Raw genomic sequence first — 244,863 nt, 5'->3', positions numbered from 1 at the left:
TGTCACAGCATGGTTGTATCTGTCGTTTTAAGGTCATTTCATTTGAAGCTCTTTTGTAGAACATTTGGGGGCTTTGTCCTTCAACTCGTGTTATAAAATTACAATAAATGTGCTAATGAAAAACAGCCCATCCAGATAATTCTACCTTCTCACATGGAAATTTATGCAGAAATCTAGATCCAGACCATGAGATAAGGTATCAATTGAGCCAGTACAGCAGAACTAGGGCACTTTTTCCTGGGTTCAACTACCTTACACTGGTAAAAAACTTAACACTCTGCAATAGATTTTTTTTCTGCTTGAAGAAATCAGATTTTTTTTTTTTTTTAATTACAATTTTCTTTTTTTCTATCCCAGCTACCACGATAGACATGGTAAATAAATCACATTAGACAGTAATACATGTGGTTGAGATATGTGGCAGTGTTTTGCTTTTATTTCAGGAATTACAATGCTAGAACATCCAGGAAAACAGCTCACACAAGAACAGTCAGTGGTTTGGAGATGCTGGAACTAACACATCACATTTAACAGTCAGCTTCCTATGCTTGGAAAGAATTCTGGTGTTTTGGACACAACTGGATTGTGGGAAAGAGTTACCTATGTCTCATGTGCAAAACTTAAGTTACACCACAAGAACAATTATGAAATAAAAAAAATTTGTTCATTCAGCAGAAGAGACATCATCATCACCAAAATAAGCCAGGCAAATAATTAAAAACAAAGTAAATATGACTTCAGCATAAAGATGCTTTCCTATAATTCAAATTTCTCTTCCTAAAGAGAAGTGTTTTCTGAAAATCTATATTTAAATGAAGAAGATAATTCCAATATTAAATTTGTATAATGCTATATTGTACACTATACAAAAATATTACTTTTTGTCATGTTTTAGTAACTTGTAAACAAGTATTCTCTGTCCAAATAGCAATGAAAAAATTCTTACATCAGTGTAGTTTGAAAAATAATTGAAGTGCATTCTAAGACCGGATTGTTAGTTGGTTTTAATAGCTTCTATCATTGATTTATCAAGTAGACAATTTTATTCTGATTTGGAGATAATTCTCTTTCATACTCAAAACCATTCAGGACTACTGTTTTAAGAATGATCTGGGGGGAAAAAAGAGACAAGAACTAGTTAAGGCTAAGGTTTGTCAATAATTCTTTTGTTGTTACAGATATAACAGGTTTTTTTCCTACTTACTATGAGTTTTAAGTGCTCATTTTTTCAGCTAAGACAGTTCTGTTGTTGTTATGGTCCAGAAACAACACCATCTCTATTATGAACACACCTCAGGGGGCAGGGGGAAGCTGACAGCTTTTTTTAATAAAAAATAAAAACAAAACCCTGAGGCATGAAGATTCTATTCTGCTGGTCACAACATTGAAAAGCATTAAGTAAACCAATAAGACACTGGTACATTGCTTCACAGTTTCTGAATTTTGAGCTAAATAGAGAGGTTTGAGGTATGCACAAGCAGACATGAAGATTTGCATACACAAATGCTTGGAAACACACACCACAGGAAAGGAGGGTTGATATCATGCAAATAATTCCATGGAATTCCATAGGTCTTTCCAAATCTTGCACCAGTAGAACATTGGATTGTCTCACTTCTATTAAAGCCTTCTAACACATGGGGCTAGAGAATGAAGTCATGCTGAATTGCAATAAATTACATTGTCTTCCCCCATCCCACCCCAACAGTTTCTTGGAAGGCTACATAATCAGTAAACATAATCTGCTATTTCCCCCCTTCTTTGTCCCAGTTTTGTCCTAAAAAAAATATCAAGAGATAAGTTCACATTAAATTTCTCACACTGATATTTTGCTTTCAGGTGTTCTCCCCTCTCCTTAGTCTTTCCTTGCTTTCAAGATGCATCTCCAAGCTCCCAGTACTTCAGTAAAGACCTTAAACCAATGCTAATCAACCTTAGATTAAATAGCATAACCTCTTCCCCTCTATGTACTGTATAAGAAGAGTTATGCTGATTGCTGATCCTTCCAGTTCCTTGGTTTTTATAACTTTTCAGGGGATTCACACCAGATAAGATCTAGTCATTTATTATGTGCTTGTATTTCCAGCCAAAAGGGACAAATTTATAGTACAATAATGCCATCTCGAGCCTACAGAGGAAGAACCAATCTACTAACAAAACAAAAAAAAAACCCAAAAAAACAAAAAACCAAACCCCAAACCCAATGGAATTTAGGTTGTTATTCTGCAAACATGTACTCATTGAAAAACAATGCAATACTTTCCTGAACTTAAGAAAAAACTTGTGAAATTAAACGAAGGAAGTCTTCATAAAAACAAATAAATCCTCACTTTTTTACAAGGAGTTCCTTCATCCAAAGAAGCAGACATAAATAACCACTTCTTAGGAACAATTTCCCTTTTCTCTTCATTTAGCCCTCTTTCATCACAGATTCCTGGAAAATATGTGTGAAGTCTCAACACTCCAAAACAGAGAAGTTGGTTTTATTTTCTTTAAAGTTAGGATTCCTCTCCATCCAATACAGAAAGAAAATTTGAAATACACGATAAATTATTTTTTTTTTTTTTCTGATTTGTTAAAACAAATTCCTGTACTTTCTCCATAAAAATTATTCAGCTTGTGTCCATGGTACTCTTGCCCAAATTTCAAGTTACTCTACATGGACATTAAATCCAGCTGATCACCCTGTATGTCTGCTGTTTATACAGACACCTTTGCCTCAGAATAGCAAACCTAAGATCTTAAAAATTTAAACACTTAATCAGAGAAACGATAACTTCTCCAATCACATAGGTATTTATAAAACACTTTTGTTCCTTCCACATTTTTCCATTCCCATCTTTTTAGACTTCTTCTATTGCTGTGGTTCAAAATAAAGAGGGTCAGGTCAGACTGCCAGCTCATTGTCTCACACATAATGGTTCTAGCCAACACCCTTACTTCAGATATTTCTGTCAAGCCTCCCATCCCTTCAATATTACATCAGACCATCTTCCAGTAATTCATTCAAACTCTCTCACCCTCTGCCAATTTCTCCCTTTGTACTCTCCAAAAGAGTAATTTTGCTGTCTTGTGTACTGTTTTAGACTGGAGGGAAAATGCACTGAAAACACAGGAAAACAGTCGAATCCCTCTTTCTGTGGCACAGTAGCCAAGAGGAACAATTTCAGAGAGACACCAGATGAGCCCCAGCAGGATTCTGCAACATACTGGTTTTCAATTTTTTCAAATTCTAATCCATTAAAACTTTGTCTTTAGAGACCAAACACTGTGAATTAAAACCTGATGATAGGCATGAACATCAAATATATCTTGAGTTTCTCAAAAGCAGCTGAAGTTTCTTCCAGTGGGTCTACAGATAACAAGAGAGGCCTTTTTGAGATGGGGGACTATTTGGCTGCTCTGTGTGTACAATACATATGTGGTCTGGTTGGTGCCCCAGAAATTTGAAAGAAAAAAAAGGCATGCACAACTGAGACAAATATTCAGACTGCAGAACAAAATATGAAACTAAAATCTTGTCTCAAACTCCAATGGCATTCCATTATATTTCAAGTACCCAATTCAATTTTGAAAACAGAAGAGGCTCTTAATGAAATGTGCTCTTTAAATTGACTCTCATACCCAGATTAATAGTTTTACTAGAAACTTTACAAAATAAATGGTCTGACCTACTGTGAGTCCAGAAGAATGGAAGCTTGCCTAGCTTCAAAACAGCTTTTGTCAGTTTTACTAATGGACGTCAGGTAATCATAAACTTCAATACCAGCTCCAAGTCTATATTAAGTAATCATTAAAGGCATGTTTTAATGGTTCTGTTTTAAAAGGCTACAAGAAAGAAAATATTTACATAATTAAATTCAATACTTAATGCTACCTTTCCCTTCCCCCAGTGGCAGTGATCACTGTAAACCCTAGAACATTGCATATTACAACATAAGCAGAGAAGACATAAGTAAGAAGAGCCTATGCTTTGTTTTTTAACCAATTATAAAAATGTAACATCCTACATGGAGTTAAAAACAATTTCATTTACAGAAAATAGAATAAAACTATGTCCCCACAGGTAAAAAGAAATCCTTTCAGTAAAGACAACAAATTTTTCAAAATATAGTTATAAAATTTTGGGATAGGTCAACATGTATGGTTCATGCCAAGAAAGTCAATGGAGAGGATGTGTAAGATGGGTAGAAAAGAGAAGAATGGGATACTTCATCTTGTTACAGGATTATGCAAAATGTTCAAAGTTCTCTTTATACAGAAATACAGAAAGAGATTCTACAGCGCCTGATAATAAAGAGCAATTCCTAAAAGCTGACCACTGTGCAGTGCACTGAATCCCTTTTTTTACTTAGAAGTTGCTTGAGAGATACATTAGGTAATAGCACTGCCATGCTGCTGGATAATACCAGAATTATCAAATTCATCAGTACAGCAATTTTACAGTTAAGAAAACTGCTAATCAAGATCCTAATGATCAAGAAGAGTTTTACCAGGAGCATACAAAGTCAAGTTACAGTGATGCCATAGATGTTATCTCTGTGCTTTAAAATCCTTTTAGTATTTCCAGATTCGTTCCACTGGGAAAAGAAATCAAGATAAATCAAATACATACAGAAACACACTCACTCAAATGGCACTCATTGCTTTTTGTACAATTAAGCTTTAGTGAAAATATACATCTTAAAACAAATGAAGTACAAATGTACAAAAATCCTTGAACTCAGATAAAAAATATATATAATACAATTTGCTACAGAGATATAAAACATTAACATTTGCTCATCCTTTCTGATGAGCATAAAATGATTTAAAGTCTGGAGGACTCCTGCTCATCATCACTGCAATCAGATTTAAAGCAGACCTGCAAGTGAAGACAAACAGACCACTCAGCTGCAGAACTAACACTCTTGTTTATTGTGTGTTATAAGGGGCACAGAAAGGCTGGGGGGTGAGTCTTTTTCCAGCACATTTTATTCCATCCTAACTAAATGCTTTGGGAAACTCAAAAGAATCCACAATCTCAACTCCAAATCTCAAGTTGTTAAAATTCAATTATCATTCTTTCCTTCTTTTAACTTCACAAGACAATTAACTGCAGTCCTATTACTTCAAAACCAACTAAAACTCTTAAACCATATTCATTTTTTAGGACTTCTTCTCAATACATAGAACCATATCTTGGGACAATATGAATCTTGCTGATTTTTGGCTGGGAAAGACACAAGCTTTAACTTTAGCTATGTGAGAATATTAGTACACTCAACCATCCCTTCTATTCCATTATTCAAAGTGGGGGAAAAGTGTATTTGAAAAGGTGAACTAAAAATGACAGTACTATCATGGATTCCATTAGCATTGTACCATTTTAGAAAGGTGAACTGCCAGCTGAAGACAAAAAATTTCTTCATGCAATTTTAATACTCAGCCTTGCTGTGGCTACTTAACGGTATGCACCTAGCAATTTTTAAATCCCATTTCTGCCTGAAAGCAAAAGTAATTTCTACCCAAGTGTTCACTATTGGAATATACTCAGGCTTCTCTAGATAATTCCTCTCTAAGTGCAGGCACACTGAGCAAGCAAAATTGTATTTGTCAATTGCAAACCTTTACAAACAGTCTATTTCTTACATCCTGTAGACAATTACAATACATGATGTGTCTTCTAGGTGGTAAATACTCAATTCTCTGAACAAGAAATTATTTTACTAAAGAGTAGAAGTCTGTGTGTAAGAAAAGGCTGTGCATTGCCAGCTATGTAAAGATCTATTAGGTTGTTTTGGTGAAGGCATTAAACTGCCTAAGATATTTTATTTCATAATGCTTCTCATTTATTTTGGGGCTATTTCTACTTATTTACTTATTTGATATATACTTCTTTTTGCTTATAAACTTATTTATTACTAGTTTTTACACAGGGCCTCAATTATGTCTGAAGACAGTTTTCATTAAAAATGATAAAATATATAAGAAGCAAAAGCCAAACTAATCTCTTTAGCAAAGGAAGGTCTAAAGCACAGCTTTTAACAGAACCCACTACCTTTTTCCCAGGTAACTGGAGGAGGACAGAAAGCTGAGGTAGGAAAGCTTCCTGGAGTTACAGGGATTGCCTTAATTTCTGAAAGGCAGTGGAGGCAAAGCCATAACAAAACAGATTTCATTAGTTTTATTATGCAGTGAACAACTTGGTTTTCTTATCACAGATTTAAAAAAAAAGAATGTAAGTTAATTTTCTTATGAAAGAAAATAAATGCTCTTACCTCTCCACTAAAAAGTCTGTGAAAGAAGCCTCTCTTTGGCTTAGGAGACTTCTCTCTGTCTGGTGACACAGTACCATCAGTTTCATATGCATTGATATCTTCAAAGCATCCCGTTTCAATCATCTTCAAAACATATGAAATATAAATGAAATATCCATAAAAGCCTCTCAAACAAGTTCCAGGTAATATCTATTTACTCTGGCTGGGTACTAACACTGAAAAATTCATCAGTCAAACTACACCACAGTCTCCAAAAGGAGCACAAAACTGACATTGACTCTCCTTGTGCACTCAACCAACTAATGAATAGCAATGAGAGCATTCACACAGGTGTCAGGTGCTCCCTTGCTTTTTTTTGCATTCTTGCCTTTCTTCTGCTCATAATGCAATAAAGAGAAGCTTTTAGAACCAGAAACAGATTTTCAGGTATTCTGGTCATTTTAGAGCAGTCCAGCCTAAAAAATGTATTATCTCTATGCCTTAGACTGAAGTTAATTAATAAATATGACACAGGAGGAGAAAAAAAAGATATAATAAATATGGGTCTCTGGAGAGAAGCAAGGGATTTTGAAATAATCTTTGTGTACACAGAAACAAAAGAAATAAAACCACAATAACTGGGTACAGAAAGAACAGCAGGAAGAATGAATGCCAAAATGTAACCAACAGGCAGGGTCAGAAGGGGGAGTGGCTAATGCCCAAATAAAGCTGGCATTTACCAGTAAGTGGTACACATATCTGACAACAGTAGGCAGGCAAATGAATATATCTTGTAGAGGGAGAGAGGGCATAAAGACCAATAAGAAGAAACTCAGCCTGCTTTTGTTGTAAACCATGACACTGGGTAAATTATGGAATGGTGAGAGAAAGTCTTCAGAGGCAAAAATTTGAAGGAAAGTTCAGTAACATGAATTAAAAGAAAAAGCACAAATGTGCAATGAAATCTGCAGTACTTTCTTGAAGAAAAGGAACTGCTATCACAAGAATCCACAACTACTTCCAACTTTATCCGTCTCTGCAGGATTAGTTATTAAGCTGCAGTGCATTTTTTAATGACTAGATCATATTCTGAAGTTCAGAATTACAACATAGTAAAGGAAATACTTCTTTCTCCAAGGTTCACTGTTTCTCAGAGAAAATTTTCTGTCAAATGAGACATTTTCAAATATCCTTCTAAATGTAAAGCAAAAAAAAAACCAAAGGAAAACAAAAGGGGATGTACTTTTTACTTCCTCCAAATTATTCCAGAATTGCTCATCTTTTTGTGTTCTTTTTGTGTTTAAATAAAATGCAATCATACTGGAAGATAAACGACACTAGTAGAATTCAAGACTATAGTAATTTCAGAATTATATCCAGTGACAAATAAATTATAATGGGGGGAAGGCATTCATAACAAGAACTACAATTTCAAGTAATTGTTACTAAGTGCTCTTGCTGCAACAGTAAAGAGTATTTGAATTCCATGCAGAGGCAGCAAAATTTTAGAACTCTATGCAAACTACTGGAATATTTATTCACTAGGCACATGAAAAAACTTACAAGGGAAACTCTGACTCAACTGATATTGAATTGTTTGTTTTGAAAACCTTGAAAAAGGTGAGTCTGCAATTCTGTATTACTGTCACTTGGATACTCTATTGATGCACACACAGGCTACACACAAACAGCTTGCACTGCACCTATTTGCTTTTGAACACTTGGAATAACATTCCATCCCTCTCCTGTGAACAGCAATACTGAATAGCATGTGACTGAAAAACAAGGAAAGGGTGGTCCTACTGATACTGTTTTGTAAGCTGTGCCTATGATGACAAGATGCCAGACTTTGTTTATGCAAATTTACCATAGATGCCAGTTTTTAGCAAGTTGTTTATGTTTTGGGAAAAGAAAAAAATCTGAAGCCTCCCAGCAAAGAAGTCTAAAGCAAAAAACTCTTCCTATCTCCAAGAGATAATCATTATAATTATATCTTTTATTAAATATTCTATACTGCTGTACTAAAGAAAATAATCTTCTGTGAAATGGACATACCTCGTTTTGCCAAGGGATTGAGACACAACCCGTCACAAATTTGGAATAGAAGTCATCATCTGTGGTATCCAGGTTCACTCCTTTTACTGTTGAGAATTGCTCAATGTCCAGGACATCCTTACAATAAACGGCACGTGGCTGCAGTACAATACAAGATTGCTTCATTAAAGTTTTGGTTTTGGGGACTTTTAGTTTGGTTTTATTTTTCCTAGATGAGCAAAAGGGAGCAAAATGTCTGCAATTCTACATTTCACATTGCTGATCACCAAATTATACTTTTCTATGGAGCAGAAATACAAAGACTCTGTTCATAAGGCCCCTGAGCAATTCTATCCATCCTGCAAGTAACAGAAAAGAAATATCAAAGCCAGAAATAGCTTGTCTGGATCTCTTAATGGTTATCATAATTCACTTATTTCTGTCACCTTCCTTTCAACTCTGTATTTTCTTCAAAGCTATTCCTTATTCCTTCTGCCTCTGTGCAATGGAAGTGGACTTTTAAGGGCTAAGAAATCAGATACAAAGCTCCCTAGGGAAATAACACTATTGTAAATTGTTCTGTGATCTCAGATGAAAACAATTAGTTACCATCAATAGCTCCAATGGCATTCTCCCACCAATGTAACTAACTTTAAAGGTTTCTCTGGAGTTCATATGATTACTAATAGAGAATTATGACAGCTCTTGCCTTTTTAGATACTAATCAAATCTGTCTCACCTACTTACATCTGGCAAGAATGGAGGTTCTAACATGTTAGCTTCCAGCCTCTTGAAGTTGATGTTCTTGAAAATAGGATGTTGCTTTACAACAGCAGCTCCTCCTTCAGTGCAACCCAGTCGTTCCCCTGGATTCTTAGCAAGTAACTGCAGATACATGGAAAAAAAGCTGATCTGTGATACAATCCCACAACTAAAATAAAAATCTACATACAATGTCTTTCAATCAGTTTATTTTACTACTTTGCCTCTTATTAAATAAATGTATCATGTATCAAAATTAACTGGAAGCCCAAACAACAACATTCTGAGAACAAATACATTTTCAATAGAGGAAAGAAACCCTGAAAGCACACAATGTCCAAAGTTATAAGAAAATATGTTAATTGATGCCATGTTGAGAAGACTTTATAGTACAGACTCTGCAGAAGGCTTTCCTTTCAGGAAATGCAGACTTTATATTTTTTCCTATGGACTTAAGTAATGCACATATCTTGCATGAACTTATACAGAAAACTTCACAAGTTTTCTGTATAAATTTGAGAACAGACAAGATAGAAAAAAAATAAAAAGCCATTGTCTTGTAGATAGTTTTAGGTGAAGAAACTGGTGTACTACTCAGCCACTTGCTCCCATGCAGTGTCCAAGCTGAGCATCCTATTGTACTCCATCTATAATTACGAGTGGTCAAGCAGTACTAGACCATTTCATTCATGTGATGAATAATCAATTTATGCAGCTTTCCTTCATCTTGAGAAAAATTCTGAATCCTTGAAGTTTGATAACTGAACAGTTCATGAATAATCACAAACTTTCATGTGAGCTAAAGAAAGGTTCAAGAAATCCAGTTCTGAAAAATTTTCAAGATTTTAAAATAAAGTAGTTGGTCTCTTTAAAAGGATTAGAAATTTAATTTTCAAACCTCTACGTCTCTTCACCCACCATCCTGCAGATGGATTTTGCCTCCTCTGAAAACTTGTCTGAGTATGTTTCCTGGTCTTCCTTTACTCTCCGGTCAATCTCGTCCCGTTTAACTCTTTCCTTGTGCTTCCTGAATGGAGACTGTCCTTCAATCATTTCATAAATCAAACAGCCAAGACCCCACCAATCCGGACTGAATGTATACTTTTCATTTTTGATCACTTCTGGAGCTACAAAACAAAAACATACACCCACAACATTTCACTTTAAATTGACTAATTGTGTATATTGGAAAAACTCTCAGGTACTCTCTTTGGGCACTGTGCAGACATGTTTATGTGACTCCTCTGTACTTTGAAGAAATTCTAGTTTCTACAGTGAGAACTCTGCTTATATCCAAGAGAAAAAGTGAATTTCTTTAATGCTTAAAATCAGTATTCTTAAAATAATGAAAAAAAACCAACCCTGAGAATGAAGTTTTTCAAAGCATGGAAAGAAATGTATTATCACAGTAATTTTTCTGTTTACCTGTGACTATAAATCTCTTTTAATTTCAGAAAAAATTGGGTACTTTCCTAAAGTTCTGCCTAAAGCTAGAATTTTCAGTTAAATTTTCAAGTTTATCAGTAGGCTTATAATTAAGTACTAACATCTACAAATGCATATTATAACTTATAACCTTTCTTCTTCCCATAACATGTCTAGTAACTAATCCAGGCTAATACAGTTCTTATATTCAAAGAAGCAAATTTTCTGGTAAATTGTAACTAGCAAAGGATGTTTTACATACCCATGTAACCAACAGTCCCAACACGTCCTCGGACAGTTTCACCTTCTGGAATCTGCACAGCTAATCCAAGATCTGAAATCCTGATATGTCCTATTTATGTTAAAATAAATTATACATAGTCAGCAAAAATAATGAATATTATCACTTTTAAAACAAAATTTTATATTGCACAGCTCATAAAAAATCCCACTGCAAAGTATCAAAACATTCATACAGCCCTAAGTTTAAAAGAGTGTTTTATTCAGCTCCTTAAAATTGTGAAGAAAGAAGCATAGATATAACTGATTTTCTGAAGGTCATGCAAAAATAAATTGCTCTTAAGCACTCTCATTTTTAGCTTTGGCATAGGCTGCTGTTCTTGGACAAATAGAAATGCTCATTTCAGATGCTGTATCTGTGCATCAGAAACTTGTGGTTTTCCATTCTCTATCCCCACCACAAGCACTTAGCTTTCTGACTTCTTAATGAAACTTCAAAATTAACCCAATTTATTCCAAATCTGAGAAAACTGTAGCCTGCAATGAGAGAGATTGTTTTCCTGTAATGAAGTACCCCGATAATGTCAAACATGAGTACTTGGAATTGCTAACCCCACTCCCACCCCAAACCCAGAGCAGCCCATTCAATAATCTACTCAGAATTATTTATATTGTAACATCTCAGTTCAATTATGAGATTTATTCTTCTCATTAATCACTCCTAAGTGGAAAACAGCTTGTATTGCACTTTATCAGTCAAATTTCTTGAGTTGATGACCTTCCCCTATCACACATGGCCTTTAGAACTGCACCTCTAACAGAGGAATCATCTGACAATAGACTGGTTTGTCATGCACCAGTCCAAGCAGGACAATGGGAATAAATCCACCCCACTCTCCCTCACATTCCCATGGACACGTATAGCTCTTTGTTAGATAAACTCATGAACTGTTTCAAGCACATTCAGTACATTTCAAGGCAAGAATGGTATTGACATTTTAATTTTAAAACACATTTCTTAATAAAAATGTGGAAGTCTAGACAGAAGGACAATTACATTTTCAATTCAATTTTAAAACACTTTTGTAGAAGTATTCATTGCCAAAAAAGAAAAGAAGAGCAAAACCCATGCTTATTTCTAATATTAGTTATAAGGGCAGGGATACTGTTGTTTACAGAAACAGCAGAGATTCACAGAATTATTCAGGCTGAAAGGGACTTAAGAAGGCCTCCAGTAAAACCTTCTGAGCAAGCAGGCAGCCCAAGGTATCCAAAGCTTTTTAAATTCTTACTTAGAAAGCCTCCAAGAACAGACACTGCATCACCTCTCTGGGCAGCTCATTCCAGTGCCCTATTAACCTTTGTGCATTCAAAAACCTCTGCAGCATCAATATTAGTTAACAGCACATTAATTTCTTATGTACATGTGTTAGATAATCAGGGGATGGAGAGAGAGAGAGAGAGGAGAAAGTCAAGTACCACTCTATATACTGGTTAGAAATAAGTAAATGCTTTGGAGCAGCAAATGCTATTTTAAACACATTCAGATGCTCTTGTATTGCCTGACATCTGATGAACCCCTTTTCAAGTGCAAGATCTGAGCTCCTGAAGCGATTTTCTAATTAGCATCCTGTGCTCTCTGGAACCAGATCAAAATATCCCTGGCAGAGAGGAAGCATTCTAGTGCAGTCCTGCAAGGGTATATTTTTCCTCAAAGAAGCCTTCAGCTTTTCCAAGACATTGCTGGAGAGAAAAATTAAAGAATGCATTTGATGTCTAGCAAAGCTTTAGCTCATGGAAAGTGACTTCTCTCAAGCATAATCTTTTTTGAAATGTATCAGTCAGAACATGCTGACTTTGAAAAAAACTACTGTGCCTAATGACTTCAGAAACAGTTTTTCCTCAACTAAAATGCTCAGCAGTTACAAGAACAAACTTGCAATATTCATCCACAGCTTAGAAGAGGATTCCTGCACATGTTCTACAGCCAATTCAAAAGATTCTGGTAATGACTTGCATACAAAGTCATTAAAGAGAATTAATTTGGCTTTTGACAAACAGAAGACTACAAACATTTCTTCATATTGTTTGTACTTCCTTGATTTCTTCCAGCTACATATGCATCAGAGACCATCAGATCTCTTTTAGCTGAAATGCTGAAACAGAAATACTTCCGATTTCTTCTTACTGTATAAACATTCTGGTTTACTAAGTAAAATTCTGGCCCCTCCATCTAACAAATCATGTTTCCCTAGTAGAAGAAAAGTCCAAGAAAACAAATCCATATAAAAGTTTTAGTGATCTTAGATCACTAAAGATCAAGAGGAGGGGGAAAAGGAAGAGCAAAAGGGAAAAAGTAGCCATTTGAAGGTAGAAAATTGACCCTTCAAACTTAATCATAGTTGGACCCCCAAAGTTCCCCCCTGCTTTCTAAAAAGCAAGGCAGTATTTTCTTTGCTAAATTAAGATTCATCAATTAGGTCTCTTTCATCATGAAGAAATCCCTTACATTTCTGGCATGGTAATAATTAGAGGTGTCATTCCTGATTTCAAAATTATTTTTACTTACCACAGTCATCAAGAAGTATATTCTCAGGCTTCAAGTCTCTACAAATCAAACAACAGAAATGTGAATTAAACAAAGACAAAACTATTAGCCCTCAAGTGCAACAGATTCAACAGAAGACTTCTTGGTTCTGACTGAAGCAATTTTTCCAGTTCCATCTATAAACAAAAAATCTGTGAAGTTGATAGCCTACAATATAAATAGTTTAATCAGAAAACTCAAGATCCACTTCCCTGACCTCTTTAATCCATATACATTATCAAAGGTAACACAACACTAGAATTCTTATATAAAGAACCAGCATTTACACTCAAATTTGTGCTTATAAGTGAAAAACATTTCTCCTGAGGAGTATCAGCTTTACAACTCCCCAGTGGTAAAACACAAGTGCTTGCTGCAGTTTGATGCTGACCCCTTGCTATATTTCACCCTAAGGCATCAGAAATCAACAAAGAGTAATAATGCCAAGACTAAGCACAGGCTTAATATAATCCATTCAAACTCAATTTCTTTAACTTGGACATGCAACTTCTAAAGCTTCCTAGACACTTCACCTAGTTAGAATTCTTTGCAATTCTTTGTGGAAGTTTCCCATTACTTTACTGTAAACATCAAAGTTTCACAAACAACATTTTATAACTACTAGATGATAGCAATACTCAGGAAATATTAAAAAGGCAATAAATTCAGCATTGCAATTTTTCACCTTGTGCATTTTTGCTTTGAGAACAAAATAAAATACTGAATGGAATGTCTGAATTTTCCCCTGCTCAAGGAAAATTTGGGGAGTCACTGAAGATGAATCAAAAGTTGTTCTAGGATTTATCCCCTAGCAGATTCTTCTGAGGATATACATACATATAAATAGGCATGAAAATCTGTATGAAATGAATAATGTACATTATTATTTATAATAGTGCACTATTATAATATAGTTAGTTATAATGTATATTGTTAATTTTTTTAAATTTATGTTATTTTATATATATACACATATATATATGTATATATGTGTATTTGTGGTATGCATCAGTAAGCATGTAGACTGAGAATGGTCTCTTACATTTATTCTACCATAAATATAAGCTCGAAATAGACATGCAAAACCCAGTGGTTGGCTAAACAACCAGTTATTGGAATAGATTACTAAAACCAATATGTGTATATATATATATATTATATATATATATACACACACACACACAGTTGTGACAAAAAGAAGAGACTAAATAACATGAAAGAAAAAAATTTAGTAAGAATGACTCTAGAGTTGACATTCTAAATGAGGGACAACTGCTCATGAAGAAATCTAAGTAGGGCTTTTTCCCCAAATATTGGTAAATTGATGTTCTGTATTATGTGTATTCATGGTGAAGTTTCATTACCTTATGAGATCAATTGCATGCAGAAGTCATAAAAATGCTCTGCTTCTCCTGCTTTTAAGTCTTGGCAATTCCCATAATGTTAATAAATGGACATTAAATATAAGATTACAATAGCAGAGAAACCAGGAGAAATCAGAGCTAAAAAAACTGGAGAACACTAGGATTTGACATATGTTTGAAGGCCATCTTGTAGGCAAACAGCTAACAAGTTGGGCCTAAACACAGGGCTGTGGTTTGGTTTGGGGTTGTTTTTTGTTTTGGTTTTTTTTGTTATTTTGTATTTTAAACAATCAGTTTTGTTTTCATTTGGGCAATATAAAATGACCTACTTACAGCTGGTGAAATCTCTCACCCCTGCTTCCCTCCTACATGTCTGCCAAAACTCAGTGTGTAATATTGCAAGATTGGCCAAATTCTCTAGGGAGCCATGTCCAACCACCAGCATAAGCCTGATTCACACTGGTTCTGCCACTTCCCACTCTGTGTGTCTGTGTTGGTCTTCCACACTGGGAAAAGACTCATTATATTGAAGTTGTACTTTAAATATTCTTTGAAACAAGTGGTACTTGGTGTTACACAGCAGAAATAGAAAGAAAGAATTCTTGGTCCACCTCTAACTTTTTTTTGCTTCTTCTCTAATATTAATGCATACCAGGGGTTAAATGACAAAGACAAAACAGAGCATTAAAATCATACAACCTTAATTGCCATGCACAAAGCTTCTGATAGTTTCATTAATTCAAAGGCAATATAAGTTTATTGGAGGAATCTGAAATTAAAACAGAAGAAGGAGCTTTTCTCATGGGCTATAACTATCCTGTTATCCTTGTGAGGGTAACATGCAATGCAACCAGGGACTTCAAGAGCCTTCTGTGAATCACTTTGGAGTAGGCAGGAATACAATCCCATATGCCTGAAAATTATTTATTAAAATTATAAAGTAATTTGCTATGTAAATAATAGTTTAATTTTATTTTACAAACAAACCTTGAATCAACTTTATGCTGTTTTAAAATATATCAAGCATCAAGACCTAAATCAACAGCAAGAAGATATAAGAGATATTTTCCTAGGGATATGCCATGAAAAGGACAACTAAACAATTTTTTCTTATTCCTTTCCTATAAAATTAAAATACAAACTTGTTTTAGTAGGAAACAATTAATATGTTCAATGCTGAAGAGACATGGAGAAGTACAGGTAATTGTAGAGCACACTCACCTGTAAACAATTCTCTCTCTTTGCAAATCCTCCAGACCACAGCACAGTTCTGCAGCATAGAAAATAGCCCTTTCTTCATCAAAGCCAGGATTTCCCATGTTATATATGTGAAACTTCAGATCCCCTCCATTCATTATGGTCAATACTAAACATAGGGCATCTTTTGTCTCATATGTATAGGATAAACTAACCTAAAAAGGGTAGAGTGAGAACACAACCATTATTGATTCATAAACCTCAAAATAATTCACAGCTCTTTTTTTCTAATACAATCAACTTATGAATCCTTTTTCAAAACAAAAAGAACAAAACACACAAGTGAAAAATCACTCTTGCAGAGTACTGGAAGACACAAAGGAATTCAGACTAATTTGCCTGTGTACACAAACCATACACACAAAGCAAAAGCTTAGTGGCAGATCTGTTTAGATATCACAGACCTCCAACCAGAAAACACAATTACTGATGATGCTCCTCAGCTGCATGTTACCTGTAATACTCTTTGTCCAGTTAGTGTAGGCATATTCCTTATTTTATTAGTATCCCAGGAATTATGCACTACCAAACCACCTTCCTGAACTACAAGACCCAAAACTGCTCTAGAGAATTATTTTAAATTAAATAAGTACTTTCTATTCCTACCCCTGCCTCCCCCCCCAGGTAACTGCATATTTCCCTGATTGAGAACTTGCCAACAGCAAAGACTCAGTACATCTCCTTACAGCCTTTCTTCTCACTGTACTTGAAGTGTGGTGCTGATAGACAAGGACAAAGAAGCATATTTCTTTTCAGGTTTTAGGTAAAAGTATTTAAAGTGCATTTAAAGTTTTAAAGTAGACTTCTGAATTTTAAAAAATCCTCCCCATTTAACATAATGTATTATACTACAAATTTAACTGTTTCAGTTACAAATTAATTTTCAATAGAAAAAGCTATGCTACATAGATGGTCATCTGATAGGATTTTCAAAATTACCTAAGTTGCACTAAGCAATAGAACTCAAACATACTTAGCTTACATTAGGTAAACAATCTAGGTTAAAAAATTAGTAGGGTTTGGGGTTTTTTAACTGAATAAATGCATTTTAATTGCAGTAGAAGTAAATAATTCTGTTAATTCAGTAATAGATCCAAACTCGTCCTTCAGAAGTGTAAACACAATATTAAATAATTAAATAAATATAGAAATCAGCTACTTGAGGCATAGATTCCCATTTGGTGGTTTTAACTGATGTGTTCAGCTATTTATGAATGTACTTGTGACAGAGGCATGACAAGTTATCTACCCACTTCAAAACCAAGATTACTGCAAATGCTAGACCTAGATCTTCTCTGTTGCATAAAAAACCACCATTGGATAGCAAGAGGAAAATAACTCATGCTCAATTTTATAAAGCAATTTCAAATTCTATTTGGATGAATTATTGATTTACAGTGTTTGCATATGCTGAAAAATTTGTTACTCAAAAATAGAAGTTTCACTATTATAGAAATTTATGGATAAATTCAGATACTCTCTGGATTCAGCTTGAATCAATTTAAGCCCAGAAGCCTTGTGAAAAAATAACATTGGCAAATTTGTATAAAAACCATAATTTACTATAGTTTCAAATATTAATGTATCTGGCCAGCAGGTTCTTAATTTTTCTAGAATTTAATTTTTTTCTTAATTTTTCTTCCTTCTTAAGCATTCCACAGTAGAGGTTTTTTTAATACATAAAACTTATCAGGAAATACATACATACGTATTTTATACACATGTAATTATAAATAACTTTCTCTATCCTCTAAAATAGCTATTTTAAAATCCTCTGAACAGCAATACAAAATTTAAAAGTAAATGGATGCCAAACCAAAGCAAAATATATTTGAAAATAACATTTAAATAACTTTTCAGTTTAAAAGTAAACATTACCTGGAAGTTTTACTTGGTATATATTTGAACATTTTAACTTTTTTCAGTGCTTAGTAATTAGAGCTACTAACAGACCATAATTTAAAAAACATCATCAAGTTTAGATATTAAAACTAAGATTTCAATTACATAGAAATTCCATTAAAAAGTTAATTGTTTCACATGCAAGATACCTCTTTAAGCCTTGGTACACAACAAAGCAATATAACCTAATGAATACACTATTACAATGTCATATTTCTCTTAAAATATATCAGCAACAGAGTAACAAATGCTTTGAAAATACCTCAGGATATAAAAACTCAACTATTAAACAGAGGACAAATATTCAGTGGCATTAGCATGCTGAAACACAGCCTAATGTTCTGGCTATGAGGAATGAAGCAGGTGGACTGAAGAAAAATCCCTGTGCACAGAGCTATTCCAAATCACATACAAAATGTATTTATTATTTTATCAATCATTTCTCTCTACAGTCATGCACTCCCTAAATCCATTTTAAAAATGGTTTTGTTCTCAAAGAGTTTTGCCCACAAGCTCCTGGAAGAGACTGAAATGAAGTAAACAAAATGAGATAAATTTCTGAAAATAGATATGAAGTAGATACTTACTACAAACCTACTATTCACTTTTTCTAGAATTCTTTTTTCATTTAGAGCCATTGATTCTCCTTTCCTCTTCTTTATTCTCTTTTTTTCTAGCTTTTTGCAAGCATACATTTTTCCTGTTGCTCGTACTTGACAGGCACATACCTACAAAAAGAAAGATGGTGTGTCAGAGATGCTTGAGGTTTTTTAGAATTTTTATTTTATAGAAGATTAAATTTAATTTTATTTTCAAACTCATTAATGCTCTAAGAAAATTATTATCTGTGGGTATCAATACAGAGCCTTTGCTCATGAAACAACTTTAAAGGTACATAAAAACTGTAACAGGAGTATAAAAAGTGATTATGCAGAGGCAAACACATTTATTTCAGGGGTTGAATAGTCTAGTAAAACTGTGGAACCTGTGTTAGTGAAACAAATTACTCCAGTAACAGTGTTAAGTGTCCTAATATGTGTTAAGGGCAAATATTTACATCAAAATCAAACAGGAGAAACATAATAGTAATTTAGTAGCACATCTTCTCCTTCCATATAGGGCTCTGGTTAAAATATGTACTAGACAGTACAATGACTTATAAACAGAATAAATAAAATCTATAGATTTCAAATTAGGTTCATGAATATTCCACATAATTAGCAAATTGCAACTAAATTTTCATTTCCAAAAGAAATTTCTAAATAGCAGCAACTGTTATCAGTCAGCACAAGTTTTCCACAGCTTTGTGCAGGATCTACAATGCTTAAACTAAAAGCAAAACAGTTTGTATCAACAACAGCTTGCCAGGTGATGTGTCAAATATAGATTCATAGAGACAAGAGTTAAACAGAGTCTCCTTTTTAAAAAATTCCTTAAGCACTGCCTTGCAGAAAGATATCTCCGTACTCACCTCTCCAAATCCACCTTTGCCTAGTACTCGGTAATGCCTAAACGTGTGTTTAGTTACTGGCTGCCTGATTAACAGAAAGAAACAATTACTACAACAGGAATTACACATTAGTAATCCCTCCCCACCACGAGGTCTTGTCTTCATTTTTTTCCTTTCTGTTCTGACATATTTCTGAACAAATGCTGCCTTAACCTCATGTAGAAGTACTATAGAAGTACTGTAATAAGCTGAATTTCAAATTAATTTCTTCTGCTAAGAAACATGGGCTCCCTCATGTGGTCACCAGGCACTGCCAATAGCAGGAAGAAAAGCTGGTCAGCTTGGCCCTTGGCTGCCCACACTTAGGGCCTTATGTCTTCTCATCACAGGCCATTTAACACCTCCCGTTGCCTCCCTTAGCTGACGTGCAGACTGCATTTCAATGGGATCATGCTTACAAACCACTTCTGATTTCACTTTGTTTTTTCACAAAAGAAAGAGTTGTGGTATGCAAGAGCAGTTCAAGAGCCAAATTGTTAAGGTATTGATGCAGAAGAGGAGGAACAGATAACTGGAAGTGGTAGAACTGTCGATCTAAAGCTCTCTTAAATGTGTCAGAGCAGGGCTATTACAAGGTAGTGGTTTTTCCTGTGTTTTGCTTTAAATGAGCACTCACTGCTACTGCAGCTTTGTTCTTAAGACAACAGTGGAGGTTCATTTAGTTAAAAATTTGAGTAACTTCCCTAGTTTTCTTACTGGCTTTTACAATTCAGTAAAATCAAGACATTGGATAATTGGAATTTACCAAAAATTTAACAAAATCAGCGCTCAAGCACCTTCATGTTTGAATACATGATCACAATACTCAGGGGGCTGAATTTGAATCAATTTATAACAATTTCAGCCTTCTGAAAGAGTTTGGACATTCATCTAGTATTGATTTAAAACTCCAAACTAGATTCTTATATATATATATACACATATGTGTGTGTGTATATTTATATGTGTTTGTATATATGTGTGTGTGTATACATACATATATATATATATACACACGTCTTGCTATCTTCTACTTACTAGATCTATATCTGTACCACCCTAAAAAACCTAGTAGTTATCCAATCACCCAGTGGATTATAGTACTAGATTAATCTGTTTATTAACCACTCACTAGACCAAGTTTGAAACTAAGGGCTGATAGCAGTCCCAAGAAACATTGGTATTCCACTGCACAGTTGGCAGCCAAACATTTCTGAATTTGCATTTACCAAATACCACTAAAAGACTTGAGATGACCACTTAAAGGCTACAGACACAGTTCCATCTCTTGCTGTCCATCAACATCATGCTTTATATCTTGTCTTTCAGATTATTTCTTAGACAGACAGTCTCATTTAGCATTCAGCTCTACAGCATTTCCAGCATGAAAATCAAAATTTGTCACAAAACAAAGCTAAATTATAATGCAAACATTATAAACAAACTTACTTTTCCAGCCATTTCCACTGTAAAAAACGGGAAAAATACACACTCTCCTGGTAAGCTTCAAAAGGTCTTTTGCTTAGGTACTCATGGACAATTCTAGCATGAAAATAAACAGAAAAATAAAATCCATCTTATTCTGGAAAAGGCTGTTGAAGCAGGAGGTGTTATCAATCTACAGTCATATAGTTAAACACATTGATGAAGCCATAAGCAGAAAAACATAACCAGTGTGCTCTACAATGTTTTTAACCTACAATGTCTCACAGAGTGAGTGCCTGTCTTAGAAAACTGTTTCTGTCAATGCATTTGTGAAGGCCAAACTACTGCTACATATAGGAACTAGACACTTTGACCTCTTCATTTTTATTATCTTCAAACCCACTCAAACATCAGCTTCTCAGCAGCTATTTTATGCATGTATGTCCCTGCAAATATGACCTCAAAGTATCTACAGGGTTTTATGCTTTCTTTAGAGACTGGTAAATAATTTTTTTTCTAGGATTTAAAATTTAAGTACTAATGCCATAACCAAACCTTGAACACCAAGTACCTTATCTTTCCCTTAAAAGAAACACACCAAGATGGAGTTGGGAAGGGAAACAAGTCATTCAAACTGTAGTCAGGTATTTACTGGACAGGGGAAAGGTAATCACCTACATGAGACACTCCATTTGAGACATGTTTTACAAGGTGTTCTCACAGAGTCCTTTCAATCTCATAATCTCAGCTTGTTACAAAGCATGCTTATTTCTGTTGCCAGGGAGATGACCCAAGCAATGACAAAACCTGTAGTCATCCCTCAGACATGATCAAGCACGCCTTGAAGAACCAGAAATATTAGAAACATAAAGGCTTTAGAAAGACATGTAACACTCATAAACATGTATCATCCCTCCAAGAAAAGCCTCCCCTGCTACTAATGTGTGAAATATCACTTCATGACTACAGAAGAAAACCAAGTTTTATATTAACAACCACAAGTATCTTCTAATCAGCCATCTTAGTGGCATGTAAGTGTTGGCCTCAGTTAAAGCCATTTTCAAGAACCTTAGATATCTAACATTGTTCAGAAACTTTCAACCTTCAACTTATAACTTCATATTTTTGTAAGTACCTTCATCATGGAAGAGAGTCACTCAAAAAGTAAGAATACAATAAAGAGAAAGATCATTTATCTTACAGAGTTTTTGGTGGTAGACAACAGTGTGATTTTATGCAAAAGCAGCATTAAAGAAAAAGCTCTGCAAAAGTCAAACATCTAAAGCACAACTGAAGGATGTGATTTAATAAATCTGTTCCAAGTTTTACTTTACTCATTTCAGAGACTCAGTACTTCTGGGTATAACAACTTCATCTTCCACTTTCCTTAGAATCACACAAATTTCTCTTGTAATCCTCTAATTTAGCACTAGGCATTTTTAACTTACCTAGTACAGTCCATGAAAAGATCCTTAGAAGGGTTCTTTTCCAGTCTTGCTTTACATTCATTGACTGTTTCCTGAGGTATTTCTGGCAAGTGTGCTGCAGACTTAACACAATAAAAAAGAAAAGAAAGCAACAATGAAATAATGTAAATCAATAGAAAAACTAAGAGTTTCAAAGATAAATTAAAATTTTTATTACGGGAAAAGGAAAGGAATGGTTTGGCTAAGAAAATCAAGAAAGTTGTATTTGAGTGAAATTTTTATTTATTTCCTGTTACAGAACAATGCACTGAAAGTTTCTTCAGTTATTCACTATTTCAGTATCTGGGGGGACAAACTTGGCAATAAGTCAATTTTTTTTTTTCTTTCCATAAGTCTATCACCAAAAAAGCAAGTCACCTCTTAGGCTTGGCAGGATGGAAAGAAGGAGAAAGACACAAACACAGGCTAAGAAACTATTTCAAACAAGACCAAAGAAATCTGGAGTACTTTAAAAAATGTATGTGATTGATGGTAGCTCCAAAGAAATTCTCAAAAAGGTATGGCAAATGTAGATTCTGTTTTAAGGCACTTCAAGACCGCTTGTATATGATGGCCAAAGCAAGAGAAGCAGAAGGAGCATCTATTCATAAAAAGCAAATATCTAATTATATACCCACAGAAATATCCACTGGATATGAAAAAAAAGACACTTGATAAATGAAAAAAACAGCTATTAATGATTACCATGGAAAACTGAAAGTAACAGAATGCTTCAGAAGAAAACAGCATTTCACTTTGTGAAAACCTATAGCAATTCTGAAAATTTACAGCAAACTCCATTAAGGAGTCTAAAAGACTTCAGAATATTTAATTTGTTTTTAAGTTTTCTTTAGGTGTTAAATGGAGAATAAATTGTAATTGCAGTAGTTGTAAAAGCAGAGATCAGTCAAGTTTTCTGCTCAAGTTGATTGAGCAGAATTTTAGAAGGCAGCACACCTCTCAGAAGGACAAAAATGGGATCAATGAAGTTTGAAAGTAACTTTACTAAAAACAATGCAACCACTTAGATCTCTCTATTTATCTGACACTTACAAAGCACTTGAGAAAATCTTTTGCAATATATTTACCCCATTAGTGAAGTACGTCTCTAAAACTTTGAGGCCACACTCTATGCGCTTTTCATCTGAAGATACCTCATATTCTGCCTGGAGAATGGAATTGAAAATTATATTATGTTCAGAGCCACCTGGCATCTTTTACATGATGATAGGTAAATTTTATGAAGAATAATACAAAACTCCTAATATAAAAGGAAAAGAAGACTATATAGTGAAACATGTATGAAGAACAGTCAGTCCTAAGGAAAAAAAACTAAGCATATGGAATTTAATCTTTCGAAAACATACAAAGCCTAACAATTAGTATAAATGCAATTACAGAAACTGCATCCTTGAGGTTAAACTAGATGAATTGCAATAAAATAGTATTTATGTGGTACTGTAGGACAGAATGACCCAGATAGAAAACAATTAAGAGTACAGTAATCAGCTTTTTCTTCACTGTACATTTTTCCCTTCATGTATTATTCTTTGGTACAGTTTTGGGTAAAAACAGGATAAAACTACTTTCTACAAGCTAATAAATGAGATTTAAACAAAACATCATTCTTGGAAAAAAAATAAAACTAAGTAGATACAAATTTTGAAAGTTTTTAACTTAGTAACATCTGGTACTGAGACGTAGAAAAAGAATTGTGCAACACAGTGCGTTTTGCAGATAAACAACTGGCAGCTGAATGGAGCTCCAGAACTCTCTACTTATGGAAAAAACCCACAGCCAACAAATCACCACAGAGATACTACTACTGAAAAACTCCAAGAACTACTTACTAATAATAATTTTATGGAATAATCTAGAAGCAGACATCAGAAGTTACAACAGTAAAAGACAACACAAAATCTGGGGACAGACGAATTAAAAAAGAGGAATCTCAAATTGCAATGCGTGTTAGGTTTGTTAGCTGGGCCAAATCAATCAAAGCTTATTTCATATTTCAGGATGAAAATGCATGCACCTAGGAACAAAAAATACATGGCAGACTTCCAGAATGGAGGACTGTATCAAAAAAAGCAACAGTTGGGCATATTGGGACAACAATCATTAGAAGCATCATTGGAAATTACAAGTAATTGATCTAATCAGAAGTTATTTACCTTCATATGAAAACTAGAACATTAAAAAATGCCAGTTCAAGAATCTAACACACACGGAGTACTGGAAATAACAGATTCCCTGATTTTCAGTTCTGCCATTAATGACAACTAATCCACACTGACTCACTACTATGTCATCAACATCTTTTTCTACTGAAACATTATGGTATCATCCACTTCAGTATGCTACTCAGATCCACCAATCCAAATGCAAGCCACTATTTCTGCTGTTCAATTTCACAAAAAAAAAAAAGTGTAATGGTAAGGAATTTTTCTCCAACTGCTAAGCAACCTGAGCAAGTCAGAAAAGTTTATCAACCTAAAGTTTAGCAGTGTACTTAGCACCTTTAACACTAATTTAATATAAATAGTTAGGCATGCTGTTTTAAGTGGATAGTGTAATTTAAAAGGAATTTTGAGAGAAGGCCTTTCCAAAAAATTCTGTTACTTACAGCAAAGTTTGAGCTCTCACCCATTTCTCTTCATATGTGACTAACCCTGTCCCTAGCTAGTCAAATGAGTCACTAGATTGGATAACTCTAATTCCTCACTTTAACTTCTATCACTTACATTCAGTTATTTCACAACTCTTCTTTCTGTAAAGCCAAGCTGACTCCAGACTTTTAGGTCACACCTTCCCAAGAACTGGAGCTTACCAGACTCAGTATTCAGTTCAGGTAGACAACATTGTACTGATACTAACTTGATTTTGGACTCCTGAAATAACCACACTGCTGACATCACATTGCTTCATGTAAAAGAGTCAGAAAACTTTATTAACTAAGATGCAAGGTTTTTAAGACTATGACATTTCATTTGGGGAATTGGGTTTTTTCCCCAAAAGTCTAAAATTTATTTCAAAATTTAAAAAGCTAATCTTGACAAAAGACAAGGTGAAAACATAGCCTCAGCTTTTGCTTCCTGTATTGCCTTACAAGGAATATCAACCAAAAAAACCCCCTCAGCCCCCAAAAGAACAAGCTTGCTGAAGTGCACAAAAGGGAATCAGGCTAACTCCGGAACCATCTGTAAGAGATAGTAGATATTCTATCTCACATCCTTGATCAAGACAGGATGCTAGTTTCAGATCATAAGAGTCACTAAATAAAGGTTATCTTGTTTCAATGATTCCCAAGAATAATTCTTCACCCTGATTTTTCAAATGGAGGTTAAACAACAAATAAAAGTGAATTGTGAAACCATCCCTTACATCAGATCATCTCAGTTACACCAGTCTTCGTTAATTCACAGAAGTGTTGCAATCCACACAACATTATAGGCTGCGTATTTCAAAACAATTTAAATTTTTCAGTTAGTGAAAAACAGCTATTTATTAGAGGCAGTTTTACCTGAAAATGACACCTGTAGAGCAAGGACACACCTGCCTTACAGTCATGTCTAAGATTCATTATCTTTTGTGCTGCCAAAGATTCTGCTACTCCTTATGTCAGATATAAGGATTAAAATGTGTGCAGAAGTTGTAAGCATTAAGGGCACATCCATGTCAGTGCATGGCACTCATTAAGGGTTCTGGTTTATATTCACTTCAGGAATGAAAGCTCCACTGTTCTGGATTTCCTATCAATCTATTCACCTCCAACTGTCAATCTAGTCTCTGGAATGTGGTGCTTGAACAGCTCCTGAGAGTCACAAAAGTGAAACACATCTGGGGAGTAAGCCCAATTGCATGCAGATTCATTGACAAATATAAACAATTCCCCTTATTTGACACTCAAATTCCTTTTTTAGCTGATCTAGTGCCTCAGTTTTTACTCCCACAGAGGAAGATAGAGTGAAATGGGAGGCACAGCAATAATCCCATGTACATTTCTTACACCCTGCCTCTTCCAGGGCCATCTTGCATTCCAGTATTGTAGTTTGGGATGTATGCAAGCAGCAGAACTACCCTACTTCTATCTTTTTTGGTCATTTGTTCTCTGCATGTAAGAGCAAAAATGGCTGGAATGAGAAAACCTGTTCTTTCAACAGCAACCTCAGTTTGAGACTGTATTTTATTGCTCTTGGATTAACTGTGAGGGACAATGAAACAAAAGCTCTGAGCTGTTATTCACTCCTCTTAAGGGCTGTTTTGTGCCTGCCTAATCTTCTCATTACTTTCCCCCTCCCCAAAGGGTTTTGGGCTGAGGATTTTTTGCAAAATATAGCTGTGGGCACACTTCCTTCCTCCCCTTGTTCTTCAGCATTAGATATAAAGATGCAAATATTTCAAGATCATTTCCATTAGTCTCAAAAAATTGTTTTTTCTCCTTCCATAGATGGTTCTCTAAATTTCCATCTCCATTGTATTGTTTTTAATTAACACATGCTGTGTAGCCTAGGGCTTCTATGCAAGTTGCAACACTTTTAAGTCTATGTTTATAACATTTTGAAGCCTAATACAGGCATCCTTTCAGGCTCTAGAAGCCAAGCAGCACATCTTCCTAAAATTGCTTCTCTCTTTCCCATCATGCCCATTTCTGTAGCTCTGACAATACCAAGATGGCAGAGACTTTACAGTAAACCCTAAACATTTTCCTCTAAGTAACAGAGACAGTTTTATGACATCCATCACATGAATGGATCACAAGTCACAACCTTAGAGTCAGCAAAGACTAGATCACACTGTTTTCAAGTACACAGCATTAGGAAACACAGGTGTATAGAGAAAATGGATAAAATGGTTGTGTCTTAAACCAAGCAGGCAGCTAAACCCCACACAGGCACTCACTCACTTCCCCCTACTAATAACCAGAAGGCCAGAAGTGAGAAATCTTGCAGCTTGAAATAAAGACAGTTTGACAGGCAAAGCAAAGTAAGAAATTAATTCATTTCTTCCCATTGGTAGGGAGATATTTGGCCATTTCCAGAAAAGCAGAGCTTCATTGTCATATATAACAGCTAGCTGGCAAATTGTAACTTCCCCCATGCCTCTTTCTTTCCCCAGCTTTTATTGCTGAGCACAGCACCAGATGGTATGGGCTATCCCTTGGACTCAGCTGTCCTAGCTGTGTCCACTGGCAACTTCTTGTGCACCATCAGCCTCCTCAATTTTAGGGCAGCATGTGGAACACAAAGGCTTTAACATTGTGCAATCACTTTCACCAAGAACTAAAACATCTTTGTTACCAACATAATCTCAGTCTAAAATCCAAAACAGAACACCAAATGAGCTACAATGAAGAAAATTAACTCTATCCCAGCAAAACCAGCACAAAAAGCAAATATTTACATACAAGAATATATAAACAACTGCCTACTGATAACCATCATCCAATTCTCACTGCTTACCACTGCATCCAGAAATTCAATACATCTTTTCAAATCTGGTCTGGAATCACAGAACTGTCTGAAGAGAAGTCTTCCTATTGGCTGTTTGTCACAAAGCTGGTTATAGTCTCTTTCTGGAAAAAAAAAATTAAATATCTTTATTTTAATTTTTATAGTAGGACAGTCATTACTCCCTTTTGAGGTCAGAAAAACATCACTAAAACATGAAGATTTTACATTAACATATTTAACAAAAATACTATAAATATGCAATAATCTCAAAGACTAATGAAACACTCTTCATCATGTCTTTATTCTATTGACTATCCCATTTACTGAAAACACACTGAAATATATGTTCAAGGTTAATTTAGGTTAGGGTGCAGAAAGCCACCATACTGTGAAACAGCAACACCAAAGCAAACAGAATTGTTTGGAAAGAAGGAACACAAGATAACACAAAAGGTTAAAAACACTATCACAAGACATTAAGGAAAAGGGTAAAATATATTACCATCAATTTATAATGTGATTTCTTTTTCTAATTCAAGGTAAATCTATTCTTTAGAAACAGTTTCCTTTAACAAACAAGTTGTGATACAGTTTTTAATCTCATAAATTTTATTTTCTCATAAGTTCTCTATCATATTAGAAGTTAAATAACTTTCTTTTTTGCTATTTAGCATTTAGAAGCAAGACAGAATCTCTTCCATTAACAGCACCAAACTCTTACCCTTCTCTCTCAAGGAGAAGCTTTATTCTACAGGACACTCACCGATGGAGCACCGAATTCCCTCACAGTGACTGACAGGGGGCAGCTTCAGCATCTCTTTCCATTTTTTACTACGCCCACTCCGTTTGCCTAGAAGAAAACATGAATAATGTAAAACACAATACTGTCAGAGTAAAGCAGAACATAACATGAACAGCATGAAATTAGGTCAGTTCTACATAGATGTGTCAGACTACTTATCATGCCTAGAAAGAAATCCATCTACAAGAATATCCAAACCAATAACAAACGTGATATAGAGCAACTTTTGTGCATTTTTTTCATGTTTCATATAAAGTCTTTTCCAGGCCAAATCTTTCACATTTTGGCTGTGTATGTAGAATATCTCTACAGAGAAAAGACAAATATCTATTTTGAAAATCACAAACAAAACTGGAACATTGAAGTTGGAACAAAAAAAAAATTTGATAATTATCTCTTAACTATGGCAAAGAATGGAAGAAATTAAAGTTGAGTAACAAAATACCAGGAACAAAGTTGTTAAAGACATTTTTTGGTAACAAAGTTAACATAAATATTCTCTCTTTAAGAGTAGTAATAACAGTAAGAGTAGACCCCACCAATAAATGAGAGGGCATAGCCCAAATACATACTATTTACTCTGGGCCATACCAGGAAGAACTTAGCTGTTATAAAATGTAGATATTTTCATTGCTTCAGATTTCACAACACTGGTGTTGAATAAGCATTAATTCTAAAAAACTACCACAGTACTTTTCTCAGTTTCTAAAAAAATATATCTGTAACATTTTCTGTTACATTGGACTTTCAGCACATTACCTTGGCCAATTTCATTTACAGAAGATATGCAACCTTATCAAAAAAGCAGAGACAGACAGGAATGTATATACACTTTCAGATCCTAAACATTTCTGTGGAAGAGCAAATTATTGCTGCAAAAGAAGATTTTTAAGTGATATAATCAGATGCACTTCCACACAACAGAGAAGCAGAAAATCTGCACAGAAGCTTTCTCACCATACCAAAGCACTATACACGGCTAACCACAATGGGACAAAAAGGAAGGGAGTTACCCAATGTAACCTGAATAGAAACTAAGCAGCAGTGGGTACCAAATCTTTCAGAATTAAATCGTTAGTGTAAAAGGAACTAACATCTTCAGAATAACAAAATAAGTATTTTTTAAAGTGCCTCTTTACTCAAACACACAACTTCTTGAATCATTCCACCAATGCAGTTAGACTAGTTCCAGCTTAGCGTACCTTGGTTCCTACCAAATTTACACTATCCTTGGTAACAGGAATATTGACATCTTACTGTGCTGCTGCAACAAAACACTCAACTCTAGTATCACTGAAAAGGTAAAAAAATAAGGAATGAAACACCTATAAGTGTTGGCTTGTGGACATTCTTTGAACTGACACCTACTCTCTAAAAAAGCCCCAAACTTCTTACGCACTTTGTTTCCTTAATAATCATTCTAAATGTCATTTGCCTTCTATAAAGTTTTAGAACACAGAATATGGAATCTACTTCCCATCCCATATTTCAAGCAGTACCAGAACTATAATGAGGCTGTAATTACCAGCATCATTAAAAAAACCCCTGTGACTATTTTAACAAAATACTTTTGATCTTAAAAGAAGATGAATATATGCTTGAAGAAAATCAAATCACACAAAGCATAGAGTCCATCTAAGAGAATTGAACACAAAGAAAATCAAGGAGTATTAACATAGACAGCCTATAACATAAATAACAAGGCCTGGGTATGGATTAAGAAAAACAATGGATAGAAGTGTCACATTTAGCCATGTAACTGAACATTACACTAAGCTGCAAGGTCCATAGAAGTCAAATTTCTTCTGTTAGAAACTGCCCAGAAAGACTCAATTGTGCATGACACCATACAATCAGTACTGATAAAGAATGATAAACTGATGCCAAACTCGTATCACAATGCTGTTTGGAAAATGCAAAATGAACTGTGATATATATAAAAATATACCATGTTCTGAAGCCCTGCCAAAGAAAAAACCCAACCCATCCCAACCCAGAAAAAAAAAGGAGAGGATCACTAGTGCATTTTACTTCAAGTCCAACACAAAAAGTGCTATATTTTGCCCAAATATTTGGCCAGTTACTTACAGTGAGACCATTATGAACTTCATTTTACAAAAAATGAGAACACATGCCAGAGTGCAACTGAATTGACCATCCTACAGAAGTCAATAAGGGCTACATATAATTTATTAATGATACACAAGAATCAAGTGCTTAGCAGTATCAACTAAACAAATGTGCTCTCACTTTTCTCTGAACTGAATGTTCTTGTATTTACAGCAAATGCACCGTAAAAGTCTGTAGGTCCCTGTAATGTAAAGAGCCATTTCTGGTAAAAGTTATGACACTAAGCCAATTTGTTTGTCATGTTATTCCCTAATTGCAAAATCCTTTTCCATTTGAGGCAGTTTAAAAGAAGTATCAAATCAAATTATAACAGTTGTGGTTTGAAAGTGTCTTAATATTGATTTCAGAGCTTCTATTCTAAATCTCATTCTAAAACACTACAGATAAAATTCTTCCAGAAAGACCAACAGTTCATTTTCCAACAGAAAAGCCAGAAAGCCATTAGGTTAAGGTGCTTTCTGGTTGACCTCTGTGGCTCAGATGAATTACTGCTTTTGCCTCTTTCAGATGGAATCATGGCTAAGAGCAATGTCCAGCTTTGGGACACATTTTGTACAAAAAGAAGGGTAAATGCAGCAATACACCATTACAGTGAGGAGAAATTTCAATTGCACTTTCAGGTACACAAGAACCTTACCTTTCCCTTCTTCCCAAATTACTTCTTAGATTTACAATTTCAACATCTAACTCTTTCTCCATTTTTGCTTCTTAAAAAGATACATACTAAATTCAGTTAGGTCACAGCACTAGAATATTGTACAGGCAAAATACTTAGATATTTTATTTTGACTTTTTTTTCTAACCTTCAGAGAAATATTTGAAAAATTCATGTAAGGCAATGCAGTTGGCTTATTCACCAGTAAAACCACAACTAGTTGCAAAAACTGAAACTGCTGTGGTCACAACCTATGACAAGAAATAAGAATATGATTTAAGTCCTAAGATGCACTTCTCACAAGGCACAGAGGTCTTCCTTGTGGACTTGATCTGCAAACTGATCGTCATTTCAGTGAGCACAATGTTCACCAAACATTATTAAGTCAGTTTTCCTTGAGACAAAAAATTTGGATTCTGTCATGCAGAATCCTACTTAACTGACTGCTGCACTGACACTGAGATTCTGGTATTAAATTTTTTGGGGACCTCTGTGCCTCAGCTCTCCTGCCTGTGCAGGGCAAGTACAGTGTATGTGAGGCTGAGAAGCACTGGGAGGCTGAACAGCACACAACTCTGTAGCACTGGGGTGCATGATTGCTACAATTTCATTCTTGCAAAACTGATTCCACAAACCAGATTGTCAGATACCAGCTGAGAAATTCAGACTAGACCACACCCAGATAAACTCAGAAACCCTAAGACTCAAACAAGATGACAACTTACAGCACGCTTTTAGTGTATAAATCAAATTAATTGGTTCAAGGAAAAATGCTAAACAATTGATGCAGGAGCTCTACATCATCTACACTGAGACACATGAAAATAAGCCAGATACATAAACTGCCTTAAAATATGTCTTTCCCACAGCAGAAGAAGTTGCAGGCAAGTTTCCTAATAGATTTAAAATTCACATGAATTCAAATCTTCTCCTAGCTCCAGACACATTTTCCTTCAAACCACTCATAATAAGGATTAAAATCTTTCACTAAAAAAACCCCAAAACATTCATGTTTAAGTATGGCCTTATGGTATACAGACATTTATAAACACTGCCCATTGAGTAACAAATTTTGATTTTATGCCCTTATTGGGTAAGATCCACCTTCAAGACACAAAACAGTGTGGAATTAATACCTCAGCTCCTCAGATCAGACCATAACACTGGAATAGCACCAAGTTCAGAATAGAAGACAAGCTTACACATAGCATCACTTGAGGAAGGCTGTCAAGCTTCCAGTTCTAGAGACAGCTCACAAGGTACTGCTGCGGGGGTTCACAACAACCTTCCCCATTCTGCAGGTCAGATGTATTTTCTGACAAAATACAACTTGTATCAAGTTTTGACAGGGTACAAGCTTGTATCAATTCAAGCCTGGCCACAGTTTAACAATGACATTAAACAGAGTGGCAACACTTTTCTGTGGAGGTTGTTTGTTGGGGTTGGTTTTTTTTTCCCAGACATATGATAAATACAATCTGGTCGGTTCCCAGTAAACTTGTGAGAATCACCTGGCTGAAAACTCAGGTTTCAGCACAAGGTTAACACCTAACTCACCAGCATTACAAAGGCCAAGGTACTTCTGAATGCAAACAGAAGAAAAATGCAAGTACTACAATAAATAAACAAAAGGTATCTATAGATTACAGATCGTTACAGCATTTATAAGATAATAGTCCTCACACTCCTGGATTCAAGTACATGCAATTGGACTTCAGCAAGGTAATACTCGAGTGCTCTTGCTCATCTGACTATCAAGGCAGTAACACAGCAAGCAGTTAAAAGGCCAGCTCTCTACGTGAACATTTGTGCCGTTTATGTGCACAATCATTTATTGTTCCCACAGTATAACCACTCGAACAACTGGTTCTTCACATGGGCTCTCTATGCAGCTCCAGTGATCATGTGCACAAGTAGGAATGCCAGGGCACACACTCAGCACAGTCTCTGCACTTCACCAATTAGGTGTGGAAAGGAAAGCTTGTATCAACTCAAGTAACTGTAACTGATCTGAAATAAAACGTATTTATCTGTTCTCACAGTCAAACATTGTAACATCTTTGTATACATTTCGAGATGTCTACAACCAACCAATGAACAGGGTTTAGGAGGGGAAAAAAACACCAACACCGCAATTTTACAGTCAACAAAAAAGGATTATTTTTCGCATGATAGTACACTGCAAGTGCAACAGTATTAAAGAAATAAAATTCCTTTAAGCTGATTATGAAACCTCTATTGTAACTGACATATTTGAAATAAGCAAAGCAGCAGTGTGTATCAATTACTAGACCTCTCATGATGTGTTTATTTAGTAAATGTAATTATTTAAGATTCCAACTTGCCCACATGCATTCTCCTTACAGTTCATTAAATAAAGGACAAAAAGGCAGGCATTGTGCATAATTCTGTACAAACACAGGAAGACATGTTTCCTGCCACAATGAGTTTACAGGCAATTTAAAGCACAATGCAATAAGAGTGCAAGAGAACATAGGAGGCAAACGAGGGAAGAACTTACAACAATTGAAAGCAACTACAAGAAGTCTCAGCACTCTCATGTTAAAATTCATATTTGCTGCTGGTGGACTTCCTGGGTATGAGTGTGCCTTACTTTTCCACTCATTCTACCCCTGAAATATTTAAAGAATTTAGTTCAGTTCAATAGCCAAACTACAGTGATCTGAGCAATCTCCACAGAATTATCTTCCTAGTTATAAACACATACAAAATAGGATACCTTCCTTGTGTCATCAACACTACACTGAAATATCACCTTATATTGCAAGCAAAAGTAGGATTTATTTTGCTTGCAGAATTATTCCAATTGCTTTCAAGCCCAGACAGATAAAACTCATTATTTGAGTAGACTGCTTATTTTCTGTGAAGAATACATCATCAAGACAATTATTCCAAAACAAGTATCCTACAGGATTCACTTAGGCCAAACTGTGATCACATTCTGCTGCTGAAAGGTTCCTTCCTTCTAAATCCATCCTTGGACAGCACCTAGCAATTATCAAATCTGCACAAGCTTACCCATCCTTTTGAAAACTAAGTTTGGGAAGCAAATCCCAAACCCAAAACACCCATCAACACAAGAAACAAACCACCTAAAAAACCCACATAGCCTATATTGGTTAATGGATCCAACTGGAAACTACCTCACCCATTCTGCAACCACAGGCTAGAACCATACAACCAAGAGCTGGAGGAAAATTTACTTGAGGCATGACCATAATTTAACCAAAATCAATAATGACACAGAGGATATTATATGCCTAACAGCAGACCCAATTCTCATTCCCAAACTGCTCCTGCCATAGCGGTATAAATTAATTTTAAATTATGCAAATGGACCAGATATGTTTAAAATATACTCTTGGCATAGATCTTCACCTGGAGAAAACCGCCACTGACTTCAAAGGAATGATGCATCTACCCTTTGGGTGTATTTTTTGAGACTATTACCTTAGGCAATGAAAAAAGAAAGACACCTAAGCAGTTTAAAACATTCAGGGATTAATTTCTTTTCTTCTCAACATCACAAACTATACGTGAGATACTGAAATGAATTTGGGGCTTACATATACTCCAAGAATTTACTGAGAGTGACTGAAATAAAACCAGAAGATATAAAGAGAAAAGTGGATATAAAATAAAAATTGGGGGGGAACTTTTTTTTGTTTTTCACAATAACCTTGTTTATATTTATTATTTCTCTTCATTTATGGGACAAATTCTTCAATGTCCTTCAAGTGAAACTAATTTCAAACATTTTTCTGCCAGGGAAAAAATGAATGTGTTAATTTCTCTGCTCTCATACACAACTAGAAAACATATTGTTGTACACTACTTTTTCACACAAATTGAGTAACAACATAAACTAGCTGGTGTGAAAGCTTGCAATCTCAGTTCATACACCACTATCACTTAACACTTACCTGGTTTTGTATCTCACTTCCTGCACTTCAGCACTCTTCAGATCAACTCTGAGTTTGCTTTATAATCTCTTGTTTTTCTACTGAGTCACCAGTGCTTGTTCCACCATTGAGTTCACCTTAAGAGGAAGTTTTCACTTTTTCTTTCCCACATACAAATTTCTCTCAAAAAGTAATGGATGTACAAGAGGAAAGAGCAGGATTGACACAGAGGGTCACTTAATCCAGGGAGCTGGGACAGGGAAGCCTGTGGGTTAACACCTTCCACTGCAGATTTCATCTGAAGGCAAATCCCTCCATGCACAGGCCAGCTTTCAGCACAAGCAGGCCAACTGAGAAAATGGACAAGGAGAAAAAAACTCCCAGTACAGCTTCTGACTCCTAAATCTTTCATCCATGAAATACCAAAGGGTACTTTGTGCTATCATATCATATTCTAGTTGTAGCTACATTCAAGAATCATATGTTGTCACCAACACCCACATGTGCAAAGAACTGGCATTTGATTATTTACCAAGTGGCTTCAAAAGAAGATAAAGAATCCTGATGGCTTCTCTTCTTTTCATGAAGAAGTGTTGCAGTTACTACAGAGACACTACAAGACTTGAATGAAAAGAGACAGGCTTCTATTAAAACAGTGTTTTATTAAAAGCTATGAACATCCTCTTGGAGACAAAATTTAAAAGTTTTGAGGCTGGGGGGAAACTGGGTTTTCATACGACTTGAAAAATTGCATTAGTGAACTCTGATAAACAGATATTATCCTCATGCAAATTGAATTAGAAGATTCACACCTCTAATGAAATAAATCAACAATAAGACTTGAGTGACAAGGTAGATAAGGTAGATAGTCTAGAAAGAGACAGCAAATAGCACCTTATTTTTATTGTATAGGAGAAGAAAGTAGGAAGAAAAGATTAATTTTATCTGAGTTCCTTGCTCTCTAATAACACAGCTCAAACTTATTTTCTATGCATCATATCAGATTTAAATGGTAGACATGAACCTCACTGTTCAAGGTGTGCTTTTTCTGCACACCTACAAATGTAAAACCCAAATTATATTCACATCCTAACAACATTCACATCCACAAGTATTAGAGTACCTAAAATTAGAGGAAAATTATATGTACAAATCTGGGATCATGATTTTGATTGCTAATTCTGGTTTATGTGCTCAGATAAGATTTGGTGTTATTTATTGGGAATTTGTGAATTCCCGTTAGGCATCTGCCATACTCTTTCACCAGAGGTGGACAGGTACACATCTTTTATTGTTTCTATATTTACAAAATGAAAATGACATATCTGAAGGATTAAAAGACTATGTAAGATGTGTCCAAGGATATAACCTTTTACTACTCTCATCTTCATCAGAAAAGAGTCTCAATTTAGACTGACCCATGCAAGCCATAATTAAGCCTCACTGATTTCTTTTGACAGGCACAAAGAAATAATAAGAGCACGGTAGTTTACATGTTATTTTCTTTGCTTGTACAACTGATATGTTTATCCAGGTGAACACCTTCTTTCACCCACACTGAAAAGAAGGATTACTGACATGGCTAAAGTCTATGCATGAAAATAAGTGAAGCTGCTATTTTATATTGGCTTTGGATATTACTTTCTTCCACAAGAAATAATTTTGCATTTTTCTATGTTATCCCACCTCTCCATACACTATAGAGCGTGATAATAGAAATGTAAGAAGGAAAGTAATTTGAAAGTCTGTCCCAGTTGTGAGGCCCTTTCAGCAAAGAATATATTAAAGCATCTATCACACATTAACTTTGCAAATCCATCTCCTTACAGTCTATCAGGCACATAAGAATAGAGCTGGGACAGGGATTTTATGGAATGGTCTTGACAGATGGAGTAAACCAGACATTCCCAGACCAGCCAGAGCATGCAACAGACAGAAAATACTTTCATTTCAATGAGTGTTTTTAAAAATGTGACATAAAAAGTACCTGATGCATGGGATTGAGACCTGAAAAGGTAAAAGACCTTGTACCAATTGATCAATGGGGTTCTAGAGCTTCAAAGCCAGAATTCACATTTTTGTGCATGCTTACACAACAGAGCCCAGGCCAATTGAAGGTACAAGGAGAAAAACAGATAATTACCATTACATTTTTAAGTTTCACGTCAGGTAGAACTGATCTTCACATCAGCTGCTCTCAGACTTTCGTTTACTTCATTAAAATATCTTGTTTGGTCAGTTCTACCACTATAATTTATTTTAAACATAGTGAAACCTTAACTAAAGAGGCAGCCTGACATTAAGCAGCCACTTAAAAGCTTCTGCAGATTACCACTCCGCTCTTTGTGGTGAGGGTTTGGGCACAGTAAGGTTTTGAGCCAGATTCCACTTTCCCTTCATTTCTCAGATCACTTCAATGCAAATTCCAAATTCAGGCAGCACCACCACAGACATGTTACCGTCAGTGAAACCAGCCAAAACATGTCCTCTAGTCTGAGGTGGTCTCTTCAGCTAAGGTTGGAAAATGGCCCAAAATTGTGATCACTGTTCTGTTTTTGAAACCCCACTTCAAAGTCAAAAAGCTGATTTTCCTCTCTTGCTGCTTAAGGCAAATTTAACTGGATACACATATGGCGTAAGTGCCAAACCCATTTAGAGTTGGAGGAACTTGCAAAACATACAGAGGCAGATTCTGCTGCTCTTACTCACTTTAAACAGCTCCAGCTTAACTAATGGGACTTCTCAACGCAATTAAGACAAGCAGGATCCAATCCAAAAAGAATATGCACATTTCATAGCAGAAAAATATACTCTGCACAAGTACATTGGTAATCCAGGGAGACTTTCAAGTGGCCATTTAATGGACTGTTACATACACGAAAAGCAGTAGAACGATCTTAGTTCAGGATGTTTTTTTAAACAGCAACCACGTGCTATACTAAAACTAATTATCTAAACGTTACCCAAAACGTTTGTTAGCTGGGGGGAGCAATCTTCAACTCAAGGTGTTCTGGGGAGTCAAACTGTAAGTGTTAATCTAGACAGCACACTTATGTACTAGGATAACACAAAGTACAGGTCGCATTCAACAGCTACGTTTTTCATAGGCAGGAATTTCAGCAAGATGGAGTGCAAGGTTTTTCCAGAGGAGATTTATGTCACTTTATGGTTTATATCCATACGCATTTATATTTATAAACAAACTGAGAACTACAGATTAACGACCTTTTTTAAAACATCCGGTAAAAACACTATTAGAATCAAGGGGGGAAGGGAGGAAGGGGTGTTTTTTTTCAGAAGCAAAGCCACAAGCCAGTAACTCCGAACAGATCCCGCGGGAGGAGCAGGGCAGGTGCCTCAGGGCACTGCCCGGGACTCACTGCCCGTCCCGGGAGGGCTCCTGCCGCCCCCTCGAGGGTCCCCGCCCCGCCCGGACCCCCTGCCCGGCAGCCTCTCCTCCCTCCCAGCCTCTCCTCCTCCATCACTTCCTCTCCCCCTCCTCGCGGGCCCCTTTCCCCCTCACCTCAGACCCTTTTCCTCCCCCGACATACGTCCTTAGCCCGCCCCGCCTCGAACTCCCGCTTCTCCTCCCTCTTCGCCTCGCCCCGCGGCTCTCACCCTCCCGGGCTTTCAGCAGCACAGTGTTGGCCACGATGTTCTCGATTTCCATGGTCGGGGGCTCCTTCCCCTCAGGGCAGCCGGAGCGGGGGCCGCCCCTACAGCCTCCTTCGCCCCCTCCTCCAGCCCCGCCACCGCCGCGGCGCCAAGCCTCGGCTCATCCGGCCCCGGAGGACCTCAGCACTGCGCTCGCCTCTTCCCCATCACCCGCTGCTCGCCCCGGCACCGCGCTCCCCCTCCCCGAGGGCGGAGACGGAGAGCAGGCAGCGCCCGCCCGCCCCGGCCATGGCTCCTCCGCCCGCCTCAGGCAGCACCGCCCCTGCGCCGCCACCCCCTCACAGTTACGGGGACTACAAGTCCCAGCAGGCAGAGCGCGGTGCGCGCTGGAAACACGCGCGCGATTTCCGCTGGGCCTGCTGGGATATGTAGTGCGCCAGACCTCCCCCGGCCTTGTCCCAAAGCGGGCGGGAAGCAGAGTGGTAACTATCGCGGTACTTGGGCGAAGCTCTCGCGAGAGGTGCCGAGGTGCCGGCGCGCATGTGGTGGTGCTGGGCACAGTGGGTTGAGGGGCGCGCTGGGGCCGTACTGCTCTCTTCTGTCTCTTCTCCCTCCTCTCTTGCGCTCTCCCCTCCGCTCCACAGACCTCTGGCTCTCACGGAGGGCAGGTGTCAGGCCAAGGGGGAATTCGGGGGGAATTCGAGCCATTTTGCTCGCCCTGTTCGCACCTCCAGTCTTGGCCCCGCACACTGAGGGCTGAGCCGCTGCCTCCCCAACGCGTCCCCACAGGCGGCCGGAGCAGAAATGGGGAAGGCGGGGAAACGGAAGAAAAAGGGGTCAGTGCCCTCTACAGCAAAAGGCCCCGTGAAGTCGGCGATGGCCGTGGTCAAGAGCAACCCCTTTGAGGTGAAAGTCAACAGGCAGAAGTTTGACATTCTGGGGAGGAAGACCAAAAATGATGTGGGGCTGCCTGGTGTGTCACGGTCCAAGGCCATCAAGAAGGTAAGAGGACATCCAAAGCAGGGAAGAAGGAGGGTGTCTGTGGATGTCGGGAGATGATGAGGTCGGAGCCCTCTCAGGTGGAATAAGAGACCGCCTCTGTTGTGCACAGGAGCAGTGGCCGGTCACCTCTGGGTGATGGAGAGCTCGGGGAATGGCTCCGGCCAGTGCAGCCCACTGGGTTCAGCAGTACACGTGTTTCTTATTGCTTGTGTGGGAATGGTTCTCTTCTCGTGTTATCCAGGTCCAGAATACAAGGACACGTGGTGCCAGCGAGTAAGTACTGGACCAGAGTCAGTGTTCATTACATTGGTCACTTCTGGTGGTCACAGCATGCTAAGCTTCTCGTTAATGTTGTGTAGGTGGTGTAATAGTGAAGATTGAAAGGGCATAAGGTCGGGATGCAGTGAAATGTGTAGCTACAAAGAAACTGCTGTTGATCTGGAAAACAAACGCATGTGATTTTTTGTGCACTGGTTAAATGTAGAAGTACGCTGGGATGTAATGACCTCTCCCCTGCTGTCATGAGTATTACCATACAATTTAAGAAGAGTAAATTTTGTATCTTCAACTCTTGTACCATTTTCAAAATGCCTCTTTTTCTTTCTCTGTTGTCATCAGTAGCTACCTGGCCAAAATCTGTGATGCATAAGGAAGAGTCTGTCATACTATACACCTGGGATTCCAGCAGCCTACCTTTTTTTTGGGTGAAACACTGGACTTTTTAGTGGTCTGTCACTTCTGACAAATCAGCAAAGAAGTTAAGACCTCTGTAGATTAAGTTAAAGCTAAAAAAAAGTGTCATTTGAAAGTATGTCTGTGAGATTCTCAGACATGTTATGTGTATACTGTTTAAACACTTACTGGAAGAGCAAGTGCAGCAAAAGCCAAGAGATAGTCCATAATTTCATGTGTATTGTGAAAGGGGGTGCATTAAGTATTTTCTTTTATATCAATAGGAGAAGTAATCAAATAATTGAGTAGAAAAAAAAGCACGGAAATGCTTTTTGGTACCCAACATGTTAAGAGGTATTGATGTTCATATACAGTGTCTCAACTGTATGATATTTATATGGTTACTGTAAGAAGTAAATAGAAGGTAGAACTGGCACAATATTAGATGAAACCTGAGTTTTAGTGTCATTTACAGCAGCATCTGAAAATTATGAATGCTCAGTGAGGCTGCAGAGGTCTAGAGTAGAAACACAGTCTTTCCTTAGTGCAGCACTTTGTGAGTTTCTGGTAATATGAATGGCACAGTATCTTTCTGCAAGGATCAGTTAATGTGCTTTAAATGAATATTTCTTCAGACCAAACAGAGCCAACATTTTCTCTCTTTAGAAACTATATAATATCTTCATCATAAAATTATAAATAAGCTTTCAGATTTTATTACTATTAGTCAAGGTTTTAGAAAACTTCATGAATGTTGTACATCACATTTGAGGATTGGGGGGTTTGTTTTATAAAATAAATCAGATGTTCATCATGAATTATGTCACTGGCATTGGAAAGTAAACCTGTCTCCTTACCTGTCCCCAAAGTAGGGCACATAGTAAGTGCCTCATATAGGTGTGATAAGCTTCTTTTTACTGACTTGGTGTTTGACCTCCCACGCTCAACAGTGACGCAGGGCTAGATGTGTGGATCCACTCAAGGGTTTTATGTCTTGGATGAAATGAGCAAAAATAGTTCAGCTGACTTTTGCTGGATTTTTTGGCTTCCTTTAATATGTTATTCTTAGTTTACTAAGCTTGAGACGTATCACAATTCTTCAATGTAAATGAACAGGTTTTGTATGTGATAAAATTAAAGTGAAATACCGTGTAATTCATCTTCAGATGGGTTCTTATAAGAGAACTTAATCTGAATGTATTATATGAGTTCCCATCTTTGTTTCATGTTAATTTTTCTCTCTCTTTCATTGCATTCTGGTAAATTACTATTTATGATGTGATTTCAATATAAAGATTATTGTGTTGACAATGTGGAGTCTTTTTTACATTGACTTTGGAAGTAGGTACTCTCTATTCTTTTAATTTTATCTCCTTTTGTCTTTTTTTCTTCTAGCGCAATCAAACATTACTGAAAGAATATAAAGAAAGAGAAAAGACAAATGTGTTTAAAGATAAACGTTTTGGTGAATATAACACCAAAATAACTCCTGAGGAAAAGATGATCAGACGATTCGCTCTGGAAAGACAGGTAAACAATTTTAAAAAGAAAAAAAAAAAGAGAAACAAAGGAAAGCTAAACACAAAACCACAAGGCACACTTGACTTTTTAGGTTGGGAGTGCCCCCTTAATCGAGGGTTTTGCAGAGTAATTTTTGATTTTATAGGTTTGGAACTTAGGAAAAAGGAACTTTTTGTAGAAATAGAAATTCTTTCATTAAATCTTTTTAGTTTTGCAAGACACAGAAGCAGAGATTTCTTTGAGCACTGACATGGAAGAAAGCTAGTTATAAGCAGATTTGTTGATTAGTTGGTTTTCTTTGACTGCTTTGTTTTAGGAATTCCATTAGGAAAAGGGGGTCACCATTAAGTATATTCAGTAGCTGAGTAGAACTCTGTAACTTGCTGTCATTCTGTACTGTGAATTGAATGTGCAGTACTATCCTTTCTGCCTCAGCGATTTTTATAGTTTGAAGTCTAGGTTTCATTAGGCCTGAAATGCATTAATTAGAAATGGATATCCCTGATACATAAACATAGACATAGATAAAACTTCAGCTTTTCTAGGTTTCCTGAGTTAGTCCATTTGTACATTAGTATAAGAGAAATATAATGCACTTTCTCTTAAAATGCATTTGAATGAAAATATTTGGCAGTGCTCTTATTTCAGTGTTAAGTTTCAGCAAAACACTGGAATAAGAATCTCCTCAACTAGCACTGAAACTCAAGGCTGTATTATTTTGTTGGAAACTAAAGATCTTTTGATATTTCATGGGTTTGTTTTATTGTTCTTAGCAAAATTATGAAAAGAAGAATATCTATAATCTTAATGAAGATGAGGAATTGACTCACTATGGCCAATCTTTGGCAGAAATTGAAAAACTAAATGATATTGTTGATAGTGACAGTGACACAGAAGAAAGAGGAACACTATCAGGTAAGAAGTGCCAGCTGGTGTTTCACTGGTAATTTTATTACTGGTGAATATGTGCATCATTTGTTTAGTACTGTCTCTCAGTGAGAGGGAATATCATGTTCTTAGTTGGAATGTGTAAACCAGATTTGATTACTTCTTAGCCACACACAGACCAGCTCTCTCTGGATTTGAGCAGGGGTTAAGTGGGATGTACTGCTGGCAAGCTTCTTTACTCTGTGAGCTTTTCTGCATAAATAGGCAACTGGATTTTGAGCCCTTTGGCCAGATGTGAAGTATGAGTTTTCTGATTGCTTTCTTGCCTCTTCGGACCTACCTGTTGGATAAATACTGGAAAAAAGCATGATCCTACCTCATACCAAGTATTTGTCAGTGTAAATTATGTGTCTGACACAATCTGTTTTGGTATGGCCATTCCCATAGGGATTGAACTAATGCATGATTGGTTCAATAATTAAAATTGCTCCCATTCTGAAAGAATAAGGAGATACTGTCCCAGCAGTAGCAGCACTCTTGCAGTCTTGCGTGGATTTAAGATTCCCATCCTATTTTTTTCTTTTCTAGCTGAATTAACTGCTGCTCACTTTGGAGGGGGTGGAGGCCTCCTTCGTAAAAAAGTATCAAGTGAGCAGCAAGAGGAAGAAGAGGAAAAACCTAAGTCTAGGAAAGAACTCATTGAAGAGATGATAGCCAAATCTAAACAAGAAAAGGTGAGTTTTTAGCCCTGAAGTATCAGTAAGCATGATTAAGAAGCTGTCATCATTCCTGTATTTGTAGAATAGAGTAACAGTGGCTTAGAAAACAAAGGAAGAAACTGAGAGGATTCTGTGCTCCTTGAATAAGTCTGATTTTCTAGGCATTTTTAGATAACTCGTATATTATCTGCCATTCTTTTTGTATCCCCAAATCTCCAGTTGTGTTCACACCGGTTTTCTGAATGCAACCCTTGTGCCATTCAACATAGGTCTATACTGCTTCTTCCACAAAGAATGTTTGCAGCTTCAAAATGTTAAATATATGAAATTATTCATTTGTTAAAGACAGCATTTTGGTTTTAAGTTGTAAATGCTGTGTCATGTCCACCTGAACATAACTTCTGCATTTGTTTTTGTTTTATTTTTCTAGCAAGAGAGGCAAACTCGGAGAGAAAGTGCCTTAGAACTGACAGAAAAACTTGACAAAGACTGGAAGGAAATCCAAACCCTTATGGCCCGCAAACCCCCAAAGGCAGAGAGAAAAGACAAAGAGGTAGAAAAACCCAAGGTAAGGTTTTCACTAGATTAATTTCCTTGGTTTTAGTAATTTGTAGTTTTGACTTGTGGTTGCTGAAGTAGAAGGCCAAATTCATCACTTCATAAAACAAAATGTTTGCTGCTTCAATTGACATTGAAGGAGTGCTCCAGTTTTAGGAAAGTCTGATTAGTTGGAGTTTTGTATGATTTCTCTGATTTTAATTAGTTATTGCTTTTCCTTAGTTAGCAAGTGAGAGGGAGGTTGCAGACTGAACAACACGCTTGACCACAGCTTATTTGTAGCACAAATAAATTTTCTTGAAAAATTAAATTTTTTTGGGAACACTGACTAATTTTGAGTGCCTTTGGAGTGTTCCTTTGATAAAACAACTTGTACTTGACAGCAGACATTTCCTTGTTGAAACTGGGCTCTGTCCCTTTCAAAAAGGGAATAAAAATAATTTACTTTAGAACAGATATCTTATGTTCTCATGGCTTTTCTACCATTTGTATTATATACTAAGGAAAATAAACTTTAAAATCTAAGAATAGGCATTGTATTGAGCTTCTTTATTTTTCTTCTAGGAATGTGTATTATCTTGCAGAATATTTTGAATTTCCATTTGTTGTTTTGCAGTAGAATCCAGATTTTATAACATTAGCTAATTAGTTCAGTTAATCAGTTAATTAATTTCATGTAATTAGATCAGTTAATTAGCATTAAAACTGATCTCAAAGTACAACAGAAGATACTGGACTAAAACTGGTATATTGATTTTTGAATTTAAGTTGCTCCATGGCACGTTGAAGCTCATTGAATATCAGCATCCATTTTTATTTTCTTTAATCTAGATTTCTATGTGGGGAACTAGCAAAGGCTTATCTCATGTGACAGTGTAAAGTAAATTGTAAATTATAAATTTATTAATTTATTACTTCTGTCTGTGTTTTGTTAATAAACAATATTTTGAAAGGTTTTTTAAGTAATAAGTAATCCAGTTATTATTTAAGATAGTAAAGTTTTTCAGTTGTGAGTAACTGAAGTAAAGACAGGGGAAGTTGCAGGAGACTTTCTCTTTAGCCGTTCTTATCATTCCTTGTCTTAATTCTGAGTGTTCTTGCAGCTTGCTTTGGAAGCAATCCTTTCCTTTTATCTTAACAGTCTGATTCCTCAGCTGTTAGTCTGGCAGAGGGATAGCTGCAAAGCAGAATAATGAAACTTAATAAACAATTGCATAAATATTTCTTTAGCCTGATGAATATGATATGATTGTTCGAGAACTTGGATTTGAGATGAAAGCAAAACCTTCAGAAAGGCTGAAAACAGAAGAAGAATTGGCCAAAGAGGAGCAGGCCCGACTCCAGAGGCTCGAGGTATACCATTTATGGCTGAGATTGTTTGGGGCCTGTCTTTTGGGAGTGACTGCTTAAATTCATTGCTTGACCTTAGATTGTAAGTGGCTGTACTAACAATTTGTCAGAGGGTGAATTCAGGAAATCTTCTGTTTGTGTTTGTAATCTGATATTAAAAAAGAAAGAAAAACAACCCCATAGGCCTAGTATGTGACTGTGGAGGTTTATGAAATGAGGCAATCTTCCTTAATAAAAATGTAATGTTACTTTGATTACCCTTTAAATGTTTTAAATTATTCAGAGTTGAGAGGTGCTTCTAAGTTAGTGGAGTATCATGTTGCACAGCATTAGAATTAATACACTGGGCAAGTCATTTATTGTTTTCTTCTGCTGTTGCAAGAGCCTTTCAGTTGTAGCATGTGCATAGCTTTACTTTGCAAAGGGCTAGGAATGTCTTGGGAAATGTTACATGCAATTTCTGTTACACGGAGTGCTGAGTCTTATGGGAAGATGGAATAATTTGGAAAATGTCTCACTCTTTTTCTTTCTTTTTATTTTGATACACTAAGAACACATTTAAGACTGTAGGGAATTCAGTACTTCAAATTACATCAGAGCAGCTCAGTATCTAATAGCAGAACAGAGAGATACTTTGGTCTTTTCTACTCTTAAAATCTTAGAGTTTGATTCTCTATCTGTATCCCAAAAATTTTAGGATATGATTGCATTCACTACAAGCTTTTACACATGCATGAAACAGATGAACACTGCAGAATCCTGAAACACTTTAGAAGCTTTTATTTTCTAATAATGTTATCCCATAAGCAAAAGACATAAGTTTTAAAATAAGAGAACACAATGCTTCTGGTTAACCCAGTTTAAAATCCTTTTAAATAAGCTAATTCAATTGACTGTGTGCTCTTACCAGCCTATATTCCCTACAAAAAAAAAAAAAAAAAAGGCAATGTCAGCTTGTACCCATAATTTCTCATGTTGCTGGGCTTTTTCTTTTCACCTACTTTTTGAGTTATCCAAATTAACTGTTTTTTTCCTTGTGTTTTCTTAGCTATAGTATTTGAGAGGTCTTACATTGTGGTGTAGTTACCTGATTGATCTAAATGTCTCACATCTCTGTGTGGTATTTCTTGTGAAACACAGGCAGATCGATTACGTCGAATGCATGGAATAGAGGAAGAGGCAAATAAAAAGAGGCCCAGCCACATGTCAGCTGATGATTTAGCTGATGGCTTTATCCTGGATAAAGATGACAGACGTTTATTGTCTTACAAGGTGAGATTTAAAATTTCTGAATTTTCAGAGTTCTGTAAAGAAGATTACGAAAAACAGTTGGCAAGCTGCCTCTGTGGAGACATTTAGTCCAACCTCCTGCTCTGAGCAGCAGTTTACTGCAGAATTCACCAGTTTACTCAGATCCAGTCTGTTGTTGGAAAAATCTCCAAGAATGGAGGCTGCTCAGAGATGTGCACTGACTGCCCTTATTGTGAAGACATTTTTTTCATATCCGGGGAGAAAAAAAAACCAAAAAAACCAGCCCAGGTCTGCCTCTCCTCACAGAGTAGGTGCCCCAGCCCCCAGTAGTCTTAGTGTCTTTCTGCTGAACTTGCTGCAGTTTATCAATACTTTTATTGTATTTGAAGGCTCAAAACTGGATGCTGTGTTCTGTGTGGCCTTGGTAGTGTCAAGTCTTTCGATGGTATTCTTGGTATTAGAGTAGCCTTCTCTGCCACTGGCCTGCTGGGTTGAAGAGGAGGCTCTTTAGCAATTCTGGGTTGGTTTTTGTTTTTGTTTTGTTTTTTAATTTTCACTGTATTGATACAGCTTCCACCAAATTTCAGTCTAAAGATAAGTAGATTTCTGACATATATTTGATTAAGGTGGCAGAGCAATATAACCTTAAAGCTGATACTACAAGTCACCCTGACTGTGGTGTGTTGATTCTGTCCTCTCATACACTAGTAACAAGGAAACTGCTGTTCTCCTTGAAGGGGAAAATACCAATTGTGAATGTGAATTTAAACTGATGTTTAATAAAGTCAGGATGGGACCAAATGTATCCAATATGCTGTTTCAGCAGATAGAATGTTTCTATCTGCTAGTTTTCCTTCTGTGTGTTTTCTTTTATTCCTCCTACACAGCCTCTTCTTCTTCCAGTTTCTTACAGCCCCTTGAAAATATCCAACTTTTTTATATCTGTATGTTCTCTCTCTAATATCCCTTCTTGGCTGGCACTGCAGGCATTCACTGCCCTGGTCAGGGTGGCAAGGCTCAAATTCTCTTCATGCATGTTTAAAATAACTTTGCATGGTGATCGTGGTGGGGTGCTGCCACATTATCAGTGTTTTAACTGGCTTGTTTTCTCTATGGACAGGATGGAAAAATTAATATTGAAAATGAGGAGGAGAAAGAAGAGGAGGAAGGAGACGAAGAAGAAGAGGGGGAAGGAGAGGAAGAAGATAATGAGAATGAAGAAGAAAGTCAGGAAGAATCTGCAAGTGAAGATGAGGATGGTGCTGCAGATAGCCACTCTGATCTTGAATCTGATCTTGAGAGTGAAGAAGAAGCTTCAGGGAATAAAAAAGAGAAGAAACACATGGCAAATGAAAATGAGCCACAGAATGTGGAGAAATTAGATCCAAAGAGAGAAGCTGCCAAATCAGAGCTTCCCTATACATTTGCTGGTAAGCAAAGTACTGAGTGATCCAGAGATCCCTTGTCGTCATGGGGCTTGTAACAACACATCAGTTTCTCTGTCCTGTAGGCCTTACATTCATTCATGAAGTTGTGCTTCAAAGTTGTCTTCTACTATTTGAAGAGCAGCCAGTAACTGCTATTCTTAGTAAGGAAACCTAATTGTGCTTGGAGAAGTAGGAACCAGATCTGTTTCATCCCAGAGCAGTTTCTGTGCCTCTGAGCAGCACCAGAATTGGAAGATAAAAACAGGAGAGTAAAATAAAAATACCTGTGCTTCTTTTTGAAGGTAACCAGTTTATCTCATCCAAAGTGCTACTGTTCTACCTAAGAGAAGCCAGAACAGTGTTCTGTGATCTATATTTACAGTTTCTCTGGTGTTTGGGCAGACATTTTTCTCAGAAGATGCTTGGAGAGACAGGATTCTGAAGTTTTAATCCCTGTGATGTAACATTACATTATTGTAGACACTCAAAATTTGACTGGTCTTGGGTCTGTGCCTAGCAGGAAGGAGGAGACAGGTTACAAGTAGTACACAAAACATTCATTTATGTTAAGTACATAATTCATCTAACTATTGTCCTAGTGTAGATTTCTCTAACAAAAGATTAAACAATCTTTCAAGCAACTTCCTTAAGTGCTTGTGTTTTTCCATCAGAAGATGATTTACTACACAAAGCCTTTTGAATTGCATTCAGGATTTGCTTTAACCAGAAAGCAGTCATACTAGAATAACTCAAAAAAACACAGCTAGTTAGGATGTCTTTTAGCATGTTGACTAAATATATGCCAGGGTTGTTGGGTTTTTGGGTTTTTAAAAAATAATTTTCTGTTTGTGGCCATATTGTTTCTTTTTCTAATATTCTTCACAAAAGCTTATTAGGTGTGAATTAAAGGTAAAGCTAACTGTATTATGGTAAATTTTTTGGCAAATGTGCGTAAATTTAATTCTGCTTTGTGTCAATATAGTTGTGCTGCTCAGCATATGTGGTAAATAGAGGATTAAAATCAGTTTTAAGCATTGAAAGACATTTTCTGACTTGTGTTCATGGAAATAATGCTACATATATGGTAGATTATTACTGTTTAAAAGGTAATTATTTAAAATATCTATTATTTCCTTTTTTTCTGAACAATAGCATTTTCAGTTTGGAAATCTGTTGCACATTCACTTGAATTAAAGATGTAAAGTTTGAGATTTTTGTATGGTCAATTTTTGTTTTTATTTTCTAGTTCCTGAGTCCTATGAGACATTTAAGTCTTTATTGGCTGGAAGAACCATAGAACAACAACTTACTATATTGGAGAGGATTCAGAAATGCAATCATCCAAGCCTTGCAGTAGGAAACAAAGCAAAGTTGGAAGTATGTTTTGTTTTATGTTTAAAATAACTTCTCATTCTAGAGTAAGTTTTACTAAGTATTCAGGGAGCAGCATAAAATATACATGCTTCTATGTTATCTGTAACAGTAGAATTAACATGATAATCTTCATTTTTTTTTACTCTGTATCACTGTTTAAGAATATGTACAATGAAGAAAAACTTAATAATTTTAACATACTATGCTTCTTGCAGAAATTGTTTGGCTTCCTTTTGGAATATATTGGAGAGTTAGCAACTCTGGATACACCAGAGCTCAGAACAATTGACAAACTGGTCCTGTAAGTATTAAATCCTGTGGACTTTGGCTTCTTTGGGGTTTAAAGAGAAAAGCTACCTAGAGTAAAGCATTTAACTTGTTGCTTGTTTCAAATATTCTGTAGAACTTGTTGACAGCTGGTAACTCTCAGCCTTTAACTTGGTTTCATGTGTTACTTGAATTATTAATTGTTATTAATTGTACGAAGAGATTTTCAAAACCTCAGAATGTATTTTTTGATCTGCAAGATTTCTTTTGTGGGTAGTGCATAAGTAATACTTTATGCACATGAAACTTCTGTATAGGAAGTTATTTAGACAGCTGATAAAGGATTTTAAGCTTTGCAGTGACACAATGCAGTTTCTGTTGCAATCTCTGTATTTTCCATGGCTTTTCATTCTGTGAATTCACTCAGGGAGCTAGGTGAAAATGGAATTAAAAGTGTTATAGAAAGCTCATATGGCAATTCCAACTAAACACCTTGCAGGAAGTTGTCAGTTAGGCATTGTTGTCTTCAAGTACTTGACAGGCAGTTAGGCTGTGAAAAGAGCCAAGTTTGTCTCAGAGGTATACAGCAAAGGACAAGAGTCAATGGGCAAGGACTGCAACAAGGGAAATTGCAATTAGATGTAAAGAAAAAATCCTTCTCAGAAAAGGTACTAAACAATAAAATTAATTTCCCAGAGAAGTTATGAAGGTGGACAAAACTCAACCAAGCTATGAGCAGCCTGATCCAGCTTTGAAGTTAGCCATACTTTGAGCAGGGGGCTGCATCAGATGGTCTTTGGAGATCACATCCAGACAAGACTGGTCTCTGGTTCCTGTCTTGACTTTGCAGGGTAGCTTTCTTCCAAGAAGTTATTTTCATGTAGTTTTCAGCATATGTTTTTTATTTCATGCTAATGTCAGTAAGTTTTTAAAAATCTGTTATATGCAGCATTAGCATTCATTGCTCTGTTGCATTCATCAGGAAGAGCTCTGACCCATTGATACTGTCACACATGGTTTCTACCAAAGCGTAAATATGTTTTGGTTGTCTTTTACAGCTGGGATAGATTAATATCACTACAGACAAATCTCACTGAAAATACTGGGAGACCAAACAGATGCAGGCTCCAGACTGCATATTGCCTGTAGGCACTAACCATAGGCCAGGAGCTGATCTAACTTTGTGTTTGGGGTTTTTTTCTTGTTTGCAGTAATAATTTTGCTAACCACATTGCTGCCTTACATGTTGTTTAATATTTCCTAAGAGTGTTTAGAATAGTGGACTGTCTAGTGTAAGCCAGCATACTTCACTGCAGTAATATCTGAAGTTAGGAGATTCAGCAGGATACGTCATAACCGTAGCAAATGATTTATGAAATCTTTTCCCAAACCAGTAGGGGGAGGGGCTGCTTGAATCTGCTTTCTAGAGGGATCTCTTTGGAAGTTTCCTCCCAAATTTGCCCTAAACCAAGACAGGAGTGTATTTTAAAGTCCTAACATTATTTTTTATCCAAGATTTAGAAACCTACAGCTCAAGGACTCTCACAAGGCCTAATGAAAAATATCTGTCTCTAAAAACTCTGTAAACTAAATTATTACAGTAATAATCTATATTCTAAAAAAGAAACATTTGTTGCAGCAATTTGTTATTGTTACAATGTAGGTGGAACACAAGAAATCTTCCTAAGGGTGCTTAAAAATCAATTTTTTATTAACATCAGTGGTGTAACTTGATTATGACTTAAGTTTCTTGTTAATAGGCCATTGTACAATCTTTGCCAGATGTTTCCTGAGGCAGCCAGTGACAGTATCAAGTTTATCCTTCGAGACGCTGCACATGATCTGGAAGAAGTAATTGAAGTCAAAGGCCGTGCAACATTTCCAGGTTTAGACACGGTAACAAATGCATATTGCTGGGATAATCTGTTTGCATTAGAACAGAATGGTAATAAGTGCAAGATGACATTATGTAGTAAATTATTAGCATCTATGTCGTTCTAGGCTTTTCAATATCTTAGATTGCCTTTCTGGAGATAAGTTGTTACAAAACCCCCCACAACAACAAAAAGTCCCACACCTAAGAAACAACACACGCGCTTATTTTTCAGAATAGAAGTCTGACTGTGGAATTAACCAGGGGAAAAGATGTTAAAATTGTTCCTCCAGTCTACATAGCAGAACACTGTTTTCCTGATGAAACTTAAATAGGTAGTTTTAGGAAGAAGTGATGTTACCAGTTATGTTGTGACTTCTTTAATTTTATTAAGTACAAATGTTTTAAAAATGTGCTCCATAGAAATGCCATATCTCTGCAATATCTCTTAGGTTAAAAAAGCAAAAGCAAAAAACACCCAACCAACCAAACAAATCACCAATCAAGGAAATATTTTTATGGATATAAAAATACAGCATTTTTTAGTACTTTATATATGTTAATGGCCAAGCTAGTGAGTTGGAAAGAATTTCTTTCCTTGTTGTATTGGTAATATCCCATTTTCACTTGCCATGGTAAATGTGAACAGATTCCTTTTACAGTGTTTAGGTAAATGGCTGTTGGAAAATTCAAGAGGGAGCATATGGAAAATGAGTATTTTTTAAGTAGTAATAAAGTTTCAAAGACAAACCATAAATCTAATTCAGAGGAAGCTACTTGTTTTCTATCGGCTTGATGAATTGCTGCTGAATAATGGAATAATTAGACTATTGAAGGAAAATAGACTGGAGGCTTGGTTCTTACAGCTTGGAAGATATATTGACTTCTTTTGAAGAGTCTTTATTCAAGATAATTGGGGTTTTGCAGGAAATGTATTCTAGACAGCTTTTAACTTCTATTTTTAATTTGTCACTGTCACCCTTACACTACCAGTCACACTTAAGGCTTTCATTCCCTTCACTGGACTTTTCCAGGTTTCAGGCCATCATTATCTTTTAGGGTGGAATTATATCACTTTGTATTTGCAAAGCACTTGTTTGAATGAATATTCCATGAATCAGCTGTCTTAGTTGGCTTTTCATATGCCTACTGTTATCTTAGCCTGCAATTTAGAGTGTCTAATAACAAAACACTTAAGGAGAATATTTGTTTACAATTGAAGAGGAACAGATGGGAAGCAATAAAACTTTACTTCCATGCTTTACTGTATATCCACTTAAATAATTTTCATAATTACCTTACAGCTGATGTTTAATTTCCATATGGTCTTGGCAGGTCACTTTTAGCTTTCTCAAGTCCCCTTCAGTAAAAGTGTACCTAATTACTGCTTAGTTCTTTTGGCTGCAACTGTTTGTGTGCCAGTGCCTGAGGATTCTGGTCACTTGATTGTCTGTGTTGAGCACTGGTTGAAAAGTGTTGCTGGTCCTGTGAGTCACTTGCTCCTGTGTTTGTGAGAGTGTGTTATTGTGGTGAGCTGAAGGGGATCAGGTGTCTCATGGAGTTAATGGGGTTGGTAGGCCAGGTTCCTTAGTTTTTCTTTCAGCTGTCTCACTCAATCCAATGTTTGACTTATAATGGATATCTCATAATGGGTATTCCTTTCTCTCATTTAAATTAAACCGTTGTCTCAATAAATAGGCCATGTATCATACCAGATTTCTCAAAATTATGTATATTGTAGTATTTTTGACTATTGTGTGGCGGTTATTAATTTGAAAGTTACATACATATAAAGTCAAGATCCTGGGAATGATGTCTTAACTGTATTTTGCCTTATTCTGTTTTATGTGCACTCAGCTTATTTATTTGAAAATTGTATCTCTACTGTTTCCAACTTCTGACTTCTGGCACCCAGTTGTAACACCTGCTTTTATGTACATGAGTCAACTACTTACTAAGGTATGTCTGTGATGTTGTACCTCAATATATAATATCACATATATAATTTCTTTATTATTATTATTTACTCAGTCTCCAAAGGTGTATGTTAGCATGAATGTATATAGTGGAAATGTACTTGCAAAGGCAGCTTTGTGTTTGGTATAGCCACCAATAGTAACTGGAAGAAAGGGTGAAGAGGAAAACACCCTAGCAGGCTATGGTCAACTCACAAAACCATATCTCTTAAATTTTTCAAGCTGTTACAAAAGAACTCCTTCTATGGTAAATTACATGGGACTAATAGAACAGACTGAATACAATCTGAAGTCATTCATTAATGGTTTCTTTTCTGTATATTGCATTTCTTCATACTTGAGAGGTTATTCACTTAAAAATTGGCAGTATTTGTTTTCCTAGAAAATGTACCTAATGCAGTGCGTTGAGTTAAAATATGTCCTTATTTTTCAATCCTAATATCCTGTTTATATGTTTCTAAAGTCTTGAGCTAATTGCTCCATTGCTGCCAAGTTGCTCTGAGCCTTCTATTTCACTGGTTCATTTCTGAAGAATTTATTGTTTGTGGTTTAGCACCTTCTAGTGGCTAAATGAGTTCTGATAAACCTGTTACTCAGTTCTGCAGATATTCTTCAGTTGAGGACCAGGGAAAGCCAGTGTGGTTCTCAAAGGCTGTAATTTTATAGACAGACTTCAAATGCTTACAATGTAGTTAATAATATTTTTGGGAGATCCTGTATTTGTAATGTATAGAGTTTTAATTAGGAATATTTTGTTGTTTTTATTTCTTTCAGTGTCGCATTGCAACATTGCAAGATGTTATTAAAGGCTTATTTGTATGCTGTTTGTTCCTGGAATATGTATCTTTCTCCAGAAGATTTGTACCAGAACTCATCAATTTCCTTCTTGGAGTACTTCACATCTCTCTACCCAAAAACCAGGCCCAGGGTGAGTTTGTTTAAAGTAAACAAGTATTTAGTTTAGAGTCTGTTTTAGTATTGGGGTTTATCTTTTAAATTTTCTTAATACAAATATTTCACACTGATTTCATTGTTTTTGAACAAAAGGCCAAAATCATCTGCTAGTTCAGCCAAACACAACCTTGATTTTTGGGCATCTAGTTATGAATTAGATCCTCTCATATTGTTGGCAGGAAGGAAAGGACTGAAGTTATTAAAGGAAATGAACTCATGTTGGCCACAGTGCAGTATTTTTGCAATGTTGTCATTCTAAACAGACTGTGTGATTGGACTGTGTTCTGAAATTCAGAGTTCCCAATGGATTCTTGATGAGTACCCTGTAACTTCACAGTGAGGCAGCTCATGCTGCAGATCCCTTCAGCTAATAGCCATATCACCTAAATGAGAGACATATATCACAAAGCTGCTATTTTTCCTTATTTGACATGGATTTGTAGTAGTGTAATAGAGGGCAGCTATCCCCACAAGCAGGATTAGTAACATAAGTGTGTAAACTTAACAATTTGCAGACAGGGATAACAAAATTATATTTTCATTGTGATCCTTATGTTAGTAATTTTTTTTTTTTTTTTCTTCTAGGAGTTTCTATCTTTAAATCTGTTCTGGTTCTGGGGCTTTTTTATTGACCAATTCAGTGACAATAATTAACGTGTAACTAATTCATGTGTTAATATGTCTGTCTGGGCACAGCATACAGGAGTAGATTGTGCAGGTAGAACATTGCCAAGTGAAAAATTCAATTATTTGATAAACTCACAAGATTGAACTACACACTATGTATTAGTTATGCTAATCACTCTTACAATCCCTCAGCTCCTTCCTTTCCCTTTCAGGACTTTTTTGGCTGTCCATGCTAGATCTTTTTTTCTTTTTAATTTTAAATTTTTGAGCTAGCAATGATCCCTTTTTTCAACAAACCTATCACTTCAGTTTCACCTTTATTCTCTAGCATGGCTGTACTCTGCAGACCTTTCCCCAGCTGCTTCTCACAGCTTAGCAGTTTCCTCTGAAGGTTACACAGCTGGGCTGCATCAGAGCTAAGCCCTGGATTCTCAGAACACCAACAGCTGAACCCTTAGAAGGAGGTGGGAAGAGGTTATGGAGTGGGTGGGTTACGTAGTACTAAAAGTATTTTCTCTCCTTTGTATGCTCTCTTAGGAATAATTTAAAATACAGGATTCTGCAAAATTAGATAAGAAACTTGAAAAATACTTAGTGGTAATTATTGATCAATTTGTTTCCTTATTTAAAATATTTCTTTGTATTTCCATTAATGATTTTGCACTAGTTAAATTTGCATGGTATTGCTTTCTGCTAGCAGTGAGGAAAAGCTCAATAAAAGATACATTAGAGACCCAGTGTTCTCTTTGAGAACTTTCCAGTCAATGTTGATGTTTTGAAGTTCCCAAGGTATCCAATTGTGTTTTTAAATATTCATGGTGGAAGTTTTGCTGGTAGCTGTGATGGTTAAGCTATCAACACAGAATACTTTAAAATAAGGAGACATGCAGCTCTCTGGAATGTTGACTCACCATCGCACCAAAAACAAGCTCAGGGTTTAAATTTAACATTAAGTAGAGTCAGCAAATAAACTCTTAATGTTTTAATTTTATTATCTTGATCCATAAATTTCTCACATGAGAAAGATATATGGAATGCAGCTTCATAAAAGATTGAAATACAGTCTGATTTAGAGTAAAAACTATTACCTTAAAAAAGAAAAGCTGTAGGTGGAGGGAGTGGGAAGGAGTTGTCATGGCTGATAGCTTTAGCTAATTAAATTGTTAATGAGATCTCCTATCCTCTCACAAGTAAAGCAGATAATAAAACTCACATATCTTAGTTCCTGATCTTGCATAAGCCTGTGTGTGTCATAATCTCTTACAACCTTAAAAACCTTTATTTAAATATACTGTCTTCTGGTCTGCCTGTGAAGAGCCACGTACAGGTTGTAGAGCATGTAAATAATCTGAAAGTTTGAAAATGTTTTGAAGTCAATTCCACTGCAAGCTTGCAGGACTTAAGGAAAACAAAGAGGGGGAAAAAAACCCCCAAGGTCCAGCACTGAGAATGCAAATTATTTTGTCTCTTAGCCATGAAATTCCTCAGATGCTTCCTTCATATTGCTGTGTAAGTAGTTTCACAGATCAGCTTGTGGTCTGTGCATAGGGATTCTTTAGTGTTTCCCATATGCTGTACTCCAGTATATATTCTGTGTCCCATGTTCCTCCTGTTTTAAAACCCCTCAGCTGGAGTGGGAGAGGACTTTACAGTGTGTCTGAGGGCTCCTGCTGTGGGCTCACAGAAGAGGCTCCATGGCTGCAGCTGTGGGCTCTCCCTGCTCCAGCTCACTGTGCCTTATGACCACCTTCTGGTCAAAGCCTTCTGCTTGTGACCCCACAGGGCTGTCCTGTACCTGCTCTGTCCTCTTAAGTATATCCAGTGCTCCATCCTAGACCAAACATTCAGTTTAACCATGCATCCTGTTTCCCACAGGGCAGGCAAGTATCTGCACGTCTTAACTTTCCCCATCCACAGAACAAATCAAAGAATTGCAGAGTGGTTTGAGTTGAAAGGGACCGCAAAGACCATCTAATTCTAACCCACCCCTGCCATGGCAGGGACACCTTCCATTAGACCAGGTTGTTCAAAGCCCTGTCCAACCTGTCTTGAACACTTCCAGGGCTGGGGCACCCCCAGCTTCTCTGGGTAGCCTGTACTCCAATGTCTTACCACTCTCATAGTGAAGAGTTTCTTCTTTTTATCTAGGGTAAATCTACCCTCTGACAGTTTAAAACTGTTAACCCTCATCACTACATTTCCTGATAAAGAGTTCCCCCCATCTTTTCTGTAGGCCTCATTTAAATACTGGAAGGTTACTGTAAGATCTCCTCAGAGCCTTCTCTTCTCCAGGCTGAGCCCCAGGTCTCTCATATAGGAAGTATTCCAGCCCTTTGGTCATCTTCATGGTCCTCCTCTGGATGCTCTTGAGCCAGGTCTGTGTCCTTCCCAGCTCCCTGGGCAGGACCTTAGAGCTGGACACATTCCTTCAAGTGGGATCTCACGACAGTGAAGTAGAGGAGGAGAATCTCCTCCCCCGACCATACTGCTTTTGTTGCAGCCCAGGATGCATTGGCTTTTTGGGGTGCAAGGGCACATTGTCAGCTCAGAATTTAGGTTTCCATCCACCAATACCCTGAGTCCTCTGCAAAGCTGCTCTTAATCCACTCGTATTGCCCAATCTGTATCCATGTATAGGATTGCCCCAACTCAGATGGAGGACCTCACAGTTTGTTCACATGGTCCCACCTCTGAAGCCTGTTAGGCTGCATCTGGATGACATCCCCTTCCTGTAGAGTATCAAGCACACCACTCACCCTGGTGTCACCTGCAAGCTTGCTGAGGGTGCACTCAATCCTACTGTCTGTGTCCCCAGCCAAGATGTTCAATAACACCGGTCCTAGGACAGACCCCCAATGGACCCTGCTCATAACTGATCTCCATCCAGACATGGAGCCATTGGCCACAAGTGTGGCTGTGACTATCCAGGTAATTGCTTGTCTACTGAGTCATATACCTGTCAAATTCATGCCTCTCCAGTTTAGAGACCAGGATGTTGCACAGGACAGTCTCAAATGCTTTGTACAAATCCAGATAGATTATATCAATTGCTCTTGCCTTACCCATCAGCACTGTAATCTTGTTGTAGAAGGCCACCAAACCTGTCAGGCACAATTTGCCCTTAGGGAAGCCATGTTGCCAGTCGCTGAGCATCTCTGTGTTTTGCATGTGTTTTGTCATGGTTTCCAGGACGATCTGCTCCACAATCTTGCTGGGTAGGGAGATGACACTGATCAACTTGTAGTTTCCTGGATCTCTTCTCTTTCTCTTTTAAAAAACAAGGATTGATTTTCCCTTTTTCTGGTCACTGGGAATTACAACTTTTCAAATATGAAAGTGGTTTAGTAGCTTTATCTTGCCAGTTCCCTCAGATGCCTACAGTCCCAGGGACTTGAGTGCATTCAGGTTCCTTGGTCTCAAGCCTGACTTTCTACAGTGGACAGTACTTGGTTCTCCCAGTCCCTGCCTTTGGATTGTATGACTTGGGCAGTGTGACTAGAGCCCTGATTTATGTCCCCATGCTCCAGTGTTTTCCATTGTTTCAGAAAGATTTAATACAGATAGAAGTACTTTAAAAGGTAGTACAACTAAAAATGTAAAATGAGTTGGCTGTTTTTCTTCAGAAAGAATGTGTAAAGTTGATCTTGTTTAATGGCTTGTTCTTGGTTTTTTAGGCTATACTGTAGTGCATCCATTTACACCAGTGGGGAAAAATTTAGAACTGCTATTGGTGCGTGATGAGGAGGATCTGAAAAGTTGGGAGAAGCAAAATGTGCCATTGAGTATTGTGACTAGATTAAAGGAAACCAGCAGAACAGAGATAAATCATACCAGGTAAGAAGTGCAGAACAGAAAAAATACCAGATAATCTGTTGTGTCATGTCAGTGACAGTGCTCTTTAGAAGTAAAAACAAGAGTAGTGGATCATTCTGCTATGTTCCATGCAATGACATAAAGATTTGTTGCTGATGGACTTCTTCTGGTATTTGCTTAGGAGAGTGAAATTTTTAGTCTGAATTCACAACTATTTTGAGTTGTAATTCATTTTGCCAAGCAGTCTTAATGGTTTCTGCTAGTGGTCCAAATGTAATTAATTCAGTTGATTTTATTTGAAAATCCACTGCAGTTTTTGCATGTGAAATTGTTAATTTTTTGTGCATTAACAGGTTATCATGTCTAGCCCTGTGTTTTGACCTTATTAAAAAATGTGCAGCTCTCTATGAACCTTTACCATCATTCCATGAAATAATGCATCCTATCAGAATACTCCTGACACAACATGTGCCAGTTAATGAATATCCTGAAAAATTGCAGGTATGTATTTCTCAGGATTTAAATCATCAGTATGTTTGTTTAATTAATAAATTCTGAGATCTTCATCTGTGCATAAAGAAAGAACCCAAGTGTAAGCATTAATTTTTTAAGGGTCAGGCATTTTGATGCTCCTATGGAAAAAACAAAGAACAGAGAATATTTAGAAGAGATGTTTTTCCATTGTATATGGTGTCTTACCTATCTAAATGAAGAGAACAGCACTTGGCTTGTAATAATTTGACATAATTTGTAAGAGTAATATGGACATCTGGTTGCTCTAGTACTTTTGTAATGAATCTGTAAAATAAATAAAAAAATAAATACATGTACCAAATAAATAAATAATAAATACATGTACCAAACTGGGGAGGTAGAACTTCATAACTGTGTAAATTAAAAGAACATGAATATGCCTGTTCAGTACCTTACCTGAGACAGTTGCTAATTTTCTAGCAATGAGCTTCAAATTTTTAATCTGTAGCATTTTATAAAGGTAGCAAAATTATCTTCTCCTCAAAGAAGCATTGTAAAATGTCCGTAGAAAACAAAGTTTTTTTACTTAAGTGAAGTCAAATAGCCTTTGTTCTTTGCCATCCAAATAAAAAAAAAAAAAAAACCAGTCATTCTTAAAATTACCATGGAAGGAGGAGTCTGAGTTAAACTGCCTTTAGTCTTACTCCTTCCTCTGTTAGGTGAAACCACCAGCAGGCAGACCTTTCTTGTTGTTCATTGTACCATTTTAATAGACTTCCAAAAGCTTTTAAGAATTATCCAACTGGGATTACAGCATGTCATTGTTAGCAGTGTCCTAATTTGTAACCCAGGGAAAAAATACATGGGGAGAACTTTACTGTTAATTCAGTTTACAATATCTTTTGATTTATGGTGATTTTGATAGGCTTTTACAGTTGTAATTTGTTCTGCGTTTTCAGGAATGTTATCATAGTGCTCTGAAAGAGCTGGAGAACAAAGTAAAACACTATACCCCACTGATATGTGAGAAAAAGAAGCCAGTGCCATTGAAACAGTATACCCCTAAAATTGTCAAAGTGTAAGTAAAGAACACTGGATGCAAAGGAAAGGTGTATTTAAACCTCAAGAATTTTAGCTAGCTGGAATGGATTTGGAAAGCAGGACACAGAACTGTTTTTTCTGCTAGATTTTGTGCATAATTCACAAGGGGCCATCTACTTGTGTGGTAGGGAGGGAAAGAAAATAAAGGAAAGGAATTTTAAGAGCAGATATTATCTTGTAGGAAAAATAGCACTGAAAGTCAACTCTTGCCCATATGATGAATTGTAAATTAACAAATTTCAAGATGATTAGATGGTTATTATCTGGTCAGGTCCTTTAATGAGTGCTCTGTCAGGCACTCAAGTCAGAAGAACAAGAGTGAGTAGTTCATATGTATATGAAATATGTGATGGTAAAAGATAGAAAAAACCACTAGTTTAGTTTTGTAGGTAATAGAACAGTGTTCTGATTCAGGAAATCTGCTTTATATTGGCTGCTGATTTCTTTAGCCATATTGGTTATCCACAGGGTCATAAAGTGTCTACTTATTCTAAGAATTGAAGGGGACAGTTTTGCTCTGCCATACACACTTATCCCCAAGTAATTGACCAGACTTCTTCTGTAAAATGGATCTGCTGAGAAGGTCTGCAAAAATTTAAGATGTATGGGGAGGTTGCATCTTTCTCCAGATGTCTTCCATTCTTCTAGTCTAGCTTTTTTAGTTTGTTCAAAGTGCAGGCTGCATATGGGGAATTGAAGTGTGGTCATTGGCATGATGATGAAGTGCAGTTAGAAGTTCTGGTGAGTGTTCTTCCAGTATGTTCATCAAGCAGGAATTAAAATATTGAGTTAGTTTTCAAACAAAACCTCTCCTTATAAATATGAAAAAGTTGTGGGTTTAAGGTGTTCTGTACTCAGACATGCACTCTTATTTCAGCTTAGAGTTTGGAAAAAAGCAGGCAGGCAACAAGAAGGAGCAAGAAAGAAAGCAGTTGATCCAGAGGCATAAACGTGAACTCAAAGGAGCCATTCGTGAGATTCGGAAGGATAACCAGTACCTGGCTAGAATGCAGCTGTCAGAAACCATGGAGAGGTAATGTGGCCTTTGTTTCAGCACCACTTTGGTGGTGGTTCTAATGTGTGTTCATTTCTTCACTGTGCCAAGACTGACATTAGTGATCAGCCATACTAAACTTAAATAAAATGGGACAATTTGAAGAGAACCAAACATTTTCAATTGAGATCATTTAAAGTGATTTCAATTTTGTGGTTTCATTTCTCTAATTTAAAAGGATGCAAAATGTGTTTATTTAAGTGGTGTGTTGGTGTAATTTAAGAATTGTGGAGCTTTTTATTAATTAATAATTATTCTCTAAGTGTACTTATTTTCCCTAATATAAACTTTCTGAAATACTTTATCTGTTGATTGTTTGTTTTACAGAGATTCAGCCAGAAAAAGAAAAGTGAAAGAGCTTCTTGGTAGCCTTGCTACTCAGGAAGGTGAATGGAAGGCAATGAAAAGGAGTAAATGGAAGAATTAACTGGGACTCTCTACAGCAGGGAGCTTGCTGCCATATGAAACACCCCAGTCATGGCTTTTGAACAGATTTTAATTGCATTTTTTGGATGCATTCCTTTTGAGGAGATATCATTGGATCTGTTTGAAAAAATGAACCTTCTTATTAGGACAATCCACAGCTTTTCATAAGGAAAATAAAAATAACGCTTTTGTACATGGCATGATGCTGTTTTATTTTAATGAGAACATTTGGATGAATAATCAGAATTTTAAGTCTAAAACCTGATCACAGACACCTAACTTGAACTATGCACACACACACACAAATTCTGCATCAGAAACCTTCTGTTACTTCAGACTGGTGACACATCACTAGTGAGGTTCCATTTCAGGGCCAGTTCTCTTCAACAGCTTCATCAACGACTTGGACATGGGACTCAAAGCTACACTGAGTAGTTTTGCAGAAGACACTGAATTGGGAGGAGCTGCTGACTCACTCAGGGTCAGAGAGGCCCTGCAGAGAGATTTTGACATTCACCAGCCATGTGAAGTTCAACAAGGGCAAGTGCTGGATTCTGCACCTAGGGTATGGCACCCCTAGATGTGTGAACAGATTGGGGAATTGATGGGCTGGAGAGCAGTGCCATGGAAACAGATCCTGGTCAAATGCAAGTTGGATATGACCTGGCAGCCAGGAGGGACATCCCTGTACTGGGGCCACCAGGGACAGCCAGGCAAGGGAGGGATTGTCCTCACCTCCCTGCAGGGTATGAAAGCTACGAGTGCCCAAAGGAGGGTAACAAAAGTGGTGAAGGGCCTTGAGGGGAAGGTGTGTGAGGAGTGGCTGAGGTCAGTTGGTGTGTTCAGCCTGGAGAAGAACAAGGAGAGACCCCATTGCAGTTAACAACTTCCTCGTGAAGGGAAGGGGAGGGGCAGACACTGATCTCTGCTCTCTGGTGACACTGACAGGACTTGAAGGAATGGCCTGAAGATGTGTCAGAGCTAGTTTGGTTTGGATATTAGAAAAAGGTTCATCTGAAATATCTCCCTGAGGAAGTGGTCATGACACCAAGCCTGACAGAGTTCAAGAAACTCCTGGGCACATGGTAGGACTCTTGGGATGGTCCTGGTAGGACGTTCTGTTATCTTATTTTTTAACATTGAATAGTCGCAGGCAGCTCTCATATGGCATTATAATTTAAACAGTAGCATTTAAAATAGTCTGTAGCATCAGGATATGCTACATTGTGTATTCAGTAATGGAATCAACTCTTAAGTCCTTTGTTGAAGCTATACATCCATTCATTTTTTTGCAGTAACTTTTGAATTGAGCACAGCTCTGAAGTTCTTAATAATCTAGGGTGATTAATTGGAATTCCTCCGTGCATTCAAAGCTGTCTGATTTAAGGGAACAGTCATATCCTGAATTTAATCCACTTAATTTATAATGTATGTCTAATCAATGATAACTGCCCAGCATGACTTTGAAAAACGTGCTCTTTAAACAGGGCCAGTAACTACTTCTAACACTTTCTTTTTATACTGCATTAGCAAAGAAATGTTGCAATGGGACAAAGAACATCACAGTTACTGAAGGGTGCTAATCTGAACAAGGTTCACTGCTCAGGTATTCACTTAATATTTGGTAAATTCAGTGATCATTGTTATGCATCGAACAAAATTGTAATGTTTCCATGGAAAACTATTAGAAAAATAAAATTCCCTTTTACATTAACATTGCAATTTCAATCTGAAAGACAAACTATAAAATAAGAGCTGTATTAAGAATGAACTAATGGACATGGTTCTTTACAAAAACAAACCTCAAAGCTCCTGCAATTTTCAAATGGTGTTCCTAGATCTGATCTGTATTTTGGCCAATAGCTAACTGGGACATCATAATGCTCTACCTACTGTTCATGAAGAAAAAATTACCCCCTGTCAGTTAATCTGATTTAACAGTTCGGTTTGGTTGTTTTGGACTGGCTCAAAATGTTTTCTTTGTTCTGTTTTCTAGGATTTTTGGCTTAGTGTTTGCTTTTGGGGTTTTTTTTGGGGATGTGGGGCTTTTTGGCTGGGTTTCTTTTTGCTGTTGTTGGTTGGTTGGTTTGAGGTTTTTGTTTTTAATTAAACTTATAATGAAAGCACAACTAAAACTAGGAAGGGGTGAGTTGAAACACAGTCTTTACATTTAGTCTGTAATGATAAAACTGTCTTTGTAGGCAAGTCCTGTTTCTTAAAAGAGAAGAGCACTTTATTGAAGGAAAAAGCTTTTATTAACTGACAGTGTGACTAGTAGTGCAAGTAGTATGTGATTATTGTCAGCTTTTTTTTGGTTTGCAAAAGCACTTGTATTAAGTGTTGAGAGGTAGCAGCTAAGTACATGTGGGGAAAATACTTTTGTAGTGCAAAAATTAATAAGATTCCTCTGTTGAAATCTGTTTGTACTTTAAAAAAATAAATTCATTTTCAGTTAGCTGTGCTGATTTTGGGAAGTTATCTTCTGAAACCTCAGAGGAATCTCAGAAGATTAGTATACCTCCTGTTTTATTTCCATTTGGCACAGTATGAATTTTTTTTGTTTAAAACAAAATCCTTTTAAGTCAAGAACTTGAGAGTAAAGTAATGAGGAAGGAGCTAACTTCCTATTTTATGCTATAAATCAGTACTTTCAGTTTGGAGTTTTAGTCACAGTCTATACAGCGAAAATAAACTGTTAATAGTGTTATTATTTATTCATCTGACTTTAGCAGTAGCTTTAGAGGTTTTGTCCAGCAGGGTATTAGAATCACAGAGAGGCTGACAGAGGCACTTTGATCCTGATTTTTGATACCTCTTGCTTTTTATTCTTCAGTAAGGGAGCTAAAGAAAGAGCGTAGAGACACAATGATAATATTTCTGGGACGGTACATTTTCTGGAACAAGAGAATGAACAGGAATATCTTGTGATGCTGATGAACAAAAAATGAAGGATGAGGAAACCTTAGCTGATAGACTTACTCAACTGTTTTGGAATGTCAGACTGGAAGTAGTTCTGTTTGAAATCTTGTTGAATGAGAATCACTGTATGCACTTTTACAAATTATATTGTCAATGTTTAAAGTCAGATGTAATATTGCAAACCTGGGACTAACTGTGAAGCTTAACACACAGTATTTTACACAAAAAGGAAAGCAGGACTACATAGTCCTGCCCCAGCTTAATAGTCAATCTGGTCTGACAGTTTTGCCATTGTTCAGTACCACAATAGCTGGGCAGTGTTGCTGCTCTGGTATGATAGGAAGATCTGGTCATTGGGACTACAGGGGGCTTGAACATGCTGTAGACCCTTTCTCATAGAGCTGTCTGAACAGCATCACATTTACCAGACACTGTCTTGTGTCTGTTCCTTTTAACCCAGGACTTGTCATAACAGGCCTTTTGACACATCAATTATCAATTGTAAATTTGTATTTAATTAGCCAAAAAAAGAAACTATTCTGTAACTAGAATCAAGTCATCACACACAAAAAAAGGAAAATTACCATTTTGCTTTAGTTTCAGGTAGCTTATCTGTCAACATCAGAGAATAACTACTGTCCCAGAGAATAACTACCTTGAATATGAATATTATAAAGAATAAGATGAGAACAAAACTGTTCAGCTAGAAACTGCATAAATTACCTTTTTTTATGACAGCATAAAAAGCTTCCTCAGGAGTTTGGCGTTTTGGTTGTCAGCTGGATGCTGGTAAGCAGTTTGATGTTCTCAGTTGTGCCTTGCAGAAGTTACCAGCTATCATGATATGTCCCTGCTCTGTGTAAGGCTTCCCCTTCAGCTCTCTGCTGAGGCTGCTCCTGAGCTCCACAGGGGCACTTTGGCTGCTGGGCTGAGGCTGCTGTCACCCACAGAAAATGGTGAGACTTCTTTCCTCTTCATGGGCCTTCTAGGCATTTGGAAAAGTCAAACAGAGGCTCTGACAGGACATTTGGCAGCTTTATGATCACTCTGAGACAGTGAGGTGTTACATATTTAGGGGGTCAATAGCATTCTACGAATGTACTCCTTGTGATCTTCCAGGTGTGTCTCCAAAGCTAAACAGGTATATTTCAGTCCTAAATATATTGGCTATGCAGTCTTGCTTAGTTAAAAGACTGTTTTTTGTAAAGGTTTGGTTTGGGGGAAAGCTGGAGTTGTTTGTTTTTTCTGCTTCAGTAAATAAGGTCTGGAGTGGAAAACTAAAATCTTTCATGCAGTCTGAATATTGAGTCTAAAAAATGATGAAGATGCTGTATGGCATTAAATCTTTTAAAGTATTGACATTAGGGCTAATACTGCATTTTAGCAATAGAACAGGGAAGTAAAAGAATAAATGAGGCATTACTTCAGTAAAAAAACCAACACTGATAAAAGAAAAAGGCCAGTGTTAATAAATGTAGCCTAGGAACCAAATTTAAGTTATTGTTTGTCAGACATGTACGATTTTGGACTGAAAAGGAGTGGGTAATAGTTCTAGAAACAGTGTAATGTGTTTACATGCAGGATTGTATGACATGGTTGACTGCAGTAACACAGCTGGGCTCAGTGATCTGCAAAAGCTTTAGGCCAGTACATTTAACAACAGGAAGAGCTGGGTTTTTTTGGTGTCTCGATGGATTTTTGTTAATCTATCTGAATTCAGATGGTGCCTCATCAATTATATACAGTGATAAGCTGCCAGAACAATACATATATAAATATATACATACATACATATATTTTTTCCAGACATTAAAGAATTATTCATACTTAGTCCAGAGCACCTCAAAAATTAAGTTTGCCTTGGAATGGGCTGCAATTGTTGTGTAATCATTCAGATTTCAGACTATGTACTGGATCTACCGTATTTCTCACACCAAACCAAGTTCATAAAATTCTCAGAGATTAGCAGCTCACTATTTGAGTTAGCCAGTTAGATAACTATTTGATCTAACTGGCTTGTTAATCCTGATGTTATGCTTACATAAACTCCTCCAAGTTTAAGCAGCTGGCAATCCATGAGAGATGTCACTGAGTAGGGTCTGTGTCCAAGTGCTGGTAACTACATCCACCCCAAACTGCATTGCCTTCAAGGGAATCAGAAGTCTTTTTAATACCTATATTAATTTGCTTTATACACTTTGCTGGCAGATTCTTACCTGTTTAAGACTGTGGTGATGGATCTGCCTAAATCCACATGTAACTACATCCTCCCATTTTAATTAGGCAGCTGGACATCAGACACGCCTGGGTAAGGGAACAGTGCTTGGTAGTGCTTACAATACCACAGCTATTCATGTTCTCTGGGCTAAAAAAACTTAGTGTTGAGGGAGAGGTTTGGGATCAGAGTTACATCTTTTGCAACTACCTTTTTCTCTTTATCAGATAGTCCTTATCAAAGCCACAGCCAACTGCTGCTGTAGCAACAAACGGACCATCGCTCTCCTCTTGAACGATTGTTTCAAGACGTGCCTTTGCGGGTGAAGGAAGGGCAGGGGTGCGGGGTTCAGTCCCGAGGCCGCGGCTGCGCTGGGTGCGGGCTCCAGCCCCGCCGGCTCCAGCCCCGGGTGCGGGCTCCAGCCCCGCCGGCTCCGGGAGCCGCTCGGGCGGGCCGGCTCCGTGCTCGGCGGCGCCGGGAGCGGCTGCATCCCCGCCGGAACAGGAAGGCGGCCGGGGAGCCGCGGAGGGCCGGGGAGGAGCCGCAGCCCGCAGCATCCCCGGGGAGGCTCTCGGCACAGCCCGGAGCGGCGGTAGGTGCCCGCGGCGGGGGCGGATGGGCGGCGGGAGCGGCGGGGCAGGGCCGGGCGCGGCTCCCCCGGCCCGTGCGGCTACCCGGGCGCCTGGCGGGACGGACCCGCGTCCTCCGCCTCGTCTGCGCGGGCCGCCCCCGCCCTGCCCTGCCCTGGGGAGCCGCGCTCGTCCCTGTGCCCGGCCGAGCGCCGCCCTGCCCTGAGCCGGGGCTGCGGGGGGAGGCTGAGGAGCCTCCCGGGCTGAGCGGGTAAAGCCGGGCCCGGGAAATTTTACAGGCGAATTAGGTGAGGTAAGAAAACTCCAGAAGGATGAAATAGTGGCTGCTGGCAGATAAATCTCAATTCGTTCGTTAGGGTACTGCTGATCCCTTCCTGGGAGCCCCGGCCCTGCGGACGGAGCTCAGGGACAGAAGCGATGCCACAGGCGGGGAATGCCGAGGGAAGGGCTGGGGAGAGCCGGGCAGGACAGCGAGTGTGAGGGACTCGGTGTGAGAGGAACAACTTCCCAGAGTGAGAGTCCTCCCTGCCCTGGCGCCTCACACGAGGGGATGTCGCCGTGGAGGTGAAGTGCGCTGGTTTTGCTGTCAGGGTGCCCAGGGCCTGTAAAATGGTTTGTGGTTTCCTGCCTAGCAGAAATTTATGGAGAGCTTTAAACAACAAAACCGATGGAGCACAAAGGCAGAAACATACAGTACCTTGGGATATTGCGTAAGGGAAATTTGCAACCACGCAGCCAAAAGTGGAGCGCAGTGAAAGGTCATCGATGGGTTCGAGCTGCACGCCGGCAGAAATGTTCCTGAGGGAAAAGAGTCAGCGATGGCGATAACCCTGGAATAAGGTTCAGCTTGGTCGTGCTTTTCAGTGGATGACTAAACAAATTGTGAGGGAACCCATCCCTCAGCTGTTGGCTGGATAGACTGAGGGCCAGAGAAATGGTTATTTTGGCTCCATGTGCACTTTTATCATTTGGGTAAGGAAATAATGCTGAATATCTGTAGCGGTGATGGTTTGTCATTTGAAATAAAAGGATCTTGAAAATGAATCTGCTAAATCAGCCCAGAGTGTTGAAGAGCATTATGCCAAGAGTTTAGTAAATGGATTGCAGGTGGCCCCCATTCCATGTTTATTTGCCTCATGGCAGTTGAGCTTTAATAATGCTTCAGTGCTAATAAACTGACTTTACAGGTAAAGAAATGTCAAAATAATATTTATTGCTAAGCATAACAAAGTGTTAGAGCCTTCAATTAGTGTAGTGTCATTTTCTATGCACAAGTGCCCTGTGTATATAATATGGTGCATTAGGTAAGAATTGCTCACTGTTTCCAGTGCTGACTCATCAAAGTCAATGAATGCTTTTGTATTTATTGGCTTTGGATGAAATTCTGTCTCGTTTTTTACTCTTTCAGTGCAACAAACTTTCAGGGACTTTTGCAGTAGAAGGGAGTATAAATTTGATGCTTTTGTGACTGAGATATGGTGTATGTTTTGTGATTCTGAAGTTTGCAGTTTATATATTTCTCATTGATTTTGACTTATGTTGAAAATGAGTTTTTTGGGATTGAGACCAACTCCTTTATTTGTTGAAGACTGAACTATATATGGCCTGCATCCTTGCTTAGGGCTTTAAGATAGTTTTGGAGTATTATCAAGGACAGTTGATAGTTCTGATATTTCAGACAAAATAAAAATGCTGCCTTAATCATTTGATGCCCCAGATCAGTAGCTATCACCTGGAGAAAGAAATAAAAAAATGAAGTTTAAAAATTTCCTTCTGTTGTTTCTTGTGTTGCTCTCTGGGGCTTATCTTGAAGACAGCATTCCTGCAATAGTTAGGAAGTTTGTCTCTTTTTTTTTAATTGTTGTTTTTTGGTCATTTTTAATATACACTGAAGGCATAAATAAACTCTTATTTGGATGTGAATATTTGGATTAGAGTGCCCTTTCATACCTATTTTACTGTAATGCTGAGTTGAAAACATGTAGGAAAGGTATATTAGTATTGCTCACTTGTTGGCAAACTTCACATGCTCCATAGTTCTCTTCTATTTGAGGTGCTCCTATAATGGAGCTTGTTGTTTTATTGCCTTTATAGCCTATTCTGGATGGGAGAAAATTTGGTACTGAGCTAATAATCAAGACTAGAGAGTTGAGGCTCTTGTTCCCAGGTAACTTAATATAGCCAGAACTTATTTTTGTGAAGTCTGTAGAAAGTAGGAATGAATCAGCAAGATACTCTTACGAAAAGCCTGCAAAAAGCTTCCTGTTGACTGGATATAAATGTAATTTTTTAGAAGCAGAGCACTGGGACCATGGCCCTGCAAGAGAGAGGAACCAGCAGCAGCTCCAGCAATGACAAGCAGGAGCAGAACTATAATCGTGTTATTACAATTGTCTTCCTGGCACTCTTCATCGACTTGTTGGGATTTGCTCTCATCTTGCCACTCTTCCCTTCCATCCTTGATTATTACAGCCAGACTGAGGTAAGTAACAAGAAAGTCAGCCCACAGAAACTGTTAGGATCTTGAGGGAGGAATGGAAGGAAAATCACCTGCCTTGGGGCAAACCAAACAGCTGTAGGAAGATTAATAATTACCCAGCACATAAAAATGGTTCATGGACTGAATTTATTTGTCATCTTGCATAAAACTCTTCACCCTTGTTTTTTCATTAAAATGAGAGATTTGTTTTGATAAAAATTCAAGTATTTCTTAGGGAGTAGTCCTTGTAGTTACCAGTGCTTTTGTGTCCTACACTGATGTCACTGGTGAGGCAGTTCATAATGGATCTGCATGCTGGGGTTTATTGAAGAACCAGAGATGAGAGCTTTTACCCCACTTGACTATTTCACAAGGTCACTTGCTCCCTCCCTGAGTGTGGAATTCCATCTCAACTTCCATTGCTAGCAGGGAGCTGACTGCTGCTCCAGGAACAGAGCAGGAGGTCCTGTTGGATCCTGGCTCTGCAGGTGCTCATTGTTATCCTTCTCAGGTGTTAATGGCATTGCTGGTCAAGATGAATATGTTGTTGTAGAGAATTGTTTTTGCAGCCCACAGCTCTGTCTCTCAGCCCCTTTCTAACCCCACTCCAGCTGCAGCTGTAGGCTTTGTCCTTCTTGCAACCATATCTCTAACCCAAACCATGGGCTCTGATCTCCATGGTCTTCCCCCACTTCCAGTGTATTCCCAATAGACAAGATCTCCACCTTCTTTTCTGGACCTTCTTCTTTTCAAGGGCACCTCCTCTTTTTGGGAATAATTCTTTTTTTGCACCACCTTTCTCTTCTGCATCTGCAAACTTTTGGTTCTCCCAGGATAAACAGTCTATGTGCAGTAGGACAGAGTGTGTCTCATGTTGCCTTTTTAATTGAAAGATTCAGGGCATGCCTGTTTAATTCAGGATTTAGCAAGTAATGGGCCTGAAGGCTTGAAAAAGTTCAAATTCAGACATTCCCCCACCCAAACCTACACTATCTGCTGTCTGTTAACATTCACAATTTAAGCTATTTTTGGCCTGTGATCAGTGAGGAAATTTTCCTTCGTGGGGAGGAGGAGGGAAGGAATCATCTAACATCTAACATTGTCTCTAGTTCACTAAGCTTTGATGCTGTTGTTGAAAATAAAAGTGACTTTCTGCTTCTATTTCCCTGTTATCTGTTTTTCAGGATGGATTCTATTTGTCATTGCAACGTGGGGTAGACTGGTTTGCAGAGATGGCTGGGATACCTCCAGAGCGGAAATACAACAGTGTCTTGTTTGGAGGTAGGGAAACTGAGCAAACAAGCTAACAGCCAAAAAACCATGTTCTTTTGAAGTTATTTGCAATGCTGATGTGAAGAATGACAAGAAATGCAAAAAGCATGCTTGCCTATTTTTAATTCTAGATTTAAGTAACGCAGAAAATGTCTATTTGAGTAGACTATAAATAATTTTTGGTTTTACTACACTGATATCAATGAAGAGTTGGACAGCCCCATCTCTGTCATTTGGAGATACCTAGACAGGCAGGAGGAATGGAGTAACAGGAACCTTGTGAAATTCAGTAAGGACAAGATTTAAGTCCTACCTGTGGGAAAGAGTAGTCCTTGCAGTGGTACAGACTGGACACTCACTGGTGGCCCTGGGGGTCCTGGTGAGCAGCAAGCTGAGCATGAGCCATCCCTGGCAGCAAAGGTGCCAACAGCTCCTGGGACATGTGGACAGAATCAGTGGATTAAGGGAAGTGATCATCTTCCTGTACTCAGCAATAGACCATATCTGAATTGTTACCTTCAGTTTTGGGCCCCAGTACAAGGAAGGCTTTCCATACACTGTGGTGAGTTCAGTGAAGGGCTCTGAAGATGGAGAGTCTTGCTGGGCAGCAGTGAATGGTAGCTTTGCAGCATCTGTGGGGAGATTATGAAGAGCTAGGATCTTTGCTAAGGTGTGTAGGAGAGGCAACAGGTGTAAGTAGAAGCAGAGGAGGTTCAGGAATGGGGAGGAACATAGGTAGAAACATTTTTCCAATGAGGATGGTCAGTGGAGCAGGCTGCCCAGAGCAGTATCCATCCTCAGAGATTGTCAAACCCTGATTGGGTAAGGCCCTGAACAATCTGCTCTGACCCCACAGCTGACCCTGTGAGCAGGTGGTTGGAGTAGGTGACCTCCAGAGCTCCTTTTTAACCTGAATTGTCCTGTGATCTTACTCAATTTGTTCTATAGATTGCTATAGAAACGCAGGCCTGCTGTTCCTTGTTGTCAGACTGCCAACTGAGGGTCAGGAGCCTGCTGTGCTGGGCCCTGGCAGTCACAGAAATTACTCTCCCTTCACAATTGATCTGCACATGATCAGAGATCAATCAGTAGGGAGCACTGGAAACAGAAACTTGTGAGTTCCAGCCTTGCTTGCCCCTTGGGTGGGTACAGTGCAGCACTGCTTCTGAATCTCATTAGTCATGTTAAAAGCAGCAGAGCTGCTGGCTTGCAGGACCCATAAGCATTTTCTGTCACTAGGACACTGGTGGGGATGAGCTCCAGCAGCAGTGAGGGAAATATATCATATTACACATCAGAGACTCTTCTGGCCATCTAAACAGTTGTGACAAAATTGATTGCAGAGTATGAAGATATAAAGGTGTCTGGGTTAATTTTAGTTAGACCCTCTCTACCCTCCCTTTTACTGAGCTGAGGCCTCCAAGATAAGTAAAAGGCTTTTAAAAGAAACTAAATGAAACAAAACTTAATTAGAATGTGTGTGAATGTTTTGTTACTATTTAAAGTAGTTTAATTGGGTATAACAGGCATTAAGAAGTTTATAAGCCATTTTCTTCTTTCCCACCATATCCTTGCAGGCATGGTTTTTTTATTCTCTGCTCATTTTTTAGTTAAATTGCTGACTTTGAATGCTAGGAAACAGTTTTCTTTAATCCTCCAGAAGCTGCTTTTCTGCTTTTCTTTTAGGCTTGACCAGAAGCTTCCTACTTTCAACTTCTCACCATCTCAGATTGTTTAGTCAAGGGGTGGCAACTCCCAGTCAAGTCCAACTTGTTACTTTTCCTTTTACCTGCGTGTCCTGTACTCTTGGGAGTGCTGTGTGGAAAGTTTCATTATCGTTGTGGTCTTAAGCAGAGGCTGCTGCAGCCTTCCTGTAGCCTGCATTCCTTGACTGCCCTCATCTGCCCCAAGGAGCATAGGATTGGGAAGGTGCTTGCAAGATCATCTTGTTGTTTCTCCCATTGCCAGCCATATTTTTCATTTTTTATTAGACTGCAAGCTCTTCAAGTTAGAAACTTCTCTGCCCATGTCAGGGCCCTGAGGGCACCAATAATTAGTTGCTGTGACTAGTTGCAGTCATCACCCACATGTTTTATGCCCAGTGATTCAGGAGCTCTATTTCAGATTTGGTCTCCAGGGCTGTCTCTGTTCCCATTTCTTGGATGGGCCTCAGACATACATTGGAGGTTATCCTGTCTCCCAACCTACATCATAGTGTTGTTTCTACTCCTTTCTCTGCCCCTGGCTCCTGCTGGTCCAGACTGGACTCCCTGAAGGGATGTGTTGAATCACCCTTGCCTTGTGTGGGTCTGTCAGTGTGCTCTTTTGGCAGCACCTACTCTGCCCAACCCATCAGATCATGGGACACCCAGGCTGGTGAGGGCACTGCCAGTGCTGTGGTCACCCTCAGCTCCTGGCTCCTTCCCCCAGTGGAACAGCCCTGTGTTTGCTGCATGCTGGCTTGGAAGTGTTTGGCATGAAAGGGTGTTTTTACAGTGCTAGAAACACAGTGAAGGGAACTGTGTGTCATAAACTGCCACTGTAAATTTTCTGTAAGATTTTCTACTGGGGTTTTTTTGAGCTTTGAGTTATCACAAGTAGCTCTTCTCAACAAGGTGTTCAGTATCAATATTCTGCCTCCCTCCAAGTTGATGGGAGCAGAACTTCTGGTCTGTCTCCTCTGCCTTTTAAATCTTTGATAGCTGAATGATCTGAAACTTATAACCCAGTTTTTACTTTAGGGAAAAGCTGTGACAGCAAAGCATCTTTTGCCTGCTCGTTGAGAGTGTAGTGCAAATTAATAAGTCTGTAAAGCTAGAAATGGCAAGAGAAAAGAGGAATTAAAGATCACAGAAGCTGGAGGCAGATTTCAAAAGACTCTTGGAGTCTGTTGGAATCACTCCTACCTCTTAGGGTGCCTCACTAACAGCAGTGCTTAAGTCTTTCTTTCCATGATAAAAAGGAAGAAAAAACTAATTAAGCGTGACAGAATCAGGTTCGAACAATAAAAAAAGTCTTAAAAGAACTGTGACTGTTAAAGACTCTGTTATCTCTACTTTAAGAGCAGAAAATGCATGTAGTTAGTAGGAAAACACTGGAGAATCATTATTCCATAATAACCACTGAGTTTCAAACCCTTTCTCACCAGTGAAGTAACCAGGAAGTCATCCAGTTTATGCCTGTTACTCTGGTCTGGCTGTATTTGTTGCCTCAGTTAAGTAACAATGCAGGGTTGGTGTTCTGAGAGTGGAATGATTTCAGAGACAAAGCTATTCTTCATAGCTGTGGTTTTACATTGAATTTCAAGTTTTTATCATACATAGTGTGATAGATCTCAAACAGCTTGGCTGTCTTTGTATTTAAGATGAAGGCAGCTAGCCTAATGATCCCTATCTTTTTATCTTTTCTTTTTTAGGTTTGATTGGCTCCATCTTTTCTCTCCTGCAGTTTTTCTCCTCGCCCCTCACCGGTGCTGTGTCAGACCACTGGGGCAGAAGGCCTGTCATCCTGGTGACAGTGGTATGTGTCACATGCTGCTCTTAGTCATAGCATCTTAATATTCAGTGGAAGGCACCATGGTCTTGTGCTTAGCACAGAAACTGAATTGTGTGTGAATTGTGACAGTCACAGTTCAGCTCTAGAATTGAATTTTCTAGATCTGCTGGTTGTTGACTCTTTCCTGCCAAGTCACTTGGCCACACTTCCAAGTGTGAGTGCTTAAACTGAACTCCCAGACCCACAACTGTGCACAGAAGACACCAAAATATTTATCTGTTTCTGTCATTTTCCAAAATCCCTTTTCCCTGTGTATGGAAGAATGTTTTCAGATGATCTGTTGACAAATGTTAGACTTAATTCCTATATATTTTAATTCATCAGGTGATTAATGAGGGCTGATCACTTCATGACCCATTCCACAGAGCCTGGGAATTGTTGATTAGGAATATATACAAGATGCATCTTGTGTGAACATGAACATTCTCTTTATTTTGAACTCAGATTTCTCTTGAATTTGAAAGCAAATGGAGTGGGCTGTACAAAAATGTTTTGTACCCAGGACTGGTTTAACTTCCACAGAATTTTGCTCTTCTAATTTTGTTAGAAATCTCACAATTACATGTAGTTTGTATGGACTTATTTTTGCTTGTTTCATATTGCTGTTCAAGACATAGTGCAGTGTCAGTTTATTCTGCCATCTCTGTTTCATGGGCTTTGGAGCAGCCATTAAAAACAAACAAAAAATGTGTATGTTTAGCTGAGAAATGAGCAGAAATTACATCAACTTTGCATTGCTTTATAAAGAACCCTTTCTTGCTTCTGCAGATGGGTTTGATAGCATCATACTCACTCTGGGCTGCCTCTCGGACTTTTGGCGTTTTTCTTCTCTCCAGGATCATAGGTGGAATAAGCAAAGGGAATGTCAGCCTCTGCACAGCCATCATTGCTGACTTGCACTCTCCAAAGGCACGGAGCAAGGGCATGGTGAGTTACACTTGTGGGCCATGTGTAGTTTTAATAAGCAAACTTTTAATTGATGGTAGATGCTCAGCATGTTTTCCTCAGGTGTGTATTCACTGATCAAGTGAAAACATGACTTTACATTGTGCCTTGCTTCTGGAAAGGTGCCAGATCATATTCCTGGGAGCTTTTGGGCTTTTGCCAACGACCTTTACTTACAAGTGAAACACAGATGCTCTAGAGATGGAAAGCTATCTTGTTTCAGTGTTAAAACTGTTACTCCTGCTGGTAACTTTAATTCTGATTATAATAGCTTAGAAATCAAAAGGTCTTATGGCCCAGTTTTGGCAGCTGGAAGCCAGTTACAGGGCAAGCCCTTTTCCTCACCTTCCCCAGCTGTGGAAGCACAGCACAGTGTGCTCCAGCCTTCCCTGCACACTGCACTGGCTTCAGGATCTGAGCTCAGTGGGTAAAGGATGTGACACTTGGCTGACTGAGAAGTATGAGCAGCTGCCCTACCCACTTCCAGAAGGCAGTGGCCCAGATGGAAACACCCTGCAGGCTGAACTTGGCCTGTGAATTACCAGTTATATCTTTTATCCTATAAAAACCTTAGAGGCCCAGACTTCTCTTAACAGATTGTTATAAGCTGCTACAGAGGACTCTGCTTCTTGGGAGGGGAAGGCTTTAGATTTCACTGTGATAGCTAATGAATTTTCAAAGCAAATTATTATAATCCTGGTGAGCCAAAATGCATTTTTATTTGTGGAGAGAGGTAGCATTACAGCACTAGTAAATAAAGTGGGTCAGGGCCTATTTTTAGTGCCTTGAGAGTAAATCACTTGTGCAGCATGGCTCACATCCCCATGGCTTGTATTCTTTTCTATTTCAAAGCAAAGTAGGCATGTTCATTCTGCTTTCTGGGAGGCAAACAGCATCTGCCTGAAGCTATTCCCAAACAGTGATGGGCCACTGCCTGTTCCTGCCACTTCCTTGACTGCACAGAAAACAGAATTGGATATTTGGAAACAGCAGGCTTTTCACACTTCATGCTCTTTGCTGTTCAATCCCTGCATCCTCAGGGTGATAGGATTCTGTAGCTGGTTAATCCATATAGTTTCAGAACCTGAAAATACTGCTGTCTACAATTCTGTCTGTGTTCACTTTATCCCTGCAGGCCATGATTGGTGTAGCTTTCTCCCTGGGCTTCACCCTGGGCCCCATGGTGGGTGCTTACCTTGCCATGCAGACAGAGAAAGGAGAAGTCTTCTACCTTCGTTCAGCACTGTCAGCACTCGTGTTTTCTGTGGCTGATTTGATTTTCATCTTCCTCCTTCTTCCAGAGACACTTCCCAAGGAAAAACGGGTAAATGAACCATCAGTCTCAAGATCTGTTTTTTCTGTAAAAATAGAGTTTTAGAATTGTTGAAACAGTGAAGAACAGCCTTAACCAGTGTCTCAGAAATTTAGCTCATTCCTGGGATCAGGATTATCATTATGTCTGGTGTCAAAGCAGTTGTATGATCATTGAATCATAGAATATTTTGGGTTGGAAGGGAAAGATCACCCATTTCCAATCCCTCTGCCAAGGCATGGACACCTTCCACTAGACCAGATTGATCAAAACCTTATCCAGCTTGACCCTGAACACTTCCAGGGATGGTCCCATCTCCTAGCCCAGTGTAATATAAGATTTTTATAGTTAACATGACTTCTTTGTTGCTGGTATTGGTGTGTTAGGTTTAAATTTCTCAAAACCTAATGTGAACATGGGAGGGAGACTGAAATTTAAACTATGACCACAGGGATTCCTTGGAGAAGAATTTCAGCATATCATAAAAGTAAATGCATCAGAGACTGGATTTTCTTTCATTTACCCAGTGTATGTTAGAAGTTTTTGTACCTATTATCTTGTATTTGCTTGAATATTTTCAACACTAAACTAGCAAATTAATTTTTTTCTGAGCTATCCTGTCTTCTACAGATAGAAAATACCTACATGTGCTAAAATTCAGTGACCGATTGGATTTGTGGGGCTGAACATTTATGAACATTAGAATTTAATATTGTGTGATTGGACTTTGTCCAAGATATGTCTGATTAAAAGTCTCTTAGAACAGTCTCCTTTGTGGAGGGAGAGAGGTGGAATTCAGCCCTGGGTATCTGCACTTGCTTTGGGGCTTTCACTGGATTGGGTCTTTGCTGTGATCCCTGGTTTCTAGGCAGCACTTAGTTTTTGGAGCATGCTTGGTCTCTGGATAGCCAAAGCCATATGACACAGAGAATTGTTCAGGAAACTTTTATCTGCAATGATCTACCAGGGCAAAACCTTCCCTGAGTGTTTCCCAGCAGGTTGTGTCCCATGTGAAATCTGTTGCTTACAGTATGTTCCCAAGCACTACAGCTATATTATTTTCTTCTAACAACTCTTCCATGTGTCATCTGTTCCTCTTTCCTATTTGGCTGTTTCTAAACCTTCCAGATAAAATCCTGTTCTTAGAGCTGCACTCTCTGGGAAAGTGGCAACATGGTGACGTAGGGAAGTGCTGCAGAGCAAATCTGTATTCTATAAACAATTCATCATCTGCTGTAGAGTGATTAAATGGCTTCAGTGCTTTTAGGATCATGTGATGACTGAATAGATCCCTCCTCCTTTCATTATCCTCTTGTAAGTTCTGGTCAGCTGGTCTGTATTAGCCAACACCACTGAATTTTGGTAAGGAAAGGAGCCCTGTGTCACTGCTTTTGGGGCTCTGCCCCTGTACAGCAGTGGGTGCTGCAGTGAGGTGCTGCTCAGGGCCAGGTCCCAGTCACACAAAGCACACAGAGTGTTTGGCTGCTCATGGGAGAGTGGTCTGGGGCTCCTTGTGGTTGGTGTCAGTGCTCGTGTGCTGTCAGCCTCCACCTGGACATGTGTTCCAGCATATTTGTAATTTCAGTTATTAGGCTGCTCTGCTCTCTTCTTTGGTAATCCCTCCCACTTTCTGGGTGGGAGTGAGCAGTTTTCTTGGCCTGTGGATGACAGAGGAAAGGCAGGGATGCTGGCTGCCTTTCTGAAACTTGGCTGGGCTGAGCTGGAGCAGGTGCTCCCACAAGTATATGAGTGGAATATGTTGGAAGGACAGAGCTGTAAAAAGAGGGGAAATCATCATGATAAATGGCAGGAGGATGTGCCAGTGGTATCAGACATCTGTTTCCTAGAAGTTTGCTGTGTTCTCATTATACCCTTGTTTGTCTATCAGTCTGCTTTTCACAGGAATGTGTTTCATATTAATTCATGTCAGAATTGACTTGTAGGAAGGGAAAATGGAGGGGGACAGGAAACAAAGATGTGTTTTCATCCAAAGAGAACAGAACATTTACTCTCTTCCTTCCTCTTTTTGTCAGCTGTTCCATGAGTTGGTCAGGTGAAGAGAGTCAGACACTGGCCTTATGGTAGCCAAAACAGCTCCTGCTGTGACCTGACTGGGAGAAGGAAAGAATAGGAAGGTCTCATGTGGAATCTGTCCCCTTTAAAAGCTCTTGAGTTAGTTTTTAGCTAAGCTAGCCATGAGCAAGGCTGCCTAGTTGGAGGGAGATTCTTACAACTCATCTTTTCTGGACTGTGTGTAGGGCTATGCAGTATCAGTAGCAGACTTGTGGAAAGACAAAGCTGTGCTCTGTGCATACTAAACACGTCTGGTTTGGAAGGTGAGGCTGCAGCTTGGCAGGCCCAGGCTGCATTCCTGATATGGGCTGACTCTGCCTTCCAGACCTGTTACTGAGTCTCTGCATTAGAGGAAAACAGAAGGAGCCAAGACACTCTGAAAAATGCCTGCTATTCAAGGTGACTTTTGGGGTGATCATGAAGTAAAATTGAGCAATTATGGAATAATGAATCATAAGTATAAAAATTAAATACAAGTTAGATGTTGTAGAGTTTGAACCTGTGAAGAAACTAAACTACTAAACATTGTGCTGCTGCTGACATTGACTGAAATTGGCAATGTATACTTTTCGAGGGATGATGAAACCTGTAGCCAGTTTTAGGACAATGTTTTCATTCTGGATCAGTAGATGAAATAATTTCTAGACCACTGTTTCTATGGCAAATATAGAAAAAAATGAAAATAAAAATATGCACATACACAAACACACCTACATTCAAAAAATCTAATAGTTATGTATATTTCATAAAACACTTTAGATTTTAAACTAAAATCAGCCTTGTGCAAAGCTGCTTGGCATTCTGACATGGATAATAATTCAAAGCAGGTACAAGCTACAGGGTATTTTTGTTAATGGCAAAGATGCTTGCAGGGAGTTGCTTGTGCCCAGATTCTGTGCTGCAGTGCAAACCCCATCATACCAACACATGCAGGAACTGAGGATTGCCACAGGCCAGCTTCAGGAAATGCTCTTAGACTTCTCAACAGAGTGAGCAAACTTCTTGGGTGTGTCTGTTTACCATCTGTATTCAATGCAGTGGGAGGGAGAATAAATATCCCAGTATGTTCTGTGTGAATCAGCAGCTTCATGGCTTCAGACCAGCCCAGTCTATTGGACTGCTTGCTGTTGTGAGACTAATGGGCTCCAGACTCTGCTGTTGGGTGCTCAGAAGCTCTGACTATCAGAGCAAGGCAGGGGTCATGTTAATACCATATTGGAGGTTGGTTTGTTTACAGCTTCATTAAATCCAGCCCATAATGAGTCCCCAGGTCATGCACTGAGATTATCAGTGGAATTTAATCTCTGCCCTCAAAGGCACAATAGCTCCCTCCCTCCCTCCCTATCTGGGAAGAGAAGAAAGCTCATCAAATAAAGCCTGTGCAGTGCTTTGAAGGCAGGAAATATTATGTGTGATTATTCAGGATTCTTGAGTGTCTTATCTCTCCCTGTGACTGTTGTGGAAAGTGACAGGCTAAATTCTACTCTAAAAAATTTTTTTCCCTAATAATGTAGAGAATTTGATTTCTAATCATTTAAACATTATTTTTTTAGTGTTTTCTTTAATTTTCTCTATTTTAGAATTAAAAAGAAACCAAATAAAAATGTAAATTATCTATAGATGGAAGAACAAGCATAGGATGGAAGAATAAGTGCCTGTGGGTAAGGAGCAGGGAGAATGCCACTAGGTGCATAATTAGGTTGAGATGTACACAGATGTACAAGGCTCAGACATGTTACAAAATAAATCTTCCTCTTTAAAAAGCCACCCATTGTGGCTGGGCAGAATCTCTTTGGAAAATTCTCTAAAATATCTCCAAAGAGTCTCTGTAAAAATTACATTTTCCTTCTCTTCCCCAGGAGGTGTCACTGGCTGGCTAAAATAGCAACCATTACCAAAACAGACCAGTGTTTGATGTGCTGCATGTACTGGTCTCAGATTTGTAGCACAAGAGCAAATCCTCAGCTTCCTGTGAGCTTGCAGGCAGATGTGCCATTATTTTCCCAGTAAATGTTCTTTGGACATAAGTGATGATGCAAAAGGTGAACCAAATAAAGCCACCTTGAAGGCTGTGGAGAAAAGCCACTTCTGCTTTGTAAGAACCCGGAGAAGAATTTTTGTCTTCAGTGAAGGTGCTGTCAGTGCTCTACCTTTCAGTTACATTTGCTGGTGCCAGTTCTGGGTTCAGAAAGTCTGGGTTGTTACTGGGGTCCACTCAAATCCCAAAGCCAGGTGCCTTGTTTAATCTCAGATGGTTTGTGTAGGTCTAGAGGCACATTTGGTGGTTACTGTCAGTTCCTAGCAGTGGTTATTGCATTAGGCTTTTAAATAAACCTCTTTCTGTCTTTGATCAGGTCCCTTCTGTGACATCTGGATTTCAGGCAGCAGTTGACTTGCTCAGTCCTTTGGCTTTATTTCAGTTTTCTGCAGTCACCCGAGGAAAAGAATCCCCTTCAGAGCAGAGTAAGTGTCAGATGGCTTTTTACAGTAATACTCTGTCTTTTTGTGTGTGGCATTGATGTCTAGCTGAAAACTGTACTCAAACCATTCCAGAAGCAGGACTCATTTAAAACCCACCTTAATAACTTATGAACAGGCAATCAGAAGTTCCACTGGACCTTCATCCTTTTATTCCTAAAAGATATTTTGAAGACAAGTGTTTTGAAGGAATGAGCAAGGGAGATGTGAGTTTGTTTTTATTCAAGCTGCAAACCAGGAACTTCAGACTGGAATTTTATTTCTCAATTCATGACTTGGAGATCTAGGATTCTGTACATCTCTGTAGGACTCATTTTGTGATGTGCCTTGTATGGATATTTAAAATGAGCATCTGAGGTGAGAACATTTCCCTATACAGTTGATGAATGCTGCTCTTCTGTTGTGGTTTCATTGTCAAGCTTTGCTTGGAAAACACCACCATCTTTCTCTCCCCACCTCCCACCCCCCTGATGTTTGTTTGGGTTTTTTTCTTTTTTCAGATCTTCAAAATCTCAAAATTTTGGGCCTGGCCTACTTCCTGTACCTCTTCCTGTTTTCTGGCTTGGAGTACACACTGAGTTTTCTCACTCACCAGAGATTCCACTTCAGCAGGTATTGCAATAAATGTTGTATATTTTGACTAGGATATTTGCCAAAATCTCAATTTAAGGTCTCTTTGTGTGTTTTCAAGAGAGGCTTTCTGACATTAGTAAAGCCACCCCTGTATTTGGTGGTATTTGGGCTTTGTGAGAATATATGAAATACAGGCACAATATTTATCATGAAAGAAAGTACTCAACCTACAACTTCTAAAAGCTAGGGAATATAAAAACCTTACATTAAATTGAAGCTCCTGAAATAGGTACAGCTGTGCTAGTTATATTGATTAGAGAAAAACCTTTTCTTGCTCAGAAGAGTTTTTGGGTATCAGGACAAATCTTGAAGCTCAAAGAGGCGAAGGATGGGGGAATATCTGTGTGATGATACTTGCTCATCAGCAAATTCTCCATGGCATATTGTGTGCAGTCATGTCACAGAGCCTGATTTTCTGTAGTCAACCACCAGAGAAGAAAGAGAACAGAATCCACCAACAGCTCAGCTTGAAATACTTTCTCTGCCAACTCATAGGAAGAATTCCAGCCAGAAATGTGAACGTGCAACTTGATTCCTGTGCATGTCCTTCCCTTTGAGTAATTCTCAGGGGGTTGTCTCATCTTTCCCTGTCTGTCTTTCATTACAGTTTGTGGTTTAACTAATCCTGTGTGTCTAGGAGAGGTTTTGTAGTGCACTGAGCTTGGTTGTGTCCTGTGCATTCAGGGCAGCCCTCAGTGAGCTGTGTGCCAGCAGTGCAGTCTGAGGCAGTTTGTTGTGGAGGTGAGGCCCTTCAGCTGAGAATATTCAGATAATTCAGTCAGTAAGAGAGGGGAAAGGGAAAATTGAAGAAGATTGAAGGGTGGAGTGAGTGATGTCTCAGACTGCCCAGTGTGACACAGGAACTCCATCACTCTCTGACCTCCATGAGTTGCACCTTGGAAACCAACTTGTCCCATGCACATGGCACAGTTGTTCACAGGGTCATTTATGTGTTGAGTCTTTGTGGGCCACTCCAGAAACCCTGACCTAGCCCACAGCAGTGCAGAGGTGGCTGCAGCACTTGTCAGCATTGTCCCATCTATACAAGAAGACCTTGGAGTTCTCCCTTGTTGCTCTCTGCTTGCCAAGGCTGCTGGTGGTGCTGAGAGCTCTGCAGTGCTGTGTGAGCCCCAGAGGTTTCTTGTCTCCCTTGCTCAGGGGAGGCTGGTGAATCCCAGGGTGGAATGCTCTGTGTGTGACTCCCTAATCTGTGCTTTTCCTCCCTTCCAGCATGCAGCAGGGCAAGATGTTTTTCTTTATTGGAATAACAATGGCTGTGATCCAGGGAGGCTACGCTCGCCGAATCAAGCCAGGAAATGAAATCAGAGCTGTAAAAATGGTAAAAAAAAAGAAATCAATATTTCTATTTCTTTATCCCCCCACAAATCTGATATGGTAATTTTCAGTCTGAAGTGCAGTGAAGAGTAGCTGGAGGTTGCAACTCTATTTGTCCAATCCAAAGAAATTTCTGTCTCATCTATCCACCTAAATGACTTCTCAAAACTGGTTGTTGGGCACTCATCTGTCTAACTAAACTTTGGAACTCTTTAGAGCTCTTTTTTATGATATGAGCAACAATACTATTGAAACTTTGTGTTCTTCAATTGCAGTGAGGAATGAGAAGAGATTGTCCATCTGTGCAGTTAGGTAAAATATTGCGAAGAGTATGCTTTATTTCAGTGATTTCTCTTGCAGTGTAGAAACTACTAAAGCTGCTTCAGGGCTGATCTCTGACTTTCTTTCTGGGAAATTATTTTCAATCTGGTTATCTTTGTGCTTGACAGGCTTTCCCAAGAGTATATTTCTCTGCTGGGCTGGGAGAAATAGATTATTTTTCCAGTCTTTGGTTTGTGATCATCAGTATTACACGTAACAAAAGCATGTATCAATGTTCAGGCTGAGGTTTCACTGACAGGAGTGTACATTCCTTTGTTTTGCTTGGCTCTTTCCTCACAGAGGTGCTGCAGCTGCTGTGATGGGGTGACAGGAACAGTTCCCTGCAGTTCATACAGCTGTGGGCACAGTAGATGTGTTGTGTCCTTTACATTTGTGTGTGGAGATGTGTTGTGTCCTTTACATTTGTGTGTGGAGCTAAACAAAGCACTACCTTGGTTCCTTGGTAATAGGTTTGCTTTCACTGTTAGAGCCTTGATTAATGTATTTTACATTATTTTGAGCCAGTGTGATTTCAGTGGTGGCAGGGTAGATTTCCAAACCATTGCATTCCAGCAAATTGACTCAGCTTCCCTGAAAACGATTTCTGCTGGTGAAACAATCTCCACCCTGATCCCTGGCAGGCAAACTCGATGTCAGGCTGCTGGTGTCACGTTTCCCTGTGGATGAACTTCAGCTGTGCTGCTTCATCCCCCACATCAGCTTCCTCCATGTGCTCTGTCAGCCTGCTGTGTTTGCTGGCACTGCAGTGCCCTTTGCACCTCTCATTTTTATTCTCCTTCCCCAGCCCTGCACCAGGACGTGCAGTTGCCTCAAACACTCATTTGTGGGCTGACGGCTCCTCATGAGCACCCTGTCCACTCTGCAGAGACCCCCAGCCCTGGGACATTCTTCTGCATGGATGTTCCTGGGTTTTGTGGGAGTTCCCCCTTTTGCTGAAGTTATTCTGGCAGTTTGTGAATCTGCACCACATGGCAAACATGGCCTCTCTTAGCACAGTGGTGACAGTAGCTCATTAATTACTGAACCTTCAAACTGAAGCAGTGGCAGTGAATACTCTCCTTTATCACACACAAAGCAGATCTGATCTGTCTTTTCTGCAGGAGCTCTGTAAGTGAGGGAGACATCACAGGGGAATGGAAGTCCAGCTCTTGGAGGAGATGAAGGCTTTTTGCTTTTGGAATTTGAATTTTAGATGCACCCTTTACTCCCTTTTGTTCTCTTAGCTACAGAAATCTGAAAGCTAAAGTCAGCCAGTGACTCTGAGAAAAAGCAGAGGAGCTATAGTCCTGCTGCACACAACCTTTTTCCTCTCTTGTGCCAGCTCAGGAGATGAAAAGTTAAAGCCAGATTTCTGTTCAGATCAATACAGAACACGAGATAAAATCCCCCCAAAACGACAGATGTGTAGAGAGAGAATTTGCATGTGGTGTGCAATCAGTGATAGTGAGAGGGAACAGAAAAGTTCATTGTGCTGGTGTGTGGGGCCATCCAGGTGACTTTGAAATGTCTTCGTGGGAAGAAAGGGCTTTTTGCTTGTCCTTTGTGTGCTGTCCCATCCCGGAAGGAGCTGGCAGGACACCTAGAGTTAGGCTTTAACAAGCAGAGCTCAGATGTAACCGTGTGACTCATTCCCTTTGCAGGCTATTATGTTGCTGATTCCAGCGTTCTTGTTAATTGGATGGGCTGCAAATGTGACCATGCTGAGTGCTGGACTGTTGCTGTACTCCTTCGGTGAGCTGTTCAAAAGGCACTGCAAGCTAAGCACAAATGGTTTTTCTTCATGTATTTATTCATACTGTCAAAAACGATGCACTTCTAATTTCATACCACAACTAACAGAAAGTTGACACTTGGGTTTATGAAATGTGAATATAACAGTGTCTGAGTTTTTTTCTGGTGCTGTTTGTATCACAGGAAGTTATCATGGTGGTATTTGGAAGCATCCCCAGTGCTCCTGTTGGCCTGTCTCACTGTGGATAAAAAAATCTTGAGGATTTTTTTTTTTTACCCCCTCTTAGCAGACCTAGAAGAAAAGTATTCACTAAACAGCTCAGCTCAGGAAAAAAAGGGAGACATGGAATCTCTGTACCTGCATGGTGTTGCATTATTTCTTAGGCTGGAGACCTGCACACTCTGAGGGTGTTCAGGCTGAGTGAGATGAGGGTCAGATGCTTTCAGTGTGTGCAGAAATTCTCTTCTGCCAACCTAAGCTGTTGTGAAACAGTCATGAATGAAATTGGATCCATCTATTAGATGTCTAAAAAGAGATTTCAGATATTACCAATGCTGCTAACTACTGTTAAGCAGCTCCATATATAACTTACTACAAAAGTGGACTTCTCTTTTGCAAGCTTGATTTAGGAGTAAATTGTAAACTACAAAAGGCACCTATTGAGTCTATTATTTGTCTGGGGCCAGCTGTGTGTTTGGCAGGTGAGGAGTGTGAGGGGGTGTTCACTGTGTTTAACCATATTTGAGTCTTCCCTGCCCCCTTCCTCTGCAGATGACTCCATCTCTTCCCAGTTAAGCCATCTGGAAATGCCCCTGGGGGGATTCTCTTCTCTTCCCCTTGCTGCCCAACTGTTGGGGCACTTGCAATTAAAGCAACTTAGATCATTCCTGCTCTCTCATTTCCCTTCCCCTTCCCCTTCCCCTTCCCCTTCCCCTTCCCTTCCCTCTGCTTTATATGTTTGAGGCACTTCTTTCTTGGCAGAAAAAGCCCCTGTTTCAGTTTGAGGGCAGTGATTGCTGAACAACTCTTGACTTTTGTGTCCAACAAATCTTGTAACCTTTTCTTCTTGGACACGACTGTCTTCTTTCCCAGGAGAGCCTATGGCTGCCTCTCCTCCCTGAGTGCAGTGCAGTGCCTGCACAGGGACAGTGTTACTCTGGGTACAGCCTCATTGTTTGTTTGGAACAGGAGCATTCCCTGCTCCACCTGATAAGAGCAGAGTGATTTGGAAAGCTGCCAGCTTTGTGATCTGCCCTGTCCATCCCTGTCCCCTGGGCTCACACAGTGAGGAATGCTAATGTGAAACATCTGCTGGGAGCACTCACAGCTCTGGGCTCTTCCTGCAGGTTGGCTTGGAGGGGGTGTTCCCATCACTGAACTGGATTGAACCTGGTGACTCAGTGGTGGTGGAGTGCCCAGAGCTCAGCAGATTTCTCTGCAGCAGGAACGAATTTGGGCCACGTTTGTCACTGTTGTTCTTGCCTGTTCTGAGCTCTGCTGTTCACTGATGTCTCTTGTGTGGATTTTTCCAGCTGCAGCCATTGTGATCCCGTGTTTGTCAGCAGTGGTGTCAGGCTATGGTGAGTGTCCTTCCTGTTCTGCCTGCCTGCCCTTGGCCACACCACTGACCTTTGTGTTGACTTGGCTCAGATTATACAGAACTGACCTTGAGCTGAGTGAAGCATCAGCAGGAACAGCTGTGGATCCATCTCGGGCCCTTCTGCAGGGGAGAACAGGGAACCAGCCATGGCTCATATCTGTCTCACAACTGATAATTTCAGCACTAACAGAATGATCTGCTCAGTGCCCATCAATATCACACTTGAATTTTGTGCTGTGTAACAGCTCAGTCCCGTGTGATGGGGGCACCTCATTGCTGGTGGTGATGAAGATGAGAAGTGGGCAAAGGCCACAAACAGCACTGAGGAGGGAACAGTCTGGGCCATCCCTGCCAGCAGTGAAATAACTTCTTGCTGATTCCTTAGAAAAGACCTGAGGAACCTTCTGAAACCTTCTGGCAGTGGTTGCTATGTAACCTTGTACAGCAGATGTAGCTGTGCTGCCACAGCTTTGGGGCAGCTGGGTGCCAGGATTGCAGTGCTTGCTGAGGTGGAAAAGCAAGGTTTTGCTCATTAATGTCACTTTCATTTTTCTCTTATTGAACTTATCCACAGTGCTATGTTTGTTGTACACCTGGACCTTCTCAGAAAATCTTGTGTAAAATGTGCAGCTTTTGTTTTGGGAGGAGTGGAACATGCACTACAAACTGTCCCAGTCAAGCACTTGTGGCAGGCCCTGGTGTTTATGCATTGAAGCACTTGTGAAGGGCTTGGTAGAGGGCAAGCACAGATTGGGGACTGGGTGAGAAATGGTGGGAGGGGAAGATGCAAGTGGGAAACACTCCCAAAGAACAAAGTTCCAGAGCTACAGCTGTGCCCAAACCCCACCCAGTGTCATGCTCTGCTTGCACAGGCACCGCTGGCCAGAAGGGACGAGTCATGGGCATCCTGCGGAGCCTGGGAGCCCTGGCCAGAGCCCTGGGACCCATCCTGGCAGCTGCAGGTGAGTGTGGCCTCATGTTCCTTCCTGCCTTTGGCAGCAGACAGCCCAGCTGGGGCAGAAGGGGCACAGGAACTCCCTGCATGGGGTCAGAGCCCCGGAGCAATTTAGGGTAAAGGGACAGAGGAAGGGGAAGCAGCCTCAGAGTTTGGGCTGATGCTAACACCAAGCAAGTCAGAACCAAGCTCCTGGCACCCTCTGGCTCATCCAGGGGGGCAGTAGTTCTGCTCAGCTGTGCAGGTACTGTGTGAGCATGACAGCTTTGAGGGCATTCACACATCTGCAAGCACAGTAACAAGATGAATCCTCTTTCTTTTGCAGTTTACTGGCTGGCTGGGGCAGAGATTTGCTTCACTGTCTGTGGAGCTTTTTTCCTTCTCCCCTTGGCTCTACTCAGGTCTATAAAGCAGCAGACAAAGGAGGAGTAGGAAGGAACCACAAACCCATCACCAGCTTTCCAAGGACTTCTGCAAGACCTGACTCTTGGCACCTGACTGCTGAGCAAATAGGAAAAGGAGGATTTTGATCTTCTGGAAGGAGATACACAATTCCCATTTGCAGTAACAGCACACAGCAGTTATGTTTAAGGTGGCCTCCCAGCCAGCTGGGTTAGCTTTGCAAGCAGAAAAACACCAAACAAATGAAAACAGACACACAAAATGAAAAAACACACCCCCCAAAGAGTTGAATAAGGCATTAAGAGCAGCCCAGCAGTAGAGACAGCACAGGAGCAGCAGGCCTGGAGCCCTCCCCACTGAGCAGGTGCTGTTGCACACAGGACTCTGCAGGGCTGGGCTGGCACAGAACAAACCCTCAGGACCACACTGCTGTGGAATTTGTACAAGTGGTACGAGAGCTCTGCAAATGCTGCATCCACTCCTGCAAACCTGATGGTCAAACAAAGCAGAAGCACACTACAGGCTGCCTGGTACCCCCCTGGTACTTTGGCACAGGTGGACTGTTTTTAATATACAATTAAATTTGGAGAGATGTTTTATATTTCTAATACTGTGTGATGTTTTTGATGACCAAGCCCTGTTCTTTTTGCATTACAATAAACGGTTACTTCGAACAGTCCTGTGATCAGTCCATTACAGCTCTTACACCCCTCTGAACTGAACATCCCTGGCAAAAAAGGAGCCAGAATTGTACCCAAGGTGCCAAAGGCCTTCTTGAGGGAGCCAGCCATGGATGACAGCAGCATGCTTACCCCAGCTAAGGGATGGGGGAAGGAACTTCCACTAGGCTCTGCCCACTGCTGAGCTGGGGATCTCTGGCAAGGGAGCCCTGCAGTAGCCAATTTGAGAATTTTCTGAGAATGAAAGCCATCACATTAATCATTAAAAGCAAACTAAGCAAATGTGGCTACAGAATAAAAGTGTACGAGTTTTGAAAGCAGAGCATGATTTTTTTTTCCAAGAGTTTTATTTATGAGTAGAACTTAATGATACAAGAAAGAAAGAAAAATACAGGACTTTATTCTGCCCCAAAGTGTGTAACCATACCATACATGACTACATTTCATATTGTAATACAAAGAACTAAAAGAACAAAACTACAAAATTTGAAATTAAGAGTCATTGCATATGTGGTCAAGATAAATGGAGGGACCTCAGTAAAGAACTGAAACATACAGCAATTAGTCATTTAGTTACGACCCTGCAATAAAACACAACTTAGCAAAATAAGTGTTGTTTGCTTCCTAGTGTACAAGGACATACAATGTTAGAGCAGAAGCTGAAAGCCATTGGTGCCATGCAGTCCTGCCTGAGCGCTGCTGTCCGGGGCTCCGGCCCAGTGCCCGCTGCTCTGTCCCACACCCTGCCCACAGCCCCAGTGGCCACCTCCAAACCTCTGTTCTCACTTGAACACTGACAGCTCAATTCCACTTCCAGTTGTTCCCCCCTGCTGCCCAACACCAGCCCGAGGCATCGGCACCTCCCAGCCTGACACAGGCCTTGCTCTGTCACCCGGAGCTGCCTCCAGATGCTCCACCCACCTGGCCCTCCGTGCTTTCTGCTGCATGAATGTAAGGCATTAGTTCTCTGCTATTTTACCAATTGCAACATTTAATATTGTCCTAAAAGGTTACATCCATGTTCTGTTGTGTTACAGACACTTACTGTGAGTCAGTGTGTTGCCCTCACCCCCACGGGATGTTGGGGTTTGCTGCTGTTAAACCTGAAATGCAAATTGTAGAAACCAGACCTGGTCACTGCCCCGCCGGCCCTGGGCCGGGAAGGGCACTCGCTTCCCGGAGAACTCCGCAAGCTTGACCTACCTGATCTTACACTACTTTTATAACTAGTGATAGACAGAAGCATGGCAAGAACTGGGAAACAGTGAACTCAGTGGTGAGAGTGATTTGCCATGCTGCACATTAAACAAACATTTATAGCAAACAGTGAAAATACACCTTTAAGGTTACACAGGATTTCTGTACTTGACTGCTGGCAACAACAACAAAAAGATTTAAAGAAATGCCAGCTTTTGTAAGTGAAAATATAATTACTATAAAACAAGGTGAAATACTCAGTGTAATGCATTTACATTTTTATCAGTGGGAAAAAACACAAAAGGCTGAACATGGGGTTCATGCACAGCAAGGTTGCATGTGCAACAAAGGGATTTTGAAGAGGATGAAAAAAACTGTGCTAAGGCCCAAAATACACCTGCCCATGCTCCACACCACCAGCTGAAAAACTTCTGAAATACTTCTACATCAGTTACTTTTTAACCTTTTCTAACAGCCAAATCACCACATGACTCAGCAAGGCAAGAGCAAAGACAGATTTCCCTTAAACTGTGATTCACTAGAAAGGAAAAAAAACAGGCCAAGACTGGGCTCTTTGAACACACAACATGAGCGGAACACAACACGGACATTTCAGTCCTAGACATCAAAGACTGATTTCACCAGCCAGTTATAAAATAAAACAAAGTGAAAAACACCTTCATTTTGTAACAACAGTGAGAAGGGGGAAAGAGAGGAAGCAATGGAGAGCCTCAAAGCTTGGCCAAACCACAACCTGTACTCACAAGCTTGCAGAAGTTTACATGTCAGTTCAAGAATTCACCCCCCTTGAGAACACCACTGCAAAAGCATCCTCTCTAAAAGTCAAAATTTAAGAAATTTACTTGTGCCTTAGAACAGAATATTGGAAAGAATACTTCTTCTGGTAAGCAATGGGTGTTTTATTTTTAATTGTGAATTTTTACTATTCTTTTGCAAAGCAGTGCAGGCTTTAAATTAAAAATAGTGAATCGATGCCTTCCACATGGAAGTCATTTACATTTGATTACTAACTAGGGATCAGATCTGTGGCAGCTGCTGAACACACAGGATTAGCACCTTTTTGGACATGAGTTTCTGGTTATAACCCTAAACAATCAAGCCATAACTTGAGGGGCTGGTTGGATTAATTGTGGCATTCATTTACATAGTAAGACAAAACACTCAGTACAATCTGGTACATTCTAGTGGTTAATGGATTTTAAAATATGACAGTGTTTCTGCAGTGGGTTGGCCTTTAGGAGTCACTCTTCTTTTTGCTCTTCTTCAGGAAGGAAGGAGTGCGAAACTTCTTTTTCTTTTTCGATGGGGACTTCCCTGGAGATTCATCACTACCTGCATCAGCTGCTGTCCCCTCCTCAGCTGTTGGTGTTGCTGGCTCTTCAGTGGGTTGGGACTGGGGTTCCTTATTTTCCACTGCAGGTGGTTCCGTTTGGCTTTTGGGCACATCGTGATCACATCTCCCTTCCTCCTTTCCTAAGGGAGGGAAGCCGAGTGCTTCCGAAGGCTCATCGGGGGTGAGATCTGGGAGGGTTTGCTTGAAGGTTGCAGCATCACTGTCATCTCTGTAGGTCTGGTCCTGCCGTGTCTCTGGTGGACGGACACACAGTGACAGTCAGTTACAAAAGTGTCCCTGGAGCAGGGCAAGCCAAGCAAGTGGATGGTGAGCGCGTTCTATAAGAAACTAAGTTTCTTCTATAAGAAACTAATTTACTTTGCATGGAAGCCTTTGTAATAGGACTGCTCTCCAGCTTTGGGGCAGAAGAAATAAGATATTCCAAAATTCTGTTTGTTTTTAAGTTTCACACAGAACAGATAAAGCTGAAATTCATCAGCAAGACAGTAACTGTTCAGACCTGGCTCCTGTTTTACTCATGACATTTACAGACAATACAGTATTTTGGTGCAATAAAGCAGGAATTAAACCTACAGTTTTCACTGGCATTGGGTAGAGCGTTTTGCAATTCCATACCTTTATTCTTATTTCTTTCAGAGAGAAAACTAATTGCTGCTTTGCAGTGATCCCATACATGTATATCCATTAATTTCTAAATTGTTGGCTTGCCAATTTATAATCCCAATGAAGAGATTTTCATCATATTCTTCCATGAAATCTAACTGATATTGCTTCAAAGTAGAATTTCCTATCACAAAGGCTTCACTTTTTTGGGCAAGATATGAGTACATATTATGGATTCCTATAAGTAAAATCAATGTAGTTTATCAAATAAAATGAGCTCAGCAGGTTATGCAATACAGCTTGTTTTGTTTATTGTATGTGATGTCAACAGCCAAACTCACCCTGTAACAGGGAACATCAAGAGTCCAGTGGTAGCTGTATGTCCAAAGGGGAACTGAACCGCTCCTCCCTCACCTGCACACTGTCCCCACTCACCGCTGTGCTTTAGGGATGCTCTCTTTGGGATGCTGTGCTTTAGGGATGCTCTCTTTGGGATGCTCTCTTTGGGATGCTGTGCTTTAGGGATGCTCTCTTTGGGATGCTGTGCTTTAGGGTTAAGGCTCCTCTTTGTGCACGGGTTCAACAAGGAGCACTTTGTGGAGTTGCCTGCAATGCTCTCCGTGCACGGCAGCCGAGCAGTGTCCTGTTAGCTGTGCCACATCTATCCCCACTGATGTTACATAAGGAGGAATTTAGAGCAAAATCCAGGCCATGCTCATTGTGAGGCACAAATGAAAGGCAACTATTTTTTCCTCCTTTCAAGATCTTGTTTGTTTTAATTTGAAAAGACTGAAGGATTTCACAAGAATTTCCAGAAAATACTTGATACTTTCACATTTTTCCTATAAAAATGATAGTGTTCTTTTTACTTCTGCCAGATGGGATTAATAATTCTCTGATATATTTTAGAGGGCTCTGTTCTGTGAATACCTGCTAGGAAACAAACATGTTTTCCCTAGAGCACCATGAACTTCTAATAGGTTAAATAAACACCACACACTAGTATCCAGTGCAAAACACTCAGAATGCACAAGTTAGCAGTTTAAAAGTTATAATGCAGGCAGGATTTAAATCAGAGCAAAAAAGAGAAAGCAGTTATGTACAGTACAAGTTACCTCCTGAAGCTGTAGTTTACCCTATGTATGGCAGACATAAATTCATAAGAAATACCAGTTACAGTTCTTCACCACCACTACCCTGCTTTTGAATTTGACTTTTCAGGAATTAACTGAAAACATTGCTGAGCTCTTCTCCCTGGGATCCAGTGACAGCACATGTTGGAAAGTCTCAAAGCTGCAGCAGGGGAGCTTCAGACTGGACTTTGGGAAGCATTTCTTTACTGAGAGGGTGGCCAGACATTGAAATAGGCTTCTCACTGACTGAGAGCTGGTCAAGGCTCCAGGCCTGTCAGTGCTCAAGAGGCATTAGGACAATGAGCTTTAACTTTTGGTCAGCCCTGAGTTGGTTCAGGCAGTTGGACTAGATGATTATTGTAGGTCACTCTAAAGTAAAAAATATTAAATTCTATTCACTAGTTGGCCCAGTTTTTGGAACAGGCACCATATTGGACTGTCAGATTTTCCTTTGTTTGTTTTGTGGTTGTTGTTTTGTTGGGTTTTTTTTTGTTTTCATTAATTTTAAAAGATAGTTTTGAAGTTTTAAAGAAGGGATTAGAGATTATTCAAATTAAAGAATAGGAAGCTACAGGCATTCAAACAGCATTTGCCAGCTGGCCTGAGCATTGAATAAATACCAATGGGTTTATAACTCATTAACCCAGGACTGCCATCCTTCCCAGTTTGTCAAGTTCCCATCATCCTTAATAAACAGATTAACATGATGCTGGAATCAAATAAGCATCTGTTTATCTAGTTTGCTAAGGGCAATATTTTACTGGAATTCAGAAGATTTACAAATTCCACATTCAATTAAACCAGCATACAACATGTAAATCTGCTACTCTAGCCCTGGATGGATTTCAGTAACATAACTAGAAAGCTTTAAAAATAATTTTCTTGCTGCAAAACCTACTTACAGTTTAAGAACTCACTTCAACATTTTAAAAGTTTTTTTTAAATAATCATGTTTACATCCATGCTCTGCCTTTATATATATGTTTGTGTGTGTATATACACACTGTGGTTTAAGAGTTTAAATCATAACACCAATACTGGTATGTGTTTACAATTCACATTATTTATGAAAATAAAGGTTTGTGGGGTTCTGGTTTGATTATTTCTCAATACAAAGATGTGGACAAACATACAAACTAGGCTACAACTAAGTTAAAAAACACTTGACTGATTTTAGCTACACTTAAATAGAAACAATATGATGAATCAAAGTTGAGATGAGGTTGTATCCTGAGAACATTGTCATTCAATAGAACCTCCCCCAACCAAAGTCATCATGGTTTGAACTTCCAGTTACTCCCTAAAATAAGCTTTGCATGTTTGTCCTGGAAAACTACTAGAATTAGAAGAGTTTGTCGATCACAATTCCCTGTTTAAGAGAACTTTCAGATTTTAGAACTTTATCAGCAACATCACAGGTGTCTACAATATAGTGTGACTTTCACACCTATGACAAACACACTGACTTTAGGATATAACAGGACATACAAACATCCTTATTCCTTTAAAGTATAATCCAAAGGAGCCCTGCAGAGCTAGCCAAAACAGCTGTAGAAGTTGCTGCCACCAAGTACTTGCTGTTATTTCTTGGCTGGAATTTGAATTTCCTACAGTTAACACAAAACATAGGAGTAGTCCCATATCCATTTCCATGCACAAATTGAAATCCATGTCAGTGGATTTTGCTCTGGAATAGATTAGGAACTCTTCTGTTTTGTTACCAGGCCCAGGCTGTGTGGGCAGCAGCAAACTGTTGGGGCAGAAACTTCCAGGGCTGTTTCAGCTATATCTGCCAGGCAACTTCAGACTATTCCTTTTAAATTGAGGAATCAGACACACAGATATGGAAACACGGAAGGTGACTTTCACAGTCTGTCTCAAAGGGGGAGTGCACTTTAACATGAGATCTGCAACTGCCTGGATTTACATGGAATTGAGAACTAAAGAAATCAACATCTTAACTGAAAAAGCCTGCTTTTTTTAAATAAAAAAGCAAAACTAAAAAAAAAAAACCTTAGTAAACAAAGATGCAAGAGTGAAGCAAAGCACAAAAGCAGGTCAGAGTATGGAATGATACTTACTATGGTAACAGGTATTCTTTAGCATATCCATCTCCTGTTTGTAACGCAGCCACAAGAAGAAAAAAGCACAAGTAGAGAATCTATGCATTCATCACAGCCATTGTGTTACGTTAGAAGAATGGTTGCAACCATTCTTGTAGAAAACAGAATGAGATGAAGTAGTGAATGGCAGACTAAGACAAGTGATATATTCAATGTACAAGGTAAAAGAAACAAGACAATAATTGGATTACACCTGATCAAGACTATAATTTTATGCTTTTTAAAGGGAATTATCAACTTTAGCAGCCCTGCTTACATTCCAGTTAAAATTGATGTAAGGTGAGGAAATAATCCAATTTAGATTCAAATTGAGTAGGAAAAATATGTACTGAGGTGTAATCCAAGTACAATAATGTTTAAGAAATGTGCAACCAGTGAGGAAGATTTACCAAAGCATCTAGATATGTGTCTGGTTCACCATCAGACACTATTTCATTTAGTAAGAGCAATTATCTCGCAGAAATGTACAAAAAGATAAATCGGTTGAGAAACACCAAGAGATGACAAGGCAATTCTGAAGAGATGGAAATTTGTCTTTATATTAATGCACACTTCTTGATTATTGTACACAAAACTCCTGTTAGACTCACAGTTCAGTGGGGTGTCTCGTAGGTAGTACAACAATGAAATACAAGAATCACTGACTGTTATTAGCTCTAGGTCATGACCTCCCATGCGTCAGTCACTAAGATGCAGTTACTGGTCCCCCCCATGGCAGCAGAACGTACCTTCCTCTATTTTAATTGGTGTACTGGGAGGAGTGCGAGCTGAGCTGGGGTCAGGGGGGCTTTTCTCTTTCTGTGGCCTGCCATCTTCTGAGGGCTCTGCAGGTGTAGGCAAAGGGAAATTAAAAAGGCAAATAAAACCTCTCAGCATGTAAGAAAACAAATGTCCTTTTGCTCCATGCAGAAAATATACCAATGCATTTATCTGAATCAAAATTCTGCCAGGATATTAAGTAATACCAAAACAAGCAAAAGAAAATGAAACAATAGTTTGATACTAACAAAACTGTTCAAGTTGCTGCTGCTGTGCTCTGTAGCTCTTTTTGGAGGGCTTTTTTTTTTTTCTTTAAGAGGGGCATGAATAATGAAATAATTTATGAATTGGTTTATGATGCTGTTACAAAGAAAACTTGTGAGTAAAAGCCACAAGGAAGATATAAACAAATATGGAGGAGGGGATATGCTCCCAGGCCTACACAAGATAACGTTCTTTTGCTTGCTTTGTATTGCTGAAATCCGGAGTAAACAAAATTGCATCCCGAAAGAAAAGAAGACTGCACAGATAATCAGAAAAACATGCAGTAATTATGATTCCAAACAGATTTCACAGTGGTTTGAGTATTTGTTATTAGTAAGGAGGACTTGAGTATTAGCCCCCTTGTTTCCAGCTTTATAACAGCCCTAGATTCAAAGGAGAACATTAATAGAGTACACCATATATCAGGAACAACACTAAAGCATTGTTCCAGCCAGTTCACCTACACAATTAAAGTGAAATCAGTCCCACAGATGAGAGTCAACTGACAGAATCTCCACATGGTGTAGATAAAGAGGTTGTTCCTTGGATTATAAGCACAGCTGTACCATGTTAGTAATACCTGAGGCCTCAGCCAAAAGGTCAGGATCAGACCTTAAAGCTTTGATCACTGCAGTATGAAATTCCTTATGGGAGGACTTCTGCCCATCTGGCTCTTCTCCATTTAGATGTGGGATGATTTGCTGCATGGTCTGACAAGAAACCCGTGCAGCAGCAAACTGAAAGTTAGCTAAAGACTTAGACAGTGATGATATGTCTCGATCCTGTAAAGTCTTCGTATCTGTTCCTTGAAAGGTGTTTGATCTGCCTTTCAAATCCAGAGATTTTTTATCTGACGTGTTTTGCTCACTGATGGTCTGATTTCTAAGCACTGCACTCTGTTCCCCAGCTGGTGTCTGTCTCAGTAACACAGTCTCTCCATATTTTGATACCTTATCTAAGAAGGATGTGGCATTGTTACTGAGAGAATAAAGGTATGCAGTTAAACAAGCATGACAGCACAGCATCCCATCCCATCCCACCCCACCCAGTACTTCATAAACCAACCACAATAGTTCCTACATTGTGGTCCCAAAAGCAGCTGCAGGGAACACACACCACAAAAGAAACAGCACTTCGGGTTCCAGCATCACTCAAATTCAAAACCTCACAACAGATGAGCATTGTAAATACCATCCCTTAAAATTGTACAAAAGTAAAGCAGGAGAACCACTTCAGATGCAGCAGTCTCTTTTCATAGCCCAAATTTGTCCTAATTCTAGGATAATTGAAAGAGTCCATTTTGGTAGAAGTCTCCAAGATGCCGCATTTCCAAGCAACAATGTTACTCTGTATCTTCTCCGTTCAACATATTTCTCAAATCCACAATTTTCAATGACTTTAAAAGCCTGCAGTGCTGCTGCTCTAAAGCATCACCATTCCCTCACCTTAAGGCTCTTGGGCAAAGAAAACAAAGCAGAACAAAACCAGTACTGAAACACCTTTTTGACTGAAGTTTCTACCTTTCAACTTCCTACTAGCAGGAGTAACTAGCCCTACTTCCCAGTTTGTCTACAAGGACAATTTTAGAGTGAGATCTATGCATTTTACAGAACATACTTAAAACACTTAGATCACACATTTTACCTCTAATATACTTTTCAAATTTCTAATTCACACTGGAAAAACTGAAACATAGAAAGACTAGGTAATTTATCCATGGCCTTTGCAGGTAACCCACCTTCCAATTACTAACAAACTTGCTGTAATACAGTGGTTTTTATTGTAGAAAAAACACAGACAAACCAACCTTCTGGTCCCTTCTGCTTTCTTTCTACTTCTTTGCGATATTCTTCCAGTTCTCGATCAGTGAGTTTATTGAAGGGATTTGGTCCTGTTGTGCTCACTATGACTTTTGGTTGATATTCTTTCTCAATTATTGCCTTTGATGCAGTCACCAGTTCTCCCTGGCAAAGGAAAATTAAGATACATTGGCAATCAAGCAGTAACTTGTAGAACCTTTAGAGGTATAGAAGCTACAAAGCAACCAAAAACAAAACAAAAATATAACCTTGAAAATGCTACTTTTTCCTCTTTTAGATGAAAAAAAAAAATCTATTACAGATATTTTTTTTTAATTTGATTCACAGGAGGTTAATATAAAGGAGAAAACAGGTCTCCACCAGGGAATATTCACCATTAAGCAGTAAATCAAATAGCAGCCAAACAGTGTAGCTGAACTATATCTGAAGTCACAGAAGTATATCAAGTTTCTTTTTCTTGCCACAAAAGAAACATGATACCAGGCCCACCTGGATGGCAGTCTGGGCACAAAAAACTCATAAAGGGTTAAGACCTCATGTCTTGGATATTTTTGTTTCTGTTTTGTTTGGGCTTTTATTAATTTGCTTTGGATTTTTGTTTTGCTTTGGATTTTTTCAATAACAGAAAAGTATTTCTAGCAGCTACTACATTACACCTAACAGATGTTATAGTAAAAAGCCACCTTGTATATATTCTGTATATGCCAGATTAACAGCTTATTATAAGCAATTTTAAAGCAATTAAGGTTAACTGTAATCTGGTACAAGTTAGAATATTTACATCTATAACATTTGTCATATAAGCCAGATAAAAAGTTATACAAATAAAAATATAACAAGCAAGTCTAAGTACAGTAAGTTCCAGTGGACAAAAGCAGCTGCATCAGAGATTCTCTAAAGTTAAAGTTTTTAGTTTTTCTTCTCTAATCTTATAGTAAAGGTTACAGCCACTGGATTTTCATTGTCTCATGTACAGAAAATGCTTGCCTGGAGATAGTAGTTCTATCTCTCAAATGACTTGTCTAAGCATTTGTTTTTTTCTGTTGGATATACAGAACTCTGACACTAGTTTGTTAACAACTGATGTATCACCTGTATCCCATGTCATGGTGACACCCAAACTGTCTTCATTATCAGAAAGTTATTTGAACTCCATTACCAATAGGTAAGGGTTACTGATTGACCCAGGTCATGTCCACATTCAAATGTTGTCTGTACCAATATTTAGAAGTGGGCATTAGAAAGCACAGTTCAGTGCCTGAAGAGAGACAAACATTCCATCCCATGTCCATACTTCATGCACAAGCACAGGATGGCCACTGTACAACTGGTGATGCAAGTGGACAGAAAGAATGCTGGTTTGGATGGCAAGAGCTGCTTTGGACAAGTTGTCAGCACTCAAGAGGTGACAGACAAGACTGTCTGGATGGAAGAAGAAGAAGAGTAGTTTTAAAAGCCAGATGAGAGACCTCCAGAAATCTGGTTTAGAGCAATTCAGGGAGGTAAGATGCTTGTTAGATTCTATGCTGCTCTTCCGGAAGCAAACACCAGCCAGAAGTACCAAAGAACAAACAGTGTAACAAATCTCCACTGCAAGACCCTGAAAGGTACTGCAGGAGAGAATTATCTCTGTAACATTAGGGACCACTTCCATTTCCCCATAAAATAAGAGGAAGTTTCATTTTATATGAAGAATGTCAGTAGAATGTCAAAAGCTTTTTCTCAAGTATATCCACGAAGCATTGATTTGATAGTAACAGCTTTTATGAGAAGATAATGCATAAAAGGGTCAGAGAAACACCAACCTCTGTACAATTCTAATTGTTTTGTAGAAAATTCAAAACACTCCTAAAACTACAGGTTTCAGCTTTTAAGGATGGCAGAAAACTGATTCCCATAGAAATTTTATATTTCCCTTTCTGTTTGCCCACTCCTCAAACCAAGTCTATTGTTTTAGTTGAAATTAAACATAAATAGCAGAACCTTATGAAGCACTGATCTCAGGCAGAATTTCTAGAGTTTTCTGGGAACAAGAGGAACAAGACACACAGTACCTATTAGTATCCCTGCAATTTCTAAGAATCTTTGAATGTTGCAAGTTAAATCCAGAATCACTGGGTAGAAAAACTAATGAAACAGAATGTTACCAAATGCCTGTTGATTTAATGGTGACAAACAGCAAGACAGGCAGTTTGCAGATGCCTGGTGTGATGTGTTTTCCTACTTAGGAGAGTACCTTTGTTAAATATTAGGAATGAAAGCAGCAAATCAAGCTTCTCATTTACTAGATTGAAAAAAAAAAAGAAAAAAAAAAAAAAAAAAAACCCACCCACGATCAATGCAAACAGTATTTGTACTTGCTGAGTATATTTGACCCAAAAGAAGCAGCATTGAAAAGATCAGAGGTAACAACATTGGATCATAAAAGCAGAAAAACTATACAAGAGATCAGAAATGAAAACTTTTCATCAGCTGAAAGCTGATTTCAGATAAAACATCCAGTTTTATTCAGTATCAATAATATGGAAACAATTCAAAGGCCATGAATGAAAATCATACTGATAGAAGGACTGACTCTATGTGGGAAATAAATTATAGCAGTATGTTAATAAGTTCTGCAATGTGGTTACACTAAACCAGTACAATTACTCTAAACCATCATTACTTCTAAATCAAGAAGCAGATATATTCTAATTCACAGAATAGGCCACAGAGCAGCCCTCTAACAATTCAAATAAAAGTATACAACACAAGATGAAACATGGGACAGAAAGAAAACAAGGACTAAAAAGACAGTACAGAACATATTTCCAAGTGTTAAATGTGACACCAAAATAGACAAGACTTTACAGAGCTATCAACATGACCATGCCATTCAGAGATTCCTAAGAATGTTCAGAAAAACTGAACAGGAAAATTAGTCTGGAGTTACTTCCAGTATAAAAGACCCTGTAGAGAGGGAATAAATTCCCATAGACTCACAGTCCTTTCAACATAAAATGACATGAAAAAAATTAATGTTCTAGTGATCTCATCAGGATTATGTAGATCCTAGCATTACTTTGATGATGATTCCAAAAGTATTTAGATAACTACTTGAAATTTGATTGCATGTGTAGGGACTCAAATATCAACAGCATTTTCTCCACTGTAAGAAACACAGGATAGATTATATTAATGAAGAGACTGCATTTTCACTCTGTAAGGGCATACACACCCACAGACACAAAGGGAAAGTAATCTATAGCTAATGATATGCATTGTAACTTCATATTAAACATGGACCTCATATTTCCTACAGGAAAATTTTAAATAATTAAGTAATTTTGTAACTTCTACGCCAATAGTGGATTTTAGAAAAAAATTCAAAACCGACCATTATTTATCAGGCAAGCACTTCACCTTATTCTCAAGGATAAATATGATCAAAATGGCACTTTATAAACACCAATTCTTCTTTCAATCAGACAGGAGGGTTCATAACAATGGTTTAAGTTAACAATCACTCCTAATATAATCTGACATTGATGCAGTGCCTTTATCCAAAAAAGATTCTTTATCCAAACAAGATTCCCGAGGTACTGCTCATGTAGAAATCACCATTCAAACCCAGTGCCACCTCTGGGGCAGCACTGAGAGTCTGCATTAAGAACAAAGCCAAAGAATTTCCATTCTAAAGGAAGAGACAAAATGGGTGAATCCCTTTCTATTTAAAATTACTGAAAATTCATGTGAATTTATTTTCTTATGAGACTGCAGAATGGTTGTTGGTTAGAATAACCAACATTCCCTGTCAATCAGCCAAGACTGCAGCAGAGGCTTGGTTAACCAAGTCTGAACAGGAATAAAATTACATGATGCACAAGGAGGTTGTGTTGCAGCATGGCCAGGACTTCTCAGAACATGGATAAAGCAAGCAACAAGGCAAGATGGAGTATTAACTGCTGCAGCCATAGGCACAGGAGCTCAAAGCACCACATGCATACTGTATACAAGGAGGCATCTTTTCATCCAAAATAGTGTGCATTAGTATTTGACATAAATCATAATGTTAACTGAAAACATAAAGCATTGCAAGTGATACTGCAATTACATGAAACTTTTTCCACGAACTTTGTCATTCAGTGTCAAAAAGAATTTGTCAGCTGGGAACTGTTAATTGTCTGGTACCTAAAAGTCCCCAAGTCCTTGATGTACAGGATTTTTCAGGTGAGGTTTATGTGGGCATAAGATTTCTTACACTTCCTTTGTTCCACAAACCACCATTTTTTATGGCAGAATCTTTCAAGGAAATTTCTCTGGTGGATTTCTTTTGTTGCTCTTATTTTTGGGTTCATTGGATTTTCTGGTTTGGATGACTTTTTTTAGAAGGAGGTTGTTTGGTTTAGGGTGTTTTTTTATTTGTTTGTTTGGTTTCGCATCTTGAGTTGTTATTTTTATTCCCCAAACAGAAAATTATTAAGCATTCAGGTCACAATCCATATTAAAATAAAAAGATTATGAAATAGGCCACTTCTATTTCATAATTACTCCTGTAATTTATACTGTGATCTAATTTTACACACTATTTCAGGCAGAAAGCACTTTCATGACACCACAAAAAAATGAAATAATTTGGATATCTAAACCCTAACAGGATACTAAAATACAAAATCACATAATCATCAGAACATTTGTTGGTTCTCTGCCACCTATGAAAATGCATGTAAACTATCTGACTGCTTTTATAGAAAAGCAGTGTCATTGTTTGAACATAATACTTAAAATATATTGCTGTTAAAAAAACACCTGTGTTGTGATAATTATCAAAAAAGTAGTGTTTCATTTTGTAGGTATTAAGTTGGAAATAAAAGCCATGCACTGCCTAGAAGAATTTGGCTTTGTTTTGTTTTTTGTCTTAAGTCCAGAATTGATGTTTTATTATTTTTCTTTTCAGAATATAGACAAAACAAACTGCAATGTGGAAAACATGACCATCATATTCTCAGTATGATCCAAGTATGTATAACACAAATCAGCTCATCACACTTTAGAAAGAGTTATAAAACCACAAGGTTTCCAACAGTGGCGCTATTTAAACTATTCTGGCTCCTTTCTCATATAAGAGCTATTCTGATAATGAGTTGTTTAGGCACGACCTGAAACCAAGATTTAAGACTCTTTTAGGCAAAACACTGGAGCAGAGGAGGCACTGATGCCTATTTACACACTGTGCTTCCACACTAGATGTGCTGTAAGAAACACTATTTGCAGTGTGCAGCTGCTCCATTCAGTATGTCCCAAGGACGGCCCTCCCCAGCATGCTCACACCTGTGAACTTATTCTGTATTTAACAGATATTATGTAAGCACAAACATGACTACAAGTGTGAAAGCCAATCGATTTTGCATGTGTGGGGCATTACTTAGCAACTTTTGTAGCTAACTGCAGGAAGCTTTAAGGAAGACAGGCATCCAGCACTCTGGGATCAAGAGCTGACAGTGTTTGTCACATAACACATAGACTATCCTCAGAATTACACTGAGATAACCAGGCAGAGATTAAGCTAACTCTAAATTGATCTCAAATCAGAATAATTCAACACTAACAGCATGCATAAGGAAACCCTCTATATGCAGGACCTGAGCAGCAACCTTAGCATTAAAAAATGTTTCCTCACCAGATTCTACTGACAAAGATCAAGATCCTTAAGACACTCTTAACAGAGTAAAGTAACTGCTTGCATCATTGCATATACATAATTTGAAGATCCATTTAGTTTTATTTTTTAAAGTTTTCTAGCCAAAAAATTTCTAACAGAGGAAAAAGGTCAGGGTAGGGAGAGGTTAAATGAAGGGTGAACAACAGTATTTAGAGCAGTATGACAGGGCAGTACCTTTCTAACAGACAGAGATTTAGCAGGACTAAAGGCCTGCTCTGTGAGATCGAGCCCTTCAATAGATTCCGTACAGTCTGAGAGGGGAGCATCCTGCAACAGTAAATTGAGTAAACAGAGCAAACCGAGCCCGGGCTTTACAACATCAACCAAAAGCATTGTGATGCTTGCTAAAAACATGCAAAGAAACAGTAACTGGTAGATGAAATTGCATATGACAATGAATTGACATGCACACAATATGACACCCAACATGAATAATGCTGTGGCCATGATAAAACTTGCCAATCTTTAAAAAGTATATCAGAAAATACTTATTGGGGCAGTTGAAAGCATTTGGCTATAAAAAGCTTTATTCAGCTATACAGTATAGCTGTACAGCTCTAATTCTTACTTTACATGAAGCTATGATTTATAGTCTTTTGTATATACAGATATACTGCTTTTAACTTTCATTGATGCAATAGCTTTTTCCCAAACTGCTCTTCAAATAAAATAATCTGAAGCATGAAATCCCATATTTAACATGAAACACTATTGCCCCACAGTGAGCCTGGTGTGCTCAGTATTAATCCTTCAATATACATAAACTCAGAAATCAAATAAAAGCTGTCATAAAGCCCAACTACTTTTGAACAAGAACCTAAACCATATAAATTAGGCTGCTGAATTTCATGCATTACATTCAGAAAAAAAAAAAACCAAGAAGCAACCTCCACAGACATGCTTGGGCTACATGGCTGAAGCCTCTAAATTTCTGACCCTGAGCACTCTTGCAAAGACAATGGCATTACCTCTAAGACTTACCTTATAAACAGTTACTCTCTGCCAATTAAAGAATAATTTCATAGTGATATATTAGGTGAAAGCAGAGGATATTGTAGATTAAGCTATTAGTTTTAGGAATTTAATACTCTCACCTGTACAAGGCTCCTGTCCACAACCACCCCAGAAAGAACCTGTGACTGAGGGCCTGCTGTTTTAATATCTTGCAAGTTTTGCTCTCGGATCTGCAAAGGAAAGCAGCAGAATGAACAACAATCACATCAACAAGAGAAAAGTTGATTACATTTTTGTGTTTGAAAAAGGGTTGAGTGAACTTGCCAATAGGCAACAACCAGTACTGATTACTGTAGCCACAGCCCTATCAAATGAAGCTGACCCTAGAAACACCACTTGAATATAAATGTTCAGGCTCCTGGCTGTTTCCTCACATTCCTCAGAATTTAGTCTTTAAGTACCACAGAAGGTTTTATCCTTTGCCTTTTAGTACTAGGTCACGGTAAAACAGGTAACAGACAACTCCAGTTTGTGAAAAGTGAGGAGAAACAGAAATATTACCTCTGTGCTTTTCTGTCCATTGTACCTGACCAGTCAGTTCAGGTTTCTGCCATTAGTTACTGATATGGCACCACAATGTCATCATCTTATAGATCTTAGTGTAAAACATTGCACAACTTTCCATTTTTGTATCTAGTCAGGATCATAACCTCAAAAGGACATAAATAATTTCCTCTGTGGATAAACTGACACTCTGGAGTTCTCATAAACACCTTTTTTTTTTGCATTCTAAATACCTCTCAGTTCCTTCAATACAGAAGATGAAAACAGAAATCAGATCTTTAAACCTAGGTATTATGTATTCAAATTAGATATCCTTCAGTGATAAAGAATTCATTAAAAATTACTCAAAATTTATTTATAAAATATTCTATTATAAAATATTCTAGTCCTTGTTCCAAGATAAATGAAGAAAAGCACACATCCTAAAAACCCTCTACTTTACAACTAAAATGGATAGTCAGTTTATAAAAAATATATACATACAAATACACAAACAAGAAGTATTATTAATACTTGATATCTCAGAAAGTGCAAAGATCCCCCAGCTTCTTCACTTGTTTCTGACTGACTACCCTTCTCATTGAGAAGGTGTAGAATTTGAAGACTTACTCTCTTAGTCATTTCATTCAAGTTTTTAATAAAACAATATTTGTGCATGAAACACAAAGAAACTGCTTGGAAATTTCACAACAATTCTCATTTCAGGTGGCTATTATTTTACAGTGCCAAGCACAGGGTCTGTTAGTCATATACAAATTATTTTATATTCCTGCTAGTATCCCTTCACACAGCCTCTCTTTGACAGAATGCTAACTCCCATGTTCCATGTGGCCATCAGTTAGAGGTATCAAAACAATCCAGAACAAGTTAAATATTAAGAAGATACCAGGGCCTATTTTATACTGTAAAAGAAATAAAGTGAAAAAACCCCAATCCATTCAGTGCTTTCCTGTTGGTGTCCTGATTGGACAAGATAATCTGAAATTCAAAACCAGGAAAATTAACTGCAAGATCATTTCAAAAAGATTTACTTGCAGTTCCAAAGACAAAAAAACCAAAGCCTGCAACAATCACAGCATATTATAATACAGTACATTGAAATATGGAAAGACATCTATAGACTACTTTGTCTAAGCCACAAAATTTCAACTGGTATTACTGAAACAGGAAAACAGGTCACTAATGTAAAACTATGATCTCAGGATACTCAATTACTACCATAAACTCAGGACTAGCTGTTTCAAATGCACTCAGGAACTAGTCTAAAAAAATTAAAATCTTCATGTAGTGAACAGAAATACCAACTTTTTCCAAGAGGAGCTCAGGATGCTTAGGAATTGTTTCATTATTTAGTTATAAATGGACACCACCAGAACTGAGCCCCCCAAAATATCATTATAGCAAGTAAGTTAGCTCATTACAAGTACACAACATAACTGAGGTATTGACAAAAAAAAGAAGTTATTTTACTGCTATTACAGACCTTGTTCCTCATTTCTTGGACCTCCTTTGGATTGGTGTTCAATGGAACAAACAGATTAGGGACAGCAGAGGTGGCAGTTCTATGTCCATCCTCTTTAGTCCACTGTAACATCAAGAACAGTTGCAGAGTCAGAACTGCTGTAATGGCAACAGACACTCAGAGCAGCAAAGTCACATCACAGTTGATCATGCATCATACAGAGCAGAGAACTGAACCAATGATTGCATTCTTTGATTCATTCCTAAGACCTAAGTTGCTTTCTTCTTCAGTAATATAAACTATACCTTCAGATACATTTCTAGAGATCAGAACCATTCTATCAAATAAGTAACAACAACAACTAGAGAGCCAGTTAACTTGCAAACAACTTCTACCCAAATCAATGCCATTCCTATGTGCAGGTCAGAGATTATGAAGACTGTGGGGTTTTTAAGCTGGTTTGCTGTGCACTTGACCACACTGACAGTTGCAGTGTTTTGTATTTCTAAAAACCACCTATTTCTCATTTTATGAGCAGATATATCAAGACAGGAGTAGGAAAATGCCAATATACATACATATTTTTAAGGCCATTTTTAATCAGAAATTTCTCACTGAGTTTAAACTTGCTTAAACAGGACATTATGCCTTACCCAAACAGAAGTAGAGCAACATCTAAGGCATGAGCTTTAAACCCTGTTACTGCCATTTTCATTTTCTGCACTGGGTGTTTTTACAAAATAACACAAGAGAGACAGAGAGATCATTGATTCAATCCTCTGGTACCCAACAAACATCAAAGCAAACTTAAAGCATAAGATGACAGAAGTATGAAAAGCAATGTGATGTCACTAACCAGGTTTAGTGAATGATTCTGTACTGTGAAGCAAGAGTGGGCATCACCAAAGTTTTGCATTAAAACAAGCTACTTCAGCAAAATGATGTTACCAGAATTAGTTTCTGCACAAACAAAGAGCTGTACCAGCACAGCAACCTAAAGGAACAGTTTGGTGATGTCAAATATTTTATAACTCATAGCTCAGAAGGTTACAAAAATATCCCAAACACAAGCTTTAAGCGCTTCATGGGTTCTTCAGAGAAGGTTGCTTTATTTGATCTGTGCATTTAGTATGGAGTCCTGTTTAATTTGATGCATAACTAACTCATTATCTTGATATATTTACTTTGTAGAGTGTCCTGAATTTCCAATCATTATTGCATAGAAAATGCACTGAACAGTAAAGCAAACCTGTTTATAGAGCAAATGCTATGCATTTTTTCCTGAGGAACTTCAAGAAACAACAAGATAGCCAGAAACTGTCAGACTTCAGAAAGCAACAGAATTTTAAAATGTTTTGCAACTGTAAAGTAAAAAATGGAATGAACATGGAGCTGTGAAATACTCACTGATGATTATCTTCTCAGATAAAAACTACTCCAGCTTTTTATTAAAGATAGTTTTTAGTCAAAACATATATATATATATATATATAAACAACCTCAATATAACAAGCCACTTTTTCTTTAGGTTAATAGCAAGCATTAAAAAATTTAAATACACGAACCTGTTATACTGCATAAAATAATCTATTGCTTCAGTATATCATTAAACAAGACTAGTTTGTGACAAAGAATTTTGATTCAGTCTTTCACTGGTAATTTCAAATATGAAATACTACCTATTTTGTGAGCTGAGGCTTAAAAGCATAAACTGGTCCAAACATAGACATAGCTTTAAGCTATGGTAAAACTCTATTTGATCAAGATAAATCTTCATCACTATAGATCAATATAACAAAACTGTATTTCATTAAGGTAAAGCTATAATCAAGGTTAAATGATAATTTAGCTTAGTGACATGTTGATAGTACAAGCAGCAAGTGTATTTATTAATCTCTTAAACCAAAAAGAACGCCAAAAAATACCACAGAGAGAGTGCCTCTGTATTTTTAGGAATTTCTCCATGTTAACACTATGTATTCTAGCACACACATTGCCTGAGGAATCATTGCATAAAAGTATTCAAAATTAGAGAACCCTGAGTGCATTTAGAGAGTAGCAGAGTTTTGTAGAGATAAATAAAAATTAAGGTGTTCTGGAAAAAATAATGTGGTGGGTTTTTTCCAAGAGTATTAGTTTTATATTTTTAAGACTCACCTGTAAGCACACTACTACTATACATAGTACCACTACCAAAGTACTACTGAACTCCTGTAGCTGAACTTGAGGTCAACCATTACAAAAGGCTGTATCTGTGCAAATCTCTGCCTTCAGTTTAGTCACTCTGTATAGGCCCAAGAAAATATCAAACCCACAGTTACACACCAACAGCTAACGATGTCCATTTGAAAGCAGTTGATACTTTTGCTTTTCAATTAACATATCTTTCAGTGCAAAATTTAACTGTAAGCAGCATTGATAAACAAAAGAAAAGCACCAGTTGCAGAATCTATCGATTAGTGCCTGCTGATGGCCTGAGCTGCACTTTAGTCATGCCGCACCCAGCTGATACTTTAGGAAAGACTTTCCATTTATGGCCATCTACTTACATGCAACACTACATGCAGAAGGCAGCTGGTTGTGAACACTCAGAGGCTTTGGGGTAGACAAAAGTTTAGTAAACAGGACAGGAAAAGGAGCTGGAAAACTAGACAAGAAAAAACTGCTTAAGCAGGGAAAAAAAGATTTAAATACTTTGAAATCAATTCTACCCTCTCATACATAGAGAAGATTGCAAATATCTTGCAGATGAAGTTGAAATATGTTACAGAAGGTAGAAGTTTGATTTTTTTTTCCTTATATACTTGTACAAGAGTACACTGAATTGTTAGTTTCATTTTGAACTGAAAAGTTTTCATGCAGAGAGAATTAGTAGCTCCCTAACATAGCTGTCCTTAATTAAGCCACTGAAATGCAGAACCTATTTAGTCAAAACTATAATTCAATCTGTTTGGTCATTAGCTTGGAAAGACAGAAAAAAACCTAAAAGCTCCAAAGTCTTAAGCAGTTTTAAGTATTAATAAGCAAGATCATTATTACAAGTCACATCTAATCAAATACAAATTAAGTGGTTAGTAAAACACATTTTATTTTATTTTTTTAATATAAGAAAGAAGAGAATAATTAGGAGAGTTATCTTTTTCTTCCCAAAGCCTCTAAGTGCCAGCCACCCCAAGTTGCTCTACATCATCTAACTATGAACAGTAAGGTAGGCACAGACCAAGCAGTTGGTAATACAGCTTGGCACGCAGACACCGGACGAGAGAGACTGCAGCAAGGGTTTCACGTGATCGTGTGTAATGTTCGTCCACACCTTAGTCTTCGACTTGGGACTGCTGCCATTCTGCCCTTCTTCAGAAGCATCATCCCCTCGGCCAGAGTTCAGCCACCTTGTCTTCTCTCGCTGCTGTTTCTGAAAACTGTGTCTGAGGGGGGAGGAAATGCCTGATTCGCCATCACTAGTAAAGGAGTAACCTGTGACACTAGCTGGAATCTCAACATCGCTGTACTTTTTAGATTTCTCTCTCAGAGCAGGGCATCGATATGGGTAGCCGGTTCTGTAACCCTGCAGAAGGAGAGCAGCAGAATTAGTCTTCTATATCTCCAAGTTTTTCAGCAGACAACTGAAATTTTACTGATAGCCTTAACTGTGAGAACCATTCTACAACACAACCTCTTCTTTACATGGCTGCTCACCTGTTATGGTGGGCACAGCCATGTCAAACAGATTGACACACAGAAGTGAGGCTACATTAGCATCCTTTTCAATCAACTACTAATTTAAATGAGTCACTAATTTTGATAGTTCAAACATCAAAAATATTGTATTAAGCTTTTATGAAGAACGTACATTAGTCTTGCAAATAGCCATTAAGGCTTTTTTGAGAAGTTCATCAAGAACCATATCATATGGGTCTACCTCTTCTCATCGTCAAGTAAAAAAATTACCACCTGTATTTTAATGTGTCAAACACATTAAATATCCTTTTGACTGGACTAGGATTTTTTAGGAAAGGAAAAAATGTATATTAGTGCTTCCTGGTATTTTTTCATAGAATTTTCAAGTAATTGTTCAAGTCTCTAGAGTTGCATTTAAGTCCAAATGCAGAATCATGACTTTTCTTTGTACTATATTCCAGCTACTCATTGACACTTTTTTTTTAAACTAATCAAATATATCGACTGTTCCTCACAAGTCTAAATCAAGGGCAAAAAGAATCATCCATATGATAGGATAGATAAAAAGATCTTTTCTGTATTTTTCCACCTAGAAATCAACATACAGTATACAATGGAAGACTAAAAAAAATTCTACTTTTATGTCCTTATTCACTCCTCTCCCTAATCTTATGTTGTTTCACTTTCCCATTTCCTCTGAACTGTATTTTGTTCCACCTTTAACCCTCCCTATTCCCACTAGTCATGTCTGCCCATGTTTACTTTCACATTATGCTCAGCATTTAACGTACAAGAAGGACATTTAACAGTTTCCTTAAGAAGTTTCCACTAGCAAAATATTTTCAAAGTATCTCAAAGGAGAAGTGTGAATAGCTTAGTTCCCAAACCACTCAAATTCTTTATCAAGGCAACTGTAAAGAAACATCAGCCCAAATTATGCAGACTTTCTGTAGAATTTTCATGCATTAAGCACTGCTGAGGCCTTACTTGGGTTCTGTTCCAACTTTTAATGATCAAAATGTGTCTTGAGCAATTATCTACCACCTAATATAATTAACTACTCAATACAATATGTGGCTAATCATAGTAGTAAGAATCTGTATTGCATGACTGAAAGCTCCTTTCTGTTCCTACATTCCTACAGTGCCATTTCTTTATTGATCCTGCTTTCTATGTGCAGTAAGAAACAAAACTGGTATACCCTAGAAAAACTGAAATCTACCAAAGTTACCAGTCAGATACAAAGAGTCTGCTGTCTCCAGCCACATCTTTCCCATCGAAGTTGGACAGTAAATATTGGTATATGGTCATTCATTATAGATGGGATATTACTGAAACCATTTATGCTGAAGGCTTTTACTTATTTGAAGTCTGTCTTTTGAGCTCTTCTAGGTACTAGTAGAGTCTTACAAAGTCAAAATATGCTGGACTCTGCACCTGGTAAGACATTAAAAGTTTTACATTTTGGGAGGGGATGGCAAGAGGGGAAAATACAGATTGAGTGCAAGCACCACAGTACTCTGATTTGGAAATGTCAAATCCCACAAGATCTCCTCTGTTTTCACTAATAATAATCAAATTATGAATAAGAAGTAAATCTGCTATCTCAACATGAAAAGCATTATGTGCCATTTGTAGTCTCCAAGTCCTTAGGAAAGAACAGGCTGCAGGCTGTATAAACTATCCCAACTACATGCAGATTCAAAATATGTATTTTATATATTATCATATAAAAAATTGAACAAAAAGGCCTGCCTTACCAGATTATCAAGCATTCGCATGAGAGCTTCGAACTCCTGTTCACCAATCTGCCATTTGGGATGGGATACAGTACCCTCACCTGCTGGAGACTCAGGGGAACGGGACTTGGCTTTATACTTCCCAGGATCAAGAAGCACTAAGTTGTCAGGTCCACCTGCACTGGCCAGGGTACGTACCTTAAAAACAATACAGCCATCTTGAATTTTCTTGTGGGGAATGGGGTGAAAACAATGAAAAAACCACCTAAAAAGTTGGCATAAACACAGAAGAAATCTACTTCATTTTAAAACTAAATAAATGAATATGCTTGTATAAAAGTTGTCTTAAGTCTTTGAAAGTTTTTGTTTTAATGGGCAGCAAATTGATGGCTTCAATACAGTACTGAAATATTGTCAGTGAAATCAAAGTTTTGGTTTCTCCTCACAATATAGCAATATCCCACATCACTGTGTTAGTTTAGATCCAAGAGCTGAACCAGTAAATATGTAATTATTAATTTGCTTGGAGGTTAATGCAGCAGGCTGTATTATGACATAACTTTAAAGCTCTTACTTGTATCTCACAGGCAAGCACTAGATTATGAATATAGTAGAAAGCCTCCTCAACAGTCTCTCCAACTGACACTAAGCCATGGTTTCTGAGAATAAGGACCTAAAGAAACATTGAAAGAAAGAAAGTCAACAGCAGAATGTCAAGGATTTTCTTGCTCTTGATTAAAGAATCAATTAATCTTGATTAAAGAATTGCTACTGATTAAAGAACATAACTGTCACACAAACACGCTGCCCCCCCTCCTTTCTTCTTTAATTCTAGATGTTTTATTTCATTTTTTCTTTAATTTTTCTTTAATTCTAAATACTGACCTTGCTTTTAGGCCCCAAATTTTTCTGAATAACCACCTTTTCTTCATCATCCACTAAAATACCATGGTAGTCATGATAAGCTACTTCCCCGAGGGAAAGTGCTTCAGGTGAAATTGGCAAGAGACCACACTTCATCGCAGAAACCTGAGAAATATTAAAACAACTGATTTAATGTCTTGCAACAGAAAATGTGAAAAATATAGTAATGTGTATTAAAATAAGAATATATTTTTATGTATTAAATGAATCTATCTCTGCAGGTACATACAGAGTGGTCTTATACTTCATCCTTAAAGCCTCTATTTTTGGTAACTTTTGGGTTGGATAGAAAAGTCAGATTGATTTTGGGTCTGTCTCAATATGGCTGCTTTTACATGACAGCAACATCAATCGAAAAGGACTCAGGGAGAAAACCTGAAGAAACCATCAAACCCAAAATCAACTGTATCCTTCATTCCTTCCACTTCATTTAGTTATTTCCCCCTCCTGCCCTCATGCCAAAAGAAGAACTTTGGTGATACAGATAATTTGCAGCACAGGAGGTAAACTTAAGAAATATTTTTTGAAAGGCTACTCTGTAATTCACAATTATAGGAATTTGATCTTTTATCCTTAAAATGGTTGTATTAATCTGATTAATCGATTAATTTAAAAAAAAATTCATCAGAATGGGAACACTGGAAGTCACTTTCTCAAAACATTCCAAAAGAAGCAGAACGGACTTGCAAGCAGTTTCTACAAAGAGAAATATTGGGAAAGTTTCAAATACTTCAGAAAACCTTGATAAATTGTGCTTTACAAAACCAACAAAGTATGCTAAAGCTTTTATGACTCACTGTCAAAAGAGCTGGTCTTTTGTGGTAAAGGACACACATATATAGACATTTTCCAATGATAGAACTCAATTTACTGTCTGACAATTCAGGTAACAACTCAGTAAGGATGGACTCTGATTCAAACAGAATCATACTTGAAGACACACTAAAAGGCTCTCTGCCCTCCAAATATGAATCAAATCTATTTTCCACCTATTTTCCCTTTGGGACGGGGGGAATGGGACACAAAGCCGAGCGAGCTTACCGCTGCTCCTGCTGGTGTGTGGATATGGACAATGCATTTGACATCAGGTCGAGCTGCATAAATTGCTGAGTGCAACGTAAAACCAGCTTGGTTTACTCCCAGGTTAGTGCTTCCACGGTCAACCACATCTCCCTGAATATTGATTTTAACCTAGGAATGAACAGAATTATTTTCATAATCACGACTAAAAAAAAAAAAAATCTGATTTAATTCAGCATCTACCACTGAGACTCTAAAACTAGTTGTCATCCTTTATATCTGAAATGTCTAAAGTTTCCCTCAACAAGCTGGACTAACAGCCAACAGCTTTCAAGGGAATTAGGTGATTTACTGTACAAATGACCTGACACCTCCTTCCAGGCAGGTCAGCTGGAGGACATCTGGTGGTGAACATGGGCAAAGAAATCTCAGTACCAAAACCAGTCATGTTCAATAACACTGTTCTAAACACATTACATGAGAGTAAAATACTCTCTAGGATAGAATTTAAAGTGGTATATATGTTCATACATATACATGAATATTTTACAGCTATTTAAATTAACAATTGCTTACCAGACTAGATGCAGTGACTTCACTATAGAGGAGTCCGAAAGGTACAATAAGGAAGTGCTCTTGCTCAGAATTTACTCTGGCCTAAGGATAAAATAAGATTAAAAGTTATTAAGAAGAATTCATTAAAGCATACAAGAAGACCCAAACCATTAAAGTTACTTTTCCATTCTGATTATGGAATAGGCAAGCATACCTATAATACACCATATGACTTTCATGTATATGCTACAACAGATAACCAATGCACAGCACTGTCAATTAACTCATGTTGAACAAAAACAGATGGCAGTAAAGAGTCCTTCAGATTGCTGGAATTTAGTAAACCCTTATATTCTGTTACAATGACAACTCACCCACTATAGATAAAATGAACAATACTGAGAGAAATGGGAGAAAAAAGTTAATTATTTCAGTTGAATGAGTTTACATTCCAACCGTATTTCTACCCTAGTAAGACATAAGGTATAAAGTAAAAGTATAAAGTAAAAGGCTGAGAAAACACAAGAATTGGCCCAGAGACCTAAAACCTAAATCTTGATGCTGAGAAGGGTTTTCATCAGTGATGCTGGTTCCTGAGACATTCATGAGCAGTACAGCACCTTGCAAAATTTGTACCAAGTATCCTGACCTTTTCTTATGTTTTTTCTCTCTCATCTCATCTCAGGGTTTATAATAAAAAAATAATTTTGGCTTCAAAGCATTCACATCTTGGGATGCATCCTTTAAAAGTCTGTACAATGAAAAGTACAGGACATCTAGGTAATTAAGGTGCCTTTTGATGGTGAATTAATAGGCTTCCTAAGTTTTACTGGACACATGAGACAACTCCCTACTTTGGTGAGAGTCTGCCCAGCATGTGGGTAGTTTGTGTTGTGGATTTGGATTTTTTGTTTGGTTGTTGTTTGGGTTTTCTTAATTCAAAATTATCTATGAGTTTTGAATTTCCCCAAGATGCAGCTACTTTATGCTGTTTCTGCCTCATGTCTTCTACTACTTGCAACATTAAATACACAGATACTTTGCTACAGTTCTACTGCAGGGGAAAAAATTCTAATAAATAGTTGTGCAGTCATGCAAAAGCTTCTAGCATAGACCTAGTTTCCTTTACAACCACCTGGGAACATGCTACAGCATAAGAGCCTTTAACTGAAGCAGTCAGTTGAAGTTAATCTGTACTTTTATGAATCACTAAAGTAGTTCTCTACTACACAAGTGCAAATGATCAAGAAAAATCTTATTTATGCAAGACAAAGAACAAGTATTATTCAGAATATCCCAAAAGCTAATAAGAAAGCTCAAATCGAAGACAAACAAGCATCAAGACTCAGAAGCCACTTTGCTTTAGGATTAGATCCAATTAACAGCTCATGCCCTCAAAGCAAACCAAGACCTGATGAATGATGTCTACCTTCTGTAAACCTGTAATCTCAAATTCTGCCTGACCCTGGAGGCGCCCAAGTATACTCTACATTATTGCATTTGACATGAAAACCCTGGAGGTACCCAAGTGTACTCAACATTATTATACTTGTCATGAAAGCTCTTGATGCTCTGTAATTCTGCTTCTGCATCAGGATTGCACCAGTCTGAGCAATTCCACAAACAGTAACTGTCAGTGATTGACAAAGATCCAAAAAAAGCAACAATACTCCACCCAGCTCCCTGATATGCCCAGATGGAAATTGTGAGGGTATGACAGCATGTGCCATTCTCCTCTAACACACAGGCTTATGACCCTCACAGAAGGCTGTTGTACCTCTTCTCTTACTTCACAAGTGCACTGGCACAAGCTTTTAACGTGAATGGAATCATCCAGTAAGTATAGTACCCACTAACAAAAAAAGTGAAAACCCAGAGTCAAACACCAGCACTACATGAAGTGGTAGCATTCACCACATTCCAAAGGAATGTCTTAGTGCTACTTAATAAACATAACAACCTTGTTATATATCAGCTTCTGAAGATAAATTATATCTTTCAGTCATCTTTCAGAATGTTGTTCACTGGAGGAGTTTGTAAAAGAAAGGAGAACTATGACTTGGGTCTGTACTGACAAATCAAGAGCTTTCCAGTACCTGTGCCACTCAGAAGTGACTAAAACACTTTCAGAATCTCATTTTCCAAGTGGTTTGATTGTCTTCCACCTCAACAGGTACTTCCTCTACTGGTATCTTCTTTTACTCCTCCTCAAAGAATGCAAAGGCATTCTACCCCAAACACCTTCCCCTGACATGCTGCTCTTCATTACATTTACCTTCTATCTAAACCTATAAACATCCCCAGGGCTTAACTTTACACTAGAAAGCCATCTCCAAACCTGCTTGCCTAGTAATCTTTTCATTGCATTAATGTCCAATTTACAAAATCAATTCTCCTGTCACGTATGAAAAATCTGGGGGTGGCACAGAGCTGTTTACAAGAACAACCATTACGTTGGATATGTTCCCTTACAAAAGGAACCAAACGATCTAACCAATACTGTCTTGATCCTATGCCTACACTATCATTTATCATCTTCATCTGTTCACAAATAATATGCCTTGAATTTTCAAAAAGCAGAAAAATTGGTATTTCCATATTTCATTCTAATTGCAACTAGAAGAACTGGAAATACATAAAGGACAACCTCTACTATGTAGAATAAAAAACAATTCAGCTCTGTTAGGACAACAATTGACAGGGCTGCACACCACAGCTGTGACTTTACTCATGAGACTCATGTTGATCATTCTTCTGGTATATAAAACCTCCTTGATCTGACCTCCTTGTCATTATTTTTATGGATGCCAGTGATTACTCAGTCACAAGGAAAATTGTTGGCACACTGCATTAAGCAGAGAAGCTCACTCATGTTCAGAAATAGTATGGCTTCTTTTTCAGAAAGGCTGGTACCTGAATTATAAAATTCAACTGAATGACTAAGAAGATATTTTAGTACTCAGCAAAAAAAAGCAAGAAAACTATGAAATGACCCCTGTAAAATAATAAATATAATTATTCAAAGCATTTGAGACACTAAAAGACTGAGTCTTTCAGTAATCTTTATATCATCCTAAGAATTGTACACTCTCTCAAGACTCTGTTCAGCCTGTGGTAGCTGACATCCAAGATGAAATGCAATGACAAATCTCTTCACTATTATACTGCTTTCAATACCACTTTGCTCTTCTCATACACAAAGAGAAAATGACAAGGGAGGGAAGCAATTCTCTTGTATGTTAAAACAATTGGTTCAGTTATCTGTTGATTCAATACTCACTGTTATATGATTGTAAATAAGCTGAGACCAGCCAAAAAGATCTGCTAATCTGTAGAAAGCTGCCAATTTGCATCGTAACAACTTCTCCCCTTTTTCATAAGCAATGGAATCTGACCCTCTCAGATCATTCACTGGAGTTACCATACCAAGACCTGAGGAGGAGAAACAAGGTAAAAAAAGCACAAGGTGGGTTGAGTTCAGTATCAGTTCAAACCTAGCAATATGCACCACTATTACATTGGTTGTTTTTACTGGTTTATATGAACACATTAACCTAAGAAATGGACAGCAAATTTTCATTCCTTTAATGAAATTATTTATATTACACAAGTATAATTACAATCTTGAGCAAGGTTATTCAGCTTTCATAGACTCAGCATTCTATTTCCTTCCCTACTGAAATTACTGCCAACACGACGGTGCATTCCTTAGCAAAATATTTTTCCTCTCTCAAACTAATGATTGTTCCAATATCCATCTTTATTGTTAAAAGAAAAATGTAACCCCAAATATTCCACTGTTTTGATACACGCATTCCTGACAAGGAGAATTATGCATCTAAAGAGATGCACACAGGTTCATTTACTAAGAAAAATTAAGTACAAGCTAGAAAGAGGAACATTATGGTAAATAATACAAATACTGTAATTCTAGTTACAGTACAATTAGAAATCTGGTTAAAAGCAACTGGGAAAAAGCAGAACCAGGCCACGCTACAATCCGAACTAAAGGTGTATTTTGGATCACAGGCAAGGATTTATTTTATCTTAACAAAAATCCTGTGTGTACATGCATTCGCACATTCTGGTTGTTTTCCTACTTTGTTTTGCTTGCTGATGTTTCTTGTCTAAAGCTTCACTTCACAAGAGAAAGCTGCAAACAGTATTTCAATGGCAAAAGTAATTAGTTTCTAAGGACCTCCACTGTCACCAGACTACTAATGAGTGTTTGATTTTCCTGAAGACAAACCATGTAGTAATTAGCAGGTTTTAAATATTCAAAAATTTTTAATAGCACTGACTTATCAGACTTATTTTTCAATTTAGATATCCTTGAAATAGCTTTTGATATAAACTATATACATGAATCACATTGCATACTACTGTGGCATTTAGAAACGAATCAATGCATTGCATGTGTTCAGTGTTTGCATGAGCAGAACAGGACAGCATTTGAACTTCACAGTACTCTCATTTCATTCACAGTCTTCATTTTAAGCCTTTCAAGAAAAGAAAGAAAGGAATTCAGCTCTGATCACAGAAGGTGCACTCACTCATGTTTAATGCAGCCATTCCACCTTGAGGTGCTGCAGGGTAGACATTTGGAACGTGCGTTGTCATGAAATCCGCAATCTGCTGTAAAGCCAATAAACCTGTCGGGTTCTTCCCCTTCTTAAACTGCTCCTGGATCATGGATTCCAATTCTTCACAGAAGGCCTAGTAACAAGACACTGCAAGTTGTAATGCATGTTTAAATGAACTTCAGCCTTTCATATACAGCTTCTTTTTAGCACTTTGATGGAACCATCCTACACCTCTTCTGAAAAACAACTCAAGGCAGAACTACTGGGTGCATACTGTAATTGCAAAACATTGCTCTCTGAAGCGCCAATGATCTGAGTCACTTTGGGTTTTTTGATGGAAATTCCAGCATTCTCTTTTCAAGTAACACCAAAAGTCTTTGAGCCTTGCTAATATGAATTTCTGGAAGGAGAAGAATGTACAATCAACTTTAACACAAAATGTCAAAGGAAAAGTAGCAGAACCAGAAAAGAAAATTTGTCACTGTGGCTCACAGGGAGCTGAAAGCCAAGAAGGCATCCAGGAACACAGAAAACAATGAACATTGAATTTTTAAAACCTGTTTAGACAAGGAGTTGCTTACATTTTCCCTGAGGTTTCTTTTTGTTTGTTTTTAATATATTTTAACTAGGAAGGAAGAAAACAAGACATTTTTACTCTTGCTGATGGCTCCTGCTTTTGACAAGAACACTGGAATTTCTACTGAAAGAGAAGTACTGCAGTCATTAAGTCATTACTTTTTTATTAAGGGATTTATTGATATTTTCATAAATCAAATGGGTTGACTTAATAGGAAAATTGTTCATGTACCACCACATCCCTATTCCAAATGAAGTTATGTCATGAAATCTCTTGTATCTAAAGTCACCCACTAGTTATTACAAAAGGAACAAATGTCATGAGGGAAAGTTTGTTTGTGCACTATCTCCCCAAGGGAACATCGTCAATATTAAACGTCAATCATTCATACTTCATTACTGTGCACCCTTTCAGAAAGGGATTATAAAAATATTTCAATTGTCCAAATCCCAAAAGAAAAACTGAGTACAGGACAGAACTACCTTGTAAAAGCTACTCTTAGGAGAGTTACATTTAAACAAATACATGAAACCAGTGAAAAGATGTTTTACAATAATTAGATGGAAAATACGAAAAAAATGTTCATGACTGTGCAGAGAATTCTGAAAGCCAGACTGAAGAGTTGCTTTGTCAGTAGACATAAAAATTCAAACAGATAGAATGAGGAAAAAAATCAGAAAAGGTCAATAAGCAAAAAGAACTAAGGGATTTAAGATACCACAAAATTCTCCAATTCTGTACTTATAGTGAAAATAAAGATATTAAATTTGTCACTTTAAAGATGAAGCATTTCTTTTCTTACTGGGCTTTGAAGAATCATGGAGACTCTCTTCTTCTGTTCCATCATGTTAAAATCCTGGCGCAGATCAGGTGCCATATTTCTCTCTCTCAAATATTCAGGATTATTTTCATCAACCCGATCAAAATACCTCTCTTTATGAGGGGCTGTTGTTGGAGGTGGTGAAGTCACCACCCCCACACCAGAATCACCATTCATAGCACAGTTTTAAGGAACCTGTGAAGGACAGAGAAGAATAATAAATAAATAAAGCAAGGAAACAATTATGAAATTTGTATGTGCTTCTACCTTCAAAGTAATAGTTCAAATCCATCTAAAATTAGCATGTCCTCCCAAATGAGAAACCATGTTTGTGCAACTGGATAGCAATATTCTAGAGTAGGAAAAAGGACTTTAATACACAAGATCAGAAAAGTAGGCTAACATATAAAAGGTCCAATATGCTATATAAATTCATGCAGCACAAAACTAATACGATAGCTCCCATTTAAACTGGGGAAAAAAATAAATCCTTAAGCTGTTTGGCCAGATTGGTTTTCAGAAGCATGAAAGTGCTTCAAATCTTCTCAGGGACAATGACAGAAGTTACAGGCACACCATGAGGCCTAAATTCATTGGTTTGGGGCTTTTGCCTTTTAGTTTTCTCTTAAAAAGTTAAAGCAGACATAAGAAAAAAAATATGGCAAAAATCAGAAATGAAACCATCACTGCAGTTATTATATTACACATGTTCATTAATACGAAGAATCAACTCCACCAAAACATGCTTGGACTGCCAATGTATTTCTGGATACAAACTAAGAAATCTTGACTTTGCAATCCAAAGTGTTCTTTTCACATTTATTTTAGGTCCATTCAATAACATGCACATCACTACATTAGCATGTGGTTTTTGGAATCTGGAAAGCACAGACACACACAGCCCCCACTCCCTGGCCAGGGTTCCTTTCAGTTTTACATGTCCTAGTCAGCAACTGCTGTATCTACCAGAAAGCTCAGCCAGCTTTGCTCATACACACCTCCTCCTTCCACTCACATCCATTCCTTTGTGTAACATTATCCCAGTTTTCTGGGCTCAGTATTACAACCCTCATTCCAAAATCCTTCTCAGAATCATTTTCAAGCCTTCCACTGACAAAAAGGCAGTTCAATACAGCCACCCTCGCAACACTTTGAGATTCAAGCCTCCAGCTCCTGGTCATCTGATACATCAAATTACAACTAAGTAGAAAAGACTGTATATATCTTCATGTAAACAATCATTCATCATCTACATCTAAAATTAGTAAGGTTTTACATATGTCTCTATTCTTTTGCCATTTTTAGATTTTTGTTAGGGACTTGAACTGCTTCTAATTTGCTTAGTAATTTATTTGCATGCTTATTAGCTAAAACCACTTCAGATGTGGATGCACACAGCAAAGGCAAGTTTACATAAATTTTGAAATGCAGACTATGTTAAACAAAATCATTGCACTGAAGAAAATTATCTACTTCAGGACTCCAGAATTAGCATATTTCATCCTTAATTCTTACATTAGGAAAGAAGTTTCAAAATTCAACTCGTTTCCTATATCAGAAAGGAAAAACCACTGAACTGAGACAGCTGAACACAACGAGCAAAATAAGGTATTTTCCTTGACTCTGCAGAACAGGATATTACTATGAAAATCTATGTTAGCACTTAAACACTCAGTGATTTCCACCCACTGAGTTATTAAATAAACACACAGAGACACCTCTGCACTGCTTAAAATCTCATTTCAAAGTTTAGACTTTAAACATTATGGTTGATTGTTTTCTTCTCTAAAGTTCATATGCACATCTTTATTATTTCAATTGCTCACTTTCCTTCACCCACAGAGAAATAGAGGGTACAGCAAGGAGAAATGATGTTTTTATCAACTTGGAAAAGCTTTTAAGGTATTAGACCTAGGAAATTTTAACCAAGTGAAGTTACAGTAGAGTAGACACCTGTCCTTTGGCAGCTTCAGATGCCTAATGCACTCCTTCTAAGTTCTCTTCTGCTTCACCAGCCACCAGCAGAGAACAGCCTGCTCCTCCTGCCTGCTGAGGCACTTGATGTTCAGGCTATGTTTAAGTGCCATGTTGTTTGTGTATGCACAATCTAATTTAAATTAAACTGTATACACATCTGCAAATATAATTTTGCATTTAATTATTTATACTAATTCCATCTTACTTTCAGAGTACCAGAACCTATTTCCAAATGAATGACACACAAATGAATAACTTCACTGTTTCCTACTCATACTGGAAAGAAGCTGATCCTTAACAGCCTGCAAGAGCAACATTAAAATGGGATCACAGTGTCTTGCCAAAGCTGCATTACACCTCCATCCAAGTACACGATGGCATTCAAGGTCTTGGGAAGCTATTACTTCATCACTGTGAAATGACAATAATTTCCCATGAAAATCAATCATTAACATTCAGTGATGATTTTATATCTAAGGTTAAATATGGATTTCAGAGATCACTTTTGCAGACACCCAAAATTAATAGCATCTCCCCTGCAAGGTCTAATAATTAATTGTTTTAACATAACTGTAATAGTAATTGTTTTAGTGGCTGTCAGCTACTGATGTTAAAAGGATCAACTTTCAAACTAGAAGCAGACACACTTGACAACACTTTGCAAAGCCAGTGAAATTTATGAGTTTCCTTGAAAAACCCTTTGGGAGCAAGGCATGATGAACTCTCCAGTAAGAGCTTCAGTAATATGAATACCAATAAATAAATAAAAGGAATCTAAACACACCATGGGGAATGGTCAGTGATTCTATAGACTGGAAGGTCACTCTGAAAATCACAACAGTCTGCCCAGGCAGTAAAAATGCATATTTGGAAAAACATTAAGACTGTCTTCACACCCACAACACTTCAGTACAGACAGTTTCTTTCTGACGAAGTCCACTACAACCCCCCAGTAAGATAAGTTACAATATCAGAGGACTTTCTGCCATGATAAGTGTTTCTATATGAGAGCCTGTTCTAACACAACTGTATCAGAAAAAGCCACACCCTTAACTGAAAAAGCCACAGCTGGAAAACCTAAGTGCACAGAAAACCTGCCAGAAGCAGTTATTGTCAAATACAGACAGAAAGAGGGAACAGCATCTATTACTAAAGGGAGCAAAGGAAAATAAAAAGCTGTAATAAAATCCAAACAGCACCTGACAGTAACAAACAATTACATCCATTCTTTCACTACCTATGCACACACAAACCCTGTGCTGGTCAATGGCCCAGCACATCCAACAGGAGCCAGCAGCCAACTCGCACATTTATCACAGGGCATTCGGATGTGTAAGAGCTGCTCTGAACAGGCTGGCTGTCAATTACTTTTAGGAAACCAGGTTTATAAAATTTATAGCTCATTTATGAGCACTGTTTACAAAACACATTCTGAAATTGGTATTACTATTTCAGGTTATTTTTATTATTCAAAATCCTCTTCCTCCCCATTCTTTTCTAAGCAAACAGTTTCATTCAAGGATTCACCTAACAGGGTTACAGGGTTATGCTACAGAATTTAGTTTAAACAAGAGAATAAAGTTTTAGAACAGAAAGACTATAAAATTGTTCACATTAGCATTCAGAAAAAAGAAAAAAAACCTTAATTTTTTAAAGCAATTCCTCAGTACTCAGATGATGCACACACAGTCAAACAAATTTAAACAGGTAAGACTGAATAATATTCAATAAGAATCTACAATAAGTTAAGGGTACATCATATTCTCATCCTTAAATCTGAAAAATTATATAATTAAAAATCCGCAAATTTATTTGGGTTGGGATCTTATTGTAGATAACAAATTATTTAAAACTTTAATATTACACTCACATCTATACAAGGAATTGAATTTGGAACAGAGGTAAGTATTTGCATCTTTGATAGGTCCAGTATTTCTAACTAAACCATCATAATGAATATCATGTGAACACTGAGGATTTTAAATACCTCATAATTTGTACACTAACTACACTTCTTAAAAAAAAAAAAGAAAAAGAAAAAGAAAAAAAGAAGTTTTGCAATCATTTAAAAGTTGGTTTTGTTTTGCAATAAGTTGTAATAGATTAGTTTTTGCTGCTCCACACCCTAAGGAAATTGTTTTTTACTGCAGTCAGTGGAATTTGAGCTAAAGGCTTCCAGAGGACTGAGCACAGCTCTCCACACCAACATAACTTTAAGTTTGCTCAGTCCAAGTCAGAATAAAAACACACTCTGAGAGGCAGGAAGAATATTATGACAAGGTGACAAGGAAACATAAAACACTTCTAAAAATTTCAAAATACACTGCCATTTCACAAGGCAGCACATGCAATGGGGTTTGTTTTAAGCTTAGGAGAGTTATCTGACCAAAACCTTACAAAAGCAATTTATTTGAGAGAAGAAAAAAATACACAAAAAAACCTCCAAAAACAAACAAACAAACAAATCCAACCAAAAACCCCAAAACAAAACAATAAACACCCACTAAAAACAAAACAAAGACTCCAAAGCCTGCTCTTTTCCTGGTAGCTTACAGTTTGCTTGTACAGAACAACAGGCAAACAGAACACCTGTATGGGATGTTGTGCCAAATCTGAAAATTAAATTGCTCATTCATTCTCAGTCACCAGCAACAAAAATCAGGGACACTCAATTCCAGAATATGTTGCTTTTGAGACCTGACCATGATATTGTAATTTGGTTTGTATCCATTTTTTTTCTGACAGTTCTTTCAAAAGAATGATCTCCACTCACACCAGAACTATGCCACTATGTCTAATAGAGGTGAAAACAGATTTGATAAGAAGTTACTGGGGAAGGGACAAGGGGATAGCAAAACAAAATAACTCATTTGCTTTCCTGTTGTGCAGTCAGCAGTCTTTGAAGAGTAAAAGTTACCTAAAAATCTCATGCAAGTGACAGGTTAACAGTGTGCAGTTAGGGGAAGGGAAGAGAGCTCTGTTTTGGATGCAAACACAAAAGAAAATGCATAAGAGTAATTTTATAGCCTAGGAAAGAGTTGGGGGAGTGCAGAGAGCTACAGAGCTGAAATTACTTCATGGGGAAATCATGAGGTGACAGGAGGGAGGAAGAGGAAGGGAATGGGTGAGGCAGCAGTGGGGTGGGGTAGAATAAACCTGAGAGATAAATGAGCCACTGCAAATAGAGTTATAGTGAAATTTAAGTTGGTGGGAAGATGACCAAGAATGCATGGAAGCAGAACATCTACCTAGAGAAAAAAAAGATTTCATTATCACTTGGTGTCTGCAAAAAAACTTATAATATTGCACTGCTAGCACTTCACTCAATATGCTGATACATTCTGTATTTTTTTCTTATTTCCTTTACTTTAGAATAACATCTGTCAAACTTTTCCCTGAAAAAAAAATAATATAACTTCATAATAGAGAAATTCTTTATGATTTGCACTACAATTTCCATAATATTCAGTGATAGCATTTTGGCACCAATGACAGTGGATTTGTTCTTGCCATTTCAAATGTTTCCGACTGAACTTTTAAAAGGAAAAATTGACATTATCTTAGGAAGTCAAAGAACAAAGAAAGTAAATCATGACTACACTACTCACTAGACAACACACTCAACATCATGAACAATTATATTATTTTTTAGCAAATGTCCCCAAGCTTATGCATTTTCAGAATTTCCTCTGTTCTTTGTTTTCGAACAGGAAGAGACTATTTTATGAACAAGAACAGTTATTACTGAATGCAGGCACCAGCCCTTTGCATTTTAACAGAGATAAAACAAGACTCTAAAATTTAGAGAAATCCAACAATAAGTTTATGTAGACAAAAATATTGCACTTTATATTTGTAATATCATGCTTTAGTAACTACAACAATAGTTCAAGAAGCAAACTGTGTTTAGGAACAAGGAAACAAATAGACTGATTCTACCTGAAATCCAGAGACTGTACACAAGTATTTCCTATTTCCACTCTCACTAAAACACTAAAATCAGAGAAAAATCAAATAATCAGAGGCCTAGCACAATGGGAAGAGAGAACCAGGCTAAGCTGTTGTTGTAAGAGAAGATCTAAGGAGTCCCCATGATAACTGCACCAGGTTGTAAAACAGGGTAAAAGCTTTACCAAAGCCAAACTAAACACTGGGTGGGAAAAGTAAGAGCAGTCTCAGGACAGGCAAATCCACCAGACCAACCCAATCACCTTCAACAAAATAACAATTTGTGTCAACATCGGGAGGGTGGCAGATACTGTTAAATTTCAGCACAGCCTTTGACACTGTTTCCCACAGCCTTGTCCTGGACAAACCAGCATGAGATCGGCTGGCGGTCGGCAAAACGGGCAGGCAGCCAGCCCACAGGGTGCCCTCAGAATATGCTGGTCAATGGTTTCAACTCAGGCTGGCAGCCTGTCACAGTGGGGCATCCCCAGAAGATGATGGTGGGACCCACATTCCTTAACATCACCACAAATAATCTGGATCAGAGATGTGAGAGCACCATACCAGGTTTGCTGGTGACACCACAGTGGTGAGGTGGATGTGTCAGCAGGGAAAACCATCTCAGACCAGGCCAGGCTGGAACAGTGAGCTGGCAAGAAGAGTGTGGAGTTTAACAGAGCCAAGTGCAAGGTCCTGCAGCAGTGATGGCACCCAAGAGCCTGGCACAGGCTGGGATCCTTTGCTGAGGGGGACCTGGGGGTCCTGGTGCACAACAGGAGCTGAGCTGGGGTCAGCAGTGAAGCTGCTGCAGCAATGAAAGCAAATCAGATGTTGGGATGCACCCACAGGGGCACCATCAGCAGAGATGGGAGATGTGACCACCCCAAACTACCTGAGCTTGTCAGGCCACACCTGCAACACTGCTGTGTCCACAGCTTGAGAAAAGGAACAGACAGACTGGAGAAGGTCAAAATTAAAGCCATGAAGATGATCAAAGACTGTATAAGGAAAGCCTAAATGAGTTAGGTCCTCCCCTTTCTCTCTGAAGAAAAGAATGCTTGGGGGGACTCATCACACTTCTAAAGGCTGGCTATGAAATGGATGGAGGCTCTCCTCACAAGGAGCCACATGGAGAGGACACACGGTAACAGGCGCAATTTGCACCACGTGAGGTTTCACCTTGATATAGGAAAGACATTTTTTACACTGAGAACAATCACCAGTACATTCTCATCACAAAAATGGTGGAATCCCCATCAACTGGAGGTATTCAAGACACAACTGGGCAGGGTGTTGGAAAACCCCATCTAGGCTACCTTGTCCACAACATGTTTGCTCAGATAACCTTCTGAGACCCCTTTTAACCTGGGTTGTTTTATGTTCTATGATTCTACCTAGCAAAAGCCCACCTAAGATTTATGCCAGAATTTAGGTGGGCAGATTCAGCTGGGATACTTGTTAAAGACAGGTATCTAAATTCTAGAAAAGTTTCAGTATATATGGGTCAGAATTCATAATTCAGTCCTTGCAAACAGAAGAGAAGCCACCATAAAAATCAACTAAAAAGTTAAAATAAAGAGGGTTTTTTTTTTCTCTGCTTTTAATAAACGATTTTAAAGACCAAAAGTATCAAACTTCTAGAAACTTCTAGTAATAATTCAACTCTCCTCCCTGACCTGGAAAAGCATTGTATCCCTGAGATTGGACACTGCAGGAAGCTGAGAATGATGCACAGGGAGGAACAGGGCAGCACACTGTGCTACTCTTCCCCTCACTGGAAGGCACAGTTGCAGCCTGTACTCACTATTGATACAATTTTCATGTTAAACCCTAACATGATATATTAATTTATGATGGAAAGACCAAATTTCCAACTAACAGCTCATTCCAAATTAATTAAAATTTTAAGGAATTCAAATCTAAATATTAAAATTATGATTAAAAAATAAAGATTAAAAAAGCCCTTCAACCTGTTAATGTTTATCTCCTATTTACAAGGCCCCTGATCTCTTCCCAGCCTTCTAATTCACCTCCTCAGTCCTTTCTTTCTCCAATTTTCCTGACAAGCAGTATATGAAAAAAAAAAAAAAAACAGAACTGCCATTTCCAGCATTGAAAGATTTTGTGAAAAACTAACAGTTTCAAACTTACTTATTAACTCAACATCAAAATTACCTCACTTTCATTTTTTTGACTCAGGGACCAATCTGCTAGCTCCATACATTTCTCATATAGCATTTCTGGAATTGTTCAGTGCATAAACTCATGAAATATTAGGAAAAGTGATAAGAGAAAACAAAAGGTTACACTGTTCATAAAACACAAATAAACTTTTTAAGTAAGTATTTTAAACTACAGACACCTAAATTTTTCTGATGAAACTCTAAGAGCTTCACGAATGCATCTCAAAATTTGCATACAAATGACAAAACAGGAATTTCACCAGTGTCTCTTGCATTTGTTCATACACGGTCTGCAAGCATGACTTCTGCAAGCTCATCATATATTCTTCCATTGTTTCTTATCAGAGGAGCACCAATGGTGCTTATGGCAGTGGAGACACTTCTCCTCCCCACTGTCTTGGTGTCTATTAGCCCCAGAAATAATTCTCACAGTTCAGTGAAACACATGGACTTCAGTATTTTTCTTCAGAGCAGTCTCATGGTTTTCAGATAAATTTATTTTATGAAGTTACTCCAACACAGATTAAAACCTGCACTTAAAGAGCCCCTCAAATGAGTCCTCATAATTACACTGCCAAATACTACTGAAATCTTGATTCTCTGGTTTTTACCTAACGATAGTGTAGTATCATAAAACTCATTTTAACACAGTTAATGCAAAGGAGTACAAATAGAGATTAAAATTATGCCAGACATACTCAACACTGAAAAGGCAAAATTGGAAGGGAATTCAGGATCTGTCATAGATCACTACACAGGTATCAGCAAGATTATCCTGTGGCCAGGTGTTCTACTGTAATAGTAAAGTAAAAAAAAAAAAAAAAAACAACCAGAAGTAGAAAAATGACCTTCCTTAACTTTAAAAGAACCCTATTACTAGAATATGTTTCAGTGAGAGACATGAAATATCAGAGGTCACAGAAGGGCTATAAAAACAATTTGGAGAGTAGAAGTGTAACTTGTAGGATCAGTAGCTTGATATGTTTGGTGAACTAGAAAGATTAACTGATCACAGAGGTGACAGTCCGTTCACTCCTGCTAACAAAAGTATGGAGACACTTAACACTTGAGAGTGAATAACAGACACATTTGCCCTTGAATAGAGATTGAAATTTGGTAATCACATGTATATGCAATACTGAGTCAATGATTTTGCTTTAAAAACCTTTGTACAACACACATTTCATTACAACTTCCAGAATATCTTGTACTACCTGTCTGCACTGAGATCAGAATCTGCTCTGAAATGCATGAACCTGCCCTTCCTTCTTAGCCTTTGGGACAGATAAGTTCCACAGGCACAATATGTTCATGTTATTTGCAGCTTCCAATGCATTTCCAGTTTTCCAACACCATTTTTTTTTTTTTATAGCACCTTCCTCTGCTAGAAAGCTGATGACAGCTGGAGACTGAATGTCAGACTCAGAGACAGAACCAAAAATCCTCCTTAATCCTTTCCCTACACGCAGGTCAAACTGATCAGACTTGCTATCAGGACAACTTTTCTGTCAGAACAGGTAGAATATCTCTTAAGATTTTTTAATGATCTTCTGGCACAAAATACAAATTCCTGAATCATTCAGGCATATCTTACTGGAGAAATTTCATCTACAAAACCTACAAAAGTTTCAAAATACCTTAGCAGGTCTCACCGGCTTCTTTGATGCATTCAGCAGTTTACTCCATGGAAACTGACTTGTTCAGGTTAATTTTTTTTTTTTTTAATATTAAGTTAAACAGCCTGTATAATAAAAAGAACTGCACTGGAGACACCATGACTCCATGCTTTATTGAGAATTTGTTGAACAGAAAACATTGGTGCCAAGTATTTTTTCAGCCTGTTTTATTGGGACAATAAAATTCACCACGGATGTCACAGACTCAGAAATACACACTGAACAAGTACTGCATGAAAGTGAGTCAAGTCACTAATTCACACTTTCATTTTCCACTTGTGCAGAAAGTACCAAGACAACGTAAAAATAAATATTTTCACACTATTAAAATTCATGGGTGGTGGCAGCAGTACTAGAAAATAAATGGATATTTATTTTTGTCATCAGGGTCACTAGTCCATACAAATAAAGAGGTTTAATGCAAATACTGCTTATTTATAGGTTTCTGTGAACCCACATGCACTTCCCAACCTCACACCAAACACACCAATAAGCCACTGCCCTGAGATTTTTGAGCATAGGTCAAATCAGATCACCAGCTTTCCAAGGGCAGGGCCTCAGCTTTATCCAAGAAGCAAAGCTTCATCAGCCTGTCTGACCCAAAAATGAACACTGGCCTTAAACTAAAGTTTAAAAGCTGCTAGACTTCTAATTCCAAGACTGGATTTGTAAAAAGACACAAATATACACAAGTTTCTTAAAGAAAGTCACCAATGTACTTCAGTAAAATTAGATGTTCAATTTGCCAATGTAATTAATCAGGCAAGAGAATGTCCATAATTTCCATCTACAAGCATTCAAAAATCAGATTTTCCTAGGAAACAACACCCTTAAAGCCATGAAAGTCCCCAGATTCCATAAGAGCACCCCACACAGCCCCCAGAAGGAAAGCCATCAGCACTCACCAGAGAACAATCCCCTGCTGCTTCACAGAATAGCAGCTTCAGAGAGATGTGCAGTGGCTGCACTGGTGGCTTTAGACAGCAGTGAGAACCAGGTCAGGACCTGTGACTGAGGACAAGGTTTCACCTGTCCACTGTAAACTTGGGGGTTCTGACACAGCAGTTCAAGAGCAAGAGGACACAGCACAGGCTCTTCCCACAGCAATGGAGAGGCTGCAGCACTGCACAAGAACTGTGGAGCTCAGAAGCAGAAGGCAGAGGACTGCAGAGCTCCTTTGAATGTTGCACAAAGAACCAGTTTCAAGCTGGCTAAAACATGCTGCTGATGCTGTAGGTACAGTGATGAGGTAAAGAAAAGCCATCTCCTTCCACCAAGATTTTTCTCTTGACCTCAAGGCTCAGCAAAATAAGCAAAATGAACAAGCCCCTCCACTGTGCAACATGACCACAGTAGCACTGTTTCACTTTACTCTTAAGCTTTTGCAATTTTTCAGATGGTATTGCCTGTACAGCATTCCATTTCTTTTAAATAAAGAGACTGGACATTCTAAAAAAAAAGACATGAAAATATAATTTTATTTAAATGTTTGTGGGGTTTTTCAAGAAGGTCATACTAGATCAGTATCTAGGGAAAAAAACAGATCTCACCCAATGTTATCACAAATATAAAAAAACTGAAAATCTCATGTTTAAAATGTAAAATAACTATAATGCTCACCATTGTCAAACCTTTCAAAAAGCACTGTGACTAACAAAAGCTCCTAAAAATGATACAAGAACTTAAAACTCATTTTTCAATAGGAATAGACACTTCCCTGATACTTTAAAAATGCAAGACATTTCAGTAACTTTAAGTACTCACATGTAAAATATCAGTATCATGATGTATAAAGGATCAACTGAATGCAGCAGTGCATAGGAAAGTGGCCCCATTTTGGCCAGGATCCAGTTATTTTCATGGAGACTGAATAACAAGGGATGAGATTTCTGAAGCGTGTTGGCAATGAACAGAACAATGTCATTTAACCCTTTGAACTACCCTGCAACAGTAACTTCTTTCAGAACAGCTGGATGATATCTCTTATTCACAGAGGAGAGAAAAGTAGACATTCCTATTCAAGCAAGGGCAAACAAAAAATGCATAAGCAAATCAGTTTTGTTTTCCTGGCTGAAAAAGTCTTGGTATACATACTACAGTAAGGAATTGCCATTGAAGTTAGGTTGTACAAAATTATAAGATAATTTTGTGATGGTAAGGCATCACAATCATTAACTCCTCTTGTGTTCTTCTCTGCTCCTGCTCCGAGATACATAGTTTTGGAACAAAATAAAAGTAACTTGTCTATCCATCAACAGTGATAATTAGTTTTCAGAGATTTGAACTTATACTCCTGCCTTTTTTTTTTTTTAAACATCTTATACTTCATTATACCATTTTTACTTGAATCAGAGGTAGACTAAACCTGTCCTTTTTTATATAATATCCCATTTTGTTGATAGATTCATGAGGTGAGGACATCATAAATCTTAAGTATACTGTGGCAGCACTTGTTGCCACTCAAAATTATGTAATAACCCCTCATCATCAAATTTAAGAATCCCACTAATTTCTTTGTTTTTCAGGTAATGTTAATACATTTGTAAAGAATTAGTGTAGCTGCTCCAAAAGATTAGGAGAGCAAACAAAGAAGGATGAAGAAACTAAGTAACAGAATGTGCCACCACTTGGAAACTGTCAAAAGGAGAAATTTAAGTTTCTTCATGAATTCATTACTGATATACCTACAACTTTAGAGATCCTACAGCACATGCCTCACAAGTAGAAACCCTACATTATTATGAGACTGAGATTAGTTGAGATTTTTGAAATGGAGCTAACCTGAATATTCATTACTAGATGCATGAATTCTGCCATTTTTTTCCTGGCAGAGTATCCAAGTAACTCAGAAGTTGCTACATGATTAGAGAGTATGCAGGCATTATGCTGGAACCAGCAAGTTTGATCTATAAGCATCACAAATGCTGTGGAAGGGTGTGTTACCAGCTCAAGCAAGAAGACAGTGAATCAAAGTACATAAATAAGGCAGAAGCTTAATATGAAGACTAGAGATTTCAAGCAGGCTTGAATCAAGCAGAGATGTTAAATTTTTCATTACTTTCTCCATGTTCAGCTTGGGTATTTCTAAGTGGCATTCCTCTGTTCTTTTATAGCACTTCCCAGTTTTGATGAGGGAGGGAGAGAAAGATAGGAAATGACACAAATTATGACACAATTTATTCTCTTAACACAGTAGAATTGGACAGTTTTAAAGAGCCTGTATGCAGGAGAAAATAAATATCTTCAGAGAATGCAAACCTAAGTATTAATCTTGACATAAACCTTCCATGTGAGATTTTATCCTGCACTTGCACATTAAAGCAGCTTTGAAATGTGAACATCACATATGTATTTTCATTCTATTTCCAAACAGACAGCTAACAGCCAGGATTATTCAAATTCAAAAAATTATTTTGCACAGTGCTTAACTGGATATTTGTAAATTCTCCAGGTAGCTGAAAAATTAGAGGAAGACAGTGGTTGCACCATCTTTTATCCACCTTACATTAAACATTTCTGGAGAGCTTAAAAAGCATGCCTTATACAAAGGATATTAACATTACCTTCATAGAAGTCTCAGAAGTGACAATAAGAAAGTTCATGTCATTGCCCAGTTCCCAAAGCCAAGAACATTCTCTTTTTCATCTCTCAGAATGTTCCTGAGGATTTTAACCTACAGATTAAAATGTATCAACTGCAAATTAAAGTGTTACTAGAACTCATTTTCCTGCATTAGATTGTTCTTCTTTCCATATTAGGAAATAGTATGTCAAAAAACCCCTACAAACTATATTTTAGGACCAGCTTATCTATGTTTTCCTTTTTCACAGGCAAGTGTGAATGTGCTCCCCACCCCAAAATTATGCAGTTTCCTACTTCTGGGTAAACCTCAAGGGTCATGTACACCCACATGGTAACAGCTGAAACACCATGAGAAAACCATCTTCCTGACTGCACCGTCTCCCTTGTCAGGCAAGTATTACCCAACTAAATATGGCTGCATAAATTAACACCATACACACCCAGAATTTCTCTTCCAGCTCAGATTCTCATTGTTTCCACCTGACAGTGGCAAAAATATGTCATTTACACTGCTCTGCAAGGTTTCAGAATTATATCTGGGGAGAAAAGCAGCAGACCAGTTTCTCCAGTCACTGTAAACCACATAAACACAGTGCTTAGTGGTCATTTTAGTGAAGTTACTTTCAGAACCAGAAGCCCAGACTTTAACATTTCAGGAATCTCAGCTATTCTGACACTTTCTATGAGATCTATTTCTTTACTTTTGAACCAGGACCTTCCTGGTCTGCAGAGGGTTACTGAACCCTTTGAACAGAGCAAAGTGGCATGCACAAAACACAGAAGGACAGGCACCAGCCACAGCAGAGATTCTGTTTGCATTGCAGGACAAGGACCAGAATGGCTGCTGAGCCTCACACACACAGCCCAGGTGAACTGCCACAACTCTGCTGGCACAGAGCTGGCCCATCAGAAAGGCTTCCTTCCCTGGAGGCCAGGCTGGATGCATTTACATTTTGGGTGTTCTCAGCCATGACTCCAAAAGCCCAAGAAATTCACTTCAGCTCTCCCTCCTCTTCCACACACATGGCTTTGGGAGCAACAGTCCCAAGCACTCAAGATCTCTGTTAAGGTTCATCCCCAAACATTACCTAAAGATAGACATGCACACCAAAGGTGTATCCAAAGGTCACAACAGCTTTAATGTTCTAAAAAACTCATTTTGAATCGTTACTAAATCATTAAAACAAAACTGAAATTGTGCTTCTGGGCACAGTTGTGGACATATTGAATTCAAGTCCCAATGTAAACCACGAAAGGCTTCTGTTTGACACATAACCCTGCTTCCAGATTATGGATGGATAATGTCCATTTTAAACACTATCTTTAGGCAGGGATTATTTTAGTTGACAAACATGTGAAGATTAATAGGAAAAAAATCCAGTGTTTCTATATATCTGTCTTGTTATTGGTCATCTAAAAAAACCTCCACTGGCTATAATATCACCTTTATTTTTTTTATTCAGACCCCTATCCAAGCAACAACTCTTGTACCCACAGTCAAGATATACCCCCATCCTTCAACCTCACCAACACAAATACCTAGAAAACTTTTAAAAATGCAGCACCACTACTCCTGTTTATGTTTGACTAGTAGTGACCACAGACTTTTCCCCACTGTGTTCTAAAAATCATACCCAGCCAGCATGGTGCTTATAATTCCAGAAACAGAAATTTAAGTTAAAATAATGAACATCAAGGATATATAGATTTGTCAAATCAGTTGGGAGTCAGACAGGGATCCTGAATAATTCACATAGCACTAAGTACTTTAATTCCTGACTCAAGCTGTAAAATGAACTCTTTCTAGAAACCCAACTGCCACTGTTTTATTGCCAAAATACATATGTGCAGTTCTTTCAAGTTCACTGAGAGATTACTGGCACCAAAAATTGCAAAGCACCATGACATGTATGCAGCATTCAAAGCCAGAATTCTAAACCCAGCTATTAAAGCTATTTCCCAAACAGCTTGCAGCTGGATACAGGCCAGCAGTTTCTGCCCATGTGAAGTCCAACTGATCTCAACAAAATCTTAGAAATTGGTAAGCAGTTCTCCAAGGAGATGAGCCAAACAACTGTGTCAAATGCAAACAACAATCACTTGCATCAAAGCTGAACACTGGTATTTGTTTTTACAGCAGTACTATTTTATATGTAGAAAAATCTACTCCTTAAGTCTCCCTATCCATATAGTTTAAGTGTATCATGCTTTCTCCAGAGCACAGTATTATTTCAATTTTCCTTGTGGGAAGCATCTCCACACTGGGCTGCACACAAAGCTGGGTGTGCACATCTGCCTGTGTGGCCATGCTGGGAGGTGCTGGACAGAGTAGGGCAGGGAACTTGTAAAGCCCTGCCAATCCAAACCTGCAATCACATCTGTTCACAAGTTCCTGCCCTCAAGGGATTTCATTAGTATCTAACACATCCGCATACTTAAATGCACATTAGGCCCCAAGCAACTCCCACTTTGTCAGAGTTGTTCAGTAACAATGCATCTGGTGAAATTTATGAAACACAACAGAAATCTTATAAAAATGTATTCCCCATGATTAATGACATTTACTATCCCACTGTTAAGTTGCCTTTTTACACGTATCCAGAAACCATTATGTTCTATGAAGTCCATCCCAGAAGTCCCCACACAAGATACACGTAATTTACATTGGCCATTCAACTTCACCTACTTTGAAGGTAGAAATTAGAAGATTAAGATAGTAAAGCTTTTCTCTTTTATTTTAAACCAAAACAAGCTCAGCAATTCTAATTTTCAAATATCAAGCCTGATGCTTATTCAGTGAACTGCCCTGATTTCATTAGGAAGAGATTCTGTTGTGTTCTTTTTTGTATACAAAGACTTTCTGTAGCTATCAAGACAAAACCATTAGGGGTTTCAGAAGCAAATGTCAAAACTTTGTCTAAAGGGGAATAAACTGTCAAACTCATACTAATGGTTTAACTCTACAAATATCCTGATGAACTGTGTTTTGTGTGCAGTTTTATGAGAAGAGTAACACACACGCAATGTATCGATTTATGCATTACACCATAACAAAAGTTACATATGTTCTAACATTCCAAGTATAACTGATACAAAATGTATAGAACTGTGCTAAACTCCTGCTGTAACAATACTTCATAGCAAAAAGCCCCATGGGCTAAGATAGAATGTGACTTTTTTTATAGTGTGTAAACATAGTATGTGTATAAGGCAATCCAGATTTTTAAACCTGTTTCTGACCTTACTGGATAAACATATTTTTCTATTTATTTCAGTTTTTCTCTTCTGTTTCCTCCAAACTAAACTAACCTTCATTTTCTCTCCTTCATCATACTTGCCCACCATTTTATTTCCTGTTAGTACCAGCCACTACAGAATTTCATAAATCTATCAGCTAACAACAGACAGATAATACTTCATTTTCCCTGTTAATCTCCCAAACCTCTATCAACATTGATAAAATTCAGATGGTTTTATGAAGATATCCAATGACACACAATAGCAATGTATCTCACCAGTTTAAATGATTCTTATTTATAAGTCTCTTATCAACCTTACCCCTGAACTTCCTCAATGTCATCCTCAAGTTCCCTGCTCTCCTCCAAGTCTCAAGCAAGGTACACAGGACTTATGTCAAATTAACTTATTTCCATTTTATAGAATTTGCAGAAGCCAGGAGGAAACTGATGGTACCAAAAGCCAAAGCTGCCCATTATCCAGTCCCTGCAGTGTGTGTCCCTGTTGTGAATCTGTTCTGTGCAGGTGCTACAGACCCTACTCTGCCCATCAGCCACACCTCAACATCACTTCAAAGGGACACTGCTCTAAACCACCAAGTTTTGGAAAGGATATACACACACTCTTCTTTGGGGGAAGAGAGGGAAATAAGATTTGTCTTATTTATGCTCCAAAGATCAAACTGCATAGCAACATGCACCTTCACTTTATAAAACAGTCAAGATTTTATGTGTTTGTGAGGCACAGTGTCAACATGAAAAATTACCTCTAAGAACAGTTACTTGAAAAAAAAGTGGTACCAGCTAACAAGACAATATTAAAAAAAAGTTGACATAAGTCTCATGAAATAAGAGACCAAAATGCCAGATCTAAACATGCTGCTGAAAATACAAATTATTCTGACATTGACTGCATCCCTTTCAGAACTAGCTACTGAGCAATACTCCTCTTCAATTTTGACATATAAATGAAAGAATTAAAAAGAAAAAAAAAATCTAAAAATTAATGTACAACCAGAAAGCTTTTTCTTCTCTCTGGTGTTTAATAGTATATTATCAGTTAACAAACATATTACCTGGTTCACCAGAAGCAGAAAGCTGTTTCCAATGTCATGTGCATTAAATGAATTAGAATAAAATAATTGTTTGACTTTTCAGTAATTATTTCTATTACTCCAAGGCAATAACATTATTTATTTTAATCTGACACCTTTTCAGTTACCATGACAAATCCAATACAATCTAATTGAAAAACATACTCCAAGAATAAAAAGTCAAGATAATCACCTTGTACAGTTTTCTTATTGCACACACATTAACACATTCTTTCAAAATACCAGTATTCATAAACAAATTCTCCTCATTGGAAGAGCTTTGAGATGACATCTGCTAAGTCATCCATGCTCTGGAGACTACTGACTAACAGTTCAGAATTTGGGCTTTTTTCTTTTAAAAAATGAGAGTCTCTCTAGTCCATACCTGTTCCACAATAAATGACAAGACGGAAAGTACAAATAATAAAACAGGTTAAATGCAATTTAGTCAATATTCACATAACAATGAACACTTACTCAAGCTTTAAAGTATTAACTATTATTTAACTGTCAATCACTGTTCTCCCAAAATTGTATTTAGGGATTTAACTTAGCTAACACTAACACTTAAACATGTGCCAAGTACCATTTAAATCATTGACATTATACCCATGTAATTATTCACCATTCATACTAATCATTATGTATGAATACAGCAATTTAAAGGGATAAGATCTGGTTCTTAGTCTTCTACATTTGTTTTGAAAACATTAGAATACTGTTAAATTTATGGATAAAGAAAAATCATTTTAGCACACAGAGAGGGCTAGACACTGCTTTGGCAATTATTTAGACCCAAAAATCAACAGGAAATTCAACTAACAGCTGAAGGGAAGTCAATAAAACACATGAAGTACAGTCAGGAAGGAACCTTTCAAATATCATTAAATTTCTAACCTGTCCTATCCAAACTACTTTCCATGCTTGAACTTCCTTCCTAAAATGAACCTTTCTAGATGAACATTTAGAACAAATAAGTAATAGAGATGGAGAAGAGAAAAATACAAAGCAGTTACTGTATTTCTGCACATATAAAAACCACATCCAGTAATACAAGTTACTGATACAGATGAAATAATTGCACAAATGAGTGTTTATGAGTTCCCTTCTGGGTCTGAAATACCTCAGCTGGAATTAAATCATGATTTAACATGCCTTAACAATTGAATAAATTAGAAAAATATTGCAACCTCAGGCAACATTAATTTCTCAATTTGCCAATTAGTGTCTTTCTGTCAGGCAGAACACAGTAGAACCCTTCTCTTTGTCAAGTCTCCTTTAAAACCATCAGTTTCTAAAAGACAGATACAGGACTTTCTCAGAGCAATCAAAAGCACAATGCTTCTTCAAAAAATAATATTCCAAATGCATTAGATGGACAGTGTCTCTAGGACAATACACAGGAACAGAGCAACACACAGAGTGGTAAAGAGTGTTTTTACCACATCAACCCTTCAGCTTGCACCAATTGAGTTATTTTTAAGAAGCACAAAGGAGAATTTTCAGAGTAAGATGAAGACAATGACATAGCTGTGCACGTGCTGTGGGGCAGCTCCCTTCAATCACAAAGGACAGAAAGAGGAAGAAACAACACAGGACTTATTACAAAATCTGTTGAATTATGCTGTGTTGACTTGGGCTTTCATAAGGCAAAACTCAATATATAGCCACTAGAAAAGATACAATGTAGCATAGTCTATTTTAAAAAGTATTTAAAACATCCCACTTGCATAACATTTATTATCCCCTGATCTAAGCATTTCTATACCTCAGAATGCAACTGGGGTGCTGGTCAAGAAAGAGACCACCCATGTACCCACTGGTGTCTGGGCAGTATCTGGTCAAGTTATTGCACCATCTTTAAAGGCAGGAATCATGGAAAAATGAACACTCCAGGTCAAGCAGCTCAAATTCCAAGGTAAGGTGGAAAACTTCAGTACATCCCCTCCCCCTCCCCCTTATATAAGCTAACCAGCTCCATCCTAAAGGCAGCCTTATTCCACTACTCCTAAGGGAAGGCTGTTGCAGAGACTCCTATGCCTCTGTTGCTTAGGAACCATCTTTTCTAATTTCCAGATTAGGTTTATTCTTGGATAGTTTATACCCATTTGTTCTTATACCTCAAGCATAAAAAGCTCTCTTTACCCACCTGTGTTGTTTCACTTGTTTTTATGAAGAGCAATCTCATCCTGTTTTGTTTCCCCAGGCCAAACAAGACACTCTCTGAGTTCCAGGAATCAGGCTCTGGACCTTTTTTAGTCCAAATGTCATTTTTACTTGATGGTGAGTTACAGGAATTATATGCAGTTTTTCAGGTAAGCTTTGACCAGTATCAGAAAAAAAAATCAATACACCTTCTTTAAAGAAAAATATTAGCAGAGCAACAACAGTGTACTTGTCCTAATACTGATCTCCACTGCTAACTCTGATAGAGTTGTCATCCTGAAGTGTTACAATTCTTTTAATGCTCTTTAATATGATTCCTTTGCCTACTGGTCATGTCTTAAGGTCTCAGCTTTGTTCTGTGCAAAACTTTTTGTATTGGTAACACCTGACATCTGATGAAGATCATGAGACTGGCACAAGAAGTAAGAATGGATAAATTATTTAATGAAAACACTAAATCTCAAAACTGGTTCTGACAAATCCCACTACTTATATAGTTCAAATATATCACCCACTGGTAATCAAGTTCTATCCATATTTGGCAAACCCTGTCACTATTCAACATCAATTGTCACAAAAACATCACTCTAGTTTTTATATGGAATTATATTGTACATGATATGAATTCTAAGTTACAAGTGGTCAGCTCTAACCATGTATGCTCTCCAAGAAGTCAGGCAATCTTAAAAAAAAAAAAAAAGGGGTTAGATTTCTCTGACAAGTCTTCCTGTTAGAAGCTATATCACTTCATACCCTTTTCATCTTACCTCCACACAGAACAACTTTTCATTCTAAATTTAAACAAGTCTCTCTGTATTAAAGTTACACTAATGATGCAATTACTACCCCAAATCACCTTTTCCTCTAAATGTTGTGAGTACTTTCACTGTTCTCCAATACCCTTCTGCCTTGCCATTTAATAACAATTCTTGCAACTTAGCCACTAACTACACACATCACCTACTTCAAAATTGTAAAGTAAATGTTACATAGCTCCACAAATCTTCACCCAGCAAGCTGGGCTTCATTTACATTGAAATCATCTTTATAACTTCACTTCAGTATGACCTATGTGCATGTGTTCAAAATGTCTTCACTGAAAATTAAGGCAAACTTTCCATGCAGTCTTTCTCAAACAGCCTAATTATTTTTAGTCTTATTTCATTATCCCCATGTTCCCTGACAAGACATATGAAGAGTCTTATTTCTGCTTACTCCCGATGCTCAATTTGCTATCAACCCTGCTAAGTCTTTTATCTCCACTTTTTTCTACATGGAAAAAAAATGTATCAAGATTTGGTAAGAGGACAAATGTTTTAGACAGTTGCCAGAATTACCTGCCTTTACTGCTGCATCAGAAGTTCAGCCATGCCAGAATTAACTGAAAGCACCTCATCAAATAAGCCCTGAACATTGCCATGAACTGGAACTGCAAGAGCAATTGGATGCTAGACTACTTATGGACTCTGCAACTTGGATGTTCACTTCAGCAGTTAGAATTATGAACAGCTTTTCATGACACTCAGACACATTTGGGTCTTTTTGCTTTTGTTGAGCCTTTTTTTTCTTGTTTTTCCCCTAAACGATGTTTGTCTGAAACACAAATAAAAAAATTAATGCCATAAAGTCTTTCAAGAGCTATAAAAAGGACAGGCAAGTTAAAGCTGCTTAATTTTAGTTTTACCTCAAATGAGACAGCCAAAAAAAGAAAAAGCAACAAGAAAACCTATATTATCAATATTTTGGCTTGAGAACAGACTGCACCGCTATTACAAAACTCAGTTGGGGGAAAAAGGGGAGAAAAAAAAAGGTCTACAGAAACAAGGTTCCAATTTAGGATTACCATAGCAACAGAGAGATGGGAGGGGAAAATTAGGAGATTACTCTCTCAGTTCATCAAATCCTTGAAAGAGTAAATTTAGATTTGAGTTTCAGTCAAATTAACTTAATTCGTCCTATTCATTAATGATAAACACATCTAATTAAGGACTAAATAAAACAAGCAAAAACTACAAGAAACAAAGTAGCAAATGTGAGATTTCAGACTGAATTACTTCACCATTTCCTTCTATCATAAAACACATATTTGGTATCACAACAGGTCTTCATACCAGTACCAATGAAAGAATTATTTAGAAAGGTGTCTAGTTCTGATTAAAGGCCTGCAAAGAAACAGAACCATTTGAAATCTGCCTCATTCTTGTTAAGTGACCTCAGTAGCTACACTATTGAAAATGGGCAATAATGTCCCCCATTTGACTTGGGGGTGTAATGAATTTCTGAACATATAGTTGGCACAGGATTAATATTTTTCAATAATATATGTGGGGACAGGAATGACTCCAAAAATTAGGGAATGCAGGAATAAGCTTAAGCTCCTTAAAACAGTGATATTCTGAAAAACAAATCCAGGATAATGTAAGTACCTAATACTCACATGTTTTTAAATTGTGCAATCTTTAACATTCTTAATATTTCAGAGTTGTTTTAATAAATGCTCAAATACAAAATGGACACATGTTAATGACTGATTTAAAAAGCAAGAACAATAGAAGTTTCTGTCCTTTTGGGAGAGCAGCTATCTCAATACTTTAATCCACTCACATTTGATAGGATCCCAAACCCACTGAACCTGCAGTTGAAGAGGCAAACACAGCTAACAAAGATTTAATTTTGACATTGTGAGCTTTGCTTGAGGTGTGGAGAGTTGTCTCCCCACTTTAGTGGCAAATATTGACCCATAAAGACTCTATGCCTCAGGCAACTTTTCCACCAGGCAGAATGTTCAATTAATAAAGCTGCCCTCATAATTTGCAAGACTGCCCAAGTCCAGCTTTCCTGGCTGACATTCAGATTTTAAGCATGTTTCCCAGCCTTCTGTTCACCACTTCTGGCTTTTGTTGACCCGCTGCCAAAACGCTCTTTATTTTCTGGTGGCTGGGCAGGCCAGAGGACAGTTTGAGAGACTACCTTCTTCCAAGTTGTGCAGAAACTGTTCACTGTGTTCCCTGCTCCTGGCTCCTACCCAAGATTCTGCAGTGAGGGAAAATAGGAGGATACTGGAAGGACTGTCATTCCACTAGTGTGAAGCAAGGGCATAGGCACCTTTACTGGCCTTTCCATGTCCTTAAACCAACATCTCCATTAACAGATAGGAACTGAGTCAAAGAAAGTGTCCCAGGTCAACAACGAAGACTAAGGCAGATCTAGAAGTGGACATGCCACTTGTCAAAATCATAACCATATTCTGCAATCACCAATTCTCCTTTCAGGAGAAAGGCAAGAAATCCAGTATAAGATGATCCACAAAACTCAGCAGTGTCAAGATCAGTGCAAGTTCTAAAGCAGATTGAAAGCAAAGTGGAAAACCACACAGATAGATTGAGTTACAAGCAGCAACAGAATCAAACAACAACAGGATGGTCCTCTCTGAGACCAAGGTATAGAAACCTGTAGGTGTAGAAATGATTACAGGCAACCTTGTCCCTGATAAGTCACAGTTGTAAAAATTACCAAAGAAGAGGAACAGCCTTGCCCTTAATGGGTCGTAGCTGTGGTAATAAAGATAAGTGTGATAAAAGGGGTGGGTTGGCTGGTCAGTGAGGATCTTGGAGGAAGGGGACCTGGAGGAGGTAGAGGAGCCTGAGGAAGAAGGAATGATCCAGACAGACACAAAGAAGAATGAAGCAAGGAGAGAGTTGCTATGAGATCAGTCTAGGTCTGATGGAGTTTGAGCCTGCAGTCATATTTGAGCTAGGTAAAGGCCTGTAGTCAGTCTGCAAACCAATACTTGCAGTCATAGTCCAGCACTCAGAGTCTGCAGTTGGACCCTACAGCAGGAGCTTGCTGTAGCCAGAGTCAGGATGGCAAAGCTGAAAAGAAGAACAAACCAGGACCCTTTCATGTTGTTGAATGAGTGTCTGTGTGTTGGCTCATTTCTACCCCTAAGCAGGCTCACACACTGGTTAACCCACCTTCCTTGATACATAAGAGATGAAACAGCTTCTCTTTGGATTAAGGACTGTTATCTTATATCCCTCTCCATCATGTATGATTCACTTACTTCAGGAAAGCTCTTGAGAATTTACTAACTTTCTACCAAAATCCCTATATAACTAAACAGGGGAAAAGCCATATATTTATATGTACAGCTGAGATCAAAGCAAACATCTAAGATTATTACTGCTTTATTTTTTCTGCCTATTAATAGGCTCAAAACCATTGTAATACTGTACCATAAACATTCTACATACCTAAATAAGTTTTAACTGTATACCTCTGGTCACCAACATCTCATGAAAAACAATGTACAAAAACAAACACAATTTTATCCTTAATTCACCTATAAAAGACATAAATTTATTCTGAAATATTTCAAAGTTTTCAGTTAAACTGAAATCACCTGTATATCTTTGAAGACTCACCATCTAATAAATTTTACTCTAAGCCCAAGAGGGTGTGGAAAAAAAACCACACCAAAAAACCCCCCACACTTTCCTATGTACTAGTAGACTTAAAAATAATATCGACAGTAAGGAAAGAAAATTTACTTTGGTATCAAAAATAGAATCCTGTGCTTTACACTGAATCTATTATTCAAATCATATGGAAATGTAAAGTGATATTTGAAAACAAAGTGACACATTAGCTGTGTAGAATTTTACCTGAAAATCATGGAAACCTTTCCAGTAACTGAAAACCACAAGAAAAAAAAAAGACAAAACTAATGAAACATGCTTCCCTATTAATCCTCTTCTTGTGTTCCCCCCTACATCTTGCATTAGTCCCACACTCCCTTCTTCCCTCATCTGAGCACTGGTTCACCAAGGGCAGCCATGCAAGTGGCAAGAAACAGCTGGATGGATCCGAGTTCCCCATACCCTGACTGGCTGGCAGGTGTGTGACACCCACACAGCCACACTCCTGCTTCCCAGAACAAATCAGGAGCCATGCCCCTCTCTCAGCAGGGACACAATTTGGCCATCATATCTCACTACTGGCAGAAACCTTTTCTATTTGAAGTAACCATTTTCCTGTTAAATTCAGCTGGATGTAGCTAACAGTCTCAGAAATTGAAGAGAAAAGCTAAGTAAGTTGCTTTAACTCTGGAATGTTTTAAGCTGTGCTGATTCGAGGTTACCACACTAAGTTTTGCTAGACAAGATCTTTTGGAGAAAAAAAAAAGCCAAGTATACAGCACCTCTCAGCTAATGGATGAGAGCAGCAATATGTTCTTTCAATGAATTTTATGTGGAATGGATGCTTCACAAGTGTACATACTTGTTAGATTTTCAGCAATATTTACAGTGACAATACCTAAAGAAATTGCTTCATCTGTTAAAACACTAAACTCAGGGTGAGCTTTATCTGTCATCTCCACAGTCACAATGTACCAACAGGGACTCCACGCTCAGTCATTTGTAACACACACACAAAAACAGCACCAAAAGAAAAAAACAAAACTGAACAACAGCAACACAAAACAGCCAACAGAAAAACCAGAGAATACAGTTTTCATGAGTCAAGGTTTTCCTCAACACTTTTTGGCATAAACTAGCATACACTATTTCAGTTCTATTATAGATTATCAGACCTCTCAAAATTCAAGATCTAAAACAAGATAGAAATAAAAAGCATAGAAAACAATACGACACATTTGAAATTTGTACAAACAAATAAAAAAAAAATCTCCAAAAAACCTAAGTTTCTATGGCTTCAAGTCAAATTACAGTTTTTAATCCAAATTTAATTTTAATTTTGCTTTTACATGTTTACTGATTCCAACCAAAAACCTAGATTTTTTTTTGTCCCCTTGTCTTCAGAGCATAACTGTATCACAACATTCATTCTACTCATTTGATTTGAAAGTATCAAAAATACCACAAACTGTTACTGATTAACCACATTTACTACCATGACCCCTTTACAGCATTTCAATTAGGTACATGAAAGAAAAACAAAATCTCAAAACTCTGAAATATTTTACTCCTTATTCTTTCAGACTTCCTGAGTCTAGATCTGAAAATAATACGTAACATATGGTACAAAAATCAGTAATTTAAAAAAGACAAAATTCACTGTATTAGTCAATTAAAAATTCAAAAGAATTTTTTATTAGTCTGAAGAGCACACATATACCACATCATAATATCAGTTTTAAAACTGAATTGATATTTGCTTTCATCTATGCTAATTTTTAATTAATCTGCAGGGAAAACAATTCAGATTGTGATAGTGAAAAACTCTTTTGATGTTCCACTTGTTAGTGCAACTGATCTGAGTTTGAAAGGCTGATGTTTCACTGGATAACAAGTGAACCCAGCAGAGCAGGCAGAGATCATTCCTCAGAATGCAATCTAACAAGCAAGGTCAAAGGGAGGAAGTTAGGAAGGGACTGAAGAAGTTGTTACTCCTGTTTGGCTACACCTTCAAGGACAACATTTTCAGTTTCTCTGAAAGGTCAGAGTCAATCCAGCAACACCAGCACGCACACACTGGTCAGCCAGCCTGACAGGGAGTAGTTATTCAAATCCATCTGTGCATTAAACCTTTACTTGCCCTGAAGTGAAGAACAATTAGACTCTGAAATTCCCCAGAGTAGCAGCAATACTTCAACTTATTCAAGGCCAGGACCGTTGGTCGGGATGACAGACCTGAGTCCTCGTGGCAAATGACACCATCTCAGCTCACACCTGATTTGAAAAGCACAACTTCTGAAAAGGGCGTTTCCTGGAGTCTCTTCCCCTACTACATTTGCAACTATCAACCACTGAACTTTCAGAAGTGACAAGATCACAGTAAACAACAGCCACTGCTGGTGAGGAAAGAAACCAATTACTTGCTTCAATTCGACTCAAGATTATCAACATAATTCTCAATAAACAACAGATGCTTTACTGAGAAGGTAACAGATGTCATCAAATATTCCTACAAAACCCTGTTATTGTATACTTGATACTTTAAAGTGAAATTAAAAGTAGCCATGGAAAAAGTTAATTTTAAAGTAAACATTACTACAGATCAAAATCTGTATAACCAGTACTTTTTAAGCATTACTACCTCTAACGAAAAGTTTTCCTCAGGACAGAAACTGGTTCACATGCTTTACATTTTACACCTTTCTCTACTGACAGGTTTGTACAGATACTGCTCTCAGCCCTACAAAACTAGAGTATTTTTGAAGAGAAATGCTGAATAAGTAGCAAGACTAGGTAATATTTTCCTATTCCCCTGAGGAGGCTGATTAAATTACATGAATGAAAACTGCCTTAGGTAATCTAGGGGCTTCTACTATTTTTAAAATATATCTGCTTTTGAACCTGCCACTATAGAAGATTAATAACTTTACAGAAGAATTTCAGACAGGTTCTTCAGCAGATGTCAAGTGACCTGCACAATGGAATCAGCAGAGGAAACCTCACATTCACATCTGCTCACAGTCTTTTCAATCACTTTTCAAGTATAAAGCATATACAACCCTAAAACTCCCTAAGAAATATTTAGCTGCAGTCTGAATTACTGCTACAGAGCTATTGCACAGATCACTTTCTGTGCTGCAGTGTGGTCCAAGACAAGTTCTAATTTAGGAGTCATCAAAGTCAGAAAACCAGCATGGCTTTTTCTTCATGCCCTCATGCCTCAGGTGTCTCCACTGCACAGCCAAAGCAACACTGATATGCTCTACTTCATTGAAATGGTGGGCAAGTTTTATTAATATGCATTTTTCCCTCAAAGCAGGACTGGCTCATTTGCACAGTAACAATTTGGGGGTTACAAATTACTCACTATCTACCACTGCTACAACTCTTTAATAATTAAGAAAGCTATTTCTACCAGTCAGAAAAGCATTGGGTATAAGATCTCCTGCCTAGGCTCCTCAGGAAGCACTTGTCACATAAAGTCATATGCATAGTAGCAATCAACATGCTAAGCAACCTTCTCCTAGTTTGAAACTTTCAGTTCAATTATTTTATTCTATTTATTAACAAAATTGGCTACTTAAAAATTAATTTTTTCCTCCTATACCAAGTCACAGAATGTTGGATGAGATTTCCTAAAGGCAATTCATGCTGTGAAACTGCACTTCAAAAACCAAGACCTGGGGCAGAAGTAGCTTTAGCCCTACTTCTGTCAAAGCCTCTCAGTGTTCAGAAGGGTTTTCTCTGCCTAATGTCAACAGATGATCCCATTTTATACACAGAATCCCACACTGGTTTGGGTTTGAAGGGTCCTTAAAGATGATCTAGTTCCAACCCCCCTGCCACAGTCATCTTCCACTAGACCAAGTTGCTCAGAGGCTTCATACATGCAAAATATCATTTAATATTGATGGTGAATCTCAAAGAATGAGAAAAGTTGAGTCATTTTCTGTTGGAAACTACTAAAAAAACTGTCACAGAAAAATACTGATTCAGTAAATGACCTTCTTCACTCCACAGCATTAGTGAACCATACTCTAATGAGCTTGCTGGCACAACATGCCAGCAAAATTACTTGCTTCAGGTGAAGCACATTCAGATTTTTCCCACTTATAATCATCAAGCATAGAAAGAAAACATTCAGTCAATACAATAGTTTTTGGCTAAAAAGCACTATTCTCAGCATAGAGCATACAGGAAAACAGAACTCCAGTAAAACTACTGGACCCTTAAACATGCAAACCAGTAATACACACATTATCTTGCTATAGTGAAGATGTAAAAACTTGCAAATGCCTCTTCCTGAAAACTCTCCTCAGAAAACCATAATAAATTTAAACTTTTAAGCCACCATAAGTTTAAATTCTGTGAGGCAAATCATATAGATCATTACATTCACTCAAGATTTTATCAAAGTTGATGGCACCAAATCTGTTTACAGAATATAAAGAAATACCAAAGCCACCTGTTTCAGAAGTCTAGTCCATAGCTGCATTTTTTCCTTGCTTATTACACAAGTGCTATAAAAAGAATATTTCCTTACTGAGAAACAGAATCGTTACACCTTTTTATTTCATTAACAAAAACGTAAGCCTCTTAGAAATAGCTTGTATGCCTTTAAAATAAATTCTTTTGATCTATTAAAAAAAACCAAAAAAACCCGAATTTGTGACAGTAAAGGACTGTCAAGAATTCCACTGGCACATATGGTCACGTTACAAGAACCAGAGCCGTAAACAGCCTGTCTGCAGGGAGATACCTGTAGCTTTCAGCAGAGCACAGAAGAATTATCCAGCAGCAGTTGCAGTCTGAGAATTCATAAGCTCAAAGTAGACATGTTTTGTAAAGCTCTGTATAAAAACTGAATACCTTTGGTATATGACAAGGTTGTGATCTACAGCAACTTTCCAAAAAGCAAAGAATAAAACAAAACCAGCAGTGAGCTAACACCACGGAGTTACAGCAGTATCTCATGCAAGATGTAAATGCAGTGCTATTCCTAGCCCCCATCTCAACACAGGCACGGATATTTTTCCAGCTTGACTGGATTTTCCCCCTCCCTAATTGCTAGTTTTAACTAAAGCCAACATAGATTAAGAATCAACCGTAAAAGCAGCAGAGCGAGTGTGCAGCAATTACGTGCAGAAAGGCATGTGACATTTCGCATCAAAAGCAGACCCTAGGAACGCTAAAACGTAGATACCCCTTCCAGCAGAGGAAACAAAACAACTGCCCGTCTGCTGCTGGTGCCCCGCCAACCCCCAGCACCGCACACACACATCCCAAATCCTCCTTCACTCCTACGTCCTCTGCGGAGGATGACTTGGGCTCTCCAAAGCCGGCATAGCCCGCACAGCCCGCAGGTCACCTCTGGGGCTGGCAGGAGGGGCAGCCGAAGCGGCGGGGGCAGCGCCGGCAGACGCAGCGCTCGGGTGCAATGGAGATTCCAACGCCGAGCGGCCGCTTCCTGCGGCGGCTGGAGCATCCCGGCGGCACGGGATGGCACCGCGTCTCCTGAGGCAGGGCTGGCAGCACCTGCCCCCGCAGCTCAGCCCCGCCGCCCATCCCGGCCAGACCGCAGCCCCTCGTCCTGCTCCCGCCTCCCGGTGACCCCGAGCCGCCGCAGCCCCTCACCGCAGGCAGCCTGCGCGCAGATGGTTTTTCCGCACTCCCCGCCACGTTTTCCAGGCGGACACGGCGCCCTCCGCCCCCCACCCGGGCTTAACGAGCCGGTTCCAGTGTTTGCGCTCCAGCCTCTCCTTGCCGCCCCCTCCTCTCCTCCCCTCCCCGCAGCGCCCGTCTCCCCCTCACAGCCCGCCCGCCGCTGGCTGCGCCCCTCAGCCTCCTCCGCACCGTCACCGCCGCGGCGCTCACCCCAGGACAGACGAGAACGGGCAAGAGTGAAGGGGCCGCCGCGGACTGTCCCCTGACGAGGCTGTCGCTGTCTCGGTCCCCGCCTCCCGCCGCTCCCGCCGCCCCCTCAGGCACCGAGCGGCCCCCGCCCGATAGGGTGCGGCTTCCACAGCCCGCAAACCCAACAACGGCGCCGCCCATTGGCGGGAGGGCGCGCGCCCCACAAGTAAGCGGCTCTCCCATTGGCGGAGAGGAGAGGGGGCGAGGGGCGGTGCGGCCAGGCCGCCCCTGGCGGGTCCCGCGGCTGAGGGAGCGCCGGGGGGTCCCCGGGCGGCCGGGAAGAGCCGGTCTGGGAAGAGCCTTCGGACGTAGGGAAAGGGCTTCTTATGGCGCTGGATACCAGCGGAAAGGAGAGGCGCAGCGTCTAGGAAGCTTATCTTAGAGCGGGCCGGAGATAGGCGCAGGCAGACATCGCTAATCGGCGAGGACGCGCAGCGATAAGGGCTTGTTACCGCGCTGCGGTGGCGGTGTCCGATCAGTGTCAGCTCTGAGCAAGGCCAGGGCCATCCAGGAGGGCAGGACTCAGGCTTGAGAACTGCCTTGGCGAGGGCTAGAGACACCTGCCACAACCGAAGGTGTTTGGTCAGTGGAAGATCCTCCGGATCAAGTCAGGCGCCAGGCTAGCGAGGAGCCGCGCCTGATTCGGGACGTGCGCAGATATATCGTACAGCATGTACATAGCAGCCTGATGAGAGCTTTATAAATCACCTCCTCAGATCTTCTGAATCCTTCGGAGGGCTGTGTGGCTGGTGCAATCCTCGGTTTATTACAATCGCTGCAAGCTCCAAGTGTAAAGTTCTCTTACCAATTTTCTGTCCGTTTTTCCTGTGGTTTCTGTGTAATTTTAATTCTGCTGCTCTACACGTCTGCGTGTTGTACAAAATGCTGCTTGCCACGGGACAAATGAAGACTTGGGGGACTGGGGACAAGCTCTCAGAAAGCTCTCTCTTCTATCTACAACCCTCATTCCCAAGATATCCATATGTAGGGAAGACTGCAGTGAGTAGAACCTGATGGATTTCAGGATCTGTATACACCTCCTGTGGAATATGGGAGAAATCTAGCTTGCTCCATCCACCTTCACCAAGGAAACACACTCCACTTACCTAGAAACAGGCCACACATACATGCATAAATTTGTCTGTAAATCCAGCCACCAAAAATGGTTCAGGTAATACCACAGAATTATTACAGCACATCTGATAAGGCCCTACTGGACATAGATCTTCCTAATCAAAAACCGTCCCACAATTAGACATGTGTTGGTGTTTTTACTAATGATTAGCAAATCATGTCTGAACATTTTTTTCATAAGAACTGTTGCTGTACACCTGACAGATTTATGTAATTTGACCTGCCTGGTGCTGAATCCTGTACCCCCAGTGGATGTGTGTGCATACATGGCCATATACTCTTGTCCCTCTTCTACACCTGCAGGCTCCAGCCACCTGCCCCATGCAGTGTCTTCTCTTTGATTACTTGCCCATCTTGGCATCTCCCTTTCTTTCCCTTTCTCACCAAGGCATTTGCCTCACAAAGCTCTCTCTCTTGTCTGGAAAAGTAAATGGGAGAATTAATCTGTGTTAGAACTAACTCAGCAAAAAATTACTGCTTTGTTTCAAACTTAATGGATTTCCTCTCCAGCTCAGTATCTGACTCTAAGACCAGCAGTGGCAGCAGCAGTGCCCAGGTCTGGGGGAGGGCAGAGTCACTTCTTCCTCTGGCAGTGCTAGCTCCAAGTGTTTGTGTAACTGCAGGGTGCTGTGACAAGAACAGCTCGAGCTGATCAAAGGATGCCTTTTATCAGCTCCTGTTGGCTGTTGTGCTGCTGATGAGTGCTGTTCCTTTACCTTTCTCTTCTGCTGTCCTACTTTGTGACCTGCCCAAGGGCACAGGTTCCTACTGTTCCAGCTTTCCCCCTGCCCCTTGCATTAGCTCCCATAATAATGAGGCCACTGTTTCACCTGGCTAATCTGAAGGAAAAATTTGGGGTGGGAGACGAGCTTCCTGCTGAATCAACCAACTCCCTCCACAGGCTGAGACTGTGACAGCTGATGCATGACTGTGTTTATCTTCCCTGCTCAGTTTTTGGCCTGCTCAGGTTCCTGACCTGCCTCTATCCAGTGCTGGTGCAATGGCAAAGGTAGGGTTACATGGGCAGAAATCAAGGGAGGGCTCATAAATACTGACGTGCACTAAAGCTGTGTGCTCTGCTGCAGAAAAAAGACAAGACAATCTCAAAAGGCACTTCTGCATTATTTAAGACATGAAGAACTTGTCTTTGTTAACTCTTACCAGCTGGGTTTGCAGCATTACAGCTACAACAAAAGGTACAACATGAGCTACACTGTGTTTTTCAGCCTGCAGTATTTGATTCCTTCGAGATTTTGGGCTGCTGGTGAGGGTTCTGGGAAAAGGAGCTTATTGCCAGTAGGCTTCCACTTGCCATATGCACACCTGCACATGTACAGGAGAATGGTTACTGGCTCTCAAGTATTAGTTCTCCTCAGCAGGCTCCAGCAATAGCACTGGACTCAACTTACATCGCAGAATCTCAAATAAAAGAGTTAATGTGAATGTATTCATTTACAAATTATTTTCATATGGCTTTACTAGATATCAGAAAAATAGTGTTGTACAATTATTTTTATGCACCTGACCTTTTTACCTGGCATTAACACTTCTTGATGCTCAGGTAGCTTCTATCTACCTGAGAGAAGCACAGCAGCAGGTTGATGTTCCACAGCTGGTATTAGGACATTTATATTTTCCTTTATATGGGGTGCACTAATTCCACATAAGCAGTTCCAGGTCAGTTTTCTTACCTATAAACTGGGATTGTTGGTAAGGTAGCAGTAAGGTAGATCTTTCTCTCTTGACCTGCCTGTTCTGTCCTGGCAGTCTATTGACTGGGCAGGACTTGTTTGCCCACTGTCATCATTTATCTTCATCTCCCACAGACCCACTCCATTTCCCAGAAATAGTTCTGGATCCTCCAAATAAAACAATGCCAGCATGTGAATTCTTTGTTGCTTTTCTCATGGGCCTTCAAAAGCAGAGTCTTAGCAGTGAAACTTCCTTGTGCCAGCAAAATAAAATCCAGTCCCTGACTGGTGATACCAGAGTTGGAGTGTTGGGAGAGGGTGTGAGGACAAAGACAAGTTACCTGTACAAAATACCCCAAAACCAGCTCTCTGAGTGGTGTCTCTCTCACTGGCACCCAGGACTCTGCTGGAAGTGGGACAAGGGAGCTTATACACATGCAGCATTACTATTGAAAATCTCATGAGGGATTTGTCTTTGAAATTCTTGAATTTAAATGCCTTTTTCAAAGTTATGTAATGGGTTATCCTAATTTCAGCTGTGCATAACACCAGAAATAATATCTCACATAATGTCTCAGTTTATTGGTAGTATTACTAAAGTTGGTCATTGTATGTAAGGTTATGTCTGAAGTACATGAATTCTTATTTTTCAGAGGGAGGTCTTTTTTGAATTTTACTCATTTACGCAAGGAAGGACAATTTTCCCAATGGACTGAAAATAGCACATAGAAACAATTTTAATGTAGGTTCAATAGAAAGATTACATGGAGTAAAAAAGTGTGTTATGGTCTACTTTCATCTCTCTCCACAACCAAACAAGAACACATCTGAGGTTTGTTTGAGCTGAAAAAAAATTAAAATGAAGAGAACCAAAACAGCAGGTGGGCTAAAGGGCAGAGCAGCTGGAACAGGCTGATACTAAATGTTGCCAAATTTTATACAGTCTTAATCTGAGAGGCCACTTTGGCTTTAAGTTTGAAAAATATTGACTTTATGTTCAGGGGACATGGGGAAATTTTTATACATGATTGAGATGAAATGTAAATGGAGCTACTTGGTTCAAGCTGGTTAACAGCAGTTACAGTTAAACAGAACCAAAGGTGCAATAATTGCTTTACACAAAGGAACTCCAGCAACCAACATTCTCTTTTAATGTTGCAATATTCTTTGTGAAGGTTAGGGCTTGTTTTTCCAAAATGTTTTTCCAAGTAAAAACAATTAATTTATTCACAACATCTGTGATTCCTGAGTATCATCTGCCTTCTAGTTCTATGTTCTCTGCTAGTTGCTTCTACATGAATTCCAGTGTGACTGGAGCAGCTGAAATTGTTTTTAGCTGCTCTGTAATGATGTCTTTATCCTTAAGAGTAAGAGAAAGAAAAATGCCACTAAAAGAAGTTAGAACTTTTGAACTAACTTTAGAATTACAAGCAGACCCAAGAGGGTAAAACAGAGAAAGGAAAAGTATTTTATGGCAAGTTCAAACTAATGAGGAGGGCTGAGAAGTATAAGAAAAATATTTTAAGGTAGTTACTATTTTAATTGTTATATACAGGAGAAAGTAATTAATCCTGAGAGAAGCATTGGAATATTAGAATATCAAATTTTTAATTCCCTAAAGTCACATTTAATTTTTAAATGGCACATTTTCAGCAGTACTCCCATGGTTAGGGTGCCATTTTCATGGAAAAATAAAACAGCATAAATGCAATAGTGCAAATTAATGTAAATTAAAGCACAACATAATCAATGAAGCCTAAACCAGGCAGCCTGTGAAGCCACAGCTGGAGCACCTTTCCATATTGGCCTTGTAATAAAACACTTTAATACCTTTCCATGGGACAGACTCTTTTCTGTGCTGCTCTGGTGGCCCTTTCACATCACTGGTCATCAGTACAGGTGCAAAACTCCAGCCAGACAAAAGACTGCCCAAACCAGAATTTCAGTGCACATCAGCCAGTCCAAGAACCAGCTGTGCTGGGATAGTACCCAGCAGGAGCTTGTATGAAGTGTTTGTTAAAAGGCAGAGAAGGTGGTAACTCAAAGAAGGGTTAAATGCTTTTCCCTTGTTTTATATATCCAGTGATCTAATCCTACAAATTATTTTTATCATTGTCATTTCTGTGCAAACCAACTCCAGGAGGGATATGTGTGAGTAAAATTACGTTAAAAATGATTCTGTGTTATCTCCAAGATTACATGGCTCTCAGGACCAAGTCATCAGCCTGAGAGGTTGAATTACCCACTTCTTGGGAACTAGACACTGTAGGAGGAAGGTACAAGTGAGGGACAGTAATGATGATCCTGTAATTAAGATACAGGAATGAGAGCCCTGAAGGAAGATTTGGAGGTGGCTGTGCTTCAAGGCTTACTCCATACCTGAGGCCTACAGAACATAATCACTTCAGCCCATCCAGTTTTAAAGTGAGCTCAAATGCTCTCTGTCTTGAAGTTCTAGTAGTGTTTGCTATTTGATATTTTGGTACTTTTGAGTATAGTAAAAGGATTATAAGCTCTCCCACTTAGGGGGGTCTGTAATTATGGGCATCTCAAGCATGCTCCCAACCATAAGGGGAAAAAACCCTCCTTGACTTCAAGGAGGCAAGTATTTCATAAGATGGAAACTATTGCAACATCATGCAATTTGCTTACTTCTAGGTGAAGTATTTAATGTTCAGAACAGCTGCCTAATGCTTCACAACGTGGATAAATTTAGGTGGTGCCCAGATGTCCATTATGCAAATTCTACCTCAAAGTATATTAAGAATACTTTAAACACAGAAGGATTAATTTATCTCTTTGTTCTTTAGGTTAGAAGACATTCAGATAAGCAATTTTGCTAAACAATATTGCTAGTTATTTAAGACAGATGAACCAAAAGAGTCTTAAGTTTCAAAGACCCAGGCTATTAACTTTCCACTAAAAGTCAGCTTTGATCTCTGGCTTCTATCTGAAGTCACTTAAGATTGATTTGTCCCAAATGACTTCTACACACAAGCTCAGCTGCTGGATTCCTGTTGTGTGGATCCCTGTGTGGAACATGCTGACCAGCAGATGTCTCCAAATTCTACATCATCACACTTTCAGCTTCCAAAATCTTCAGTGCCCTTTTGCACATTCCAAAGGATGAAGCCACTTGAGGCTACAAATACTCTTGCTACTTATTCACATTCTTGTGAAAACTGAAGTTCTGAGGTGGAAAGCTTGACTGTTGACACAAAGCACCTTTATTGTCATAGAAAAAAATGTTTGGATATTGGTTCCCTTTTTATGACATGCTGCCATTGATTGTCCTTTGTTTTATTTTCAAAAGCACTAATTTTTTTCCCTAGAACAGCAATCCCCATCCAAGTATGGCTATAATACTTTTTTCTGGAGGTTCAGTCACAAAAGGCAAGACTTTTTCCAAACTAGTATCAATGATTTTGACTTGGGTATTACAAAACTCATGAACTACATTCTTTATGAGCATCAAGACCTGCTTTTACAATTCCCCAGGAACTATTTTAAAGCTAAGGAGCTTGTAGGATGTTGTAGATGCAAAGGCTGCTTTGTGGTGAGGGAATGAGGAGAGGCAGATTAGTGAGAAATATAGGAGACATACTGAGCCATGTGTTCTAGCTGTGTCTTTCCTCCCTCCAAAGACCAGAAACTCACCTGATTTGTTATAAAACAGACTAGATAGTATGTAGGAGCAAGAGGAAGAAAGAGAGGAAAAGATTGCAGATTTGTTTAGAACATGAAGATTTGATTCTTAGGGGCACTGAAAATTAATTCCTCAACTCTACTATTGGAAGAACACAGCTACAAACAAAAGCATTAGAACACATCCCCATGAAATTAAAGAGAACAGCACAAAATGAGGTGGATTGGCATTGAAAGTTTATCCATTTCAGAAATCTATACATTTAGATACAAAAGGGAATTAACACAAAAATTTACATATTTGCAACTCTTGTATTACACAGGTAAAGAGAGTGTTATGGTTTATAAATGGATGTTTACAATTAAAAAATCTTCTGAGTGTAAGGTTGAGAAAACAATCAAATATTTGAATATGGCCCCAAAGAGAGCCTACTATAAATATGATTGTATGACACAATGAAGACAATTATTCCCAGAGAAAATCTTACTCTGTAGACAGTTAGGTGTGAATATTGCATAAAAACCTTGAACTTACTCTGATATACATATAACTATTTGCCAAAAAAGTTTTCAAAATGCTCTCTTGGTTTAGCCTTCTTTAGAGAGGATCAGGTATCTATGATCCTCATATTCCACCTGATGAGTAAGGAAAATTCCCTAGGGACTAAATCCTTGTTTATTGTTTTCATAAAAAGTGAATTCTTATTCTGTAAGGGCTTTGTTATGACTTTAAAGTTGTGACCATCTAATGGTAACAAGATTAAAGTGGGCATGTATAAACTTTTACAAGTGTTGTAAACATTAGCAGAGTATGAGACCATTATGACAGCATTTTTGGATCAACAGAATTACTTAAAAGACTGTTAAAATAAATTTCTTCTCCAAAAGTAATTTTGGCATAAACATCAAACCTTTGTATTTAGGATACCTGGCCCCAAAATATTAGGAAACAAATAGTAAAAGCACCCTGGTAATGTCTGTCATTGATAGTATATTAAAAATAGATTATTTATTTTTTTTAATGCAACTACAAACTGAGTAAAAATTCTAACAATGGAAAATTGGTGGTAGCAGACTAGGGTAGTGTGTTTTACCTAGAACAGAAAAGAATTCAATGGGCTGACAACCTGTTCCTAAGAGTGACCACAAGGATTTATGGATTGATAGTAGCATCACAAACATGGTTTCATGTGTTTTTTGTGCTTTGTTTGAAGAACCTTTGACTATGGTGATGTGAGATAAAACTGCTAGCAGGAATTTGGAACATTCAAATGGCTCCCTTTGCTTCCCCCAAAAACTCAAGTAACCCTTTCTCTTTTCTCATACCCTTTAAAAATACCAGTGGCACAAACCCTTCTAGTTCAGAACTCGGTAATGGGGGCTCCCATGAAAGCCAAATTACTGTTGTTCCATACTTATCTGAAGTGCATGTCATTAAGCAGTTTTTGGGATGCCACACCCATACCAGCCAGATAGTACCTGATAGTGATTACTGTACTCAGAAGGTACAAGGATGTAAGAGGTGGCTTAAAAAAAAAGCCTCATTTCCTGATCATCTTTACCTATAGTAAATCAAATATTTTGTAGAGAAATCTTCATTATGTACATATCAACTATACAAGTAATACAAAATATCTCAGTTGAGCACCAATGCTGACTTTAGGTGTAGTACCTCCAAGTCAGAGTATTAGTATTCCCTATCACAAATAAATTCTGACATAATTTCATTTTCTAGATCAGTTGTATTCAGATCACTTCTTTGTTCATGTGCATCTCTGACATTCTGAGGATATTAGTAATAGCAGCAATTTTATAAAAGGTGTGGGTATCCTGGACAGCTTTCACAGCATAATCAGTTCAAATCTTCGTAAAAGGAAAGACCATAAAATCCACTGATCTGGACTTCAAGGTTTCACCAGAAGTTCATTAAATGGAATTCATATAACGATTCATGTGAGAATAAATGGTGGAAGCAGACTCAGTTTGTGTGTGCAAACAGCAGGATGTCCAACAGTGGCAGGAGTCCTGTCCTCAGGGGTGTCACTGAAGCACAGCTGTCACGTCACCTTGGCCTCGAGTAACCATAAGGACACCTGAGCATCAGGCTGTCATGACTGGGTAAGACATGAGTGCTGTAGTATTCCACCAAACTTCCCATGTTCAAAAACATGATGTCTGAATCCAGGTAAAACTTGTCATCCTGTTGTAAAACAAAAACATGTGTAACTATTGACAGTAATGGAGAAAAAAGGGCCAGACTATAATCACCAGAGCTCACTATTCCTCTGCAAACTAGTCAGTCACACAAGTAAGTTCAAATTAAACTCAGGAGTTTAATAGGATTTGATTGGAGCTGAAATTTATGATGATACAGGATACAGCAATTAGAAAACCCAGATGTGAGTACTCAAACTCTTACCCTAAATCAGATATTTGAAAATCAGCTGATTTTTACTGTCAGAGATGGGAACAAATTTAGACTTTAACTTGTTCATTCTGATATTTACCAATGTGCATTCCCATTTTATACACACAGACATAAATAATCTGGAGATGCATACATAGTGCATTTACTGACCTTTTCAAAGATTCTGTAGTTTCTCACTTTTCCTGGAGGTTCATCCCATACAACCAATACCTCGAAGAAGAAAAATGCAATGCATTCAGTCTGTGTTACCAAGCTCTTCTAAGTCAAGGTATTATTGAGGAATTAATTTAAATTCTGCCTTTTTTTTTGGTTTTTTACAATCACTGACATTATGATAGCGATTCTCTCATATTTTCTTGCTTTAAGAAAATATCACATCTAAATTGTTAAGTACTTTGTGTATAAAATGCAGTATGTCACAGCAATTGCAATTTACCTTTCCAGGCTTCGTAGATGAGTTCCTAATACAGTACAATCCATTTTGTGGTTGTCCTTGTGGGCTACTAGCTTTAAATATCCTAAAAAGAATAAACAATGACATATATTATAATTTTTTATGTGCATGACAAATTGTTAGAACTCAAATAAATACAATGTTAAAATTCTCATTACAAATATCTGTTTTGGGTGTAATAATTTATAGTAGATGATAGCTGAAAGAAAGTCACTGTTGAATCAGCAGTGCAACTGAGATCATCTGGCTCTCTGGTCCCATCCAGCATCCTGGCAAAACTATCTCCTCCAGATGGAGCCAAATCACATTGCATTCTCATCTGTCAATTGATAGATGAGCACTGAACTAACTTCTCTACAAAGTGATTTGCATGTTAAATATTTTAGTGCATGCTTTAAACACAAGTTATTAAAATGATCTTTGGACTACAGGTCAGTACAGGTTTTTGTAGGACTGGTAAGGAACTATTTTAAAATCACATTTTACCTTTCAACTTCAAAGGATTCCGAGGTATTAAGAAATATTGAAGCAGGCAGCCCAACCTGTAAAAAATAAAAAGAAAATAAATCACTGTTAAGTCAATGACAACTCAAAACCCTAGCAACTGGTTATGCAAATAAGCTACAGCCATCATCTAAAATGATTAACAGTGATTTAATCTTTATGCTTCTTTTTCCTTTATATCCAATCTTAAACTCCATAACTTGTCAAGGCCTTCACTAAAGTTCAAAAAGAAATTAATAAAAACCACACAGCACTGTGTTTTCAGAAAGTTACTCTTCTCCTGAAATAATGCACTTTAAATATTCCCAAAGGTACACATAATCAAGGAAAAATATTCTTTTAGAATGGATCATCTGCTTGATCTTACTTTTTCATAATCATCATCATCATCAGAGTTATCATCAGGTTGGCTTGGCTTGGAGGGTAGTGCTGGTTTTTCAAATGAAAAACTTCTAAAACTTTGTCCATCTGGTGGTGATCTCCTGGCAGAAACAGAATGAAAACTGAAGGATACCTCATCAGGAAAGCAGAACAAATATACACAAAACACTGAAGGAATAGTAAAACTAGAAGTGAAGTTTCAGTTTAGCCCCCCAAATAATGGAATCCTAGAATGATTTATGGTAGAAGGGACCTTAAAGACCCTCCTGCCATGGGCAGGGATAACTTTCACTAGGCATCCTTGGAGCCCCATCCAACATGGCCCTAACCAGGGATGGGACATCCACAGCTTATTTGGCAATCTGTGTCACTGCCTCTCCACCCTCCCAGCAAATAATTTATTTCCAAAATCTAAACAGAGCCTACATCTCCCCTCTTTCAGTTTAAAGCCATTCCCTCTTATCACTCCATGCCCATGTCAAAAGTCCCTCTCCATCTCTTTTGTAGCTCTTTTAGATACTGGAAGGTGTTCCAAGGGTCTCCCCAGAGCCTTCTCTTCTCCAGGCTGAACAATCCCAACTCTGTCAGCCTGTCCTCATAGGAGAGGTGCTCCAGCCCTTGGATCAACTCAGTGGCCTCCTCTGGACCAGTTTCAACATGGTAACATCTTTCTTGTTTTGGGGCCCCAGAGCTGGAGGATGTACTTGCAGATTAATTTAGATAATTACAGATTAATTTGGGCAAGAAGAGACCTCTAGAGATCATTTAGCCCAAGCTCCTGCACAAAACAAATCCATTCAGATCAGCTAGATTCACTGCAGATTTTCAAATCACAGGCAAAAAAAAAGCACAACACAGAGAGGGATAGTGCAGGGAAGAGACATCGATGTTGGTATGAATCTGAGTATGTCTAAACTTGTTAACTAATAAGTGATTGAGAAACAATAGTGCATTGTATTTTCATACTTACTGTAACTGGTGACATAAAGATTTCTCTGTTCTAGGCTTGACTGCAGGGGGCTGGTGGCTCGGCACAGGTGGCTTTGGGAGCACTGGTGGCACAAACAGTCCAGGTTTACCATGTTCCCGTGGCACTTTGGGCTCTGCCAGCTTTTCAACAAGCTGTGACAACTTGGGTTTATTGCCTGGCAGAGGAGGAGGAGTCCGTGGGGAAAGGTTTAAGCTTTTTAGCTTCTCGCATGCTTCTGGAGGAGCAAGGACTTGTGCTGGAGGCAGAGGCTCTGGAGGCAGTGGGTGAGACCCTTTGCCACTTGGAGGCTTTTTGAACACAGGGAGAGGGGGCACAGGGGGAGGCTCTAGCTTGATTTCAGGCAAGCTTCTCTTCGGAGGTGGTGGTGGCACTGGTGCACTTGGTTTGCCAGAATAGGAGTGTGCCCTCACTTCTAAGGCAGTTTTCCTGATGTGAGGAACAGGTGGAGGTGGGTATGCAGGGGGCAGGACCATATCTACAGAAAGAAAACCAAAACACTTGACACACTGAGGGGGAACACAATATGTCATCAAAAGAGACTTCTCAAATCCATTTTCTATGTGATCTAAGATATTTCACTGGCATTGGGTCTGATAGTACTCAAAATGCTGGTTAAGAATTTAACTTTCAACACAATTCTGAAAGTTATAGATAATAAACTACTGATATTTTTCTTCAGGCATGGCTTATGATGACTTGGCAAAGACTTTTCACTTTGTAGTCTGTTTTGTCCTTAAAAGCATTACTGCTCCTCCAGATACAGGCAGGAGGCTTGCAAGAAAGCACACCCCTAAAGGCATGTAATGCTTTCTGTCAGTGGTTACTGCTGTTATTACAAACTTCTGACCCTAAATACCTCTCAAGATTAGGTATCTCTGCATGACTTCAGTTATTTTGCCAATTGGAATAGTAATGTCCAATACAAAATGATAACCTGGCATTCCACATGAATGTTGCCTTCACTGGGGCCCTTCATGGGGCTTTTTGTGAGGGAAATCAAAGAAATCACATCCATACCATCTTTCACTATGTCAGAAGTATCCGGCTGCAAATAAGACTCATCCTCTTCCTCCTGGTCATAATCTGCAGATAAAAATCAGTGTGTCAGACTCTGATAAATACTCTTTGAACCTAAGAAACCAAAGAAAGAGTATCAAGCACTTAGGGCTCTTTAAAACAAATATTTTGCAGGTGTTTTTTCCAAAGAGGTGAAAAAAAATGGTTTTGGTCCACCTCTCTGCTATCTAATTGTGTCCTTAAATTTTAATGTCAATTAAAAAAGCCATCACTTATAACAGAGGCTGATAAAGTATACTGCACATTATTTTTTTTTTTTTTCAATTTACAAGTTAAAAAATTGGTTTTTGGTGACACTTTCTAGTGTTCCAGCCTTCCTGAGAGAAGTTCAAATCAGTTGCAGAGACACAACTACAAGCACTTGGGAAAAACCATTGCCCCCAAAATGTAACCCTACCACAGAAAAATGTATGATTTTGCAATATGGAAGATTAAACAAGCTTAGTGATTTACAAAATTTTAATTTTTTTACGTTGCACTGCCATAAAAAAAAAAGCACCACAACAAATGGCTTGAGTGGTTTCAATGTTGGCTTTAACTGTAAATCAGACTAACCAACCCACAAAAAACATATTACTTCTAGGCAGTAATTTCTCATTGATTAGAAGAGAAGCCTGAAGGACAATATGTAGAATTTTCCTAATTCAAACTCCTACTAGGCCTCTTACTATCATTCACCTGGCATACAACTCTCCCCTCCTATAAAATGACAACTAAACTACAGCCCCACATGAAATGCTGATGAGTCTGTTCTCCTTTGCTGGCAGCAATGGGGCCGGATTTCCTAACAAGACCCATTCCTGCCTTTTCGTCCTAGTCAGGAAGAACAGTCAGGAATTTCCTCTCAGGAAATGAGTCCTTGCTCCCATCAACATTGCCCTTAGAAATCTGTAAGGGCAGATGGGGAAAGGCCTAGAAAAGGATCTCTGCTGAGCCTCAAGGCAAGGTTTCTCATGTTGGTTTTCACAAACATATTTCTTGACTATGAACACAGTTGCTGAAATATGCTGTGAATTTCAGTCATGTCCTCACTTTTAATTAACCTCCTTAAAGGATCTGAAATTCTTTAGTTTATTTGTACCAACAGTTAATGGCTCAGAATACCTGTTGCTGATTTAAAACTACAACAGAGATACACCTTGTAAAAAAAACCCCACCAGTTACAAACTGGACCAGTTAACTTAAGCTACGGGAATAATTCCTGCAGAATTCAGAAGAAATAAATAAGCAACAAAGAGCCCTTATTTATCAGTGTCTAAATTTGTCACCTTCATTATCTGCTGAATGATGGGAATACTTGATGTCAATGGGACGTTCTACTGAGCCATAGAAACTGTCTGCATCTGAACCAGAGTCACTGCAAAAGAAAAGACAGAGTTACTTCTGTTTAGCAGGACTGCAGCACTGGAAAGGAATGCTGGAAAAGCAGAAGCAATCTGTTCCTATTTCCCAATTAACAGTCAGATATGTTCCTGCTGTGTTTTAGAAGATTTCATTTCTTTTACACAAAGCTGATATTGAAATGTTCTTTGTTTAAAGATTTGGTTTTTCTTCATATTCTTTAAAGTATAAACTGGGAAGGGCTTTTCTTCTTGAGTCTTACTGTGCCTCTCCTTATTTAACAGAAAATAAATTGTAGGTGCAAAAAAGCCTAAAACACCATTGTAAAGAGCTAGTGCAAAAGGCATAAGAAATAAAGAAGTAAAGAATAAGGGTTTATACCTGAATTCTATTAATGTTTCTTTCTTGTCATGGTAGTGACCAATTTCTCTTCTCAATGATAGCATCCAATTCTAAACAAAAATAAAAATACGACATTCAACACATCAATATTTAAATCATTAAATGCAGATGTATCTTGTCCTCTGTAAGAACAAAGAAACTGTGCAGGGAACATACATTGAAATAGTATTTATCCACGACTTTTTATTGAAACGAGTCAGCAGTCAAATGTTTTGACTATCTAAAGTCCTGTAGGAAGATACTGAAGTATTAATTTTCAGTTTGCAAATTTCAGGCTGTTATTCCTAGAGCTAGATATACATTCAGAGTATGTTTATGGGTGAGAGATTTCACTGAACAGTTTTCAGAATTTATCAAAGGCTCAACGTATCATTACTTTTTCCTTGGTGAAAAATAAATATGGAATATTTATGCAATATGGAGAAATTCATGCCTTATAGTATGTCACAGCCATTCCCTAAATTGCAAGTTGGATTAACATTAAAACTTCAGACATGACTTTCAGAGGAGCCCAAAGAACTAGGTATACAAATTTCAGTGACAGCTGCATTTCTAGTTTGTTTAGATTTTAGGGAAGTCCAAGATTTTATTTTTGCTTCAAGTAAAATGCTATTGCAAAAGAAGAAAGTTACCTTTCTTTCATCTTCAGAAGAAGCTGAAAAAAACCACGTTCTGTGCTTCTTGCTTATGTGAACTAACTTGAAAGGAAACACATTGCTTGATGTTGTCTCCTCAGCTGCCCGCATAACCCTGAGAAACACAACAGCCAATACTGAAACACCTTAATCTGTAGGTAATGCTGCTCTGCAAGTCAAAGGCTGACAGAAAGCAGCTCTGCTGGCCAGTTTTGCCTTATGAAAAATAACCTCCAAGCCTAGAACATCATCACAGAAATCCCCACATGTGCATTTGCAGTACTTCTCCATTAATGTGGTAGAAGGGACAATGCAAAAGGAAGAGCACTTGTTAATCCACCAGCCAGACTTTTATAAACAGCTGCTTTGACCTGTTCAAGAGTTAATGAATCACATTAATTCATGTGTCACACACTGCAAGAGATACTCAGGGTGCTTGTGGCCCTTATTCAAGAAGTTACTATTTCAGATGAGAAATCAAAACATTTCCCATGAAAATAAGGAAAAACTAATAATAAAGGCACACTTCATTTTTACATGCTTCCCTTATAAACATTCTCCACATTTTTTATTACTTTAAAAAAAGCATAACCTAACTGTTTTTTTTTTTTTGTGTGTGTAAAGAATTTCTTCATTTGGGACTGTTATGGAAAAAAATAATTAAAAACCCTTTATGCAACTACTCAGTCTAACAATTCTTTCAGTTCAAATTCTTTTCCAATAATGCTTATCTGTGCCTTATACTAATAAAGATCTGGTCCTTATTCTGACAAGGTCTCTACAAGGCTGCTAGAATGAAAATACATAAAAAGGAATGAATGTTCTCATGCATTTACAGATTTCATTGTTCACATTCATGCAGATAGCAGAAGATGGTGTAATGACAAAATTACAGTGTGGGTTTGTTCTACAAAATCATTAATTTTTTACTGGCTGCAATGTTTGCAAGTGCATTTCCTTAAAAATATGCCATTGTTGTGCTCTGTTGGAAAAGCTCTCATAATTTAAGACAAGGTAATTCCTTATTCCACAAGTCTGAGAACATTATACAGTACAAGATATACAAATACAATAAAACTGCAGTGGTTAGGATCAATACAATAATGTTTCTCTACATTCCCTCTCTCCCATTAAACATTTTTTAGCATCAATTTCAACTGCAATTCCCTAAAGTTAGGTTGGACTTGTATTAGTAGGCCTTGAACTTACTCTGCAATCAGCTTCTGACAGTTCTGGCTAACTTGAAAGCCACATATTTCTGTCTTCAACTTGCAAGGTAAATATTAAGATTAAAATGTGTAGTGAAATGAGTCAGATACTTTGCACATGCATTCTCTTATTTATCTCTCTGTAGTTGATACAGTTTCAACCCTAACTGCAGTTGCTCAATCAGTAACTACATACATTTTCTCTTGTGATCCCTTTCTGGTCAATACAGAACAAAGATGTTTTGTCTGAAAGAATCCACATCTCTCTGTATGTACACTGTGCATTAATTAGTAACAGAGTAAGGCAATTCCAATTCAAACAGCTTTTCTGTTAAATTACAGAAAGAGAAGGCTATCTACTTGTCAAGCACGGGAAATGTCATATATACAATTTGAAAGGAAAGCATTTCTTGGAATCTGACATCAATGCTTAACCCAAATAACAGATGTAGCTCTCTTTAACGTCATTAAAAATGAAACCCATAGCCCCTAGCAGTAAGTAAAAGGAGCTTGGGTGTTAAACAACTTCCTTGGCACTTACCTGTTGTAACCTTTCAAAGAAAATGCACCCTGGGGAGATGCAGATGTGCTGCTCTTAAAATAGTAGATACATCCCTCGTGGATAATCACAAATCTCAGTGGCCCTGAAAAGATAACAAATAAGCAAAATAGAAATCCAAGGGCAGCAGAACAACTGAACCTCTTAGCATGTGTAGAATTATTGTTTAAGAATTTAGTATTCATATGAATCACTGTAAATGAGCACAAACTTGTTATGATCAGTCACATAGTGAAGCTGTCCATTTGCAGAATTTCAGGACTAAGGGGAATATTTGATTCCCTCACTGGAGAGGCAGCTGATCTGAAAACTTCAAAAGAAGCCTCAGAGACTGGAGGCCTGACCTCCACCTGTGCTCCTTTATCAGTGGAATAAGCAATAGCAGGAAGGCAGCCACAGAATACAAATACATCTTTACATCCATCCCAAAAATACGATCTCCCTCTTTTCTTTCACCTCAAGTACATAATCCTGCCAGTAAAATTATATCCTGTTTTCTTTTTTTTGAAAGTGGCCAAGACTCCTTCCTTTATCAAAGGCAGTAGTCTTTGTTCTTAACTATCTAAGTATAGTTTAACTATATATATATACACATGTATACTCAGTACAGTTTAATTATAGTTTATAGTATAAACAGGGATACTAAATGAATAGCATATAAATAAACACAAAATCTGAACTTTTCCCCATGTAAATAGATTCTGATTTCAGAAGAAATTACTGTTATTAAGTACAGCTCAGTGTTGGCAGTGAGAGAATTTCCATTTCACAACAACAGTAGGAGATGGGGATATTTTTTCCAGTACAGAATAACCAACTGGAAAAAAAGGCTGAGTACTAATTTCTTTCAGAAAAGAGTGTTTGAAATTGATACATATCCTGGGAATCTGTCTTGAAAATCTTACTTGTGAAGGACTTGACAAGAGAACTGAACAGCAAAATAAAATCAACCACAACATTTATTATATTTTAAAATCCATTTAGATTTACAGTTGTAAAACAATTAAAGGAAAATCTTTCAATATGAGTCTTTCATACATATATTCCAGAACAAAGTGGAAAAACAACTTCAACAGTTTGCTAACATGAAATCTGTTACTGGCCCCAGAGGCAAATATTTAAAACATTTAATTTAGTTAATACCTCATTCAACTTACATTTCAGGATCTGCAGCTGGGTGCCTCCTTTTTTATGAAGATACCCTGCCTTGGTGACTCCTCCAGGCATCGTCAGAAGGTTTTGTGCTCCAATTGCCTTCATTGGGACTGGCCAGACCTGCTCCTGCAGGGCCATCATTCTGCAATTTAGATAATTAAAAACAGTTTAAAACTCAGATTTTACTTTAAGGAATGAGTACTGAGAAGCAAAGCTTGTTTCCTTAAACAAGCTTTCCAAACAACTAATGTGGTTCAGCACTCAAGAATGTAACACAGACTGGGTGTTCAAAGATTCCGGGAACTTTGTAATGTATAAAAAAAATGAAGTGCAAAAAGCCCCGATTTATTTTTATACACCTCTCAAAAGTGATTGACAGTTGTTGAAACAAAGGAAAAGTGCTTAGTAAATGTTACTTAAGTATTTATGTTTAAAAAATACTCCAGATAACACTGTAAGACTTAATCAAGCAGTTGACTGGAAAGAAGATTGGTTTCTTCTCCCAAGTGCTACACAACACATGTATATACAGAAAATGTAGTTTTCTGTACAACAGGGGAATCAAGCCAAGGTTTAGTAACTGCAGCATCCAATACTACTTACTCCTGATATTGACATGTTTTATTCTTTAACTCCTAATTCTTTAATTAAAGAATTAGTACATAATCTCATACTGGATGCTACATGTGACAGCATCCTGTGCAAATGAAGTTCCTCTCAGATTTCTGCAGGCTTCCATTTAATTTATCTATCAATTATTTATGTAATGCTCCACCAAGCATCTCTGCAGTTAGCACTCTTTCTGCTGTCATCTTAAACCAAAAAGATTCATTTCTGAGGCAGCAACTTATTCTGATATATCATTATGAGCCCTTTCTTTCTTCAACTGCTAACAGAACTAGGCTAAAAGATCTTACTGTGTCAGAGAAAGAAATCATGCGTGGATAGAATGGGAATTTTGACCTAGACATAAAAGAGTTTGTTATCATCAGGTGTAAGGCTAAAGACCTTTGATGGTAAAAGGCAAACTAATGAAGCTCCAGTTAATTAATTTCTGATAAAGGAATGATGGTTTAGAACTGATAAGCTTCCAGTGCAGGACTGAAATTTCATGGAACTTGTTCATTTCTCCTTCACCCAATAGGGACAGTAAGGGAGGTAAACTCTGAGGCTCAGCACAGAATCCAAGAGCCTCAGCACAACACCCTACCCAAGCACTTGCCCCTCCAAATGGCTTTTCCCTTTCTGAAAAGAACAAGGAAGTGTTTCAGATTTGTTGAGGTGCAACAGCAAAGTACTTATCCATTGTACAGGTTAGGAAAAACAAATGCAAGGCAATGGATCTTGCAGTGATCAGTTCAGGATTTAGATCTAACTGTTGTTTGCTGATGATGCATGTGCGGGAAAGGGTGGAAATTCCTAGCAATTTCTACCAGGAGAGTTTAAACTAAATTAAATTCTCTAGGCAACCTAAAAGGCTTGATCACAAAAAGTAGCTTTTGTTATGATGCACGTATAGCCAGAGAAGACAAGACCCAAGGCTCTAAAAAGGCTCTCATAGCAGACACATCAAGACACTAAGGTATCCCAATTTTCTCCCAGGATCTCCCTGCTCACCAAAAGGTAAGTTGCTTTTGTTCTACTCAGCTATATCCTTCCTTCTGCTGTTTCCTCCCTATTCTTATTAAATGACTGAGATCTTTCCAAGCTGAGTTATTTCCTCCTCCTCCAGAACAAAATTTCAAGCAATAGCAATGTGTCCAAAAAGGGGCTACTCATGCATTTAAAGCTTTCAAGAATAAGAATTTTAAAAAATAGTAGCAGAAGCTAACATCCCCCCTGCCCCCCTAAATCCTTCAAATTATTTCTCCACATTTTGCAGAAAAATGGAAGTGAGGGAAATGGAGAGTGTTACCCAGCTGGCTGCTGATGCCAAACCACATCAATAGTGTTAAGAGTGATTTCCTTGAAACAAGGATTGCAAAGGCAAGTCCTGGGCTTATTCTCTTAAGAATATTCACATCAATGTTTAAACATTAGAACTTAATTTAAGTTACTCCAGTCTGTTTCCAGTTATGTTCAGAAAATAGACTAAGTAGAATTGAAACCTTTTCATTCAGATAAATATACTTTGATGCTACTTTTCCTACATTAGTTCCAATGCCATCCAACAGTTTCAAGTTCATCTTAGGTCTTCCAATCCTCTGTACCTTTACTACAAAGAACAGAAGAAAGAACTGAAGCAGCCAGTCCATGGTGTGAAACTGTTTCTGTGTTCTGTACCTAGGCTGAAAACTATCAGAAGATGCAGAGTTAAATGTCTCAGAGAGGTTATCCAGAACAACCAGTAAGTTGAAATTTCTAGAGAGCCAAAGTCAAACACTGGCAGTAAGTATATGCTACCCTAGGTAAATACAGAAAGTAGAAATATTTGCCCTGGTCATGTTTGCCTTCTATAGGGGAGTGCACCAGACTACTCACTAAAGCATGTCTGCATGGACATTATCTCCTCTACCTGAAAAGCCAGATCTTAAGGCAGACAGGAAAGAAGAAGAAGAAGAAAAAAAAAAAAAAAAGAAAAAAAAGAAGAAAAAAAAAAAAAAAAAAAAAAAAAAAGGGGAAACAGAGGAGCGAGTAGGAGGAAAAGAAATAATCCAGTTCTACAGTGTGACGACTACAGGCATAACTGACAGGGACAGCAGAGTATCTGCTTCTCCTTTCCACAATCATTTCTTACTTTTGGCTACTTACTATGAAACAGTCCTGAAAATAGAGACCAAAACTTAGAACTTCTCCAGCCCAGCTAAGTGAATAAAAGAAGTGAGTAAAAGGAGACACAGCTGAAATCCATGCCACCAAGCACACATTACATGAACTAAAGAGCCCACCTAATGCACCAGGCTTTTCAACAGATTTCAAGGCAGCTAAGCCTGTTATCTGGATGTCAGTGTGGCTTATAACACTCCCCATCACATCTGTACACTTCTCAAGCACTTTCATTTGCAGATACATAGCAGACACTTAGGGAAGACTTCAGTATTCTGAGTTGAAATCTTTCAGCGAGGCTGCTAAAATGCATTTAAGTACTTGGACTCCAGTCCTGGACGGATTTTCCATCTTTTCTTGACTGTAGGAAACAGCTCTGTAAGGACAAATGTTGCTATTTTGTATCACATCGCTGGGAGAAAGCTGTCAAAACAAATCTAACTTCAGAATCTTTGTTGTAGGGGTGGGAGAGAAGAAGGAAAAAATGCAAGCTCAAAGATTTTTGAGGTCTTAGCATCTACAGTATGGTTGCCTTTAGCTCACCAAATGGTTCCTTCAACTCTTGATATTCCTGCTGTATCTTCTTTAACACATTTCATCAAGAGCAGATGGATGTTGGTACATGCCATAGCAGTCACTGAAGTCACTGCAGAGCTTGTTAACTTTGGCATTACTGAGACCAGAGGGATATTTCCCAGTGGTTTCTTATGCAGTTACATTCTTACACTACAAGCCAAAGCCCCCATTAGACACTTTCACCTCTGGTGCATAGGAGAGACTCTTCCACAGGGCTGACGACAAAGAAAGGGCTCACTCTGCAGCCAAAGCTCCTCCTGACACTGCTCCTTTGTCAAACACAAGGCAACATCCCCCATGCATTGTTTGGTGAAAGCTTCTACTAATAGCTACACACTTTATTCCTCTTCCCATTCACCAAGGACCTAAATGCATATTTTTTTGATCAATTTTTCCACCAAGTCCCAAACCCACTGCATGTGGCTACTGAATTAATCTGAATGGAACTCTCTGAACAAGAAGAGGATGGCAGCAGTCAGGGAAAGGTCTTGCACCACTTTGTTTCCCAGGTGATTCCTGTGACAATTCTATGCCTGTGAGAGAGATGAAAGGCCTTGGAGTGGAGTAGGAGAAATAGTAGAACAGCAGTTTCTAGGACGTGTTTCATTGTTCATGAGTGCTTTTGGAAAGGCAGAACAGAGCAATCAGCACTCTGGAGCCTGATACAGAGCTTATACAATCACTACTATAACTACTTCTTATATACAAACTATCTGGTCTACCAGACTGAAAACCAAACCAAATTGCAGCGTATTGCTAATGTATCAATAAAGTCAGCCCAAGTCTATCACATGAATATACTTCTCTCAAACACTATCCCAACAAACCACTTTTTATTTCAAAACACCCTGAAGTAAAACAGCACCAAGAAAAGTGAATTTACACACTTCATCCTGTAACCAGAACAGGGTCAATCATACACAGAAGTGTTTTCTGAATCATAGTTCTGCTACCAAGCTCAAATTTTGCATAGATAGCAGACTTCTGTTATTGTGCAGTAGGTATGTGTGTACATCTATTAGGCAATTTTAATCTATCCCCTCAATCACTGGATATAGAACAACTAGATTGAAGGCTAGGACATAATTTTAAAGGGTAAAAGTCCCTCCATCAGTAAAAGTAAAATTCTGCCACATTAAAAATCTGGATTACATTATAGAAGAACATTTACCCCTCTTGGCCCTAACAACTATTGGCATTCAGCCCAATTAGAGCAAATACAAGTGAATTCAATTAAGGATTGTATCCTGGAAAAGTCCTCAGTTCTTGCCTAACTTCAGCTGAAATTACAGCAGACATGATCATCTTGCAGTTTATAGGCATAAAAACATATTACCCTCATCTCTGAGACTACAGCTGCCAGTAGTTGTTTTAAAAATGCTCATTTGTTACAATAATATTTATGATCTGGCCCCATTTGGTCATGCTGGGAAAAAAAAAAAAAAAAAAAAAAAAAAAAAAACCCAGAAAAAAAAAACAGCCTCCAAAGCTGCAGTGCAAAAAGTAAACCTGATCTGAATGTGCAACAATGCTTTCTATGCCAATTACATCTGAGAACTTTTAAAACCTGTAATCTCACAGCCTCTAGTCTTTAAATTTTACTTGGAAGTAAAACCTAGCTAAGCCAGATGCTAGTTAACTTCTGAATATATAACTTACAAATAACATGACATATATAACACATAACTTACAGAAATGAATGTATTCCTCAAATCATGCAGAGGGAGACTGAAACATCAGTTCACCAAAAATGAGGCAGCATTACACACTGCAGAAGAGGGAAAGTTTCCCCTGTATGCTCTCAGTAATTCTGAGTTAGAATTCTTTCTCTGATTCAACCATCTAAACCTTTACCATCTGTTCTTAAAACTGCTTTCTGCAGAATTATCAGGTCTCTTGTCCATTTATTAACTATTCTCCAGTACTTCTGAGATACTTTCCCATACCTCTCCAACTTTTTTTTGGTTACAAATTCCATTTCTTAATACCTTTAACAGCCCCTTTCACGATACTCAAGAAGATTAATAGCACAGTACAAACAGTGAGGTAAAAAAAAAAAAAAAAAATCTTACAAGACAACGGGAACAAAGAAACAAGGCTGACTGAGATACACTGTATAACTAAATTTACTCTCTAACTTGCTTCAACTTGCTTTTTTCTGACAAGTTTTCAACCAACACCCAACTCATCTCTTCCCCCTCCAATTACTTATCATTTAATTTTCTGCATGAGTTAAAAGCACTTTAGCCCAGATACCGAATTCTACTCTTAGCTGCAGTCTGCTCTACCTGAAAGAGGAAAGATGCCAGAAACACGAGTCACAAAAAGCACTGACCTGCTGACCTTGTCCGACCGACACATGGTTTTTCTGCTGACAGCTTCACCGAATGATTGCTTCCTTTGCGATGCCAAAGCCATTAACAACTTATGACCCCTCTCCGGCATGGCAGGAACATTTCTGCACTTCTCCCACCTTTGGGCACTCCCAGGTTGACAGGCACAGCTGTAGCTGCTGTCTGCTGAACACCAAAGGAACAGAAGCCCTGCCCCAGCTGCTCGTGCATCTGCACTGTGGCCAAAGTGACGCCGAGGCAGTGACTTGTTTCCTTTGTAACTTCCTGTTCCCCTGTCAGTGGGCAGCGCTGTGTTTGTCAGATTTCCCGGCTTCCCAGAGAGGCTGTAAATCAATTCCCGCCCAGCTCCGACGCCTGCCTCTGCCAGACACCGAGCTAGGAAGCAGAGGAGGTTTTCCAGTGCTCACTTTCTTCCTCCTCACCTTTCAACCAAGCACTTTCCTATGGGAGAAAAAGAAAGTTGTCCTTTTTTCTCTCGGTGTACTCCAGCTCCCACACTGGCAGAGGCACAGCTCAGAAGAGCCTCCTGTGCCTCATGTTCTTGCACTGCACCACAGAACTGTAAGTACTTCATCTGTTTTCTCCCCCACAGCTGCAGTTTGTCCTTCCCTCTTCAACCCAAGATAAACAAAATAGCCATTCTGAAAAATTCTGCAGCATAGACATGCTTTAGAGAAAGTCTTGCTGGTACCTTTGATACCACACAAACCACAAAAGACAATAAAACTCAAATTCAAGAGGCTGACAGTGCACAATTGTCACAAGTGTCACCAACATCAGTTGTCATTGTTTTACACTTATTTTCCTCTGGAGTTCTTAAAAGGATTCAAGTGTTTCACTGACTTGTCTAGATTTAAACAACATTCCAGGCTCAAAAGTTTGAAGAGACAAAACTAACTAGCAAGTTTCAGAATGATGGACAAAACACATATAAGTATGTCAAGCAAAGTTTACTTCACATATTTTTGGGGAAACAGAGATGAATCTGTACCCCAAAATAGAAGGAAGAAGTCTCCATACAACATCTCTTCTTGTAAATTACCCAACAGTCAAAGCACGAAAGAAAGTAACATTTCAGATTCCTCTCAAGGCTGTATGGGCTAGTAAAACAGCTCTCTCACCATAGGGCATTCATTTGCACTCCTTCCATTGCCAGGCTCCATAGGGAAGGAAATTGAACCATAAATACCACACACAGCTCTTGTTAGCCAAGAGGATCAGCATATCAGAACACAAGATCACAGTGCTCTTCAATAAGGATCAATACCCAGCTTTCTCAGTGGCTTGACAGATTTTTCACACAGCAAATAATTACAGAGGACTTGGTTTTTGAATTAATTTCCCTTGCTTTATTTTCTACAATATCGGTTATCCATTTAAGGCACACTTCTCTAAATCAATCTTTCCTCACTGAATTGTTATCTAAGCCTACATTAGCATCTTTGCAAGTTATTTCTCCATCTTTGTAAAAAAAACCCAAAACCAACTAGATTTAGAATGACAGCAGTTGAGTATATGTAACACTGGAAAAAACCCTTCAGTTCCTCTTTCCCTTTTCTGATGTGACACACCTAACTCCTGGTTTTCCCCTCCAAACTCCACAACTTATAGTGGCACACTCTTTGGCTTCAACACTCCCATTAAAGCAAGTCCCCTTGAACCAACACATGCTCCTGAGGTACTGCTTTTCCTCTCCAACCTTTCTCATGCTGCCCTCTCTCTCTCTTCATTTTAGTACTCAGAAATGCAGCAAGATTTTTCATTTCAAGTTCCAAGATCCCATTTCAACTTCTCTGGTGATTTCCAACACTATTAAGATGGTCCCAGCCACTTCACACACACACATAAGCAGGTGTTCCACCAAAAAACAACCAAAGTTTAGATATTTAACAGTTTTGGGACACTGAAAATCCAGTTTAGCTCTCTAGACTAAACATTCACCAGAAGGATTGTATTTCAAAATTGCAAATAAGGAATCTAAAAAGACATGAAAACTGTATAGATTTGATTGACATGTCTGCCTGGGAAGTGAGAGTGTTAAATATATCCTCCTTCACAAAGCAAAATTCTGTTATGTATGGACTTTTGGTATAACATTTTCAGATTAATCTTCATTTGTCCCCACAAAATCAGTGTGAGAAGCAGCCTTGCACCAAGGTAGCCTAGGGAGAATTTCACTCCAAAAGAGATACTCAATTTCTTTAATGCTCTAAGGTGTCACTCAGCCTTAAAAGAAAGAACCAAAGCATCTGGAACCAACACTTGGATTTCATTCCAGCAGGACTGCTGCCTGAGGAAATCAGCCAATCTTCTCTGCCATTGTCAGAGCAGAGACAGCTCCTGCTGGCAGTCAAAAGCAATCCTATTTATCATTAGTTAATGGGACATGAGGGCATAAATATCTGGCAGAAGGCTGTCCTTGCTGGTATAAATTCACTTGTCTCACCACAAGGCTGTGTCTGCAGCAGGAGCACTTCCTCTTGCTGACAAATTTACAGGAAACTGCAAAAATGGACTGCTAATAAAAGCAGCACAAGAAGAGCACAGCAATAAGCAAGGCAGAAAAATTAAAAAGCATTTAAAAATTAAAATAGCATGAAAAATACTTTATTTCAGCTGCAGCAAGTCAGCTCAGTAGTTAAGTTCCAGTCAGAACAATATAAGGTTTCATACATTATGTATTTCCACAGAAGTCTACAGTATAATAAGGCATTAAGAAAGTAAGGGATTAGCAGAACATGTCCTAAGTTTGAGTCAGGAGCAGATTATTAGAAGTCTTATTATTTTATTAATTCTATCAAACTAGCTTAATTTTAAGTTTCTAGATGACAGTGGAAACACAGCCATTATATTGAGAGATAATGTATTTGTCAGCTGCATGCTTCACAACTGCAGACTGTAAAAGAGCAAGTGTACACTCACCTGAATCCTTCATCTATTAAGGCAACCTTGTGAAAATACAAATAAGCATGCATCAGAATTGCTTCTGCTGGGTGAACTGCATTATGTTTACAAAAAAATAATCAGCAACAAAGAGAAGAAATGAGGCCACAACTTCCAAAAATCCTCTTTCAATGTCAAAAGAACTCCTATACTTTAAATTTCAGCCTTCAGCTTACTTCAAAAGATATGAAGATATCCTAATAATATTTTTACTTATTTATTACATATACTTAAGATAGGTAGCTGAACACTTGATAATATATATTGAATCGAAACCCAAGAAACATTTAAAGCCAGAAAGCTTCCAAGTTTCTACTTATACTCCAATGGCTTCTAGGTTCTGAACATCTACAGACATATTGTTGGCTTGGAACTTCAGAAAAAGCCAGCCAGCACTGGTCTGCAATAAATGAGCCATGTCTCAGAGAATGAGCATATCAATTAAAAAAAAAAAAAAAAAAGTAAACTTTCTGTACTTTTCCTGACTGTTTCATCAAACAGTTTGGCACACATCCTAGAAGATGATATCATGATTTTGATTTTGGGATATAGTTAATGTCATGTATTGCTCAAACATCTGTAAATCAAAGTACAGCCACAAAGTATTTGCAGTATATGCATAGCTTCTAAAAGAGCAAATTGGATTGAGCAGCTGGAGGACAAGAACCATCTGCAAACTCCTGATATAAGAACATAATTATTTAACAGATTCACTTGCACCAGGCAGCCTTGAAATATAATGCCAGACTTACTTTATATTAATGCATTGTAGGGCCCCTCACTCCCAGAAAGTCATTGTGGAGCTGGAATGTGTCCAGAGAAAGGCAACTGAGCTGGGGAAGGGTCTGGAGCACAAATCCTGTGAGAGCAGCTGAGGACATGAGGGTGTTTAGCCTGGAAAAAAGGAAACTCTCACTGCCTCCAGTTCCCTTCAGGAGGTTGTAGCCAGGTGAGTGTCAGCCTCTTCTCCCAGGTATCAAGCAACAGGATGGGAGGAAACAGCCCCAAGCTGGGCCAGGGGAGATTTAGGTTGGATATTTGGAAAAAATTCTTCACAGAAAGGGTTGTCAAGCATTGGAATGGGCTGCCCAGAGAAGTGGTGGATCACCATCCCTGGAGGTGTTTAAAGAATGTGGATGAGGCACGTGGGGACATGCTTAAGTGCTGAACAGGTGTTGGTGCTAGATTGGAAGTTAAAACTCAATGATTTTAGAGGTCTTCTCCACCCTAAATGGTTCTATGAAATAAGGACTGAATTAAGATCAGTACAGCTGTTCCAGCAAAATTTTCGACGTTGGCAATTTTGTCATGGCAGCTTTTCAAGTTTAATGGATTTCTACTGAATCAAAAGGCCCCTCAAAATATAGGAAAATTCACCCAGGCAGTTGACTGGGTCAATTCTATGCCAGTCAGATCATACCAGTAACATTTAGTATAAACAATACCTAAAGTATAAGGCAAGTCCCAAAGATAATTTTCTAACTTTTGTTTCTTTTTTTTATATAAATTCAGATACATTACCAACACTCCATTTCCATTTACTATTGAAAATGGATGAACACATTCTTTGTTCTTTTAAATTGTTATTTATATAGAAGGTCCTCATACAAAAGACAGTAAATGCCACTGTGGCTATGATTAACTGGTCTTTCATCAGCGCTTGTAGAACAATTTAAAATATAATATAGGCAAAAAAATTATGTAACTAGCAGAAGTACAAACACAATTGCCAAGATGCTATTCCTGCAGACAGCTGCAAAGTATCTACATATAGATATTGCAAGTGGGAGTTTCCACAAATTATTTATTTCCTTGGCAGAAATTTTCAATTCCAAAAATTTTACTGCTAGGCTGGTTTGTGATTAACTGCACACAATTCTATCACTAAGGTACTGAAAACTGATAAGTTAGGAAGAACTGCTGGATGCTAAAATAATTTCTGCTTAGATGTCAAAACCGCATTATGCATTTTAGCTGATGGACCATTGAACTTTAGTAAAAACAACATCTAACTAAAGGCTTTTAGAAATATATAGGAAGGGGTCAAACATCCATTAGCAATTTTAAAGAATATCTGACAGGTACATTTAACCAGCAGACATCTTGCCATATGAAGTTAAGTCTGTTGTCAGGAAATATTTTTTCTGCTTCCTTAGAATTTTACTTATATTGATTTAATGTACATCAAATGTCCAAGGGGAAAAAAGAAGAAAAGAGATTTAATTTTTTCTGATACTAAGGCATTTTGGCAAGATACACAACATCCATAAGCTCATTGTATACCATGCTTGTACAAGACTAACATAACTGAGGTCCAATACTACTACAGCTAAAGAGAGTAATTTTTTCTAAAGGAATATGCACATCAACAATAAAATTATTGGATATAAGCAATTTTAAAACATTCCTGCTGTTGGACATTAAAACCAACAAAACCACATAAAGCTTATAATGTCCTTTTGAGTGTCGATCAACAAAAAATACAGTAAGTTCATAAACCTACTGACTCCAAAAACAAACTACTAATTAAATCCTAAAGAAATGCAGCAAGCCCTGGTTTAGAGGAAGCTTTGGTTATGTCATCTGAGAGTCCTTCAAGCCTGTGTTTCCCTCTCCTGGTGATTGCAGGAAACTTAGAGCTAAGCAAATAGACCTCTCCAAGCAAATGGCTGCAGCCAGCACCAAAGAGGAAGCTCAACTTCTGCTAGACCCTGAAAAAACAAAACAAAACAAAGATTTTCTATTTTTATTTTGCTTGTGTAGAGACTTTGGGTACAATTTAAAGACACAGTGTTAACTGCAAAGACACAGTCTGTACAACACAGTAGGTGGTGCCAGGTTTTAAATAATTATGCAGTGAAGCATCTCAGAGTTTGCTGTTCTCAGACTTGGAAACTCTGACTATGAACCAGAATATCCAAATAAGCTAATAATCATGCAAGTGTGATTTATAGAATCAGAAGCCCAACTGGGTTGCATTGCTAATGGACTGTCCCCACCTCCAGCAGCTTCTGCTCAAAGCCTCATGCAAGTAAGAAGGTGCACCAGGAACACGGATTCTTTATTCCAGCTACTGTTCCCTTTTAAATCATAATATGAACTTCTCCAAGTGTTGTGTAAAGCATAAGTATTTTACCACTCCCACCACACAAAACACTGGATCAAAGGATTGAAACAGGTAAGGGCATGGTTTACAGTAACCAGAATTTTAGGTTCCCGTGTATTTCGTCACTTAGGTAAATATCATCTTTGGGTTTAGTGGGTTTTTGCTTTGTTTTGTTTTTTTAACAAGTACCAGAAAGAAGAAATTCTGTAAGCTCATGCTTACTTTCTACAAAAGATGAACTAAATTATAAACACCACTTCATGTGTAGTTGGGGCTTTAAGTGAAGATTTTAAAATTAAAACAAATGTACACTGTAAAAGCTGCTCCGGAAAGACAGCAGTAAACAAACAGTTTTGATCTGCAGGACATGAGAGGGATAAAATAACCATAAAAATGTATAATCTCATGCAATGGGCTTCTTTTACAAGATAATTTGGATAATGGCCTTTTCTATTATCATTTCTTTATGGAAATCACTACTTCTTTCAGAAGGGTGACTAAAAAGAAAGAAATTAATTGCCACTAAAGCTTGTTTCAATGAACTCCAACAGCAAGGATTAGCCTGACATTGATTTAAGTCTCCAGAGCTGGAGAACTGCATTCAAAAGTGAGTTCAAGCAGGGCTATTTTCAAGCACAGAAGACATTCATATGCAATACTTCATAAGACACGAGCAACAACAGTCATATTTTACACCACAAACCAGATTGCCTAATCAAACATATTACTGCCATGGTGCCAGAAGTTTGCAGCAAGGCTTCTAAATAGGTACAAACCCCCAGCATAATATTATGAAAATAACAAACACATGACAGTAAGACAGACCAAAGACAAGGACCTAAAACACAAATTCTAGGTTGTTACTTCCATTTGACCTTGATGTAGCTCTTCTCAAATCAGTTCCTTTTGTGACCTGTCCTGAATGTCAAGACACAACCCTTACAAAGGCATTTATAAGAGTATAATTTGTTAATTCTTGAAAAAGTACCTCAAAACACTACAGATAATGGGAATGGATGCAATGGTACTGCACATATGAATCAAACCCTTTCCAAATCATTAATATTTCAGAGCAGGAAAACAAAGGAAAAATACCAAAATAAAAAAGATGTAATGCATCTTGCTTAGTGCACAGTGAATGAAAAACTAGAAATACAGAAATCCATCTCAGATTCCAATACCTCAGTCTCTGGCACTTGAAAATTACTCCAATAAGCCCCTGAGGTGCAAATTCTTAGGCTGGAAGAATATTCTGTATCTGTGCCAAGTTCTTACACTCCTAATCTCCTCAGATCTGACTCCATACAACTATTCCCATTGTCCCGTTAAGTGAGCTAAAAATAAAAGCGTTTGTAAGTGGGAACACCAGTTTTAAAAGATACTTCCACTTCCTTCCCATCAACAATTTTAAAAATTATTACAGACAAAAATCTGAATCTAGCAAGAGCCTGGAATCTTTTACCTCCATTATGCAGTCTAGTTAGAATATTCCCTCTCCTTTTGTAATTTGAAGATGCTTCTGAGTGTCACATTAACCTGTTCTACTGTAGAGAACTTGCTTATTTCCAAATCCTTTCTCAAACATCTTAGAGCACTGCCTATTCTTTCCATTCTCATGGTCACAAAGACAGTCCAAAGGTCATTTGTCTGATCCCTGGCCTCACTGACTTTTCACCACTGAAACAAACTTTTCTTTATTACAGACTAAAAAGAAAAATGCACACACACATAGAAATAAATATATGTACAGTTCTTAAAGAAACTGTGTATGTTATAAATGTCAGCAGTTCTTTGTCTATTCTTGGCAGGATGAGCTACATTGATACAAAGAATGCATTGCCTTTGTACACCATTCTTTTTTATAGTTTCCTTGGAAAGCTCTTTCAAAACAGTGCAGCCAGACTCTTTACAGAGATGACCTGGTTATGACAGATGGGCTCTTTCTTCACAACCTCCAAAATCTTAAATTTATGCACTGCCTGGAACTAACAGTTATTATGTCCAAAGGAGTCTGTATAGCATTCTTTCATTTCCAGGTTTTGGTTCTACACAGAATTTATATGGAGCATGTAACATTTTCAGCAAAAGCTTTTCAAGATTTACAGAATCTCTTCCTGCTGTACACATCCTAGATATGTCAGTGTATAGCAGGAAGGGTATAAGATAAGACATCCTAAATAGAAATCACTTCTTCTACACAATGAGGAGCTGAAGCTGGATTTCACTTGCACAAAGGAAATTCAGAAATTTAGGTCAATGGGATTGGTCCCATTTCAACCTAAGTAATCAAACCTGACATCTTTGTATTGTAAACAGAACAGTTCATCCAGACTCAAGCCACACATCACAGATGCAGTGATTCAGCTGTGGGGGTTAGTGTTACCACAAAATAAAAGATCTACAAAAACTGCACTTTACAGGAGGAAAATACTCTTTCTTCACATTTAAAAAATATTTAATGCTATTTGTGGTATTTTATTTAGTATATGAAATCAAACAGACTGATCCACTTAACATCCTCTAAAAAACTGCACATAATAATGATATCAAAGGGCAGCTGCAATTTGTTTATATATATAAAAAAGAATTCTCAGCTTTGAAGGTGCACTAAAAAGCACTAAAGTTCATTATATTCTCTCCAAAAAGCCTCCTTGTCTCCAGAAACCATGTGACAATCTTTCATGCATTCTAGTCACTTGTTTTTAAATAATAAGCCACAATATCAATGAAATACATTTCCAAGATACCACAGAGCTAATTTCCAATTTCTGCTACATTTCCAACAGATAAAAACATAATAAGCCCAACACTTCAAACCACAATTATCCCATTGCATTAAAAAAAATTGTCTACAGAATTTTATGAAAAATTTCTAAATTTGGCATCATGACAGAATAGCAAAGATTGATATAATCACAAAATCATTGTGGGTCACATCCATTGCTCCAGTGCCACTTCCTCTCCTGTGCAGTCTAACCAGTGGTACAATCAATCACAGACTGCACTAGTTACAGTTTAACTGGATGTGGAAAAATAATCCTTTAGTCAGCAAGGACAGGAGGGTTGTTGAAGAGTTCTTCCTACATACACATACCCTGTATACTAAAACTCACTTTCTTCACTCCTTTGGAATACTGTGTTGTTTTCCCTTATTATCTCTCATTCCACTTTGCTGGAGATGCAATTAGAAGTCACAAGAAATCTATTCCCCAAGACTGTCCATTCATTTGACATTTTGGTTGTTTTACAGAACAATATCATCAACCCTTTACATTCAAGCTCATTTTCATATACAAGCTCCTTATTTTTCTAGACCATTTTGCAGAAATATGCAACATAAACCCATCAGACCATAGGTCATCAGGGTTAGATAGTGAATAGTGATACAGTTTGTCTTCTTAACACAGGATTATTAGGAACACATCAGGTTTATACTAGCTTTTTATGTGGACTAATGCCTGAATATCAGACCAAGTTCCTCAAAACCCTAAAATTCCAACAACAAAAAAACTAATGAAGTCTGCTCAATGACATAGCTACATCTACTAAGGACTGTGTGGAGACAGTTTTCTCACAACTTTTGTTTCTGTAAGAATGACACTTCAAACTCCTGGTTCAGGTGTGTTTCTTCCAGATATATTCTCAATTAGCACAGTCCAGTAAGCACATTTAGAGAAAAATTCTGGCAAGACCATGCACTTCATCTCCTAAAGGCTATAAAAATTACAGGGCATGAATAACATGTGGCAGGCAAATTACTCAGTATGTTGAGTAGAAAGATAGAAATGGTACAGGCACAGAAACAAGGATTAATTTGAAGCATCTAATTCATATGTTTCCTGCTATCTAAAACAGAAGAGAACACTCCAGGAAGGAAGGGAATTGTGTAAAGTTGCCAAACTAAGCATTTCAATCAAAAAGACTTCTGTTTGCTAGATTTCATAGGAAGGACACTGCAGCAAATCCCTTCTGCTTGTCTTTCTCCCAATAAGCAAAGCCTGTCAATCAAGTGATTGACACATTCCTTGGAACAAAATCTCCAGCTCAGAAGGAGACCCAACTCCCAATTCAATTGCCCAGCAATAATTACCAAGTAATTATTAAATACCACGACACTGTTGTAGCCCATTAGAACAGCATTTAGTACATCTTCAGTAATTAACAGATTTGTCACTAAGCCCTTGCCAGCTGCCAACCCAATTCTGCAGGGGAGCCAAACCCCCGAGTGCAAGTGCACCGGTGGCATCAGCAGCACTGTGACACCTCCTCTCCCACTGCCATATCCTTCTGCTCCTGGCACTGCTCTCATTCCTCTAGGACCAGTGAATGAAGCAGAGGAGCCAACAGCCAGCAGAAAAGGAGGAAAAACCCAACTGCTCTCCACTGCAGGAACGGGGATGCTGTGGAGCTGTGGAGAGAGCCTGGCAGCAGAGGCACAGCAGGCACTGTGCCAGCATGGGAGACAGCTTCCAGACCTCACCACTCTGGTATCATCTAGCACTGTGTGCATTTGGAAACACGGCGTTCCATCTTATCAGCATTGTTTTCATCATTATGAGAAAGCTTATCTGCACCTCAAAGCAAAAGATGTGAGATTCAACACATGCACACATCCCTCTGACAATGCTTGGCCTCTTCAGACACTTGGATCAGTGGCATTCTGAACTACAACCTTACTCACAACAGCTGTGGCATTTGCCAAGGAACAGAAATAAGGGCTTTTTCTCTTTTTTTTTTTTTTTTTTTTTTTTTTTTTTTGGAGTGGGGGAAGAAGAAGGCAGGAGACAGATGACTCACTGAGGCTTTGAGTACTGAAGGAAAAAAGAATTTCACTGTGAGTTCTTCCCATAACAGCTTCCCACAAATACAGTAATTCCCTCTATGTGGCTAGAGAATAGTTTGGCTATCCCAAGCCTTTTCTCCTAGTTTAAACATGAAGAGCACATTTAAAATATTCCTCTTTCCCTTCCAAATTTCCCACTCTCCCCCACTGCACAGTCACACAGCAAGTATTTATCTAGCATAATCCCAGCAGTCTGCCATGCTTAATTTACTCCTGAGCAAGAGTACCCACACAAGCTTATGGATGGTGGGAGTGGAATACATTTGTGCCAGACTATGCATTATCATATTATTGTTTGGGTTCTCCTAAACCTAGGATGACAACTCCATTGTATATTAACCTCATTATTTTTTTTCCAAGGTGGTTTTCTAGTTCCAGCTCTTTAGGAGAAAGAAAACTACTAATCTTGTAGAAAGACTTCTGTGCCTCTTCTGCAATGGATTTTTTGTCTTCTCAGAAAAGCCTTTCTGGTTAGCATTCTGATAAATATATTCACCTAGTCCTAATGCAAGCCTCCAGTTACACAATGAAGATGAGGAATCTTTCCTAGACACCAAGCAGAGATTGCAGAGGGCTGATTGTCCCATGCTCCTCTATTTGGTACATCCACTTTGACAGTAGAAATTGTATTTCCCCATGCAATGTTTACAAAAGTCTGTATAAACAAATCCAACTTCACTCACTTAAAATGCACAGTGCTTTGGAAACATGCCTACCTGGCATCACAGTGGAGTCTGATTAACTGACTGAAAAATTTACAGTGGAAAGCTTGAATGTTTAAGCCTGACTGATTAAAAGCAATTAACAGCTGCAGATGCTCAGCAGCTGTGTGAGTCAGGTCACTTTTTCACCCACCATAGTTCAAAGTGCCTTATTTTGATCAGTCAAGCTTGCAGATCAGTTTATTATAAGCCTTTCATCTGCCAGTAGGACCTGTAGGCTCATAGTCCACGTTTACTTGTGCTAAATTTCTCTCATTGTCAGGGGGAAAAAAAAGACAATGGTAGGAAAAAAAGGTCAGTCTTTCCAGGAATAGGTACAGAACAGAACAGAAAGAAAGGTGGGCAGCTCTTACATGAGCCCATGTGTCTAAGGTGAATATATTATCAGCATAAGGAAATGCCAGAAGCTGACTTCAGTACACAGGCTTGGTGAAAAAAGCCTGACTACAGGTCTGTGTAAAAGGTTTAAGAGACATTGAACTTCATGTAATGCAAACCCAGTGTCCAGTCACACCACAGCACTCTGAGATAAGAAAGGCTTCACTTGAGGAAATAACTGTCCTGCAGCCATCACACATTGAATGAAGTCTATTCAGAGCTCCAGCTTGGTCTAGGAGAAACAATTATGTGATATGTTGCAATAGAATTACTGTTAAGCAACATCAAGGTAATGATTTACTCTTTTTAGTAGGGTTGTCACAAGATTAGAGACTAATAACTTAAGGCTCTGCTGCTTGGTTGCAGGAACTAGCTCTGAAGGGTAACTATGGTCTGGTTTAACACCAACCTCAGCACTTGGATGCACACAATTTCTGATGAAGTTAAGGGGAACTAGATAGACTTTGAGATGGAATTTGTAAGGACATAGAATTTAAACCAGAACTTTTTACTTTACAGTAGAGTTTTAACAAGTTTTATAAATACACCAATAGAGAGATTGCCAGTCACCCAAGCTGAAGTTCAGAAGTATGGTAAGTCTTGTAGAATCATGTAAGAGCTAATACAACATGAGATAAGGGACCATTTAAAAAAGATTTTGATTTGCAACAAGATTAACATGAAGATATTGAAAGAAACCACAAATAAAAATCTAACTGCTAATTCTAACAAATATTTTTTAAAATCTGTATTTGTGAAAACAACTGTTTCCAGAATGATGATTAATGTCTACCACTACAGTAGCTAAAGTTAAAATTAGAACAAGGAAACAAAGCTTCCTACAAAACCACTTTTTTTTTTGTTGCACAAGATGTTTCACTAGACAAGATCGAGGTATTCACGACACTAATTCTACCTCTCTTCTTCCTTTTTCATTACTAAATGAAAACTTCCTTTTTATAACATAAAAAATTAAAATTAGTAAAACATGCTTTTACACTTACTAAAATCTGTTTCAGGATCTGAGATGTTGCACTGAAGTGTTGCATTACTAAAGACAAAGTTATCTCAGTGACTGATTTTAGCAGAGTAAAGCTGTGCTGGAGAGCAGGAAGCTTATTTGTCTGGAGAAGAGCTGAACATGGAAGTGGGAACTGACATGTTAAGTAAGATTTCCCTCCTCCAAGGGTTCCTGGTTTTTATTTTGCATATCTTTAAATGAAAACCTCAATAAAAGATGAAGCTGCCATTTCAGTTGAAGAGTATTCAGAATTAAGCTTTGCTTTTGTTTAGCAATTAATTATTGAATTGCACAGCACAGGTTCATGGTTCACCAAAACAGGAATACTGCCAGCTAAACTAGACCTGACCTTATTTCCATCTGTTACAGCAGAATTATACCAAAAGATGCAGTTCAGCTGGCAGTTCCAGATTAGCCAACCTGAACAATGAGAATGTATATTTACATTGTGCAACAATGGAGTTCAGTGCACTGAAGTCCAATCTAAATTCACATTCTTGTCCTTTAAGAGAGAACCCATTCATGCAGCTTCTATTTCTACCACCCAGTATGGTTTTGTTTCATTGTCTTGACCATACAAGTACTAAGCCTAGGGATACTAAATCCTCCTATTTCCTTCTACAATTTGCTCTCCTCTTGTTTACTTGGCTGCGCTTCAAAATGAGAAATCTTTTGCCTTTAGTCATGTCTGTTATGCACAAATCACCTTTCATGATGAGTCTTGCAGCACACTTCCCATCCTCTTTTGTCAACACTTGGACAAAGAGATCTCTGAGGTAGCAACAGCTCCAGACATGCACATTGGTGCCACTGCCTCCCAGTCCTTTCTTTCCAAGTACTGCCAGAGGCAAGAATGATGAGTATCATTCCAACTCCAAAATGCAGGTTGTTTTCCTACAGCAGGTTGGGACTAATCACTTAACTGGAACTTGCTGGAAAATGACACATCAGTTAAGACAGGAGATGAACTGGAATATAAAATACTGACAGCCAACTCCAAGAACTGAATATTTAAGTAAAATTTTGATGTTTGTATTACTGCTTCTCCTCTGCTCCTTTTAAGCTGCTATGATGAGGGATTTAAGCTTCTGGTTTTTTATCCTTCCCATTAGAGGAAAGGCTTAAATATACAGTACAGGGACACGAGAGGAAAAAGAATAATAAATGCTTGCTTAAAATACAGACATCTTCCTAGGGACCCCACTCATGACCTTTGCATACTTGTACAGTGCTTCTGCCAGAAACAATAGAATTCTAAAATTTTAGGGGTTTTGTACTCCCCAAAAGAGGTTAAGCAGTACTCAGCACAGCTACCAGATCTTTTAAAAAATTAAGACTGATACTTCATTCAGTTGTTGCCCCCACATAAGCTCCAACAGAAATTTCATTTTCATATTTAGAGGAAAACATCTGGCAACGAAAGATTTCCTGCTTGAAGAGTTCTTACGAGTGAGTTCATGATTAAAGGCAGAAATCCAACTTTTCCCTAGCACTCATTTATTTAGCAAAGCTGAAGAGATAACGGAGTAAGAGTCTTGGCTAAACATTTTCAATAATTTTTCCTGTTTGGGGATTGCAATATAATCCCTGCACTGAAACTATAAAGAATATCAAAGAAGAGTTTTATGCAAGTCCTTTGTGCATGCACATGTCAAGATATTGTATGAATTAACAAAGTTTAGTTGCAATGTCTACTACATCAAGCAACAAAAGCCATAATCTGTTTACATGGACCACTCAAAGTTTTCATGAAGTGATCTTGAATGCATGTGCAGGTACTAATTTTTCTAAATGCTTAATTGAGTGAAAGTCTCTGTGGGTACCTAAATCCACTTTGAGTAATGAGGAATAACCAGGAATTAACAAAATCATCCTTAAATGCTCTCATATTACCGTATATAGTAGCACCACCTACATAAATTAGTCATTTAGAATATAAAGGAAAGAACCCCAAATTCCTGTATTCCTGCCCTAAGATATCCAAAGATATTCAGTTTACCATGACTGAAATAAATTTTGTGTTTTGTTTTTTGGTTTTTTTTTTTAATTATAGCAGAGTAGTTGCATTTAGCAAAAAGAAAGTGTTTACATTTTAAAAATGTAAGGATATAAAGCTAGTTTGAATTGGGAAGTTCCTTCTTTGCCAAATTACCAGTAGAAGAGCTGGGTTGGAATTAGAACATGAATATGCATTTTCTGGAAGATAGACCAGATCTAATGATTCAAATGTACCTACTGTTCCATTAGGATGGAACTGATTCTGATCATACATGATTAATGATGTACAGTTTGTCAGTCTTACCATAAAGAAAATAAAAATCCAGAAAGCTTTAACCATAACCAGCTGAACAATGAGAACATTCAAACATTAAGAGGATGAAACAAGTGTTCCCTGGACTACTTCAAGTTTTACCTGTGGCTTTCCCAGAAAGAAAAGACTGCAAGGAAGGAAAGGTGTACTTCCCCTACCTCAGGGCATCTACAGACAACAAAATTCAGCAAGCAGCTTCTCCTAAATTTAGCCACACTTATTTATTTCATACCTACCATCCATCCATCCATCTATCCAATCTCAGTTCTTTACAGCTGTTTTAGGAGACAGATCCAGAATGTCCACTTTCCATTAAGTTAAGATTTGTCAGAAGTACTTTAGGAAGACCCTTGCTACACATTAGATATCCTTGAATAAGCCTGGTTAAACCAACCTGTGACTACAGCAAAAAGACACAAGAGGAATCCTCCCAACAGGGATGCAAGCTGTTCCCTTCTCTGCTCCTAAAATCACAGTCTGCAGGAGCTGAAGCCACAAGTGTTGCCAAGGTCTGGTTTCTGAGTGATTGGAATTCTTTCTCTGCACTGTACCTCATCCTGAAGTATCTTTCTGCCAAAGATATCCAGATATGCATAACTGCTGCAACAACACCACCTTGGAAGAGTTAAGAACTCAGTCATTATAGGAAATGAGCTGGCACACAAACAAAATAAATAGATTATTTCAGTTATGCTGGTATGCTGCAATAGGGGGAGAACAACATTTAGATTTGTTTCCATAGGAATTCATGTCCCTGCACTTGCCCCTAACTATTGCCTTGCTTAATATTTATTCCCTTATCTTGAGAAAAATTGTTTTCAAATTCCTGCATGTGTGAGGTGAAATGTACACTCTTCAATTCACTTTCTTTGTAAGGAAAAATTAAGAAATTCAACATAGCATATGAAGAAGACACAAGATTGAAAAAAACTTCAAACAGATCTTGAAGAAATACTGTAGACACTACATTGCTTTTAAAACCCAGAATGTAGAGAAATTCTGCTATGTGCTCCAGTCTAGCCATCTAAAGCAAGCAAACCAGAGATATATATGCATGTAATATATAACATGATAAACAATTCCTAAAGTTTATAACCATACCCAGTGTAGTTATACTAAGCCTTCAGTGCCTTCAATTCTCTCCTCAGCATATCACAAATCATAACTCATTTAGTCATTCCAGCATAAAGGAAGCAGTGTTGATAGGAGGAAGGGGGTGTTGATTAACAAGAGTCAGCAATGGTTCATAAATTTTGGAGGAACAGACAGTTCATGTACATGTGATAACAGTGTAAGAAATGCACATTTCCATTAGTACTGTCCTTACAGAAATGAGTGAGCCTCAGATTGCCTTTGAGGCTGCCTTAAATCCCCCTGATTTCCACACTCTCAAACTTCCTTCCCAACAATGTTCCACTGCAGTACAGGTTTCAAGGTAATTGTAAAAAAAATGTTATGAGGAAATGCCTTCATGGAGTAAGCTTACCTTATAAAAAAAAAAAGGCCAGAAGAATGCTTAGCTACACAAGAAGGGAAGAAACAAAGAGATTCTTTTTCCCCTTCCATAAAAAAAAAAATCCCTATCAGAAGACAAAACACATCATGGAAGAACCATTGTATCAATCAGCATTTTAAAATCTAAACAAAACCATTTTATTCTGGTTGTTTGCTGGTAGCTGTTAGGAGTCCTCACCATTCTTTACAGACCTATTAATCAGTGCAGAGAGTCTGAGCTTCTATGAACCTTCCTGCAAGGTCCAGTAGAAGTAGCAAACAAGCCAAGATCCTGATCCTTCAGTAATACAAACTAAAAGTTTACAAACAGTGGAGTTACTTACATCTGCAAGTAGTTTTAAGATCACAGCTTAAGCCAGAAACAATTAATGGACACAATGCTTGCAGGGCTGCACATTCCAAACAACTTATGAAACTGCTGGATAGCCTGACAAGAGCATAAGCTGCCCATTGTCTGACATCCCATGCCAAACAGACTGGAAGATGCACCAACACAAAGTCAGTGGTGTCAGGTTAAAACACACACACACACCTCTCTACCCCTGCAATCCTGCAATGCACAGCAATAAAAACAACCTGAGGGCTGTGGGGCAAAGAGCAACACTGAACCCACCACGTTTGGGTGTCCGAGGCACTTTTCCTCCAGGTAAAATGATGAATATATATGTGCCTTTTGGTCATCCATGTTTGTGTTTCATTGCTGTAAAGAACAAGTTAACAGCTCTTAAGGCATTTCCATTTCTAGCACCCATTACAGAAGTGGCTGCCATGTCTGGTTTTCTGTCAAAGGACACTGCTTCATACCCAATCAAGAAGGTACAGGAGACTTTTCACACCTCCTATTTTGCATTTTTTGCAGGCAAGCAAGATTTTTTAGCAATAGCATTAGATTGGAAATCTGGTCTTCAAAGTACAAGGGGTTCATCTGCCTACAGGAGTTCAGAGATTCACAGTCAGCTGGTCAGATTTGCCTCAAACACAGGAATTCTTGCTCAAGACAGCCCTGCCCAAGGTTTCCACAGGAACTTATCTTGGTGTGTTTATTCTTACTGCTCTGATAACTTCAAACCCTTTAACCTTTTCCAGAACTGTTATCTCTGCATCTCCCTCCCTCCTTTATAACTTTTTAGAAAAAGCTCTTTATTTTCTAGACCTTTTAGCATGAAGCTGTCATGTTTGTGGAAAAGTTTATGGAAAGCTGAGAGATTTTAAAACAAAAAAAAATTTCAAACAGGAAGCAGTATTTAACCCACCACTAAGCTGACCCAGTACAGACTCCTCAGTAATGGAATATTGGCAAGGGGCATCTATAAATCAGCTCTTCTGCAACAGCAAGATGGCTCTAAAATACTGCATCAGGAAGGGAAATAAAGGTGTTATGCCTGAAAGAAAAACATCAAATTAATTCTGCTTTTGTCTAAAGCGTGAAAGAGACACTGAAGGAAATAAACTACAGTTTTACATTTCCTGTATAAATACAACCAAAATAAACAGAAGAGGTGTATAACTACTCAGATGTAAATTTATTTCCTAAACTGTTACACATTAACCCTTAGAGCAGAGAAAAAGTGGAAAATTGTTTCTCGCAGTAAGAAGCACACCAGTTTAATGCAACTAATTTCCAAGAGGAAACTTCAATGCACAGCCAGACCAAGCGCACACATCAGCTGGAGACTGTGACAGGCACTCAGGAACTACTGCACCTGTAATGATGAATTCAGACACAGCACGAGGTTGGTTCGGTCCCACTGCTGACCTGTACTTTGTCAGCATCAAAACTACAGAAAACGGTCTTAGCAGACCTTCCCTGCAGGAGGGGAAACACTTATCCACCATCTCAATTCATTTGGGATAGCAGTATCCAATTTGCACTGGTCACTTGGGGATAAAAGCTGACAAATTAAATCAGCACATGCCAGGTGTCCTCGCTCTCTGCTGCTCCCAGAGGCACAGCACATCGCTTGCACAGAGCCTACACCTGCAGATGGACGCGAACTTCGTACCTAGACCGACGCGACAGAGGCGACATTCAAGATTAAAGTTGATAGTAACACTAAAGAAAATGCTGCGCAATGCATTTGTACCCTTTGCTTCATTGCCATGTTTCAGCTCTAAAAAGTCTTGCCTCATCCTTTAATATATATATATATATATGTTATCACTGAAAGCATGCTAGTCAATGGCTCCCAACTCAACGCCAAAGCCACAGCTCAACACAAGTGGGAAACACAGCTCTTTCATCCTTCACTTTACAAAGGGAAAGCAGCTACACCTTTTTTCTGTCGTCAGAAGAGCCTTTCCTTTCCCCACGGGCGGATTCGCACTGATGACTTTTCTCCATCCCACCTCCCACCTGCGGGTGAGCAAAGCACGGAACAGAAGGCACCAATCCATGGGACAGAAGACACGAGGCATCCTCCCGCTGTGTCCCCCAGAGCCGCTCCTTCCCCCGGGACCCCGGGCGGCCCCGCGGCTTTCCCCGCCCGGCGCTCCCCGAGCTCCGGGACTCACCCGAGGAGCTTCCCGGCTCCCTCCGGCAGCGCCGCAGCGGGAGGAGGGCCGGGAGAGGCGGGCACGGGGGAGCCCTGCCCTTCTCGGCCCGTTCCCCCGGCGGGACAGGGGCTCGCCACCGCGGGCACAGGGCTCACCTCCGCCGCAGCCCGGCTCAGCTCCGCGGGCAGCCGCCGCCGCCGCCGCCGCCACCGCCGCTCATCCCCGCCGCGGTCACCGCCTGCCCGCCCCTTCCTTCACCTGCCGGGGCTGAGCCCGGCCCCGCTCCCGCCTCCCGCCCGCCCCGCCGGCACCGCCCCGGCAGCCGCCGGGAGCTGCGGGAGGAGCGCTGCCCCTCCCGGGACAGCCGGGGACAGCCGGGCTCTGCCGGGTCCGGCCACAGCCACAGACCCATCCCCGCCACCGCTCGGCTCTGCCTCCGCACCTGGCACGGCATCGCTGAATCCAGAGCGTGCAGTCAAACCTGGGACCGAACATCACCGTGTCAGCCCGACCACGGCACTGAGAGCCGCGTAGTCTTCCCTTAAACACCTCAGGGACCGTCACTCCATCACCTCCCGGCTGCAGCCCCAGAGAACGGGATATGGGGAGCGGGTTCTGTCTGACTGCAGCAGGGTCTGACACAGGTGCCTCCCTGGAAGGCAGCAGGGACAGGGAGAAAGGAGCTTACAGCACAGCTACAGACGGTGACGTTCCTTTGCGAGTATCCCGTGTCCATGGGGAAGCCATGGAGGTGCTATCCCAAATTTCCTGTGTTCATGGGGAAGCCATGGAAATGCTATCCCAAATTTCCTGTGTTCATGGGGAAGCCATGGAGATGCTATCCCAAATTTCCTGTGTCCATGCATTTGCTGCCCCGCTACCTGTACTGCCAAAAGATGTTACATGGTTGGAAAGACATTTTTAAGTTCTCTAAGAGGTGACATTTAAAATGTGATAAGATTAACTTTATTGTTATTTAAATGTTATTTTAAGATTTTTTTTCTATTTCATGCAAGATTTTTAATTTTATTGGGCTTTTGTTTGGTTTTCCATTTGCCTTAAATTACTTCCCAGGTGTTTGGGAGTGGGGGGAAGGAAGGTGATGTAGATAAAGAAAGAAGGGTTTGGAAGTTGTTTTTTTATATTTATGTGGGGGGGGTTATGTCAAAAAAATTAAAACCATTTAGTATCAGAGAAGATTTACAGTAGATATTAGAAGAAAGGTTTTTCACCCAGAGGATGGGAGTGGAACAGGCTCCCCAGAGAAGTGGTCACAGTCCCAAGCCTGACAGAATTCAAGAAGCATTCGGACAATGCTCTTGGACACATGGTGTGGCCCCTGTGCAGGGCCAGGAGCTGAACTTAATGATTCTTGTGGGTTTCTTCCAACTCAGCTTATTCTGTGATATAACTAGCAGTGTGAAAAATCAAAATTACATTTAAAAGTGTGCAGAAGGAAAAATAAGAAAAAATAGGAAAAACTTATTTTAAAATATTCAACAACATAACATGCGGTTTTTGTCTTGTAAAAATTATTAGTATTTTTAACAAATTATTAATATTAAATAGTTAATATTCTGAGAAGCACAAAGTGATCAGTTTTAACTCCATTTACTTTTGTAACAAGAATGTAACTGAAAGAGGGCACTCAATAGTACGGTATTATTAAATCATTGATCTGTGTATCATTCTGAGGCTTGTTTGTATAAAAAGCATCAGATTTCTTTAGTAATTTTACATCTTATACTTCAGCCTAGTTTTAAAGCTTTTGACCTTTATGGTGGTACCAGACTAGTTTCTGTGGTCAGAAAATAAGGTGGTGGTGCAACACTTCCTGCCAATGCTGTTTATTATTATTTCTCTTTGTCATTCACAGAACTCTGTAGCATGAAGTAGCAAAGAGAATCCGTCTTCTGAATACAAAAGAGAGGAGCCTTGGTCTGTGAAATGAAAATCCCCGTGTTTAAAGTACAACACAGACTGACTCAAGCTGTAAATGGGGTTTGGTGATGACCATTGTTTGATTTGTAACATAGTGTTGTTAACACCTACTATTGAAGTGAAGGAGCCTCTATGAGAACATAAAGACCATTTCTGAGTATGAAGAAGTCATTGGGCTGGCAGGGTCTAAGGAAAATGAATTTTCTTAAGCTTTCTCACACTTGCAGCCAACAGCAGCCTCAGGTTTCTGTTGCACTGAGAGCTGTGCACAGCCGTGGGCAGGCTGGGTAGCACAAGTTCCATATGAAGACCACAGCCAGGAAAGCTGTTTGAATGTAGCTCTTCCACTGATTTTGGTGTGAGTTCTGTGTCAGAACATCCTGACTGTTGGTGGAAATGACAGCATTTATTTTCCTGCCTGACTAAACCCAGAACTTTCAGTCTCTAGAGAAGGCAGATTAGTGCATTAAGCTGAAGCAGGTGTGGGGAACCTTCACTTTGTTGGCTGAATATGCTCTGTGATTTCATTTTATAGGGTACAGCCCATGATTAAAATGACTGTGTGTGTTATTACTGGATAGCAGAGTGGGTGGGCTGCCAAACATGTTGGAAAGGCACACTTGGTCCTCTGCAAGGAAAATACTCCCCACCCCCAGACCAAAGTCTAAGCTCTGATACAAACTATGTTTCAGGGTAACAGGCCTTTCCCCATTTCTCTTCTGAGCTGAATTTTGCTTCTGTACAAGTTAAGATTTCTGTGTGACCTAATTTGCATGTAGTGATCCAGCTGGGAGGACTTGGAGACTTGCTCATTCCTCCTGGAAAAGTTGTGCCCGGTACTTTTTAGAATCACTCTTGTGTAACATCAGGAAATCATAGTTATTTTATGAGCTTGTTCTTTCTCAGTTTTCTCAAACTGATGTTACTGGAGTATGAAGGTTTTATCAGTTCACATAATACATGCTCTTGAAATTATGGAATCATAGAATATCCTGAGTTGGAAGGGACCCAGACAAGAATCATGGACTCCAACTCCTGGCTCTGCACAGGAATACCCCAAAAATCACACCATGTGCTTTAGAGTGTTGTTTGAATGCCTCTTGAACTCTGGCAGGATTGGTGGTCATTGAAGCCATCCAATTATTTTGAATTACAATAATCTGCTGTTGTAAGGGAACATTCCAACCTAATTTTATCAGTAAATATTACTATAATTCTCTTGTCAAAGAGAATGGTCAGGTTAGTCTGACATGGTCTACTTCTGGGGGAAAAAAATCTGTTTTATCTTATCTATCTCTACATTCTCATAATCTTTCTGTTTCTTCAAATTTTCATATGGCAAATCAGATTGAAGAGACTGTAGTTCTGATACTGCTTTCACCTCTGTTCTTCTAGAATACAGAATTTGCATAACCCTCATTATGAAAAAGAGGATGTAATTTTTGGACTTTAACAGATTTATGAAAATAGTTATTTGTGAGTTCATTAGCCAGCTCACCCAGAATTCTGAGAAAGACACTGCCCCTCAATGCCTTGTGGCTTTGCTTCCTTCTTCCTGCTTCTCTATTTTTTTTTTTTTTAACGTGCTTGCAAAGCCTTGGTTTATTTGCTGTAATTTCTTTCCCATGTCTAATTTAAGTGACATTTGGCAAGTCTCATTTCCCAGCCTGAGACCCACTTTACCACTGGCCATCAGTCTTTCTGTTTCTTGCACAATCTCTCCTTATACCTGATTTCCCCTTTGTGATGGCTCACTACACACTTTGAGCTCCAGCTGCACCAGGAAAGTTTCTTTCCTTGCTTTTTATTCAGTCATGTGGCACAAGGAGTCATAAGGAGCCCAGTGTAAGCTGTCTGCACCAAATCAGGCACCACCCAAAGTGTAAACCTGGGGTGACAATAAGAATAGGGTGCTTGGGGATTTTTTTGGTTGTTTGTGTTCTGCCAATTACCCTACGAAAAAAAACCAAACACAAAAACATGCTCAGTCTTAAGGAATGTAAGCATTTGTGTCAAATTTCAGATTCTTGTACTGTGCTTGAAAAGCATCAGAGAATGATATAACTACAGAAATAGAGAAGAGATGATTAAAAGCTGGTACTCTGATACCAGCAGGAGTCCTGACTGTGGGATTCAGGACTGGGTTACCTGTCTAAATATGCAACTCATCTAAGCCTTTAAATATGCTCAGGCCTTTCTTATTCTGTTGTTTATCCCAAAATTGTGCTCACTTTGGATTTTACTTGCTGCTTTTTCTTTTAGCTGCTCTCCCATGGGAATGCAGACGAGTCTGGCTCCAGTGAAGGGGCTCTCAGTAACAGAGCAGAACACATCAATAATGGCATGCTTCCTCCTTGCTCCAAGAGGTAAAAGGATTCTTATTGTTCTCCTCAACAGACATGCATTTAAATGGCAATATATTTATGTACAAAGAGGATACTTTTCTTTCTTTTTTCACTAGAATTGCCAGAGAAACTTGAAAAACATTTAAATTCCAAAGATAAAGAGATGTGGAAAAGAGCAAATGTTTTCATTAGCAATATTCTGTTGTGTTTATAGGACTTTGACCAAAACTTTGGTAAAAATACAATCTCCTTCCTGGCTTTTTTTGTTGTTGTCTTTTAATGCTGACAAAGACTGCAATTTATTTGTTACATAACCAATTCCAGGGCCTAACTGTATCCCTGTAGAGACAGAACAATCCATTATGGAGGAGGAAGCATGCCAGAAAAAGCAAGGCTTAGTGAAGGCATTTTGCCTATTTCTGTCACGCTTTCCGGATGAAGCTTGAAGGAAATAAACTCACTAATACTTCTTCAACATATTTGGCTGACAGCTTGTACATCCCTGTTTGTCTTCAATATTACAGAGTTGCTGATGCACAGGACAAGGGCAAAGTGATCTGTCTGTGGTTGTTACTGTCCCTGGCATCACAGATTATCCCATTTCTTTTTTGCTGTGCTGCATTTGCAAGCAGATTGTATCACTACAGCAAACAGCATTCTCTCCTGCCTGGCTCTCAGAGTGCTTGTGTGGAAGCTGCTATAATTTGTGTTTGGCATCTACACTACTGAGGTCTGAAATGGGAAATTCAGGCATGTCTATTTGACTAACGTGTTTTGCAGTAGCATGAAATATCTAGAAAGAACATGAGCAGTATTTGAAAAACAGGGTTTCATAAAAATCCCAAGAAAGTAATCTGTCATCCCCCTAGTTTTCAGAGGAAATAACCACACAATCCTCATGATTATACTTATTAAGTGAGGAGAAGGCCATTATTGGGACTAGAAGAATGTATTTTCCTTGACTTGCCTGCCCTTGTTAGCACAAAGTATCAACTTTTCCCACATGACCTCATCTGCTAACCTGTCTGTTCTGGCAAGCCCAGTGAGAAACATCCATTTCATCATATATTCCAAAGGAATATCTCCTTAAAATACAAAATGTAACCAGTTTCACACTGAGCATATTATTAGAATGACCGTAAACACCAAATTTTTAGTAGCAGTGAAACACATCTCAAGGTAAAGTAGTTTTTTTTTCATTTTTGAAACTGAGCAAACGAAAGATAGCCTCAGCTGCAGGGGCAGAGAATCCCAAATAAGCCACTGCTACACCTCCAAGATACAGTTCATGATTTGAGTGCTCTGTGCTGTGATCTCCTCCTACTCCTTCCAGTCTGCTGCAGCAAACTGCACGATGATGGAAACCATCAGAACAATTCCAGTCTGCTGCTGGTGACTAACAACATTTTCATCTTGTCAAAGCCATATAACTTACATGGCTGTGAAGTTTCCAGAAGGAAATTACTACTCACATCACTACAGCCTTTTTGAGACAGCATACACCAAGAGGAGTGGAGGGCAAGACATAAAATCCAGTGCAGCAATGGAGCCTTTCAGAGCTCTCCTGCAGCAGGCATGCTCAGGAAGGCAAGAGCACCAGCAAGACTGGTGGCTACAGGTTTCAGTACCACGTAGGAGGATTTAGATATGAAATCACCATTTGGAGAATGTGAAAGCAGACATGTCTCAAGAGAAGTCTTTGTTTTGGGCACAACAAAAGGAGCAGCATCCCAGGGTTGAAGGCTGCAGCAGCACCAGAACCCCTCCAGTGTGAGGAAGCTGGAGCTCTTGCAGATATCTGCCTGGAGGAGGGAGCTGAAGCTGCTGGTGTGGGTGGCAAGTACTGCTAGGGAAACCAGGCAGTTTCCAGCTTTGCTCCCCAACAGCTCACTGAATAACCCTCATCCTGCCCTTTGATCTTGATGATACCCCCATGCCCCTTCTCAACTCCTTCTTCATAATGTGGGCTATGCTTACCCTGTTGTTCCCACACTTACCTGTAAACACTTGTTAACATGAACACTTTAACTCTCTTTAACACTGTTTTTAGCATCTTTCTGGCAGGCATCTTCACTGCAATCCTCCTTTTGAGCTGAGCAGACCTGAGCAGTTACTTTGCATCCTGTAAGGACTTGAAATCTATCACAGTGTCCTTTAAAACTCAATGCATATGCAAATACATACATAATAATGAATTTTAAAAGCTTAAAAGCAAAGTAAAATAGGCCAGAACTGTTGTCTAAAAGCAACTTGCAAGAAGTATAAAAATTGATAGTAAATCCTTTTTCAAATGCATCAAGTGCAGGAAGCAAACCAGGGAATCAGTAGAGTCAATCTGTGATGAAAATTTAGCCTCAGAGAAGATAAGATCATAGGAGAGCTGAATAAATATCTTACTTCTCTAAGAGAGTTAGGGAAATTCCCATGCAAGACCTTTCCACCTAACAAGACTGTATTTTCCCAGGAGTTCTAAGGTAATATAGTCAAACTGCAATGTATAACCTTTGGCTTAAAACCAGCGTTTTCTGAGAAGAGAAAGACAATAAATTTGATTGTGATTTTCCTTAAATTATTCCAAAAGTCAGGGTTCTACAGGCATGGCATCTGGACTAGAGTGAATTAATACAGAGTGTAGTAAAACAATTAGGAGAGGCAACAATGTGTTATGGAGTCAGCATAGTTCTTAGAAAAAAAAACCTTATGCCTCACAAGAAAATAAGAATTTAAACAGAGTTTTCACTGTGAAGAAAGGCATTTTCCTTCCTCAGGGACTGGCATGGCATTTAAGTTGTTCAACATAGTTATAAACAACCTATTAAAAGTACTATAATGCAAAACTTACTATGAGAAGGGGCATGAAAAAATGTGCTGATACTGAGTTACTTGGGGTAGTAAAGATAAATTCTGGGTGTGGGGAGAGACTTAATCTTACTGAGCAACAGAGCAAACTGAAATGCAGAGAACATAATTGCAAAAATCTTCCTAACAGGAAATAAAATGAGCTGGTTGTTACCACTGAGGAATGAGAGCTTGGGTTGTAAGAGCTCCAAAAAGCTGGTGGTTCAATACTCAGCAATACTAAAACTGCAAACAGAACATTTAGTTACTATCAGCTATTAAATAGGACGTTTGGTGAGTATCAGCAAGGGAACCAAGAGCTAATCTGAGAACAGTCTCATGCCATAGTACAAATCCATCAAACTTCACAGCCTAGAAATCTTTTAGTGCAAGATAACCCACTGCAAAAAAGGCATAAGAACATGCCACAGAATGTGGCAATTGTGTGATTAGGCTGTAAATCTCCTTGCTTCAGGATGCTGTGGAAGTTAGGAGTTCAGTCAGGTTTCATGTGAGCCTGGGAAAAACTGAAGCAGAAAAACCCATCATCAATTAAAAAAATATGACACTTCTCCCTCCAGAACATTCACCATTTTGAAGGTTTTGGAATAAACAAGTACTGGGCTAGATGGACCTTCTATAGGGCCAATAAAAACATTATTACATAATCATCACTGCTTTTAAAATATGTTATACAAATTATTTCCTTGTCATTAAGGGAATGCCTCAGCTGATTTTTCTGTAGTCACCTGATGAACTTCAGGTTGACTCAGCACCTGAGTCATTGTGTCACATTTCATAATCCAGTGCCTGGTACATTCACCATGAATTTTGCTGGGACTTCCTGCAAAGGTGAAGCTAGTACAAACAGTAAAAACTCAGCAGAGATAGGACCTCTGAACTTTGGGGTTTTTTTATCTTTTCTCCAATGGTTAAATAATAAATACCTGTGGGTTAGATACAACTGAATTATTGTGACATAGCAATGTTATCAGGATGAGAGAGATCAGAGCTATGTAGAAAGTAATCTCACCCTTCAGGAAGGTGGTGGAGAGGACAGCTATTTCTCAAAAGGGCACAGACAATGAAAAGGGAGCTGAAAGCTCCTTAGAAACCAACTCTAACAACCAGAAGACCCAAAAACAGTCTTGTGATTGTGACTGCTGTGGACATCTGTCCAACAACTGTGCCAAGAATTCAACTAATAAGCCAAGAGCACAGCCAGAACTGAACAAAGGAGTGCTGTCTCCTTGGGGAAGCTGTCTGGTACCCTGCAGTCTAGCTCTGAAGAGCACACACTGTGACAGACAAAATGCAGAGGATTCCAGACCCCAACACTCCACTTTAGACTGAAGAATGTATCCAAAATGCAGCATTTTCAAGAGAAGTTTAAACAACAAACTGTATCCGTCCTAATGAAAATATGAGACCCTTGAACTGAGAATAAGGAAATAGGAGAGACATGGGTGGCATTGTCTGTGACTCAACTCTTGATAATTTTGCTATCCATAAATTAACATGATAGTTTACAAGAAACAAAGTTATTATATCCATGCTCCACATAATCTTAAGGCAGAATTAGATATTCTAATTAGAATTAGATGGATTACTATAATCAAACACAAGAGATGCTGTGGTGTTACATGGCAGTGCGAAGTTGGAATACAGGAGGAATTACAGCAATCTGATCTTTGAAGCCTGTCAGTCAGTTCTACTATAATATTCATCTGCATATCAAGAACAGATAATAATGGTAAGAAAAAATGGTGGTTACAAAGTGTACAGTTAATTGAAAAACTGAAAGTCTATAGGAAGGTTTTTATAAAACATGTGGGCTACCCAACCACCAGTGAAACAAGTTACCAAAAGCTTCAGTGCAGCATAAAATTGTCTTTGCCTGTGAGCTCTCACTCCTGCTGCCAAAAATCTGAAGAGCTTGAGTTGTTCTAATCTCCAATTTGTAAACAGTCAGTGTTTATTTTGTTTCCCTCTCTATTTTTTGAATATCATGATTTTTTCTGCTCTTAGTACAATGATAAGACAGCTCATTTATTTTTCTAAGCCCTATATTTTTCGAAATGGAGCTAACCACATTTTCAGCATGATATGAATTTACCTTCACCTTGCTTTACATCATCAAGTGTTATGAAAGTTACTTCCTTTCTGTTTGTAAAGCAATTTGAAATCTTCTTCTGACAGATATAATATACCCAAATAATTATTCACCCCCATTCATAGCTGAATCTTCTCCAGTGCATCAGGACAGAATTACCTGGTGACATGTGGAATGGCTAAGAAAAAGAAGGGATTTCTCCTGTTTCTGCTCACACAAAACTCACCAGTGGCACAAAACATTTCCAGTGATTTTCTCCTCCAGGAAAGCGGAGATCATTTTGCCTTGATCAGAACTGCTGTGTTTGCAGAAGTAGAACAGCTCTCTGTTTCTGATGTGAACTGATGTGATGGTGCCTGAGAAAGTCTTCGAAATTTCCTCTTTCTCCTCTTGCAAAACATCACATCAGGAATAAAGCACAGCAAAACCGAGGTGACAGAAGCTGTAATTCATAAGGGACAGCCACACAGTGCTGCAGCTCCTTGCCCACATGGTCTCAGCGTGCCCATGGTGGGCATTGCTGGGTGTGCCACACTCTCCTCTCCCTGTGGTCACTAATGTGCATAAATCATGTGAGGACACTGTGGGTCTCAGTGGTGCAAAGGACAGAAAACTGCTGGGACATTCTGCTTTTACAAATAGAGCAGCTGAGCCTAGGACATATCCTGTGTAGGTTAAAAATAAACCACATAAAAGTGTGGCCAGAGCAGCTACATTTTGACATGCAGTCTAGAAATGCTACCTTTCCAAACAAACTAAGCACAGCATTAGGCTTGGAAATAACAATTATTTCAATATATCTGAGTCCTGCATAAAACACAGCAAGTGAGATTCAGGGTCAGATTAATATACCAAAATAGAAATATCTGTGAGCTGGCTGGGTAATGTTCCTTTGTGGTGGAGTTCTAGGGCTTGATTTTGGCTTTTCTGTTGCACACATATATGGTTAATATTATTTAAGCTGCTGCATCAGTGACCTCTGGACAGGGAGGGCAGCTATAAAAGAAGCCCTGTACCCCAGGAGCAGCAGTCAGGGGCCAGGTGAGGTACCTGACTAGTCACAATGTGCCTCTCTTGAGGCAAAAGTGTCCTATGCCTGGTCAATAGTTCAAAAGAGCTTCTCAGCTTACCCAAATGCAGCTCCCCATTCTTTATCTAATTAGTAGGGTGCATTCCCTAGATTTCCATTGGTTATGAAGGAAGCTTTATTTGCAAATAAAGTATCTCCATTTAGCTTCCTCAATTAGGTGTATCAATCTGACTCTTGCTCAATGGGCTTGATTCAAATGCCTGATAATTTGCATTTTTTTTTGCCATTTGAGATGCCTTAAGCTATCCTGAGCTTTCCCAAGGAGCTGACAGCTATGAAATAGGAGCTGCAGCTGCAGACATGGCCCCACTGCTCAGAGCACCTCCAAAGCCACTTGGTGCTCAGACAGCCACAAGTGCCATGTGTCCATGTGCTCTCTCTCTTTTCCCCTCCACTGATAATCAGTATACCTGATTTATGAGAACCAAGGCTGGGTTCTACTGCTGTGCTGAAGGCAGGGTGTGTTAGCCATTTCCTCCCCTGCTTCGTGCCTCTGTGGCCTGTGCACAAAGCCCTTCCTCTGTGCTCTGCCCTGACACAGTGGTCACAGACACTGCAGTGAATGTCACGTTCTCAGGATCTGGCAGGCTCAGGCAAACCCACAGCCTGACCTCAAGGCTTTCTGGACATCACAGGCTTGGTTACCTCCTTGCTGAAGACATGTTCAGCTTTTCAGGGGATCACTCAGTGCACCAGCAGCACCCACAGGCAGCTCACCCACAAGAATATCCTAAACATTATCAATTCCCTCCACCCAAACGTGCTCTGCTTATCACAGAAATATTTTCCAGCACAGCTAAAACCCTCCACACAGGCTCAGCAAACAATCACTGAGCCCTGGTGCCTTCTGGGCTGCAGGTGGCTCAGTCCTGCTGTGTGTGAGTGCCCTTTTTTCCAGGAAGCCCCTTCCTGACAGGATTGTTTTGTAGCTGTCAGAGACAGGTTTTCATATCAGGCTGCCATGGAGTGGGCAACTGCAGTGTGTGGCAGAAATCTGTTTAAAAAAGAAACCGGGAGTGAAGTTCAGATACCAAGTAGAAATTTTAGACAAGCATTAAATAATAAGCCCTAGCTATCATAGAAGGTCCATAAATCAAAGAAAATTATAAATCTGCAGATAATAATGCAGCAAATGCAGAAGTACTAAAGAATTCTAGTTTATATTTGGAGGAAGGAATATGATATTCCCACACCACATGAAGATGATGAACTGTGGTCAAGTTAGGAAATAAGTCAGATGATGATAAAAGGCATCTCTTGGGATACTGTTACATAAACAACCTGCATTATTTTCACCCAGGAATAGAGAAAAAGCAGACTGTGAAGTACCTCTGGCTACTGTTACTTCTTGACAGATTTTTGGGTTAACAACATTAAATGCAGGTAGTGTGAAATTCCCAAAGACTGGAGGAGTGCAAAGGTTGTGCCAATGTAAAAAAATATGCAAATATATTGGGGGGAGATCTGTGCAAACAAACAAACTAAAAGTTCCCCTGCCTCAGGTAAAATAGTGGCAAAATGGTTAAAGAATCTGATGAAAGAACAAGTGTGTATTCAGTGTTTCAGCCTTGACATCCTGACAGAAATGGGTGATACAAGATACAAATGAACCAAAAAGTGCAGAGATTCAGAACCAGCTGAAAGACGCCAACAAGTCTTCAGTGAGGCTCATCATGGAATGGCATGGAAGTAAAAAGAAAATAACCACAGAAAAATTTGCAGATGACACAAAGATGGAGTTCTAAATGAATCCAAGATTTTTTTATTAGTGGTATGGACAACTAATATAAACAGAGTGGAACAAACTAGCTAAGGAAACAAATTCTCCTTCTGTTGATATGAGGAGATTAAAACCAGTTGCCATTCTGGTAATGATGCCTCAGGTAAACATAAAATATGCTACACTTCACTAGCACCAATTATCTATTAAACAAACACAATTTTGCTTACACACCTTTCTGACTGAGTGCTGACATTTGCATGAACATTTGCACAGCCTTACAGCTGTGATTGGAAAGCCCTAGCAACTTCTCTGGAACATGTTTTCTTTTCTACCCTCCAGTATTTGTTATCCTTTGTGTGGCAGTTGAGGACTTGAGAATTTCTCTAAGAATTTCCTTGCATAATTTTAAACCTGTTATCACCTCTCAGGCAGTTTGCTACAAATTGCTAGATTTCCCTAACCCACATTAAGTGCCATGGTAACCAGGCTTTGGCACCAGCAGATCCTTTTCCCGTGGGATCTCAGTCTGATGCTTCCATCTGGTGAGCAGCCTGCTCTCAGCACAGCCCTGCAGCATCCTGGCTCTGCTGAGGGCACAGCCCCCCTGGCAAATAAACACCCAGAAGGACACATCCCCTTCCTCCTGCAGAGGCTTTCCTTCTCCCTCATGCACATCCTCTTCTTTGAAGATTGCTGTCAGAGTTTCTCCAGTGTTTCTTTAGACTTACCAATATTCATGATGCTTTTTCATAAAGATTTCAGCTCAATTTGATACACTTTTTTCTTTTCCCCAAATCATACTATGTATTTTCATTCCACTGCTCCACAATCTGTTTCTAAATCATATTTTATGTTTTTAAAGGACAACTAGAAGTCGAAAGAAGAATTATTCATAAGTATCATCCTTGTTCAACCCTTACATAAGTGATCATAGCTTTGATGAACAGCACTGCATTTTCTTTCCTCTAAGTTTTATACCCATGTGAAGATAACCCACTTAGAGATGTCTTAAGCCTGCTTTATAGTCTTTATAGCTTTTTACAGTGCTGTCTACACTGCTTAATCTTTCCACTGGAATATATGTTTTCCAACACTGGCAGCTACATTAGAAGCAATACTCAAAATATTTGTTAATGCTGGTATTGCAAAATAAAAGTAATCTCTGAGCAACATTAGAGAATTTTAATATTAGAAGTCATTAAATACATGTGATCTAGACTATCTAGGGTAGGAAGTGTGTACTCTACCAGTAAATAACATGGGCAAAATTTGGCCCTTTTCACTTGTCTATCCTGTACTGGGGATCTCCAGGACACACAATGTGGGTTAGCAGTGGCACGTGCAAGCAGTGAGAGTGCTGCAGAGTGATTTTATGGGCAACATGGAGAATATATTCATACAGATAATGTGCTACTGTCTAGAAATACCAGAGCTGGCTCTGAACAAACTGCCTCAGAAAGCAGATGCAGAGTGACTAAATCAGTATTGCTTTCCACTTGGGCTAATTAGCCCAGATAATACCCAAACCAAATCAGCTGGCACAGAGCTCTACAACTCTTCACATGGGCTTGTTCCTCAGCCAGCTCTGACTGTGCTATGTGAAAACCCTTTGTGCCACAAAAACTTGCATTTGCTGCTGCATAGCAAGTCTCTGTGGGGTTTATAGAATGGCTGTAAATCTTTTATCAGAGGGAATGCAGCCTGGAGGCTGCAGGAGGATGGTGTGTTTTATATGCAGTGTCATACAATGAAATGTGTGGAGAGTCCCACAGACAGAATCTGAGTGTTGGGCTCTTCTTCCCAACATCTTCTCTCATGAGCATCTGGACAACAGGGGTTTGTACCACCCCAGACACACAAAAAAAGGTTTGAACCTGGATTTTCCACAGTGTCACTGCCACCACCACTGATGGAGCAGAAAATACTGGGGAAGAAGCTCAGATTCATTGGAATTCATGGAATAAGCTGTGTCCCACTAATTCTGACTGTGTTCCAGGCCATTGGCTTCCATCAGCAATTCATGTACTCCCAGAGCTCTGAATTTATTCCTTGGGATCAGAGCAGTGCTGAGTTTGCCAGTGAAAGGATTTCCCTACAATGTGGAGTTGGGCAATGCTTTGCCTCAGGCTGACATTTCCAATCTTGCAATATCACCTAGACTGTCCCTGCAAGCTGAGAACTGCTTCATAGGGACACCTGAGGTTCAGGTGAGGTTTGTCCTCACCTTGCCACATGCCAGAGAGCTTTCTCATTGCCATTAGCCACTGGGACACACTGCTGCTGCTGCTGCTGCTTCCACAGCTCCAGCTTTCAAACTGGCCTGTGCAGCTCCTGTGGACAGCATTCTCTTACCCTCTGAGTACTTCAGACCAGCTGAAAACTTGCTTGAGGTCTTCTGGAGTTAAGGATAACAACTTCTTTAAAATTAAAATTAAAATTAAGATTAGGAAGCTACTTTGAAACCACCACTGTCTCCAGAGAGTTCAAGTAAAAATATATACTTAGATAATTCAAGCCAGACAACAAAATTTAAAAAAGCTGACCAAACATAAAGCTTGCCTCAGGTTTAAGAATTATCTTTATCCACTGAAACTTAGATTTTGTGTTGATCTGTAACTTAAGAAACAATACAAACATTTAAATGGAATTGAAGTATCTGCTCATTATTGGCTTTTTTCTTCCTGAGACCAGTCCAAATGATAATCTGATGTTCTGCACCAATAATGAGCAGAGGAAACCAATTCCACCAGATTTGCCTTTGAGAGGCCTTGGAAGATCTCACTACATGCAGGCATCTTTGATTTAATCCAGAAGAGAACATCACAAATAAAGTACAAAGAAGCATTTCTATCAGGATGAAATCAGCCCTTGAAGATTTTCTGTCTGTTGAAAATGCCACAAAACAAGATACAGGACATTGAGGTCATCAGCAATTGTAAATCTGTGTTTTCTTATAGGACAGGAGATAACATGAGTGCTATGCCAAGAAAAGTGTATGTCCCTTTCATGGAAGATTCTGCCTTGACATAAACCTTAAAATCTTTCTCTCAGCACCACTTTTCCTGTCCACTGCAACTGCCAGTGCTGCCCCCCTGACCCTTGTGTGCTATCCAGTGACACCAGAGTGTGACACAGCCAGCTCACATCCTGCAGAGCTGGAACCCAGCTGGAGCCCTTGAAAAGACCCCTTGGAAATCAAGAGACAGAAAATCTGAGGAAAAGTGTGAAGAAAAGCTGTCGGAGAGAATTCAGAACTAATTGTTGGTGACCAGGCATGGCTAATCCAGCTGGTGACCAGGTATGAGACATATTTACAGGATGCTAAAAGCCATGTATTGACCACAAAAGTTGGGTGTCCAAATTAACCTGCATAATAAAATAAATAAAATAAAGACTGCATGACAATCAACTTTACCTGAAATGACCAGCATTATGGCCACAAGATAAGGGAAAATTACTCAGTCTACTGTCAAATTATCTAAAAGAATAAGACACTGGGAAATGCTTTAAACAGACTTGGAGGAAAAAAAAAAGGTGAAGGAGTCTGGGGACAAACTGGTCTTTGTTGTAGCTGCTTAGGGCAGAGACCTGAGTAGCTTTAGAGACTGAATTATCCTCAACTCTTAACAAATGATCCCTTCAAGTTATGGTTCAACAACATCATCTGGGCAGTATTCCAGTGTGTGCTCTGTGGGCAGAGACTTTGATGTCCAGGGTGTCAGTCCAGGGCTTTACAGAAGGCACTGCTATCATTACAAAAAAATGTAAATTTAAAAAAATGTTAAGGGAAAAACCCCACCTTCATAAAAACCCCACCTTCATAAAACCCCCTCGCACAAAAGAACAGGAAAGCCTAGATAAAACCACACCTCATAAAATTATTTACAGGATCTGAGACTGAGGCCAGGGGAGTTATTCCACACTTCTACCATCACAGCTGTGATAGGAGCTCTGCCTTCAGTCTTTGGAGAGTTGAAACACTCTCTTTTTTCAAAGGGAAATCACTGAAACTCAAGCTGTAGGGTTTTGTACCTTGGTGCAGATAGAAAGGCCAAGCAAAACAAACATCAGAAAAGATCCTGAGAGTCAGTAGAAACTACAGATATCCTTCCCTTATTAATTCATGTTTATTTTAACTGTCTTTCCTCCTGACATTTTCCTAGACAAAAAGGCTTATTACCAGAGACTCAGAGCAGCACCTTTTATTCTTCCTTCTGTTTCAATTCTAGTCAAGGCCAGTAATAATCCCTAATTATCTGGTGGTCTTGAACTTCTTCCCTGATAAAACATACGTCTTAAAAATGGAAAATCCTAGCTGAAAATCCTTTCTGTAATATCCAACCTAAACCTCCCTTGACACAGCTTCAGACCATTCCCTCAGGTCCTGTCACTGTCACCAGAGAGAAGAGATCAGTGTCCTACTCAGGAGAAATTTGTGACTGCACTGAGCTCTCCCCTCAGTCTCCTCCAGGCAGAACAGACCAAGTGCCCTCAGCCTCTCCTCACACAGCTTCTCCTCAGCCTTCCCCATCTTTGCTGTCCTCCTTTGGACACTCTCTGATTGTTTAATATTAATACTTCCTTATTTTGCCGTGCCCCAAACTGCACACAGCATCCAAGGTGAGGCTGCACTGGTTCTGTGTGTCTGCAGGCAGACAGTACCAACAGAGGAGAACACAGAAATGATCCCACAGCCACACACATGGATCTGCCACGGGATGGACAGAGGGGAGCTCAGCCTGAGGGGTCTGACAGGCTCCAGGGGCACTGCTGGCAGCAGCTGCCACAGCCTCTCCTGCCAGAAACAGCTGGAGCTCACCTCATGCAAGTGCAATGATCCCTGCCAAGGGGCTGTGGAGCAGTGTGAGCATGGTGCAGGACAGGAACTGCTGCAACCAGGGCAAGTCACACAGGGAGAGAAAGATGGGGCCAGAAAGGAGGAGGATGCAGTGACAGCAGCTTTGCTGGACCTGGGAGGCAGCACTGGCTCCTCCACTCCCCATGTGAGGGTGGAAGGGTCCTCATGGGCAATGAATGCAGGTAAAGAGCAGACTGTCATTTCACCCCTTAATTTACCATGTACTAACTGACCATCACAAATAGTCCTTCTTGCTGTGCAAAAATACATACCATGCTAAACCACATTTTAAACAAGTCATTAAGTCAAAAGGACTAGATTCTTCTCTGGCATCTTGGACTAAGCACCCAACATACCCTCTAAAAATTACACAATGTGGGTGTACAGTAAGTGAGTTTTACTAATATGTTCCGTTCAATTGTTATTATGAAAAAGGAAATTATCAACAGCTAAAACACTTTTCATTTGTTTCCCATATTATTCTTCCTTCTCAAAAGTGACTTGCTCAAATAATCCTCACAGCCCACGCACATCCACCTTTCAAAAAAAATAACAAAGCAACGCTTGACTCGTTGTCTTCACTTCTACTATTTGTAGTGACAGTCTTTTTATTTTTGGGTTGTGGCTTTTAAAGTTGAAACTAAGAATGGCAGCCACCCCCAGAGCACCATTTGCGTAGGGGGAATGTTTAGTACACAAAACTGTCTGTGACCCTTCCTCCCATGGCTCACCCCGCCCACACCTCCGCCCTCCCCGGCAGATTTCGGTGCAGGGCTGTGAGCACGGAGCAGAGCCCAGCTCCTGGTGAGCAGTCAGTCATGTTTTCATGACTGATTCAGTCGGGCATGTCAGCTCCTGACTCCTCCTGCACACAGGGCAGTGCTCCACAGCCTGCCCTAGAAACAGGTGTGCAGGGGAGCAGCTTATTCATTTCAATTGTATCACCTGAACCAAAGCAGTCATAGTTACATGGCGATGTCCTGACTGCAGCAGATGAATTTTCCACTGAGTTCCCCAGAAGTGTTCAGCCTTAAAAGAATTGTGAGGAAGGCACAACAAAACACCAGATGGAAAATTAGAAAATGACTTCCCCATAAGTGAGACTTCCTTTGCTAGATACTTCTTTCACGCCCTGAAATATTTATATATCTCTGAAATATCATCCCATCGAGGATCCTGGGATTTGTTTTCAGCATTGTGGACTCCTGGCTCTTGCTGCATTTTTGGCTCAGTGAATCCCAAGCACAGGACTCTGAGCACACACCTGCTCACACCTTGCCACTGTGCTCATCATCCCCATGACTAATCACTTGCATTGCCTGCTTTGGAGCCCTCTTTATAGCTGGGATTCTTTAAACATGAATATAGCCACAAGGAACATGCCATTCCTTTCCCTGTGGCACTGTACCTTCCAGTCCTTTATCCAGCCAAGGATTTAGATAGTTTTTCTGGCTGGTACTTCACACTGGGACAGCATTTTCCATTGTCAATACAAGGAAATATTCGGAGTTAAGCAGTAAGTGATGACAAGGAGTACAGGAATTAATGGGGTAAATTAACAGTTCAAATTATTTTTTTCCCTTTTATAACCTATTTCTTTGCCTCTTTCACAGCTCATACACCCCAAAGAGCTGGAATCCTCCACAGTTCTTCCCAACACTCAAAATCCTGTTAAATGTGAACTATGTATATTTGCCATTTTATTTAATGTTTCTTTTCTTAAGCTGTCAGAAGTAAAGAAGGTTAAAGATCCCCATCAATCTGAGCTCTTCTTATTGCAGTGTTGCACCAGGAGGCACCAACAGGACCTTGCCTACTCTCCTTGATAATCTCCCAGCACACCTGAAATGTAGGATTGTCCTGTTGTATCCACAGGAGAAACATTTCCTAACAAGAGATATTAGCTAAGCACCTCAGAAAGTTTCTGAGGAGAATCCCAGGACAGTCCTTCTGATCCAACAGAGAGGAGGTGAGGAAATATATCAGAAGCCGTTTGTTTTCCTAATATGTGTTTTAAATTTTAAATTTAGTCTCTTGTAGATGAAGGATATGGATTATCAGAAGGAACAGAACTGGCACATTTTACTCTTGAGAAAAATGGTGCAACTTTACTAATTTTCTAATGAAAGCTTCCCTTGTCAGCTCAAAATAAGTGCTATTTTGAAAAAGAGTATGTGAGCCATATATCGAAACGCCCATGTCATACACAAACATTGCACTTGCACATTAAACAGCACTTTTTCTGGCACTGGAAATAAGACCCACTTTGTTTCTAAAGTAGTTTGTTTTGAATTTTAGGGATGTGAAGGCTGTCAGCTGGAGTTCTAAGAGCTGGGTTGGCAAGAGGCACGGTTAGGAAATGACAGGTTTGAGGCTCAGGTTGACAAGGGCTGTGATGTTGGGTTAAGGGTGGATGTGAAAGGCTTTCCTGAGGTGGGGCTTGTGCCAGTATGAAATCCCTACCTGATTTTAGGACTTCACCTTATAGAAGTTTTGATATCAAGGTTAATCAGGATTTTTGTTGGGAAAAACATTAGGACAACAGGGCCTGATGAAGAAATATCAGTACTGGATTGAGAAGTCTTTGCTGAATTTAGGGCTGGTTCCAAGAGAAGCATGAATCCAACACCAGAGCAAATCCTGACTTAGTTTAACACAGTGGGGCCTTCCAGCCTTATAAAAACCAAAGAGTCCACACTTCTGATCAAACCTTGCAACTCTTGCCAGACTCAAAAATAACAAAAACTCTCTGTCTGCCCCCTCTTCCATCATCTAAACCTTATGGGCTACTGTCTCCCAGCAGACCCAGACACCTCCAGTTATTCCCAAATCCAAACCTAATTCAGTTTGGGTGGCAAATTTAACCCCAGGACATGTTTTTATCCCATCCTGAATAACAGTCACTCTTGTGACCCAAAAATCAATTTAAGTTAATACTAAATTTAATCTTACTGGCTCCTGGCCACCCCAGACACCAGAGTTAAGTGGGGCTGATAGGACAGCCTTCACATGGTGTCTGAAGCAGCTGATAAACTACTTTAGGGTTGGTGTTAAGATCACAGTTTTAGGCAGTAAGGAGCAGGGATTTCAGTCTATGGCTGTCTCCAGCAGAAATCTGACATCAGCCCAGGTCACATCACTAATTTCAGATCCAGGGCTAGGAAAGGTCAAGGGATTGCAATAAGTTGGAGAGTCTACAACTGCTGAAGCATCTTCTCTACCAAAATCAGGCAACAACCCCAGAAATCATGAGTCTAAATGTGTCTGGCCATGATGACTGAAGGCCTTTTTTGTGGTGTTTGGTATGCACAACTCTATAAATCAACTTCACCTTGAGACAGCCTAGGAATAAAATCTAAGTGACAAAATACATCTGTTATTTTTAATAATTACAGTATTACTTTTAGAATTGCCTAGAAAAATACAAAGGTGATGAAGTCCAGGCCTCAAAAATTGGGGAACATAAATATATGTAATTAATTAAATTCCTTAAGTGCACACATGCAAGTACAACAGCCTTTAATTGCATGACAGCATAATGGTTTTGCTTATGTTACTGAATGCATTTGGCATTTCTCTTCAGCATAAAAAAAAAATGTATCAGGGATGGGTAGGTAATAATGATATAATTACCAGGGTTCTTACCTTCCAAGCTAAAAAAGTTGTAACATATCTAGTAAATGGGGAAAATTATTCCAGAAAGGAGAAATAAAAAATCACAATGAAAGAAAATAGAGAGCCATGCATAACACTGTGCTCACTGAAGTCATCAAATAATTAAAATGATGGTCATCTGACACTTAGCATGACCAGACCAGAGACACTATCTCTAAGTCAGAGATAACACTACCTGAAATCACAAGAGTATTTTGAAAATAATTCATTTCAACTGATGAATGCAATATTAATTCAGATATGATAAAGACACAAGTACAAGAATACCTGCAAAGGAATACATAATACTGAGATGGATATATTAAAAATATGTTTGCTAGAGGAATATTAAAGAAATGTTGACAAAGTACACTCATCTGATGGAGGAAAATAGCACATAAAAAAGAATTTTAAACATCCCCCTATGTGCCTTTGTGCAGGTATTCTGATATCTAATTTTTTTAAAAAAAAGACATAAAATCGTTCCAGGAAACATGTACAGAATATTAAAAGAAATTTAGATGTCAAAGTTAGTAACCAGTCACTCAAGCTCAACCAGGAGAAAAAAAAGTCAAAACTAAAAATAAAGGTTTGAGACTCTCTCATGGGCTTAAAAAAACCGTAGGCTCATTTTCTGTGCTGAATTTGGAGCTGAATAAGGACTCAGTGGAAATAACAGAATCTGTGGTACATTTTTGCACCACAGTGACATCAACACCTTCGTGGATGAGATGCTCCAGTGCCCAGCACTCACAGCTGGATGTGCCTCACTGAACCTGTGGGCCCAGGCCAACAGACTCATGAAACCATGAGAACTCTTGGTCTCAGTCCTTTCCAAAGTCATTTTCTTTGCTGAAAGATCAAACAGACACTTCAGTCATTCACATGACCATACTGCATCAGTAATACCTATGGGAAGCACCTGTGTCTGATCTAAATAAGATTTCATTTCTCTGCCTCATTGTGAAGACAATGAGACATTCATGGTTCATAGTCTTGAAAGTGGTTGTTGTAAGAACTAATTAATGTGTGCTATATAATTCTGCTAAGACTGAGAAAATTGCCTAATAAAACTGAATTCCTTAGTGGCTTATGATTTACTCAGGACTTTCATTAAATAATAACAAAAACTACAGAATATATTGGATACTAAACCAGATTTTAAGGAAGGATAGGGTCTACAAAGATCAGCATTGAGCATGGACAGTGTTTGTGAAAAATGTACAGAGGCACAACTTTCCAGCTGGGCCCAGAAACTGGAGCAGTTGAGAATGTATCAGGAACTTTTACTTTCTGTCTATTACAAAGAAAAACAAACTGATACATCCATGAATATTAAATGTATTGATGAGAAAAAAATGTTCTATTAGTGTGATAAAAAAATGTTCCAGTTGTAGGCAGTTTTTTCCTCCTCCAAATGACTCTAAGGAAGAGGGTTGTGCACAGTCCATGGAATATTCTTTACTATAAATTTCACAGAGGTAGCTCCAGAGCCTCAGACACAAAATCCTCTAGCAATTCTGATGTGTGAGAGTGTTCTCAGGCAAAAAGCAATAGAAGTTTAGCATAGGGAAAATTTGGTAAATTTTGCCCTCTAGAGTAACTGGAGTTTCTTGAGCCCTACCTAAGCATAAAGGTCCAGAGAAGCTAATTTTGGCCATGGGATGGATGGTGCTGGTGTCTCCTCCTGCCCCCAGGCTGATCTATGATCTGGGAGATGCTCAGAATCTTGGGTGCTTCCTTCCCCTTCAGGGGGAGTTGTCACCCTAATGCACAGGTTTGGTAGCTCTGACTCCAAAAACTAGAAATAACTTTCAGCAGCAATCCCACCCTAATATGTTCAAGCATCAGGTTCTTGCATCAGTCTCAATGCATTTGGTTGACTTTTAACTGAAAACCCAACATGGATGACCAGCAAATCCTGTAATTCTTTAGTAGTTATTAATACTAGTTGTGTAGTCAACCCCATATAATCTCATTTTAAAAGTCAGACATAATTATTCTAGATGCTGTACAATGAAAAACATTGATTCCTGTGTTGAAGAGTTTCATGTGCAAGTGCAACATGGAACACAGAAGGATAAAGAAAGGAAATCTGAGAAAATAAATAGGTAATTGGTGTGGCAGCATCAGCAGGCCAGCATAGAGACTGGTCTGCTTCTGGGGGGAGGCAGCACAGGGAAGGAATGTTAATGACAAACCAGCAGCAAGATGATGATGAATCTTGGCAAGTAATTACAAGATGGAAAAAGGGTAGACCAGACAAAAGCCACTCAGAAATCTAATGAGTAGGCAAAGGAAGCATCACAGGTCACTTGAAAGCAAGAATCAGTTACTAATTTTTCCCTGCCTTGAACTTGTGTGACTTCAGACCAAGCACACTGGTCAGGATTTCCAGAAGCAGCTTCAGCAGCTCATTCTTTAGATGTCTACTCTGAGATCCTTTAGAAGCACCTGACTTTCAAAGAGCACACATCTCACCTGCTTTGGAAAATCAGTTCTGTGCCTTATGCTGGACACCAACAGACTCTGCTACTCACCCCCAAATCTCAAGTCACTTCTGATATTCTTGGCTTGTATAACACCTCCATATTCTTATCCCTTCAAAGGAAACAACAATGCTTACTTGAGTTGATTGTTTCACTAGTTACTGTGTGCATGTGTGATGGATGAAAGGACACCAAAAAGTGAACAATTATAAATATGTGTTAACCACTGACTGGAACAGGCTGGTGTACACCTCTGAACAGCTGCACTGGGAAAGGTGAGTGATACATGGTAAGGCTACACAACACATATAGAGGCAAACAAGGCCAGATAGAACATCAAGAACAAAGTGAGCCCAAAGATTACATGTACTAAACTTTCCAGCCATATATGAGATTTTGAATCTGTTTGTTCCATAAAGTAAAGCATATTGCTTCCCAGGGAATCAGAGAAAAATAGAACTGCAATTTTGCAGTCACATTAGGATACTGGTACACGTGGGAGAAGAGTCAAGTTTTATAGATTGCTCCATTCTAGGAAGTCAGTGCCATGTGAATGGCAAAGAAACTTCCTTCCATGATATTTCTCCATCCTGATTTTAAACTAAGCACTAGAGAAGATTGCTGCACATTAACTATGTTTCTCATATGAGTAATAAAGAAATAATCATATACATCCACAACATTACCAAAGCAATTGAAGCTAAATTATAAGCAAAGTCTATTTTATTAATGACTGTGACTCAGAACAATTCCATAATCTCTTCTGCTTACAGAGCCCAACAAATGAGTTCCTTATACTTTGATTTCATGACACCCACCTGGAAGACTGTGTTCAGCTCTGGGGCCCCCAAAATAAGAAGGACATGGAGCCTATAGATGGCATTTTGGCCATGGAGCTCTATGTGGTGCTGCACATCCAGAGGAGAGCTATGAAGATGCTCTGAGGGCTGGAGTTATTCAGCCTGGAGAAGGCTCTAGGGAAACCTTACATCACCTTCCAGTACCTAAAGGGGACCTATAAGAGAGCTGGAGAGGAACTTTTGACAAGGACATCAAAAGGGGATAGTAATAAGACAAGGGGGAATGGCTGTTCAATGAAACAAGATGGATTTAGATTAAATATAAATTTAGGGAACAAATTCTTCACTGTGAGGCACTGGAACAGGTTGATCAGAGAAGTTGTGGCTGATTCTTCCCTGGAAGTGCTCAAGGCCAGGTTGGATGGGACTTTGAGCAACCTGGTCTAGAGGAAATTGTTCATGGCAAGGGTTTGGAACTAAATGACCCTTAAAATCCCTTCCAACTCAAACCATTGTAGGATTCTATGATCTCATTACATAAAACAGGTTATTGCTGCCTCCCCTGTTCCCTGTGACATGACTCAGTACCTTGCTTTACAAGATCAAGTAAATCTTGGGGTTGGAAGAATTGTTTCACCTTGTTAAGCTCCACATGGTGTTTTCCTACAAAATTTGACATGATTTATAAAACATGCATTTTCATTTCAGTAAACACTTGCACTTCTTTGCTGGGAAAGATTCTCATCTTTTTACAAACATTGGAGAATGCATTTTCACAATGAGCAATGATTGTAGGAAAAGATTGGTACAAAGGTGAGATAAGAATTAAAATTTGTTGAACTGCACTCCATGAACTTGCTGTTTTCTGTCTCAGGAAGTTCCTCAGCTTGCACCTTGGGTGATATTCACTTGAATTGTCTTAGAGTGAGGAGATGATGCATCAAACAGATGATTGGCTCACATAGCAGCAGTGATTCAGTAAAAGGTCAGCTTTATACCATACATAAGCAACATACAGGCTTCATCCTACTCTTAATGAAGTCAACATCAAAAGTCCCATAACTTCAAAGTGCCAGGGAGGAGGCTCTTACTCCAGGATGTTTAGCAATGGCTCATGAGATATTCAGACAACAGCTCACCCACTGAAAGACATCTCTGCCATAGTCATTAATAACATAGACTGCTTATAATGCAATTTTACTGCAAACCTATAGCTGTTGACATTTTGGCCATGGAGCTGTATGTGGTGGAACATAACAGGAGGCCCAAAAGGGCCTGGAATTCCATGGAAGGAACAACAAAATGCCAAAGCAATGAAATAATTTAATACATAATACAAATAAAGTATCTACTCACTTTATTTCATAGTAGCACATTAAAAATAAAGGGACTAAAAGATTTGGAAGGAACACTGTGTAACATGAATCTTTCATTTCTTTAGCTATTTCTGTCTCTTTCTGCTGCTTGTGTAACATATTGCATGAATCTGTGCAGATTCTGCTTGCATCCCTCAGGCTGAATTGACTTGATCATTATCTACAAGAGGAGATGTCTGTATACAGATTTTTGAGTCTGACTGCAGGGTCTGAAATTGTTAATTAAAATACAGATGAGATAAAAGAAAACACCAGCAATTACATCACTGTCTCCAGGAACGCTGGCTTAGCTCTCCGTGCTACCACCCGGGGATTCAGTACTCTTATCAAAGGCTTTGGAAGAATGCAGGATGAAACCAAGATTAGGGTAACCTTCTCACCAGTTCTGCCACCAAACCAGTGCTTGGGGGGCAGGTTTCAGTGGCTGTGATTAAACCAGGGCGAGAAGTGGCTGAGCAGCCCTGCAGGGCGATTCTCGAGGCAGTGGCACCACCTGCAGACCGCGCTGGAGCAGGACAGAGCCTTGCCTTGCCTTTTCTCTCCCTTTCCCTTTCCCCTTTCCTTTTCCTTTCCTTTCCTCCTGTGCCCACAGAGTCACACCAACACAACTCCCCCTTTCCTATTCCCTCCTGGACAATACTCCCCCCACGCCTTTGCTCCTCTCACTCAGCTGTTCCCAGCCCTTCCCACCCGCTCCCTGCCCCTCTCCATCCTGCTCATCACTTTGGGATAACATTTCCTTCCTCCTGCCCCACTGTCCCCTGCACAGCCCCACCAGGCAGCTGGAGGTGGGGGAGACCACAGGGTATCAGCACATTGTGGCTTTCCTGCACTTTGTACTTCTCAAGGCCCCTGAAAGGTTAGAACACCCCATTCAGGGAAGCACCACTTTAATTAAGCTAATTACAAGATTAGTATTGTTTGCTGAACCAATAAATAGCAAATTGATGATTGATTGACAGCTGGTGATAATTAGATTGTTAGCTTAAATAATTACATAAATAATTAAATAATTACATTGAATAATTTCAACCCATTAGCTAAAGTATTTCTGTGTACAACATGAAAAATTGATTTTCTGCTCCAGGACACTACAAGAGAAGGTTGAGCCTTGCTTCACCCAGCTGGCTCCCATGTTCTCCAGCCACCTTTGCCTATGGTATTTATTTACCATTACTTCTTTTAAGGAATGCAAATGCTACTCTTTCTTCCCTTTTGAAAAGGTGTCTACCTATTGTGAGCAGGATTATACATTGTATTTGACTGTCTGAGGGGGGTGAGCTAAGAGGAACATCAGTGAATTTTTTTCCCTTTTTTTTTTTTTTTGAGAACATCAGTCTTGAAGGTTCTTTGATGTAAGGAGTAAAATTATTACAAAAAAATGTATGTCATATCTTTCCTACACATCCCAGTTGTTGCCCTATTTGCTCTCTTATCCTGGCCAGACCAGGACTGGGTTTAGCTCCCCCTTCTTCCTCCAGCCCACAGATATTTCTTCTATATTTCCTTTAGGAAGAACTGAGCAATGAATGATAGTTCTTGGCTTTCTGTTGATTCCAACAAGCACCCACACTTTAAATTGAGAGAAGGTTTTTATATAGAAAAGTTCTGCAAGAAAAAAAGAAGATGTGGTCTGACTGTTTCTATTGTATCATTAACATTAAAATAAAACAGGATGAGGTGAAACAGTCACCAGCATCTGGACTTGTCACCTAAGAAACCATTGCCAGTTACCAGAAGAAAGGAATTCCTTGGAAACAACAACTTTAGAAGCCAGAAGGAAGTTGCACAACTTTCAGTGGTGAAGGCAGCAGTTTTCATAACACAGCAACAGGCTAAAGATGTGTCCTGAGTAATACCAGCTCACCAAGATGTGGCTGAAACCCTCGTTATTACAGCCCCTGGTAACCACTCAAGCCCTCCAGGCAGCAGACAGTGGAACCACATAGCTACCAGGAATGCCATCACAGGGCATTTTTTCTTTTTATAGTGCTTAAAAATCCTTAAAAGGGATTAAGAACCCTACAAGGAGGGTAATTACTATTTTCTCCTCTCGACAAACCAGGAAAATGAGATCTGGAAACTTTAACTGACATATGCAAAACACCCCATGTTATAATTAAGAGATCAGAGATCCTACCTTTGGGGTCAAGCTGCTGAATTACTTTATGTTAATATATTATGTAAATTGGTTTCCTGTAAGAGAAGGTTTAGAATGAGTCTTGACTTCTAAATTTCCCTTCTGGTTCTGTCACTTGTCTATTTAACAAAATGCAAAAGGCATATGTAAACCAAGCCACACCTGTTTCACACTTGCAGCCTTTAATCTGCTGATGACTAGGAAGCTTTCTGATGCCTACAATGAAAATATTTGACAGCAAATATCATTGCCATTATATACACTTTTGTATTTATACAGAAGTATGAACAAGAATTGGGAAGTTTACTCAGGAGTGACAAAGCAGAAGGAAATGGACAAGGGACTTTACAGAATTTTTCATTCTATTGAGACATGGTAAATGTGGGTGATGCATTTCTGATTTTGCCTGGAAACAAAGCACATCCTACTCCCTATACCTATTGCTCTACAGGATTTGAAGTAACATTGCTGAACATTCTGTTCTGTGAACAGAAAGAGTTCTGGTTATTATATGCAGGGGAAAAGATTTGTGCTGTTTTAAACCCCATTACACTCATATGATAATGTGGAATTTTCTACTCTTCTGTTCTGTATAAAGTTTAGTATTGCCGTCTCCTCTAAGACCATGAAAAATATGTGCCCTTGTGTAACTTGTTGGGTTGGTTTTTTTTGTTTTTTGGTTTCTTTTTTTTTTTTTCATCTTTATTAGAAGAGCAAAATTAATTTTGAGCCAACATATTCAGGACAGCCGTGAGATAAATTGCTGTCAGATGATTCTAATTCTGAATGCACGATCCAGAGATCAACAGCTTCCTCACAGACAGGCTGGAATTCTGTACCAACCCAATTTTAAAATCCACCATGCAGTTAATAAGGTTGATGCAGTCTATCAGTACCTATACATGTTATCTTCTGATGAAGTGAAACATGTACAGTCCATAATTTTCCTGGTCTAGAGCTCAAGCACATTCATGCATCCTGTGACCTGAGAACTTCTAGAGAAGCTCCAGGCTCTGTGCCCTTACATCACTGTCAGCCTGGGGAAGACTGGTAAAACAATCCATGGACAGCCACACTCCCAAAAGGAAAAGCATTCCTCAGGCAGGCCTAGGATGAGCTGTGCATCACCAGAGATGAGGTGAAACTTGCTGTGACTTACTGGGACAAACACACTGTGTGGGCTTGTTGCAAATCTGACATTAGCAGATGCTGAGATGAATCCCAGGATTTTACAGCATTGCAGATGATTACTGTAAAAGTAAATATTGGCTAACACAGGGCTGTGTGCCCCACAACTCTTTGAACTGAGGCACAGTGGCACTGCAGTGTATCACAGACAAAGATTCAGAATGACCTGTAAGGAGCTCTGTACTTCAGTGATTGCTTCTCACCATCCACAAAACACAAGGGGGAAGGGACACTGTGTTCTAAGAAGTGGACACCATAAATAATTGCAGGGTTTGTGGTAATGACTCCTGTGGCCACAGCCAGGGTGGGAAGCACTGTACTGATGAATATGACTCATCAGGAACTGAAAATTTTTCAAGTGAGTTGGCTTAATGATAATGTAAAAGCAAATATTCTGAAGACTGAGAAAGGCAACAAAAAGATTTTTTATGTAAGGTGTGAACCTCTGACTGTGATCAGCATTATAAGAAGGAATTAAAGGTGTTACAGACAAGGAATTGTTCTCAGCAGAATAAAGCATGAAACATCTTCTTGTAAGTTTTTTTCCTGCCCTGTATGTAATCTGCAATTAAAATGTAAGGACCAAGGGCCTTCCAATGTTTATGGGCTAATTTTCTATTGAAAGAGCCTCTAAATGCAGTTGTATTCCCCTCTTTTAGGACAAAAGGCATGAGCAGCTTTTGGTGGCACACATACTGGTGAGACAGAAACACCTGGTGCTGCTTACCTTACTCTTGCCAAAAGTTTGACCCTGCCTCATTTAGCAGGACATCAGTATCCTTCCCCAGCAGAGTAAAGCAGGTCATCACTCCTCAGCAACAATGCAGAGTTATGAGTATCTTATCCTATATTTATCCTGGGAGCTCCACAGCCAAGAAGCACCAGGGCTGAGCTTTGAGCTCCTGTCTGACAGAACATGGGGCACAGCTGTCTGTGGGTCTGGGGCTGTGCATGGTTACCTGTCACCTAAAAGCAGAAGCTATGGATGACACAGGAAAATCCAGTGAACATTAGCCTATTCCTTCATCACACAAAATAAAACCTGCTAATAAGCAATAAAAAAAAGTTTGTCTTTAACTGGGGGCCTATGATTTGTAAGGCACAGAAATCAGCCCCAAGGCTGGTGTAGGTATAGTGGTGTAAAACTACCACCTAAACCAAGGGTAAAGGTGGCAATAATTCAGAAATTCAGATAACATTGTATCAGCAACAGCATATTTTGACTTGTGATTATCATTTGGTTCCACCTGGGCTGTTATCAGTGTGCTTCACAAATACAGTTTGTGTAGGGAGGTAAGAGGATAATGGGAATTTCAATCACAGCTGATCCCAGCAACTCACCTGTGTCAGCCAGCACAACAGAATTCTTAACAGTGAAGTCATTGCTGTTCCATTATTTATTATTTCAGCAAGAATATTGCAAATATTTAGACATAACAAAACAGGCAAAAGAAGGTATCCCTCCTAAAGAGCTAATAAATTAATGACAGTAATAAAAAATCCTGTTACAAAATACCATCGGTGAACACTGAAGAAGCTCAGAGGGTTAACATGTTAATTTAATGATTTTTACCTTCATGTCCCTGGCATGGCTGGGCTCTGTCGGCTGCTCCCGGCTCGTCACTAGAGGGCAACGAAGGAGCTCCTTTCGTCCTTTAGTGCGAGTCACAGGACGGTCACCCCGGGTGGTTTCACCCCCAAATCCCGACGCTGAAATGGGGCGGGCAGAGCCCGGGAGCGGAGCATCCCCTGCATCTCCTGCTGCACGCACAGGCAGTAACCAAACCCTGCTGCTCTCGCCTTTCAGCCCCCGGGCTCTGCAAGGCTTGTCTCAGCCGTGTGACAGCGCTGCCGGCTCCCTCTCAAGGGCTGGACACACACAGCCGTGCCCGTGGGACCGGGAAGCGGCAGCGTGGGATGATCCTTGCTTTACAGCGCCGTGCTCGGACACAGCGCTGTGCTGGCCTGGGTCTGCTGTCCCGGCTTGGCTGGGACCGGAGCGACAGGGGGATGTGGGGATGGGCTCTAATTCTGAATCAAAACTCTCCTGCAGCTTCACCACCCCCAGCTGCACCCCAGCCCAGCAATACACGAAACACAAGGCTGCAGGTGCAAGGTTCACCTCTTGCTTCTCCCCCTCTTTCCCTGCCTCCATGCTGTGGGAAGTCCTTTCCTTTCCTTTCCTTTCCTTTCCTTTCCTTTCCTTTCCTTTCCTTTCCTTTCCTTTCCTTTCCTTTCCTTTCCCTTTCCTTTCTTTCCTTTCCTTTCCTTTCTCTTTCCTTTCCTTCCTTTCTTCCTTTCCTTTTCCTTTCCTTTCCTTTCCTTTCCTTTCCTTTCCTTTCCTTTCCTTTCCTTGCCTTTCCTTTCCTTTCCTTTTCCTTTCCTTTCCTTCCTTTCCTTTCCTTTCCTTTTCCTTTCCTTCCTTTCCTTTCCTTTCCTTTCCTTTCCTTTCCTTTATTCCTTTCCTTTCCGTTTCCTTTCCTTTCCTTTTTCCTTTCCTTCCTTTCCTTTCCTTTCCTTTCCTTTCCTTTCCTTTTCCTTTCCTTTCCTTTCCTTTCCTTTCCTTTCTTTTTACCCCCATTTCTTGGGCTGCACCCCCTTGCGTTATGCCAATGGAAAAAACCACAGAAACAGCAAAATTCTAGCAATTATAAGCCCCAGCAAAGGATCCCAAGCCAGAAGACTGAAAGGTCAGTTATGGACTTGGGCAAGCTCATAATAAGTGGGAGGTTTGGTGGAGCCTGCTGCCAACCTCACCTCTCAGCACAGATCCTGCTGTGTGACCTCCCCTTCCCTCCAGCTGCAGCCACTGCTCTTTCCAAGACAGATAAGCAAGTATTTATTTATTTATTACTGAGTTATTCTATTTTTTTTATACTGCAGTCAGGCTGCAGGAGAGTGTGGGACTGGCAAGAAGTAAAGAAAGGATCATTGGTTGGCTATGAAATAAGGCTTTCAATAACCATTAGAGCTGATTAAATAAGAAGCATGGGAAAATACTGGTCTTGTCAGTTTTTCTGTGTTGATTTTCACATCCTTTCTATTTTTTCAAATGTTGTATTTGTTACTTTGTTACAAAGTCTCAAACTGGAAAGTAAAAATGGGAAAATATGTGGTCCAATCACTACTGTGTTGTGTGTATATAAATATATATGTATATAAATATATATAAACACATATATACATGTTCTGAACACACATGTGTATACACAAAATGTATGTATATAAATATATACACATAATTGTTGTCTATACATACATATGCATGCATACATGATAAACTATGTGTTTATATGAACTTTTAGTTCACAAACTCGGCATTTTTCCCCAGTATTCTTCTGCACAAGTGTGGGAAAAGAACAGAGAACTTCATGTCCTAAAAAGGGTTGTTCTTGAGCAGTCTGCTAAAATTAGTTTAATATATATGGGCGGTTTAACTAGAAAGAAAGTGTAGAAGAAAAAATCTGCAAATATACATTTAATCTTCCTCTGTTTTTACTTCCCCTTCTCTTTATTCAGGGTAACAGAAACATAATTTCATCTGTCTAAACAGCACCAGTACAAATACCATGGCCTTATAATCTTGTAACTTTAGCTACAGGAAGTATTAATTCTATGCTGTGACTAGCACAAGCTGATTTGGATGTGTGTAGGAGCCCAGCAGGCTGTCCTGGATGTCCTGAGAGCAGTGAGGAATGGCAGCTGGACTGCAGAGGAGCCAACAGGAGCCCCCAGCATGTGGGGAGAAGCAGAATTACCCAGGAGCACACATCCTTCAGCAGAGCAAACACAGCCCTTTACTGCTCTGGGCTGTGGTGGGTGGATCATCAAACCAGCTGAGGGTGCTGGCTCAGTGATGTGGTTCCCCTGGCAGGATTAAATTGTGGGAGTGTAATGCATGGAAAGCCTAATCAGCAGTTATTCAAGCACAAGAAAAAGACTGATCTAAAAGAAGGAGTGATCTGGTCAGTATTTTATGCTTTCATTCTCCACGTTTTGTCAATTTATTGTTGAAGGAATTTCTGCCTTCCACTTGCTGAGTAGTATTGATGAGGAGGTATTTGTATATGGGGATGTAGCCCAGGATCACTCTGAACCACAGAGGAGCCACTGCCTATGTAAAGCTGATGAGATCAAGTTATTGTTGAGCAGAAGGTGCAAAATAGCTGTGCTCTTGTCCTCCCAAAAAACAGGAGTCAAAAAACTGAGTCTACTGAATATAGAAACCTGGACAATAACAAAAATGTGTCTAAGATCAGGGAGGAAATGAGTGATATAATATATCCAGGTTTCCAACACTGAAGAACAGGAAAATGCTGTGAAAAGGGAGTAGAACAGTCAACTTTTCCACTGTTCCCATCTGCTACCATCCATTTCCATGACACCAAACAAGAAAAGCAACAAACCTACTAAAAAATATTGAAAATATCTGATATATCTCTTCAGTGTCAATCTATTACAGGACATTTTATCAAAGATATCATAGATGCTGCTTAGAAATGAAGTTTTCCATTGACTGCCAATTCCAAGGCACTGCTCCACTGAAGTGTCCACTATTGTACTGGAAGTGAGGAACAGCAGCTGGGTTCTTTTTTAACAGCATCAATTCTCAGCTTCTTTCATAATCTGACTTCACAGCAGTCAGATGGACAATTTTTTTCCATTCTTTTCAAAACCAAATCAATCCCAAGTCTGAACACACATCAACACATTTGGTACTATCATAACAATAGAAGGGAAGTGGCTGAGAGCTAAAATGAAAGAGCTCAGGACAGAAACAGAAACATGAACATTTGTGGGAAGGGACATCACACTCATGCTGTCAGTGTAAATGCAGATGAATGATAAACTTGGTTTCAATGGCCTTGCCATGCAAAGTTTAAATTAGCTGGCTTATTTGAAGTGACATGAGAAAAAATCTGTGAGAGGAAGAACTGAATCCCTGGTATTGAATTTGCCTCCTTCTCTAGAACAAAAGCTGGAGTTTTTTCCCTGCACTGGCCACAGCAAGCAGCATTAGTGAAACCACAGCAGCTTTACTGGTAGCACAGAAGGAAACTGAGAGGCAGAGTGCAAACTGCACTGTACATGATGGGAAAAGGATGACACAGACGAAACCTGAGAAACAGCACATTGTCCTGTGGGTCTGAAAGCACTCTGGGGCTTTGCATTTTTGATTCACCTTTATCTTCTTTCTAGAGAAAAACATGTGGCAATAGTGTAGAAAAATGAGTGATGATGTCAGAACAGGTTTATGAAACAGAGCAGGTATTAGAACAAATTCATTTTGTCTCATGTTTTTTCTGATACCTCCCCCTCCCCATTAAATTTCTCTATTTGCACCCCTTTAGATAATAATATAATAATAATAAATAATAAATACACTTGTTTTCTCTCTGCTTATATTTTTTAATCATCCTTTAGCTCCTCTTCATCCAAAGTCTCCCATCACTAAAAGGAGAATAAGAGTACTGACTTATCTCTGTAAACTGTTAAAAAAGCAAATGAAGACTCTAAGTAACATTACTGCTCAAAAATAGCAATTTACATTGTACTTCATCTGAGTTAGATAAATATTCTATATTTTTATTAGATGTAAATAAAAAAATTGAGAAAATATTAGTGTTTAATAAAGAAAGTCTGCAACAGTTTCCTGGTAATTGGACCCATTCTGATGAATATTTCACTTTATTCAACATTTTATAACGGGTTCTACTGAATGCATTTCTTAATTAGGCTACAGGGACATTTCTTCTCTTTTTGTACTGAATTAGAAAATTCTTGTGAGATTGTGGCTTCTACGAAGATGAAACAAATCAATTTATTAGCCAGGGGTGACAAATTTGGTCAACTCACTGTGTGCACTTCCTTTTACTTTACTGAAAACCAAACATGTCACAGCCCCCATTTAGATCACAAAAGAACAGAGAAAAGGAACAATTGGTAATGGGAAAATGTTTACAAATCTTACTGTAAAGTATGATTTGGACCTCTTTGTCTTACAGCTTCCATACAGCTGTATTATGATGCAATAAAGATAGAAATAACTTATGTTTTGAGAAGGATGTCAGTTCAACACAAGTCTATAGATTACCAGAATCTGATGGTTTCATTTCTTGAAGCCCACTGAGAACTTTTCTCCCCTAAGAACCACTACAGAAATGCTTCTGTAGATATTAAAACCCTGTTGACTGAAATGAAATAGACCCCACAGGGTTGCTTTCTTGTCACTAATTTACTTTGAAGATTTTTCACTACTTATTTTCCTGCTGACCCCTGTACTAACCTTCCTGTACTTCTTGGTTTGTTTTTCTTAGGTGGGGTTTTTGTTTGAGTTTTTTAAGGGAGAAACATAACCAAAAGATGAAACTGATCATAGTGTCAGCTTTTTATCTTGGCCATGTGGTGTTAGAACTTTGAGCTGTGGTGCCTGAGTAACATGCCAAGAGCATCTGGAGCCCTGACCTGTTAGCCAACTATCTGAGCACTGCTAGAGTAAAAACTGATAAAAAATAGATTAGCTAGAGGAGTGATTTCAGTTTCAGTTTCTCTCTGATGCTGTGACTCACAGAATTTCTGAAGTAAATGGGTGCAATCATTTTTTGGTAAGACTGCTTCAAATAAGATTAGATAATTATCAGCACTGCATTAGGTTGATTTGTGAGACACAAAATAAACCCCACAGCCCCAGCTCAATAATCAAGAATCCAGAGTAACTAAAAAACCTCATTACTGCACTAAACAGAGTGAGAGACTCAAATGAATATTATTTGTCAGTTTATAATCTAGGTCTCTCCAGTATGTTGCATCAGTTATGTACTCTGTTTGCCAGGACTGTACAGCATTGGCTCTGTGTGTGTGTCTGCACATGCACACAAGTGTGAACTAACAAGATATGAACAGCTCCTATGATATCAAATGTCATTTATAAGATTTTACTCCAGAATTCTTATATGAAAAGCTTTTTATCTTTTAAAAGCCTTATAATTAGCCTTTAGGGAAACTCTGTATTTATATGGAAATTATATATAGAGGCAGCAGGATCTTCTGTTCCTTGCAATGAGCCCAGTGGGCATGTTAGTACCTATAAAAGTTATTTTAGATGGGCAGATAAAGGGGATACAAATTAAGAACTTGTTTTCACAAAGATCCCAAGTTACTGAAATGTAAGACTGGCATCGCCCCGGAAAAGGAATAAGAGATGAATGGTTTCTCCATGTCCTAAAAAATAACTGAACCCATAAAAAGGAATGAGAAAAAAAAGAAAATGCTGAAAAAATGCTGAAAAAAAACCCCCCAGAATGCTGAAAATTAACTGTAAATTATCTCCCCCCCTTTTTTTTTTAATCTTGCTTTCTGTTTGCTGCTGGTTATGGGAAGAGAAGCACAAGGTGTTCCAGCTTTACCATCCAGTGGTATTTTTCTGCAGTCATCAGGTGCATCTGAGTAAGCAGAGCTATTTTTACATGCCCAGCCATCTCACACAGTAAAGCAATCACATAAGTGCAGAGTCATGCACAGCACTCAGAGGAATCACTCCTCCTGGTTTGCAGAGTCACACACAGGGGAAAGGAACACAAACTGCATCCCATGGATTTTCACCAGTTTATGATGAAATCTCAGTTTCAGGCTCTGCCCTTACCCATAGCTAAATGTTCTCAGAAATTTTCCTGCAGTTGCACCAACACAGTTAAGTCCAGATTCAGTCAGATTTCTGTTGGTGGCAAGAAAATTTCAGAAAGTCCCAAGTACAGCCATGACAGCCACTTTCCTGGCTGACACATCAAGGAATGCACTGGGGACCTCCGAGCAAGAAACGTGACAGTCCTGAGCACTGAACCCTGAACCCTGAGAGTGCAAACTGCAGGGCTGCAACTTCTGCTTTTGCCTGTTTGCCACACAGGCTTGAGTACTCACTGTGCCTTATTAAATACATACAACCAGAAACAAACTTCAGAGTTATGCAAACTGAGAGAAACCAATGCCACATTCTACAGCTCTAACATGCCTCATCTTCCCAGGAGGTGCCTAGGAAGTGTTGTGCCATTAAATGGCCTGACTGGTGTGTGTAAATCAACATCAAACAAGAAGAGATGCTCAACTAAACATTGACATGGCCCAGAGATGAATATTTAAGTTCATCCAGGTGGAGATGCTCTTCATAGAGATCTGCTAAGGGGGCCTGGCATCATTTATGCCAGGATCTGCATATGGCATGATGTCACTGCAAATATTCTGACCTCCTGACACAAGCTTGTTGATGTTTGACACCACCTTTTAGAATTTTAAATGGAAACACCCGAAGAGTGACAGTGGTAAATGTTGCTGAACCTTTCAGTATGTACAGGTAACCATTTTTAAGCCTATGGCAAAATTTAAACTTTCCAATTACAGTGCAGCATGCAGGCTTTAAAAAAAAAAAAAAAACAAGAGGAGGCACATGGCAAGTAAAATAACCCCAGCTTTTCTTGGGGAAAATAAAATAGAGCAAATGCCCTAAGATCCTTGTTGTTATTCTGTGCTTTTAGCAGCAGCTCAGACCCTGTGATAAGCAGGCTGCTTATGGAGATTTGGGAATTTATTTCATCATGAAGTTTGTATCCTCCTGCACTCTGATCTCTGCTATCCAGTGTATCAATGAGCTCCTGGGTGTCTTTTCAGGGTAAAACAGCTACACCTTCCAGAGCACAGTAAGGGGACTACTTGCTCAGTGGTCAGACAACATGCACAGGACTTGGCTAAGGCTTTGCTCTTCTAGCTAGCCTCACTAGCAGCCTCCTATGAAGAAGGACAGTGATGAAAATAGGAGATGTATGCCCAAAGGCATGTGCCAGGGCATGTGTTACTCCAGGCAATTAACACAAAAATCTGGAGGATACAAACAGTACTTCTCTTATTTTGGATACTTTAACAGAACAAAGGGGACAGCAAGGTAGGCAGGTACAGCATCCTTACCCATGAAAGCCACAGTTCCACCAGAGTCATTCCAGAGCAGAGCTGGGTATTTCCTAGATGAGTCTCTAGGGAGGGAGGTGAGGAGCAGTGAGGCAGGGTCAGGGTCAACAAGGACCCTGGCCACTGTCCCAGAGTGCCAGTGGTGCTCAGGCATGGACCAAGGCTGCTGGCTTGAGCCAAAAGCAGCTGCAGAGCTGCTTGCTCCACCCGTGGCAGGTTACATGTGCAATGCTGCTTGAAATACAGAAAGTTGAAAGCTCCTTGCATAGAAACTAGGATGTGAATCAAAGGCTGGCTGTGCATGCACACAAGGTTTTTTCCTGCTCCATCACACAGTCTGGGAAACAGGATAATCTGCCAGCCTGATTCCAAGGCAAAAGATGGGTGAAGGGAGCCCATTCTCAGCCTTGTTTGTTATTACCTCCATCACTACAAGCCTCCACAATGTTGCTGGGAGGTTTACTCTGCTCCAGTGAGGGGGCAAAAATACAGAAAAACAATACTTTTGAACAGTTTGCTTCATGTAAGCAGCAGGATGATTTCTGCATGAAAATCAGCTACATCACACTTCAGATCACCACCAGCCAAAGGTACATATTTCATAGAACCACAGAATTGTTTAGGCTGGGAAGACCTTTAAGATCATTGAGTCCAACTGCTAATCCAGCATTGCCAAGTCCATCACTAAATCACATCCCCAAGTGTCACAGTTGCATATCTTTTAAATACCTCCAGAGATGCTGATTTCACCACTGCCCTGGGCAGCCTGTTCCAGTGCTTGACAAACCCTATGGTGAAGAATTTTTCCTAGTATCCAGCCTAAGCTTTCCCTGGCACAACTTGCAACAAACACACGTGGTGCAGGTATTTCCCTATTTGCCTCCATACCAGTTGCTACACACACATATCTTCCCATCTTCTGCCAAAATCAGATGACATCATGTTGCTTTAAAAGCAGTGAGGCACATGCCAGTACAATGAAGGACACACAAATTTGAAATCAAGAACCATAAATGGCAAACATTTATTCAAATTACTCAGCATCACCCTTCAGAAGTAACAGTAATAAAACACTTTTGCCACTCACCATCATATTGAGCATACTATACTTTGAAATAAGGCATCACTTCCCTATACTGTGACATCTCATGCTGTATTTAGCAAAACTTACCCAGTCTGTGGACAAGCCATAGGGGCATAGTCACTGCAAGACTGACACTGTCAGAGGGCTGAGCAGAATTAAGGACAGCATCCATTGCTATACATGGAAAAGCTTGTGTACCCAAGGATAGGAGAAGAGACAAAGGCCCTTCTCCATCATGCCCTCGTGGGTCCCAAAGACTCTAAATTTCTTTGTAAGGCTAAAGCCACAGCATGACAGACATGGACCAAATCAGCACCAGGCTGTCTCCTCTGACAAGGCTTCCAGCATCTGTGTTAGTGAGGAACAGCTCATGAAATTCCTTGGAGCACTGACCAGCTCCAGACTGAAACAGCAGCACAACAAGCAGGGACAGCTCTCCTCTGCTCCATGCTCCTCTTTCCAACAGGGCACAAACTGTTTCCCACTCAGAGCAGCCAGAAAAACCCCTTTATCACCATGGCTCTCTCACAATGCACAGGAAGGTCAGATTCTCAATTCCATTTGCCTCTGCCTGAAGGAATTACAGCCCTCTCGGGTAGAAACCCCCTGTGTAGGCTGCTGCAGGAATAAATGCAGAGTGATCACCCTGTGATAACAGGACTTTGAGTGCTCTATGGGAGCTACAGAAAACCTGACATGACAGGTATCACAGTTCCCTTGTGGCAAAGCCATCCTGTAGCTGTTCTGCATGTTATATAGGGAAATTTTCAAGGCGCTGCTCTGGCAGAGACTTGTTCCATTTGGCTTATATTGCTCCAAAGGAGATGTACATCTGAGAATTTTGCTGAGGTCAGAGACGTTACTGATAAAGATGTGAAAAGGAGATGCTGGAAAATGCCTTTCATGTGTAATCCTCTGGTATAGATTGACATTAACCCATGGGTAAACCTGGGAAGGAGACAAAATTTGTTTTCTGACTATTCTAAACATAATTTTCTCTATTAAGCAGTAGTGATGAACAAATTCTGATACTATTATTATCAGACATTACATCTGGAAACCTGCCTATTCTCTTCCAAAGTGTTTTCAGCTCAAGGATTCTGTGCTTCTTTAGCTCATAATCTTTTGATATTACATGCAACTTTGAGCAAACTTCTTGGTATCTCATTGCTTCAGCTCTCCTCATTCCAAAAGAGAGAGAAAAAAATAAATTCTTGCCTGATTTCATTCTACTGAATGAAAATTGTGCCATGCAAATGCTACAAAATATTGGTGCCTTCCCCCTCCTCCCTTTGGGGTAACACTTGCTGTACCAGGTGCAGTTGGGATGGAGCTAATTTTAGCAGCAATGCTGTGTTTTAGATCTGAGGCCAAAGCAGTGCTGATGACAGAGCAGTGCTCAGCTCTTGCACACCCCAAGGCCTCCCCTGCTTCTCTCTGCCCCCAGGACAAGGCTGGGGTGGGCAGTGCAGCTGGGGGTGCTGCTGCTGTGTCAAAACAAGCCATTGCTGACAGCCTGGCTAGCCATCATGCTGCTGGGAGCTGCTGAGTGATGCCTTCGCATCAGTTGTTTGGTTTTTTTCCTTTCCTCTGTCACTGAACTCTCCTTAGCTCAGCACACGAGTTTTTCCCCTCTGATTCTCTCCCCCATCCTGCTGGGGGAGGTTCTACCTGCCCATCACACTGCTCTAGTAGCTCTGGAAAGAAATAATGCCCAAAGCATTCTTCTCAACAGCTAATCAATCGTTTGGCTACTCTCACTATCACACAAGTGAACTCTTTTACTCCACTTCCTTTAAGTTTACAAGAAACCCATAATTTTGCCTACAGGAAAGAACCATGAACCAAGATTTGGATTCATTATCTGGCAATTCATAGCTTTTCTTTCATTCTGAGACACTTCCTGCATAGCTCACAGGAAATAAGAGATGGGGGCGATTATGTTCCTTTTTTTTTAAGCTGTTGGGTCAGCTAATGGCCATGGCATCATCTCAGAAATCTGATTTAAAAAAATACTACAAGGAACTGTTTTATCTCTAAGTCCCAGTAGTGATGGTGCAAATGTGATCTCCAGATACAATGGAAGTAAAGCTTGTAATGAGAGACAGATCAACTAATCTGAGGAAGTAGAGATGATCTCAAAAAGTCTTTGTTCTTTTTCCAGATACAGCAGAGGATCCAACAAAAACACTCATCCTCCAAATCTCTTGTAACAGCACTTCTAAATTTTGTTAAGTGTAATTTCAGTAAATACGTTATGATAATATTATAATCTGCTTCCAGAGAAAGTGGATTATTTCCAAAGTAGGTTACATGAAAATTGTGACTTTTATGGAAATCCTTGAAGTTCAAACCCACTGTTTCTGAAACCAGTCCTTTTAAAGGTCTCTATGTGTCTGCATACCCTGAAACTGGAATGTCATAATTGTACTTAATCTGACTTACTAACCCCCAAAATGAGCCAGTATGTAGAGAACATTTCTTATTTTGTTTATGCAAGGTCTAACACAATTAACTTTCTCACAGCTGGCTTCCTAGTATTTCAGGCATAAAGAGATAAGTGTGTCAATTAAATGGTCGTAATGGGCATTCTGTTAAACCAGCTTGAAATTAAATCTTTGAAGTTTTCTCTAAAAATTAAGTAAGATTAAGCACAGACTGATATGATCTTTATTCCATACACCAAATACTTAATATTCTGCAGCCTTTTTGCCTTTAAGCCATCTACAGCAATGTCCCTATTGTCAGTACTGGAAGATTCAAACAGCAAAGCAAATTAAGCTGTTACAAAATTTACTCAAGTCAAGTAGCAAACTCAAGGGAAGAGACAGCAGAAATCAGTGTCAATCAATTCTTAAACTCACTCCATTAGATGGTGGCCTCTCTATTTGTTCAGTTAAATATATTAGCAGTTCTCATCAGAAACTTTAATGAAAGCCATGCATATGGAATCCCCTATAGTATTTCCTCTACAGCTTAGGGCAAGAAGATAGTAAAGAGTTTGCCAAACAGCCACCTACCCTAAAATGTACATTAACCCAGCAATAATTGTAACATATTGCATAAATTTAATATAATTAATTGGAAAAAACCATTCAATGTACCACAAGTGTAAACTCCTGTGCCACCAGGTAGCTCAGACACACTCAGCCATGAAAACAGCTACAGTGAGATTTTCTTAGGAATTATCACTTCCAAGAAATACATTATTTTTTTCTTATGGTTTCCTGATTTTATCTTCTAAAAATCCATGCCTATTTGTGTATCCACATTAGACTAATTTATTGTGCTAAGGCTGAGAAGGTACTGGCATGCAGGTTCCTCAGAAATACTATTTATCCATGTCCCATTAATTCTGTTTGAGAGCAGAAAGTGTCAAAATGCTTGTCTGCTTCAAACATGATCTATGACTGAGAATATGCTTACTTTGAACAAGAGCTGAAGTTTCCAGTAGCTGGTATCTACATGACATTAGTTTTTCACTTCTGTCTGCAAAACACTACATTAATGACTTGAATTGAAAAGTCTGCTGAAAACTGCTTTTCCCTTTCCTGACAGGATGATTGATGGATTCTCTGCTTTATAGACTGAGCTCTAGAGGAACATAACTGTGCTGTTTCTTTCCTCTGAACTGGACACTAATCAGAATTTTAGGAAATGTTGCTATTTCTGTGGAAGAAGAGTGAGTGGTGTGGTAAGGACACTTCCACTTTCATGTTCTAGTTACTTAATTCTTCCCAACACTTCTTCTATATTATAGTTTGGAAACGATTTCACCACCTAGTACCAAGGACATTCTAAGAAGCATCCAAAGTTTCTTATTCCTGATTTAGAATTCCAGTAGAATTGAATTCCTACTCAACTATGCATTGAGTTTCTTTTGAGGTTCCTGATAGTCTTAGGAAATCACATTTCCCCATCATCCTTTAAAACAAACGTTTAAAATAAGACATTTAAATCAGAAATTTATATAACCAGATTCTAGAGTTTTGCTCTTTTTGCTAAAAAGAAAAAGCTAAAGATCGAAAATGTTGAAACTGGTTTTGTTCTAGTTAGAATGAGTGGTCTTGATCAGAAACATTGTGGACACCACTTTAGGAAGTTTCATTAGAGAGCATTAACATATCAAGCAAATCTGCAAACAATTAGGTTTTTAACTGCAAACCTTTTGTTTCCAGTCTTGCAAGTGAATGACAAATACTTACTCAGATTTAATAATTTTATTTTTTTCCCTCAGTTTACTTTTAAAATTGACTGGCTTTTGAGAAAAGGTGAGTAACAGAAACCAGAAAATTCACATCACTCTAAATTAAAAATCAACTTTATATATTTAAAATCTGCAAAAAAGTCTGTAATATGGATCATATTTTAAGAGTTAGGAAAGTGTTTCCTGCAACACACACACACAAAATTGTCTGCAGTATTTAAAATCCTCAGATTCAGGAAATGATGTCCTATGAGAACTACAAGCCAACATATCCTGCACAGCTCAGCAGGAATAAAAAAACATGGGCAAACCCTAAGGTTTTATCCAGAATAAACTAAATAAGTAACTTGCTTCTAAGTTGAAGTGATGCAAGCCTGTGAGTAAGGAAACAACCTCCACTTGTTGATCACTTACACGCACCAGAGAGTTTTTTACATTCTTGTAAATAGAATCACAGCTTAACAATCAGTGACATAATGATAGGATTTTCTGAAGAACCAAGAAAACTGCTGAAACTTCTCGGATCCAGAGGCAGCAGCAGCACTGCAATAAATTCCAGTCTGCAAGGTCAGACTGAGCCAATTGGTGCCATTGTGCCATGGGCAGACAAAGGAGAAACTGCAAAAGTGAGACCATCCAGGGGAAATTAAAGCAGGGCCTGAAAAGGCTGAACATTTATGGGGATACAAACAGTAAGCACAGGAGGGTGAACTGCAGCAAACACCCAGAACATTGAGTAACAAAGCACAACAGAGAGCTGGAGCCCAGATATGGACACAAACACACCAAGGGCCCTGTCAGAGTACATACAAGTGTGTACCCAGCCTATCTACTGACACCCACAAATATGAGACTGAGCCACCTCAAACCATATAAAAGTGAAAGAAACACCTCTTAGAGAAAAGTGTTGGTTCTGCTATGGACCTGACCAGTGCCATGGCTTTGTATGGCTCATCCTGGTTATTTCAGCCTTTCTGTGATTAAGAACAGGCCCTGGGACTCTTCCCTTTGCATCAAAACATCAAAATGCTTTTGGTTTTTATATCCTCCAAAGTGCAAACAATTAAAAAAAAAAAAAAAAAAAAAAAAAAAAAAAAAAAAAAATCTTACATTAGAAATAAATAGACCCCATTCTCCTTCCCCTAGCTAAGTTCTCATGTGTCAACAGAAAACAAGACTGAAAAAGGAATGTTGTGTTCCAAGTCAGAGCCTCAGTGCAGAGAGGTGGTCACGTTTGTACATCACAGCAATGAGTTCATCCATGAGTTCACCCAGTTTCGGGAATCCTGGCAGCCCCCAGGCCAAGTTCCCAGAGAGTTCATCATTCCAGCAGCAAAACATGGCAAACATTACACCATCACAACATCCCATACTGTGATGTATATGAAGGATGTTTAGTCCTGCCCGTGGAAGAAGTGGAAGCATGCCTGCAGCTCATAATTATTGTTAATCTATGAGTCACAAAAGCATCAACGCTTGTTGTTCAGCATGAAAATGAGATTTTTGGACACACACAGAGCTCTCAGGTGACATCTTACGTAGCAGGGATTATGTCAGATTATTTTACAAGTTATTTTCCCCCCTTTTGCTCTGCATGATCTATAGCAAAGGAAATGGGAATTTACTGTTTTTTTCAGCCCACAGCAACCAGAGGATTACTCACTAATTTCTAATTAGTTCTGTTTAGGTAAATCACCTCAAGGCAATTCTAACACTTTTTAAGTGTCATTATGTCACCACTTACCCTCCACACAATTAGTGATGACTTAAATCCATGAGGTAAACCACAATTTGATTGGCTGATTGTGATCTGGAGTTCACAAAAAAAGAATACAGTTTCATACAAATTGAGCAGAGGTCATTATGTAGAAAATTACAAAACCCCTCAATATGTTGTATAGTCTTGTCCACAGAAAATAACTCTTTAAAATACAAAGATTCATCAGATTTTCACTAATGTTACAAAAATAGAATTGCTACATTTAGAGGAATTATTCTTACTCCCTCAACAAATAACTCATGCTTAAAAATGAAATTTTAAATATATGTATATGTATGAACCCCTCATTCATCTAACCATACTGTTCACATTTCTTTCTTCCTGCTTTCCTATGAGCAGCTTCACTTCCCTTTTGTTTCTAGGCAGTATCTCATCACTTTTGTTCATGCATTCTATGATGCATCTCACACATTATAGTAAGTTGTGATGTGCACAGAATTACTCATTAAAAAAAACAAAAAAAACTTTGATAAGAGTTCTTTAACAAAATCTGAGGTTAAAATTTTCCCACATGGATTTAATATCCTGTTACACCCTATGCTGAGAAAGAGTTAAAGTGAACTTCACCTTGTATTTCACATTGAAACCAGTACAGTATGGAAAATAAAGTTTTTTTCTTTTTAGAAAGTCGTGTAGAACATACCTGTTGTTCATACAATACTAAATAAGCCCTCATGATTTGTCCAGCCCCAAAAAGAGCACGTGTGCCACAGCACAAACAGGCAATCCAGGAAAAGCCAGGTACCAGGGAACACGACTCAAGATGTGACTCATTCTTTGGCACGCTTTCCTTTGACTGAATTCCCAGGAATTTCTCCGCGTTTCAGAAGTGACAAAAGGAAACAGTCATCTAAGGGCATTCCCAAGAACATGTGGGGTCAGTTTCTTACTCAGCATTTACGCAGGTCAAATTTCCCCTAAGTCAGTGGTGTTTTCCTAGGGGAATGCTGGCTTCATCCAAGACACTATTAACACCAAGTTTTCAGCAATGTTTAATTTTAATATACTGATACAATACTACAAATGTAACTGTATTATAAAGGATTATATTTGGCAGCTAACTAAATTCCCTGATGCTTGGTTTGAGGAGATCACTGCCCTTGAAAAAATCTGACAATATGGGATGGTTGAATTTCCTTGTAGTTAGCTAATTATTTGGCAGGAAATCAAACATTTCTCCAGTACCAGGGCTTCATCGTGTGTTTCTACAAAATATTTTGACAGTCAGCAAAAGCAATCTTGCTCCAGATTCTTCAGTTAGCTCTGACTGTAACACAATAATGAAAATGCAACATGGTATCTATGTGGCTTTTTTCACTTTCTTTGTAATATGTAAAATGATAAATTACAGGTATTTTAAAGCAGTAACTTTACTTTCTTCATAGCATCAGCATCTTAAGGGTGTAGAATATAACTCTGTACAAGTAAAAATAAAAATTTATATTCCCTCAACTTTCACACAGATTTTTCATTGTCCTAAATCATTCAATATTTACAGTATTAGATGAAATAGCAAATATGGGATCTGTGCCATAAGCAAGTGCTTTACCCTTTTCTGTCACACAGGATGTCTCATGCAATAAAATCCTAAAAATTCAGTTATTTTTTAGAAACAGCTAGGATAACACACTGTTTTGAATTTATTACTCCTAATAGTTTGGATTATTCTTACTAGAATAATTAAGGTGACAAAGTAATGACTTTCCACCATAAAAAACTTCATTGTATCACAGGATAACTCATATTAGGAGAAAACTCAGGAGGTCTTTAGCCCTTACTCTGCACTTCCAAGGTTTGATTACCCTCACAGAAAAATAGTTTTCCCTGTCCTTGATTGCAACTTATGTTGTTTGAATTTGCACACGTTGTCTTAATGAAAGGCTGAAATATTCTATCTTGTGTTTCATACACACCACGAGCCTTGTGATCCATCAACAGGGCGACTGACAGTCTCAACTTTGTAGTTCACCATCTTTTCCTTTCATCATGTTCTTATTCCTGTAAATTCTTCCACAGAAATTATTCATTGCTGTCTTTTTACCCTGAGTCCTGTTAACACAGGAGGTTGCTCTCTATCACATTGTCTCAAATCTTCTCTTTTTGCTGCCTCCATCAGCAGCATGTGGTGATTTTCACTGGCTGGGCTTTAGGCACTTGGGCACTTGGGTTGTACCTGTTATGGTGCAAATGCATACACATACTCAAAATAAATATTACAAATAATAACCAAATGTAACCCGGGATTTCTTTTTGTACTAGTTTAAGGCTCTTTTGTCCTACTTGCTTCCATCAGAATGGCAACAGGGATTTAACTAAACCAATCCAAAATATACTTTCTCTCAGTCCAGCTTACCATGCCCTATAATAAATACTACACCAGTGTTTCTTTCCAACAGCGATATTCTTGATTAACAAGCTCTATGCCAATAACAAAGCTCTCCACCATAAGGGCAGCCGGTGGGCAGCAGTTTATTCACTGTCAAGCAGCTGGTTTTGCTCTAATCAACTCATCCCGAGAGTATAAACACCGGCTGGTGATACGGACTTTGGCGACCGAAGATTTCGGTCTCTTGGAGGTCTTTGCTAAGTTAAGTTCCTCTCTACACTCGCCCAGGGTCCGGAGCCATCCCCGGCGGCCGATGCGGACACAGACCGGCAGAGGATTCCCGGGCGGATCCTCTCCCCGGGCCGCGCGGGGGTCGCCGCCAGCGGGGAAAGTCCCGCCGCGAGCCGGGAATTCCCGCAGCGGCGCCGGGAGGACGCGGCGCTCCGGGGCTTTCGCAACGCGGGGCCGGCGCCGCCCGCCGACCCCCGAGCGACCCCGGCTCGGCCGGGACCCCTCCTCTCCCTGCGCCCCGCATTCCACGTGCTCAGCCGGGACTTGCCCCGTGCCCCCGAGCCTCCCGCTCGCCCCCGGGTTTCTGCCCCCGCCCCCGGTGCCGGTTCTCCGCTCGCCCGGCCGGGGTTCCCCGGGCAGCGCTGCCCCCGGGCCGCATCCCGCGCTGCCCGCGGGGGAAAGCGCTCTCGGCGCGGCCGGGGCTCTCCCGAGGGCGGAGCCGGCCCCGCAAACCAGGCGGGTCCTGCGAGCCCTTAAAGAGAGCGGCGCCTCCTCCCCGCCAGGGAAGGCGGAAGAGCGAAGCCGCCGCTTCGGTTCTGCTCCGCTCCGGGATTTTATGCACCTGTCCGGGCTCCTGCTCGCCCTGGAGAAAGAAGAGAAGGGAGCTGCCTCGGCCATGTGCTCGGTAAGCGAGGCCGGCAGCACCGACCCCTTGGTGACCCGCTTCAGGCAGGTGGAGGAGACGCTGGAGAAGCTGCACCGGGAAAACAGGAGCTTGAAGAATAAAGTGCCTCGGTACAACGCGCTCTGCACCTTGTACCACGAGTCCGCGCAGCAGCTGAAGCACCTGCAGCTGCAGCTGGCGGCCAAGGAGGCGACGATCCGGGAGCTGCGGGGCAGCCTGGCGCGGCAGCGGGGCGGGGATGCGGCGGCGGGCGCGGAGCCGGCCCGCTCGCTGGTGGAGAGCCTGCTGGAGCAGCTGGGCCAGGCCCGCGACAGCGAGCGCCTCTCGGCGCGGAGAGTGGAGGCGCTGAGCCAGGTAACGCCGCAGCAGCATCCCCGCTTTCCCCCGGAGCTCTGCCCCGCAGCGCTGACAGCCCGGCTTCGGCCCGAGCTCCTTCGGGCGCTGCCCGCTCCATCCCCGGCTGCCCAAAGCAGCTCCCCCGCTTGTGCCCAGAGGCAGCGCCGCCCCTTGCGTTCAGCTCGAAAAGGAGAACCGTAAAAGCCTAAATCAAAAACTTAGCGTGCCACTAGAGATCTTCATGCAGCTATTTTCATAAGGAGAAAGAAAAACAGTAAAAAAACTCCTTATCAGATGCTACAATTTTGATCTCAAAGATAATCAGCTGATGCCACGAATTTTTCTATTAAAGTGTTTTGTTTAAAGTGCTCTTTAAAATGGATTTTTGTATTGATAAGGAGGTAGCACATTGATATTTGAAGAAGTAACTGACAAGTCTGGATTGTGTGGCAATAGACTAGGAAAATCAGTATTTTTCTTGAGAGAAAAAAACCTGAAAACTGCATCCCTCTCCATCCAGCACAAGTGCTGTTTTGGTTACTGTCATAAAGACTTTCTCAGGTTCAGCCTGAAATTCTCAAAGATTTTTAAAGCATTTATTTCTAGATGAAGCTGCACGAAGTAATTTCCAAAGTGAGCAGCAGTACTTAAAACTGAAACAAGTATTTTTGTCATAAGTAATGTGTTGACCTAATGCTGATACAAAACATTTTCCATATATGACACTCACCTAAAATACATTTTCAAGAGTTCATGTGTGGAAATTTGTTACAAGGGATGATCTTACTGACACTTTGCAGACAGATGACAAACTTATGGTATCTGAACATACTTGAAAGGCTGATGCTGAGTATCTTGAAAGAGGAAGTTTAGCATTCAGCATGACGTGAAAGAATTTAAATGTCAGTAATAAGAACAAGTGCTGTTTATCAGTGTCAGATGCTAATATTTATTTATTGAAAGAGTAAAATGCTATGCCCAATCAGAATGCTGAAATAATTGGCACTAAATAATAATCAAATAAAAAAGACATTTTTGTGAAGTTAGAGGCCAGCATGCTGGCAAAGAGTGATCCCAGTGATTTACAGCTGTTAGCACTACTGAGGACTGGAATGACAGAGCTGGGATTGGAGCTGTCTCATGGTCTGCACTGGCATCCAGAGATCCTCAATTCTAGAGGAACATTGCTGCAGAGGTTTCTGGTACCAGCATCTGCTACTTCTTGAGGGTGTGAAAAAGCAGCTTGTTTGTGTACAAAGTCAGGACAAGTGCCTTTCAGGTGCGTGGAACTAGAGGTGGTTGCACCAGTCACCAAGCAAACCTCTTCCTTCTCAACACATCTGCAGAGATGTTGATGCAGTGTGGATGATCCCACAGAGCTTCCAACAGGACAAGGAGATGCAGAAACAAAGTGCAATTGTTTCCTAGGGATGTGTCAGACCCCCTCATGTACCTGTGGCCACTGCTGCTACAGGGATTGTATTTTGTGGTGTTTGTCCTTACCTTACCATTCCCATCCTTTCCTAGTTGGGAAAGTTCTGTGTGCTATCTCTGCTTTGTCCTTGTGACAGTGCCAGACAGTGAATGCACTTCACTGGATTTGATGACTCTACAGTTCCTTTTTTTCTTTTGAGGAAAATCTCTATTATCTGGTAGTTTAATGTGCAGGACCTGTAAACATTTTTCAGTCTCCACAGTTATTAATCTTAAATTACTTTGTTTCTTATTTTTGTTGCTGCTGTATAGACATAAAATCTTCCTGAATTTTGCTGCTTGTTCCTCCATTCTACTGATTAGAAAGTGCTTGCATGGCTGCCTGAGCAGTTCTTGATTGATTAATCCAACAGTTCCGAGATCTTGTGATCACACAGAAATGAAATTGATTTAATCTACTTTTTAAGTACTTTGCAATGAGTACAGGAGCAATAAGGAATTACTGCAATATTGAAGTCTTAGATGCATTTTAGCTTTTGGGTGTATTTTGCTTTTAAATAACTTCCCCTTGCCCCTCTGTTTAGGAAGTGCAGAAGCTGAATCAGCAACTAGAGGAGAAAAATGGAGAGATACAGCAGATGATAAATCAGCCTCCATATGAAAAGGAGAGAGAAATCTTACGACTGCAGAAGACTTTGGCAGAGAGGGAGAAGGCTCAGGCCACCAGTGATGTTTTGTGCCGTTCACTCACTGATGAAACTCACCAACTTCAGCGCAAATTGGCATCCACAGCAGAAATGTGTCAACATCTGGCAAAATGTCTAGAAGAGAAGCAAAGAAAAGAGAAGGGGAATTCAGATGACCAGATACCTACAGAAAGATCTAATCAGGTATTCTTACAGCTACTGTGTGTGTCTTTAAAGTCTTATTAGCTTTTGAGATGTTAATTACAATATGATAGCTGTAATTGGGGAATGGTGA

The 244,863-nt window shown here is 39.0% G+C and overlaps 6 protein-coding genes across 34 annotated transcripts in view; 3 read left to right on the top strand and 3 right to left on the bottom strand.

Moving 5' to 3' along the window:
• Positions 1-2,481: 2,481 nt before the first annotated feature.
• On the bottom strand, positions 2,482-39,089 carry GRK4 (G protein-coupled receptor kinase 4). 2 transcript variants are annotated; one of them, XM_079305881.1, is made up of 16 exons: positions 38,772-39,089; positions 28,407-28,493; positions 27,653-27,765; positions 23,279-23,356; positions 22,173-22,273; positions 20,749-20,841; positions 19,282-19,345; positions 18,398-18,538; positions 15,873-16,063; positions 13,270-13,307; positions 10,723-10,812; positions 9,954-10,162; positions 9,021-9,158; positions 8,295-8,432; positions 6,261-6,383; positions 2,482-4,864 (listed from the first exon to the last, which is right to left on the bottom strand). In XM_079305881.1, the coding sequence occupies exons 1-16, from the start codon at positions 38,821-38,823 to the stop codon at positions 4,811-4,813; spliced, it is 1,710 nt and encodes a 569-aa protein (XP_079162007.1). In that variant the 5' UTR covers positions 38,824-39,089; the 3' UTR covers positions 2,482-4,810. The 2 variants fall into 2 exon arrangements, 1 of the variants encoding a protein (XP_079162007.1); XR_013774269.1 differs by lacking the exon at positions 2,482-4,864 and having other exon boundaries at positions 9,013-9,158.
• A 173-nt stretch (positions 39,090-39,262) lies between these two features.
• Positions 39,263-62,295, top strand: NOP14 (NOP14 nucleolar protein). The gene is made up of 18 exons (XM_079305878.1): positions 39,263-39,770; positions 41,838-41,972; positions 42,737-42,878; positions 43,440-43,585; positions 44,001-44,138; positions 45,359-45,481; positions 46,619-46,750; positions 47,850-48,159; positions 49,403-49,533; positions 49,746-49,831; positions 51,558-51,693; positions 53,528-53,629; positions 54,421-54,574; positions 58,902-59,061; positions 59,394-59,541; positions 60,474-60,592; positions 61,493-61,648; positions 61,997-62,295. Exons 1-18 carry the CDS (start codon positions 39,573-39,575, stop codon positions 62,094-62,096), a joined length of 2,616 nt encoding a protein of 871 aa, XP_079162004.1. The 5' UTR covers positions 39,263-39,572; the 3' UTR covers positions 62,097-62,295.
• Positions 62,296-67,698: 5,403 nt separating this feature from the next.
• On the top strand, positions 67,699-89,606 carry MFSD10 (major facilitator superfamily domain containing 10). 4 transcript variants are annotated; one of them, XM_079305891.1, is made up of 14 exons: positions 67,748-68,111; positions 69,914-69,986; positions 70,113-70,301; positions 71,483-71,579; positions 74,986-75,089; positions 75,894-76,052; positions 77,206-77,394; positions 81,810-81,918; positions 82,434-82,545; positions 83,797-83,905; positions 85,884-85,974; positions 87,508-87,555; positions 88,448-88,537; positions 88,856-89,606. In XM_079305891.1, exons 3-14 carry the CDS (start codon positions 70,131-70,133, stop codon positions 88,960-88,962), a joined length of 1,386 nt encoding a protein of 461 aa, XP_079162017.1. In that variant the 5' UTR covers positions 67,748-68,111; positions 69,914-69,986; positions 70,113-70,130; the 3' UTR covers positions 88,963-89,606. The 4 variants fall into 4 exon arrangements, with proteins under 4 accessions (XP_079162016.1, XP_079162017.1, XP_079162015.1 ...); XM_079305892.1 differs by having other exon boundaries at positions 67,806-67,821; XM_079305890.1 differs by lacking the exon at positions 69,914-69,986 and having other exon boundaries at positions 67,699-67,821.
• A 385-nt stretch (positions 89,607-89,991) lies between these two features.
• Positions 89,992-151,802, bottom strand: ADD1 (adducin 1). Of its 21 annotated transcripts, XM_079305875.1 has the most exons (18): positions 151,618-151,802; positions 121,446-121,658; positions 120,037-120,199; positions 118,764-118,915; positions 115,505-115,585; positions 114,950-115,099; positions 113,870-114,013; positions 113,559-113,657; positions 113,006-113,182; positions 110,788-111,132; positions 107,589-107,690; positions 105,682-105,771; positions 104,762-104,854; positions 98,874-99,030; positions 97,647-98,021; positions 96,772-96,867; positions 96,002-96,035; positions 89,992-92,417 (listed from the first exon to the last, which is right to left on the bottom strand). In XM_079305875.1, coding segments are annotated over exons 2-18 (2,454 nt in total). In that variant the 5' UTR covers positions 121,641-121,658; positions 151,618-151,802; the 3' UTR covers positions 89,992-92,416. The 21 variants fall into 21 exon arrangements, with proteins under 21 accessions (XP_079162001.1, XP_079161996.1, XP_079161982.1 ...); XM_079305870.1 differs by lacking the exon at positions 96,002-96,035 and having other exon boundaries at positions 151,597-151,799; XM_079305856.1 differs by lacking the exon at positions 96,002-96,035 and having other exon boundaries at positions 151,618-151,798.
• A 6,544-nt stretch (positions 151,803-158,346) lies between these two features.
• On the bottom strand, positions 158,347-194,513 carry SH3BP2 (SH3 domain binding protein 2). Of its 4 annotated transcripts, XM_079305883.1 has the most exons (14): positions 194,308-194,505; positions 174,939-175,398; positions 169,264-169,403; positions 168,089-168,191; positions 166,337-166,454; positions 165,684-165,754; positions 165,230-165,318; positions 163,902-163,967; positions 162,864-163,359; positions 161,880-161,991; positions 161,495-161,550; positions 160,991-161,072; positions 160,705-160,764; positions 158,347-160,326 (listed from the first exon to the last, which is right to left on the bottom strand). In XM_079305883.1, exons 2-14 carry the CDS (start codon positions 175,046-175,048, stop codon positions 160,189-160,191), a joined length of 1,641 nt encoding a protein of 546 aa, XP_079162009.1. In that variant the 5' UTR covers positions 175,049-175,398; positions 194,308-194,505; the 3' UTR covers positions 158,347-160,188. The 4 variants fall into 4 exon arrangements, with proteins under 4 accessions (XP_079162009.1, XP_079162010.1, XP_079162011.1 ...); XM_079305884.1 differs by lacking the exon at positions 174,939-175,398 and having other exon boundaries at positions 161,880-161,994; positions 194,308-194,513; XM_079305885.1 differs by lacking the exon at positions 174,939-175,398 and having other exon boundaries at positions 161,880-161,994; positions 194,445-194,509.
• A 47,458-nt stretch (positions 194,514-241,971) lies between these two features.
• The window catches only part of TNIP2 (TNFAIP3 interacting protein 2), a 7,391-nt gene continuing 4,499 nt past the window's right edge, over positions 241,972-244,863 (top strand). For both annotated transcript variants that reach the window (XM_079305887.1, XM_079305886.1), the window contains exons 1-2: positions 241,972-242,466; positions 244,467-244,772. In XM_079305887.1, coding sequence (XP_079162013.1) covers positions 242,044-242,466; positions 244,467-244,772 — 729 coding nt within the window. In that variant the 5' untranslated portion in view covers positions 241,972-242,043. The remainder of the gene's footprint in view (positions 242,467-244,466; positions 244,773-244,863) is intronic.

This window comes from Erithacus rubecula (genome assembly GCF_903797595.1).
Source record: "Erithacus rubecula genome assembly, chromosome: 5".
NCBI lineage: Eukaryota > Metazoa > Chordata > Aves > Passeriformes > Muscicapidae > Erithacus > Erithacus rubecula.
The sequence above is the reverse complement of the archived record's forward strand: the minus strand, read 5'-3'. Positions and strand labels throughout refer to the sequence as shown.

What these genes read in the sequence shown, in the direction of transcription:
- GRK4 (XM_079305881.1), bottom strand. Translation starts at nt 38,823, where the DNA reads ATGGAAATCGAGAACATCGTGGCCAACACTGTGCTGCTGAAAGCCCGG. An exon ending in GCTGCTGAAAGCCCGGGAGG is followed by an intron (nt 28,494 to 38,771) that starts GTGAGAGCCGCG and finishes GTTTTCTTCTAG; the next exon opens with GCAAACGGAGTGGGCGTAGT. An exon ending in TTGAATTTCTGGATGCAGTG is followed by an intron (nt 23,357 to 27,652) that starts GTAAGCAGTGAG and finishes TCCATTCTCCAG; the next exon opens with GCAGAATATGAGGTATCTTC.
- NOP14 (XM_079305878.1), top strand. Translation starts at nt 39,573, where the DNA reads ATGGGGAAGGCGGGGAAACGGAAGAAAAAGGGGTCAGTGCCCTCTACA. An exon ending in GACGTTTATTGTCTTACAAG is followed by an intron (nt 46,751 to 47,849) that starts GTGAGATTTAAA and finishes CTCTATGGACAG; the next exon opens with GATGGAAAAATTAATATTGA. An exon ending in ACCCAAAAACCAGGCCCAGG is followed by an intron (nt 54,575 to 58,901) that starts GTGAGTTTGTTT and finishes TTGGTTTTTTAG; the next exon opens with GCTATACTGTAGTGCATCCA.
- MFSD10 (XM_079305890.1), top strand. Translation starts at nt 70,131, where the DNA reads ATGGCCCTGCAAGAGAGAGGAACCAGCAGCAGCTCCAGCAATGACAAG. An exon ending in AGGCACGGAGCAAGGGCATG is followed by an intron (nt 76,053 to 77,205) that starts GTGAGTTACACT and finishes TTATCCCTGCAG; the next exon opens with GCCATGATTGGTGTAGCTTT. An exon ending in ACCCATCCTGGCAGCTGCAG is followed by an intron (nt 88,538 to 88,855) that starts GTGAGTGTGGCC and finishes TTTCTTTTGCAG; the next exon opens with TTTACTGGCTGGCTGGGGCA.
- ADD1 (XM_079305870.1), bottom strand. Translation starts at nt 121,640, where the DNA reads ATGAATGGTGATTCTGGTGTGGGGGTGGTGACTTCACCACCTCCAACA. An exon ending in ATTTGGGGCCTAAAAGCAAG is followed by an intron (nt 113,658 to 113,869) that starts GTCAGTATTTAG and finishes ATGTTTCTTTAG; the next exon opens with GTCCTTATTCTCAGAAACCA. An exon ending in TGCTTGCCTGTGAGATACAA is followed by an intron (nt 113,183 to 113,558) that starts GTAAGAGCTTTA and finishes ATTGTTTTTAAG; the next exon opens with GTACGTACCCTGGCCAGTGC.
- SH3BP2 (XM_079305882.1), bottom strand. Translation starts at nt 175,048, where the DNA reads ATGCCGGAGAGGGGTCATAAGTTGTTAATGGCTTTGGCATCGCAAAGG. An exon ending in TCTTTGAAAGGTTACAACAG is followed by an intron (nt 166,455 to 168,088) that starts GTAAGTGCCAAG and finishes TGTGTTTCTCAG; the next exon opens with GGTTATGCGGGCAGCTGAGG. An exon ending in TTCTGACATAGTGAAAGATG is followed by an intron (nt 163,360 to 163,901) that starts GTATGGATGTGA and finishes TTCTTTCTGTAG; the next exon opens with ATATGGTCCTGCCCCCTGCA.